General features: G+C 41.6%; 1 protein-coding gene across 1 annotated transcript; it reads right to left on the bottom strand.

Annotated features, from left to right (window-relative positions):
- Window positions 1-12,868: 12,868 nt before the first annotated feature.
- Window positions 12,869-182,412, bottom strand: LOC310840973 (uncharacterized protein). Its single transcript, XM_083731458.1, has 2 exons — window positions 182,394-182,412; window positions 12,869-13,973 (listed from the first exon to the last, which is right to left on the bottom strand). Exon 2 carries the CDS (start codon window positions 13,906-13,908, stop codon window positions 12,919-12,921), a length of 990 nt encoding a protein of 329 aa, XP_083587584.1. The 5' UTR covers window positions 13,909-13,973; window positions 182,394-182,412; the 3' UTR covers window positions 12,869-12,918.
- Window positions 182,413-288,358: the final 105,946 nt, after the last annotated feature.

Raw genomic sequence — 288,358 nt, forward strand, 5'->3', positions numbered from 1 at the left:
AATCTCCAGTATGAAACACATTACACACACACCTGGCAAAAAAAAATGTATTCATGTTGCAATGGCTTCCTCTTTTCTGGGGTGTGTGTGTGTTTGTTTCAGAACAGAACAGAAGAGTAACCAAACTGTAAAAAGGTAATCTGAATTCAAAGAATTTCTCTTTTCACACACCTGAGAATTAAGCCTGAATAAACTTTTGGGAGTTTTGCTCAATTTTTAATTCATCTGAGTTTAACAGGTGGGGCAAATGCCATTTTCTGAATGAGATAATTACACTTTGGTGACAAGTTGTGTTCTGAAAAGTATTTCATTTATTCAAGAGGAGTGGTCTTCCATTATTTCCTAGGATTCCAAACAGATGTGTGAAAGATGTTAGGGTTGCCATATGTCCAGAAGTTCCTGGACATAGCCAGTGATCGGCCCTCGTAAACAGCATCCAGGTGGAAATCACTTAAATGTCCAGAGAACATAACAAAAGTTCAAAAATGTTTGTGTCCGGATTTTCACTTTTTGAAATATGGCAATCCTAGAAATGTGCATTTTATCAGATGCTGGGGCAAAAGTCTTTCATGGCAAAAGATCACAGGGATAGCAGGACAAAGAAGTAATAGTAGCCTTTCTCCACAAGTCCACTTAGTCCACCAGAATCATGTGGAGAAATTTAGCATTGTGACTTAGGTCCACATCATACCAGATTATTTATTTTTTTAATCAATTACACTTGGTAGGAAGAAAGGCTATTTGCTCATTCATCAAACATCGAGCCCCACTCTCATCATATTCAGAATGTCAAGCATCAAGATTTATTTATTTATTTATTATTATTATACAGAATTTGTATACTGCTTAATCATAAACAACTCTGAGCAGTTTTATATCTCACAGGTATCATAGTGTTGTTTATGCAGGGCAAATAGGGAATGTTGTTTGAAGAAAAGGAATTTGGTTTACATGCAAAATATATAGGTCCATTTAAATGTTTAGAAGACCCACTATTACCTCAGAGTATAGAAAGATTCAGCAGCATAAAGAATGCCCTTTCAGAAAGGTAAAGTGACCTTAGCAATGAGTCCCTTTCTCTAAACATCTTTATCTATTTGTACTAAAGCATTTTGTTTCCTCCATCTCTCCATCCACCTCTTTTCTGTTCTCTTTCACATCAGCAAAACAAAGCAATGTTTTTTTAAAAAATGAGCCTTCATAACTTGACTGGGGAAACAGTCTTAAATATTATAACACCATTATGCTAAGTACAGTATACTCCGAACAGAAAAACTGCAGATTACGCCAAACTTCAGCATGCTTGGATATTAAAAGTTAGATTCCCCCCCCCCGCCCCGCTTCCTACACCCAAAAGCCATTAGCATGGCTTTTGAAAGAGAAGAACCTATCAGGATTTCAAATAAGAGAAATGAAAAATACATTTATGAATACTTATCTCCCAGGTCCTCTCTGCATCTTAAGCAGAAAATTATATATACCGACTTCAGAAACACAATTACTACATTTAAACATCAGTGCTAAAGGAAAACACCTCTGATACTTTATTAACTTTGCTGCTAGTTTTATTCCAGTGCTGCTAGTTTTACAAAAGTGTGCTCAGATGGGAAAAAAGCCCCTTCTTTCCCCTTTTAAAAGAAAGTAAACCATATACACATCCTTTACTGCTCTGAAATGCTTAGCTTTTCATACACAAATAGCACTGGAGATTGCATCATATTCTTATGCACCTGTATGGAGATGGGAGGAAATTATTCCAGGAAAGAAATTACCACAGGATATTAAGAAGGCAGAAAAATGCAAAGGTGTCATTTTTTAAAGTTGGGAGAAAGCAGGAAGGCACTCAGTTTCAATAGTAAGTAAATTTTGGTTTTTACTGATTAAAATATAATCAGATTCCAGGTGTGAGGACTGCTGACTGGTACACGGTGCCTGTAGCAAGCACCATTCACAGTGAAACCTACTGGTACTTCACTCCTGGAGAGCTGATGGAAACCCGTCCCCCTCCCCAAGAGCCCTTTAGATTAATAACATATTAAGCTGCTGTATGTTGTCAGGCAATTGATTCTTCCTCAGTAGTGAAGTGGTCAGATTTGAAGCTCATTGTAACAGCCTCCATAGTCACACTCCTGGAGCAGAGCAGGATTGATCCATTACGCAGCATATAAATGTTATGGGGAATGTAAGTTGAGCACTTAATGTGCCTAACAGCTGGCCACTGTGCACATCCCACAGGCAACTCTTTAGTTCCCTGAGGGGATGAGACACACCTGCCATTACAGCCACTGCCCACTCCGTTCCATCTTGCGCAAAAGATAAATGACACCCTAGCTTTGGACTCCCTTTTGAGTAGTAATAATAATAATAATAATAATAATAATAATAATAATAATAATTTATTATTTATACCCCGCCCATCTGGCTGAGTTTTCCTCCCAATCAAGTGTTAAAAACAGTACAGCGTTAAATATTAAAAACTTCCCTGAACAGGGCTGCCTTCAGATGTCTTTTAAAGATAGGATAGCTGCTTATTTCCTTCACATCTGAAGGGAGGGCGTTCCACAGGGTGGGCGCCACTACCGAGAAGGCCCTCTGTCTGGTTCCCTGTAACCTCACTTCTCACAATGAGGGAACCACCAGAAGGCCCTCGGCGCTGGATCTCAGTGTCCAGGCTGAACGATGGGGGTGGAGACGCTCCTTCAGGTACACAGGACCGAGGCTGTTTAGGGCTTTAAAGATCAGCACCAACACTTTGAATTGTGCTCGGAAACGTACTGGGAGCCAATGCAGATCTCTCAGAACCGGTGTTATGTGGTCCTGGTGGCCACACCCAGTCACCAGTCTAGCTGCCGCATTCTGGATTAATTGCAGTTTCCGGGTCACCTTTAAAGGTAGCCCCACGTAGAGCGCATTGCAGTAGTCCAAGCGGGAGATAACTAGAGCATGCACCACTCTGGTGAGACAGTCCACGGGCAGATAGGGTCTCAGCCTGTGTACCAGGAGGAGCTGGTAGACAGCCGCCCTGGACACAGAATTAACCTGTGCCTCCATGGACAGCTGTGAGTCCAAAATGACTCCCACGCTGCGCACCTGGTCCTTCAGGGGCACAGTTATCCCATTCAGGACTAGGGAATCCCCCACACCCACCCTCCCTCTGTCCCCCCCAAACAGTACTTCTGTCTTGTTGGGATTCAACCTCAATCTGTTAGCCGCCATCCATCCTCCAACTGCCTCCATGCAGTTTTAGCCAGTGTGGTGCGGTCGTTAGACTAAGACCTGGGATACCAGGGTTCAAATCCCCACTTGACTGTGAAGCTCACTGGGTGACCTTGAGCCAGTCACTGCCTCTCAACATACGGTAACCTACCTTGCCAGGGCTGTTGCCGGTATTAGTAAGCAGGGAAAGAAGCATATACACTGCCTTGAAGTCCTTGGCAGAAAAGGTGGGATATCAATACATTAAACAAACAAACATACAATCCTAAACCCATATAACTGGGAATAATCCCATTTGAATAGCACTTACTTCTGAGTTGGCACATTTAGGACCCTTCCCTGCTAAAGCTCTCTCTTTCCTACCCCACTTGAAACTGGGCACCTCTGAGTGGACATGTTATCACCGTGCTGTAATTCTGCACGCGCCATGTACATAAATTAGACAGTAATTATTCACTATATGGGCACTGAGTTCAGTGGAACTTGCTTCTGAGTGGGTGTCCTGACTCCCTGGCCTACCTGGCAGCAAGCCTGTATGCCAAGTCCAAAGGTCTGGAAATGCAGTTCAGGGTCAAGCCAAGTCTCCAAGTCTGGTGTCCAGTGGTCAGGATACAGCCCAGAGTCAAACCCAAAGCACAGTCCTGTAGAGGTCCAGGAGCATCCAGGCTGAGGTCCATTGACATGGGCAGCTGAGCAGACACAGCTTCTCCTTTGTACATTGCTGATTGCAGCATCTGGGCTTGATGAGTCATGTGACCCTCACCTGCTACCAGCGTATTCAGCTGAGGAATCACACACTTCCTCCCAGAGCTAGGGAGCCCCACCTGGAGCTACGCTGTGGGCCCTTGCCTGTCTCTTCCTCCTGGTCTCAGAGCCTGTTGTGTTTGTGGGGACAGGGGCCCCTCTGGGTCTGGTGATGGGTCCTGCTGCTCTGCTTCCTGTGTACTGACCTCCATCCCTCATCATCCCCCACTTCCTTCCTTCCCCATCCCTTGCTTGCCTTGGCATCTCCCATTCCAACTACACCCCTCAAAGGGTTCCTCTCCGTTGTTCTGCCAGTTCATGACATCGGGCGCACTTAGGATTCAGCTACTAGATGGAGCTTTTGTCTGCCCCTATGAAGCCCCAGGGAGGATGAGATGCATTTGCGTCCTCTAATTATGACCTGCCATTGGAGATTTTTTTAAAACAAACAAACAACAAACAAACAAACAAACAAACAAACAAACAAACAAACAAACAAACCAACCATGAATCAGATTTGGTTTGTTATGTGAGAACAGCAAAATGAGAGAAAGTCTTTTTTAAAAAACAGATACACATAGGACATTGAGATTTAACCAGCTGAGGAATGCTTACCCAGCAGGGGAAAGAAAAAGTGTGAAGTACCTCTGATGTTTGATCTCTGAACTTTAGGATTGGATGTTGGCAGTTTAGAAGCACTGCATATATGCACTGTGCAAACCCCGTCTCTGGAACGCCATGGTTTAGCAGAGCAGCCAGGGACATCGCTGAATCCTCGGCTCCTGAAGGCCTCCTGCCTGTTGCCATGGCCTGCCACTCCATCAAGCCCTGATCCTCCCCAGCTCCCTTTAGATTTAGAAACACAAAGAATCCTGCCATTTACACAGCTCCATTAACGTGTGACCCCAAAATTTCGGATCCCCCCAACTGATGTAGAGGTTTAGTGCTAGTTTTGTGCCAAGCTCATTTACACTGTTAGTGTGTAATAGAAATCCTATCAAAGGAAAGAAAAGAAGTATCTAGCCCTCCAGTCGAGACTTGCAGCTCTCATTATCACTGCATTCATTTGACAGAGCAAGGAGAATCCATCCATTACCCAGGTATTCTGCCAGATGATGCCATCCAGCCAGTTTGTTGGTTTGGGGGATGGGGAGATCCTGGGGCTAAGTTGACACGGACAAGAATCTTTCCCTAGGAATTTCTTGATTATTTACTTCACATTTCATCAGTCCAAGTACAAAAGAAATAATCGTGCACACGGCAACATTATCTTCTACTATGAAGTAGTGTGTTTAATTTAAATAAAAGTTCAACTAGATTGTAAAATTGTTATAAATATTCCTTTGTATTTATCAACTGCCAATGACTTAGGGTCATCTATTTAGAAGTAAAGGCACGCAATAAAGTTCTTCATCTGGACCTTTTAGACCTTGACACAGCTCATTCGCTTGCAGCCTTTGCTAGGAGGCTGATGAGAACCAGAGAAGGATTGGTACACAGCATCTGAAGTTTTGAGCTCAGGCCTACACAGGATGGATTGGAGGGAAAGCTATTATATCCAGTCTATTGTCTTCCATCCCTTGAACAGAGAAAGACGGCAATTCTGTACAGATGCTTGCTTATTATCTGGGGAGCCAAGACAGCGAATTTTCAGATAGTTGATCTCTTTGAATCAAAAGATCAAGGCATACAGTACATCAAGCAACTAGGAGGAAATGGTGAGGCAAAATGTGAATTGCCAGTATAGTGAGGTGGAATCAGCACCAATATAGTACTGAACCTTTCAGGAAGGTCTTCCAAATGCTAGCCTGCATGGGATGCCAATAAAGAAAGCACCACCAAACCTCCACCACCAGCAGCATCCTGCCTTTTTATGCCTTATAAAAGGACTTCAAGGCAGTATATTACTTTTTCCTTAGATTATTTTTTAAAGGCAACCGTGACTGATAAAAGCTCCAGCGGAAGACAACATTAAATGTCAACCCCAGAAGCCTTAAATGTCGCCCTAAGCATGTGCAGAGTTTGCTTCACTCACTACAGCTTGCCTCCCCCCACATACTGAGTTAGGAAGCAAGTCAAAGGGTGTGGTTTCCTGCAGCCAGATCTGGCCGAGGGCCAAGCCAAATTGGGCATATTCAGAGAGGGGCTGGGGCATCGGATGAGTCAGGTACAGATCGCTGCAAGTTGCTTTGGATGGCCCAGAGGAATCTGAGGCTGTCAGGGCATCAGGCAGCAAGGAGAGCCAGGCAGTGTGGGAAAATTCGTGAAAAAGACCAGATCTAATCCAACTGGTGGCTGCATTTTCCCAGCTGGTAAATGGGAGGTTCTGGTCCTGTGGGATGCTGGCTAAGAAATCTCTCTACACACTTTCAGATAAACCAATTGTTTCTTTTACAGCTTTGGGAAAAGAGAACATTCTCCCCAGACTCCTACAGTCCTCTCCCCTTATTATTATTTTTCTCTTTCCCCCAGAATCACCAGGCTACCATCTGTTTATTTTAAACTCTCATCCATGGCTCCTAACTTTATCAAGATAATCTGGTTTACCACACACTTCTCCTGTGACACATGAAAGGAAGGGAAGGCACTTATCAAAAAGCACTGCCTTGTCTTGGAAAAGTTAAAACCCATGCTAAAATGGCTGGTGAAAATTGCTTTGACCTTTACATTACTCTTTATTTGGGTTGGCTATTCATTCCCCTCCGCCCCACCGCCATTTACAGCCTCAATTCTTTCTGTGCAATTCAGGAAATGGGTATGTGTTAAACATGGAAAATGTCAATTTCAGTTCCTCTAAGGGCATGTTAAGCAGTCAAATGCTGGTACTTTATTATCATAGCAAAGGTGAAAGCAAGCATTGGAAATAACCCATCATTAGTATACTCTTGACAGAGTGGATTGAGTTTTATGAAAGGATATTAAGTTAAAAGTTCTGAAGTACTGAAAGACACAAGAGCCAATCTGAAACCACCCAAGTTCATAAAAATAGACACATATGGGTTTTTACAGAGAATGGAATTGATCCAGCCAAAATTTCAAGATGCATTGGTCTGAATGGGGTGGTGTTAAGCATTTGCTTAACAGCCCCATTGAAATTAATGGGGCTTAAAGGCTTTAGCTGAATAATGCCCATTAACAGATCTTATACTATCATTGTCATGTTTAGCTAAGCATTTTTATGTGCTTTTTAAGGCATTAACATGTCCCCATTTTCAGCGGTTTTGGAAATGCTAAGTGGATATGTGCTACAGTGCCCTCTTGTGGAGACAGCCATTGTATATGAATCAGGGAGACCCACATTCAAATCTCACCACTACCATTGTTACATGGTGGCCTTTCTGGCATGTCAATATATTTCCCCCATCACTGTCCCATCTCTAAGTTGGCAAAAAACCCTCCATTCTTTTTCTCACAAGGCTGTTGTGGAAGTGAATACAATGAATATGTTAAGGAGTGAAATGATTCAGTACTAATACTACACTAATACTGGCTCTAATCATTCTATACTCATGCCATATAGCCAGAACCATACTACCAATGTGTAAGAGAGAAGTAACAGAACACTTTAGATAACTCAGAGATGTGCAGAGATAGAGTGGGAGGGGGGAAATCTGAAAATACAAGTTAGGCAAAGTCACTTTTAAATGAAAACTGAGGCTCATTTCTCCTCCATCCCTTTGTGGTAGGAGGCAGTCCATCACGTATCCTGGCCCTGTGCTTCCTAAAGCTTTCAAAGCCATAACCAGCCCTTTGAATTGTGGCCAGAAACAAATCAGAAGGCAGCGGAGAAACATTTACCCCACCAGTCAGTGAACTAAATAGTATATAAAGGCAAGAGACAACACAGAGGACTACGCTTGCTGAAGGAGATAGCCAAACTTCTAAAAGTGTCTCATGGAAACCATGGTGACAGGATAGCCGAGTGTGGTTTGCCTCCAAGTAAAGCTCATGAAATGCAGCTTTAAGTGATTAACTGATCAATTAATTGCACTAAGAAGCTCACTCAGTTACAGAATGTTAATTGTGCATTTGTTGAGCCAAGTTGCTTTCTCCTCTCTCACTTCATGCAGTAAAATTTATTCGCCTCATCTGTTTCACACTCACAGGAAGTTCAGGGGACAGTAATGTGAACTCAGAGCACTAGGTAACCAACAGTTCAATTGTAGAAGGAGCCTGGGGGAACACTCCAAGTTCATAACTTATTTTTAGGGGTGGGGGTGGGGAGAAACCAGCGCTGACGTCAACAAACTTCACAGGACTTCCTGGCTCATTGGCCCAGAAGTGCCCATTTACTTGTCTGTCGTTTGCCATGCCTGCCCCACCCCACCATTCAAAAGGAGGGGGAAAGGGGCCTGAAGCTTGCTGGGTCAACATCTTGGCTTGTGCATAGCCATGCATTTCCCTTGCAGTGCCTTTACCCATTGCCAATGTATCACTGAATAATTGGGCAGAAACAGAAATCCAAGTTTGACTTAGGGCCAGGACACCCCCTTCTCCTCTCCTGCACCCCATAAACTTGTTCTGGGGTTTTCCCCAACCCCCAAAAGTAGATTTAGGGGACATGGGGGCAGAGAAGGGTGGAAGTCTAGTTCCATGAGCAGACCTTATTCCCTACATGCAACAACTTAGTTCAATCTTACCCTAGGTCTCAGGGTCAGGTCTTTTGTGCAATATGGGGCAAATAACACTGACCTACCTGACAGGAATACTTGAATACTAGTGTTGTGTATGGCAGGGGTGAAGAATTTCAGGCCCAAGGGGTCAAATGCAGCCCTCTATGCCTCTCTATCTGATTCTTGGGACTCTCCCCATTTTGCCCCCCTCCCTTCCCTGGCCACACCCTTCTCAAGTGATGTTGCCTGGCTGGAATCATAGAATTGTAGAGGAGTTGGAAGCGCCCGAAGGATCATTTAGTCCAATTTCTTGCAATGCAGGAATATGCAGCTGTCTCATAAGGGTGGCTGGGGAAACCCATCCAGATGGGTGCGGTATAAATAATAAAATTATTATTAATATTTCTACTACTAGTACTGCTACTATTAGGACTGAGCCTGCAACCTTGGAGTTATCAGTGCCCTCAAACTCTGAAACTAATTCGAGGATAGAGAAGATGTGTGGATAAGGTAGCCCACTGCACAAAGGTAAAAGTTGTTGTTGTTTATATATATTTATACCTCACCTTTTTCTGTGACAGGGACTAAAGATAGCTTATGGATAAAGCAAGGACAGCTAAATGTATGGGGGGGGGGGGAAGAAATAATTAAAAACTAATCAGACATTAATAGGATGATAACTCTCTCACAAATACAGTGGTACCTCTGGTTACGTACTTAATTCGTTCCGGAGGTCTGTTCTTTACTTGAAACTGTTATTAACCTGAAGCACCACTTTAGCTAATGGGGCCTCCCACTGCCACCGCACAATTTCTGTTCTCATCCTGAAACAAAGTTCTTAAGGCAAGGTACTATTTCTGGGTTAGCGGAGTGTATGTAACCCGAGGTACCCGAGGTAGATAGATAGATAGATAGATAGATAGATAGATAGATAGATAGATGATAGATAGATAGATGATAGATAGATAGATAGATAGATAGATAGATAGATCGATAGATCGATAATTACCATAAAACAGTACGGCACCATCCATTTCATTAAAAGCAGTCAGTTCCCAAAAGCCTATGCGATAAGAAGGTCTTAACCTGCCAGCAGGACAACAAAGAGGGAGCCAGTCCAGCTTCTGTAGGGAGGGAGTTCCAAAGTTTGGGAGCAGCCACTGAGAAGGCCCTCTCACATGTCCCTGAATTCTTTGCTTCGTCCACTTTTGCCTCTGACCCTGCTCACCACTGACAGAAAGGACTGTGAACGACATTGAATATTCTCTAAAGAACTATACAAATGCAAACTATTAATGCCTGTTTTGTTTCCCCCTATCCGGCTCTTACAGGAGCAGGCACATATAGAAGAAATTGCAGGAATAGGTAACAGCCTTACAGGAAGCTCATCTGATATAGTGTGCCAGAAGATCCTTCTTTTAAATCTGTAGCTGAGGTGCAAATGGGTCAATGGCAGAAATCAGTGGGCAGATCTCAAAATCAGCAGATGAAATGGATAGGATACTTGTTTCCTTAACAACATTCCTGAGGTTTTCAGAAAGGATTTTGTGCTGCAAACTGTACGCTTCAGATTTCTCAACTAAAATAATAAGAGACCTAGTTCTGTCTATTTTCCATGAAAAAGCAATTAGTTTTAATCCAAACTCACCTCCGAGCAACAAAGCAAGCCTGCAAAGACGAGAACAGTTAATTAAGGTGTCGAAAATGATAGGCCCAGAGATATTACAACCCTCAATATACACACGGTACCCATGTTTACTTATGTACAATTAAAATCTATCTCTGCCCCTATGAGAAATTCTTTGCCTCAGGAGGCTACTTGAAGGGATTAGGAAAAGGTGAGCATGAATTCAAGTTTAATGGATCCAAAGGTATAATTTCAATTTTAGAACGGTATAGCAGATTCATTAAAAAAAGATATGGAAGGGTAATAACTTTAATAGTATCAATGGGAGAAGTACATAAATTTTCCAGGTGGAAATTAATACATGTACAGTGCATCTGAAGGCAGGTTTAGATAGAGGTAAGTCCCACTGTAGTCAGAGGGCTTAGTCCTTGATGAGGGTATAAAGGACTGCAGCTCTAACCCTCCAAGTGTCCTTAATTTCCATGGATGTCCCTGATTTAGAGAAGCCATCCCAGTTTCTGATTTGAACCTGGAATGTCCCACTTTTCCTTAGGATATCCTTATTTTCATTGGAGAAATGTTGGAGGGTATAGAGTTATCTGACCCCCGAGCCATCTGAAGGCAATCCTGTATAGGGAAGTTTTTTAAAAAAATATTTATTTATTATTGTTTTATATACATTGGAAGCTGCCCAGAGTGACCGGGGCAACCCAGTAAGATGTGTGGGGTATAAATAGTAAAATTATCATTATGGAAAGGGACGTCCCTATTTTGATCGGAGAAATGTTGGAGGGTAGAATCATAGAATCATAGAGTTGGAAGAGACCACAAGGGCCATGGAGTCCAACCCCCTGCCAAGCAGGAAACACCATCAGAGCACTCCTGATATATGGTTGTCAAGCCTCTGCTTAAAGACCTCCAAAGAAGGAGACTCCACCACACTTCTTGGCAGCAAATTCCACTGTCAAACAGCTCTTACTATCAGGAAGTTCTTCCTAATGTTTAGGTGGAATCTTCTTTCTTGTAGTTTGGAACCATTGCTTTGTGTCCACTTCTCTGGAGCAGTAGAAAACAACCTTTCTCCCTCCTCTATGTGACATCCTTTTATATATTTGAACATGGCTATCATATCACCCCTTAACCTCCTCTTCTCCAGGCTAAACATGCCCAGCTCCCTTAGCCGTTCCTCATAAGGCATCGTTTCCAGGCCTTTGACCATTTTGCTTGCCCTCCTCTGGACACGTTCCAGTTTGTCAGTGTCCTTCTTGAACTGTGGTGCCCAGAATTGGACACAGTACTCCAGGTGAAGTCTGACCAGAGCAGAATACAGTGGCACTATTACTTCCCTTGATCTAGATGCTATATTCCTATTGATGCAGCCCAGAATTGCATTGGCTTTTTTAGCTGCCGCGTCACACTGTTGGCTCATGTCAAGTTTGTGGTCAACCAAGACTCCTAGATCCTTTTCACATGTACTGCTCTCAAGCCAGGTGTCACCCATCTTGTATTTGTGCCTCTCATTTTTTTTGCCCAAGTGCAATACTTTACATTTCTCCCTGTTAAAATTCATCTTGTTTGTTTTGGCCCAGTTCTCTAATCTGTCAAGGTCGTTTTGAAGTGTGATCCTGTCCTTTGGGGTGTTAGCCACCCCTCCCAGTTTGGTGTCATCTGCAAATTTGATCAGGATGCCCTTGAGTCCATCATCCAAGTCAAGATGTTGAATAAGACCGGGCCCAAGACAGAACCCTGTGGCACCCCACTAGTCACTCTTCTCCAGGATGAAGAGGAACCATTGATGAGCACCCTTTGGGTTCGGTCAGTCAGCCAGTTACAAATCCACTGAGTGGTAGCATAATCAAGACCACATTTTACCAGCTTCTTTACAAGAATATCATGGGGCACCTTGTCAAATGCCTTGCTGAAATCAAGGTAGGCTACATCCACTGCATTCCCTTCATCTACCAGGCTTGTAATTCTGTCAAAAAACGAGATCAGGTTAGTCTGACATGACTTATTTTTCAGAAATCCATGCTGACTATTGGTGATCACAGCATTCCTTTCTAGGTGCTCACAGACTGTTTGCATAATGATCTGCTCCAGAATCTTCCCTGGTATTGATGTCAGACTGACTGGGCAGTAATTATTTGGCTCCTCTCTTTCCCCCTTTTTGAAAATAGGGACAACATTTGCCCTCCTCCAGTCTGCCGGGACTTCGCCTGTTCTCCAGGAATTCTCAAAGATGACTGCCAGTGGTTCTGAGATCACATCTGCTAGTTCTTTTAATACTCTTGGATGCAGTTCATCTGGCCCTGGAGACTTGAATACATCTAAACTAGCCAAGTATTATTGTACTATCTCCTTAGTTATTCTGGGCTGTGTTTCCTCTGCTGAATCATTTGCTCCAAATTCTTCAGGTCGGGCATTGTTTTCTTTATTGGAGAAGACTGAGGCAAAGAAGGCATTGAGGAGTTCAGCCCTTTCTGTGTCCCCTGTTTGCATTTCACCATCTTCTCCTCTGAGTGACCCCACTGTTTCTTTGTTCTTCCTTTTGCTACGAACATACCCATAAAAGCCTTTTTTGTTACTTTTAACCTCTCTAGCAAGCCTGAGTTCATTCTGTGCTTTAGCTTTTCTGACTTTGTGTCTACACATGCTGGCTATTTGTTTGAATTCCTCTTTGGTGGTTTCCCCCCTTTTCCATTTTTTGAACACATCCTTTTAAAATCTTAACTCAGTTAAAAGTTCTTTAGATAGCCACCCTGGCTTCTTTAGGCACCTTCCATATTTCCGTCTCATTGGTATTGCCTGAAGTTGTGCTTTTACTATCTCCCTCTTAACAAACTCCCAGCCATCATGAACTCCCTTTCCTTTTAGTATTACTGCCCATGGGATCTCACCCAGCACTTCCCTAAGTTTTATGAAGTCGGCTTTCTTAAAGTCAAGAAATTGAGTCCTAGTATGCTTGGCTGCTCCTTTCCGCTGTATAGTAAATTTCAGAAGAGCATGATCACTTGCACCTAATGATCCTTCCACTTCTACCCCACTAACCAGGTCATCAACATTGGTTAGGACCAGATCTAAAATGGCTGTTCCTCTTGTTGCTTCTCCCACTTTCTGGACAATGAAGTTGTCTGCAAGGCCAGTGAGGAATCTGTTTGACCTTATGCTCTTGGCTGAGTTTGACATCCAACAAATATCTGGGTAATTGAAGTCCCCCATTAGTACTATCTCCCTTCCTTTTGTATGCTTGGCCATCTGTTCCAGGAAGGCATCATCTATGTCCTCCGTTTGGCTTGGGGATCTATAGTAAACTCCCACAATGAGGTCACTGTTATTCTTCTCTCCCTTAATTTTGACCCAAATGCTCTCACTTTGGCTTTGAGGTTCTAAATCTTGGATCTCTTCACAGGTATACACATCCCTGGCATATAACGGCTCTCCTCCTCCTTTCTTGTCTGGTGTGTTTCTCTGAAATAGATTGTATTCCTCCATTATTACATTCCAATCGTGAGACTTATCCCACCAGGTTTCAGTGATGCCTATTATGTCATATTTAGTTTGCTGTAACAAGAGCTCAAGCTCATCTTGTTTATTTCCCATGTTTTGCGCATTAGTGTACAGACATTGAAGTCCATTAATCATTCCCCCGTGTCTCTTATTTAAGGATTTTTTCCTCTCACCACTAGGTCTGCGTGCTGTTTGCTCCATTTGGTCTTTGACATTTGGGTGATCATCTTCATCAATTGATAGACTCCTACCTTCAAGAGCACTGTCTCCCTCCCCCACATTAGTCAGTTTAAAGCCCTCCTGATGAGGTTTCTGAGATTTTTGGCAAAAACATTCCTCCCAACCTTTGTGAGGTGCAGCCCATCGCTTGCCAGAAGTCCATCTTCAAGAAACTGCAGTCCGTGATCTAAGAATCTTTTTTGTAAACTGCTTTGAGGTTTATACTGCAACCAAGCAGTATATAAATGTTGTGAGATTAAATAAATAACTCACCATACTTTTGAAAGGAACTGGGCATGGGGATTTTTTTCATGCAACATTTATACTCTACCCAGGAGCTGTGGTTCCTCTCTGGGATCCTCAGTGCAAAGAAAATAGCTAGAGACAAAGGAAAAGGAGGGCTACCATCAAAATGTTTCTTTCTTTTTCTTTTTCAAAAGAGAAATCAAAACCAAAACTCAGGAAAACGGATATATTTATGGCATGCAATGTGCCCAACCTGTTTTGACTACTTGTCTGTATCAGGGATAAGGAAATTTTACAGAACGGTTATTCCATTGTCTAACAGTACCAACTCTCACAGAGCATGTTGTAAAATAACTGCAGCTGCTGTAAAGTTGCCAACCGACTGGGGGGGGGGAGCCTAGCCTGTTTTTGTGCCTTTAAGAGATGTTTGAGGAATAGAAATCAACACATGAAACTTCTCAACACATGGTTCCCCATCCAATTTGAAACCATACTGGATCCTATTTAGCCTTGCAAATGTGCTAGCCATTTTATTAACATGGTCACAGCATTCCCAGCTATGGTGAGTTGTGCTATATTTCTATTTAAAAAATAGGACTTATTTCTAATTGTGCATCTTTGCATTTAATTTAACATATGTAATTTTTATTCAAACCTTCCTTCCCTCTCCTTTGTAGTGACCCATTTCCTCATTGGGGGTGATGTGTTAGTGACCACCAATTCATTTTTAAAACAAAAAACCACACACCCCAATAGAATTATAGACTGTGTAATTATGAGATAGAAATGCCATCAATAAATTGAAAAGGTACATTGTGGCCCCGAGTGTGTGATTACAAACTAATTAGTGCCCCATGTAGTAATTTAAGACTTATACTGTTGACCTAGAAATGTTTGCTACAAAGATGATATACCAGCTTTTTCTGGTTAGAGGACTAATCTCTGTAAGTAAGTATAGAGATTATTGCCTATTTTCTGAGTAATCCTGATGATTTATTCATGCCTTGCTGGACTAGTGTCATGTTAATTCTGTTTCCCCTTGTATAAAACAAAGAACAACTAAAATAAAAATGTGTGCTTTTTAAAAGTACCAAATGAGTTTACAGAAATAAGGAATTGCTGTCCAGTGGTAGTTATTTCTAGCTTCAGCTAGAATTACTGTGTTAATGTGTTTTACATCCATATTATAATATACAGCAAACATTAACAAATGTAATATAGTAAAAATACTTTTAAAAATGTAACATCCGGGGGGCAGAATCACAGATTGTTGAATACACCAAGGAGTTGAATATTTGAATCTATTGAATATTATTCTGAAAGCAAGTTTTAAAAAATACTGCCTTAATTTTTACTGAAATAATCTGATATAAAACCAAATAACTCTTTGCTGTAGGCAACAAATTACTTAGGGTGGCCATTTTGTACATATATAATTGCAAAAATGATATTTACTTTAAAGTAAAAGTGCTTAAAGATAAAATGAGGAGAAAGTGGTCTTCAGAACATGTAAATAACGCAGACCGTCATATAGAATGCCATCATGACTAAATAAATTGTTTACTTAGGCTGCAATTATTTGCACACTTGCCTAATTGAAAACAACTCTGACCACAGTGGGCTCTCCTAGACAACCTGTTCATTGAGCATTCATCCTGGTTTAGGTAAAGGTAAAGGGACCCCTGACCATCAGGTCCAGTCGTGGCCGACTCTGGGGTTGCGGCGCTCATCTCGCTTTATAGGCCAAAGGAGCTGGCATACAGCTTCCGGGTCATGTGGCCAGCATGACTAAGCCGCTTCTGGCGAACCAGAGCAGTGCACGGAAACACCGTTTACCTTCCTGCCAGAGCAGTACCTATTTATCTACTTGCACTTTGACGTGCTTTCGAACTGCTAGTTTGGCAGGAGCTGGGACTGAGCAATGGGAGCTCATCCCATCACGGGGATTCGAACCACCTGATTGGCAAGTCCTAGGCTCTGTGGTTTAACCCACAGCACCACCTGCATCCCTGGTTCACTTGTATTTTATTAAACATTTGTTCTGATTTGCTAACAGGGTGTAAATGCATCTCCCCACTGGCCACTCATTTATCCCACACTGTTCAATACATTTCCCCATCACATTCCAAACCACTAACAGGAGTGAGAGAGAAAGTGAATTTATTGCACTGAGGTGATAGTGCTTTGAACCATTCCAGTTGTGCAAACCTGAAGGTCCAGTAGGCACTTGAATGCCTTCTGCAAAATACTGACAGTCTGGAGGAATCCAGTATTACTGCCAGCTTCTAAGTAAGTCAACACAGGACTGCACAGCTTAGCTAGTAACATCTGTGAGTTAGCCTCATTGAACTCAATGAGATTTCCATTCTTTGGATCCATTTTTCATGAATGGGTGGGAAGGTGGAATGACTCATTAAGTCATGAATAATCAGTGTTACCAAGCAAGCTGGTTCTTCCCTACCCCACCCTGATGCAACAAAAGAGAGATACACAAAAGTTATGGAAGCCCAAGTAAACATGAAGTTGTTTTTTTAGAAAAACCTTTATTGAAAGTTCAAAAAGTACATACTGTAACTATATGTCTCACATGGTGAGATGCAAACAAAAAAGGAAAAAAAGGAAAAAGAGAAACAAAACCCATGCACAAGGGAAAACAAAGGGGGAGAGGAAAAAACCCAAAACTATATTTTACAAGGTTGTTATTGTACTTCACCAGATCTTAACCTATTTATTTGCAAGAATAGATTTCAAATATCATTGAATTTGTCTGTGCCAAGTCTGTGTTTATATGCAAGTTGTTCATATGTTGCGAGTTTATATAAGTCTTCAATCCAATTGTAGAAGGGAGCCGCATTTTTATTTTTCCAATTCATCAGTATCAGTCTTTTTGCTGTGGTAAGGGCATGGAGACTCCACTCATATTATCCTTTTGTAAGGTTCCATGTGCTGGGTATATAATTCAAGAGGATATATTGCTCTGTAAATGTAAGTTCTGTTGATGATTTCAGTTACCTTCTGCCAAAAATCTTTCAAGTAAACATGAAGTGAAGGGAATAATTAAAGTGATTCAACAGATCAGCTGGCCAGGGAATGAACCAGGTGAGAGATACTTATTTCATTGGGAAGGCAAGTTTGCAGCAACTAGAGGTGGGCAACGCATCTGGTATAAGAAGTGTGCACATTACGTTGCATAGTTGTACATTAAAAACACAATTGGCAATGGAAAGTCTTGCCAGTTATGACCTTGCTCTTGAGCTCAATTATGCAGGACAGTGACAATTATTTTAGAAATATGTAACCCCCATTTTATTGACTTCAGAGCTTGTCTTGTTTCTCCTTCCCTTCCTTAGTAGTTCATTTTTGTTATCTAGGGCCTGATTATGATTTTTGCATTCACAGCCCTGGGGCTGCTTCAGCTCCTTTAATTTGTATGTGCTTTAGATTTGTCCAGAGTGGCTCACACAACCAAGGAACAGTAGCACATATCAGAGCACCATACAATATGTCATTTCAAAATATAGTACAGCAAGCCCAATAAACAATGCATTTTGACTGTGCTAACATTATAACATTTTCATTTTGTTTCAAAATAGGCAGCATTGACAATTAAAAGCAAGCTATTGATTGATATTCTTCATCAATTATTAAAATACACTAGCCACAGGCAGAAACAACAAAAACTTTCCAGTATAGTTAGGTATTAATAAATGATATAATCAACATCTAGGTCTTCAAAAGTGCAGGAAAGAGCAGCTAGAAAGAGCTGCAAAGGTCAATACAAAAAGTGGTGGGTGCAGAGGTCTCAAACAAGGAAAGCGGTAGGTTTCCAAAGTTTCAGTCAGTCAGTCTATTGCTTCAGCCATAGGCCAGAACAGAAAACAATGTGATAACAATAATTACAGAAAAAGACAGAAAGTATTCACAATAACTGGTTCCCTCTCAAGTTTCCCCCCAGCTTTTTCATGACAAGTATGGGCTTTATTTTATTTTGTGGCACAAATGTTGTCTTAGCTCTAGGCCTTGGCAACTAGATGTTTTTGAATTGCCATGACAATGACATCTCCATGGTTTGAAAGTCTTTCGCAGATTGAAAAACTCCAAGCATTGTTTTTTCCAGATCAGTGTTTAGCTGTTCACCTAGAATAGAGATCTGCCTCTGTTAAGGACCACTTTGCCTTTGTTTGTGTTTTCTGTTCCTTTCAATTAATTGAACTGTTTCCTCCGGCAAGTACGTCCTTTCTTTTGAAAAGGAAAAGGAAAATCAAAAGTCGAAAGCATGCTCTGCCTCAGAACTTGCTATTGCCCAAATGTTACAGTTGTGAACTAACTAACTGTTCAGAGTAAAACATAACCATGCATTGGTTATTTTGTTAATACACACAAGTAACTTCTGACTTTCCTCTGGGAACTCCACTGCTGCTGTAGGATATAATGTTGAAATGAACTGCCAGGGATGTACAGTTAACTGTTAAATCTCCAAAGCAAATGATCTTTAATCCCAGATATTCAACAATTGACAGTAGGCATGCATGTGGATGGTGTCTGCCCTGCAGAAAGTTACTTAAATTGTGGCACTTCTTACCTGTTTTGTTAGGCCAAACTCGGCAAAATATGGCGCAAGTAGCTCCATATCTTGTGTCCCCTTCCCAAGTAATTACAAGGGCAGGGTAGCCCAGTTCTCACTGTGAAGGCTCCATGAGGCACAGGGGGCTTTTCACTTTCCCACTGGAATCAGAATGGAGAGCATAGGCGCATAAGAAGATCCCTGCTGGATCTATGCCAGCAACCTTTTTTCAGATGCCAATGGGAAGCCTGCAAGCAGGACCAGCAACAGCACTCTTCCTCCTTGTTAAGTGACTTCCAATAGCTAGTATGCAGAAGTATACTGCCTCCAGGGGTGGAGGCACAGAACAAAGCCACCATGTCTAGTAACCTTGCCCTTTATGAAACTACCTAACTCTCTTTTAAAGCCATCCATTGGTGACCATCTTGTGAGAGATAATTCCATTGTTCAGCTATCTGTTGGCTGCATGGCTAGAAATCAATGGGGACTTTCCACCTTATGGCTCCTAACCCCCATGGGGATGGCATGTGATCTCTATTCTGATCTCAGTGGAGCAAAGAAACTTCGCTTTGCCTCACTCTGCCTTCACAGTAAGACTAAATTTCATCTGACCCTGCAGCTGAGAAAGAGCAAGATAAGTTATAGTCACATAGTTTGGGCCATAGAGTTTTTAGAGAGACTGTGATTCAGGGAGAGGATGTGTAGCTTAAGGGCAGTTCTGAGGGCCTGAGAGAGGCCTACATTGTCCTCCCCAAGACCGAAGTTTCCAGCCCCTGACTGACATCCTTCTGTGGCATTTCTCTTGCTGTTCCCCAGGATCCTCCAATTCTCCAGATAAGATTTTTTTGGGAGGAGGATGAAAGTTGAAGGGAGAGCTGGCTAAAATCACCTCTCCTCCTATTTGTGAGTGAAAAGTTGCATAAGTGGATCCAAACCGTTACAAAATGTTTATTACATCCTTTAACTCTCAGGACTTTAAGCAGTCATGAAGGGATCAGACATACCTGTGGCTGGCCTCACTTCTTCAGACACCTCATCAGCATCCATGGGCAGCAATAACAGAATTTTAACTTGTGACTGGACTATGCTAAAGACATGTCCAGTACAGGCACCAGATTCAATGTAGCAACTAGACCAGGGCAAATAGAAGCCACTTTTTCTGATAGGAACAGATGGGCCTGAAGTATCTCCCCAAAGCTGAGAATTTATTAATTTTTTAATTTGCATAAAAACTAGTGGTATTTGAACATATGCAAAACATCCCATGAAGCACAGCCCAAATGAGATCAGTTGAAAGTGGTAGTTTGTGGATGCACACAAAAAACCCAGAAGTTGTGTGACTTGCATGTGCATTAACACACTGGGTGTGTAGAAAGCTCAGTTAACCAAAGCCATAGCTTCTGATATGTTTAGGGATTTACATATGGAACTTAAACTGTAGAGGGGAAGCAAGAATAACTTTAAAATAACCATGATAAGTGAGCATAGTGTATATTGAAGTAGCTCCTTCTTCCTTGCCTCTGCCAATGAGGCATAAAGGTAGAAGCAGAACTGAAAATGTCAGCCTCGGCAGATATTTCTTATGGCACAAGGTCATGACTTACATGAAATTACAGTCAGCATTATCCTCATGATAATAGCTATTTTTCTTTTTCCCCTTCACCCCTCCCTGCTTGCTGTACAATATCGCTCCAAGGACCACAGCATAAAGTATGGTGCAAGAAATAAATCAAGCTCTTTGAACCACCATTGAAGTCAATTATATGGCCTCAGAATAATGAACTTTAGCTTCAGAACCAGGTTTTGCTGTGACATTGTGGGAAGGCACAGGTGATAGGTTCCTTTGCCCTTTGAAATCTAGAAGAGGAGTACCATGGATGAAGTATTTGTCCCCTCCCCTGAAAAAAGTGGTTAAATATATCAATATTCCTGTGAACAGAGGCAGTGCTCCTAGATTTCCAGAATGCAGAGGAAGTGCATTATAAGAAAAATATGCAGTCTGTCATACTCACATTTGTCAGAGATTTAACCTTACTGTATTTGAATACCATTGAGACTCCACCAGATGTTGCCTGTTCAGTCTGTGCTTTGAGGTAGATGGGAAAAGGAAAGAGGGCAAGCTAAGAACATATGGAAGACTGTGTATTCCTAATAGAATGCAAAACTGTGGAATTAATCAGGACTACGTGGAATGGTTAGAAAATGCAGGGCAAGGAGACAATGGGCAACGTTGCTGGATGAGAAGATCAAAAGCTGCAGAAAGGACGTTAGCCTTTGGGGGGAGGATGTCATTGTGTTTTATTTATTTTAATTTTAATTTTTTAATTAAATTTCTATACTTCTTTACTTCATCCGAAGATCACATGTTTTGCGATGTTTTGGTGGTTATTGTTACTCACGTCACCAGTGTTTGATGTTAATGAAAACATATCTCTCTCACTAATTACAACTTCGGATCATGTTGTGGCAGGCGTACAATCTGGCTTGCCAAAGTGCTGACAGATCTGAGGTGCAAAATAGTCAGTGACAAGGGTGTGAACTTGAATAAAATATTGGGGGGGGGGACAGGTAAGCTGTGCTTCACATAATCAATCACATGATGCAATGAACACACACCATATCAACTTGGGGGGTGGGCTCCAGTATTTTATTTGGGAGGGCGAAGACCCTTCGGCCCCTAGGAATTGCCACTTATGGTCAGTGAGCAGATCAAATTTACAGCTGTGCCACATATTCTCTATTTCTTTATTAACTTTGGAAGTAGTTTCATTAATGTGGCTAGAAGAAAAACATTGAGCTTGCAGCTGTTTCACACTGCTTCTGTGTTTTATGGGCTTTCGAGAGAATTTTTATTCACTAGGCCACTGTTTCTCTGTGCCTTCATCCTTCCCTGGAGCTCTTGGATACTTTTCATGATTTAATCCAATTAGCCAGGGCTACCCATGTGATTTTTTCCCCTTTAATGGCCATGAATGATGATGATATATATTAGTCTTGCATTATGACATTGGGGTCAAAATAACATAATTCACTATAAGATTAATGAACTCTTGGAAATGTAGAGAGAAGTTTATTCTCCAAATTCAAACAAATACAGAGAGTGGAGTTTACCAGGATCTTTTTTTTAAAAAAAAAATGCACACACAAAAGGTCTGCAAAACTGAAGTTGCATACTTCAAAAACCAATGACATGTTTTAAAGAAATGTGCTTTAAGGCACCTGAAATTAGTTTTCCTAATATTTATTTATTTTAAAAATGCTCTGAGGCATTTTTTTCCCTAGTTCCCATTGATAGTCCTGGAGCTAAGCACACCTGCATACTGTTTCATCATTTGGTTTTGGGTTTTTTGTATTTTTTATGTTTTTATTCATTCTGCTAGCACATTTGCAAAGCTAAGCAGGGTCTGGTATGGTTTAAATTGGATGGGGGACCAGGTGTTGAGTTCTCTGCATCGCAGGGGGTTGGACTGGATAACCCTCAAGGTCCCTTCCAATTCTATGATTTTCAAGAATGCAATGTATATAAGAAATAAGTTTTAAGCTGGTACACCTTTCCTCACAGTTCCTTTCTCCTCCCTTGTCGCCGAGTGTCTAGATTTCTCAATACCTGTGTAAGTATGAATTCCAGACTTGTCACATAGTGTAACATAATTTACCCTGTAGTTAATAGAGACACCCACATGTTGCCAGTGGGACCTTCATTATTTCACTGTTTTGAATATACGGAATAAAGTGTATTTTGTGCCTTGTTGACTTTTTACTTGGTGACTTGCATCCCTTTCATCTGTCATTTGATGTGTGAGGGCTGATTCGCCCACCACCACAGTGCCACTATAACGATTATAGTACAGATTTTGACACTCTCTCTAGTTTTGGATAAGCCTTTACAGGTCCACATTTTATTTTATTTTTTTAAAAAAAACATAACCAGGGCAAAGTACTGCCTCACAAGGCTGTTGTAAAGAGAAAGGTGATCTGAAAAAGTTGCTATTTCTTTTGAGCCTTTAGAGTTTGGGTTCAGATGCTAAATAAATTATCTAAAGCTGAACGTGTAGCTGGATGAGAGAGTCTTTCAATATTTGACTTGCATGGAAGATGATTTCATGTAAACCTAAGCCCTCCTACCGGGATGGTGATGACACACATTAACCTTCACATTATCCTGGGATAATGAGCCACTTTCAGGTTTCATTGTTTCCGATAGAAACCATCTAGTTACTGCAGGTCAGGCCCAAATGTCACACTATGCAAGTTTCTCTGCTAAATTGCATTGTCTTGAAAGATAATGTGTGGCACCAGAAGAAATATAACACTACTTTGTATAAAAGTGATATACTCTGCCCAGTTTAAATGGAGCATTGCTATAACTCTCTCTCTCGCTCTCTCTCTCTCCTGTGACTAGACTGCCAACTACAGTACATGAGGAAAAAACTGGTATTATCCAACATTCTTTGCTCAAGATCTATTTATAGTGTTACTTGGGCTTCCAGGGGATGTCTGCTGCCTGTGAGACTGTAAGAGGGAGTGAATTTGATGTTATGTGTTCCATTTCCACCTCTCCTTTTTCACAACCTATTGCATAGTCAGTAAACAGAATTTCAGTCAGTGGTAACTTCAAAGGTTACATGAGGAATGAAGATGTACTCCTTATGTGTTTTTGGTTAGGATAAATTAAGCCTTATTTTGTCAGAAATTAACAATATTGTTCGCCCAATACTCCACCCCACGCTCGCTCGCTCTAATTGGCACAGTATTCCTAGTTACTTCAGTGACCGAACTGAGCTGTTTATACACACTTTTCCTGTTTACCATTGAGATGTCATTTCCAGTGATAAAAGATGGAAACAGAAGCACACAAGTCCTATATGTGGATCATACAGGATGTGGGATTTCAGTGAGGCAAAGGGCTAGAAGTGGAAGAAATAGAAGTATTTATGTACATTGCATTTATGTACATGTACATTGCACTTTGCCTCTGAGGGTTGTTAGCATATCCCTATTCCTGTCACAGAGCTATAATTCCCAGAATGGTTGAACAATCAATCCCTCTTCTCCTGGAACTCTGGGAAGCGTAGCTCTTAACAAACTACAGTTCCCAGGTTTCTGGGAACAGCCATGACTGTTAAATCAGTAGCATAGTGCTTCAAATGTACAGTGTGGAAGTGGCCAGAGAGAAAGGAAGCCAAGAAGCCTCTCACATTCACAGGTAGCTTTTAAGAAGAAGTGTGAGAAGAAGCAGCTGCAACTTGTAGCCCCCCCCCCGACAGAATCCTTTCTAACTCCCTCTTGTGAAAGTAATCAGAATGTTTCACTTATGAATCAGGCTAGAAAAATGGTTTGTGTTTTAGTTTGGTCCTGCTCTGTGGACCATTCATTTCCCCTTCTGCATATACTGCTTGAGAGGTCGTTCTGGCACCATTCTATTTACATAAAAATGCAATAGCAAGCACAGCGTATGCAAACATCTACTTCTCCACAAATCAAATTGTGAATATATAGTAAATGGCAGGCCAACAAAGAATGACTGTTTAACAATGAAGGCAGCAGGTAATGGAAGGGGAGCATGAGATCCTTTGGTCTGTCTCACTTTTCTGAAGACAGAAGACAGGTTGGCACTGCTGCTTTGGTGCGGATTTGCAAAGTTCACAGAACACACGAACACACACGCACAAACACACCTATTTCAGATATTGTTTTCCTTAACAGCAAAAACTGGTCGTACCCCATGGGAAGTCAGGACACACTAAACAAAGTGGCAGCACTAGCCAGAATGAACCCTTATGTGGTCCTAATTAAATCGTTAGAATGGCAGTTCCAGGTATTCCACGAAAGTTCAACCTCCAATCTAATTTTCCTCCCCAATGCACTTCTCCTTTCCCTAAGTAATGCATTTTGTCTTTGTAAAGAAGATGCCCTACCAACCAGCTGACAGGAATAATTATAGTTTATGTCTTTGGGTATAAAGTACTAGTGGAGAAATGTCAATGTAAATGAGATGATGTAATGGGAGACTGCAAATGACCTTGCTAATGCTTGCATACCTACAACGAAGTAGGGCAGAGATGTTCTAGAGGATATTTATTGAGATGAGAGATTGCTCCCCACCTCTTAGGAGGAATACATGGTCAGATTGCGGGACCCACCTATTACCAGAGAGCAGGGAAATTACAGGGAGATGGAAATTTCAGGTTAAGAAGCAACCTGTCTCTCTGAGTACCAGTTGGTGGCACAACTGCAGGAGAGGGTCATTCACTTGAAGCTTTGATTGCAAGCTTCCTGGAAGAATCTGATTGGCCACTATGGGAAGCAAAGTGCAAGGTGAGATTGACCTTCACAAAGCCCTCCCAAAGTTCTTAAGAAGCGGGTGCTGTACAAGGGGGCTTGCACACTCCAAAAATATGCTGGGCTCCCACATTGCATTTCCACCTCCCGCTGTAACTTGTGTTTCATGAAGTTATGTCCTTGCTTGCCCACATTAGCAGCAGCCATTGAGAGTGGAGAAAATACTTACTGTAACGAGGGCAGTGTCTCCGTGGTAGAACACGTGTTTTGCATGTAAAAAGTCCCAGGTTCAAGCCCTGATCTCTTCAGGTAGGGCTAGGAAAGTGTCTCATTTGAAAACCCCACAAAATAGTGCCTGTCAGTGTAGACCATATTGGCCAAATGGAGCAATGATCTATCTCAGAATAAAGAATTTCCCTACATTCCTGAGGACATGAAGGAGAGCCCAATGCACCTCTGCCACATTCAGTGGTAGACATGTTTTGTTGGTTTGTTTCTTATAATATGTAACATGCCCCAAAGAAACTGGCTCATTTGGTGGCTGCACTCAGGATCATGATACCAGGAAGAAGACCAAAGGCAGAAGGCCAAAGGAAAGGTGATAGAAAGTAGAAGTTATGGCTGATCTGTTGCAGTCTGCTTTTGAAGAGTTTGAAAAACCAGTTAGGATTAGTAGCCTATGTGAAGAAAATATTGCTTTCTTCCTGTGGTATATTTATGACCTAGGTTGGCAGATTTATGAACTTGTGGAGGTACGAGTTCTTTCTTCTATGCATAGAGTATATGTGTGAGTTGATTTTAGTGGCTATATCATGGTGAATATAAATGTCTTTTATATTTAGATTTAAAGTGGTACACTGTGACTAATATTCCTTGCTTTGGAAGCGTATTACATAACAGGTATTTTAACAGGAACCTTTAGAATACTCAGCCACTGAAAAAGGCTAAACGTCAAAACATTCCTGGCAATTACATGGATATTGTTATTTTAAGTTTTAAAAACAGACACTTGGAGTCTTCAGTACTGCGATTATCTTACATGTGCTTGAGTTACATGCTGTGTGCATGTTGTACTACAGGGGCAGCTGTGGGTAGGATTCCTGTATTGCAGGGGTTTGGACTAGATGGTCATTGGTGTCCCTTCCATTTCTATGATTCTATGTTCTTGATTTGGATAGATCTATATGCTAACTAGGGCTGTGCACTGGATTCACCCAAGTCTTGAGCCATATTTGGCATATTTAGAGGGACTTGGGCATCAGATAAGTCGGATACAGACAGCCTCAGCCAGGTTGGCTGGTCTGGAACAATCTATAGCTCTTAGGGGGTGGGGAATCAAGTAGGAAAGAGAGGCAGGCATTGGGGCAGAAGGTAGGAGCCCACCTCCTGATTCTCCTTCCTGAGAGAAGCCACTTGCAAAGGAGCAACATTGGTACCTCCACTGAACAATTGGCAAGTTGAGGCTCCAGTCGTGCCTGGTGAAGGCAGCTCTTTTGCAAGCAGCTTCCCTGCACAGAAGCCACTTGCAAAGCAAGTTCCAATAAGGAACTGGCTTGGGATTTTGTTGCAGGAGCCAGGCTTATGATGGCCAGGCACTGGAAATATGCTGCAGGAATACTAGTACCAACAAATCTAGAACCTCTCATTGATGGGGAAAACTTACTAAATCCAGACAGACATTGCACAAACAAAAGACTCTCACTAAAATCTGGCACTGTTTTACTGGACACAATGCAATCAAAGGATGTGACTGGCACCCACCATTATCCCACATATTTTTGTGGAAGGACCCAAGTTGATACAGGGATGCACAAACTTTGTGTCCAGCAAAGTCTATAACATAGCATGTCATGTCATCTCCCTACCCCCCCTTTTATTTTCACTCTCTTATTTCCCTTTTCCCTTCTTTGGTCTGTTTCTTCTTGGGTTATGCAGTTGTTAATGTCTATCTGGTTCTGAAAAAGAAATAAAAAATAATTTAAAAGAACAACAACAGAAAAAAATTTCACTCCACAACAGAAGCTAATTTGCCAACGTCATAGGACCACTAGATCACTCTGCCTGTGATCCAAGAAGCCAAATTCTACTATCAATAGCCCTGTAGGATTCATTAGTACAGTGGTACCTTGGTTCTTAACTTAATCAGTTCCGGGACTCTATTTAACTCCCAAAACTGTTCAAACACCAAGGCACAGCTTCCAATTAGCTTCAGGAGCTTCCTGCACTCAAGCAGAAGCCATGCTGGACATTCAGCTTCTGAAAAACATTCGCAAACCGGAACACTTGCAGCATTCAGGAGCCAATTCTTTTGGGAGCTAAGCCGTTTGAGAACCAAGGTACCACTGTATTTGAATCCTGAGAGCTGAAACCCAGTTACTTTCCCAAGGCCATCTGGCAAATTCAATCCTGTGGGAAGATCTGAAATGGGACTTTCCCAGTTAAATATTCACACTCCACTACAGTGTAAATATTGGACCATAGTAATACAGAACATTATGTCACAGGATGTCCTGATTTTAATTATGTAAGCAGTTGCTGAAGTTTGTGTTGTGGAGAAAGAGCTAGCAAACTTGACTTTGATTTTGCTCCCTATTCTTAAATATTTTCTACTTATGTTGAAGGACATGCTTTGTCTCTGAACCTTAGACATATTTTGTGTATTAAGAGAACCATAGAATTCTTTGCCTTGAGGCTAATTTGTGCACAATGGCTTTAGAAGCACTGTTTGTTTGGGGTACATGACTGAGATAATTCTGAAAGGATAAGAGAGCGTAGCGTTCAGATTCTCTTATGCCATCTCTAGCAAGCAAACTGCAGCTTTTGTTTATCTACCTCCCCCACTCCCGCCGGGCTCAGTGTTTTTCCTTGCAAGAAACAAACACTTTGCCCACTCTTGCTGCTTTGTGAAGAGGAAGAGAAAGGATGCACAGATTCTGCCTTGTCCCTCAGCAGGCAAAAATAATACATTAAAGCTTGAGAGAATCGAAACATATTTGCATGGCGCTGAAAGGAGGAGGGCTTCCCACGGGAAGGATTTCCATAAATAAGGAATGAGAAATCTTTGGTCTCCATCTATGCTTGTATGGTCTGCTCTGACGGGCAGCAGCTGTCCAGGGTTCTTCCTAGTCCTGCTAACCAGTCTTCAATTGGAAATGGCATGGATTGAATCTGGAATGTTCTATAGGCAAAGCATGAGCTGCCAGTGAGATAGGGCTCCTCCCAAATGTCCGAGCGTTTGGCTTTTGTGTGTAGCGCATAAAATTTGACATTTGTCTTGGTGAATTTCATTTTATAATAACGTTTTATGCTTCCATATGTAAACATGCCATGCAAAATAAGGCATCTGTTTAATATAAAGTGCAGTTGGCTGCCAAAGTGTTGTTATGAACCAGCTTTTCCCAGCTATTAATTATCTGAACAGTAAATTATTCATATTACTGTAGTGCCCAGAGGTCCCAGAAATGATCAAAGCCCCATTGTACAATTCGCTACATATACAACAAACCATAATGAGAGACTTTGCTTTCTTCAAAGGTGGCACAGAGGGATGTTTACAAAGGCACCAGAGTATTGGGCATTGAAATTCTCTTTGTGTTTTGCAGGATATCCCCAGAAAGAGACAAAAGCTTGGATAAAAGAAGCATTATCAACCTGGTTTTTAACTGTTTCTGAAATATAGAAGGATCAAATGTGCTTCCCTGAGGTTATCCAACACAAAAAATGACAACAACAACAGCAGTAAGTTGTCTTATTTCAGCAGTGTGTAAAATAAGGTGTGTGCATGTGTGTGTGTGAGTCACCAGTATTTGCGCAGTATGGTACATTTTGGTGGGGTTGTTAGAATATGCTCTGTATGATGTATAAGCTTCCTAATAATAATAACACAAATAATAACACAAAGCACTGCTAGCAATCCTGAGAGTGTAAACCAAGCTGAAGAGCCATTTTGCATGCTCATGTGGGGCTTTTATGGTGTGATGCACCACATACAGTACAAACACTTCTCCATGGAATTATGAATGAGCTGGTGAGACTTGAGTTTATTTATTTCAGTTGAACTTTAGTTTGCCATTTTGAGACTTGCAGCAATAGGGTCAAATTCTGTATCCTCGTCATAATTTTGTCTCTCACTTTTGGCTTGTTGAATCCATTTGAACTATACAAGCATGCTCAGTAACAGCTCCTGAAGTCTTCATTAGCTGTTGCCCTAATTCTGCCTTTTATCATAATCATCATTTAATATTTTTACGCACCTCAAATGTGCTAAGTGTTGTACATAAGGCAAAGAAGACAGGTCCTGTCCTACAGGCTTGCAGTCTACATTTCATTTTATCAAGTTTATTTATCTATTTATTTTTGTCTATCCTGAATTCAGCACTCAACTGGGAAAAGCAATTGAGCAAGGATAAGTTTATGGAAGGAGATGCATTTAAGCCAAACAATGTTAAAGAAAACAACTGTTGTGGGATCTTACCACTAGGTACTGTGGGTTTCAGCTGGTTCCCTTTGATGTAGGCTTGCAGGCTGATTTCACTCTGGTCAGAATCCGCTTGCTGAATTATCCTCACTGCCTAACACCCTTATATAGCCTCACTACCAAACTGTCACTTTTATCGTTGTTTCAGCTCTTAAGGGGGCAGACTATCTTCAGCTTTCTCCAGCCTGGATAGCCCCTTGCTCATCTTCTACCTGCTTCTGCTTCAGTGCTTCAGGATTTGGCCTTCTCCCTCAGCTTCTTCTCCTTTTCTGTTGTTGTTCTCATCTTCCTCTACTGTCATCTTTGTACACTCATTTCAGGGTTCTCTCAACAACTTTGGAATAGGCATACTTATGTGCTAGCTTGCCTTTCCTTCAACCAATCAGATTTGAGTAGCATACAGTTCTTCCTCCTTTAGACATCTTTTCCTGTCCAATGATGGACCAATAATTTTGTACAAAAAAGCCAGTCAAAAGTGTAAATTTACAACCCACTTTCTTGGTGGAGTATTTAAAAGAACCAGGTTGTCCTCATAACAGTCAGATGTCAGCCAACAGCAGATACTTGGTGTTTCAAATGTATCTCTTACACGACACCCACATACGCATACATTTTATCTAAAGCAAACCCTGTTTTAGTCAGCATATGTTAAAAAGTGATTTCTCCACAACATTGTAGAGGGTGCTAAAGGGGGTGGTGGTGGCTTGAGGGGGAATAGGGAACTGGCAAAAGGGCCTCTCTTCATTTTCTTCTGTGAATACATTTGGAGGATCAAACGTCGTTCCTTGAGTACTGGAACACACTGGTTGGATTTCACCCGGAGCCTTGGGGGAAAAGTATTACAAAACATGGGAGAATAATGTTAAGTCTGCAATCCTAAACAAACTTACAAGGGAGTAAGTCCCACTGAAAACAGTAGAAACTTCCTTCTGAATTAACATGCATAGGATTGCACAATAGATTGCAATCCTAAGCAGTGACTATGAAATAAGGCTACAATGTTATACACACTGACCTAGAAATAAGTCCCACTGAGCTCAGTGGGAAATAATATTGATAGACATACGTAGGTCTTCCTGTGAATTTAATGTGACTTACTTCTGCCTAAAGATGATTGGGATTGATTATTATTTTACCCGAAGCATCTCTTTCTTCTTGTCCTTCTTTGACAATGTGATCCATGCAGCTATTTAACTTGGACTAGGACTGTTGATATATTTTATATAATTTGCTCATTGGTTTACTTAACCTTTTTGTTTTCCACCTTTCATTCATTATTGAAGCTGGCCAACAAAATTCATTAAAGAAACTTCAGAAATGCAGTAAAAAATAGAGTACCAAATGAAACAATGTATTAATTCATTAGCATTTTTGCCACTTTACCCATCCTTCCCTCCTTTTTCTTAAAGTACAGCTGCGCTCCTTGTATTCCCTTCTAATTACGTGAAGCTTCTTCAGGTGCCCTTTAAACATTCTTTGTATTTTGATTTAATCTTACTCTTGATTTAATCCTATATTAGAGGCACATGTAGCTCCTGAGAGGCTAAAATGTCACAGGTAAATGGTATTCAACTCTACTTGTGCATTGGTTAATCCCCTGCAGTGCTTGAAAGGTCCTGAATGTTAGTGTATATATGCTAGTAGGAATGAAAAGATTTGGGGGGCGGGGAGAGCCATATATAGAAAAGAAGTGTTCATGAAAATTAGTCTTGGCAGTGACTTAAGTAGTAGAGGGGGGTTGCGTTGGCCCTGTGTGTATTGCCAATAACAGAGCAAATTGGGATGATTTGGGGGTAGCCCTTCACGTTACAGAGTTAAATGTACCATTAGCAAGGTGTGTCACGGTGGATCAGGGAGAGCCCAGCTTTCCAAGTAGCCGTGTTTCACGTAAACTTAAATGCACAGCCGCCTTCCCCTTTCTTTTCTGAGAAATGAAAACAAGCTGACTGGAGAAATGACCAGTGCTTGAGAAAGGGAAGATAGGGGAGACTTGGGGCACATCTTTCACTTTGACAGACAGGTAACAGGAAAACCTTGTTCAACAGAAGCTACACCTTGTTCAACAGCTGCTACAGGAAAACCTGGTTCAACAGCTGCTACACTGCATTTCTGAAATGGGGCAGGCTGCACCCTATCAGAAGGTGCAGTCATATTTGCTAGTTCTTTGAAATGTAGTCATTTTTGCTCAGTGAGTTTGGTTTTTGCTCACTCAGGCCAGAATATTTTCCACATTTCTGTTTTGTTGTTGTTGTTGCTGCTGCTGCTGTTGTTGTTGGTGGTGTTATGTTTGTGTCAAGGGGGGATGGCAGTCACTACCACCCTCAACACAAACATAATAATAATAATAATAATAATAATAATAATAATAATAATAATAATAGAATTTATATCCCACCCATCTGGGCAGCTTACAACATAAATAAAAACACATCAAAACATCAATCATTAAAAACAACATATCCTATACAAGCAACAAACAAACCAATAAATCAATGGAAACAAAAAACAACAACAAAAATAACAATAACAAACAGTTTACAGTTATACTCAAATTAAAATAACCACCAACCCCAACTAAACATTTAACCAACACCAATCCAACAAAAACAAAACAGAGGAACCAAAATCAGAACCATTTAGCCAGTTGCCCCAACCCAAGAGTTGTTCCAACAATGTCCCAGTGGCCTCCCAGGAGCCTCTTTTGGCTGTTCAAGGTGAGTCTGGGCTCCGCCCCCAGGCCAGGTGGAAGTGAGCCTTGCAGCAGGGAGCAGGTCTTTCTTCCAGCACTCAGGTAACAGCCATGCCTTGGATCTGAAGGATGGAATATGGTGGCCAGGCCGCCAATGGAGACTTTGCTGTTACCTCTTGCAGTGGCAGCAAAAAAGCCATGCCACTGTCACTGTTAATGGCAAAACCCACTCTCGAGAAACTATTAGGGCAGGGATGGTTAAGCCCCAGTTTGGGGGTTCTGATTATGCCCTCTGAATTTTGCGGCTCCTCAAGAGCTCCCCTCTAATTTTGACTGCAACTTCCACCCCTGAAAAAACATTGAATAGTGCCCAGCATTGTGATGGGGCTGCAAGTTTCCTCCTCCCTGGTCATCAGATCAATGATTTGATGAAAAGAAATGGGTAATAACTGACCCTCCATAGCTGATCTGCACAAATCTCCTGAGGGATGCAGTTTCCTGTGTGTGAGAGACCTCTCTTAGTGCTGTAATGTGCATCCCTTGTGTGCATGTAGTGTGCATGGTGAAGTGTGCATGGAGAAGTGGAGAAGTGTGCAGTTGCACACAACCACCTTTGTGTCAGGAGCCTGTCCTACACACGAGTAGGACCCTAGCAGACACATATGCCTGACTGGCATGTACTCTTTCTCCTGGTCAATCGTTTGGGGGCTTCAAACATCACAGTGACCGATGCCAAGAAACATCAGCACACTTACGGATCCGCAGAGTATTTCACAGTTTGCATAACAGAATTCAGTAGCTCAGCATTTGGCTAATCTACTTTATTTACATATAAACACACATGGAGCACTGCAACATGGCTCCCTCTCTCTCTAGCATCAGACAGCAAAGAGACAAAGGACAATAGTCCCACTTCACAGAACATGGTAATACAAACATCCTGTCTCTGTCACTTCCCACTCTGTGGAGTCAAAACATACACCATCATGTGATAGACAACAATCCCATGACTGCAGACATGGGGAATGAATCTCCAATACTTTGGTCACATCCATCATTGGCATGTGGCCCCCAGAGATTGGACGAAAGGTGAATGTGACCCTTGGGCCCCCAAAGGTTAGCCACTTCTGTGTTAGAGAAATTGTCCTCCCAGTGCGGCAATTCTGTCAAATTCGTTCTCCCATTTGTCTGCCTGCACAGCGGGAGGATACTTTCAAAAGGCTGATTTCTGTAAACAGTGTAAGACATGGTTGTGATCCAAAACACACAGACTGGGAATAAGGAATCCCTATTAAAAATGGTGGGATTTATTTCAGAATTAGCAGGCACACAGTAGTGCTGTGAGTTGGATTTCCATTAATCCTGCTCTTGCAGCAAAATCTAACTGAAATTTTGTAATATACCTTAAAGGCCATCTGTAGTTCATGAGCTACTACTGCACAATCGTTTTGCTAATTCTGTAGGAATATATATCTGGCCCAAGGATTTTTCATTAAGGCAAGTGTACTTTACTTTAAACAAACAAACAAACAAACAGAAATCCTCAAGCTAGTTACTTACAGTTAGCAAAAAGGAACAAAAATAAAGAAAGGTAAAGAACTGGCTCGTGAGCTATTGGTGGCTTTAAGAGTTTGAATTTGGGAGAAAGTTGTTGCCAAGTTCAGTTAACTGAGATTTATCTGCTTCAAAAATAAGGCAATTTCCAGGTATGACTATTTATGCCTTTTTGGAATAAACATAAGGCTGCCCACCTTAGCTTTAGATCAAATATTTATGATTAGAGGAAGCAGTGAGGTAACCTTGCTAGGGGCATTCATCTCACACTTATGGTCTCTTTTTAAAAATATTTTTAATTAATGAATGACCATATTTCATTGGTAATGTATTGATTAAAAAATCTCTGTCAAATGTCAATATGTTGACATAACCAATGATTTTTGACTCTGGGGTTTCTAAACTTTGCTTAGCCATGAAGATCACATACACAACCTTGGGCAAGTCACTATTTTTCAGCGTAACTTGCCTCACAGAAGTTGAGGATAAATGATGAGAATATAATTGTAAAACACTTTGTACATGGAAAAGTGCTGTAGAAACAATTAGCACTAATTGAAGACCAGGTACACATAATCTGTTATCCTTTTCATTCTAGAAAGTCAGGCAATGAAAGATTTATTGGAGAGGGAAGAAACAGAATAACTGGTCTTTCTTTGGGTTATGTAAGAAGTCTCTACACATTATGCAAGAATCTTCTCTACAATGAATTCTACTTTCTAGTTGAATCATTGCCTAAGGCCAGAATAAAGGTGTAGAATAACTTGTGCATTATCCTTCTCCTCAAAGAAGAAGAAAAATCCTGCTGGTCCAATTCTCAGAGTACTGTGGTAGAACAAACCTTAAGACTTTTGTTCTCTGAGAGCATTATGGTTGCGTTCAACCAGCTTGTCATAAAAATAATATGTGCATGTGTTTGATATATAAATAATGTCCCGTATGTTCTGAGGACCATTGCATTGCCTTAGAATGTGTCCCTGTTTGCTTGGAGCAACACCCAAACTACAAGCCAATGATTAATAAGCATTCTTAGTAACGAAAGGAAATTAGGATGTAGGAACAGAATAGTTATCATGAATGATCTCAGGGCTAGCTGGTTGTCCAGTAACTTGTATCCATAACAATATTAAGGCATTTCCATTTTAAAGCAATAGATGTCCTATAGGATGATGTTCCATGAGAGTAGGACTTTGTCTGTAACCTGAAGTGTCTGTAACCTGAAGCGTCTGTAACCCGAGGGACCACTGTAATGTTTATACAGTGGTACCTCTGGTTACAGACGCTTCAGGTTACAAACGCCGCTAACCCAGAAATAGTACCTCGGGTTAAGAACTTTGCTTCAGGGTGAGAACAGAAATTGTGCTCCGGTGGCGCGGTGGCAGCGGGAGGCCCCATTAGCTAAAGTGGTGCTTCAGGTTAAGAACAGTTTCAGGTTAAGAACGGACCTCCGGAACGAATTAGGTATGTAACCAGAGGTACCACGAGCCAGTGTGGTGTAGTGGTTAAGAGCGGTAGTCTCCTAATCTGGGGAACCGGGTTCGCGTCTCCGCTCCTCCCCATGCAGCTGCTGGGTGACCTTGGGCTAGTCACACTTCTTTGAAGTTTCTCAGCCCCACTCACCTCACAGAGTGTTTGTTGTGGGGGAGGAAGGGAAAGGAGAATGTTAGCCGCTTTGAGACTCCTTAAAGGGAGTGAAAGGCGGGATATCAAATCCAAACTCTTCTTCTTCTTCTTCTACCACTGTAATATAATTTGAGCTCTAGATTAGATTATCAGTAGCAAGACAGGTGCAATTGATAATCCACATGTCTGTAAAAGTCACAATCCAGTTTTTCCATCTCCTCTTCCTTCTTCCCTACCCATCTCAGTCTATTGCATCAAATCCACATTTCATCTAGGTAGAGAATGAGATGCCCTTGATAAACACACGTGTTTTCCTCTTTCTACATTTTTAATAATACTGGATATTGAAGGGTTTGGGTTTTTTTGCTGGCTTATTGGATCAGATTTTATTTCCTTTCTTCAATAACAAGCAGTGTGAAACTTTTCTTTCATATTGTTTGATTCCCTCAGGGTGCTTGGTGAGCACTGAAATCACACTGACAACATTCAACATGTAGCAAATCGAAATGGCCCTTCTTGCAGGTAAATAGAGAGGAATTTAAAACAGCCCCAAAGGTGAGATTGCAACACACTGCAGGCTCCTGAGACTGCACAAGGAATTTCATTCATGTAGTCACCAAGTACAGAAGTTAATACTTTAAAAAATAAAATAAAACCCTCTCTTTTCCCTATCCACATATAATTCTCACATTCACATGTTGACAGAAGCCCTTGCCAAGTGCTTGTCCCTTACACAATGACAAAGAAAGTGGGGAATAAGCACACTAGCACACCCTTTTGTTTCGGTCCTCCTGATATGCACACCTACAAAGATGTCTTCCTCTTTTGGAGCTCAGTGAAAAGGAGACTTTTTGCAAGACTACTGTCAAATTACACTTGGAGTTCAGAGAACGATGCCTACTGAGATATGCATGGAAATACACATCCTGCCTCTAATCTGGGAATCTCACTGTAACAAGAAATCTACTCTACTGAGAGGGGGATGGCTTTGAAATCATTTAATTGGTTAATTGTATTGATGATTTTCTCATCCATCCAGTGTTGGCTCTAGACTTTTGAAGAACCCAGTCTTGAGCTCCAGACTTTTGAGGAACCTATTCCCTGCTGTTTCTGCTATCTGTCCACTTGACCTGCTCTTCTGGGCCCAATCCAAATCACTGTCCAGAGGGAGAGGTCAAGACTCAATCACTTGAAAGCAGGTGAACAGGTAGAGACTGAAAGTGGAGTTCTTGCAGGGCCAGGGGGCTCTGAGAGTTGGCAGCTGTCCCTTTCCTGAGCAGGGGCCTTGGGAGAGGAGGACCAGTAATGGTGGCTCCCAGCACAGGCCCTTCTTCCATCTTATAAGAATTTTGGGCTGGCCAATAGCTATTGAGGCAACCATTCCTCTTACAAGCCATTTCCCAGAATTATGGCTATAATTATAAATACCACACATACACACACACACACACACACACACACACACACAATAGCAATAGTTACAATAGATATTTTTTTAACTGATGTTTTTGACACAAAAGCTGGCATGGAACCATTTCCTCAGACACAATAAAGATAGCACAATATTTCCACACAGTCATAAGAACTGTGATATCAGAGTCTGGCAGATTGAAATTTTCTGGCAGAAAAACCACAAGGATAGTCCTGGTAGAGCTTTCATGGCAGATCACAGTCAGAAGATCATGCGTGCAGCCAAGCACACTGTGAATAGGTTGAATTAAAGTCACACAGATGGACCTGGGCATAAAAAGGTGCACTTTGTGGAATTAAAACAGATGGATTCACCACAAGGAGTTCATAGGGCTTTCTGTCCGTCCCCCATCCCCCAGTGTAAGGATCTACATCACATACTGAGGACACTTTTATTTATTTATAACTGTCAGTACCTGCAATTTTATGAGATAATTTTCTTTATTTTGAGATATTTTCACAGCAAACTTGAAGAGTGAGCAGATTTTAGAAGATGAATTATTGAAGAGGAACACAGCTGTAGTATCTCTAACTATGGAGTAAGATGCCACAGTTTAGTAAATATTGATTTTGTCCAGATGGAGCTCATGCTAGGATACCTGTTAAAAATGACTGATGCTCACTTACTAAATCACTATTTAATGATCGTTGCAAATTAGCAGTATTTAACCGACACACTGCTGATAGCCAAGAACAGTCTTTCAGTATGTGTGTTTTTGTGTGCGAACACACACACCTTACTCTATCTATTTATCCATCTGAGAGAGAGGCTCTGTTTTATATTGAAGAAAACAGGATCCTATAATTAAAAGCTAATGGTATTGGAGCTTGGCTAATACAATTTAATCTTTTTGTTTACTTTTACATTTATATTCCAGATGCTTAGCACAAGACTCTTGCAGTGGCTTCCTTTGGCTTATACAAAAATAAAAACAACAACAAATACTTATCAAAAACTCAGGTAAGCGTTAAGTGTGGTGGCAGCTGGGTCATTAGGGCAAATGGGCATTGCCCCACTAGTTTCTGCCTGCCCCCAGGCAGCCCCTCCTATGCCTGCCTTCTTACGTCTTACAACCCATCCAAGAAATGCCACTGCTGCCAGCTTCTTCCACTTTGTCTCAGTTGTAGAATTGAGCAGGGAGGAAGATAAAACTAGAGTTAGTTGGCTCAGCCTCCTTTGTGCCCCACTAGTCCTAATGGACACCAGATACCACTGGCTAAGGGTATGCACACAAACTCTTATCAGCTACTCCAGCTATCCAAATGTTTTCCTAAGAAGGAAAATCTCAACCAAAAATTTACAAGAAATTCAGACAGGCCCCTCCTGGTGCCTGGTCCTGACATAACTCCATAGAGACAGACATCAGCAGTGTTTTTTTTCTTAAAAAAAAATGTTTAGGGGTACTCTCATTTTCCTACTCATATTGAAATACTGCCCCTCAATGAGGCCAGACTTAGATTCACAAAATGTTTAGGGGTGTGCGTACCCCTGCATCCTCCAGAAAAAAGCACTGGACATCAGCCATGGTTAACCTGCTACACTCCCTTGTGATTGTGAGGTTTTTACATCCTGTAGGGAGACTTCATGAATACAGAAGGCTCCATTCTGCAGAATCCAGGAAGTCAGCGTGCATGGAGGGTGACAGGACTGGCAAGAGGAATGGAAAGGGAGAGGGGAGCAGAACATGCCCCCTCATACCCACCTATTTTGTGAATAGGACTACATAATATCAGCAAGCCCAAACCAGAATTCAAAATGGTGGCACAATGGAATCCAGGCAGAGATTTAGCCTCTGACTAGAATCTTCTGCTAATGATTTCTTTTTCTTTTTTTAAAGACCCCCTTCAGACCTTTTACCCTTCCCAAGCCACAATGAAGGAAGGGGCAGGGGACCCAATTGGCATGGGCCTACAATTTTGAGGAGTACTATTCTAAGTCTCCCTGCTAAAGGTAAAGGACCCTGGATGGTTAAGTCCAGTCAATTTTGACTTTGCCCCCTGGTGGTAAATCTTTGGTAAAGATTACTGAAATGGATCCTATGTTTCCTATCTAGCTTGGATCTATTACCAGATTTGCATGGCTCTGCCCCTCCCAGTCAGTGCACCTGTTTGTGAAACATTTATAAAACACATGTGTGTGATGCATGGGCTTGGAAAATAATACATCTATGAATATGAACATTAATTTTGAATGACAATTACTTTCGTTCCACAAAAGATGTTCATCTGAAGGGTAAATGAGGTAAATCTACAAAGGCAGCATAGCTGGAATCCACTGACTTTGCCATCCCATCTCCTCATTTGCTCTGGTTTGGAGGAGAATAGGAATGTATAGCTCTTGATGTTACTGAATATGACTAGCTGGATTCTGCATCCACAGCTCCACACATTCCCCCTCGGGATAGCTTTTGATCCCCTTTCTCTGAAGCAGGCAGAGCTACTAATAGGTTAAAATGGTCTGGCTTACAGAGTTTTCATCAGATTTGTCAGCCTCCATTTGTATCTAGGGTAAAAACCTGAAGCAATTTTGAAGAGCTGAGATATTGAACTTTCAGAGCTGAGATTCATAGCTGATGTGTGCTGTACTATATAAGTAATAAAGGAATGCATAAACAGCTGGCAGTGCTCATGATTATGAAGTATTTTTCAAATATTAAATATTACGGATTATTTTTTTCTAAATAAAAATAGCAGGCTATTTAGAGTGATAGTCATTTTTTAACATACCTCTACTCTTTCCACGCTCAGAGCATGCGGAACATCTTTTGTTTGGCCGACCAGATCTTTATCTCTCCGCCCCAGAGGCCAACTTTGATAGTTTACAGAGTTGCCTGTGAAGAAGGATTGATTGTTACACCACCCTGTAAATTGCAGCTCTTAGAGGTGAATAGCCATCTTCTAACAACTCCCAGCATCCTACAGGTTCCAGAATTCCTTGGGTGACTCCATGCCTGTTTAAAATAGTATTATGTTGAAGGAGGAGAATGATTGACAAGAACAAGGAAACAACAAGAACTGGACAGAACTGGGAGAGGGAACATTTGGGATATCCAGGTTTGACAAGCTTATGGAAACAAAATTGGAGTTTTTACTCCTGGATATAAAAACCTGGATAGAAGAAATGGGCCCCTTTTTTGATAGACTCCTTCTATGATTGGACACTCGTAATTAAAGACTGGCAAAGAACCTGAGGGACATAGTGTAATGTGGGAACTCCAGGAAGATATTAGAAGTAGAGGGATAGGTGAAACGCAAAGGGGAAAGAGGGGAGGGAAAGTTGGAATCCAAAGGTTGTAAAATCACTACTTATATTTATTTTATTTCCATCTGTACTATGTTCGAAAGGGGGGAACTCGTGGAAGGGAATAGATCGATCTTAGGGGATGGGAATTTGGATAAATTGGGTTATTGATGATGATGAGTGAAATTTGGGGATAAGAACTTGTTGAATTTAATTGCTTATTTGGAAGATTTGGAACACAAGAGGGGGTAGGGAGGGGAAGTCCTGGTTATTGGCAAAAAGTTTATAAATTGGATTTAATTTGTTTTAATTTGTTTTAATTTGGAAAACCTTAATAAAAATTATTATAAAAAAATAAAAATAAAATAGTATTATGTTGCTTTAAATGTATGGTGTGAATGTGGAGCTAGTCTGTATCTATACAGTATTGGAATTGTTTTTAAGATTTTTGAAAGGATGCTTTTGTTGTTTGATCACTTGTTTGCCGCTCTGAGATCCTCTTAAAGGAAAGGTAAGATATAAATTCAATAAAGTAAACAAAGAAGGTAGACCTCAGAGAGGGAGCTCTGATGCTTTCTTTGGACCTTGAGATGCTCTCCTTGGGGCAATCGAATTGGAGCATCCATTTACAATTCTATATGCAACTTTCCTGGAAAAAAGCCTTATTCACCAAAGTTGGACTTGCATGTAAGTAAACAAAGTTGATATTGACCTACATGGGATATTATCACTGACAGTTGTCCAAAGCCAAACAATATGTTCATATTATTATTTATTAATATATGGATCACTGAATGCCAAATTAGGTTTCTAAGCCATTTACAAATGATAAAAAGTCTTAACAGAGACAATAAAGTATAAACATCCATAATTTAAATACACTTGTACCTTGGTTTTCGAACAGCTTAATTCTCAAATGTTTTGGCTCCCGAACGCTACAAACCCGGAAGTGATTGTTCCAATTTGCAATCTATTTTTGGAAGCCAAATGTCCGACGGGGCTTTCACGGCTTCTGATTGGCTGGAGGAGCTTCCTGCATCCAATCAGAAGCCATGCTTTGGTTCCCAAAGGTTTTGGAAGTCGAATGGACTTCCAGAACGGATTCCGTTCGACTTCCAAGGTACAACTGTACGCTATAAAAGAATTGCATCAAAGCATAAGATATAAAATATATATAAAAAATTGTTCTCCTGGCAGAAGCCCAACTCTGATCTTTTCTCAGAGCAATTCCATTTTCCAGGTATTTTCACCCTACACTATTTTCTTCATTCTGAAACTAAGAATGTGTTGGTTGTTTGTTTGTTTATTATTGCATCCATTTATTAGTCTCCTAATAAAAACATTTCTCTAGGCAACATAAAGCCACAAAATTAAAGCAATGATATTACAGCTCAACAAAACCAAGAGAAGCCCACTCAACAGTAATTCTCTAGTAAAATCAACAAAGCAAAGCAGCCAATCTACTAGCAGCAGAGCAATCTCCAACAGCTAAAACTGATCAACTAAAAACATATTTATTTATCTAAAGCCTTCAGGCTTTAGTTGGTGTTGGTTCTGGAGCAGATGATGTTAGTTGTACATTGCTGCAGATTTGTGATTTGATATTAGGCTGTTTTTATATACTTTATTATTTATGGTATATTGTACTAGCTGTGTTGTCAGCCAGTCTGTGCTCCTATTGAGGATGAAAGATATAAAAAAAGCATGTAATAAGTTGCTGCCCATCTAAGGCAGGAATTGCCAATATACTGCTCATGAGTACCAGTGTGCCCACTATTACGTCCTACAGTGCCCACAAAGTATCCCCTCAAAAATCCACAATACATTAGAGCTCATTTGATTTTCCTTCTCACATCCTGTCTGCATTGGCTCAATCTCTCCTATATTGAACACACCCACTTAAACACAGCCATATTTTTTTGGATGCCAGGACTGGACGACTATCTTTTTCCTGTTCTGAATAAAAAAGAGATGCAAAGAGTTTCTGCCTCTGAGTGAGGATGGTCGTGGTTAATATGCTCCCCCCCCCTCTCATTGTTAGGGTGGGGATGGGATTATGCCTGCATCATTTTGAAGACCTGCATGTCCTTTCTGCTTTTCAGTTGTGGCAGCCATTTTATGTTATCCATGGCCCCACAGAAGACTGACAATCGCAGCACTCTCTCAAAATTCCAAATATGCCTATTGGCAATAGAAGGTTGACGACTGCTGACATAAGGGAATAAAATGATAATTAAGAAATACAGACTATTAAATTATGTTATATTATGTTATATTATATTATATTATGTTAAAATGTTAGGCCTGAGAAAACTTTTAAAAGTCTCCAGTGACATTTTTTTTGCTCTTAACCATCAACATGTCTGGTTCCTTAATTATGGGGTGTTGGTTGCACTCTACAAGTTGATACATACCTGCGAAAAGGAAGAGCCATTTGTGTAAAAACTTGCTCCTATGGGTCCAACCGAGTCCTATGTTCACTTCTTCAGCATTACTTTGAGACAGGGCACGCCCCCTCTTTTACAATTTATTCTGTATAGCATGTGAAAATCATGTTTTGTTTTCCAGCCTTTTTGTGACATGATAATAGTATGTGGTCTGTCAGGATAACATGAGAGGGCACACGAATGTCTGTGTATACTTGTGGTGTGCTCAGCTATTTGGCTGATTATGCTTTTGGTATGAAGACAGCTTTATTTAACTTCAGTTATTAGGGATGGGGTGGGGGGAACTGTCAATTTCAATATTTCTTGGTTCCTCATTTTTCCAGTCATAAGTTCAGTTTCCTCATCAGGTTGCATTCAAAGAAAAGGCCATCATGAAAATCCATCCACATTTTAGTGCAAATTTCTCCTAAGGCAAAATTGCATACAACTTTTTTTTTTAACATACACATGTTTATTTTATTTTTGCAAACTGAATTGACATAACATAAGTGAACATACTTGTCTTTGCATGACAATGGTCAGCAACTAAAGTCCTAGCTTACACATGCGGCGGAGGTGGAGGTGGGTGGGGTTCTAAGAGGCCTAAAATGGTGGAATGGACTGTACCACTTTATGCTGCAGATGAAAAATTATATTTCTGAATGTTTCACTATGTGGGAAAGAAATTTTTTTAATACCCCAGAGAGAATGATTGTAGATCAGCCTCTCCCCAATCATGTTCATTTCCCAGAGAGTTTTCCCACACAGATGAGCCTTCAACCATGTGACCCACTTTTTTCAGTCTAAAGTGATATGGTCTATTAGTCTATTCTCCCATTTTAGTCACATTCTGCTGAGTGTGAGGCTGGTCTTAAGTTGGCCAACAAACAAAAATACAGCTTACAAAAGCTGGTTTGCCATAAACATAATCTACAATAAACGTATTTCCCTAGAAAAGTGCCTTTCCCCATCATCCCATTGATGCCTTTTATTTTCAGCAACCTCCCAGTCTGCTTGCTGCCACCACTGCCTTACAGTCAGCTCAACAGTAGCACGAAGGAAATCTGACACATGCTTTTTGTACTGAAGCCTCTGCTATAACAAGGTGAGCTAACCTATTCATACCACCGTTATTCCCAAATGTAACTTCGCTAGTAATAGATAGTAATCACGGTCCCCTCCCCTGGGACCAGAAAAGCTGAAGCAATAAATGTGCCTCTGAGATAATGTAGCCACATTTTCTAATCATATTTCTAATTTCGCTACCTTGTTACATAAAACTTGCTCAGATTGGGGAGCAAGAGCAGACAGCCTGTGGGATAATAACAAGTCACTCAGCTGCTGTGGTTCGAAAATTGCAAAGCAGTATGAAAAAGTTACATAAAACCCCAAGGTTGCACTGCCTGGGTATGTTCTGAGAGGTACAAATGCATTAGGGAGGAAACAGGCACAGAAAACCATCTATTTTCATAGACCTGTCATCAATTTAAGCGGAATGTTGTACACATACTTCTGCTGGAAAAGGTAAAGTGTTTGTTAAGGCACTTTCCAAATATAATACACGCTGAGCACAGTGACAAGGTCTGCAGTCACTTTGTTCAAATTGACATTCCAACCTTGTATCTGCCCACTCAGTCTTGATCATGGAAGACTTGAACAATAGTGCATTTAAATAAGGAAAAAAAACCAGAAACCAAACCACAGCATAGTATGAATACCACAGACACAATAAGGGTCCTGAGATGAACTCACAGGTCTCATGTCTAACCGAGTGGAAGCATTATTGTTACCGCTTGTTGCCAACTGTTACCTAGAAACTGTTTTTCGTCATTTCTCCTTGCTCTTTGGCACCATTTATCTTCTGTACCGACTACATTTCCTGTCTTCTGTGTGGCGCATGAAGACACCTCATGGGTATGGGCCTGTTCACAGGATGGTGTTTAATTTATAGTGTATTGCATACCTTACAACATTTCGCTGATGAAAGTAGGGACGCGTCGTTCCAGTTCCCTTCCCCTTGACAGTTAATGACAGGATTCAAAGCTTCATTTAAGAATATTCTTAATAAAAGTTTGAAGTGTTTGAAGAATTGTGTTTTTATTTGTTAGTTAGTAGTACCCTAGTCAACAAAAACAGATTAATTTCAGTACTGTATTTCAAATAACAACAAAAATAGAGGCCTTGGCATAATAAACAGGGGGGAAAAACTTTGTTTGTATGTATCATTCAGCAAAGTACACAATAACTAATGAGGCCCAGAAGCTGCTGCAATACTGCCAGGATGCTGCATACTCTCCAACATTTCTCCAAAGTAAATAGGGACGTCCCATTCCATAATGATAATTTTACTATTTATACCCCACACATCTTACTGGGTTGCCCCAGCCACTCTGGGCAGCTTCCAACATATATAAAAACATAAGAAAACATTTTTAAAAACTTCCCTATACAGGATTGCCTTTAGATGGCTCAGGGGTCGGATAACTCCACACCCTCCAACATTTCTCCAATGAAAATAGGGACATCTTAAGGAGAAGTGGGACATTCCAGAATCAAATCAGAAACCAGGATGGCTTCTAAATCAGGGACGTCCCTGGAAAATAGGGATACTTGGAGCGTCTGGTATTGTGCAAATATACAAGTGGGGCCTGTCATCGAATGCTGTGGTGTGGAGTACTTCTGTTCAGGGATCCAAGCAGCCAGGTCATCAGCCATCCTTCCCGCTTGGTTTTCCAATTTTCCATGCCCAGTGAGCACACCCAGCCTTAACTTGGCTACTTGGGGACTAATCCCTTTAGTATTTTCCCCTAAATAGTTTTTGATATTTTTTCAAACTTGGGGTTCTCTGCCTATGCCCCCACTTCCTGTGCACAGACCAGCCTTTTGCATGATGAATTCTGCATATAAATTAAATAAGCAGGGAGACAATATACAGCCTTGTCGTACTCCTTTCCCAATTTTGAACCAATCAGTTCTGCCATATCCAGTTTCACCTGTAGCTTCTTGTCCCACATAGAGATTTCTCAGGAGACAGATGAGGTGATCAGGCACTCCCATTTAAGAACTTGCCATAGTTTGCTGTGGTCAACACGGTCAAAGGCATAGTCAATGAAGCAGAAGTAGATGTTTTTCTGGAACTCTCTAGCTTTCTCCACAATCCAGTGCATGTTTGCAATTTGGTCTCTGGTTCCTCTGCCTCTTCTAAATCCAGCTTGCACTTCTGGGAGTTCTCGGTCCACATACTACTTGAGCCTGCCTTGTAGAATTTTAAGCATAACCTTGCTAGCGTGTGAAATGAGTGCAATTGTGCAGTAGTTGGAGCGTTCTTTGGCACTGCCCTTCTTTGGGATTGGGATGTAGACTGATCTTTTAACTTATATGCAGAATTCATCAGAATTCATCATGCGAAAGGCTGGGCTGGATGAATCCCTAGCCTAGCCAGAATTAAGATTGCTGGAAGAAATATAACCTCAGATATGCAGATGACACAACCTTGATGGCAGAAAGTGAGGAGGAATTTAAAGAACCTTTAAATGAGGGTGAAAGAGGAGAGTGCAAAATATGGTCTGAAGCTCAACATCAAAAAAATGAAGATCATGGCCACTGGTCCCATCACCTCCTGGCAAATAGAAGGGGAAGAAATGGAGGCAGTGAGAGATTTTACTTTCTTGGGCTCCATAATCACTGCAGATGGTGACAGCAGCCACGAAATTAAAAGATGCCTTCTCCTTGGGAGAAAAGCAATGACAAACCTAGACAGCATCTTAAAAAGCAGAGACATCACCTTGCCGACAAAGGTCCGTATAGTTAAAGCTATGGTTTTCCCAGTAGTGATGTATGGAAGTGAGAGCTGGACCATAAAGATGGCTGATCGCCGAAGAATTGATGCTTTTGAATTATGGTGCTGGAGGAGACTCTTGAGAGTCCCATGGACTGCAAGAAGATTAAACCTATCCATTCTGAAGGAAACCAGCCCTGAGTGCTCACTGGGAGGACAGATCCTGAAGCTAAGGCTCCAGTACTTTGGCCACCTCATGAGAAGAGAAGACTCCCTTGAAAAGACCCTGATGCTGCGAAAGATGGAGGGCACAAGGAGAAGGGGATGACAGAGCATGAGATGGTTGGATAGTGTTCTTGAAGCTACGAGCATGAGTTTGACCAAACTGCGGGAGGCAGTGGAAGACAGGAGTGCCTGGCGTGCTCTAGTCCATGGGGTCACGAAGAGTCAGACACAACTAAACAACAACAACAAGGACCAGCACTTGAATAGTACATTTTCCAGTAATATAGTGTATGCTATTAGTATGTAAAAATGATGCCATAAAAAGTTTAAGGAGAGAAATATCACACACAAAGTGAAGGCTGGAAGAGAAGGAACAAGAAGCTGCAGGTTCAGCTGTAACAGAAAAGCAGGAGCAATGGTCTAAAGGCAGTCAAGTCTGACCTGGCCATGCGGTTGGGAAAAGTAAGTAAGCAACCTGCTTAAGGGAGAACCAGGAAGAAGTCTGCTCCTACCATCCACACAATGCTGTGTCTTTCAGCATTGTTGCATCTGGCCTGGGGAAGGGGGAGGGGGAGATGCTAGATTCCTGCTCATGCACATGAAGGCATAACTTCTTTTCAGCCAGAGCTCACTGGAACTCAATTCCAGCACCTCTCAGGTGGGTGCCATTGCCATTATAAGAGAACAAGGAAGGAGTTCATGTTGAGTTCCGGCACTTCTTTTTCTGTGATGGGCTGAACATTGATTCTTGTTATAACAGAGTATGGTCAATAGCATTGCCTGAGAAACTAACATGACAGGTGAGAGCAGCAAAGTCAAACACAATCCATATTCCTTTTATAACATGTGGCAAATGTTTATTGAATACATAAAATGCTCAGACTATGGCAGGAATCCACCCAGCACTCCCAGGAAAATGTGGTGTGATCTCTTGGAGTAATCAAATGAAACTTCAGCACATGGCATGATAAAAGTCTGTAATTTTAATAGGACAAGTTACTTGTTGTTTATTGTTGTAACAATTGTTTTCTCAAAATTTATCTTCTGTACCATGAAAATAAATAAAAACAGTATTAAAAAAGAAAAGAAAAAAAGCATTGGCTGAAGGCTTTATATGCATTGGTCACACCCCTAAGGGCCTCTTTGGCCATTTTCTCACAGCTACCCAGCTTGGTGTCTGTTCTAGTACACTATTGTCAGATGCTTTGGGGCTGAGTAAGATTTGTTTTGCCTGCCTGCACCTTGCTCAAGCAGGTTTTTTCACCTACTCTGTAGGGGGTGTTAGTTTCCGGTGGTCATTGTTGCTAAATAGGTTAATTTCTTTGCATGTCTATGTTGGTCACACTGTTGGCAGGGAGGTCCAGGAAAGGTTAAGGTTAGATGAGGTAACAAGGTGACACCTTATGAAGGTGAAGGCCATTTCTGGAGCCTAACTTCTGGGTTTGAGGCTCTTAGTCTGACTCGGGTATTCTGAAGGCTCACCTGCCACACCTGCCCAGAGCTGTGTGGCACAAAGGCACCCCTTCTCATCATAAGGTGGGTCCCCAGTCTTGGAGCTATGCCTTGCCAGGCTCCTTGGTATGGGCAGGGTTTGATTCAACCAAGACTGAAGTGAAGTTAGCTTCATGCTCTTCTCATTTCCTTGGAGATATTGTAAATAAAATGTACCCCTAGTTCAACTCAGGAATCGAATGGGTTGAAAGACTAGAAATGGTGTCTGAATGGGCATAACAAGACTTTTTAAAGCATTGGTCTTAGCAGGCAGAGCGGCACCATTTGAATTTGCTTTAGTCACCAACATGTCTTGGGCAACTGGTTTCTCATTTTATACCGCTTTACAGTTCTGCCCATGGTAACATCAATATGAGTTTTTCTATTAATACTGAAGAAGAGGACTGGCCTTGAAAGATGAAGCTAGAGTTATTGTTAGAACTTATTTCTGTGCTACCTTTTAGCCAAAAAGGCCCTCAAAGCACACTATCAAAGTCAAGTAAAAATGTAATTTACAACAATAAAAGTGTGAGGGCATGGAGGATAAGTTATAGGCAAGAAAAATATGTGAGGGTTTAGAAGTTGTTGACTGCTACAAACACATTGAGATTAAGATAGGTGCCTTAATTGACAATTTTCCTGTTTTATAGTAAATTAGTGCTTTCTTAAGGGCTGTGCTCAAAGGTGACCTTCAATATATTCTTTGGAATGAATGGCATTTTATCACTCTATTAATTATTTAATCTATCTTTTAATTAGTACTACGACATTTTCCTGCTGTAATTTTTAATAGTAAAATATTTGTGAAATATCACGTAAAGGAATGCTATAGCATCATTAGCACTATGATGCCTTTTTTTTTACGGGGGGAAAAACTTTCCTTTCACCACCAATTTAGCAAGGTGCTGGCAGTGACCAGAAAGTGTTTTTAATTATATGTTTATGTGTTTTTAAAAATAGCATTCTACGGTTTTAACACTCTTTAATATAAGTGGTATTTGGCTAATAGTTGGTTTTAAAAATATGTATATAAAGAAATGCTTTTTAGTCCCCTAATTAAAGTTTTTTTAAAAAATCAGTGATGATACAAAGGTGCATAAAAGTTTGCACTGACTGCTCATATGCTTCCAGGTTCATTTTTCTTATACTAATTTACAAGGCCATTAACTTGAGTCAAGGATCCCTTAAGGGCCACTTGATTATTTATATACCTGAGGTCTTCAGGGGAGCTATTGTTTGTGGCTTCCCCTTGGTTTGGATGGTACCTCACATCCACCAGCAGCCATATTATGGCCCCAATCTTGTGGCACTCTATTCCATCTGAGATCAAACAGGCTTCCTCCTCTCTGTTGAACTTCCAGAGCCTAATGCAGACTTTTAAAAATTTCAGCAGGTATTTTAAGCCATTTCTGAATTTATATTTAGTTTTCAACTTATTTCATCTCCCTTGCATTTTTGAGCTTGCTCTACACTGCTTACAACCACAATTAAATTGTCAAAATAAAATAAATAATGTTCCAGAATGCCTTGGAGAGAGGTGCTAACTCGCTTCTTCAGAATAAGATTTCCAAAAGGATGGGGCTCCAAAGAAAAAGCAGACTTGGAACTTTGAGGGAGAATGTGCTGATTCCTTCAGCCACCAGACGGAGTATGAAAGTAACATTGGAAAGAGATGAGTGAATCGGTGGGTGAGGGCCAAGGAGAGAACTCAGCAGTAGAGAGGACATTTGTGGGTCTCGTCAGTTATAGTCTCAGTTCACTATATGTGGCCCTGTATTCATGCTGCATATGGTATATGCACCTGTATCAGAAAAACTGCTGGACATGATCTGTCTGAAAGAGGAATAGTCTCATGGCTTGGGGAGAAGTCTTGTCACTCTGTCCATGGGTAGCAGAGGCAGAAAGACCTTGTTTCTTATTAATCATGTTCAGTGATTAATAATGGACTTCTGTATTAGCTAGATTAAAAATGCATACAATGTGCTGTTGTGAAAAATTGTGTGGTGTTATAACATTCTCTTTTGGGACGTGCCTTTTTGAAGGCATCTTGTTGAGGAAACATACGGTGTTTTGCTGCATTTTTGGCCCAAGAAGTTAAGATCTGCTGGATTCCAATCCATAAAATGGCATTTAAACATTTGAAGGAATTACGGAATTACTAATAAAAACACCTGTGTTCAAGCATAACAATGTGGAAGGACCAATGACTGTACTACTAGATGCCAGTTCTCTGAAATTAAGTGCTGTATTATTGCAGAAAGCACACCTGTTGCATATGCTTCCAAAACACTGGCAACTACCCAGCAAAATCATGCTCAAAGAGAAAAAGAAATGCTGGCAACAAGGTTTAAATATACAAAATCCCACCCGTATGTATTTGAAATAAACAGTGACTGCAGAAATAAACCACAAACCACTGTGATTTTCAGAAAACCTTTGTATACACAATACACAAGAATCGTGTATTGTCTGGTAATGCTAGAGGAATATCACCAAGAGTGATCAATCAAACAAAGAGGTAAGCATTACTGCTGCGCTTTGCAGGCCGTATAGGGGTTTGGAAAAGATGCAAATTCTTCCATCTCATTCATTCATTTTATTTGTATGCAGCTTACCCACAACACAATCATGCTTACAGTCGTACCTTGGCTGTCAAACGCCTTGGTACCTGTCGTTTTGGCTCCCAAATGTCGCAAACCTGGAAGGGAGTGTTCTGGTTTGTGAACGTACTTTGGAAGCCGAACATCTGACCGGGCTTCCGCAGCTTCTAATTGGCTGCAGCAGCTTCCTGCAGCCAATCGGAAGCCGTGCCTTGGTTTCTGAAAATTTGGAAGTCGAACAGACTTCCAGAACGGATTCTGTTCGACTTCTGAGGTACCACTGTACATGAATGAAAGCAGGAATACATTTCAAACAAACACTACAAAACCAATTTCACAATAATATAGCATAATAATAACATAACAATTTCATAATAACATAGCAGAACAATAGCAAATATAGTAACAAACAAAAAACAACACAGTTTAATACTATAAATACAAGAGTACTTTAAAAACATGCATCATCCTATAACAGGAATAACAAAGGAGCTTCGCTGTTTCACCTTAGCCCTCCTCTGATGTTGCTCACAGTCCCTCTTCCCCAGCAGCTTCTAGACACTAAAACTGACCCACTATTTCTGCCAAAGTATTTGCTCATCACCAGAAAAGCATTCTCTCCGCCCCTTACACGGGCAGCAGGGCAATCAGATGTACTGTGATGGGAGTTGTGTTTGGTTTAATTAAGTGAAAAGTGGCGGCCAAGAGATCTTCTTTGCAGCCCAGTTGTATTTTCAAAGCTCCGAACATGCACTTAACAGCACGAGGTTCTCTGTGCAAATGCTTCAAGCCCAGAAGCAGCTTCTTGAATTGCCATGTGATGCTGCAAGGGGGAGTTTTGATTTATTATTCCTAATATTGAGGAAAGCAGTTCTTGGCAACACCATTGAATAGTTTAAAGCTAGAAAATATGTAATTTTGAGATCAGTAGTTGTAAGGGTTGCACAATGTTAAGCAAAGCCTCTTCCCTCTCCCACAACACTTCAGGCTTCTCTGACATTATTTTACAAAATCTGCAGGAGATATTATGAACAGTGAGTCATAAGGCATGTGGCACAGAAATAGCACCAAAAGTATCTTGAATCCAAGTAATTCTCAGTCTACTCAGAGTATGACTTAGTTGGATACAACTCTTTGTCCTTTTGCTTAACAGACAAATTTGATGAATATGACTTACATTCAGCATGCGGTCGCACTCCAAAACTGCAATCATTCCAGCTGAGTTGACACATCTGATAAGACTTTCAGGGGAGTCTCTCCTTTGACTCCAAGGATCTCATAGAGATCATACCTTGTCTTGGAGTGTTCTGCGACACCCCAATTTGACTTGTTCTTTGCATGACACCTCCGTACATTCTTTGGAAAAGATGAACTTTTTGTCATATTCTTGTATCAACCAACGCTGCTGTTGAATAATAAGGGGGAAAGAGGATAAAGAGAGATAATGATTAGGCCTATATAAATTAATTAATCTTCTCATCAGAACAGACAGCAGACATAATTTTAATGCACCCTACTCATGCTTTGTGGAAGGAGTACAAATTGTCTCCATTAATTGTCTTCCATTTTATTCATGGGCAATGTTCAGCTGTGATGATCATTACATGTTCAGGTGAACCCGCCACGAGGGCTATAAATCAAAGTTATAAATTAGTTAAATGTAAAACATCCAATTGAAAGGGTTTTCTAATAAAAAATAATAATCAGCTGCTTGCTGTGAAAAATAGTCAGTGTTACAAAGTCAATCAAAATGTGTTCATATGCCAGTTCGGTAGGTAATTCATTAGCTTTCATGACCTTATAAGCCACACAATGCCTAACAGAGGAAACATAATGATACTTACAGAGCAGTACTATGCATGTCAACTCAGAAGTAGATTTTAGTGAGTTGAATTGGACTTACTTGCTCAAGTGAGTATCATGTGTAGAGTCATAGAAATGTAGAATTATAGAGTTGGAAGGGACAATGAGGCTCCTTTCGTCTAACCTCCTGCAATGCAGGACTCTCAACTAAACATCCCTGACAGATGGCCTCCCAGTTTGGTGTCATCTGCAAATTTGATGAGCAGCCACTCAGTTCCTTCATCCATATTGTATATAAAGACATTGACAAATGTAATCTCAAATACAGTATGTGTGGTCTGAGGAGATACATAGATGGGGGCAAACACGCACTTACACAAATTTATACAGTACTTTACTCTCCAATGCAAATTCTCAGAGCACCTTACACACACACACACACCAGCAACCTAACCAACTTATCTAAAAAGCCTGTGGAAATTAGGAGCAGAGGCATGGCAACTGGTTTCTCACCTGGCACTGAATAGACAACAGATTCAGCACGAGGGTTCAGGAAGAGTTCCAAAGCCAGGGGCTGGATCTAGACACATCAAAAAAGTGTGTTAGGAAAACGTGTTGTAAACCTCAAAGTGGGAAATCACACTGGCGAAAGACGGAACTCCACAGCACCGTCTGGTGTCACAGTGTTATAACACATATAAAACACTTTTTCTTTACCGATGTAGCTGAGTCCAGGGTGTCAACACAGATAACGCCATATCTTCAGTCACCACCCAGCTCACCTTTGGTGATAGTAGGATCTGGAGAAGGTCTTTCCTTAGACCTTTATCCATTCTTTCTGTGAAAGTAACCGGCACAAACAAGGATTTCAAGAGACACAAGTAAAAATGGGAAAGCTCTATTTTCCTTGTAGTGTAGGACAACATATCCTGCCTTAACAGGCCTTCTCATGTAGAAGGGGCCTTCTTAGGGATGTAAGCTCTTCATAAACTTTCTCACTCATTCCCCTATGTTTGCTACTGATGCCGCACAATCAGTTTGCTGCTTCACAGACAGAAAGAAACATTTTGAACTGTATTCAGGCTGTGCAGGATTAGGATTAATACATGTTGTAGCGGCTGACCCATCTCTGTAGGAGTTCTTTTGTACCTTTTCTTTCTTGAGCAGTTGCCGGAGTGGCAGCAAAGACACAACACTTCCACATCTGTTTCGGAGCAGGCAGCATGGGAGCTACAGAGAGATCTGAGCCAAAATCACAGCCCATGCACTCGGTGGAAAGACTGATTTCCCCATTGTTCAGGTGGATTTTTCAAAATAAAATAAATTAAAAGCAAAACCCTTTTAAAATCTCTATTTATACATGATAAAAATAAGAATGGCAGGAGCCCAGAACAAAAAAATGTTATTGGAACATCAGCTAACTCCAGTGGCACATTATATATTTTTTTGCTAGACAATGCAACAGGCTGTGATTAGTAATCTTAGCATGCATGGAGCAGCTCTTATTTATAATAGTGGCATAATAATTTCCTTCACAGCTGGCAAAGCACTGGAATTTGTTTCTCTGAGATAAAGTGCAGCCTTCTGACGGAAACCTTAGGTGTTCGTAATGATACATCCCCTAAGTTTCAGTTGCCTTTCAGCTATGCAGGTAGTTTCAGTTAAATGATGAATTCTATTATATGCCAGGAGAGCAAATAGCAGAAAAGCTAATTTACAGGTTCTCTTCTTTAATAGCTGAGAACTGGAAATTGTGGCACATGGCCATGAAAATTAAATAGCTCTTGGGTGGGATCCAGACTTCACTTTTCTTAGAGCAGACCCATTGAAATAAATGGGATGCAGGTTAGGCAGGACTAACCTAATTCCCATTTATTTCAATAGAGTTACACTAAGCAGGACTAAAAGCTGCAGTCCCAACCATGTCTACTCAGAAGTTGGTCCCACTGACTTCAGTGGTGCTTATTCACAGATAGGAGGCATTAGGATTGCAGGCTAAGTTTGTATCTAGTCCACTAACTTTTATATTATGAGCTGGATTCTATTACAATTCCTCAATTCTGCCCTCAAGTCACACTGAATCAATGGGGGGGGGAGGTCTCAAACATGTTTCTTCATACTCAGCACATGCAAAATCTAAATTTTTTACTTAAAACTCAAAAATTCAGCACTTGGAATAAATTATGCAAATCAGTGCAATTTATGCCAGTTTTACTTATTTTCCCCACAGTGTGCTTTGTTTAAATGATGTTTGAATAACCGCATAGCCATTTTTCATGTTTAGCTTTGGAAATCAGCAGTGGAATGAGAAAATGAGAACTAAAAGCAGGGCACAGGCATATGCCGCAATTCCACCAAAGTGCCAAAAACCTGCAACACCTTCTGGTGTCGATCCCAGAATCTCTGCTTTCTTCTTCTTTGCTCTTATTGTTCAGGAAGTATGCTTGAAAATGCATGAGATGAACAAATGCAGAAATCTTAGAGGCAACAAGGGTTTCTGAACAAGGTTGTCAGTAGGCTAGGCTTTAATGAGATGTATACTTCCTTGGCTCTGCCCATGTCATAATGCCATGCATGTTGTTTTCTTTTATTTCACTGAAATGACTCTCCTATTATCCTTTGCTGCCTCTTGTAGCTTGAACTCCTGTGTGAGAGCACTGCTCTGACCTCCACTGAGACCTCCCTCAAAACATTCCTATGAAGTCTTTTAAACAACCCCCTTGCGCCCATTCCTTGCCAAACTAACAACCTATCCTTCCTCTGTTGACCTCTCCCTCCATTTCCCTCACTTTCCTCTGGTTTACTTGTGATTATTTGGAACTGTATAAGCCTCTTGGAGCAGGGACTTGACAAACCTGTACTTTATAATGGATTATATGCGTAACTGGGATTATTATTATTATTATTATTAGCAGAATAAGAAATATGACATTTTGCTTGCTTTGCATATTTTATAGAGGTTTTGGCTAGAATTTCCAGGGTTTTTAGTGGAGAGAACACACTAAATGAGGACTATATTAAGTAGGGAAATATAATTGGCAGACTCAGAAGAGGAACATGTACCTTTGATGGGTGGAAACTTCCTTTTTTATCTAGCTTCTTTGATGCCATCTGTCTCCTGAGCAATGCAGCTTTTCTTTGTAGACACACGTACCATGCTATGGAGTTCCTGCTAAGTTAAAGTTCAGAGCTAGTAGATTATTTCTGCCATTGTAATGTATGGTACATCCTGTCAAGATGACTTGAAGCAAGAGGCTTTTGAGGTTCTGCCTTGCTCAATGTTCTGCATCATGGTCTGTTCCCTGCACCCAAACCCCTCCTCGCAAAGCAAACAAATGCTATGGTAACCTTTGTGACCAGAAATGAGCTGCAAGATAGCTCCACCTTGTCACACTATTCCAACTTAATATTATTGATGGGGATTTAAAGAAAGAAAATTAATTACAGGCTTGAGTTGTTTCCCATCCTATGCAGCCATCGCTTTCGGCTTCAGTGCCTGTTGTCACTTGTCCCTCAAGAAATACTAGCTTCAAAGACTGGAAGATAAATAAATAAGTGAAAGGTGCAGCACAGGGAACTCTTCAGAAATAAAACCCTGACAGGAGGTCATGGCCAGTGGAGAAAGAATCTATTCGGTTTTGCAAAGTCCTTGTATATATGAATAAACTTCAGAGTGCACATGTCAAAGGATCATTCAGGGAGTGTTCCACTTCGTGTGCTGAGAAGGGAACTGTGTATAAGTTGGTTGACTAAAGTCCACTATGAATTTTCTCTTCTTCGGTATCAAGTTAAAGCAACTGTTAAATGCTGAGGTTACGAAATAAAGCCTGGGCAACACTGTCAAGCTACAGTAACAGATTACTCTAAAGCAGGTGTGAGGAATGTTTGGTTCTCCTGATATCATTGAACTACTACTCCCATCAGCCCCAGCAAACATGACCAATAGCCAGTGATGATGGGAGTTGTAGTTCAGAAACATCCAGAGGGCCAAAGGGTGCTCCTCACAACTGCTCTAGAGTAATCTGTAGCTTGGCAGCCAAAGGTTCCCTACGCTTGCTCTAGTGCATGTGGCCATCCTCTTTCCCAACTCTGCAAGTTTCTTCTCTCTACCATGATTCCACTATCACTTCCATTCTCTATTACTCTCCCCTTTCTTCAACTTCTTTATCTGCCATTTAATTGGTTACTGGTGGTAGGGAGTCTTCATCCTTAGTGTGTACCTGTCACCATGACTTGAGTCATAAATCTACTCAGCCTAAGAAATGTTGTGAGGACCATCGATAGCATGCGATACATTTTGCACATTTCACTTACTTCTGCAGAGAAACAACGGAAATGTTTTTGTTTTTTCAGAGGTTCAGTAATACCATCTCTGAATGAGCATCAGATAAGAGAAATTACTTAAAGGTGAGCTGTATGGCTGCCCAGCTCTGCCTCTGCAGAGCTGCATATCAGTAAGCTAAGCATGTTGCAGGAGCCTTATTTATCATGTCATACCGCAAGGTAGCAGCTAAAAAGCAAAGTCTTGAATGAATCGGCAATAGAGTCCTTCATCAATGTGATGCTCCTGTTGCTTCATTTGTGTGCAAAACCACAGGCTGCTACTCAGGGCTGCAATTTATACTATATAATTTTACTGATCTCTCCCTCTCTCGATGGTTCAATATTTGGAATCAACTTAATTCTCTCAGCACATATTTTGCTTTCAGATATTCCAGCTACACTTCAGTTGAATGTGTGCCAAAGGCTGAACCAAAAGCCCCATGTTTTCTCCCATGGTGTGAGTGGGGCTGTGCTTGTGTGTGCACTGTGAAAATCTGCAAGGAAGTACTTCTTCACACAGCACATTATTAAATTACGAAACTCACTTCCATAACAGGCAGTGATGGCCACCAGTCTAGATGGCTTTAAAAGAGGACTAGACAAATTCATGGAAGAGAGGGCTATCAAGAGCTGTTAGCCACGATGGCTATGCTTTGCCACCCAACCTATAGGCAGCAACGCTTCTGAATACCAGTTGATGGAAACCACAGGAGGAGAGAGTGTTCTTGTGCTCAGGTCCTGTTGGCCACTGTGAGAACAGGATGCTGGACTCGATGGGCTATTGGCCTGATCCAGCAGCTCTTCTTATGTTCTTACAAGGACAACCCCTTCATACAGCTGTGTGCATGGAAGCTTCTGAGTAATCTGGAACTGCGACCGCACAGGTTTCCATATTGCATGGAAGCCTTGGTGTGTAAAACTATAGATGCCCCTGTAGATGTTCACACTGTAGCTATGGATACTACTGTAGACAGCTGCCATTCTGTGCAACCCAACTCACATGTTGGGAGTGTTCCTGAGTAAATAATCTCAATAAGACCATTGTATACCAGAAAAGAAAAGCTCAGCTGCAAAACGCAACCCGAGATATTGAATTCTGGCAGAGAGAGACGTCACACTTAATTTCCATATCTGTTTAGGATGTGGCCCATTCAGGATCATGTACACTAGCTGCAAAATGCATCCAGGTAGTTCATTAGACAATCCTTGAAGTGCCAAATAAATAGATCAGCAATCAACACTCCTATGTTTCAAAATATTTCCTTTTGTTGCTGTGGGTTGTCTTCTTTGCTTGAATAATCTGATGTTCTTTGCAGGCCTCTTCTACATTACACCTTCTTAATGATACTATAGGCTGGATTGTGTAAATCGGTCCATGCAGTTTGTGGGTGGTCCTGCTTCACAGCAAATGGTTGACTGAGATGGTACTTTTTCTTCATCCAAGTCCTATCCTAAGATGTTGGTGCTGTTCCAATGTTTTCAATAGGAATAAGCCAGTGTTTTGTGAGCAACCCCCACACTTTTGCTTCAGGGTGAGAAATTTAATTAATAGGATATATTCCTATATAAATACCAGGCTGCAATTCCAACTACTCTGACATAATAATTGGTTGGTATATTACCTTGCATGTGAGCCCTACCTGTAGAGCTGTGTGCAAATAGCTTCACAAAATTCTCCACCCTTATTGCAGACGGAGAAATCATGGAGCGGAGGGAGGGAGCAGAATTTCAGCAATTTTCTCAGTGGGAGGAGAAATTCTCTAATACTTATTTTGGTAGCGAGGAATACCATAAGCAGTGGCAAGAGCATCTTTCTTTTTAAAAGGGTTTCTTTTGTTGTGCTTCTTTTTATTACTGCTGCTGCACAGGGTTACAACAACAAGGGAGTCGGCAGCCGTGCCACTCTTTTGCCTTCACTGCAATGCCCCTGTCCCTTGTGCTATCCCAGGGCGCTGTGTGGAAAAGGGGGAAATGGCAGCCACCACAAACATGGTGGATACTTTTAGAAAGAGGCCTTCTTTTTCTAAGGAGGTGGGAAAATAGAGAAGTCTCCTAATTTTGTCAGAAAAGGTTGTCTTCAGAGAATTTTTTTGCTCTGCTCTATCTACACAGCTATAAATAATCAAACCATGATCCTGTTTATGATGTTGGTTTTGTAACATCTTCCTAGGCTGACTTCTTTTTATGTATTATATCATCTGTCTTCAGTTTGCTGCAGGCAGTTTGATTTGATGGGATTTCAAAAAGCTGCAACAGCAGTGTTGTCGAGACCCAAACCCTTTGCAGAGTATATATATTGAAAAATAAATGACACTTCCTCCTGGTGATTGTGTATGTGTGATGTGAAATCTGTTATTTGCATAGGAGAAAGATCACACTTAAAAACAACAACATCAGAGTTCCAAGGAAGCTAGTGTGGAAACACTGCAGCTCTGATCAACAAAGGCAAAGGGGTAATGAAACACACTTTCCCTGAGTGATCCACCACATGGGATTGGGTCCTACTCGCAGCAAAAGATGATTTATGCCCCCCCCATCACTTAATGTGCACATTTATTGAGTCAGCAGAATCCATTTAGCACTCTTCTAGCAGGAACAAATCCCTCCAGTTTTGGGAGATGGGTACATGATACAGACAGTCCATAATGAAAGTTTTGACAAGCACCAAACAGGGACAATGGGCTGAGGACAGCATCCTTTCACTGATCATTCCTATCAGGGCTGACAGCATCAAATGGTGGGCATAATCTCTCATCATTCTGCATTTGATGACTCATCGCTGAATAAGTAAGCTATCTGCATGAAAAACATTTGTTGGAAGTGATACGTAACTATGATGTTTGGAATGTGGTACTGTAGGAATCTCTTGAAGACTTTTTAATAATGATATGCCTGTGCAACTGCTTAACATTTTTTTGTGTAGCCAGCTATTTTAGTGATTGTTTTGCACTGCTTTTAATGATTTTTCTTTTAAACAAATGTTTTTATATTGCTGTACACCATCTAACGGAACCTACTGAAATCGCAGAATTGACAATGAAACTAAGAGGAAGAGACGACAACAAATTTAAGGAAGAATGGAAGATGTTTATTGCATATATACAGGAGCACAAGTTAATACATTAGCAGGGTTTTAAAATTACTTGTAATTTTGTTATGAATGGACTATAGGTAATACAAATGGGTTTAAACTTAGCAATGGACATGCGGTACATTGATAAATAATGGAACCAAGTAAGGGACTAGAGGGAAGTCAATCTGTTTTGTTTTGTTTTGTTTTTGTGTTTTTGTTTTTGTTATTTTTGGAAAATTAATAAAATATTATTAAATATATTGCTGTACACCACCCTGATATTTTATGGCAGGGTGGTATATAAGTAAGTTAGTAAGTAAGTAAGTAAATAGTAATTTCAAGGAAGTCCTTTGAAGCCATTCTCTTAACATGGATGCCTGTTCAAACTTAACAGATTCCTAATCCTCCCTCCCTTTATGTTTCCATGAGACTGTTACATTATTTTGTAATGTGACATCAATGATGGATGATGCTTTAAATATTGTACAGCACCACGGAAAAACTATAATGAGGTGTGACATTTTTACTATCATTCCAAAGGCTTGTGTTCACTTTGTATTGATAATTTTTTAAAAAATGCTTTGGGGTGTGTGTGTTTGGTTTTTTGGTTTGGTTTTTTTTTTTTTTTAAAGAAAGGCAGGTTTACATTATATAAAAGTAAAGTGGTCTCCATTGGAGTATTAGGAAGCCTGTAATTTTATGTTCACGTCTTCTGCCTAAAACATTTATGGTGTCATAAGAACTACTTAATGAATGTACTGCCTTGTAATACTCCACGGGGTATACTTTATTCTCTATTACAGCTTTTGTGTCTGCAGATATTTCTAAAAGATCAGTGCTAAGAAAGCAGAACTGTTACTGATCATGCATGTTTATTAGGAGGTGTCGGTCATGGAGAATGCCAGTGCCTTCAAAGCCTCAAAACTATGTAGATCTTTTTTTACAGGTAATTACGCACAGATAAGAACTGATGGCTGCGGGGAGTTTCTACATTTTGCATATTACACTTGATAATAATATATTGGTATGCTCTGAGGCAGTGTTTCACCTGATTCTGTAATCTGTCTTTATGTGTTAGGCCGCTCAGTGTTATGTCCTTGCATTTCCCTTAATCCTGTGTTGGACAAATCCATGTTGATTGCTTCTTTTCATGCTGTGAGCACAGAATTTGTACATGATTTGTATAAATAATGGCAATGATTAATGATTATTTAAGGAGAGTTGAACAGGGCACAGGACTGAACTTCCCGATGATGTGCTTGTTGCATTTATTTTCCAAATTTTCTCCACCGTTTGGGGTGGTTGTTAGGGATGTGCAAAGTCCTTCTGCACCAATCTGGCCCCTGGCCCTGATCTGTGCCCCCACCCCCCAGATTAGGCTGATCTGTCCCTTGCTGCTCTGGGAACCTGCTTTTCTCCCCCATTCCCCTTTCTTCTGGAAAGTAACAGGGTATACTGCTTTTAAGTATAGTGAACAAGACACCATATTAAATGCAGTGAATCTATAGTAAAATGCAGGCTCTAAGCAGGAAGGCAGCAGAGGATGATTATGGTGTAGATAAGGGGAGAGTGAGAGTGCAGACTCTGAAGTTTGGGGGAGATTAGAGTAAGGTTACCAGATTTTTTTCCAATGAATCTAGGGACACTACCAACTTCCTACTAAATAGATGGATTTTGTCAGGGGACTGATTTGTAAATCTGGGGACTGTCCCCGGGAAATGGGAACGTCTGGTAACCATAGATTAGAGGCTTCTGTGGAGAGCTGCCTGCTGTTGGTGGGTTGTTTATGGTGCAGCTGCCCCATGCCACAATGAACAAACAAATTAGGATAGATTTGGTCAGAAATTTATCATATTCTTCAGATGGATGGTAAGAACATCCATTTTACCTGCTGCAATTTATCAAATATGCCTGCACAGAATACTTGAAAATGTCAAATGTGTCAGTGTAATCTTTACAATCACTTCTTGAGATTCAAGATGTTGACACAGGAACACAGAGATAGTAATTTGATCTCTTCAGTTTTTGAAGCACCACACCAGGAAAATAACCTCTTCTGTGTGCTTATATTCTTTGACAAAGGACCATCCATGAGTGATCTCATTTTAAATATATATATATTGGTTCTTTATGTTTAAGATTTGACATATTCATAACTTTCTTCACACAACGCTTTTCTTTCTTAATGAAAAAAGTTGTTCTTTGTAATAACAATGGGCTGTTTGTTGAAAGCCCACTTTCTTTTCTTACGTATAGAATTCTGTTTTGAAAGTTAAAAATACCGGGTGATTTTCAATCTTACTCAGAGTAGACTCACTGAAATCAATGGACTTACATTATTTAAGTGTATTGATTCCAATGAGCCTATTCTGAGAAAGACGAATGTTGACGGTTACCCACAGACAACAAAGAGGATGAACATACATTACATTACAAGTAATTAAGGGGAAACTTAATCTCACTTATTATAGTCCATATTGCAGGGATCACCAACTTCTTTGTAACTTTGTGTGCCTATAGAGCCTAATGTAAACCTGAAGTGAAGTGCAATGCTGAGTTGACAGGAGTGTCAGCCTATGGCACAGAGGCAGAAGGCCTTGAACACCCAGCATTTTCCAAGCAAACACCAGTAACAGAGCTAGCAAAGAGCACAGAACAGACAATAATAAGGTGATACATTACTTTAACTTCTCTTCCTCAAACCACCATGACTGAAGAGTCTGGTAAAACCATTAGAAGCTAGACATGTCAGTCACAAAAAACCCCTCTCCTTTCACCCTCTCCCCACCCTGACATTTTCCCTATATTGCAGGCTTGGGAAGGAATGTTTCAGTTTTTGCAGATATGCTGTCCATAGCATTTTGTTTGTTTGTTTGTTTTAAATGCAAATTTCTGAAGAATGCTGGAGAGATCCAGCTTTGGCTCATACAGGCCTTGAACTTGCCAAAAACGAAAACAAAAAAACCAAACAAACACCCAATTTGTCAATTTTGACTAACTTCCAATGAAATAATGGGATTAATTGCCAGCTAACATCATCTTATTGGTCAACATTAACCTAAAAAATAAAGAGAACAACATTTTAGTGGGAAAGTACAGCAAGAAAGAAGAAAAGAGAGAGAGAGAAATTCTAGTCCACTGCTTTTAAAATGGAGGTGTTAAACTATTATATCAATGTGGATGTGGAAAATGGCAATTTGTTTACCTTTGGGGTTACAAAGAAGACATCTGTTTTTCATAAGATTGGTAATTATGTAATTATAACTTATTAGCACCCACATGCACAGGGTGTTTTGTTCTACTCAGTGAACTGACTAATACAATATTTACTGACAAGTACAATGTTTATTGCCATGAACTTCACTATGTAAATTGCCATGTCAAACAATATTTTGAGTGCTTGACTCAGAAAAAGAGAGATAATTTGGAAAAATAAAATACAAGTAGGATGGAGTTTGTTCTGTGGGCAGATGCAGATGACCATTTATCCCATGCTAAATGCTTGGTATGGACGCGGGTGGTGCTGTGGGTTAAACCACAGAGCCTAGGACTTGCCAATCAGAAGGTCAGTGGTTCGAATCCCTGCAACGGGGTGAGCTCCTGTTGCTTGGTCCCTGCTCCTGCCAACCTAGCAGTTCGAAAGCACATCAAAGTGCAAGTAGATAAATAGGCGTTTCCGTGCACTGCTCTGGTTCGCCAGAAGTGGCTTAGTCATGCTGGCCAAATGACCCGGAAGCTGTACGCCGGCTACCTCGGCCAATAAAGAGAGATGTGCACCGCAACCCCAGAGTCGGCCACGACTGGACCTAATGGCCAGGGGTCCCTTTACCTTTACCTTAAATGCTTGGAAACTCACTTGGAGAAACATGCAAAGACATGGGAAACCAGTCATCATAGTGACCAGCTATTAGAAGATTTACACTGTTTTGTACAAACAATTGGAAAGGTTGGGTAACGATGACAAGGGGATGAGGCAGAATTTGCCAGCAGTGAAGCAGTGGGGCTGAGGATTCAGCCTCCTGGCAATGGCAACACTGCCACTTATTGGGATGTGGCAGAGGCAGGGCAGTGGCATGGTTAGGGTGGGGCTAATGTACCAGTAAAGCCAATCAAATACACCTGCTGGTGCCTGTGCTACCCCAACCTCACCACCCCTCTGCTCCCATACTGTCATCCCTCCTGCCAACATCACTTCATACTACAGACACCTGCAAGTAAGAGGTGCATATTAACTTGATGACTTTTTACATGAAAGAATCATGAAGGGAGGATATCTGACTTCTGGGACTAAAAATGGCAAACAACGTCATTGTTTATTGTTATGGGCTTCTTACTGGTTACAAGACTAGCCAAGAAAATTCGCCTTAAATCCAAAGAACAAGACTGGAGTCAGGGGAAAGGATTAGTCAATCTATGGAAATTGGTCCCACATCTCTTTCTTTCATTTTCAGTGTGAGGAACTGAATCAACAAGAATTTGTCCTCTCTTCATTTCATTTTTAGCAACGAAAGCACACACCTCCCGACTGTCATATTTGTCAGTTCTCATTATGCAGTGCGCCTGCCAACCTAGCAGTTCGAAAGCACCTCCGGGTGCAAGTAGATAAATAGGGACCGCTTACCAGCGGGAAGGTAAACGGCGTTTCCGTGTGCGGCTCTGGCTCGCCAGATGCAGCTTTGTCACGCTGGCCACGTGACCCGGAAGTGTCTCCGGACAGCGCTGGCCCCTGGCCTCTTGAGTGAGATGGGCGCACAACCCCAGAGTCTGTCAAGACTGGCCCGTACGGGCAGGGGTACCTTTACCTTTACCTTTATTATGCAGTGCAGAGGACGCAGGCCAGAGGCCTGTGGCAGGTGCCTCAAACCACCACTGATCAACTAATGGGAACAACTAATGGAATTGGAGGCATGACCTGTATGTTATTTTTCAGGCTGCTAGCTCCTAGCAAAACAATGACTTTTGCAAACCTGTTTCAATATGCAACATCCCACTTGTGGATTGTTCAATATATTCATTGTATTTGCTGAATACAGCAGAGTAAATAGGCTGTCGGAGCCCCCCTGCACCATTTTGGAACCTATCATGAAGGCTGCAGCTGATCCTGAAGGTTAACTGAAGTTCCCATATTTAGTTCACTGTAGTACCTAGACAGATGGATTTACAGTAGGTGTGTGTGTTTGTGTGCGTGTGCATCAATATCTATCCCTACATCTTATTGAACATTAGGCAATATCATTATGCCAAGATCACTCTTACTGAACCAGAGTACTGAATATTTTGGGATGTCTGATTTCTATTTAATATAGAAATTAATTGTCACCACTGCACTGTTCAGGGACGCAGGTGGCGCTGTGGGTTAAAGCCTCAGCACCTAGGACTTGCCGATCGAAAGGTTGGCAGTTCGAATCCCTGCGGCGGGGTGCGCTCCCGCTGCTTGGTCCCAGCGCCTGCCAACCTAGCAGTTCGAAAGCACCTCCGGGTGCAAGTAGATAAATAGGGACCGCTTACCAGCGGGAAGGTAAACGGCGTTTCCGTGTGTGGCTCTGGCTCGCCAGAGCAGCGATGTCACGCTGGCCACGTGACCCGGAAGTGTCTCCGGACAGTGCTGGCCCCCGGCCTCTTGAGTGAGATGGGCGCACAACCCCAGAGTCTGTCAAGACTGGCCCGTACGGGCAGGGGTACCTTTACCTTTACCTTACTGCTCTGTTCAATGTCTGATTTTAGGAGAAAAGAAGAATAGTATCATTTCATGACACTATTTTGAAATCTCTTGATTTTAATGAGGCTTACTCTGATATATGAGGGTATGGGAATTAAGCTTAGAATCTGAATCACATTTGGATTAGGGAGAAGGGTTAGTCTATCCATGAAAGTTAAATATAACATAATTATGATTCAGGGTGATTGATATGTTATATGTGAATGGGTGTAATAAAACCAAGATGGCTGCTTATTCTAGGGGAAAGCCAGTTTTTTTTTTTGGGGGGGGGAGATTTAAACCACATAAACAGTAGGTAAAAAAGTATGCTTAGAGGTTTTTGCACCCATTGCTTTTCTCCCTATCAACTTCCCATCCCAGTGTGAAGGTGTCTGCTTACCTTCACAGACATGTACCTGGAACCTGTCCCCTCTGAATGAGTTATAATTCCTAAATTCTCATCTTTCATTTTTGTTAAGGGTTGAACATGAGATATGAGGCAAAATATAGAAACTATCATTTTGTGCATGAAAAACTCCCCCTCCTCCAAAAATTCACATGTACATTCATGAACAAGGGTTAAGCAGACACACCCCACACTGCTTTTCTGATTCAAATAATGTTCTCTTGGGGGTGCTTTTCTGTAAAAGAAACAACTGTTGAGGTTTTGTAACATGTATCCACATGTCATGTATAACCCTGTCCACATTCAGTCATTTGGACATGGTGTTGATATTTGAACACACACTCCCTTCCTGGAACTACTAATAGCATCACATTTAAAATGCAAAACAATTTAAAGCACCAGGTATCAGCAGGTTAATTTAGTGAAGGAAGTTAAGCACAAATTGAAAAACAGTCTTACATGATAGGGAAATCTCAACCCATCTGTGCTCTTCTTGGAAGATGTAGCACTCTTAGGAACTATGAACTCTAGCTAGGTAAAGTGGTTGTTTTTTTTTATTAAGGCAATAATTGAAGCCCCAAGAATCCCAAAGACAGAGTCAATAATCTGAATTGTTCCATAAAAGAAATCCCTTTTGATTATGCTTACTAATCATTTCCCCACTTAGAAACACTTGCTATGCAAATTATGAATTAGGTGTATATGGGCACATAAGGAATAACAGTACTGAAACTTTTAATTATTCAAATAAAAATAAAGTTTGAGGATATGCAATAAAGTCTATATCATTATGAAAATATTATACAGTAGTTGTGCTTACTCCTTATTTTATATCAGCAAAATAAAATGAAAATGACAAAGTTTTCTCAAGTATTGGGTTCACTCCATGATGAGTTAAATGCTTCAGCTGGCCATCTGAGTGCAAGCAAAACTCAGCGTGCTGGATCCTGACTCGCACTTCTGCCAATGTTAAGGACTACTTCCATTCACAGAAAGGACTACAATCCAGTGGACAACGCCATCACTGGAAGGAGGAGGGGAAAGGTGGTTTTCACGTATTTCCCTGGCAGCCCCTCACAACACCGCTCATGGTGTTCAAGAGAGTCCTTCAGCCTTCTAGAACAGATTCAGGGTTGAAGGAGAAAATGGTGAAAAGTGATTCTATGGCAACCCATAAGCACAACCAGCAGAAGCATCGCTTAAGAGGAATTCCATTTACAGGAATTCTGGATCCAAGTCCATTATAGTATGTGTTAGGCCTGGGCACAACCCGATCTGGGCACCCAATCCAGACCTCTGGATTGCACCCAACTTGGCCCAGATCCACCTCCAAATCAATTTGACAAAGCAAATTAAAAGCCTGGCAGCCATGGATGGTGCCACACGGTCCAACACAGGGCAGTCCAGGGCTGTCTTGACCCAACTTAGCTCAAGCCCAGATCCTCCTGAATAGGCTTGTTTCTGTTTGCGATTTGGGACTTGGCACAGTCCTAGCTTGTGTGATCCACTAACAACAGCCCTGCCAAAAAGAAAGAAAGAAATCCCCAGGAAGTTAATATCCTCTAGAATATGCAAAGTAATGTTTCCCTTTGGGATCACAGATGACCATTTATGAAATGCCAATTTTCCACATTGTTCAGGTAACCACATCGTTATCGAGCAAGCTTTCATGAGCTACTGGGTGGTGACACAAATTTAACCACATCCTCTGGATTTGCCATTGGGTGTAGTTGAGTGCTTAAATTATTTTTTGGCAACTGAATTTGGATTCTGAATATTGGCATATTACCAAGCTGTTCTATCAACTGTCCAAGAATAAAGAGTAACAATTATCTAAAGAAGTACCATAAGTATCACACAGTCAGCTATTTGAGTGCACACATAGCTAGTTAAAAGAGGAAACCAGAGGAATTTGGCTTTAATAGACTGAGGGCAATCTATTGCTGTGTTGAAGTTTCTTTAAAAATCTATTATGCAGATCCAACGGTATATGATATTTGTAAATGGGCTAATATTAGCATGACCATGATTTATTTTAGATAATACCATATATTTCTCCAAGGCACTCTCTTCAAAGCATCATTATTACTTTATTAAATACTACTTTTGCCTACTTGGGCTTAACAAACAAATCTAATGGCATGAAAGAATTTAATTTCAGAGCTAAATGATAATTTGTCAGGCACTGTTAATTCACGTAATTCAAAGTTAATTATGTTTGCTGTATTAGGGAGTGCTGTAATTTTGGTCTGTTCAGCTGCAGCTTTTCTAAAATTGTACATTTTGATTTGGCAAGTCAGATATTGAAAGCTTATGGAAACCATATATAAAATTGGGATGCACAGTTTTTATAAAGGTGCATTTAAATGCTAAATAATAATATTTTCCCATGCCCACATATATGCATTTAAGAACAGCTAAGTCAAAATTTCAGAACTTTCCAAGATACCAAATGTGCACATCTGTGGTTTGCTAAATGTACATCCCAATGCTGAAAGAAAGGTCTGTAAATGGGTGTTGTATCTGATTATTTTTTGGATAGATCTAAGACTGTAGAACGTTCTGGCTGCTGGACTGTTTTGATGGTCACCAATTAGCCACCACATGGAACTTGATAAATCGTCTGTTTTCATTGCTTGCCATAAACTGCAAAAACAAGTAATGTGAGCTGAGCTTGGTTAGGTGGCCAAAAAGTCAAGCAGTAATAGACACTCAGACAAACTTTGATTAGAACTTTGTTTCAGGATTATACTATACCAAGTATAACCTTCTTCCTTCAATATTTTCACAGAATCATAGAATTGTAGAGTTGGAATGGAAGCCCTAACTGCTGAAAAACCTCCAATGAAGGAGAATCCCTGACCTCTTGAGGGAGTCTGTTCCACTCCCAAACAGCTCTCACCTCCAGAAAGTTCTTCTTGGTGTTTAGTCAGAATTTCTTTGCTTGAAAATTGAATCCATTGGTTTAGGTTCTAGCCTTCAGAGCAAGAGAAAACAAGCTTCCTCCATCTTCCATGTGACAGCCCTTGAGATATTTGAAGATGACTGTCCTCAGTCTCCTCTTTACCAGGCTAAACATACCCAGCTCCTTCAACCGTTCCTCATTTTAAACCCTTCCCCAGCAATTATTTTACTTACAATTGCTTCACCAACCTGATTATAAGAACATGCCCCCCACTTTAGTTATTTGGCTTCTTGTTATATTTTCATGTATAATATCCACAGCACAGTGAGTGAGATATTTTGTTATATGTAAAGAAGACTTCAAGCAATAGCAAAGAAACTTCTGAAGACTGGTGGGTTCATTTATGTCCTATAATTACTGTGTGTAGAACTACAACTTGGCTTCAGGCCTTGGTTAAGTACACAATGAGTCCAGTAGCAGAGACATTTCCTCACAGTTCTATTCAGAATCATAAATCACAGAGCTTCAGGGTGACACAGATTATTAATAAAGTCATTTTTGTGGGGAAATGCTTGATTCCATTAAGTTGGTCCTGTCATTAGGGGAAGATAAGATTAGGCCTCTGCCTTGAAGTGCTGTATGTGCCTTTGGCCAAACTGAAATTAAATATGAACTCTTGTGTACTTTGTAGTAGAAATGTTATTGCTATCAAAAGAATTGGCTGCCTGTTGTACTTATTTAAGGAAGAGACATAGGTTGAAATTGAGCAGTAGAGTCCTGTACTTATTAGCAGGCTCTTCGACTGTTGCTGGCAATGGCAAAGGGAAAGCTTTCTCTTGAAACCTATGGAACTATATCTTCCATAGTCAACAATGAGAGTCTTGTATGTGCACCAATTATATTGTATCTGGGTTTTCCTTCTGGTGTGCCCTTAGAACCATTTTCAACAGTCTCCCTCAGCTAGATGTGTCCTCACATCTAAAGTTTCCTGAAAATAGAATACTGCAATATACAACATTGTCCCCCATATGATGGGATATTATGGGATATTATGAGACACGGGTGGTGCTGTGGTCTAAACCACTGAGCCTCTTGGGCTTGCTGATTGAAAGGTCAGCAGTTCAAAACCCCTCAACGGGGTGTGCTCCCATTGCTCTGTCCCAGCTCCTTCCCACCTAGCAGTTCGAAAGCATGCCACTGCAAGTAGAGAAATAGGTACCACTGCAGCGGGAAGGTCAACGACATTTCAGTGTGCTCTGGTTTCTGTCACGGTGTCCCATTGCGCCAGAAGCGGTTTAGCCATGCTGGCCACATGACCTGGAAAGCTGTCTGTAGACAAATGCTGGCTCCCTTGGCCTGAAAGCGAGATGAGCGCCACACCCCATAGTTGCCTTTGACTGGACTTAACTGTCCAGGGGTCCTTTACCTTTCCCTTTTACCTTTATATCCCATATTATCTACATGGGTAGATACACAACTTTTTTTTTGGCAGTTCTTCAACTTAGCTTAATCTCTACACAAGCAAGATTCTGATGGTGGATCTGTTCAACAGATAAACCTACTGTGTTCCAAGTTAGACCATTAGTCTGTCAACACTAACTGGCAGCAACTCTCTGGGATTTGAGGCAGATAATAATAATAATAATAATAATAATAATAATAATAATAATAATAATAATATCTTTATTGTCATTGCCCCCTCTCAGGGACAACGAAATTACTTGGCTGCTCCATCCACCCAGATAGGGCACTCCATTTAAAATCAAAACAACTATAAAAACACTAATTAAAACAATATAATATAATACAGCAAGGAAGATTAGATGACTTCAAAGTCCAGGTTTCCCATTCAGGGCCGAGATCGCTCTGGAGAAGAAGCTGTTCTTGAGACGGCTCGTTCTTGTCATCATCGTCCGGTATCTCCGTCCCGACGGCAGGAGCTCGAAGAGACAGTGACCAGGATGCGATGGATCTTTTACTATGTCCAGTGCCTTCCTATGGCACCTTGTGGCATAAATCTGCTCTAAGGTGGAGAGTGGGCAGCCAACAATGCTCTCTGCTGCCTTAACAACTCTGCACAACACCATCCTGTCCTGGGTAGTACAGCTTCCGTACCACACACATAAGCCATAAGTGAGCACGCTCTCAATGGCACAGTGATAGAAGGCAAGCAGCAGTTTCCGCGGAAGATGGTTTTTCCTTAGGATTCTTAAAAAGTACAGTCTCTGCTGCGCCTTCTTCACAAGCCCCCTTGTGTTGACACTCCAGGACAGATCCTCTTGTAATTCAATACCCAAAAATCTGAACGTTGTTACCCTCTCCACACAGACCCCATCAATCAGAAGTGGCTGGACATTGCTCTTCTGTCTCCTGAAGTCCACCACAAGCTCCTTTGTCTTCCTTGTATTTATGAGCAAGTTGTTAGCTCTGCACCACTCTGTCAGCCGCTCCACCTCATCTCTATAATCCGTTTCACCCTCCCTTTCAGAGATGAGCCCAATCACGGTTGTGTCATCTGCAAATTTGACAACCCTATTACTAGGGTGAGCAGCGACACAATCGTACGTGTAGAGAATATAAAGGAGCGGACTAAGTACGCATCCCTGTGGTGTTCCTGTGTTAGTCTTAAGTGTATTAGAGGTATAAGGGCCCAACCGAACCCTCTGGGTGCGGTCCGACAGAAAGGCCGATATCCACCCACAAAGTGATAACGGGAGCCCCAGATCTTCCAGTTTAGACACCAGACGTTGTGGTAGAATGGTATTAAATGCCGAGCTGAAATCTAAAAAAAGCAGTCTGGCATAACCCCCCCGCTGCTCCAAATGTGCAAGAACGGCATGGAGGGCAATCGCCACAGCGTCCTCTGTCGATCTTTTCGTTTTATAAGCAAATTGGAATGTGTCCAGTCCCTCTGGTAAACAGGCAATGACATAATTTCGTACCAGCTTTTCAAAGCACTTCATGATTATAGGTGTGAGTGCTACTGGACGAAAGTCATTCAGATCTTCCGGGTTAGATTTTTTTGCTATTGGAACGATAGTAGAGGACTTTAGGCAGGATGGAACAATAGCCTGGGCTAGGGATCGATTTAAAATCCCAGTGAAAACTCCTGCTAGTTGGTCTGCACAGTCTCTCAGTGCCCTTCCAGCTACCCCATCTGGCCCTGTGGCCTTCCTTGGGTTGATTCCCTTCAGCACCTTCCTCATCTCTTCTTTTTCCACAGAGACTACCACATTCCTTTGTACTGATGATGACGATGGTGGTGATGGTGGCAAAGCCTTCACAGGGAGTGGTGGTGGTGGTGGTGGTAAAGCCTCAGCAGGTGTTGCTGCAGATGTTGCTTCAAAACGGGCAAAAAAGGCATTCAGATCCTCTGCGAGGGATGCCCCTCCCTCGTCTGCCAGGGAATCCTTGAATTTATACCCCCCTCCCTGTCTGGAGATGCCAGGGATTGAACTAGGACATCTGCATGCAGAGCATGTGCTCTGTCATTGAACCACAACCCTTAGAGAGGTTGCAACTGCAACCACATTTAAAGATAAAGGTACCCCTGCCCGTACGGGCCAGTCGTGACCAACTCTAGGGTTGTGCGCTCATCTCGCTCAAGAGGCTGGGAGCCAGCGCTGTCCGCAGACACTTCCGGGTCACGTGGCCAGCGTGACGAAGCTCCAACTGGCGAGCCAGCACCAGTGCCGCACACGGAAACACCGTTTACCTTCCCGCTATAAAGCGGTACCTATTTATCTACTTGCACTTAGGGGTGCTTTCGAGCTGCTAGGTGGGCAGGAGCTGGGACCGAACGACGGGAGCTCACCCCGCCGTGGGGATTCAAACCGCTGACCTTACGATCAGCAAGTCCTAGGCACTGAGGTTTTACCCACAGCGCCACCCGCGTCCCATAGCGCCACCCGCGTCCCGCAACCACATTTAGTGGAACATAAATCTTACTGCACTTTGCATCCACAGGATTGGGCTGCATGTCTGCTTATTGTATTTTAGAAATTGTTGGATGCAGCCTACAGACAGACATATCCCATGTATCTTCACATGGTTCTACCAAAGCACAAATGGGAGAGCTTTGTCAAAGTGTCCCAACACACTGGGAAAGGGTTGCTTTTCACATTTATGGAGAATGAACTTTGACAATACAGGCCAGAACACTGAATCTCCGGCTAGAACCCTGTCATAGTATATCTGCATGGACGGTGTAACCATGCACCTAAATGAACACTATAAGAATTGATAGGTCAGAAGTAAGGATGGGAATTTTTTTTAAAGGCACTACCTAATTCATACTTTCCAAAATAGTACATACAAATGCATATTTTAATGAGAATAACATACACAAATATTTTATATTAGGGAGGAATTTGCACTAAAATGCTGATGAATTTTCAGAATGAGCGCTCTCTCTCTCTCTCTCTCTCTCTCTCTCTCTATATATATATCTGTGTGTGTGTGAACTATGGAGAGCTGAATTGGGAAAAGATTGGAAACATAATAAACGGAGAAAAAGACTTGATTTGCCCATCCCTAGTCAGGAGCGAGATGTTTCATGCATATAATCTAAACCACAAGATTATGGGTGGTAGCTAATTATGTTTTATTCAGAGGAGACCCACTGAAATTCATGATCGTGATTAATTTTAATGGGTCTATTCTGAGTAAAACTGAATACTGCCCTATATGTATAGATTTTGCCCTGGGCGCCCTGATCTCTCTACTGGTGTCTCAGACTTACTGCATATTCTCACCAGCATCCATAAACTTTCTGGCTGTTTTTTCCATAGTTCCCACAGCTGCTAATGTGGAGTTCAGCAGGCAAGGTGGAGACATCAGGACTGCTGCTTGTTTTCTGAAGCGAGCAATGGAAAGCCATGGAAAATGTAGAAGGCTTGATTAAAATGCAGCCTCCACTCACTCATACACTCTGGTTAAGCACCGTTGCTAACCTGCACCACTGATGCAGTAGCTGACTAGAAGCAGATGCTTGCCAGAGATGCTACATGTCAAGGAACTCAGCAGCAGGGATTAATTAAAAGACCACAGGCATCTATAAATCTGTGAACAGTTCTTCAGGAAAAAGCGGAATCTTCTGCATAGGAAAATCCTATGGCTGTGGCTAGAAAGAGAGCTTGGTGGTTCTTTGTTCACTTCCCAGTTATTCACAAGAGCACACGCTGTGTTGCAGTCAAATTAAGCAGCTGTTGAGCTGCTGTTTGCATTGAAGCATTTCTACTCAAAGAACTTCAGTTGGAATTCTTCTCTCTGAAGAAGAAAAGCCACATCATTTGGTTCCCCGAGGTTAGGTTAGTTGTTGTTGTTTAAGTACATAGCAGGTTTATAGACGCTTCACCTTCTGCTGTTGAATTTGAGTATTTGATACTAGAATGTCTTTAATGCAACCTCAATAATCTGAAATTTGAGAAATGAACTTTTTTGAGGAGCAACATAGTCCTGATAGATACAGCTACAATCCAGAGGGATGGAAAAACACACAGGTGTGTTTAAATGTTCACTGAAATCAATGATGCGCAAGTGTTTAATTGCATAGGTCTCTTAAGTTTTTATTGTTTGATATTTTATCACTTTTTTATTCTGTTGGGAGCTGCCCAGAGTGACCAGCCAGATGGGTGGGGTATAAATGAATTATTGTTGAAATTTCATGTTTTTAATAGCTAGAATTAGTCTGTGCTAAACAGTTTTGGCTTTTACAGGCACACCAGGAGGCACTTTTCTGAGGGGACGTCCCATTGTGCTTCTGTAAAGTTGAAAGGCCAACAATCATGTGGAATTAATAGGTGAGGGTGGTGCAGATCTTCACCTGCAGAAAACCCCATGGGGAAAACTTGTAGGTACTCTTCACATATTATAATATCAAATTATTCTACTGTCTTGTTTGTGGGAGAATGCAGGAATGAAGACATTTGCTCTGCTCACTTATCCCTGTTTTAATCACCCTCTATGAATCGGAGGATGACCTTTACATGTAGAGGTGCCTTGCATGCTTTAGAATCTTCATTCTGCAGGGTTTAAAACATGAGAGGAGATATAGAAGCATGGGGATTTGCTGTATATTTAATCTAACTATGACTAGTTGTAATTCAAGGACCTGCCACCCGCTTGGGGATAAGAAAGACACATGGACACAGTATATTAGGTTAATGGGCTAAAAAAGGCCACAACTTTATTGATTACAGCATGTGAGAGGTATTGGCTTAGGCATTGGATAAAACAACAGAGCATGACTCCACCCCCCTCAGGGAGGGGTGAGTCTAATAAGGGTTAACCACCAGTGGGAGGAGCCTGTTGATGCAAATACAAGTGAAAGCTCCCCCTGATGTCACTGGGGGTCGTGCCATGGCCCTAGACACCAGCAAGGGCATCGGACAGGATCCACGACCACCGGATTCCTTTACCAGAATAACCATAAAGTGGAGGGGTAGGTGATGGCCACACCCTGCCCTCCAATACACAAACATATTCCAGTGCCTAACCGCCAATACCTAAAAGTTGTGACGATTTGCTACAAGGTAGGTGAAAAATCAAGTGGCCGGTGCCAATTTGCCAGTTGTATAAAAATTCCTACCAGGCCCCTTGGACAACCAAGGCAACCAACCACAGGTCCATTGCAATATCCAGAAGCAAGCAATGAACTAAAAGGAGGGTGGGTGGGTGATTCAATGAAAACCAGCAGCAGAATGAAAGGGAAGTGCTGCCGCGGCCACATGTGAGCAGCAAAACCTCACCCCAAGCCTCCACCTGATTGGTTGGCTACCTGGGAGCGTGGCGCGGCAGCCAGGCCAGCTGGGCAGGGGCTGGAATGCCCCCTGCCAACGCGGGAAACTGCTCCTGCTCACAACTCCTCCCCTCTGTAAGGAGAAGAGGCTTTCTATGAATAGCCACAGACAGGAGCCAAAGATCCTGCTCACCAACATGCAAGGACTCATAGGATCATTTTAACAAGCAACTGGTGAGTACAAAAGATGTGGCAATCAGACCTCAGAACTAGAAAAGCTAAGGCCAGGCAATCCACTGACCAGTGCAGTCCCATCTGTTTCCCCTTGCTTCCTACCCCCTTTAGTCCTTTTGGAAATAAAGGGAAGGAAGGTTAAGGAAGTGGGTCAAATGATTTATAAGTGTCAGAATCACACTAGCAATTTAAGATAGATCAATTGCCTTCAGAAAGAAAAAAGGTTGACAACACATGACTGCAAATGGAAGCTGTAAGTGAAAGAAGGCAGTAGAATCAGAATGTCAAGGTAGAACTGCAAATGCAAATTGGAATGATGCACATATTTTTGCTGAAATCTTTCACATTTAAATTAAGACAAATACTGTCGTACCTTGGTTTTCAAATAGCCTAGTTTCCGAACGTTTTGGCTCCCGAACAACTGAAACCTGGAAGTGACTGTTCCGGTTTTCGAATGCTCTTTTGGAAGCCAAACATCCGACGGGGATTCCACAGCTTCTGATTCGTTGCAGGAGCCGTACTCTGGAAGTCAAACAGACTTCTGGAACAGATTCTGTTCGACTTCCAAGGTACAACTGTACTGGATAGGTCTGTTGGTTAGATCATAGTGCTGATAATGCCAAGGTTGAAAGTTTGATCCCCGTATGGAACAGCTGCATATTCCTGCATTGCAGGGGGTTGGACTAGATGATCCTCAGGGACCCTTACAACAGAAAGGTTCGAACAGAACATTCTGTGATTCTGTGAATAAAGGTTTGATGTATACAGAAACAAGAGGAGGTTTCTTCCTGTGCTCAGAGAAGGCAGTGGTGAGAGTTAAAATCCATCTCACTGTAAGCTCAGGATCTAGATATGTTTTCATCTTCATTAACCTGAATATATATGTATATATATATCCCACTCATTTGCATTTTATTTACTGAAGGTACAAAATGTCAAATTTTAATTGGCTCAGGAGGGCTTGGTACAACAAAGGCTCTCCTCAAAGTAGCCGAAGATTTCAGACTAGGTCAATAGCAGTCTCCCACTGCAGTTTCCCATAAACTATGTGCATCAGTATGAATCTATTCACTGAAAAGCAAAACAGGGAGTCTTTGCTTGCATTTCTGCCTCAGAATAACAATTGCCATTGTCTGTGATGCAAAAGACAGAACAGAAACATTGACCTCAACATTTACATTGTGCCACAGCTATATTGAACAGAATTCAATAAGCCAAATCCTGCTGCTCAAATATGTCTAACCAAAGACATAAGGATGAAAAAAAGAGTCTCTGCATGCTCACTGCTCTGAACATAATATACTAGATTAAGTTCAGCCCATCATATATTCACAACAAAGGCATTTCCTTTGGTAGAAAGGACAGGACATAAAAGTTATAAAGATAAATAAATATGCCCTGAACCGGCCTTCACCAACCTGGCCTCCTCTAGAAGTTTTGGATCACAACTTCCATTAGTCCCAACCAGCATAATCTTTTTTTTATAATATTTTTTATTGATTTTCAAATACAAATTTATAAAACCGAATCACAATTTTTCACATATTCTTCTTTTGGACTTCCCTCAGTTTCTCTGCCAATCTCCCGTTCTGATTTTTTGTTAGCGCATTCCCTAATTTTAATATTGCCTTTTAATAAACCCTCCTGAATCCTATTCCCTTTTTTACAATATACCTCATACTTTCACAGAACTTCTTGAAAACCCACAAGCGCTGTCTGTTCATCACATGTACTTTTCAGATAATCTGCGAATTTTCCCCAGTCCTCGATGAACCTATGGTCTCGTAAATATCGAATCTTCCTTTGTCAAGTTCTGCAAAGTCCATTAATTTCATTCTCCATTCTTCAACTGTCGGTAATTCTTCCTGTTTCCATTTTTGGGCCAGTAGTATTCTCGCCACTGTTACTGTGTATTGGAAAAGTTTACAGTCCTTTCTGTTTATTTCATTTCCTACTATTCGTAATAGAAAAGCCTCTGGTTTCTTAACAAATGTATATTTCAACATCTTTTTCAATTCATTATATATCATTTCCCAGAAGCCTTTCACCTTCTTACATTCCCACCACATATGATAAAATGTCCCTTCTTTTTCTTTACATTTCCAGTAAAGCCTAACAGTTGATAATTAAATTAGAATGTATCTCTTCTGCTCTTTTACAATGTGTTTAATTTTAAATCACATGGGGAATATTCAGTTGCAAATCTCCATTTTGTGTGAGCTAGTTCTTTGTTCTCAAACCACTAATGAGGAAGGTTTGCTAATGATCTCCCTTCAGGAGAACAAGGCCTCAGGCTCTGTTTGGAGTAATTTTTATATTTCATAGATGCTGTACCTGTGCTTGGACAAGCATGTGATATTGTGCAACTATTTGGATGAACATTGTTTTGTGCCTGTTTTGAAGAAAGTTCTGTTCATAAAGCTTTTGAACCATATTTTTGGGCTGAGCAACTTGTAATTCAAGAAGAGTCAGTTTTCATTCAACCTACTGCTTCCATATGCACAATATTAACAAACACATTTTACATCGAGAAGAGTGTAACTCTAGTTTAAAATACATGGAATTGTTTCCATTTATGTCCTTCTGCTAGGCCTCCACTAACAGAGAGTGAGGAGTCATTTCCCCCCTAATTCCCTTCTGCTCTTGCAACCTTCCACACCTTTATCAGGCCATTTCAAAGGGTCCCCCAACTCCCACAGCAGACTGTCAGGGAACTGATGCAGGGAAGAGAGAGAATTGTTGAAAATCACGACCCCTCTTTCTATTAACGAAAATTCTCCAGCAAATGAAAGAATAGTAAGAGTAAGTTTAATCCATATTTAGACTTTTTCCCCCAGTTGTGATTGCATGGTATTCCCCTATCGCCACCAAAAATTGCTTGGGTTTTGGGTGGGAGGAAAGACATTTTCTTTCCAGTCTGTCACAGAATGAATAAACTGTTTCTAAACTTAGGATAGCTCACAGTCGATGAAATGATACACATTGCAAATAGCACTCCACTGGCAAGCAGTCAAATCACAGCAGCTCTTTTAAAATCCAACTGCTTGCTTTCAAAAGATGTTTTTCTACATTTATTCTCCATGATGAATGAAGAGCAAATGTTGACAGAAGGTATTCAATGCTCAAAGTAAAAGAATATTCTCAGTACTACTTATATAGAATTTTGGGTGTCCACTGACAACACAAAATTTAATAATCATTGCAATTAGGTTTTAAAGTTTTTTCCCCCTCCAAGTGAACAAACATTGGCTCATAGTGATGCTTTTTTATAATGGCCATAAAGAGAACATGCGCAAGAACGGTGGCTTTGATTTTAAAAAAAATGTTGATGTCATGGTAGCAAATAGTTGCATTTCCTGTCATAAAGAAACAACAGCTGCATTTAATTGATTTGCTGCTCTTGGCCCCTAGTACATGAATTTTAACCAAGTCAGTGGTTCCTTGGCCAGCATGTTTCATGTTAAATCAGGGGTGCCAACGTGAATAAAATATGGGCTGGGGCAGGCAGGTCCTTCTCTATATAATCAATCACAAGACACGGCACGCGCACACCATTTGAATGGCAATGCCTATCAACTTTGGGGGATGGCCCCCTCAAGCATGTTATGGGGAGGCAAAGGGACCTTGGCCCCAAGGAGTTGCTCCTATGTGCTAAGGGGACATGCAGAAGATGCCTATTACTTATATTACAATGACTTGAAAATAAGCAGAGCCATTTCTTCCACCAGTCCAGATAAATAAATAAAATCAGAAAATGTTTCTCTCTCCTAATTTCTTAGCCAATCTGAATTTGAATATACAGCCTAGATTTTGTTTGTTTGTTTGTTCAGTCTTCTGACTTTTAGCAAAACATTTTAGACAGCTAAAGGACAAGGGGCAGCATACGCATGTTAATCAAAGCCCAGCTTGATTAAGTGAAAGGCCCAGCTTATTCTTCATCCTGGCCTCGCCATGGAAAACCAGAGCCTTATAGGGAGCCTACAAGCAAGACCTGAATTCAACAGCCAATTGTGATTCCAAGCAGAGTCAGATATTCAGATGCATCCTGCTTCCAACAGCGGAGGTTGAACATAAGCATCATGGCTAGTAGGCATTTGATAGCTTTATCCTCCGTGGATTTGCCTGACCCTCTTTTAAAGCCATCCAAGTTGATGGCCGTCATTACATCTTGTGGAGTGCTGTGTGAAGAAGCACTTTATTCTGACTTTCTTAACTCTTTCAACATTCAGTTTTATTGGATGACCCTGAGTTTTAGCATTATGATACAATTCATAGTTTTATACACTTCTATCCTATCCCCCTCTTACCGGCCTTTTCTCTAAAGTAAAAAGTTCCAAATGGTGCAACCTTTCCTCATAGGGAAGTTGCTGCACCCCCTTAATCACTGTGGTTGCCCTCCTCTGAACCTTTTCCAGTTCCATGATTTTGTGATGAAGCAACCTGAGCTGAACACAGTATTCCAAGTGTGGTAATACCACAGAATGGGATTGCCAGCTCACAAGCCTTTTCATGGTCCTCCATTTCATCAGCCACAAAAAAGAGGTCCTCTTTTCTGTCTTTGGTAGAGATGAGGGAGAACCATGATTCAGTTCACATTTAAAGCCAAATCTAAATTCAACATAAGAACCAAAACACAACCATCCTTTGAAATTCTTGGGAGTTTGAATTCTGTTCTCCAGCCAAGCAATTTGTACAAAGATAAAATTCACATATTAGTGAAAATAACATACAGAAATGCTTTATAGAATAGAGAATTGCTTTCTATGATAAACTGCATACAATTTTTTATATATATATTAAGAATAATTTTCACTAAAATGCTACTGAATTTTCATGAGGACATTTTTTTTTAAAAAATGCAAACTGAGGTGGAAATATGGAAAACTGAATTTAAGACCGGGGAAACGAGAAACTGGGAAAACCAAAATCGACAGATTCTTCTTGGTACGGTTTGTGTGGATGCCAGGGGAGAAGTTACTCACTGCATGAAGCATGCAGCATGCAGCATAGGGGGTGGGGAGAGAGACGGGGCCCACTGAACTGAACATAGTAGAAATTAGTTTATGATGAAACTGTTAGAATTCCTGCTCCATGATTGCAGTCATGGGATTGCTGTCTTTCACATGACGGTATATGTTTTGACTCCGCAAAGTGGTAAGTGATGGAGACAGGATGTTTGTGTTACTGTATTCTGTGAAGTGGGACTTCACAGAGGGAGGGAGTCATGTAGCAGTGCTCTGTGTATGTTTATATGTAAATAAAGTAGATTAGCCAAAATGCTGAGTTGCTGGGGTTCTGTCATGCAAGCTGCGAAGATTCTGCAAATCCCTAAGTGTGCCAATGTCTAGTGGCATCGGTCACTGTGATGTTCGGGCAGAAGAAAGCTTTTGAAGCTCCTGAATGATCGACCAGGAGGGAGGGAACATGCCAGTCGGGCATGTGTCTCTACCAGGGTCCTACTCGAGTGTAGGATGTGCTCCTAACAGAAACATGCATAGGATTGTACTGTTAACCTGAATCCAACCAAATTATTTAGCACAAATCAGCCCAGCAGCACTTCTATGATACCCCTTCCCAATCCCCTCTAATTTCCAGTTGCATCTTGCCCTCTTCTGTTCCTGTTCATCTCTCAGCTAGATGGTTTTCTGACCTGTGCAGTCTTTTCAAATCCCATTTCTGACTCTTCCTGTTCCTTTCTTCTGAGATAAATTTAATTGCTCTAATAGCATAACTTGAGGAATCCTTTACTGAAATTAAAGACTTGGTGTTTTCTTCAAGAAGCGGGTTTCTCAGAGAGCTTGATACTTTAGTTACAACTGTGTTTAATATTCCATCTATTGATTAATAGCCATCTGCTATGTAGCTCTTTCTGACCACTAATAAAGTTATAGTGAAGTAATAAACTAATGTGAATTAAGTACAGCACTGGAAGTGCCATTTAATCATTCCGCAAAAGCCTTTACCTTAAGCAATGGTCTCCGGTCTCGAAGCAAACATCTCATTAAACATGGGCAACTTTCTTAATTTCATATAAAACAAAAAGGAAATAGGTCAGTAGTGGACATCTAAGTGCATCTCGTTCTACTTGAATGCTGTGTCCTGGGCCAAAATCATTAAATGGCTGATGAAGAGGACAGTGAAGGACAGAGCTGTAAAATACCTTTGCCTGGGAGTCTTGTGAATGAAGGCACACACTTATTTGTTAAAAATATCAAAAAGCACCTCAGTCAAGTTTGTTCCAGATCCCAGAAGGGTGCAGTTAATCACGAAAACCAAATATTAATTACAACAAGTAACATAACAGAAATTATCTTTGTAAATTTGGCAGCTGGCAGAGTGCTATAACGGTAGGGTTGCTCATGGCTTTAGCAAGATGTTCAGAATCAGCTTGCAATCACTGATCAGCAATTCTAGCTTGCATACCTGTGAATCTAAATGTTTCATCACCTGTGTTTATTTCAGGAAGACAGCTACTATCAAGAGTATGATGAGTAGCACAACTTACTACATCAAGCAAAGCATCACCAGCAGGTCCTGCAAGATAACATACAACACTGATGCCCAGGATGTCGTATATATCTAGATCTATACCTACTGTGCTCATTTCCTCCTTATGGACTTCCCATGGATTTCTGGGTGGCCACAGTGAAAACAGAATGCTGGATTAGATAGGATTTGGGACTCTCATTTTCCTGGTGCTGCCAAGCGGACACGGAGCAATGGTTCCAAACTACAAGAAAGAAGATTCCACCTAAACATTAGGAGGAACTTCCTGACAGTAAGAGCTGTTCGACAGTGGAATTTGCTGCCAAGGAGTGTGGTGGAGTCTCCTTCTTTGGAGGTCTTTAAGCAGAGGCTTGACAACCATATGTCAGGAGTGCTCTGATGGTGTTTCCTGCTTGGCAGGGGGTTGGACTCGATGGCCCTTGTGGTCTCTTCCAACTCTATGATTCTATGATTCTAACTATTTCCAAACTGTTCCATTCAGGCATGAGGCAGAGGAAGCCAGCTGAAACTCTCAGGAAGTAACTTTCTCTGCCAGATACCAGATTCTTTCCCCCCTTCTTGCTCCTTGACTGTTAAGTTGCTACTGAGTATAAAGTGCACAAGCTTAGTATCAGAAAAGGAGGTTTATTCATGTTCTGTCATGAAAACCTGATTTTGTTCTTTAACAGGCACTGAAGGGTGAAGATCACCACTGTGTTAAAATGCTTCTCGAAACCGAGAGCAAAGCACAAGGTTTTTTCATTACACAAGGATAGTAGAGAGCAGGGGGGAAAGTGAAACTATTTATGGCTTACACTTCATTGCAGTAGGTTCCAGCTCCATTCCAATGAGTGGGACACTCTGAAGAATTTATTATGGCTTGTGTTACCTGTGGGTGTCAGTGTGCCCACCAGTACCTCCTATGGCATCCATGAGAAGTCTCAGTAAATAATCACTTAAAAATCCACAATGCACAAGAGGCTTTCCCTCACCTTGCTCAGTTCCTGTCTACACTGGCTCATCCTCTCCTACATTGAACCTTCCACCTCCTAAAACATGCCCCTGCTTCAATTGATGCAAGAATTGGACACCCACACCCATTCTGAACAGAGGAGAAGGTCATTGAGTGAGCACAATGATGGCTTTTGCCCCATGGATAGAGGACGTTCCTGTGCCATTTTGTGGTCCTGTCTCAATCCCTCTTCCCAGGGAGTTTTGAGAATTGTAGCTCTGTGAAGGGAATTGCAACTCTCAGCACCCTTAACAAAATACTCCCCCCCCCCCCGGATTCTTTGGTGGCGGCAATGACTGTTTAAAGTGCTATTATACTGCTTTTAAACGTGCTGTGCAGATGGGACCTCAATCAAACTATTAAAGTAGCAGTTAGGCAACCCCTATCCTTTCATATGTTGCTGCTTGCCAATTTCCATCACCCTTGACCATTGGCCATGCTAACTGGGGCTGATGGGAGTTGGGACTGCAATGAGATCTGGAGGGTTACAGGCTTCTTCTGTATACTGAAAATATACGTCGCTTAAAATATGACTTTCCACCTCACTATATCAATCATTTTGGTGTCACCCACCACACCTTTCTTATATCCCTTTAAGCAAAGGGACGTGGGTGGCGCTGTGGTCTAAACCACTGAGCCTCTTGGGCTTGCTAATCAGAAGGTCAGCGGTTCGAATCCCCAAAATGAGGTGAACTCCTGTTGGTCTGTCCCAGCTCCTGCTAACACAGCAGTTCGAAAGTATAAATAGATACTGCTGTGGCGGGAAGGTAAATGGCATTCCTGTGCACTCTGTTTCTGACATGGTGTTCCGTTGCGCAAGAAGCGGTTTAGTCATGCTGGCCAACATGATCTGGAAAGCTGTCTGTGGACAAACGCTGGCTCCCTCAGCCTGAAAGCGAGATGAGTGCCGCACCCCAAAGTCGCCAGGGGTCCTTTACCTTTTTATTTTAATCTATCCATTTAAGCAAGGATTGTTTTCCAGATCTTGTTGGAGTATAGCTCCTCTCATCTCTGACCAGTAGCTATGCTGTCAGGGGGCAATGGGAGTTGGAGTCCAGCACTGAGAGGGCCACACATTCCCTATCCTTATTTGAAGTGACAGTACTGTAATATCCTCTCAGTTTTGTATGTTTTATGTACAAGTGCACCACAGCTGTCATTTTCTGAAATGCAATTCATATTCACGCACCCAGTTTACGAAAAGAATTCCTTGTATTACCATTCTACATGTGAGAAGCCTGGCCATAATATATCAGACTTACTGCAGCTCAGCATGTCAAAAAGTGAAGGGCCCATTTGACAAAACTATGAGAATGAAAACGAGTGAAATGGAAAGAGGAGAAATGATTGGTATTCTTTTACTGGGGAGGCAATGAAATCTCTGAGTTTTGTTTTAGGCATAAAACATTCCACACCATTGCATTAGCAACAGGCAGTATAACATCACACTACATCATCTCCATTTCAATCCTAGAATAATAATGCCATCTCAGGCATAACCATTAATTCCTAACAACATTAACTTTTTATTTACCTCCTTCCTACCTTCCAGGCGTCCAGCAGCATGTCACTGTTCTAGATGCCCTGCAGATTTCGATGTGATCTGTGTCCATATTAGTAGCCTAAAAAAAAGAAAAAAAGTTTGGTGTCCTCATCTGTCTCTGTCTTTAAGCAAGTTTCTTTACACTCGATGCAAATTTAAACTGAGAATTGAAGTGCTGATTTAAACTCATGAGGTTCTGGTGGAAGCAGTAGAGGCTCATTATATCTCCCATGATGTGTTGCAGTTTTCATCATGATTGAAACCACTCTGTAAGTGCCTTTCTTTCCTGTATAAGTGCCTCTTTTCTAATTGAAGTCTCAAATTCATTTGACGAATTGCTTGACAATTCTGGGACACACACACACATCTTTTGGAGCTTCATATAGTAATAAAAACAGATGATCTCCAACATCTAATCAAACTGGGTCATTTGATACTATAATTAAAATCACTTTATTATGAATGTAGATTTCATTTTTCTTTTTTTTTAAGGAAATAAGACCAGTGACTTCCCAGCATGGGAAACACTTCTTATTCTTAATTAGATCCTATAATGCTCACTGGAATATTTTTGTCACGATGCTTTAGATCTTTGCTTTAAAGTGAGTGTATTGGCAACACAATTTAAGATTCAGCCTGCAATCCTTTGCCAGGTGAAAGCAAGTTCCATTAAAATCAGTGTGGTTTACTTCAAAGAGGAATATCAAGTTGCATAGGCAGGAACTGTAGGCAAAGTGTGCCAAATACATTCAGAGACGTGACTCTACAGATTTCAGGAGGCAGCTATCTGCACACTTACCTGGGAGCAAGGCCGTCTGAATAAAGTAGTTCTCTGCATTGGATAGGATCTGTGATGAAACCTCTAGACATTTTGAGTTGTCCCAGAAACCCCCAGGAACATGCTCATACATAGAAATATAAAATGTGATGGAGGCATCATGAATACGGTACACAGCAGTTTCCAGTGACATTATCACTTTGTAGGACTGTATTTTTTTACTTTGCTGTTTTCCTCACGCTATAACTTATACTGTATTTGTTTAGAAAAGTGGTCCCCACTAAGAGGTTTCACAGGTTAACCAGGATCATGTTACAGATGTGGCTTAACAGCAAGGATACACCAGCCTTCCCCACATTTCTAGCTGATTGTGGAAGATGGGTGGAGATCCATGGGATCACATGTGGTCAACAAAATGTTGCACATACTCATTTCTTTAAAACATTTTTTTGAGGGGGTTCATTTTCACAGTTCTCAGGGATGGGGCTTTTGGCACTGAGCTGTATAAGTAGTCTGAGGTGTGGTTTTTTGTTTTTTTGTTTTCCTCTATTTTGAACCAGGTATGTGGAACAAGTGGTCTTTCAGATGTTGCAGGAGTCCGTCTCCCATTATTCCTGTCCATTGGCCAGGCTAGCTGGGGCTGACTGAGTGCACAGGTTCCCCAGCCACAACCTATTAATCTTCCAGTGCCGTGGCCATACTTCCTGCAATGCCCTTATGCAGTACCCTTCGCATGTTGCAAAATGTCTCCCTTCTCAAAACTTGTGAGGAAATTGGAAGGAAATTGGTGCAATACAGTCGTCTTGCTCATAGTCAGAGATGGTAACAATTCTGAAAACCAGTTGCTAGAAACCACATGGAGAGGGGAGCCAGTGTGGTGTAGTGGTTAAGAGCGGTAGTCTCATAATCTGGGGAACCGGGTTCGCGTCTCCGCTCCTCCACATGCAGCTGCTGGGTGACCTTGGGCTAGTCACACTTCTTTGAAGTCTCTCAGCCCCACTCACCTCACAGAGTGTTTGTTGTGGGGGAGGAGGGGAAAGGAGAATGTTAGCCGCTTTGAGACTCCTAGGGGTAGTGATAAAGCGGGATATCAAATCCAAACTCTTCTTCTGCTTCTGCTTCTTCTGATCAGGTCCTGCTTGCTTATTTCCAACAGGCACCTGGTTGGCCCCTATGAGAACAGGATGCTGGAGTAGATGGGCTATTAGCTGATCCAGCAAGGCTTTCCTTATGTTCTTAGGAATGGACTAGTGTAAGCAACCAGTGTAAGGCTCAAATGGACCAGTGTAAGGGAAGGTTATTTTGATTTGCCTTCTGATGGGGATCCCCCCCCCCCCCGGTCCTACATGGAGATGCTGGGGATAAAAATGAAAACCTCCTTTGCATGGACGGCCTGCCACTGAGCTACCCTGGCAAATGTATATGACTATTTTATTGGAATTTGAAAAGTAGTAAGCAAATCTATGGCATCAAATTCATTTTGTTTGCTAGAATAAGAATCAAAGTATTCTAAGAGTGAATAGCTATTGCAATGGATGCATATTGATTCTGGAGCATGCAGAGTACCCCCCCCCCCCTTAAATCATAGCTGTCAACGTCTCCCTTTTTTTAAGGGAAATTATTCCGAATAGGATTCCTCGCAAGAAAAGGGAAAAGTTGACAGCCATGTTTTAATTCCCTGTTAGATCTATAGCTAAACTATACCGCAACGGTGAATCCACATACTGATGTACATCCAGTTTGTAGAACATCAGGGAAATTCAAAATTAATTGAATGCTCAAATTACATGAATAGTTGTTTTGTGACTTGTGTTTTCAGAATAGTACAGTTCTGCATCTCTTCATTCCAGTGTATCCCTAGAAAAGTCTACAAAAACACACTCTCACATACTACCATAGCAAAGCCTGTGAGTTATTTCTTTATTGCTGTGCCAAGGAAGTTGTGGAGAGATAATTTCAGGTCTGGATTCTTCTTTATCAGTTTGTAACGATTTCCTACACAAGCCTTCTCTGTGGAAAATTTTGTCATTTCAAACCCAATTTCCAGAGAAATAGAACAATTGTTTCTTGCCACACGGGTTTGCAGAACTGCTTTTTAACTTCCCACTCCATCGTTTGCTCTGCTGATTGCTTTTGCTACATCTCTGTTTATTTTGCAATAGGTGACTCAGATATGTTCTAGTTTGGGAGCTTATTGAATGTTTGCTGATGTTTGACATGTTCTGGTGAGCTCCTATGTGCTCAGCATAAAAGTAGCAGCATGGAGCTTTGAACTGGTAGCTCAATCTGTTCTGTAGCTAAATGGAATTTCATCGCCTCATTTTCTCCCCTCACTTTGTAGCTGCTAATATATTACAAATATTGAATTCAGTTTTAGGGAATTAGATCAGTTGCTTCCCAGCATAAGAGATGTGGCGTTATTAGATTATGTGGAGATAACTGCTCCGAGCTGAATCCTCAACTACCAGCTAGAGAAGAGCATTCAGGAGTTACCTGAGCACTGTGTACCTAGCTCCCCATTTGCACTGGCTCTGCAAAGCATTTCACAGAATTCCACTGTGATAGATCACTGACTTAGTAAAGATCCACGAAGCCTGGCTCCCTTCACCATTTCAAATGCTTAACTACAACTCCCATTATTCATGGCCATTGGCCATGCTTACTAAGGCTACTGGGAGTTGTAGTTCAGCAACATCTGGATGGCAAAAAAGCTAAAATGAGATCCGAAATGAATTTGAATCTTTATTATAGATGCCTCAATAGTTCTGACAAGGCTCGTCGCTTTCTCAGGGGGCTTTTCTCTTTGTTTTGGCAGTACCTGATGTCTCAGGTAAGAAGAAATACCCCATGGGAGGGTGAGGGGAATACCTCATGTCTCCAGCTGAGGGAACCAGGACAGCAACAGTAAGATATCCTTCTCAAATGCATGTAGCCTTGGTGCACATTCTCAGTTTAATACAGGCTTTACAGGCTCTTAGAGTTAAACTGGCAGAAATTAAATTAGATCAATTTATACTCCACTGATACATGCCCGTATCATTGTCAGGAGTAATGATTTATTGGAGCTGGTGTAATTCAGTCATTTATAAATGTTGAAGTTCCTGGGCTGAAACTGTGAGTTTGAATTTAGTGTCTGTAGTTCACAAGGATAGCACGGTGCCAAGTAATTTTCTCTTTCATATGACCAGTGGCATTTCAAATTATGTGCTGCTGTTGTGTAGGAAAATCAATTAACATGATTGTAATAACCAGTGGAATGCTGCCAGTCAGCACTGGGAGTAAGATACATCATCTAATGGAACAGAGAACCAATATTTAATTTGGATACTTACACTTGAAGGTGCCTTGTCATGCCTGTGACGGTTGGGTTGCCAACTTCTCTCTTTTCATATTTCAATAAACACAAATGGTATGGAATATATCATGTTGACATTAAATATAAAATACCTCTCCCCAAATGCCAATATGCCTCTTTTTAGGGACAGAGTATTGATCCGCAGAGTGATGAATATGCTGTTTGTGTAATGACTGGTAAGAATAAGGTCGAATCTCTACTTCTACAGTACAGCCATGGTTCTCAAATGGTGAGGCAAGCATCTCTTTAAGGATGTGCAGATAATTACTAGGTGAGACATTAGCACTTTTCCAGTACACTCACTCTTTTCCAGTGCATTGTGGGAATTTTTGTCCACTTCTTTCTGTGCTTGGCTATCACTATGCTGATTGTATCCATAGGAGCCAACTCCTAGGGGCTGAGGGGTCTTCAGCCCCCAATAGAATATTTCAGGGGGCCACCCCCCCAAAGTTGATGGGCATGGTTATTCAAATGGTGTGTGTGCACTGCATCATGTAATCAATTATGCAGGTCAGGGCTGATAATAATAATAATAATAATAATAATAATAATAATAATTTATTTGTACCCCACCCATCTGGCTAGGTTTCCCCAGCCACTCTGGGCGGCTTCCATAGAAACCAAAAGTACACTAAAATATCACAGATTTAAAACTTCCCTGAACAGGGCTGCCTTAAGATGTCTTCTGAATGTCAGGTAGTTATTTATCGCTTTGACATCTGATGGGAGGGCGTTCCATAGGGCGGGCGCTACTACCGAGAAGGCCCTCTGGTTCCCTGTAGCTTTGCTTCTCGCAATGAGGGAACCGCCAGAAGGCCCTCGGCAATGGACCTCAGCGTCCGGGCAGAACGATGGGGGTGGAGATACTCCTTCAAGGAATACTAGGCCAAGGCCGTTTAGGGCTTTAAAGGTCAACACCAGCACTTTGAATTGTGCTCGGAAACATACTGGGAGCCAATGTAGGTCTTTCAAGACCGGTGTTATGTGGTCTCGGCGGCCGCCCCCAGTCACCAGTCTAGCTGCCGCATTCTGGATTAGTTGTAGTTTCCGAGTCACCTTCAAAGGTAGCCCCATGTAGAGCGCATTGCAGTAGTCCAAGCGGGAGATAACTAGAGCATGCACCACTCTGGCGAGACAGTCCGCGGGCAGGTAGGGTCTCAGCCTGCGTACCAGGTGGAGTTGGTAGACAGCTGCCCTGGATACAGAATTGACCTGCGCCTCCATGGACAGCTGTGAGTGCAAAATGACTCCCAGGCTGTGCACCTGGTCCTTCAGGGGCACAGTTACCCTATTCAGGACCAGGGAGTCCTCCACACCAGCCCGCCCCCTGTCCCCCCAAAACAGTACTTCTGTCTTGTCAGGATTCAACTTCAATCCATTAGCCGCCATCCATCCTCCAACCGCCTCCAGGCACTCACACAGGACCTTCACTGTTTCTGATTTGAAAGAGAGGTAGAGGCTTACCTCCCCCACCCCAATATTTCATTCAAGTTGGCACCCCTGATTGTATCACTATGGTCTAACATGATAGCCCCTATTTTTATGTGGCTTTTGGATTCTCCCTGACTTTTTAAAAGTCACTTTTGACTAGCTTCCCACTATCCTTAAGATAGTCATGGGTGTTGTCAATCAAGTAATTTATCTGCCTTTGGATTTAGTCATCTTGGGGGAAAGTTCAAACAACTTGTCTTTAACTCCGGGAAGTTTAAGGACGCTTTCGAAGGTTAACGGTTTACACACACACACACACACACACACACACACACACACACACGACTGTATCCATTCTGGATGTGGCCAAAGCATGTTTGTCATGGTTTTATATATGCTTCTACTTTTCTCCTTCTCTCCAATTGAAAGACGGGAATTTTTTGTTTATTTTATGCCACCTTTTAGAATAATTTCCCACAATATGGCTAACAGAAAAAGATAAAAGCAATTGAAATATTGACCTACCTTACAGTGGGGTTGGAAGTATTTCAAGAACATATACCATATTTTTTGCTCTATAAGACGCACCAGACCACAAGACGCACCTAGTTTTTGGAGGAAGAAAACAAGGAAAAAAAATATTATGAATCTCAGAAGCCAGAACAGCAGGAGGGATCGCTGAGAAGTGAAAGCAGCAATCCCTCTTGCTGTTCTGGCTTCTGGGATAGCTGCGCAGCCTGTATTCGCTCCATAAGACACACACACATTTCCCCTTACTTTTTAGGAGGGAAAAAGTGAGTCTTATAGAGCAAAAAATACGGTATATTGGTGCATTTTATATTATGATTGCTGTCAGAGCTAGGATTGGATTGTCCTGATTCCAACAATGTTCTCACTATCCTACTGAATATCTGTGAAACTATTATTAGAAAAAAATACCCTGGGCTAAAGGATCTGATGTAATTGAAGGCAGGTTTATGTACTGAAATGCTGATGCCTTTTCTCTAATTCCTGCTCTCCATCAATAAGGATATATTGAGCCTGAGTGAGTATCCCAACAAGAGTAACCTCCACAAACCTTCTCAATTATATTGCATGCTACCCATGAGGGCCACCTCCAAGTGACACATATTGTTTAGCTTCAGAAGAAGAATCTGGCTTTTATGGGAGATTACTGACGTGCTAGTCTAGGTTCAACAGAAGGTTCAACAGAAACATATTCATAAGCAACCCTTTCATCTCAAACAGCATCTGTGGATGGTGGTAGGCTTTATTGGCTTAGTTATCTGGCTCCTGCTTCTGGCTTGATCAGAAGAGAAAATGACAAGCACAACACTAGATTTCATCCAGGCATACAGAAGTAGTTCTGGGCACACACAGGATTTTCCCTGAGATGCCTGGCATGCTGCATTTTTCATGAGAGAAAAACGGGGAGTGCATGGCATCTTTTTCTGGAACATATTGTAAAACTGAGTTATTGCGAAGGCCAGACCACACTCATTACACCTATCCTAGAAAATTGGTGGGAAGCTGTTGCCAGTTATTTCCATACGGTCCTAGAGCACAAGTCATTCCTCTTGTCCAAAAGTCTTTTGCTTTTTCCAGTCCACTTTTGAAAAGGAACCTGGAGTCGCAGTTGATTATCGATGCTAAACGAATCCAATTAAAATAGTGTTAGCAAAATGTTTTACTACTCCATGACAAACCCAAGATCTATGGAAGGGCATGTTCTTGACGTGAGATCAAGCAGACACATGGTTCTCCTGGCCCACTTTCAATCTGCTGCAAGACTTTTATGGAGCTGACTTTTAAGGTCTCTTTACGAGTCCTGCCTGTCCATTTAGATGTCATTCATAAAAATTAATGACTTAAGAATAAGATTGGCAGGGTAGGGATTTATGAGTGAGCTGCTGAATTTATTTCTTTGGCTCCACAAGACACAATATGCATTTTTATGTAGTTATTCGCCCATCCTACTGCGTTCTGTTCATGTGTGATGTGATCACGATATAGTTGCTGTTCCTGCCACTAACATGGACTTGTTTAAATGACAGATGATGAGAGAAAGCAGTCATTTGAAGATCAGGACATTGATGTGACTCTACCCCGTATACTTTTGGAGAGTTGTTTAAAATTTGGCTGCAATCCTATGGTATAAAGTTAGCCCACTGCCAGCACATCAAATTGGTGACACTGGACTAGATAAACCAATGGTCTTCCTCTGTAAGGAAGCCTCACATATTTATATCAATCCAGCTGTCTTCAGCTGGATTTGAGCAGCCTAAGAGTGTGCAATTATCTTTTACTTTAGAAACAAGACAGATGTGGAGTGTATAATGCTAGGAGTTAGTCAGAAGGTTGATGAGGAAGCTGACAGGTCCTTCAGTCAGAAATATCACCTACTGCATGCCTTACATTAGCATTCTCAAGGTCTTAAAACAGGAGAATCAGCTATGTTAAAACTTAGGCAATTGTCATTTACATTGCCTTTCATCGTGTCTTAAATAGGTTATATATTATGGGTGTCTCCTTGTGCAAGGGCACCGTGAACAAATATGAAAGAATCTTCCTGGGCACCAACAGCACATTCAACCTCTCACCCACTAATGTATTTTGGAAGAATGAAAGCTCAGTGAAAGCCACCCACATCACCATATAAACCCCCATCACCACCACTACTACTGAAAACTTCTTCAATTCTACCTCTTAACTAATGTCCACAGCATGGACACGAATGATTGCATAGGGATATAGACGGTATGATCCAGAAGCAAAAGAGATGCATCAATCCATGGTGGGAACAAGAAGGAAACACCCAAAGGAGCCCTTGAGCCCTGCCTCTTAAATTCTAGGTAAGTGCTGGAAGCATGTTGGGATCTTATCACAAGTGGCTTGTTAGTTGAGGCAGAGCTGCTTTGCTAGCTTCCTGAGGATGGATGAGATGTTGTGTGGTGCAAACCAGCATTCCTGCTAGAGCATTTGCACAGTGCCAACCTCCCCTCCCCCTCCTCTGGATCTTATGCAGCTGTATCCATTGTTTTTGGTCCTGAGTGCTATGCCTATATCATGCATCACAACATAGCTTGTTTTTTGTCATCTTGTGAGGTGTCCCTGGGAATACTGAAGTCCAGACAATGTGCAACAAACCCACATTCTCACTATGTTTTTTTTATATAATAATTTTTTATTGATTTTCCAACACAAATTAAAAAACAAAACAACGCACAATACATAGACAAACAAAACATATAGACATGTATAATTTCGAAACCTCTTTTTCATAAACCTTACTTCCCAGACTTCCCCTTACCTCCCCTTTTCTGCATCCCTGTTTTAAAATTTCTTCAACAACCCCTCACTCCAATTAACTAATTGCTCATTTTCTTTTTTTTTAGCTTCTTCTCGTACTTAGTCAATTACAGCTGTAATTCTATATTTTTTCCTTTCCCTTGACATTTTAGCACTCATTAATTTTACAACAGTTCTTGAGATATACTTTAAATTTCTTCCAGTCTTCTTCCACCGTCTCTTTTTCTTGGTCACGGATTCTGCCCGTCATCTCCACCAATCCCATGTAGTCAATCACCTTCGTCTGCCATTCTTCCAGTGTGGGTAGTTCTTGTGTCTTCCAATACTTTGCTAAAAGAATCCTTGCTGCTGTGGTAGCATACATAAAAAACGTCCTATCCTTCCTTGACACCAATTGGCCGACCATGCCCAGGGGAAATGCCTCTGGTTTCTTATGAAAAGTACATTTAAGTACCTTCTTAATTTCATTATAAATCATTTCCCAGAAGGCTTTAATCCTCGGGCAAGTCCACCAAAGGTGATAAAAGGTACCTTCAGTCGCGTTACATTTCCAACATTTATTATAGGGCAGATGGTAAATTTTTGCAAGCTTGACTGGGGTCATGTACCACCTATAAATCATTTTCATAATATTTTCTCTTAAGGCATTGCATGCCGTGAATTTTATACTGGTGGTCCATAACTGTTCCCAGTCTGCAAACATAATGTCATAACCAATGTCTTGTGCCCATTTAATCATAACTGATTTAACTGTCTCATCTAGTGTACTCCACTTCAACAGCAGGTTATACATTCTTGACAAATTCTTAGTATTGGGTTCTAACAGTTCTGTTTCTAATTTTGATCTCTCCATCTGGAAGCCAATTTTCCTGTCTTGTTTAAACACCTCCATTATTTGATGGTAATGAAGCCAATCTCGTACTTTAGACTTCATTTTTTCATAACTCTGCAATTTAATTGTTCCACTCTCTTGCTCTAAAATTTCACAGTATTTTGGCCATTTCGATTCCATGTTAAGTTTTTTCACCTCCTTTGCTTCCATTGGTGACAGCCACCTAGGGGTTTTATTTTCCAACAAGTCCTTATATCGAATCCAAACATTGTATAGTACTTTCCTGACAATATGGTTTTTAAATCCTTTATGAGTTTTTACCTTGTCATACCATATATATGCATGCCAACCAAATCTGTTATCAAATCCTTCCAAGTCCAAAATGTCTGTATTTTCAAGAAGTAGCCAGTCTTTCAACCAGCAGAAAGCTGCCGATTCATAGTACAATCTTAAGTCCGGCAGGGCAAACCCCCCTCTATCTTTTGCATCAGTTAATTTTATTCTGGGCTTTTTGCCCTGCCAGACAAATTTAGATATGTCTTTCTGCCACTTCCTGAAACAGTCCATTCTGTCCACAATCTGTAATGTCTGAAACAAAAATAGCATTCTAGGCAATACATTCATCTTAATTACAGCAATTCGGCCTAACAAGGAAAGTCTCAGATTTGACCATATTTCTAGATCTTTCTTTACCTCTGTCCAACATTTATCATAGTTATCTTTAAATAAGTTCACATTCTTAGATGTCATGTTAATCCCCAAATATTTCACTTTCTTTGCCACCATTAATCCAGTTTCACTTTGAAACCTCTCTTTTTCAGCATTTGTTAAGTTTTTCTCCAGAACTTTAGTTTTTTGCTTATTCAACTTGAATCCTGCTACCTGACCAAAAGCTTGAATTAGTTCTAGAACTCTTTTCGTACTAGTGTCTGGCTGTTGTAAAGTTAATACCAAGTCATCTGCAAAGGCCCTCAGTTTATATTGTTTGGCTCTGACCTGAATTCCTTTAACCAGCTGGTCCCCCCTAATCATATTTAACAAAACCTCCAAGACAGATATAAAAAGCAGTGGGGATATTGGGCACCCCTGCCGTGTCCCTTTTTCTATAGGAAGTTCTTCAGTAACCACATTGTTTACAATTAACTTTGCTTTTTGTTCAGAATATATTGCACCTATACCATTTTCAAACCCTTGACCTACCCCCATCCCATGGAGATTCTTCTTCATAAAACTCCAAGAAATATTATCAAAAGCTTTCTCCGCATCCACAAATATTAATATAGCCTTCGTGTTGATGTTAATTTCTAACAGTTCTATAATGTCTATTATATTTCTCACATTGTCTGACAAATGTCTCCCTGGGAGAAAGCCCGCCTGGTCCTTATGAATCTTTTCCACCAACACCTTCTTCAATCTTTTTGCTAAAATGTCAGCAAATATTTTGTAATCCACATTAAGTAATGATATAGGGCGGTAGTTCTTAATCTGATTCTTTTCAGTCTCAGTTTTTGGTATAAGTGTAATGAATGCATCTTTCCACGATTCGGGTGCCTTTTTCCCCTCTAAGATTTCATTGCAGACCTCCTTCAACAGTTGTATCAACCATTCCTTCAGAGCTTTATAATATCTGGAAGTCAGTCCATCTGGTCCTGGAGATTTCCCCAGTTGCATACTTTGAATGGCCCCCTCTATTTCTTGTTCTGTTATTTTCTCATTCAAGACCATTGTACTTTGTTCTGAAATTTTTTGTAATCCATATTTCTTAAGAAAATCATCTATTTCTCCTTCATTCTCCGGCCCTCGTGCATATAGTCTTCTGAAATAACTCTGAAAACAATTGCTAATCTTGTTTGGTTTATAAATGTTCTTTCCGTCCACCTCCAAACTTGTAACTGTGTTCAGTTTTTGTCTCTTCTTCAGTTGCCATGCTAGAAGTTTCCCACATTTATCTGCTGATTCAAATGTCCTTTGTCTCATTTGCTTAATTTTCCATTCTATCTGTTGATTCATCAGTTCCATATACTGCATCTGGTAAAACTTAATTTCTCTCAAAATCTCGTGAGACTTTGGTTTTGACTTCAGTTTCTTTTCTCCTTCTTTTATCTTTTCCAAAATCTTATCTTTCTTTTCATTTTGTTTCTTCCTCTTTAAAGAATTCTGTTGTATCAGGAAACCTCGCATCACGGCTTTGCTTGCGTCCCAAATTACTCTTTTCTCCACCTCTGTCTTCAGGTTTATCTCAAAGTAGTCTTTCAAAGTTTTTTGGGCCTTTTTGTAGATCTCTTCATCTCTGAATAGGGTGTCATTCATTCTCCATCTGAAGGAACCAGCTGTTGTTAGTTTCATCTCCATCTTTACAGCGTTATGGTCGGAGCAAGTCTTTGGGCAGATTTCTACTTTTTTATCTTTGGAGCCATCCCACTAGTAATCCATATTTGGTCAATTCTTGTCCATGTCATTTTTGCTTTGGAGAAAAAGGTTCCCTCTCTCTCAAGAGGGTTCCTTGTTCTCCAAATATCAATCAAGTCCATATTTTCAGTCATTTCAAAGAAAGTCTTTGGTAATCTCCCATCCTTAGAGACCACCTGTCTTTGTGCTTTATCCATGTTTGTAGAAACCACACCATTCATATCTCCCAACATGGTTACATTATAATCCAGATAGTCCATTAAGATCTCATGCAACTTCTTAAAAAATTCTGCCTTCCCTTCATTTGGTGCATAAATTCCAACTGTCAAAAATTTTTCTCATTGGACTTGTATTTCAATTGCTAAAAATCTTCCTTGTTCATCTTTAAAGATCAGCTTTGGGGCCAGCTTTTCCTTTGCATAGATCACCACTCCACTTTTCTTAACTTTGTCTGATGAAATAAATTCCTGTCCTAATCTTTTATTTATAAGCAATTTTCTATGTGCCCTAGTCACGTGGGTTTCTTGTAAGCAAATTAAGTCCAATTGTTCTTTTTTCAAAATATGAAAAACCTCACGCCTTTTTCTGGGAAGGTTCAGTCCATTACAATTCCAACTTAGAAATTGCAGAGCCATCTTGTTATTTAGTTGGTTACTCCTCCAACTGCTCCCTGCAGTTGTTCTTCCTCTGTCGGTGGTTTAAGTCCAAATGTTAAATTCAAGATATCTGCTTCTGAAGTCGGTTCCACCACTCCCTTCTGGAGGTCCTCCTCGTTTCTTTCCAGGAATTGTTCTTTGTCTTGAACTGTTCTTATTTTTACTTTCTTTCCTTTGTAGTTGAAAGACAAACCTTGTGGATATTCCCACCTGAAAAGTAGATCGTTCTTTTTCAGCAGGTAAACCAAGTCCTTGTAATAAGCTCTCACCTCCAAAATGTATTTAGGGATGTCCTTGTAGATTTGCACAAAAGCATCTTCAATCTCCAAAGTTCTTTGATAATGTAGATTTAGTATTTTATCTCTTTCCTCTTTGGATCTTAAGGTTATCAGACAATCCCTTGGACTCTTTCTATTTTGTCTCCTACCCAGTCTGAAGGCAGCTGTTATCTTAAATTCTTCTTCCTTCAAGTTTACCTGCCAGAATTCCGAAAGTTCTTTTGTGAGAAAGTCCGCCAAGTTGTCCTTTTCACTTTCAGGGACTAGCCTCAATCTCAGATTCCTCTCCTTCCTCTGTAGCTCCAGCAAAGACAAGACCGCCTCATGTTCATCCAACTTTTTACAGACTGGTACTAATTTTTCCTGTGTAGTTTCTGCAGTAGTTTTAGCTTCTTCAGCAATTTTTCGAGTTGTGGAGTTTTCTTCAATCAATTTATTTATAATTTCTGTATTAGATGTAATACTTTTAGTATTCAAATCTAATTTTGTTGAAAGTTCTGTCAGCTGTTTAGTATTTTCAGTACTCTGCTTTGTCAAGGCTTCTAAAGATTCATTTATTTTAACTAATGCTTGTGTCACTGGATCCATAGAAATAGTTGTCACTTTTTCCTGCCCAGCTGGACCTGCTGGCAGTAGGCTTGATATTGAGCCCCTTTTCTTTTATGCAATTTTACTTTTAGCTCTTGTTGTTATCTCTTCTGCTGGGCCACTCATGTCCCAAGGTCGTTCCCACAGGAACAGCTTTTAAATGGAAAAATCCACTGACTTGTTCTTTACAGTCTGTTTTGCAACTATTACCTCTCAGCCCTCTAGAGGGGGTAATCCAGAGTATCCAATAGACAAAGGAACAAAGAAACAGAAAGTCCCTAAAAAAGATTTTTTAGCAACAATCTTCCAATGTGTCAAAGCTGTCAGTTAATAGTTTCAATAAAGTCCCAAACTTGTAACAAATAAAGTCCCAACTTTGTGGCAAATCTCAAATGACAGTTCACTGTCTCGGTGCCTTGCTCTTGTAGGCAGCCCGTTCCAAGAGTCTAAAACGGCAGAAAACTTTTCCCTTTACTTTTTCCATGCAGGTTATGCAAAATCCACCTTTCTTCCCCCTTGCTCCTGCCTGCTAGGGGGAGGTTCAAGTTCAATGTCCAGGTTAAACAGTTTTCAATTTAATTTAATTTTCATCGGAATGCAGCTTTGTAATTTCGTTGTTTTAGCTGTCATACAGTCCAGGGAAGGCAGACTTCCTTAATTTTTACCTTCCCGTTTTCGGTCAAAATTCAAGGATATTTTTAAAGTCCCAGTAAGCCTTTCAATCCTACTTACGGGTATTCAAGTTCAATTCCAAATTTCAGGAAGGAATCGGCGCTCTCCGCTCATGGCGACGCAGCTTCACTCCACGGGCTTGGTAGCGACTCTCAGCACCGCGCGCACACCCGATGCCGCTCCGGAGCCTTTAAAAAGGCTCTTTTGCAGTAAAGGGGGGGCACATGGTGCCCGCCGAGTCTCCTTGCTCACAGGCTTCTGCGCCTGTGATTTTTGAGCGTCCCCGCTTCGCCGTAGCGGTCAGACCCGAACTCGTGGAGCAGTCCTCCTCCGGAGCTCGAAGGGAGGACCGCCATTAAGCGCTGGCGCCGACCGAAAGTCCCCCCACATTCTCACTATGTGTTGAACGTTGGTTTGACCTTTTCTGCATTCTGCAGAGAGGTGTGTACTGATCCTTAATCAAAAAGTGTTGTGGATGCTCCCTATCTGTTTTCCTTTCTCACAATACTACTTCCCTTCCCATTTGATATGTTAAGCCAGGGGGCAGTTTCCTCCCCTAGAGGTGGTCTCATTTATGTGCTACCTGGCCTACTTTAGCTTTTCCTCTAGCCATGCTTCTTACAGATGGCGATCAGTTTCAAAGGAAATAGGTACCTTTTTCTAATTAAAAAATGCTTTCCCATAAAAACTGGAATCTAGTTTCCTTGGAAATTTAGATTTCCAGTAAAAGTCCAGTTCAAACTGGCTGACCGTTCAGTTCGTTTCCTGAACCTCTTTCTTTATTTGTTCTGCAAAGTATCTATCACTTTAGCATGGAGGTAGAGGTTAAAGATGGGTCTACTGATCATCCATATCATGGATCTCACAAAAACCTGAGATCCATTTTCCATGCTGCCTTAATAAAATGCAAACAAATTAAAATAAATACCTTGCTGGAGTTGTTTTATTGTTAAGCATTCATAATCTTATGAATAAGCAAGCTGCTCTGCAGCCGTTCAAACCCCTCTTTCTTATCTTTCGCAGAAACAAAATCTGAATAATCATGACCATATGGAAAGCAGACTTTTCCTTCACATAGTAGTACACCCACTTGTGTTGGCTTATACTAAATTGTTCAACAGTTCTACTGAACTCTTTAATGAGCAGCAGCAGAGGGATCTTCAGGTTCAACTTGTTAATTAGCCATACGGCTTCTGGCGAGTGTTAGGTCGTAAATAATTGATTTCAAAGGTGTACGGCATACATGATATTACACAAAGATGATCTAATGAGCAAAGAGGTTTCCCAGAATCGTTTTCAAACAATACAGATGGCATAGCAACTGAATGGAACCCTGATTCACTTGGAGGGCAACAGTATGATAGACAGAAGCATGAGACTATTTTAGTTGCTATCTATATCACACACATGTATATGTGTGTGTGCGTGAAACTATAAATGGACTTTCACATGCTGTAGGCTCTGATTATTGGTTTTCCAAAGGAAAGGTTATACCTGTCTATGTGATGTGAAAAGCAAATATATTATAAGTTTATTTTGTTTACAAGATTGATTTTTTGTTTGTTGATAACCTTTTCATTACTTAGCTGACACATAATACTTTGGGAAAATGTAGGAAAGCACTCATTTTTGTGTAATGCTGAAATGTTTGTGTAATGCTGAAATGCCTAGGAAATGTTCACATAGCAACTGAATTTCATATATTCTCTGGTCGCTGGCATAATCTCCAGTAGGCCATTGGACATGGGTATATCAGCCAGATTTTGTACATTCTCCAGCCATCACTGCACACTCTGCAGAAGGTCTTGGGTAATGGGCGTATCTTGGCTGCACTGTGGCCAAAGAATGTACAAAATTCAGGCGAGATATGCACATTCCCCCAAACCTATTGGGTATTATGCATTATGGCTGGGGAATGTGCAAAATCACACATAATGAACTGGAAATGTGAAAAATTCTCTCTTTATGGAAAGATTATGTGAACATTCTCCATGAGGCCTGGTGAACAATGAGGCCAGTTTTTATGCACATTATTTGCACAAATTACATTGCACATACACATTGTTATTTTGCTTTTTATGCCCAATATAAAAATAAAAAATTGAGTGCAGAGGAAAAAATGGGGTCATCATAACCATTTGGCACCAAACAATAATGGCACTTATTCTGTGGTTAGGTAGGCCCCTTATCCTCTTGATTTTGCATCAGTGGCATGGTGAAAGTCTTCCCATAATTTTTAGTTTAAAAGGTGGGAACTCTAGTTGTGCACACATATTGTTGTCTAGGCTTCAATAGAGAAATATATGTGCCATATTCCTTAGTTCTCCATACACGCAGCAGAAATAACAGATGTTTACATTTACAACAGTGCAACTGAGAGCCTTACCTTGTCTTTTTTATTATTAATTCTTGAAATGAGAAGCACTAATGATAAGCTTCAACTAGATAATTATGAGACGTTTAGTGAATGGTGCCTTCTTAGAACATTTGTTATAGTCAATTACTTCCTGATAAGACTTGTTTTACTAGGTTTATTAATTGAATTATAATCAGTTTACACAGACTCCATGGAAAAAATTTGTGCTGACAAGGCTTCATTTCTAAAATTATCACCTAATGGAAAATATATATGCAACATTTTCATAGGAACAATTAAGTCTGTGTTCAGAAATGATGCTAATAAGGCGAAAAAATGTGGGCACAATCCGAAGTAAGTCAGGCAGGCCTAAATACCATTGTATCCAATTGGATTCCAGCTCACAAGGCCATTAAGCCCAATTGATTTTAAGGTGCCATTTTATCAGTTGTCTTCAGGGCACCAGATTCAACTAACCCAGGGTGCTGGTAGGAGACAGCACAGGGACTTCTGCTAGTACAAGGGAGCTTTTCTCCCTCTCATCCCATGTCCCCCCAGTGCTTCCCCAATTGGCTCTGGGGGTTTCAGGAGAATCGGAGGGGAGAGAGAGAAGATTGTCCCAGCAAGCAAGAAAAAAATGTTTGTACTGATAGAGCAATCAACTTAGTGTGACACTGAATTCCATCAGGTGGGTTTTAAGATCAGAGTGTGGAGCCTAGAACACCACTGGCTATATACCGGTAGATGTTAAGAAGTAGCTGTAGTAATGGGTGCAGTTTGTAAGAATTGCAGCAAAATTCTACAAAAATATTATGTCAATGCTGTAAAAAAAGAAGGAACAAGTTTAATGTATTTGCGTTATGTGCAGGCTGATGGTTAATGTAGTTACTGTTCTTGTGGCTGAGCACAGATATTGCTTGTTCTTCAAACCTGCTTATAAATCAGAGGGGAGCAAATCTTTTTTTACCTACACTTTGCAGGTAAAATTCACCTTCTGTTGTGTGGGCAGGGCGGTCCCTCCCCCTACCTGGCCAATTCCCTGGCAACGCCTCCCCAGGCGGGATTGGGCGATTGGCTGAGGTAGGCAGAGACCTCCAGGTATCCAGCCTAGGGAGGGCGAAGCCAGCCCGTAGTACCGGGAGTTGCACTGGGATCTGGGGGGCTGCGCGCGACTATGCAAAAGGCACCCCCATTTGATGTGGGGAGTGGTCATTATGATTATATATAAGAAAAAGTTCATAATTATAGCAAAATCTTGCACATTTTGTGTGTGTGTGTTTAAAATGTCATAGGAACAGCTGTTATATACATAAACTCTTGAATCATGCTTTAAAGAAAATTTGTTAAATAATTTGACTACCTCTGGGTAAGATGGTAGCTCCATCCTAGCTACAGATCCAGCTGGCATGTCACATGTAAAATGGAAGATAGTAGGTGTGTAGTTACTAGGAAGAGTAGACAACATGTAGTGAATAGCACAGGTCCAGCAAATGCCTAGTGAAACCACAGCCAGGAGGGTGGATTTTACAGAATCTGTGAATACAGAAGACTCTGTTGAGTTTGTCTTGTAAAATGTACACTGTAGTGCGAAAAAAATCCATTCATCTTAAATAATTTTAATTTCATGGTGTCTTATAGTATTTGGGATACAGCTGCGTGAGAGTATAGGGGGCTTGTCCATTCTAGGTCATCTTTCCCTTGCTCCCTTTTCTAAACGTTTGTGGTATAAAGACAGTGATTCGCACTCAGTTATCTGGGCTTCTCTGATAAAATGTGGGTTACAAATGTAAGCAAAACAAACAAACATACAAAATCCCAAACAAATAGTATTTAATATTGAATGTTAAACCAGCAGCATGAATTAGCAGATTGCCTTAAATCATTTTTTAAAAACCCAAAACAAAACAATGCTCCTGCGTTCCACTGCACAGAAACTGCACACCATGGATCTTGAAACCAATGCCAAAGACATAACAGAATGGAATGGCTCATCTGCTTGCTGTGGTCTTATTTCCTGGCACTGTCCCTTATGCCACCATACCAGCTGCTGTTGGCACTACTGCATCAGAACATAGAGCTGCACTGGGGACTTCTGCGAGATTACTGGGAATGACACGATGTGATTTCAGGGACACTCTGGGGAATTAATGATAGTCACCATCAGCAGTCAGGATCTGGGAGGAGATCTAGTAAATAAAGCTTCCCTCAACCTTGACGCCCCCCTCCCACTATTTCCGCTGCCCTTGAACAGCAGGGCAAGATGGTGCGGGCAGGTTTTAGTTCAGTCCTAATCAAACCATGTTCCTAGGAACAGCTTAGCAATGCAGCAGTAAAGGCACTAAGAATGAAACGAAGTAGAAAAGATGAAAAGAGCAAATTGGATAGCTGCCTGCCTCTTCCACACTTCTCGTGCACATAACATTTCCTTAGCTATGGTAACACTGAAGCAGATCTGAGTATAAATGTCAGGATGCCAACTGACTTAATTAATATAATGTTGAGCTCCTTTGTAAGCGTTTAGTTATAACCAGTGTGGTGGCCCACCAGATATTGCTGAACTGCAGCTCCCATCATTCCTGGCCTGCTTGCTGGGCCTTATGGGAGTTGTAGTTCAGCACCATCTGGTGGGTCCAGAGATTCCCCAAATCTGATTTATAGGATTTCTTACCTGCCCTTCACCATAAGCTGAGATCTTGGAGAAAATTCCATCAATATAATCCAGTATGGCATGGGGACGAGAACTTCCCATCCATGGTTTCCCTCCTGAGACTGCTTTGCCATTGCTCTTTTCCTAGTGGCACACTGTGGATGGAAATAGCCTCTATTGAAGTTTAACCAGGGTAGAGTGGTTTCAAGAAGAAATCATGGCTTGGGGTGTTCCCAGCTATTCATGCCAACCCTCAAGTTGGATTGTGTCATTGTCTCCTTTGTTTCTCATTGATAAGTCAAATATAATTTCAGCCAATGTAGGGTTTACATTTGCGTTGGAGACCAGTTTAAACTCAAACAGATGTCCAATGCAGTCCTAAGCATCCTTACTTCACAGTGAATCACACCACTTTCAATGGGAGCTGCTTTCTAGTAAAGACAGCCTTCCCCCTTCAGGTGCCTTCCAGATGTTTTGAACTCCAACTCCCATCAACCCAAGCAAGCATGGTCAATGACTAGAGATACAGGGAGCTGCAGTTCAAAATATCTGGACAGCACCAAGTGGAAGAAGTCTGCCCTAGTACCCATGCATGGAATTTCAGCTTTTGCTTTGGGAGCTGGTTAGGGAGGGAAATGCCTATATTTCAAGGAATGAATAAAACTATTGTTTAGAGCCATAGGCCACCACTATATAAATACAGCAAGCAATCATTTCTATCATATTCAGTGCATGCGTGTGTGTATCTACTCACAAATTGAAGCAGAAAAATAATAATCCCCACAATGTAAATCAGGAATTGCCTCTCTTCAGTGAACTACAGAGGTGTTAAAATTACAATAGAACAGAAGCACATCCCACTCAGCCTTCTAAGTTTTGTTTTGTTTTTTGTTTATCCTGGCTCATATTTTCTTAGCTGGCAGAACACATTTCAAGAAAGAGCTTGAAGAGATTTTTGGCCAAAGGCCCGCCCTAGGGAAAGAATCATTCTTCTACATAAGATTTTTCTTCTCCTATTTTTATTTTTTTGAAAAATCCATCTGAACCATTCATTTGATATCTTAAATTTTAATCGGATGATAGAGAGTATTTCTGTGCTGGCATGAATGTCTTGAGGCATAATATCAAATTAGTCAAAGAATTCTGAAGAGACTCTGAAATGCACTGCAAGATTCAGAAGACCAAGCTTTTACTTCTGTCAAGTGTAGGCATATCAGAGTGTTTTATATTAATATGCTTTAAGAATGCATTTGATGACAGTATGTATCTGCCTTAAGCTATATCCGGCACTCAGCCTCCGTACATAAGCATAAACAAGCTTCTTGGAAACAGTCACTCTGCTTTCATTAGAGAACTCAGTTGTGTCTCCTCTTTTTATAGCTCTAAGTAGAGATGAATAATTCACAATGACTATGCCATTATCAAAATATCTATTCTCAATAGCAATGAGGAATCCTCATCTGCCCCTTTGAGTTTGATTTTAGGGGTTCCCAATGCTGAAAAGTCTGGGACCTTACCCAGTCTATGATAAATATTAAAACAGCTATTCTGTGTCATGCAAATTCCTTGATTGCCTTAAATAAAGTAAATTGAAGTTTCCATCTCTGCTGCCCTCCCCACAACCACAACCGAGTACATATTAAACCCTTCTCGCTTTGTAAAGCCAGCCTCAGGATATTTATAGATTAATTTTTATTTCCATACAATTATGTTCCATCTTTCCTCCACAGAGCTCCAGGTGATGTGCACAGTTCTCTTCCACCCCATTTTATCCTCTCAACAGCCCTGTGAGGTAGTTTAGGCTGAGAGGCAGTGACTGGCCCCAGGTCACCCAATGAGCTTCATGGGATTTGAACCCTGGGATTTGAACCCTGGTTTCCAGCCACAATCTAATCCCTATATCCCGACACTCACCACTACACCACACTGGCTCTCTTCTAATTCTTGGCGTTTTGCAGTATCAGCATCATGATATCAAATGCTGCCAGAATCACTGCAAATGCATCGGAATGCCCACGTAACCTGTTGTCCTCCCAGCTTAGATTAGGGCTTCCTCCAGACAAGCTGTTTATTCAGCATTCATCTTTATTTGCTTACACAAAGCTTGTGCGTAGGTTGAACTATATGGGGCGATTATGCGACAATGAGCATCAACGCAGCATTCATGCTGACTTCCTTGCTGCTGTTCTCTTTTTGGATTTCACACCTTCCCTTTAATGATTTGTTTGTCCCACTCCTTTCAGGGTATTTCCCCCCTCACTTTCCTAAACACAACAAATCTGGTTTGACTTTTTAACTGGAGTTGAGCTAGGGGGACAGAACCCTTTAAGCCACTTTAATTGTACAAACCTCAGTTTCTATTATGAACTCCTCTAAATGCTCTCCTTGGTTCCCCCTTCTGAAAACGGCCCATTTTAGAGCCAGTTACCTGTCAACTCCAGCCAGACTCATCTAGATTTGCTTTTACTGAGCTGCATGTTCAGGCTATGCCATCCACCGTCCTAGACAGACGAAATAACAGGGTGCCATACGAAGACAGACTCTGCATATGTGGGCAACCACAGGTGGAAGACATATTGCACTATTTACTATAGTGCCCCCTATGTAGTACATTGGACCCAGGAGATGATTTCTCACCTTACCGTCCATACAGGAAATATGTCTCTCCCCAGCAGAGAAGGTCCTATGGCTTTTTAGTGATGTAAACACTTCAGTGACTCATAAAGTTGCACTTTTCCTTTGGCGGCCAAAAAGATCAGAAAGAAAACCTTGGATATATAGCAGTGAACTGTAAGGGAGACGCAGATATCTAAATAGAGACCATTATTTGTGGCACGACACCCCTTTTGCTTGTATTTATTTTTGATTCAGATTTGTCATGGTGAATGGCTAATACAATAAAGTTAGTTGGTTTGGTTTTGGTATGAGCTTGAAATTGAGAAAGAGTGGCAGTCTGGAGGCACCCTAGGTTTGCTCTGTCCTGTGACAAGTATGAAGTGGAGTGGAAAGCCAACTTGGAGGGTTGTAACTGATTAAAATTTGTTCTGAGTTTTTTCAGGGATCAGATCTAGCCTTCAAACAACCACTTTGGCCAATTCTGACTTAAAAATAGGAGCAAATATAATTTGGCTTTAAAAATAAATAAACAACCCAGAGAAAGGAATGCTTATCTCAACTTATTATGCAGGGTGGTTCCATTAGAAATAATAAAGCTTATTATAAAGGCATAGATATTGTGCACTGTTGCCCCTAACCAAAATGTTAAATATGTATTTACCCTTTAGCTTATAGAGCTGTCAACTTAAAGAACGTATGAAATGTAACAGTCAAATTTTACTTTTGCCAGGAGAGAGCTTTCAAGAACACCATCTGCTTGCTAATGTCACCTAACAAAATCAGGGTTGCCATTTTCTTGAGCAGTTACCAAGTGATATTCCTGAGCAGAAAAGCAATATTGTCATCTATTTTGGGGTGTGTGTGTGTGTGTGTGTGTGTGTGTGTGTGTGTGATTGGAGGTGGGGAAAGGAGCCAAACAAATGTGCTGCTATTTTTGGTCTTAAATTGCTTTGCTCATTTTTCACAAGAGGAAGAATCAAATCTCATTTCAAATTATATTACCCACTTGTTAGGGCATGGATGATTACTCACCTGTGTAAAAGCTGCAGGTTTACAAAAGATGAAACACACCCCGAAGCAGGATTTTGGAGATTTTAAGAAGTGGCACTGTGGTCTGGGAGTTGTCTTCTCTGGGGAATATTAAAGTGGGTTAAGGGGATGAGCGAATCAGGTTGAAGGCTTTGACAATGAAATTTCATGTGAAAAAGGTATCAAATTGGAAAAGCCTTTGTTTTGTTTTGTTCCCACTCTTTCGCTTCTCTGAAACATGTACTGTTTTTACAGAACAGTTGCTCAGCACTGGGAACCACTTGGGAAGCAAGCAGTGAGCACGAAAGCTGCAGTTATATTGCGTATTTTAGCTGCATACAATTGACATCATTTCCATACCATTCTCATGAGCATGGGCCAAGCTCCAATTGCACGTGCAACCCATAAACATTATTCCATTCCTCTCATAAAAGGCTCCATAACTGATTAATAATAATAATCCTTGATTGCTACTCTGTGATAAAATCAGATTTATTACACTGTGTTTCAGGCAAATCTGAATCAAATTCAGCTGTGTGTAGGTCATGCACAGCTAACATAATACAGCAATGCCCAGCCTCCCAGCAAATTTCCTGTACATTCACCGCCACCACTAATCCCATTGATTTTGGTAACAGTGGAAAAAATAAAACAAATGAAATAGATGCAGGGCTGGGGTGTGTGTCTCTTTACACAGCCCAATACCCTGATGGCAATGCAAATCACCCCCTCCCCATGGATCAGACTGATCAGCTGAAGATGGTGTGTGTTTGTATGTCAATGTGTATGCCCCTGTGTGTGCTCATGCAAGAATGTGTGGATGTGTGGAAAAGCTATACGCACTGCTGGCATATGACCCCCAAGAGGACTGGCCAAGGGACAATGCAGCCCTTGGACCAAAGAGATGGATACCAGGAGGCCTGTTCCGCAGTTAGGGCCAGGATGTTTTGCCGCTTCAAGCGGAACAGAAAATGCCACTGCCCCCTGCTGCCCCTCCTCCTGCCTCCACATCCTCCATGCTGGCCCACCAACACACCGTGGCAGCCACATCGGTGGGAGGCTGTAGAAGAGCCTGTTATGCAGCAACTCAGAGCAGGGAGTTAATATGTGTGTAATGGTTGTGAGGGGTTACTTGTGCGTAAATTGCCTTCGGTTTAGTTAGTTTGCTTGCCCAACCATGCTTAGGGTCAGAGCTCGCCCTCCGTGACCTGTTAGTCACTTGCAGAATCCGTCAGTGGGCGTTTCTTGAACCTCTTCCAGCATAAAAGCTGTTTGACCCCGAGTCTCCTCCTATGTTCCCTGCGCGGAACGCGTCTGCGCAAGTAAGGGGAAGGCAGGGGCGTGCCAGCGCTCTGTCCACTAGTTTCGGGTGAAGGGTCTTGGAGCCCTGTCACCAATTCCTCCATCTCCCTCTCTTCTCTATTGGTGTTACGCTGAATTCCTTCCCCCATGCTGGTCCCCTCTCCGGCATCGCTCTGGAGCCCTGCCTCCGCTTCTCGCTCTGATGTCAGTTCCCTGACATCCACCTCCTTCCCAGGACCCCCTCCACCCCCGGCCTGACCCTGTGATGGGACCCTGTCCCCTTCTTCAGCCGACGATGCAGGGAACCCCTGAAAGGAGCTGTTGTCGTCGTCCGAGGACTCAAACCCCGCTTCCCACCCGCTCCGATTTCTCACGGGAGGGGCTTCCCAATCTGATTCCTCCTCTCCTGACGATTCTCCTCCTTCCTCCTGGGAAGCAGGAAAACCCACGAAATCCTCCTCCTCATCATCGGTGGTGGCAAATTGCTCCTCCCAGAATCTCTCAAGGGGTTTGGGCTTCCTCGGATACCTGTTGTGGAACTCTTCCACCAGATATTCATCATCTATTTCCCCCGTGGGAACCCACGTGTTTTCTGACTCGGATTCCCCCTCCCAAGCCACTAGGTACTCCACCTGCCGCCCTCGCCAGCGCGAATCCAGGATCTCCATTACCTCGTAGTGGCGTTCCCTCTCTTCCAGTAGCGGGTGTGTGAGCCCTTCCCCTCCTACCTCCCGGACCCTCCGCTCCCCTCTGTATGGTGAGAGCAGTGACCTATGAAATACCGGGTGGATTTTCATGCTGTCTGACAACTTGAGCCGGAACGCCACCGGGTTCACTTGGTGTGTCACCTCAAATGGTCCCAACCGTTTTGGCCTCAGTTTCTTACACCCGCCCTTGAAGGGTAAGCCTTGTGTGGATAACCACACCCGGTCCCCCACCCTAATGGTCTCCCCTTCCCGGCGACGTTTGTCTGCTTGTCTCTTGTACACCTCCTTGACCCTTTCCAGATTCATCTTAAGCTGCTGGTGCAGGGCTTCCATTTCTTCCACGAACTGCTCTGCGGCGGGCACACTCCACCCTTCCTCCCCCCTCCCGGGAAAGGCCCTGGGGTGACACCCATAATTAGCCAAGAACGGGCTCATCCCCGTGGACACATGCTCAGCGTTGTTATACGCAAACTCCACTAGTGCTAGCTTCTCTACCCAATCGTTCTGTCTCTCATTGACGTAACAGCGTAGATATTGCTGTAAAATGCTGTTCGCACTCTCTGCTTGCCCGTTAGTCTCCGGGTGCCTCGCCGTCGAGAAACCCACCTCCACCTGCAATAAGTTCATAAGCCTCCTCCAGAACCTCGAGGAAAATTGTTTCCCTCGATCCGAGATAACCCTCGAAGGTGCGCCCTGCAACCTAAAGATGTGATTCACGAACAACTGGGCGGTTTCCTCTGCTGTCACTGCATGAGAGCACGCTATAAAATGGCACATTTTGGTTAGCAGATCTACTACTACCATGACTGCTGTCTTACCTCTGGATTTGGGTAAATCAGTCATGAAATCGATGGACACCACCTCCCAGGGTCTTCCCGGCGTAGGTAAGGGTTCCAGTAGCCCTGCCGGGGCTGCCTGTTCTCCCTTGGCCCTTTGGCAGCGGTCACACCCCCGTACATACTCTCGTACATCTTCCCTCAGCCTTGGCCACCAAAACTCCCTAGTGACCAGTAACATAGTTTTGTGTTGCCCAAAGTGCCCCGCTGTTGGGTTGTCATGAAGCTGTTTGAGCACCCTTTCCCGCAAGGCCTCCCCGGGCACATACATTGCTCCCTTGTAATACAGCAGTCCTTCCCTTTCCTCAAAGCCTCCCCGGTCTCCCCCAGTTCCCCTGAGTTCCCTGATTCGGGTTTGGGCAAATTCGTCCTGGCGAATCAGCTCGGTTAGTTCTCGTTTCCCAACCAACGCCCCCCCCACAAACCCATCGTTCCTCTGGGAACACGTGTTGAGCTTCCGGCGGCCCTTCTCCTTCCGTGTACTCCGGCTTCCGGGAAAGCGCGTCTGCCCTCACGTTCTCTTCTCCCGGCACGTACTTGATCTCAAAGAAGAACTTGGAGAACTCCTGTGCCCACCGAATCTGTCTTTGGTTGAGGACTCAAGCTGTTCTCCAATATTCCAAGTTCTTGTGATCAGTGCAAACCTGAATCTTGTGCTGAGCCCCTATTAGGAGATGTCTCCACTGCCGAAATGCTGCATAAATAGCTAACAGTTCGCGGTGATACACCGTGTAGTTCTGTTCTGATTTGTTCAGTTTCCGTGAGAAGAAGGCGCACGGCCTCCAGGTGTGTTGGCTCCGTCCCGGCTGCAGCAACACCGCTCCTATCGCTCTGTCTGATGCGTCGGTCTCCAGCCTCATCGGTTTCTGCAGATCCACGTGCAGGAGCTGTTCCTCCGAGGCGAATGGCTTCTTTAGCCTTTCGAAGGATCGTTGGGCACTTTCCGTCCAGACAAACTTCTTCTTGCTACTGAGACATTCCGTGATGGGTGCGGTCAAGTCGGCGAAGTTCTTGATGAACTTCCGGTAGAAGTTGCTGAACCCAAGGAACCTCTGCACATCCTTCCGGGTTTTGGGGGCCTTCCATTCCAGCACCGCCTGCACCTTGCCGGGGTCCATGGCTAGGCCTCTGTCCGACAACCTGTATCCCAGAAATTCCACTTTTCTGGCGTGAAATTGGCACTTTTCCAGCTTGACCCACAACTGGTGCTCTTGTAGCCTCTTCAGCACTTCCCTGACGTCCTGGACATGCTGTTTTTCATTGTCTGAATAGATCAGGACGTCGTCCAGAAATGCTACACAGTTTTTGTACAGCAGGGGACCCAGCACATGGTACATGAAGCTTTGAAAACAGGCTGACCCCGACTGTAATCCAAATGGCATGACTAGGTACTCAAAGGCCCCTAGGGGGGTGAACATGGTGGTTTTCCATTCATCCTCCTCTCTCATTCTAATCAGATTGTATGCTCCCCGGAGGTCCAGCTTGGTAAAGATCTTACCCTTCCTTACCCTAGTTAGAATATCATCAATTCTGGGCATTGGGAAGGTCACGGGTTCCGATACGAGGTTCAATTTTCTAAAGTCTACGACCAGCCTAAGCTGATCCGTGTTTTTCTTTTCCACAAAAAACACAGGGCTGCCTCCCACTGCCTTCGATTCCCTTATACACCCCCTTTTTAGGTTTTTGTCAATAAAGTCTCGCAACTCCTGCATCTCTCGGTCCGACATGGCATACAGCTTACCCACCGGCAGCTGTGCCCCAGGGAGTAGGTTGATTTGGCAGTCGAAGGGCCTATGAGGCGGCAGCCTGTCCGCTTCCCTCTCGCTGAAGACCTCCTGTAAGTCCGCGTACTGTGGCGGCACCTCTGCTCTCGGCTTCAGTGTAGTTGCTGCCACTCTGGCCAACCTCACCCTGGGCTTCTCCCCCCCTAGACAGTGTTCCAAACAGTGTGCTGACACGAAGGTGACTGTCCGTTGATGCCAAGCCACCACGGGATCATGTAGCACTAGCCAGCTCATGCCCAGTATTATCGGGGGTCCCGCCAGTGTGGCCACATGAAAGGCAATGGTTTCTGTGTGCCTGGACACCCTCATTCTCATTGGTGGGGTTTGGTGTGTCACCTCCCCTCCCAGCAGCTCCCTGCCATCTATCGTGGTCACTTGGAGTGGGAAATCAAGTGGCACCAGGTGTAGTTGGTGCTCCAGTGCAAACTCCTTACTAAAAAAATTACAGGAGCTGCCTGAGTCCAGCATTGCCTTCACCTTGACTGGATGTCCTTTTGGGAGTTCTAGCACCACCTCTATCGCTATAGAAGCCTTGGGTGGGTCTGGTTGGGGCACTTCCGTTAGTTGTTCGCTTGGCTGCTGCGCCCCCTGTGGGCAGTCAAGCGCTGGCGTTTCCCTGCACCTTTTCCTCTGCCCCCTCCTCCTCGCTTCCAGCGGCTCCCACCATCCCTTGCGAAGCCTTCCTTTGTGGACAGACCCTGGCAAAGTGTCCTGGCCGTTGGCAGAGGAAACACTACTTGGTGCTTTTCCCAGCCTTTCCCTCCCTTTTGACTCCTTGGTTGGCGCTCGAAACCTCGCGCGCCCGTGCTCCATCGATTTCCATAGGCACCACGTCATCGGGAGGCTGCTTTGGCATCTCAGGAATGCGGTAGTCAGGGCAGCGCTCTCCTCTCCCTTCCCGCCTTTCCAAAGCGCGCGCTTCCTGCCGAGCGCCTATCGCAAGCGCAGCTTTAGTCAGTTCATCCATAGACTGCGGGCGGGGCGCGCGGGAGAGCTCGTCTTTAACGGTTGGGGACAACCCCTCCTCAAACAGCATCCGTATGGGCAGGCTATCCAGATCCCATTCGAGCCGGTGTATTAGCATCGCAAAGCGGGACCAGTAGTCTCTAACGGAAAGATCCCCCTGCTTGCATCTCATCAGCTCCCTCTGGGTTACACTCTCCCCCAATTGGCTTGAATACATTGCGTCCATCGCCTGAAAAAACTTCCGGACGTCCCTCATGGCGGGGTTCTGTGTGGCCATAAGGGGTCTAACCCATTCCCTCGCGCCGCCCTCAAGGTGCCCCATGATATACGCCACCCTCGCTGCCTCGTCAGCAAAGTCATCATGCTGCAGCTCCAAAGCGTACTCTATTTCTGTTCGGAATCCATTATATTCCTGGGGCTTCCCCCCAAATTTGTGTACCAGTCCGGGCACCTTCTTTCCCACTGGGGTGGGTCTAACCTGCACGTCCTGGGTGCGCCTCTCATCCAGCCGCGCCGTCAGCAGGGCTACATGCCGTTCCAGCTCCTGGTTCCTCTTCACCAGGTCCTGCACCCCCGCAGCTTGCTCCGCTGCCCCGGTGCCTCCAGTCTGGCTCATGTTTATCCTGCTTGCGCACAAGTAACGTCAAGGACTGACGGATTGCTGTAATGGTTGTGAGGGGTTACTTGTGCGTAAATTGCCTTTGGTTTAGTTAGTTTGCTTGCCCAACCATGCTTAGGGTCAGAGCTCGCCCTCCGTGACCTGTTAGTCACTTGCAGAATCCGTCAGTGGGCGTTTCTTGAACCTCTTCCAGCATAAAAGCTGTTTGACCCCGAGTCTCCTCCTATGTTCCCTGCGCGGAACGCGTCTGCGCAAGTAAGGGGAAGGCAGGGGTGTGCCAGCGCTCTCTCCACTAGTTTCGGGTGAAGGGTCTTGGAGCCCTGTCACCAATTCCTCCATCTCCCTCTCTTCTCTATTGGTGTTACGCTGAATTCCTTCCCCCATGCTGGTCCCCTCTCCGGCATCGCTCTGGAGCCCTGCCTTCGCTTCTCGCTCTGATGTCAGTTCCCTGACAATGTGCTTGCCCCTATTCTGTGGAAGAGCATTCCTGTTGTGAAGTGGCAGGCATCTGCAACCTGCCCTATCTGGAAACAGTTGAAGAATTTTTTAGATAAATGGGTCTTTGCCATGGATGTCTATTTTGTATGGTTTGAGTTTGGTTTTAAATGTATCAGCTGTTTTTGTGTGTGTTTAAATTGCATAGCTATTTTTTTGCTGTTTGTATTGTAGAGTGCCCTGAGGCAATTATATACAAGGCAATTAATAAACTGGTGAGGAAGAAAAGAAGGTTAGCGACTTTTATGTAGGTGATACTTCCCTCCACATTGCCAGAGCTATGTTTAACTGAAACTGCCTTTGAGTGTAAAGGTACCCTGAAGACGAAATGAATACAGTTCGAAATCCACTGAATTACTTTATGCAGTCTGTATTTTTACTTGATTTTTGATCATGTTGACTGTTTCATTCATATTGATTAGACACAGTTCTATCGTACTTCAGCTAATCCATACTTTGCATTAATGTGGCTCCTGTGCATAGATATGGAGATGTATGCATGTCGAGATACACAGAGGCAGGGATTCTCCCAATTGGCCCTCACAGAACACAAGCTCTACATAGAATCATAGAGTTGAACGGGGCTGTGAATGTTATTTCCCTGATATTAAGAGTCTTATGTTCTTCTGACTGAGCTACCCCGGGACATGCTTTAGGTCTTCCTCTTTGGTGCAATGGGTCAGTGTGTCTGATTGTTAACCAGAAGGTTTGTGGTTCAAGCTCAGTAGCCCACCCAGGGATGGCTATGAGTAGGATTCCTGCATTGCAAGGTGTTGGACTAGATGACCCTCAAAGGCCCTTCCAGCCTTATAATTGTACAATCCCAACATCTATAGGCTCTATAGGTGCTTTCCATTTCTTCAGTCCCCTCCGAAGTGTGTTGAGGTATATATGCATATGTCCCTGGGTAGGCAGGCAGGAGGACCTCAATGTGTAGAGAACCTGTACAGAGAAAAGTGCAGGGAGGAGTGAAATTGTCTTTCTGCTACCAGTGCTATACTTATCCCTCTGCACAGATCAAATAGATCACTATGATATCATTCAAAAGCCTATGGAGCGCAATCATTCCTTATATGGTTTAAGTCCACCCCTTCAACTGTGTAGCTCTGTGGACTAGGAGTGTCATTTGTGCGCGCTCTCTCTCTCTGTGTGTGTGTGTGTGTACATAGAGGAGAAGAGACTTTGGTAGTACCAGGATGTGTGCATGTCTGCATTAGCAGGCAAAGCAATGGGTTTTTTTTTTAAGGCAGCAGCAGATGTCAATAAACTATGGCCCTAGTTCCACCCATCTCATCTGTCCCCTCTCTTTACTCCTGTGTCCAGTTGTCACAAAGGTTGCTCATGTGTTTTGGACTTCCAGTTTGAAGACTTTTACCTTAGGCTTCCTGCCATAGACTTAAGTTCTACTTCAGAGCAGAGCAGCCAAACTCATGAAGAGAAAATAAGGCGGGTGAAATTAAATAAATGCTTCTGGTGTTTTTTTGTGATTTTTGTATTGCTGCTGATGATAGAGGTCAAGGAGGTGATTTAGAAAATCGGGGTGGGGGGTGGGGGGAGGTCAGAGGACAATGAGCTTTAATGGGCCTATGAAAGTACAGTTTCCATTAAATGATGTGTCTGGTTAAATTGTATACCTCAGAAAGGCTGTCAAAAATATTGATTAAATATGGATTAAAAGGGACGTGGTCTAGTTAGGACAGTCATATCAGTTAATGAGGACTGATGTGCCCTGGAATTTAATTATATTTTAATAAACTCCCCCCCTCCTATTTAGCATTTTTACAATCACATAATCACACTTTCAAACCATATACAGTAGTTAGAAACCATTAAAGCTAGAAACCTATTTCACAGACCAAATAAATAATTGATTCCAAATGTTCTAATAACCAATCTCAAGTTACAGAAAAGTTGTTGGGAGGTTTCAGGTATAATTTAATGCTGCCAGATTATATGAGGTGGCAAAATAAGCAAGCAAGCAAAGCTTCAGCATCAGATTATTTTTAACCAAACAGAATAGGAATTCACATTTTATACCACCAGCCTGAGTATTTTATCTTTTATATTAACTGTTCTCAGAATTAAAAAATAAAATAAAATAAAACCTTGCAATTGAAGCAGAGATCCTGGCACAGCCTTCTCCAATGTGGAACATTGTCAGCTGTTGTGGACTACCTGAGGCAGATGGAAATTGTAGTCTAACAACATCTGGGATGGTCGGCTTGGAATAAGCTCCCCTGCTGAGCAAAACCCCTCCAGTGTTTCTGTAACTATGGGGGCCCTGCCCAACAGGACTCTGCCATTTCTCCTGAATTGAAAGAGAAACAGAATCAGTAAGGTGGAGTTCTGTAAACACTGGGTTCAGTTGAAAATTTCCATGCACTTCAGCAGTGTTAAAACTACTGGGATAATATTTATTAGAATGTCAATCCTCTCTCCAAATGAGAAAAGACAAGCAGCTCTCCCTCACATCCCTTCCATACTAGCCAGAAGAAGAAAAATAAAATCTGTCCAGTACTGTAGTAGCTCAGGCATATTCCGTGCCATTCCACAGCACTTCAGGGATTGCTATTATTTATGAATAATTCACTCTGCTCTACTTTTCTCAACTGTTTTATTAGGAAGTCTCCACATACCAACTGGTTTTCTGTGCAATAAATGTTAATTTGTATTTTGACCAAAAAAAACCCCAACAACAACACTCAGTTTGCGTGGTCAAACACTTCTTGTTTGGTTGGTGCAAATGTGCTTGTGTTCACATGCATGGACCACTTTCAGTGGATTTCCTTGGGGAAAACTGCAAGTGAAGATAACTGGGGTGGGGAAGGTTATAAAGCAATGCTGTTTTCTGTGTTAATGAGCCTGTAGGGTAAAAGAAGAAGCACAAAATGTCTTCCATGTTGACCATAGCTCTCCTCATTTTACAACAGAAGTGCAAAAAGAGCATAAGATCAAGCCAAAAGGCCATCTAGCCCATGACCGACCCTGTGGGGAACCTGAGAGCCAGAGAAGAGAGCAAAAAGCAATTCCCAGCAATTGGAATTCAGAGACATACAGCTTTGGCAATGGAGAGAGGCAAAGCATGCTTCTGTGCAAGGTGTGAACCACAACTAAGAACCATTGCCAAATTCAAAGGGGGGAAGACCTCTAAGCAGATCTCAGGGATGAAGGATGTAGAAAAGCTGTTTTGAGCCCTCAGAAACACCTGGCTGGCCCCTATTGGGAAAGGAATACTGAGCTAGACAGACCTTTGCTCTGGTTTCAGCAGTGCTTTCCTTATATTCTGGTTTACACAGCACAACTTCCATGTAGATTTGGGATGGGGAGCCTGCAGGATGCCAATAGTCCCAGCTGTCATGGCCAGGGAAGATGGGAGTTGTGTTCCAATAACATCTGGATAGCCACAGATTCTATATCCCTGATATAGATGTATTAGTTTAAATTAGTAGTGGAGCCAGCCATGTGATTTGCACAGGTTTCACATTATATGACCTCATTAGTTGTTGTTGCAGCTACTACATGATAAGCAGTACCAGAAATCTCTTTGTTGTGATGGTCTTCCATACAAATGCTTCATTGCCTTGAATGTATCATCCTTATCACTTCCCCCAGTGCAGAGTCATGGAGTGCTTTTCTGGCCAATTGGAGGCCTTCCCTCTCAATCCAAGAATTCTGAAATGAAGCTGGTGCATGCTGGGACACCAAGGGCAGGGCCCAGCTCACCACTTCTAGCTCCCACACATTCAGTTTTCTGCCTGAATAGCGCTATCATCTGGTATTCATGCTGGAATGGAAAAATCAGATAAATTACTACAACTTTGCTTTTTTTGACATTTGACAATATTTAAACAAAACACAACTAGAAACACAATCATGACGTTTGATCATAATCTAAAGGGTAGATTATGTTCATGGAGATATTTATACTTCAGCAACATACAAACAGATGGATTTGGAGGGCCCTAGGAAAAACAGCTCAGCCTAGGTGTTTAACCAGAAAGGAAGCCTGCAGTGTTGAGTTAAACAGTTCTCAGAATGTTGCAGACTTGTCTGAGTCAATTCTCAGTCAATTCTGATTGAGACAAAAACAATTCTGTCTGGAGTGAATCACACACTCTTCTGACAGAGTAATCTGTCACTGCTAACAGCATTTTCGGCCTGTTCTGTAAGTAGCTGCTGGGTATTTTCCCCCCTCCCTGCAAGTTATTTATATCTGCTTTTCTGCTTCTCTAACTGATTTCCCATGCAATGGAATTCTGCTGGATGCGAAAGTCCATTTAAAAGAACCTCAGGATGGAATACTGAGAGCTGACCAAGTTAACAGCCCAATTATTGTATATGGAGTTGGGTTTCACATAATTTTATGCAGATTGACATAAATTCATTTCATTTCATCTAACTGTATTTCAACATTTGTTAAAAGAGGGACTTCCCCACTTTTAATAGGACATGTTGCCAGGGAAATTCCTCATTTTATGTTAGCCCGTGTTGCGGTTCTACTTGGTTATGAGTTAACTTCTACTGACGTTATCCTGTCTTACTTGTATACTGTTGAAGTTTTGTGTCATGACGGTTCGATCTCCAGATATAAATAAACTGATCTCTATGTAGACACATCTCACATGAACGTATCTTATAGTACATAGTATTTGTGCAAATTGTGTGCAGATAATTCTGCAGCACGGAACCAGGAAGACACCTATATCCAAACAGCAATATTTCTCAATATTGTTTTATTTCCTGTTCCTACTGGAGTTCCTCTAACCTTTGCTTCTTCCAAATAATCTGTTCCACAGCTGAAGGCCAGTGGGAGGGGCTGAATGCAATTGCATGCTGATGCATTCAAGGATCTTTAGATTGAATGTCTAGTCAAACTCCAGCCCTCTTCACATATTACTTGCATGATGGGGCAGATATACAAAGAGGCTTCCTTGGTGCATTCATCAGCTTCTCCCCTCACCCACTGCCCCGCAACACAAGCTAGAGTTCCATCACAAAATGCACTTCCTATTAAAAGCAGGCTTCACATTTCATTCCAAATGGCGTGTTTATATTCTGTAAGCATCTTATAATCAAATACACCACCTCTTAAAATACAGTAAATGCATTTGCAATGGTTCCGGACCAGTTATAACTCTTTGGTAAACCTTTCCTCGCAACCATGCAGATATCAGCATTCTATAATTATTTAACAAGGCATTTATAATGAAATGTACCCCCCTTAAAATAAAGTAAGTGCAGGAATGCTGATGTGTTATAACTATTCCGCCCTGTAAATATACTATAAATAATTTCTAAGGTACTTTATGCAGTGCTGTACACTCTCTCTAGTGCGCTTATATGTTATTAATTCTTTATAACTCATTTGTAGGCCATTCTTAAAATAAAGCATTCCTGTTTCCAGATGGAGAGGAGGGAAGCAATGATGAATCAAGTGCCAGGTTAAAAAAAAAAAGGTTGCTTGCTGGCTTTTGTTTTATGTTGGTGTTTGTTTATCACATTTGTATCCCGCTGGATGAAGTTGGGACAAGCTCAGTGCTATGAAAGCAAGCTTAGCATGTAGATGGACCCAGATTTAATTCCCGGTGGCTCCAGTTAAAGAGTCAGATGGTGCCTTGACCTGAGAATCTGGAGAGCTGCTGAAGTCAGCAAAGATTATGATGATGACAATGACTGTTATCAATGGGATGAATTCAACACTCCACTCATCTGATCAGCGCCAGGTGAAACAATTCCCCCTTTCCCCCCTAGGGGTTCTACTGATCCCCCCAGGCAATTGGGGGGATATGGGGGAGAGTAGAGGGGGAAAGTCCTGTTGAGCAAGAAGAACCCCTTGTGCCTGGTCTCTGCTGATAGGAAAAAGGTTTTTAGTTGCTCCAAAAATGTTTTCAAAGCAATTTAACGGGACAAACAGATAAAATCAATTAAAAATGGGAAAAATTAAACTCCTATTTTAACCCAAAATTCCTAAAATGCAGCTGCAGGCTAGATGGACAAGTATCCTTTCTGACAATTGAAAGCAGCTGGGTTGGGGAGGAGGGGATAACCAAAAAGGTGGGTTTGTTTGGCAGATCTGATCCAAATGCATTTTGTTGTATTTCATCATGGAGCTCAGTAATGCACAGATAGGATGGTATTCAATGATGTTTTGTTCACAGTAGACCCATTGGGCTGGATTCAAGTACCCCGTTCCACTAGTAGAAACCAGCACAAGGACTTCCACTACCGCAGTGGCGCTTTATCCCTTTCCTCCCCTATCCCAAAGGTTGCTGCAGATGGGTGGGAGAACCCCTAGAACAGCATTTGGGGGTGGGAGAGAAGGGAGATCAGAAATGCTTGCACTGGTGTAACACATGTATTATTGCTACCTTGAATTACGTCCAACAGAATTAATGAACCTGATTTTGTTAAGTTCATTAATTTCAATGAGTCTGCTCTGAAGAACACACAGCTCACAGTCTTCCCCACTATGTATTGTTTCCCACCTAAATTATGGAAATATTTTCAAACGTGCATCTGTTCCTATAAATTTTTACATGCAGATGTTAGGCAGATGGGTTCTCTCTTTTGGTGATAAGTAAACAGCTACCTTCATGTGCACATCTCTTTCGCCATCATTGTCACTGCCCACTTGCCCGCCTCACCCTCTGGGCTGAAGCCACAAGGAAGAGAACAGGGTATGTGTGCAGGTTTCTGCTCCTTCTCTTTGCTCCTCTATTTTGTCTTCTCACTGTTCACTTCCTCAGAAGATCATAGGGGTTTGCCTTTTACTGAATTAAACCATTGGTCCTTCTGGCTCATACACTAACAGCAGCTGTCCAGACTTTCAAGCAGCTCCTTCTCCTAACCTTCCTTGGAGATGTGGGGGGTTGAACCTGGGACCCTTTGGCATAGAAAGCAGGTGGTCTACCACTGAGCCACAGCCCTGCTTGGCTCAGGTTAACAGGAAGCAGCTGCAAGGAGGAAAGAGAGAAGGACCAGGAGACTCCAGAGAACCAGGAATTCACAGTGGATCTTCCTACTGACATGAACACCTTAGTAAGTGCCTGAATGTCCTAAAGGATCTTCACCGGCTCCCAGCACGTTTCCGAGCACAATTCAAAGTGTTGGTACTGACCTTTAAAGCCCTAAATGGCCGCGGCCCAGTATACCTGGAGGAGCGTCTCCACCTCCATCATTCAGCCTGGACACTGAGGTCCACTTCCAAGGGTTTTCTGGTGGTTCCCTCACTGCGAGAAGTAAAGTTTCAAGGAACCAGACAAAGGGCCTTCTCAGCAGTGGCACCCTCCCTGTAGAACGCCCCCCAACAGATGTGAGGGAGATAAAGAATTACACAACTTTTAGAAAACATCTGAGAGCAGCCCTGTTCAGGGAAGTTTTTAATGAATGACCTGTTATTGTTTTTCATATTTTGCTGGAGGTCGCCCAGAGTGGCTAGGGAAACCCAGCCAAATGTGCAGGGTATAAACAATAAAATGATGATGATGACTTGTGATGTTGGTTCTAACTGCAGTGACTGTTTTCCATTGTGGTGGCAGTGCCTTTTCTATGCTTTCCCTCATCACAGCTCACTGTTGTGGGCAAGGAATTCCAGAAATGGTTTTACCCCATCTAAAACCTATGTTTGCAACCCAAATTCTGGCACGCTTTAGTAAGCCTTCTGGTGTTTTTATATTGTACAGTACAATATCACTTGGCATCATCATCTTATAAAGAGTATTCTTTTCTTCTGCAGTGTAGATTCTGAAGCAAACTGCAGTGTAGATTCTGAGCCCAGGGAAGATACCAACTTTTCCCCAGCTGGAATTACTTCTTCTACTTGATAAAATAAGGTATTCATACTTTCCTGTTGTGTGTATATATATATATAGGCGCCATCGTTTTCCATGTAATGTGAGAGCAGCCTGTTATCCCTTGGGGAACACACAGTGGCTCGATCTACTTTTCCATGATATATTACCTTTCAAAAGCTGTTCCTTCACATACATTAAGTAACCATTTAAAAGGACTAAAACAATGGCTGGTGGCTGGTAGCAAAAGCTTGACAAAAAAATGATAAAAAATAGAGGGAAATGCCAGACAAACAAATCCCATTAATATTTAACTCTTGGGCATTGGGGAAATATCTTCAATGCAGATAATTAACAAAAGCGGAACAGAAATATTTGGGAACCATAAACAGTTAGGAAATAATTCTGTGTTCTTTTCCAAGTGACACACAATAGCATTTCTCCCAAAAAGCTGTACAGGAAGGTGCTGATTTTATTCCAAATCTTCCCCACCCCCACTTTTTCTATGGAGTTATTTCAAACAGAAAGACACACAGCCAAATCCTGCAATTGGACTACACCAGGTCAAACTTTGTGTGATGCACACACCTCTCACCGAAATCAGTAGCACAGCCAAGTAAACTGGTGAAGAGATTATGGGGAAGGAGCCTCCTAGGAGCTTGTGCTCTGCGAAGGGGTTCTTTCTTTGTAAATGTAGCAGGTGATAAAGAGGCCATCACTACAGGCAATCATGTTTGTGACAGCATTTTTTTCCTAGTTGCTGTATCAATGAGCGGATGAGATATTTCTGTGGTCGCAGGAATCTGTAAGGTACCAGAAGTCTCAAATCAGGGACTCTGGTTGCAATGCAACCCAGGCAGTTTATTCTCTGCTCTAACAAAATGAGTAGTGGATTCTGTGTTACAAATGCAGCTAGACAGAAAGCAGTTCAGCAGGGACCAGACAGAAGGAACCAATAAGACAGCATTGCAAGTAAGTTTTTAGGGCAATGATGAGGAACCTGTGGCCCTCCAGATATTGTTGGACTCCAGCTCCCATTATTCCTGATTTGCCATGCTGACTGGGCTGAGGGGACTCGGAGTCCCACGTCTAGAAGGCCACAGACTCCTTGGGTTCAGGTTTGGTAAAAGTTCACACATTGTTGTATCAAGAATTATTGATGTGTACAATTGCTTGAAATTTGTGTGTGCTCTCACACACAGTTTTACCATGTCCAAATGCAGGTTGGCTATGTAGAAGTGAGAATGGCAGCAATAATTCAAAGAAATAAAAAATTGTGCTCTGTGCAACATTTGGAAAAGCAAAAAGCAGAACAGAGAGAATCCCAAAGACATAAGTCTCCACTGTTAAAACAAAGTTAGGCCACTCCAATCATGGGACGCGGGTGGCGCTGTGGGTAAAAGCCTCAGCGCCTAGGGCTTGCCAATCGAAAGGTCGGCGGTTCGAATCCCCGCGGCGGGGTGCGCTCCCGTTGCTCGGTCCCAGCGCCTGCCAACCTAGCAGTTCGAAAGCACCCTCGGGTGCAAGTAGATAAATAGGGACCGCTTTCTAGCGGGAAGGTAAACGGCGTTTCCGTGTGCAGCTCTGGCTCGCCAGAGCAGCGATGTCACACTGGCCACGTGACCCGGAAGTGTCTTCGGACAGCGCTGGCCCCTGGCCTCTTGAGTGAGATGGGTGCACAACCCCAGAGTCTGGCAAGACTGGCCCGTACGGGCAGGGGTACCTTTACCTTTACCTAGGCCACTCCAAACTCAAACACCTGCCTAAGAAGAACTCAAAACACAGATAAATCATACACTCGGGACAAGCTCTTTCTTAAATTTCTCTTTCCACACCTTATTGCTGCCTTGTTGGTTCCATTAAGGCACATTTATGGGCCTAAGAGATATTCATGGAAGAAACATAGGCATTCTGTTATCTCTGTGCCCGCATCTGTGAAAAAGTCACGAAGTTTCAAAAGCACTCAATGAGCAATGAAACAGAAGGTCTGTGCCAAATGACAATAAAAATGTCCTTCCTACTATTTGCTTCTTCAGGATGTGACCTCAAGACAAATTATCTGTAATTGCTGGTCTTTAAAATGTGCAACAGGATTTAAAGGGAGGAAGCAAGGGTTTCTTGGTTAGCACCATTATGTCCCATTTTATTGCTTTTCATATTGTATAGTGAAGGCCTGTACAAGTATTATATTTCCCCTCCACTCCCCTACGTTGACTGTGTGTTAGTAGACATTATGTCAATGTAACATTAGCAGGGTTGAATTTTATTGAAATGGCCAGAGCTTGTATTGCACATTAATGCTGATGGCATTTTTAATCTGCTGTGGAAATTTCAGCTGATCAATAACATCTGTCCCACCGTGAGCAAAAGGAGAAAAAAACCGCAAATTAGCAAATCTTTCATGTGCAATATCCATTCTAGATGCTCTGCATTCAATCTGCAAGTGAATCGGAACCGGCAGCTAGCATACCTTGTTTGGGGAATCAGCAAATATTCCTATATTTCCAGAACTGGCAACAAACTGAGTTTCCTCCAGTCACTTAGGCAAGCAAAAGTAATTTTATTTCCTCTCTGAGCCATGGCTTTAGTGCTACTCTGGATTGAGATGGGGGGAAATCCATTGTTTTATGGGCTCATCCTTTCTTGTCTTCCTTTACACCATTGATTTATTTCTTTCATTATTGTCTCTCAGGACATCAGTGAGGTCCGTCCGTCACCCCCCCCCCCCAAGAAGGACAATTCTATTTTTACACGCCGTGTGGAAACAACACCTCTTTCTCTCTCCCTCCCTGGGCTGCCCTCTTGATAGTGTCAGCAGAGCATTGATTATAAAACTCAGCTGGTATTTAGATCTTTGCCATCCTGTGAAACTGACCCCCCAAAAGATGGGTTCCAAGCACATGGAGCTGTGTCTCGCTTACATGGCAGAAACATTTTGCATTTACATCACCTTCCGTCACCCCTCCTTTGGTCTATCTACCAAAGCAGAGATTTATGGATCAGAAAGTATGTTAACCTGGGAAATGAGCCGGCAGGGTAGTGAAGTGTGTCTTCTGCTGATCGGCAGATACTGACGATGATTTCCAATGTAGTCCAGCTCATCCACCTGAGAAATGTGAGCTGAATCTTCAATATACGAGTGCTAGGGGAATAGCAGGCATCAGATCCTAACAATTTGTCTTTTAACATTTTGCTGCACTATCTTGCCCTTTGTGTGCAGGCGTGGGGGTGAGGGGGAAATGGCAACATGAGATAATGCAATGGTCCGCCCTGCCAGTACAAGGCTATGTAGAATAAAGATAAGTTAATCTCCTGCGGCCAGATTTCACCCTAGGTCAGCAATCTGGAACAAGAAATTTTGTCCATCATGAATTTGAAATGAACTAATAGTTGATTTAAGGGACGCGGGTGGCGCTGTGGGTTAAAGCCTCAGCACCTAGGGCTTGCCGATCGAAAGGTCGGTGGTTCGAATCCCCGCGGCGGGGTGCGCTCCCGTTGCTCGGTCCCAGCGCCTGCCAACCTAGCAGTTCGAAAGCACCCCTAAGTGCAAGTAGATAAATAGGGACCGCTTACTGGCGGGAAGGTAAACGGCGTTTCCGTGTGCTGCGCTGGCTCACCAGATGCAGCTTTGTCACGCTGGCCACATGACCCGGAAGTGTCTCCGGACAGCGCTGGCCCCTGGGCTCTTAAGTGAGATGGGTGCACAACCCTAGAGTCTGTCAAGACTGGCCCGTACGGGCAGGGGTACCTTTACCTTTTACTAATAGTTGATTTAAGAGGAGAAAGAGGAGGTGTGTTTTGTGTTCCATTTCAGCAGAATGGCGAGCCAGAATTCATTCTGTTGTGCTTGAAAGAAAAAGCACTGGAAGTGTAAAGTATCTTCCAGACCTTCCTTTTTAGAACCATCCGTTTCTAGGAGGTAACCCCAGCTTACTTCCAAGAAGGTAAAGGGCCTCCCCATTTTATTCACACACCAACCCTACAAGATAGGTTGGCCTATAGATGGTGATTGGCCCAAGCTCACCTAACTTCATGGCTGAAAGAGGAACTGAACCAGGGCAGTATTCAGTAAGGTTATTCCATCAGCCCAAGTGCATCTAGCTGTACAACAGAACCTCCCCTTCCTCTGCCCTCCTCTCCCTGAATGCCCATACACCCCCCCTAAATCTCCTTCAGCGGGTTAGGAGAACCCCCCCCCAGAACAGATTTAGGGTACATGGAGGTTGCACATGCAAAGCAGATAGAGGGGGAGTTTTGTTGCACAACCAGAAGCCCTTGTGTCAATGGAAGTACCTTGTTGGATACCATCCCAGGCCACGCTTAAGTCAAGCAGTCTATTCTTTGCTACAGTTTACCTTTCATATAGATGTCTCACTGTCACTGACATGGCCATTGTTTGGTCAAGGACTTTTTAAATATATTTCTGTTTTATACCTCAGCCTCCAGAACCCAGGCCATGTAGCTAAGAGGTTACAAATTAATTCATTGATTGGCAGTCCTACCAAATATTGAACTGTGCCAGGCACTACACGAGATCTCTTAAGATAAGAACAAGGAGAAAAGCAAGCTCTAAAGAAAACAATTGTAATCTGCCAAGATGAGACCTGAAAAGAGCCTGGCTTTATGGTTCTATGAGATTGTTTACTTTACTACATAAGGACAGAGAATGAAAACTTTAAAACATATGTGAAAACTAGAAGTAAGTGACCACTAGATAAAAGTAACTGACAATTATACATAAAACTTATAGTAGGTTACACTGTAAAATAAAAAAGGAGATGGTGCATATTTAAGCAAGTAACATAAAACCACAGAAGGGAAATGTCAGAACAGCCTATTTCTAGAAGATCAAAACATTGCACAGATGTTTAAACAGCTATTCAACATCAGGCTTACCTGAAAGAAGTATATGAAAACACAGAGTTACACATGATGAAAAGTACACCATAGCCAAGCACAACCTCCATAGGAAAGTTTGTAATCATGTTAGAAAGACAAACAGAAAATGAATGTATAACAGAAATGTACAGCAGAAAAGTTCTCAGGGTAGTATTTTTTTATTTTTAATGGAAGGGCTCGGTTAAAAGACTAATTGATGCAGTGATTCATTGCCAAGTACTCAATGAAACACGTGTGTTATGGCTTATATAAATCCAGTGGATTTAATCGCACACACCATTGCATTTTTATAGTCACTACTGTTAGGATTGTGTAGGACCCTGGTAGAGACACATGCCCAACTGTCAAGTTCTCTCCCTCGTGGTCTGTTGTTCGGGAGTTTCAAAAGCTTTCTTCAGCCCAAACATCACAGCGACTGATACCAAGAAGCATCAGCACACTTAGGAACCTGCAGAGTATTGGTGGTTTGCGTAACAGACTCAATAGCTCAGTATCTTGGCTAATCTACTTTATTTACATATAATACACTTGGAGCATTCTGACTCCGCTCCTTCCTCTTTCTCATCAGACAGCAAAGAGAGAAAGAACAAAGGACAATAGTCCCACATTCCAGAACACAGTACTACAAAGCATCCTGTCTCCATCACTTCCCACTCTGTGGTATGAAAACATACACTATCCTGTGATAGACAACAATCTCATGACTGCAAACACAGAGCAAGAATCCTAACAACTACGCCCTTAGCAGTGACTAAACCACCCCATGACAGTGTCAGTATAGAGGCTCCAATGAACACATTAATGTAGCAAGAGAAGTTAATATTTAAAAACCCTTTCAAACAAATTGCCTTTGCCCCTTAGTTTTGTATTATTATTATTGTTGTGGTGGTCATTTAGATATTCTCTTTCCAATAGTCCGCCTCCCCGCTAGTTTTCAAATAGGGGCAAAAGATGAAGGCCAGGTATTCCATAGAGATACCTTAAAGTTGAGCTTTCTCAATAGCAAATGATGACAGTTGTTGTTAACATTTATTTACATGGTGCCATCTATGTATGTGGCTCTGTACACAATTAAAATATGAAATTGTACCCTGGGGGGCATGCAATCTAAAACAATGAGTATACGCAACCGTACAACAAAAATCAATAGTTTATTAACATACACAATTCAGACACTATTCCATTAGGTATAATAAAAATAGCTAACCATACACAAAGGCCTCAGGAAAAGAAGAGTTTTCAAGAGAGATTTAAACATACAGAGTGAGGGGAATCCCGCAAATGTTCTGGAAGGTGATTCCAAGCAATCAAAGCAGTAAGAGAAAAAGGATGAAGACATGATAAAGAACAAAAAAAACCCTAGGACCAGTAAGAAGCATAATATTAGAAGAATGAAGAAACCACCTAGGTCTATAGCATACCTCTCAACATTTCTCTGATGAAAATAGGGGTGTCATATTCCATAATAATTGTTATGTACTGAGCTAGGATCCTAAAACAATAGGCAGGTAGGATCCTAGAATGCAGGAACAGCCCAATCAGGCCCCAGGAGGAAGTTAATCAGCCTATTATGTATGGAGGATTCTAGAATGCAACAACTGATTGGCCTGCAGGAGGGAAGCAGAGTCAGCCAATCACACGGGACCCATTGTGTAAATAATGTATATAAAGCCTGAGGGTGGGGGGGCATTCATTCATTCACTGTTTATGAGTTGCAATAAAGAGCATGAAATCACTACGCGACTCCAAGTATATTTCAATAATAATTTTACTATTTATAACCCCACCCATCTGATTGGGTTTCCCCAGCAACTCTGGGATGCATCACACACACACACACACTCTAAACATTTTTTTAAAATCCCCTATACAGAACTGCATTTAGATGGCTCCAGAATCAGATAACTCCATACCTTCCAACATTTCTCCAGTGAAAATAGGGACATCCTAAGGAAAAGCAGGTCATTTTGGGATCAAATGAGAAACTAGGACAGCTTCTGTAAATTTGGGATTGACCCTGGAAAATACAGTGGTACCTTGGGTTACATATGCTTCAGGTTACATACGCTTCAGGTTACAGAATCCACTAACCCAGAAATAGTGTTTCTGCTTCAGGTTAAGAACTTTGCTTCAGGATAACAGAAATCGAGCTCTGGCGGCGCGGCGGCAGCAGGAGGCCCCATTAGCTAAAGTGGTGCTTCAGGTTAAGAACAGTTTCATGTTAAGAACTGACCTCCGGAACGAATTAAGTACTTAACCTGAGGTACCACTGTAGAGGGACTTGGAGGGTCTGCTATAGTGGGACACCAAGGCTGAAAAACAGGAAGAAGACTAAGCGTTATGAGCTTTAAAAGAAAAGACAAAAAGCTTATAAAATAAATGAAGTGACTGCAGAAGGAGAAACATGGTCTCACCAATGCGCCAAGGAAAGAAAACTTTGCTGTGGCATTTTGAATGGAAACCAGAGAGTTAATATGTGTTTGTGGAAGACCAACCAGAAGAAGAATACAATCGTTTAAACAAGAAATAACCAAAGCATGAGCTAAAGTCTTAGCAGAAGAGACAGTAAGAAATGTTATAAAGAAATGACAGATCGTAGTGGGGGCCTGAATATGAGGAGCAAAGAACAAAAATGAATCAAAAATAAAACTGTGGCTACATGCCTGCTCCATGGGAGAAATAATAACATTGTCAATAGTTATAGAGAATGTATATGAAGAAGATTTCTTAGGAGGAAAAAGAAGTAGATCAGTATTAGCCATCAGAGAAGCAGTTTGAAAACTAGGTCTGAATGCTGGAGAAAACATGTGGAGTTGACAGAAAAAGTTGAGTATCATCAGCATACAAATGATATTGAAATAAGGTTACTGGGTGTCCCCATTTCCCAGGGACAGTCCCCAGATTTACAAATCAGTCCCTTGACAAAATCCATCCATTCCAACTGAAGTTGAAAAATGTCCCCGGATTCATTGAAAAAAATCTGGTAACCTTATACAGTGGTACCACAGGTTACATACGCTTCAGGTTACATACGCTTCAGGTTACAGACTCCGCTAACCCAGAAATAGTGCTTCAGGTTAAGAACTTTGCTTCAGGATGAGAACAGAAATCGTGCTCCAGCAGTGCAGCAGCAGCAGCAGGAGGCCCCATTAGCTAAAGTGGTGCTTCAGGTTAAGAACAGTTTCAGGTTAAGAACAGACCTCCGGAACGAATTAAGTACTTAACCCGAGGTACCACTGTACTGAAATCTAGGAGAACTAATAAGTTGGCCCAAGGATAAAGTGTAAAGAGAAAACAGCAGGAGACCCAAAGAGAGCTTTTGGGGACCCCAATAGCAAGAGGAAAAGTAGATGATGAACAACCTCCTATAGAAATATTAAATAAATAGTCTGACAAATAAAAAGCAAGCCAGCTTAGAACCAGTAGAAAATACAGAAGAAATAGAAGAGGGTGATACTTCAGAAAAAAAGCTGCTACATCAATAGATTGCATATCACAAAGAGGAATAGAAACAGAATGCCATTAAGGAGGAACATGAGCAACACTAAGAAAGATAGCACAGTGAAGGGGGGAAAAATCAGTACCAGAAAGATCAGAAATAGAGCTGTTTTGAGCAAAAACAAGATCAAGAGAGTGACCCCCAGTATGAGTGGGAAAATTAATCCAAGCCTTCAAATCAAAAGAAGCAATAAGAGAAAGAGAATACGAAGCAGTAGACTCAGGTGGATCATCCACATGAATATTGAAGTCCCCCAGTACCAAAGCAGGGGTATTATCTGAGAGGAAAACAATAAGCCAGGAATCAAAATCAGGTATGAAGGATAAAAGAAGGCCAAGTGGATGAGAAATAACTCCAACCCCAAAAAGCAGTGGGGAGTAAAGTTTCCCCACATGAAACTCAAAAGATAATGAACAGTGCAAGGCAGGAGTAGGAAGAAGCTGAAACTGACACAAAGTAGACAAACAAAGCCCAAAATTGTAAGGGTTGGAGTGGCAAGGGATATCCGAAAGTGATAGTAGTTAGACAGCAAAATGATCTGTGGCAGATTGTATATTGGCCCACATTTAATCATAAAAGTTGTCAGTGCTTCCATTGTCTTATATACCGTTGTTATTGCTGCCTAATTCCTGTTTATAAAATCATACTAATATACCATTGTAGAATTCTGTTTTGGTACTGGAAAAATTACTGGTGAAATATTATTGTGTTACTCATCTACGATACTATTTATCATCACTGAGATGTACTAAAGGGGGGAAATAACAGCAATGTGTGGTAGTAGTTCATCGCCATTATAAGAGCAACTTTCTATGAAGGCATCTTAGCTGTACAACAGAAAGGCAGCTTAGCACTGCAAGCCCCATCATCCCTCACTATATAATATAGTGTAGTTATTAAAGTGGCAATAGCAGACAACATTGTCTTCATCCGACTAGCACTTAATCTCTATTACCTTGGGGTTAAAAGTCACAGGATGATCATGCATGTCAGTGATTCCTGCAGCAGATTGTTACTGAACCATGTAAGGTCATTTAAATGGGGGGAATTGGTTCTCAGCAGCTTCTTACGCCAGAGAATCTTGTCTGACTCCCTCTCCTCTGTCAAAAGCAATAACTGGTTCTTTCAGGCTTCTCAGCAAGGGTCTCTTACCAAATCAAAAGGAAATACTTTTGCCCTTGCTACTGTCTCTGCTGTGGGGAAATGAAATACTGTAAAAATTACAGGTGAGACCAGGCTTGATAAGTATAGAACTTTGAAGCCTCTGAAGCAGAATTGAGCAATCACAGTAGGCAATTAGAAGCGGATCTCTAAACACCGCCAGAACTTGTTCAATTAGGATTCTGGCAGGTCCTGCGGATTGTTCTCATAGCTAATGCATCTGATAAATGTGAGTGTCCAGGCTCATCAAACAAAAATGAGGATGTTTCCAGTGATGTCTCAAGGGACCGATAAAATAATTTGGATAGGAAATATTAAGAAGGACCCTGTCGGATTAGACCAAAGGCATAGCTAGTCCAGTGCTCTGTTCTCACAGTGGCCAACCTGATGCCTATGGGCAGCCCACAGGAGTGCAATAGGACTCTCCTGCTCATGATTCCCAGCACCTCATAATCAGAGGCCTACAGCCTTGATACTGGAGGAAGTACATGGTCATCATGACTAGTTGGAAGTAGTCAGTTAAAGAAAATGCTATAAGAATGAGAAAGTGCTAAATGATCATAGGAGTGGTGCATGTTCACTTGTGGCCCTTACTTTAATCCTTTCGCTTGTAGCTGGGCTTCAGTCCCCACAGAGATTTTGTGAATGGCCTATACCTTCCTATGGGGCTGCATGCATGGCTTCTGAGAGGCATGTGATTTTTGCAGTTCAGAACATTGGATCTGTGACTAGAAACTGTGATGGCCACAGGATAGGTCTTCATGCAGTGCAGGGGTTTGGACCAGATGACCCTTGGAGTCCCTTCAAGCTCTACAATTCTATGTTCTGTGAGGAGGTGTCCACTCACAAACTGCATCAGTCTGCCTGAAGATTTACATGTTCTCCAGGACCACACACTGTGGACTCCAAGTGGTGTGACTTATTCCATAAAATGATGAATGCACAAGGTAGACAAGATTAATTTTAACAGGGAGAAATGTAAAGTATTGCACTTGGGCAAAAAAAATGAGAGGCACAAATACAAGATGGGTGACACCTGGCTTGAGAGCAGTACATGTGAAAAGGATCTAGGAGTCTTGGTTGACCACAAACTTGACATGAGCCAACAGTGCGACGTGGCAGCTAAAAAAGCCAATGCAATTCTGGGCTGCATCAATAGCATCTAGATCAAGGGATGTAATAGTGCCACTGTATTCTGCTCTGGTCAGACCTCACCTGGAGTACTGTGTCCAGTTCTGGGCACCACAGTTCAAGAAGGACACTGACAAACTGGAACATGTCCAGAGGAGGGCAACCAAAATGGTCAAAGGCCAGGAAACGATGCCTTATGAGGAACGGCTAAGGGAGCTGGGCATGTTTAGCCTGGAGAAGAGGAGGTTAAGGGGTGATATGATAGCCATGTTCAAATATATAAAAGGATGTCACATAGAGGAAGGAGAAAGGTTGTTTTCTGCTGCTCCAGAGAAACGGACACGGAGCAATGGATCCAAACTACAAGAAAGAAGATTCCACCTAAACATTAGGAAGAACTTCCTGACAGTAAGAGCTGTTCGACAGTGGAATTTGCTGCCAAGGAGTGTGGTGGAGTCTCCTTCTTTGGAGGTCTTTAAGCAGAGGCTTGACAACCATATGTCAGGAGTGCTCTGATGGTGTTTCCTGCTTGGCAGGGGGTTGGACTCGATGGCCCTTGTGGTCTCTTCCAACTCTATGATTCTATGATTCTATGATTCTAGACTGTATTCTGGAAGCCTGCTTTTGTAGAGATCCCATAATGCAGAGAAGTGCTATGTACATAGCAATCTGGCAGAGGTGCAGCCAGATGACCATTCATGCTATCCTGGGCTTGCCAATCTTAAAGTCGGTACAGTCTAACCCACGGTTCAGCAACCTAAGGCCCATGGGCCACAAGTGGCCCACAGGGGTTGTTTAACCGGCCCATGAGCCACCCCCAAACTGAGCTGCCCGCTCAATGAGTCCCTATGTGCTGCCCTAAACCGGTGCAGCACGGCATGGAGACTTGCTTCTGCAGCGCCAGAAATTGCGTGTGCACAAAGGCAGATGATGGAAATCGCGTTTGTGTGCACGATCCGGCCCACATAGAGATCTCCACTGGAGTGAACTGGCCCAGGTGAGGTAAACCTTGCCATACCTGTTCTAATCTGTGTGACGGGGTGAGCTCCTGTTGCTTTGTCCCAGCTCTGCCAACCTAGCAGTTTGAAAGCACACCAGTGCAAGTGGATAAACAGGTGCTGGTGTGGCGGGAAGGTAAATGGTGTTTCCATGTGCTCTCGTACTCATCACAGTGTTCTGTGTGCTAGAAGTGGTTTAGTCATGCTGGCCATGTGACCCGGAAAGCTGTGGACAAATGCCAGCTCCCTCGGCCTGAAAGCGGAGATGAGTGTCGCACCCCATAGTTGAATTCAATTGGATTTAACTGTCCAGGGGTCCTTTACCTTTTACCTTCATGCTGTCCCCTCAAATCTCTTAAGCTGAAGAGCTATGACTGTTGCTAATACATTACAGCCATACATTTAGTTTGCTCTCCATCACGTTAGTTGAATGCACCATGACCCAGCATCATCACTTACCATATTTCCATGTTCCAGTCCCACAACCAGCATAAGTGGAAATGAATGATGTGGACTAGGAGGAGGAAATGTAGCTTGTTATACCATTATATGGGTAAATTATACTAGATGTTACTGAAAGGGACCTCAATGTATGGCTTCAGTTTGGGTCAGCAAATGCATACTCAGTGAAGTATCTAATTTGGCTCAAAGGCACAACTTTGTCTTTGTGTATCATTACAAATACATATTAGTTTTGGAAAACTGGTAACTTGTACTTTCTTTTTTTAAGTGATCCTAACCTCTAAAAATGATACTCCTATCCAAAGTGAAGATATGATGGTGGAGAAAGAGCGGGGGTGAGGTGGGGGTAGGGAAGCATTGTAATGATCAGCTCCAGATGTCAGCACTCAGCAGGCAGCAAGCTGCTTAAATGGACAAGTGAAAACTCCAGCTGTTTGTTTGCGTATGTGTATAAGCAAGATTAATAGAGTCAAAGGGCACAGCCACACAGCTGAAATCAGCCCTGGGCCACCCCAGCATGGGGCCAGTCTAGAAGTGATTTGGTGCTATTTATAGTCTGTGGAAGCACAGCAAGACATCAATTGACTGGTGAGCAGAGGACAATGGGTGCAATCTGGAACTATTAGAATCAAGTCTACAAAATATAGATTCGGTGTTACCATTTATTTATTTATTTTGGATTTTGTTTCATGCTATGGAAGCTTTTCGAGATGCATGCAAGACTGTGAACCAGGCAGAATGAAAAGGAAGTCATATTTCAGGTATGAAGTAGGTTGCGGTTATAACTAATGATTGCTGTAGCACAATGGCTGGTGCATTTGGCTAGCTTTTCTTTTTATTTATTTATTAAATTGGAAAGCAAGTTTAATAGAGCCAAAGGGCATAGGCACACAGCTGAAATCAGCCCTGGGCCACCCCAGCATGGGGCCAGTCTGGAAGTGATTTGGCACCTATTATCAGTTCAGCTGGGTGATGCAAATCCCACTGTTGAGTGCTTTGGGGAAACAAATCAGCTAGTAGCGTGAGTTAAAGACCTCTATTAATTCATTATGGAGTCTGTGGTTGGACCTGGGTTTCCTGCACCACCTCTTATGGCAGGCATGCTGCTACCCTGACTTCAGTAGCTTACATTGACTCCTCAGAAGCTGAGCAAAGTTTTCCTTCATGTAGCAAGCAACAGCTAATCCAGTTACGTAATTATTCTTGGTCAGTAATTATTTATCTAGAGTAGTTAATGGGAACAGGAATTCATCAACACAACTGTTATGTTCAGGGCAGGGGGTGGAGAATTAGAAAGAGGATTAATCTTTGTTCTGTGGCCTCACTGGTCTTTCCAAAACATCAGATTAGAACTTGCATTATTAAACAATAATCTGTATGCACCAAACACCTTGAAGAGATGGCACTTGGTATTTAACTGTCCTGCCAACCCAATTCCCATCCAGGTTATAGATTGTTATGAGTTTGAGGTGTTGAGCTGTATCTCTAACCCTTGGATCTAGCATGTGTTAAAAGTCAATCAAACCTTCCAATTCCAAAAATAGCCAAGCTAGTTTCCTGGTGAGTTGATGGGGGGGGGTTAAAGGGCTCGGTGTTAGATGGCAAGTGTGTGGGACGCCCTCAACAGACAAAGCCAAAGTTTGGAGTAGAGTTTTGCAGTGATTGAGAAGCAAAGCAGCAAGAGAGAGTCAGGGCAACATCTGAGAAATTTTTTTGATTTCTGTTTGACTCTAAGGCTGTGGTTATAGGAGAAACGAGAACCTTTGGGGTGTTAATGCTACGAACCTTTCCATTGTCAGATCAGGTTGTATTTCTGTGTAAATCAACCATTTATCATGGAGACACCACAGTCCCCACTGCGCCTCATTTCTGAAGGAAACACGAACCCTGAGTGAGCATTTGGAACCTCTGGAATCTTGCACCACTCAGAGTTTAGGGTGGTGAACAACAATATATTTAAAAAGCACCCTGTCACACTCCTTTCCACCTGGTCATCAGACGTTCGCCCCTTACTCTCCCCTATTTGATAAACATCCTGTCTCCCAATTCCACCCCCAGCCTCACTGTTCAGTTGTGATTCAAAGAGCTGAGCAAATAGGCCTAACCTTGATTTCCTGCATTGAACGTGCAGCTGCCTGATGGATGGTCCTATGAATTATGAATGAAAGGACCTTGTGTGCATAATCATGCTGATGTCTCTTTATTAATTCATAAAGCAGCTGCTGCTGCTGCAGAGAGGAGGCTTCCTCTCCGCCCCACACAAGATGTGTGTGTGTGTCCCTTGCTCAGTTCCCTGCCTCTGCAACACGCTCAGCATGGCGTGTTTCAGTCAACAAGAAAGAAAGAAAGGCAGAAAAACCAATCTGTTCATCTGATGCCCAGGAAAGGGGCTGAGCTCATCAGCCAGTCCTCAACAAAGAGGGAAATGGGGCGGTTTCTCTTTAATTCCCAGCTAAGGTTGTGTTTCAAAGTGGGGAGGGGGGAACTTAATGGGAGTACTAGAGGCCATGGCTCATTTCAATTAGTTTTAATTGTTTTCAGATGCTGCTCTGCATGCTTCATTTACCACTACAATAAACACTACATGCTGCATGGTGAAGTTTGCCACTGGAGAGAGGAATTGCCACTGGAGATATATATATATATATATATATATGCAGGTTTTGGTGTCCTCGGGTGTCTTCCCGTGTAAAAGTTGGGGTGTCTAGGCGACGTTTCGACGAGGTCTCACTCGTCATCTTCAGGCTGGTGCTTTCGGCTTCTTGTTACTGGAACAGAGCGGGATCTCAATGTTTGAGTTCCTATAAATACTGTAGAGGGGGTGTGGTGTCTAGCCTCCAATGTTCTGGGCAGAGAGGAAGTTCCCAGGCTAGTGTGCCTTTTCTTCTTTTGTTCCTTAATTACTTGAGAGATACCTTGAGTGATTTCTTGAGTGATATCCTGAGTACCACTTAGGTGGGTCATTAGGTGTGGATTAGTTGCTAAAGTCTTTGTGTCTTGACCTCTTGAACTTTGTGAAGAGTTTTCCTGAGAAGATGGCTGTATTGCACTTAGTTGTGCTTTGGCTTGGCTTCGTGTATAGGGGCGAGCTGTGGTTTTGTGGCTTGTGTCAGCCAGATCTGTGTAGGGATTGCAGGGGGGTGCAGCATCCGGAGGTGCCACCATGGATTGGCTACTGGATGGTGTCAGTAATTCATCTGTGGAGAGGGTCTGGGTTTGGGTCTGGTGTGGTTGATTGGTGTTGGCGTTCTGTGTGCCTCTGGATCTGGTGTCAGTTTTTGTGGGGAGGGCTAATTTCCAGATGTCTGGCAAGCGGGATGTGTCGTCACGCTTGTTCATGTTGTGAGGGTGTTTCTCTATCTCGATGGCTTCCATGATTATTCTCTTGTGGTGATGTTCCGTGTTAAAGAGCAATTTGGAATCTGCAAAATTAATTTCGTGTCCTGTTTCTTTCATGTGTTGGAAAAGAGAGGAAGTTTTTTCTTCTTTTTTGACGGCATTCTTGTGTTCTGCGATACGTGCATTTATTCGTCTGTTTGTTTGTCCAATGTACGTGGCTGGGCAGACTTTGCAGGGTATTTCATAGATCCCTTGGTTTTCCAACTGGATTTTATCCTTGGGGTTTCTGAGGATATTGGCTATTTTTTGGTTGGTGCAAAAGGCTGTTTTGATATTGTGTTTATGGAGGATTTTGCTAATTTTATCTGTAGTGCCCTTGATATAAGGAAGGAGGGCCATGCCATTGTTTTCTTCTGTGTCTTGGTTTTTGGGGGGTGTTTCCTTTTGGATTAGCTTCGTAATCCTGTTTTGCTGGTATCCATTGGCAATTAACACATTTGAGAGATTCTGTAACTCAGTTGTCAAGTGGTCTTTGTCAGCCAGGCGTTTGGTTCTGGAGATGAGAGTCTTGGCTACGGAGTTTATTTGTGCAGGGTGGTGGTGTGATTGTGCATGTAAGTAGCGGTTGGTGTGTGTTTTTTTCTGGTAGATAGTGTGTCCTAGGGAGCCATCAGGTTTTTTGTAGATTAGGACGTCAAGGAAGGGAAGTTGGTTGTTGGCTTCTATTTCCATAGTGAATTGTATTTTGGGGTGTAAGTTGTTGAGATGTGTGAGGAAGCTATCCAGTTTTTCCTTCCCGTGTGGCCAAATTACAAAGGTGTCGTCAACATATCTGAGCCAAAGTTTGGGTTTGTGTTCTGACTTGTCTAAAGCATTGGTTTCAAAGTGTTCCATGTACAGGTTTGCGATGACCGGTGAGAGGGGTGATCCCATAGGTGCTCCTTCTATCTGTTTGTATCTTTGTCCATTGTGGATGAAGTACGTGTTGGTTAGGCAGTGGTTGGTCAGGTCCAAGATGTATTCGGGGGGATTGTATTTGTTTTGAATAGCTGTCAAGGCTTCATTAATGGGCACTTGTGTGAAGAGAGATACAACATCGAAGCTCACAAGTAGGTCATTAGGATGTAGGTTTTGCTTCTTTATTGTTTCTATGAACTGGAAGGAGTTTGGTACGTGTGAAGAGATGGATTCTGCATAGGGCTGAAGTTGCTTGGCGAGAAATTTAGCGAGATTTTGTAGAGGTGAGCCTATGGAGCTGACTATTGGTCTGAGTGGTGTTCCTTCTTTGTGTATCTTGGGGAGGCCGTAGAGTTTGGGGCATCTGGATGATTTTTCTCTGGGGATGATTCTTAGCTGGATTTCTTCACTGATAGGAGAGGCTTTTATTTTGGATTTGGTGGTTTTTTCCAGATAGGTGGTGGGATCTGTTTTTATAGGTTTGTAGGCAGGATCTTGGAGTAGCTTTGATAGTTTTGCTTGGTAGTCCGATGTGTTCATCACCACTGTGGCATTACCTTTGTCTGCTGGGAGAATGATTATGTTGTTGTCTTTCCTCAGGTTGGTGAGTGCTTTCTGTTCTTCTTTGTGTAAATTGCTTCTGGGTGGTTTGCTGGAGCAGAGGATGTTGGTGACTTCAAGTCTGATTTTATTGGCTTCATCTGGGTTGAATTTGGTTAGGCTAGCTTCGACTCCGCATATGATGTTTTCCGTGGGGATGCGTCTCGGGGCGACTGCAAAGTTGAAACCTTTGGAGAGTACTTTGGTTTCAGTTGTGGTGAGGATCCTGTCTGATATGTTATGTACTGTTTGTTTCATGGGTTGCTGTGGAGGGTGGCCGGGCTTCTGGCGTTTCTCTAGTTTGTGGAGTTTGTTGGTGTGTGTGTCTGTCTTATGTGAGGTCTCCGTTTCAGCTCTCCAGACGGCTAGTTGTTTGCATTTGTCCCAGAGTGCAGGGTGGATTTTGTTACAGAGTTTGAGGTGAAGAGTGAGTAGATCTTTGTTGGTTTGGTCTAGTAGGTATCTTTTCTTGTGTAGTTCGTTTCTGATTAGGGATAGTTCAGTTCGTTTCAGGATCCTTTCGGTGGCTGGGGTTTTAGAATGGAATTTAAGTTGGAAGCATGTGGGAATTAATTTGTTGTCTCGGCAGTTGCGTAGGAACAAGAGATCACATAAGATGGTGGCTCTTCGGACTTCTAGTTTCTCGTAGGTTCTTGTCAGCTGGAAGGTTTCCTCCCCGTAGAGGTAAGATATTTGCTTTCGTAGATTTTCACGGGTACAGGAATGCAGGTTTTGGTGTCCTCGGGTGTCTTCCCGTGTAAAAGTTGGGGTGTCTAGGCGACGTTTCGACGAGGTCTCACTCGTCATCTTCAGGCTGGTGCTTTCGGCTTCTTGTTACTGGAACAGAGCGGGATCTCAATGTTTGAGTTCCTATAAATACTGTAGAGGTCAAGACACAAAGACTTTAGCAACTAATCCACACCTAATGACCCACCTAAGTGGTACTCAGGATATCACTCAAGAAATCACTCAAGGTATCTCTCAAGTAATTAAGGAACAAAAGAAGAAAAGGCACACTAGCCTGGGAACTTCCTCTCTGCCCAGAACATTGGAGGCTAGACACCACACCCCCTCTACAGTATTTATAGGAACTCAAACATTGAGATCCCGCTCTGTTCCAGTAACAAGAAGCCGAAAGCACCAGCCTGAAGATGACGAGTGAGACCTCGTCGAAACGTCGCCTAGACACCCCAACTTTTACACGGGAAGACACCCGAGGACACCAAAACCTGCATTCCTGTACCCGTGAAAATCTACGAAAGCAAATATATATATATATATATATATATATATATATATATATATATATATATATCCCCCATCAGAAATGATGAAAAATAATAAGGTTGTTACATATGTGGATACAGTTTCCAGTGAAATGAAATTGAAAACCCGAGAGATGGGGAAGAAAATATCTGCTCATAAACTGTTTCAGTTTCTTGATGAAGCTTATTTAAGGATGTGTAAAGCCAGGCAAGCATATTGCTGTGGCTCTGTACAATTCTTTGTGGCTGCAGTTCTCACTTTCATCTGGAAAAGGACCAGAAAATACCTGATAGTTTGGTAGAAATAAAAGCATATGCTCACAAGCCCCTGTGTATCTGAGTATAGGAGTAAGAAACCTTGGGGACCTCCAGATGTTTCTGGGCTCCAACTAACAGCAATCTTGCGTTGAGATGGAGCTGCAGAACTGTCCACTAGACAATGGTGTTGCAGGTGTATACCTGATGGGGCTGCTATGAGTCAGGGCAGTGGTGTTGGGTGGTGCTCTTCTCAATGCAACTGTGCCGAGACCCATGCACAACTCTAAAATATATTTCTCATGGGTCCCACAGATCATTAGATTGTGGAAACTATTGAGGCATCTCTTTCTTAGCTGTGGCCAGCAAAATTCTTGCAAGGATTTTAGCCAACCATCTCCTAACAATATCTGAGGCTTCCTTCCTGAATCCCAAAATGGTTTTCAACCTTCTAGGGGGACAGTGGACATGATTTTCATCACTCAACAGCTTCAAGAAAAATGCAAAGAGCAAACCCAACCCCTGTTTATGGCATTTATTGACCTAAGGCCTTTGACACTGTAAATTATAATGCCCTGTGGACTGTCCTTCTGAAAATTGGCTGCCCAGATACGGTAATTTCGTGAACATTCTTCGGCTCCTCCATGATAATATGACAGCAACAATCACAGATAACAATGGCTCTCAAAGTCAACCATTCACAGTGGGATCAGGAGTTAAATGGGGCTGTGTTATCGCCCCAACTATTTATTATTTTCATTGCCTTGATCCTACACTTTGTTGAAGGGAAACTCCCCTCTGGAGTAGAAATCATATATCAAACAGATGGAAAGCTCTTTAATCTGAGTAGACTGAAAGCAAAGAGTAAGGTTACCATAACTTCTGTCATAGAGCTTCAGTATGCTGATGACAACATAGTGTGTGCACACTCAGAGGATGACCTCCAAACCATCCTAAATATCTTTGCAGAAGCTTTTAAAAGCTTGGCCTACTGATCAACATCCAAAAAACCAAAGTGCTGCAACAACAAGCACAAAACAACCCCTCTGCAGCGCCACAAATCCAACTCAACAGTGTAACGTTGGAAAGTGTTAATTACTTCTCTTACCTGGGCAGTTATCTTTCCACAAGGGCCGACATTGATGCTGAAATCCAGCGTTGCCTGAGCTCTGTGAGTGCAGCTTTCTCCCAATTGAAGTGCAGAGTGTTTTAGGACTGGGACATTTGCAAAATGCTTGTTTACAAAGCTATTGTACTACCAGCCTTACTGTATGCTTGTGAAACATGGACCACTTATAAATGCCATCTCCAACTCCTCAAAAGATTCCATCAACATTGTCTCCAAAAAAGGCACACTTGGGAAACCCTCACCATGATCAACCCCTGCCCGGAAAGCTATCATGCAGCGCCACAGTTGTTCTGCTGCAACACACATTCAAGAGGCTGGTAGGTACATTCAGATGATGTGAGTTTATTTACTGCTTTCATGGTGGGTTAGCTTAGTTTGCCACCACACAGCTGTATTCAATTGTCTGTGTGACAATATCACCTAAGGTTAGCTTGCCCTCAGTGGCATCACCACATAGCTGTGTTCTTTCTAGAGAAATAAATGAATGCAGCTCAGTGTTGAACTTGTATGTTCAGTAAATGTAGCTTCACATTATGGCTCACCCTGGTAACAGTCCTGATATTAATTCATCAAGAAGAAGTATCTTTATTTGGAAACTTGAAATTCCTTCACATATCATTTACTGACACAAAGCATTCAGGGGTGCATGTATGTCTCATCACTCAGTAATCTTTCACTTAGCACCTTGCAGTTGCATTCGTGGAATGTCACAGTTGAAAAGTATTGATTGAGATGGTGATTCATTGATGGCTAGTCCAATGTGGTGGTGAGGCTGCAGGATGATCACTGCCAAAAGACCTGGGCCCAATTTACTAATCAGCCCTGAAGTCCAATGTGTGACTGTGAGGTGGTCATGGTCTCCAACTTATTGGTTGGTCAGTGTGTGTGGATTGGGATTCTGAACTAAATAGGGATACGTGGATCACGTCAAAGACCCATCTAGTCAAAGACCATGTTCTCAAAGTGGACAACCATTGGATGCCTGCAAGCAAGACCTGAGTGAAACAGTGTTCTACTAACCTGTGGTTCCCAGCAACTGGTATTCAGAGGCATCCCACCTTTGACAGTGAAGGAAGAACATAACCATCATGGCTAGGCCCTTGTTCTGATCCAGCAGGGGTCTTCTTATATTCTGACTTTGTAAAGTGGGGAGAATAAAAAGGAGAGCAATATGTTCTCTTTTTAGGAAGAAAACAGGGATAAAAATGAAAAATAATTAACATTTGGATTAATTCCCTTATACGTATACTTAACTGAAGCAAAGCTCAATTGTAAGCAACTGTGGTTTTTTTGTTGTTGCGTTCATCTCTGGGTTTGCTTCTCTCTCCCTTTCTTTCCTTTTCTCTTAGCAGATTCAAATTATTAGCATAGACTAGCCCTTGTGCTGTTTTGTAAAGTGTCTTGCACATTGATGGGGCATAAAATAAAGCAATATATATAACAATAACAATATAATAATATGAATCTCTGGGTAGAGACGGGCATACGATTCTTTAAGTATGGTGGAGGTGAATTGAATGCACATTTGTTGCCTTGAAAATAAATGCCTTGGAATGCAGTGAATATGTGTTCAATTCACTTCCGCTACACTTAAAATGTTAGGGATGCGCTCACCATCTGTCTGCAGAGTTTGATGGTGTTGGTTGCTTCTCAAACGCAAGCCACAACTGGATGCTGCAAGCATAGAAGGACACAATTTTATTGGTGAATTTTATTAGAGGCAAATACACAGACTGAGCAACTGCATGGCAGTATCCCAGTTCACACATTCATTGCAGATCAGAATAAAGTCATGAGGGACTTATTAACTCCCATCTCTGCCCCCCACACATTGTCAATTTGTACACAAAGTCTTGCACAAACTATATGGCTCAGTGGAGGCTGATGCATTAGGGCAAAGGAGGCACTGCCCCATCAACTTCATCTTGACAACAACCAGATCTGACTTGCACACCTGCCTGTTAGCTTGCTCCTCTTTAGTCACAGCAGACTTCCATGTGTCCGTATTTTCCAGGGACATCCCTGATTTAGTGAAGCCATCCCAGTTTCTGAGTTGAACCCGGAATGTCCCGATTTTCCTTAGGATGTCCCTATTTTCATTGGAAAAATGTCAGAGGGTATGGAGTTACCCAACCCCCGAGCCATTTGAAGGCAATCCTATATAGGGAAGTTTTAAAAAATATTTTATTATGTTTTTCTATATGTTGGTAGCTGCCCAGACTGCTAGGGAACCCAATAAGATGTGTGGTGTATAGATAGTAAAATCATCATCATGGAATGGGACGTCCCAATTTTCCTCGGAGAGATGTTGGAGGGTATGTCACAGGGCTCATCATTACTTCTGTCTGCCCCACCACTTTCCCCTGGGGAAACTTGCAGTTTAGCCCTGATATGGAACAAACAGCAATTGGTTTTTCCATGAATTCCCATTTCCTCACAGCAAAGGGCGAATTTTCCTGGGAGGAAGCGGTGGGGCAAAGGCAAAACCTCTTAGACCCATGCCTAGAAGGCACAGGACAAATAGGAAACCACTCAAACCCGTGCTTTCTGGGTGTGAGACAAGCAGAAGTGTGGAGTGTTGCCATTGTGGAACTCGGCATGAAGGATTATGGGAGCAAAATTAGAATCAGTTGGCTCTGCCTGTCATTGGCTCTGGCTCCACATTCTGTTGGTCTCCCTGACTTCTGCCCCACCAATCCCAATGGGCACCAGCCGTCACGACAATGGATGAACATATCGGTTTTTCATATATATATATATATATATATATATATATATATATATATATGCACATGCAGATCATCTCTGCCTAGGTAGACAAACGAGAGAGGGAGAGAGCCCTTGTTTACCCTTAAGCAACAGACTGCAGAACAAAAATAAATAGCAGCCAATAACCCTGGACAAGTTTGGTTGCCACAGGTGTTTCTATGGTTGCCCAGCAATGTGCCTCTGCCTTGACTCCATCTATCTGTTTATATCATCCTCATCACCATGACATCTGAGTGCTTGTGCTGGAAGGCACCCTGCTCTGCCTCTAGCGTTCTAGCACATTCACCACTATATCACTTTACTTTTTTCTGTCACTTCCTCCCAGAGTTAATCTATCCTCAGTGTGTGACCTCAATGCTCATTATTAAGACACAGACAGCATAGTCAGATGGCTGAGAGCCACCAAGCTGAACATAACAATGCCTGCTCAAGTATTGCAGCCTCTTCCTGTGCATGATAAGGGAGGGATAAAAATAGGTCAATGGCAATTCATTCCACGAAATAAAGAAATGGAATTTTGCAGCAGGGTAGCTAAAGAAAAGCAAAATGCATTTTAATTTTTATCAAGGCTGTAGATGAAAATATACTTAATCATCTGAACAGCAGCTGCGTAATGAATATTCCTCCCCCCCGAACATTACATTAGAGAAGCACTTTTAAACATTTTAACTGCTTTATTTGTTTCTAACAATGCCAAAATAGCAGTGCATGTGTATTTTCATTGGGATCAAGGCAGAGGGAAAGGATTTAATTCTGCACCATGCCCTGAAGCCTGGCATCAGAAATTGATACAGGCACCTGCTGACAACCTTGGTGCTTGGAAGGGCTCATCACCAGCCCTTGTTCCTCTGCCTGGCACTGGCAGTGCTGTCAGTGTCCCACTCGGCACTTGGTCAGTTACTCAACCCCTCCTCCTGGTCACATTTACATAGTTGCAACCCACCACAGATTGGTGGTCCTGAGTAGCATCCCCCCTGCCCACTCCAAGCACTGTCACTTACAGGATAAACAAATCTTGAAGTGATGGGTGGCAGTAGCAGCAAGCAGCAGCAGCAATGGATGGGAGTCACTCACATCCTCCCCCTGGAATTGTGTGTTTGGTGTGGGTAGAAGTGGCACTTGTGGATTAGATGGACCAAGGTGCCATGTCCACTGAAAAGTGCCAGTGTCCACTGGGTGAACAAGCCTGGGAGGAGGGGGAGAGTGACCGGTGATGGGCAAGAATCCAGGATGGCAAAAGTTGGCTTTGGCAGAACTATGCCGAGGGCCCACTAAACTTTAGTGACTGAAGAATGTTGAAGTCTAGTTTTCAGAAATGCAAGTGCAAGGGCAGTAAAACAAGCAGAGAATGTGGTTTGAGGAGGAGTGCTTAGATTCGTTAGGCACTGGGGAACATTTGGGATAAGCTAAGATAGGCTCCCCTTAAGCTGCAATGGAACCAGTTTGCTAAGAGTAAAAGTAGCAATTATGGGACAAAACCAGCAGGCACTGGGGAGAATTTCATCTGGGATGTGGCAAAAATACTTCAAGTCTTCAAAGTGCAGACAGGGTAGAAATTGTCAATAAATTTGTAGGAGGGGAGAAGAGGCAAGACGTTACTGAAACAGAATAAGTAATAATGAATCGAGTACAAAAGGAATGCACTCTTTTAAGCCAACAACATATAACTGGTTGGGTTTTTTTAAGGTTAATATAAAGCTTCTCATATTTGAGGGTTTCAATTGCAAAGCTCCAAAGTTATGAGATGCTCCAAATTTACGAGATGTGGATCTCTCTAATATCCAACCCAGATTATGAAAAGAATGTGCAAGTGAAGCTGACATGCAAATTTGTTCCTTATATATTGGTCTTAAGAGATTGAAGAAGTTGATTTTACGCAGCCCATGCTGTGCAGAGCCCCACAAGAGACAGAGCAAAATTCCAATCTGAGTAGTACATAATGGATGCAGTTATGCACCCCCCACAGTAACATCTTTGCTTTCTTTGGAGGAAATCGGTAGGATTTGGCTGATCTTCCATCACATCATATGTTAGCCCCACTGCACATGTCTTTTGTTCTGCTTGCCTTACAACAGGCCTTTTGTTGCCTCTAGTTTTATGAAGGTTGTCCTCTGATACTCTAGCAGCAGGGCTGCAACACCTGTTTTCTAGCTGATAGGCTTCCTTGCAGGTGCCAAGCCACTCATCCAGCAATACACATAACTCCTGAGAGCTTGATGCTCTTCTGCCTGCTTGTTCTCCTTTTTCAGTGCTTATGCACATGGCGGATGCCATTTCCAAATGAAGCTGCTTATGTAATCCTCTCTGGTGTTTTAAGTGCTGGATGGGTATGAAAGATACTGCTGGCAGATACCAAAAAGCTAGTCATTTATAGCAAAAACAAGAAGAACAAGCCCTGTGGCATCTTAAAGATAAGAGATCTGTTAGTCCTCAAGGCACCACAAGGCTCTTGGTTGGCTAAGGGAGGAAGGCTGAACATCTTGCTAGAACAATAATTGACTCTTAGATTGCTAGGAACAAAAGTAGACAATCAGGAAATACAGACAAGGGTGAATGAAAACAAATGTTTTTTCATTAGAGCGTCCTCAACTCCCTGTTCCTATTATAATCAATGTCTGCTCTTGGAGATATGGCAATGTAATTTAAGAGCAAAGTTTTGCCTTCAGACATACCAGAATATATCAGGAAACCCTTCCAATGAAATGAAGTGAGGTGGTTCTGATTTATGTTGACGTATCTGTATTTCCCTCTAAAGCAAACCTTGCCTTTTTGGGTTATATGTTAGAGAATATGTTGCTGTTGCTTAAAAGGTGAAGTCCCCTCATAAAAAGGTCTGGAGTCAAGAGATTCCTATAAATCTTAGGTTTCCACCAAGGCATATACAGTCAGTTGTTCTCACTGGTTCCAATTTAGGGCTGTGGGGGGCAAATGTGAGGGGGAGGAATGTCCCATTGCAGAAACAGAGGTCCTTGCACAGGGCATCCACCCTGTGTTATCTTTAGGAATATGTGCATTTATACATAGACACACATTTTTGCACATGTTAGTTGGCTAAAGAATTGCATAGGAAAATCTGGAGAAGTGAGAAGCTCAAAGGATGGCTGTATCCTGGTTCATATATTGCTTCATGAACTGTGAAGTAGGCCGGTTTGCCTTTAAATGCAGACTGAATCAAATTTCTCCCCATCCCAAATCCAAAACCAATAGAGGTTGGCTTGAAAAAATATCTCCTTTTCTGTGTTTTAATTTATATTGTGTGCAATCCATGAATGCATGACCTCAGCTTGTTTCAGTTCATAGGAATTCATTCAATTTATTGACACGAATGCAGCAGCAGTGCTGGCTAGGTGATACATACTCATTATCTGGAAGCAATATGAGCAGCCTTTCCACTGAACATCTACATACAATAACTTAGGTACATTGGGGCACTGGCTATGGTAATAGAAGTGTAAAATAGCCTTGTGGCTCAGTTGTGCTCTCCATCACTCTGCCTCCTGCGTGGGCCCCTCCCATTCGGCTTCTCTGCTGTGACAGCAGCTTTAAGGGTTTCACAACACATTGCCTTTTGATCTTATTTCAGCAGCTGTGATTAAAAAGACACACACCACTTGCTGTGCCACAATGTGAGGAGCATAGGGTTCACCTTCATTGAATTAGTGCCCGCTGAGCACCGCAAATATTTGAAATGTCAATCCATTTGATAATGTCAGGGAAGGCGGCAAATACCACAAAATGGCACCAAAGAAACACTCAGGACATGCAGTGGCATATATAATATGTCTTTTCTTCTTGACCAAAAAAAAAAATAAAAAAAAAAATTCAACAGAGGCAGCAATTCCCAGAACAGGTGACTGAGGTCAATAGATTTAATAACTCAAAGTAGGACATGTTCCTGCAACTCACACCTTAATATTTCAATGTGGAAGGGGAAAATATGTTTCCAGAATCTAAACCCTTTAGTGTTCTGGGGAATTAATTTTATTATGACAAAAGTGCTGGGAGTTCTTAGGAGAAAAGGCCTATCCATTATGTATTCTGTAGAGACTTGCACTTTCAGCTCTTCTTAAAGCAATACTTTGATACCTTTACTGTGTTTTTCCCAAATGGGAATCGAGCATCAGTAACTCCCTAGCAGCAAGGAAACTGCAGCTGCATATTTCAGGTAACTAAGCAGGACTTCTAGGAAGGCAATGCGTGAATCTTCACATTTTGTTTTTGAGGCACTAAGTCCTCACCCCTGGCAGTATTGCTGATATGGTTAATGCAGTAACAAAGGGAAAGAAATTCCTTTTCATATCAAATCCTGGCTCCGATCAATGTCACTCTCTTGTTCAATTTGTAGATGCTGGAAACCGAAATACTGTTCCGGGTATATATTAAAATCCAATTGTTGTTCCAACTATCCACCATGATAGACTGTAAGAAAGAGACAGAGACCTTGATTAAAAGAAATAATGTACTTATTTAAAGCAATATTTCTGACACATTCAGAATGGGTTCCATTAAAATCAAATGATGCAAGCTAACATATAACCATCAGACTAAAACAGCAATGCGGATGAATTCACATAGAAGCCTGCGCAAATAAGTAAGTCTTCAGCTCTCACTGAACATTCATGAGGGAATGAATTTCATAAATTGGGAGTCAAGATTGGATGACTGTGATGCACTCTACAAAGGGCTGCTGTTGAAGATGACTTGGAAACTTCAATTGGCTCAAAATGCAATGACCAGATCCCCTGCTGGGATCCCAGTTTGATGTAATACAACCCCCATTTTAAAACAACTGCACTGGTTGCCAGTCCATTTCTGGGCCCAAATCAAGGTGCTCACATTAATGTTGAAAGCTCTATTAGACTCAGGACAAGATACCTGAAAGACTGCCTCATTCCCTACAGACCTGCTTGGGTGCTAATATCAGCAGTTCCTCCGCCCTCAGAAGTGTTATGTGTGGGCTGGGAGCAGTGGCGGAGGAACCCTTTCCGGCACCCCGGGCAGTACAGCCCATATGGACTGCGCATGTGTGGCATCCAGCGTATGCGCACTTCGTACAGAATGCCACACATGCGCAGTCCATATGGGTGCCACTTGCACAGCGACTGTACAGGCTGCTGTGCGAGCGGCATCCCATACGGACGCCTGTACAGACGGCGCACGCCCTCGGCCACTCTACAGCTGGGGGGAGGCAGGGGCCATCTTGTCACCCCTCCCAGAGTGGCACCCGGGGTGGACCACCCCCTACGCCCACCCCCTTCCTATGTCCCTGGCTGGGAGAGGACATCCTCTGTAGCAGCTGCTATGTTGCAGAACTCCCTCACCATAGAGGGGATTCTGACACTTTATACAGCTTCTGGTGAATTCTGAAGACATACTTCTTTACCCTGGCTTTTGACACCTGAAGTTAGTATTTTTTGGTCCCACCTTATTTCTGTGATTGTAAGTCGTTTAAAGGTAATGGTAAAGAGACCCCTGACCATTAGGTCCAGTCATGACCAACTCTGGGGTTGCGGCGCTCATCTTGCTTTACTGTTTTAAACTGAGAGCTTAGGGCAAAGTATGGGAATAATAATCATAACATAGCATATTATAAGAAGGCCCTTCCTTGCACTGAAGCTGAAAAAAAATCTAGGTCTCTATACAAGGCTTCTAAAACCAGTGCTTTATTTCTATGAAAAATGGTGCTGATCCACACCATGCCACCTCCATTTGCTTGCTCACACCTCCCTGCCACTATCCCACTGCTGCTGCTTGCCCACCCCCCCTTGCTCCCTCCCCCCTCGCACATTTGCCTGCTGCCACTGCTGCTGTTTCCTGCGGTGGCAGCCACAGCCTCCTGGAGACTCTTTGGTGCAACACGTTTACAATCACCAAAGCACCTACTAGAAATTTGCCTGGCGATCATAAGAAGAATCACTTCTATTTGCTTTATAGTTTGGAAAGTACTCAGAGCTGATCTTTTCATCTGCTTGTTGTATCTCAAATTTGTGCTCAAAAGCATTGTCTCTTATTCCTAATTCGGATGTTGCTGCAGATCTGATTAGGGCTTTTCCTCGCCTGCACACTCACTGGTCACAAATCTTTTAAAGCATAGCTATGTTAGGTCACTGATACTTCAAAACTGCTTTGCTGCAAAATGGAGCAGAGAAGCAAAATGTTGCTGTGTATCAAGATGACTTGCAATAAAATGACTTAATGGATACTAAGTAAGGAATTGTTTGGTTCATAATCCCATTATATTTCTCATTTAGGATAGGGCAAAGAGCATATTATCTCACACTATGGCCATTTTGCCCTCTTTTCCTGTGTCTTAACAGGGCAGCATTAAATTACTGTCTTTAAGATGAAAGTCAAGGAATTTTATAACCTAGAGTTGCATTTTCTCAGGGGTTATGATCATTAAGGGGGGCAAGAATGTGTCTAGTTTATTATGCTTTGGTCCTGCTGGCTGTCAATTTGAATACTGATATGAAGGACCAAGGACAAGCCAAGCAAGCAGGCAACCTTAGCAATGGAAACTGTGACTATGTCTCTATATTTGGCGTTAACTTCTTCTAGATCCATTTACCGGTATGCTGGCTGCATGGGACACATAAGCAAGTCTGATCCCTTCTCCCCGAAAGACCTACTGGATTTTGGTCCTGGGAAAGTTGGCATTACCACCCTGACTGGGGGGGGGGCACACTGGGTGGCCTTAGATGTAAATGCTGTGAACATTTTATCCACAAAACTCTTGTGTAAATTTATATGAATAAACAGACTAGCCTCCATTGTGCCTCATTTCCCACAAGGAAACACAAACCATGTTTAAGTTCCAAGACCTGTGGAATCTTGCTACTGCTTGACAGAGATTGGGGTGGCCTGTAACAGTAATGTAAATAAGGACATCTGGGTAAGCAGTTTCTGGGAAACCAGGAACTAACGGGAGATAATCTCCTCGTGGAACCTCAAAAGAATCTTTAACGTTTCACCTGACATTAAAAGGGTGGGGAAACACTGAGAAAGACCCCTCTCTATTTTTCTCCTTTTACATACCCTCACACCCTTCTTCCTCCTCCTCTTGGAGACCATAGAACAGGTAGCTCCATGGGTAAAAACTAGGTTGCCCGGTTGTGAAGAAAGATCTAAATGCCACTTAAAATACTTGGAATCTGTGGCTCAAGGTACTGGACAGATAATTTTAAATAATTTTTTATATTATGGAGTTTCACGTCACATAAGTGTGTGTATCCCGCATATTTGTGCCCTAGTTTTTCCATTTAAAAACCCTTTACTTTCCAAAATTGTTGCTGATTGCCCCATTTACTGCATGACCATTTACTGCATGGTTTCTCAATGAGCCACCTGACTGATAATCCTTTTGTGTGCTGAGTGTCTTCTCCAGTTGGGCTAGTTCTCTCTTTCTTGTGAATATTTTAAGTGAACATTGTCATCCATCTGTTCCGAAAACTAAAACCCTTTGTTGTTGTTTGGGGAAAGGGAAATGGTTCCATTTTTAAGTGGCTTTCTGCCATGCCTGCTTCTAGGAAGTAGATCCACTACAACATGGTGCCATCAGAGAAACAGATTTACTAAAGCTGCTTTTTGATGTTATTTAACAAAAAATGAAGCAATCGAATTGGAATGCTATATTGGGAAAGAGCAAGTTCCAGTATGAATTAAACTTCAGAATGAAATCAGTGTGTGGAAAATGTTGCAAATAATGCTACAGATAAATGGCAAATGTAGTTCAACCTGCAATTTAATGGAATGGGCTGGATGGTGCAATATTACTAACATTAGTCTTAGCTTAAATTTCCTCTCTGGAAAAAAAATCAATACAAGCTAGCACTGCAAGAAAAAAATATCTTCATAAATGCTTCTCATAAGGCTTGTGGACAAATTGTCTCATTTGCTGCTTGCATTCATTTAATTCTCTTTAATTTACTTACCATAGTTGCTACTTATTCCCTATTTTTCAGCAAAATTAATAGTAGCAAGAGTTCAGTCATATTGTGCCCTTGCTCCTTCTTAGGCAAAAGCTTTTCCTTTCCTTTATTTTTTGCTGGTTTCTAAAGGTAAAGGTAAAGGTACCCCTGCCCGTACGGGCCAGTCTTGACAGACTCTGGGGTTGTGCGCCCAACTCACTTAAGAGGCCAGGGGCCAGCGCTGTCCGGAGACACTTCCGGGTCACGTGGCCAGCGTGACATCGCTGCTCTGGAGAGCCGGAGCCGCACACGGAAACGCCATTTACCTTCCCGCTGGTAAGCGGTCCCTATTTATCTACTTGCACCCGGAGGTGCTTTCGAACTGCTAGGTTGGCAGGCGCCGGGACCGAGCAGCGGGAGCGCACCCCGCCGCAGGGATTCGAACCGCCGATCTTTCGATCGGCAAGTCCTAGGCACTGAGGCTTTAACCCACAGCGCCACCTGCGTCCCTTGCTGGTTTCTACATGGTCCTAAAATCAAAGACTTTTGTGGTTGCCTTAAGAACAGGATTTCTACTTTTTCACTTACCCCCACAAACTCCCACTCCACTCCCCCACAATTTTCAAATTATGTTCTAATAATTAATAATACACCATATAGGGCAAGATGGACCCTCCAAAACTCTCTGAGATGCAACTTCCTAGCAAGTGTGGCCAATGTCTAGAGATGATGGAAGTTGTTCTGCAACATATAGAGGGCTAAAGGTTCCCCACACTTGATGCATGCTTCATTCATATTGCTTTTCAAGTCAGTTTTCAACCTGAGAACTCACATAGGTAAACCCCAAGTCCACCTGCAGGGCTATTGATATCAGTTCCATGAATTCCCCCAAACAAGCAGAAGTTTTGGATGGACCAGTGGACATTATAGAAAGAGCCACATTTAAATTCTATACATTATATTGTGTAAATTATATGCAATATTTACCCAGATTGCATTTTTTGATAAGCTTTGCAATGCATTCCCCGTAAAAAGATGCAGTTCCACGTAAAATACATTTTTGTGGGGGAGAGGGAGAGCACACTTTTGGAAAACTATAACTGCGCTGCAAAATACACAGCAGGATCTGATTGATACTTGAGTTCCAATATACATTTAAGCCCAGGTCAGTTCGCTTCAAAATGTGGACCAACCAAATTTCTCTTCCATCCCTACTTGTGTGGCTGAAGACTGAGGCATACCTAGGGCTAGGGGTTGGTGAAACCAGCCCCCACTGGTGGTGCAGGCCCATAGGGGGTGCAAAAACCACCCCAGAAATCTGTCTCCAGTTATCTGTATAACATAGGCTCCAGAGGGCTGAGAGGGTGGAGTTTTTGGAGGCATCCGAGGCCTCCATTGTTGAAGCTGGGTGCAGATGTCAGGACATCACACTGGGCCCCCTTGATGTGCCTCAGAAGATGGTGCCTCTGCTGTGTAAGATTGTGAGTTTAGACAAGAGCTGGGGGCTGAGAAGTAGGAGAAATGGCAAAGCAGTATGAAGGTAGACTGCTGGAGATTGTGGAGAGTATGGCATGTGTGTGGTGTTGCAACGCTGCTGTTTCAGTGAGATCAAACGTGTGGCAAACTTCCTTCCTTCTCACGCCATGGCACAAAGGTGTGTGGATTTTAATTTCCTTCCTCCTCGGCTTGCCCAAGATGTTTCAAATACTTGGGATGCATAAAATGAAGTGATGTCTATTCTGACTATTGCAGAAAAGTTTTTTTTCCTTGGGTGGGTCGTGCTGCTGATGCAGCTCCTTGCCAAGGGTGCAGGTGACCCTAGGCATCCTAGGTGGGGCAGAGTGAAGCAAAGTTATTAGCCTGGACTCTCCGCCTCCCCATTCCTGTCTGTTGTGTTCCAGCACACATCTGCTCATGGTGCAGTGCACTGTAGGATTTGATCCGGTCATCAAAATATTGGGCCACACAGAATTTTCCCCATCCCTAGTTTATATTGGCCATGGGTCTATGTCCCTGTATCCTATACACTGGCAGAGGAAGAGGAGTTCAGGGGGAGCGCACCACCCCTGGCAGCGCGATCCTGGTGGGGTACCATTGTGGCTGCCCCCTGCCTGTGCTGGGCACCACACCCTGCAGGTGGTGTGCCATGCCCCCAGGATGCATGCCAGCCCCTCCTCTGCCTGCTCTCCCCCCCTCAGTGCTGAAGCATGAAGCTCCGCCACTGATCCTATAGACCAACTGGAACTTTGTGAGCCAAAAGCAAAGACTGAAGCAGGAATTATGCAAAAGCTAATTCACAATAGGCCTTGTGAGGAAATTCCTTTTTTATGTTTGCATATTATTTTACCTGGAACTGTATCCAATCAATCGCTGCATAATCTCAAGGTTTTGTTGTTATGTATCTCAAATATGTCCTTGTTCAAAGTAATGGGGGCAGGGGAAAATGTTGACCTTAGCTGAATATAATCCACTCAAAAGCAGTGCTTACCAGGAGTTAATCACCAGTTGATTATTTAATGACCTTAAGAAAGAGAAAAAGGTTAATGTGCCAACAAATCAAGCCATTCACTGCAGTAATGATGGATTTTAACTGATGGCTGCTATTTCAGATTTGGAATTGATTTACCATTTCTGTTGATATTATGTCTTGCTTGATGCTGGTAAAAAATATTGAGCACTTTCTGGTGATTATTCATTGATTTTCAAAAAGATCAACCTTCTCAATAAACACTGCTTATAGAATTATTTTGAGGCATTGTTCCTTTGAGAATTCCAAAGGAACCTAGCCAAAGCCTACATCTTTGAAGGGTGGCCTGCTTAGTCATGATAGAGATACAAGCTTACTTGATGCAAGCTTTGTGAAGGAAGAGGAACTGGGGGTGGGGGGGGGGGCAACTTCACATTAAAAAGACATAACTCAGCAATGTCAAAACATGCATCTGTGTCTTAATTGCTGTACATTTAATAATAATAATAATAATAATAATAATAATAATAATAATAATAATTTGAATGATTGCTATAAAATACTGTGAAGAGACCGTCCAGAAAATGTCATAAATGCTTACATAGAATTGTTGATGCCCTTTGTGGTCACAAGGGCCCTCAAATCCAATAACAGGACAACACAATAAACTTATACCTCAAACAATGTGATTGAAGACTTACAGATGCTAACAAGTGGCTGGGAAGTGCAGAGCAGAAGGTGCCACATCTGAAAGCCAGTCAGCTTCTGTTGCCCATGGTAGAGTTTGTTTGTTTGCTTGCTTGCTTGCTTGCTTGCTGCTCTTGTTATAGACTAGCATAGATTGGATTCTCCCAACAGATATGTAGCAACTTCGAATCAATTTCTCTACCATCCATGCAATTAATGGGCACTGAAGGGGCCTCTGTGACAGCAGTGCTCCCTATAGACAGAGCCCAGTGGAGGTACAATGCTGCCTAATCCTAACCCCATCCAAAAAGCACTGAGCATGGGGTGAAGATTGCGCATAAAGTGACATGCAGCTTATAAAGCCTTGCATGCCTTCAATGAGGTGCTGAAACACAGGGCTCCTTAAGATATGGAGGCTTCAGTGTACCGTTTTTCAAGAATTCTTTTACTCATATTGCCTCACACTCCGAAGGAAGACTCAACAACAGGAATTGGTAAAAGGTTATATTTATTCAAATAGAACAAAGAAGAACTTCTGCTAATCCAAATGCACAAGTCTGAGCAGATATCACCAGTACTAACAGGCAAAAGAAAAAATCTATCTTGCCTGTTGCTCAAGATGTGCTAAATTGATGTCTTGTCTTGGTAATGAACTGGATGATCGCCAATTAACTGAAGTTTAATCCAGACAAGACTGGGGCACTGTTAGTGGGTGGTTCCTTAGACCGAATGGAGGGGATGTGGCCTGCTCTGGAGTTACACTCTCTCTGAAGGAGCAAGCAGGCACATAGCTTGGAAGTATTCCTGCATCAATTGCTGTGGCCTCAGTGGTACTGAGTGCCTTCCATTAGCTTTGATTGATGATCCAGCCGCACCCCTATCTGGACAAGGGTAGCCTAACTTCTATTGTGTATGCTCTGGTGATCTCTGTATAGGATTACTGCAATGCATTATAAGTGGGGGTGGCATTTGAAGATAGTTTAGAAACTGCAACTGATGCAGAATTCAACAGCCAGATTGTTGACCAAGGCAAGATGGTCTAAACATGTAACACCAATTCTGGAATGACTGTTCTGTGAATCGTCCCAGACTCTGCAATCATCATCTGAGGACCTTCTTCATCTGCCCCCTCTGCTGGAGGTCCAGAGGGTGGCAACATGATAGCCAGCCTTTTCACTGGTGGTCCCCTGCTTGTGGAATACTCCCCCCATGGAGGCTTGTCTGGCACATCTTAATTTAATTTTAGGCACCAGGCAAAACCTTCCCCCCCCCCCCAAGGTTCTGGCCCTTAATTTGGAGGGGTTTTTTTTACCTGTGGGGAGGGGCAGGAAGTGTAAGACTTGACTTTTATTTGTATAGCAGGACATGATTCTTCTTAGCTTTTTAAAAAAACAACTATAAAAAAACTCTGTTTGATGTGAACCCGTAATGCGACATTCAGGCATTGTATTGTATTATATCAGCAGTCTGGCTGCTACTAATACAGAGGGCAGCAGAAGAATCTTACCTTAGAATCAACTGCTACCTCTGCCATAGCTGATAAAAGAATGATTTCTTTCTTCTTTTTCAAGTTACTGCATCTTCGTTGCTTTCTGCCTTCTGTGTGCCTGTAAAAAGTTCAAAGACGCTGATCATAAAAGGTGGCACACCTAGTCCAATCTCAGGTTTGATAATAATTGCTATGAAAAAAGCAAGTCATGAAACTGTGTGGCAAGTCACTTGTGTTCTAATCAATAAAGCCACCAGCTTGACAAGAGACACCAGTTGAACAAAATGTATGAAATCACTGCAGGACTTGCAGTGGTCCCTTGTATGTCTCCAAAGTCATATTGATAAAAAATAATAATAATGTACCTATTGGTGGAGGCTTAAAGAGCTTGCTTTTGAGTCACACATCCCATTGTGTCATACATACAGTACAGCTACAGCTAACAGTTAAGAGAAAGGTCTCCAATTGGAGCTATGCTGGTGTATGGGCTTGCGGTGGTGTTTTCCAAAGGTGCTGAGCAAAGTCAAATTGTTTGTAGCCTTAGCTTTGAAAGGCATGTCCCATTCCAAATTTAATGGAACTTGAGCTGCTGTCAAAATTACATATCCAAACTGTTTAGCAGTGTAGCAAATGGAAGTGAAGAGTATGAAGGTTTGGAAGTTTTCTCTTAGGAGCCACAGTTAGTAATGCTGGATGCATGGTGTGAAAGAGGAAAGCATGCCACAGCACACATACGCTACACAGGGCGGGCATCTGGAAGCATTAGGGTTGCTAACCATCCCTAGAAAAACATGATCACCCCCTTTTTTTGGAGAAAAGTGTGCTCTGCCTGTTTGGACTTCAAACAAGATGCCTTTCTCATATATTCAAGCTCACCCTCCTCCTTCTCCTCTTTGGGGGCAGAGGATGGGTCCAGTGGGAGGAGGAGAGAGAGAGCCTAAGTGAAAGTTTGTGTAGGCAGGGGGCAGGTCCATGAGAAGGAGAGCCGTGAAAGTGAGAGTTATTGCAGGATGCAGACAGAGGGTGGGCTAGGAAGAGGAGTCTGAGAGAGGAAGCTTTTGCATGGACAGAGGACGAGTTGCGGAGAGCAAGAGAGGGTTTTTCCCAGTGTGTGGGCCTGCTATGGGGAAGTATCAGGCTTTGCGCAGGCGGAGGGGGGTGGATCAGAGAGAAGTGGGGATTGCATGCCCCTGGTGGAGGGGAGTTTTTGCATGCCCCTGGTGGAGGGGAGTTTCAGAGACAGAGACTTGGAGTCAGAGAGCAAGGGGGTTGCATGGGCCTGGTCCATCTGTAATCCATCCCCCCCCCATTCCCCCCCCCAACCTGACCTATCTTTTGCCTGACCAAAGGTGGCAATCCTAGGAAGCATAAATTTGTATGCACATTTTCCTAATTTCTGCACTCTTTTTTGCACCACTTTTTAAAAATAAAATAAAATAAAATATGGAAATATTGTGGGACATTACTGTGCACCACTACTGTGGCGGCAGGTTCCAGCACCCAGCCGTAAGGACAGGATTGGAATTAGTATACTGGGGCCCATGTGAACCAGCTGTAATTTGCCAGAGACACTTCCATTTTTCATCATTGTGCTCTCTCTGATCTATGTCCACCAAATACACTGCAAATATACTTGTATGTATTCAAATACATACTTAGAAGAATTGCCTTTATCTCCAAAACAACTTTGATGTTTGTTCACGTATATTCTGCAGCAGGTTGGATTCAGCAAGTGATAATTTAAAGGTGTTGAATTATCACATTGTCCCTCATGGAAAGTGACACTTGTGACTACCTCATAAACAGCTTTATGGCATGTTGTTCAGACCTGTTATTTCACTTTGCTCCTGTATGCAGGAACCACAAGTCATTCTACTCAGCTGCCATTAAGGTATGGATTGAATTCCTGGCCTATGTACAGGGAGTGAATAAAAGCCTGACAACCACTCATTCACAGATGGCAAAAGCCTTTGAGAGCTGCTGAGCTGGCACTCATTCAATAAGCTTTTGATGTGGCTGTGCCAAAAGGAAGGGAAATAGGATGATCATGCTTGGTTAATACTGGAATTTCACGCTGTAGGGTTTTCCACTCTCCTAGTTAATGTCCATTTGGATTTAAGGACTAGAACCTCCCTATTTTTGTTCATATATCATCTTTTGATGGGGAATCATAACCATTACTGAAGCACTTCTTCCTCATCTCTCGGCCAAGTACATTGCTGCTCCATCTCTTAAAATAGATATGGATTTTCTCATTTAGTTAAATATATAGTACAATGCTGTTGTTATTAGAGAATTATGACATAAACCACTTCATACATGCTTATACAGATCCCCACCCCCCACAAGCTCATTGATTTGTTTTGTGTCCAATGCCTCCATTAAATGTAAGTATGATTGGGACTATTTTGAAGATGTAAACTTCAAGAACCATTTAAGTGAGAGCTTCTGTGTGCTGAGGTTTAAATATACAACAAAAGAAGCGTCGATCAGAAAATGTTCAAAATCCAATTTCAACAGACTGAGTCATGTTCAGTTAAGCACACTGATTTCAAAGGGATTTAGGGTACTTAAATATGTGTGACTTTTGTCCTATGATTTTCATGTGATGAGGTGTTTGTGTGAAATATCCTCGACACAAATAACCCAAACCCTGGACGGGTTATTGTGTGCAATACTTGCATTGCCCTGGGCGCTGGCAATGCCTGCTATGCCACTGCCTCCAGAACAAGGTGGGTGGTGACTTAGGGGGTGCAGGTAGAAGAATGAATCAGCAAACATTGCCTCCTCTTATAATATTATTTGTAGTCATTTTGGAGCAACATAAATGAGTTCACTTCTTCCAAAAACTGGGCACAAAAATATGCTAATTTCAAGAAAAGCACACATATATAGGAGTTAACTAGGAAACTTGGTATAATAATTTATTAGTTATCTGTTTTGCACCAGTATCTGGCACCTTTTTAAAAGGTGTGTGCTGGGGCAGGCCTGTGGGGTGGGATACAGCCAGGTACACTATCTCAGAAATATTAGTATAAAGACAAACCAAACTGTGTGTGCTTTGTGTGCAAGCATGCACTTATGATCACAAACACCATGTAACTTAATGCTGATAGCAAGCAGCAGTCTTTCTGTAAACTAAAATGTGCTGCATTGCAGTGAAAATTAATAAATTGTTGTCTAATCTCAAGATGGCAGCAAGAAGCTGCCAGAAACACTGAAAGGGGGAAATTGAGGTCAGAAGGATTGTAATAAAGTAAGCCCGAAGCCAGATCATTTTTCTAAATCCCTGAATTGGTATCCATTGCAAAGCTCTTCATTCTCCCACTGTTTATTGCCCTTGATTGTTGCAAACAGAAACCAGACCATTTCCCATTGGACATTAGTTGTGAAAGGTTTCATTAAAATGACATAACTAGCAAACTTCCTTGGGAAATCTTTTCGATACCTGTATGTCTTTGAAATCCATTAAATCTTGGAGAGCTATGGCCCTATTGATAAGTTCACTTTCACAAACACTGGCCATATTTGTCCCAGGGTACAGGCATTCTGCTCAAGGCGTTTTTGAGTTAACACACTCGAAAAAATTAATGGAATTCATATAATGTCGCAATAGATTACCAGTGCCTGCAAAAGCAGGGGAATAAGCATCCTCCACTTAACTGGGTAACAAAGGAATAGAGGGATTATTATGAAGTTGCTTTTTTTTGCAGACGGGGAATTTTTTTTATTATTTTAAAGAAAGCAAAAAGACACTTGTGGCACAAAGGATGCGAATACCTGATAACTCTATTCTTTAAATGAGAGCTACTTCACACATATTAATTCTGCTTTAGTAACACCTGATTGAGGTTGTGTGTGCATGTGTGTGTGTGTGTGTGTGTGTGTGTGTGATGGGCAAATCATAAGATTGTAGACTTGGAAGGAACCCTGAGGGTCACCTAGTCCAACCCACAGTAATGCAGAAAGCAAGTTTCACTGTTTGCTTAGTTTCTAACTGGGGACCTTTAATGTGTCAGGCAAATATGATAACCACCTGCACCCATGGTGAGGGATATATGGTGGCAAATTCCACCTGCCCCTTTTTAAAACCCACAGAAATTTCAAGGGTACAATTTAGTGCCACACATTATCCTATTAGAAGTGGATGATGTTCAATAAGCTTCCAGTTATTCTAGCTGCTGTGATGGCAGCATCACCATTTGCCTCTACTGCTTTGGCAGTGATGGTGATGCTGGAACAAAGACCCAAGACTTCAATGGAAGGGCCACCATTTTATTACATTGTACAAAGATCTGCAATGCACCTTTAATTTATGGAACATCCTCATCTCATTGAGTGGCAGCCTTCCAGATGTTGATGAGCTCCTGCTCCCATTGACTCCAGTCAATGTGGCTAATGAAAATGTTCAGTGAAGGGTAGTTCAGCCAACTCCCTCTCCACGCTGTTCTTTACATACTCCCTTTAAATGGTTTGCTGAGCAGCTATTCTACCATCCCTGCTGGTAAGCCTTGAGTGAGATGAAATTGCCAGAGCCTTAGAGTAGCTCTCTTCTGAGATCCCTGCAAGCTGGTGGCTTTGTCAATAACCCTTCATCATGAAGAAGTCTTAGGGTGCTCATTGCTATTGCTATTTCCCTCTGAAATTGCAATGAATCTGCCTGCTCTGACCAATGCATTCTAAAGCTGAACAAAACGGATTGATTACCCACCCATTGCTGTGTTGTCAAGTAGGGGATAGCAGCACTCCCTTTAGAAACTACCCCAAAATTCTTAATCAACTCCAAAAGGGAAAAGAGTTTCCAAACTGCAGCACTGCCAAAGAGCCACACCATCAGTCTTTGAAAGGCAGGTGTGTTGCTCATTCTGGTCATTCTGCAGCCACCGACCCAACCTTTCTCATGCTTATCCTGGAAGGAATACCTTGACACTGCTAGTCAGGGAGGGCATTCAAGAAGAAATGACTTGGTCTTCTCAAGCACTTCAAAATCTGATCCTCTTGCAATATATGTGCAATGGAAAGCTTCCCAAACAGCATGCATTATAGAGATTCTAACCTGTTAGCATAAGTCCCTGCAGAGTTCCAAAGAACCATTCTGCTCCTTCTAAACACAGTCGTACCTCATGTTACGTTTGCTTTATGTTACATTCTTTCAGGTTACGTCCCGTGGTGACCAGGAAGTACCAGAAAGGGTTACTTCCGGGTTTCGTCGCTCCCACATGTGCAGAAGTGCTAAATCACGCTTCGCGCAAGTGCACACGCACCAAATCGTGTCGTGCACCTGGCAGATATGGCGCTTCAGGTTGTGCTCTTTTCATGTTGCAAACAGATCCCGTTTGCAACCAGAGGTACCACTGTACTGGTTTAGAAGCATTTCTACAATTAATTCCAGAATTGGGATGTGCAGGGTAGCATAACGTATATTAACATGAGTTCCATTTGCACCTCCCCACCAATATATGTCTAGTGTGTGTACTAATAAAACACTGTAACAAAGCAATATTGATCAAACAGTTGCCCTTGAACAGAAAGTGGGTGACCAGGATATTGGGCAAAGCTAGTGTGCTGGTGTATACTCTCACTTACTCATATGTACAACTAAGCTCCACAATGAATGCCTGAGTAGAGCTTTGGTGATACCATTAAGAAATACAGTAAGCTCACATTCCTTCATCTGCACCAACCCTTTTGCATCGTGCTTTCAGATTTCTGCAGAACATGAACTGCAAACCTACATCCATTAGTAGTACAGCATTAATTAACTGCTCCTTTTACGAGGACAGAGTGGGAGGAAAACATAATTAAGAGTGTTGAAACCTTATACATAGGAGAATATGAACATCACCGTATGCTACAAAAACTTTAAAAGGCAATGAGCTAACAGAGCTTTAAAACTCATGGCCCAGGGCACCAGAACTGAACAGCACAGAATTAAAAAGCGGATATTGCTACAGGAGTCACATTTGACCTCAGCAATTGGGTGTTAAATCGCCACTAGAAAAACCAACAAGAATTTAAAGTAACGCAGCAGAATTGATCTTGAAATAAAGAGCAGCTACCGTGATTCACAAGGAATAGTTGGGTAGTGTCCTTCTTTCGAAAGGGAAGGGAATATATGATCTCCATTAATTGCTTGTTCACATATCTGGAAGAAGAATTGAGACACAGAACATTTGGTTAAAGCTTATATTTTATTAATATAACATTAAGAACTGTGGCTGATCATCACAAGTGCGGTTAGCTAGAACTTATTCAATGATAGTATAAGAATATCCCTCAATTCACCCTGAAGTCTAAATATAAAAAAAGGAGAGGAACTATACCACCTACAATATTAGCAACTAGAGAGACAGGGCATATATTGTCTCATCGCTTACAATTTGACCCATATGCTTGTGCCACATTAACTTAATGTGGCAACCCACCTTTGAAGAAAGTGATACAGCCTTTTATATAGAAGAAATATGTTAACTGTGGAATTTATATATCAGATAGAGAATGACAAGAAGATCCTGTATCCACTTTCCTGGGAGTAAGTCCTATTGAACTCAATGCCTTAAATCTGCATAGACATGTGTAGGAGCACACTGGAAGATTGTTATCTTTTTCTACAGGTAGATGGAAATATAGCACCACTGGTTCTTCCACCAGCAGTAAGAAAAACCCCCAGCCAGTTAATGTTGGGGGGCAAGGCAGTGGTGGGGCACTGGTAGCTTCTGATCTACTACATCCAAAGACCTGCAGTTCCTCCTTGGACCTAGACCTTACATAGCGGAAAGGGGGAATGGCACCTGTACCTTCCACTCTGCACTAACCAGTAGGACCTGAGATGCAGTGGTAGGTTCACCATGTGTTCCCTCCCCAGTCCCAATTTGGATTGCCCCATAAGTTTGCAGGTTCTGTGATAGGGACCATCCCATGGTTGGTTGCTCCACCACATCCAGCGCCCCACTGGCTCCTTCCTGCTGTTCTTTCACTTCTAACCAACTATTAGAGGATCCCTTTTTGAACTTTACTGCCAGCATGACACCACTGGAGGTACATCTACTCCAGTTGAGCTTGCTGCAGGCATATAGGGACTCTTCTGAAAGCATAAGTGATGTCCTAAGACAGAGCTCCTCTCTGCTGGTAGAGTGAAATTCCTTTTTAAAATCCTGGTGAATAAGTTAACACACACTCTCTCTCACACACACTTATTTGGACAATAATTTTTGTGGTATCTGTAATTGCTTGTTCAGTATTTTAATTGTGATGAATTGAAATGGAAAATATAACTTGGGCAATATATCATTTATCATTTACCCACAATAAACAATTTCAGTTCCAACCATTGGTGCATCAACTTACAAATTCTTCATTTAAGGGAGCATAATTTAATATTAAGTCTTTTGATAAATCTTATCCCCAAATATTTAACTCGGTTTTATTTGTTTTTAGTCCAGATACTTTTTGAGTCTTTTCCTATACAGTGGTACCTCAGGTTAAGAACTTAATTCATTCTGGAGGTCTGTTCTTAACCTGAAACTGTTCTTAACCTGAAGCACCACTTTAGCTAATGGGGCCTCCCGCTACCGGAGCACGGTTTCTTTTCTCATCCTGAAGCAAAGTTCTTAATCCAAGGTAAAATTTCTGGGTTAGCGGAGTCTGTAACCTGAAGCGTATGTAACCTGAAGTGTATGTAACCAGAGGTAGTTATACTTGATATATGTCTCTTTTTTAAAAAAATACCCTTTCAAACATCCATAACTGTTTATGTTTCAGATCTATAGATAACTATATAAGCAATATACATATTGTTGTTGTTTAGTCGTTTAGTCGCTTAGTGGTGGTCCGACTCTTCGTGACCCCATGGACCAGAGCACGCCAGGCACACCATCCCCTCCATGGAGCACTGCCTTGCTGTGGCGAAGGGGCTTGAATAACTCAGAGAAGGTATGAGCTATGCCGTGCAGGGCCACCCAAGATGGACAGGTCATAGTGAAGAGTTTTAACCAAATGTGATCTACCTGGAGCAGGAACTGGCAAGCCACTCCAGTATCTCGGCCAAGAAAACTCCATGGACAAAGACAATATACATATATATTAAGTATATATGTATGTATGCAAGACAAAGGGACGCAGGTGGCGCTGTGGGTTAAAGCCTCAGCGCCTAGGACTTGCTGATCGAAAGGTCGGCGGTTCGAATCCCTGCGGCGGGGTGCGCTCCCGCTGCTCGGTCCCAGCGCCTGCCAACCTAGCAGTTCGAAAGCACCTCCGGGTGCAAGTAGATAAATAGGGACCGCTTACCAGCGGGAAGGTAAACGGCGTTTCCGTGTGCAGCTCTGGCTCGCCAGAGCAGCGATGTCACGCTGGCCACATGACCCGGAAGTGTCTCCGGACAGCGCTGGCCCCTGGCCTCTTGAGTGAGATGGGCGCACAACCCCAGAGTCTGTCAAGACTGGCCCATACGGGCAGGGGTACCTTTACCTTTACCTTTATGTATGCAAGATGATGATTAGATTTCTATCCTGCTCTTTTCCCCAAAGGATCCCAGGGGGACTATGTCTCAGCACCTATGTTGAGAGTTGGCCCTTTAAGTACTAATGCCATCCATTTTCTTTTGCTATAACTAAAGTCCAAGGCCTATTATGTGCATTGTTGTTTTAATGGCTTTAGGATCATCAGCAGTTAGGACAGAGGTAACAAAAAGCAAATATAAAGTGATACATGAAATAATCTTATATGCATATGTTGGTTTGGTAATAATAACTCCTATAATTACATTGAATAAAGTGTAGCAGTACTTGCTCTATCACCCTATGCAGCAAACTTACATGGATAACTTACTGATGTACAGCCCTGTTATTCTATGTGTGGAAGTTTGAAAGCAGCACAGAAGGACAGGAAGGACTTCCACTCAATAAAGATCTCGGTTTTGGACCAGATCCTGTGTGGACCAGGAAACGCCTCAGCAGGAGCTCTGGCTGCTCCAGCCGGTCCTAAACTTACCCAGGTGAACCCACCTCACAATGCAAAATATTGCAAAGTTAGGGCATTGGGACGCAACTATTTTGAATCCCAGATTTTATTTTCAAGGTTATGATTTCAAAGAATATCCCCTCTAGCAATTATTCCATCTTTAATTCATTCCAAGTAACACAATTGGAAGTTCCTAAATTTTGAAGCAGTAATATCTTTTAGAAATACGAGCCCTCTCCAACACAAGGGTGGGATTTAAGAAATCTATTCACAATATTTAATGCAATTTCTTCTGTAGTTGCCTGGCAACTATTCTAAGCATGGCAATGTCACTCGTTGCAGTTCAGCAAAATTGAGATCTGCGTGTAGTTACCAACTTAGATTGCAAGGAAAGCTTTAGTTAACTTAAGAGCTGATGGGATATCCACTGGCCTGACCCTCTGCGGAGGTCACAGAATCAGTAGGCAATTCTTCCACATGAATATATGTGCCTGTTTGACCTCACAGACAGACTCTACAACTGCTTGGAATGCACATCTCAAAGGATACAAATATATCAAGGAATGCTTGCATAAAGACATTGTACAGTTCTGAATCCTCTCTGAAAGCACATCGGCTTCTAAGGTTCAGCTAAATTGCCAATAAACCCTGAGCTGCTCCTGATGTAAATGCTTCTGAAGAGGCAAGTGTTTTCAAGGGTCATGGGGTCAAGCACTTGAAATTTGCTTCCCAAAATCATGGTTCTTACTAGCTGTGTGGAAAGGAAGCTTAGTCCCCACTGGAATCACTCCTGGATTTTTTGCAAAGGTTGGAGGAAAAGCCCCAAAACATCAGCTAATTGCATGCAGGCTCCTCCATGCAATAGTTTCCTGCTCCAGACTACTTGCCTAATGAATGGAGATATGGGGGTGGAGCCAGGGGTGGACAGCAGGACAGGCAAGACAGAGAGTTGAGCCAGCATGCATTGCTCCATTCCCCCCTGCATGCATGCTTTAAATGTATGAGATATAATTTCTGAAGAAGGCTACTGCAGACTGAAACAGCCTTAAGCAGGTTGCTCAGTGCTAGACGCAAACATAAAATGAGCAGTCCTTGTGCTATTTTCCCTTTCTCATGCCCCCATCAAATAGAAAGCTGCAAAAAGCAGCAGTTAAAATGTAATCCAAGAGACCAAATTAGAAGAATACTTGTTGAAATAAAATTGGCTTAACTACAAGGCAGGCACAGTTCCCTGGACAAATGGTCACACAATCTTGGCATGACAACTGACAAAATCCTCAGCCTTTTGCCCACTGACTTGCTGTCTTCAAGGGCAGCCCTGTGTAGTAATTGGTAAACTGACCTAGAGGTGACTATGGCATAAATACCTGAGGCTTTGCCCATTTTCTTCAGGTAAGGCACAGTTGGCATGTCAGATAGAGCTGAAAGAAGGTGTTCCAAGCCATCATTCCCTGACTGTGCATGCAAAAGTAACACTTAATCCAAGTGCCTCTACAAATGAATCCCAATTACAGTGTAAAGTCTGGTATCATGTCTTCTCCTGCCAGATTCTCACTGCTGCGTTGGCTCCTTGTTAGCCCCCAACTGAAAGGCATTACGCCTAGAAGGTGCTATTACTACTTCATCCTTGTTAAATTAAATGTTAAGAGCATTTAAATGTGCAAGCAATATGGAAAAAGAGTAGAAATGGCAACACCCTAGAGAAATTCATCAGATGAGAATCTCTTGGTGGCCCACACATAAGATGAAGTGTGTGGTCTGAGGGCACAGAGAAGGGCCTTTTCAGTGCTGGCTGCTTTCATGTGGAAGGTAAAGGTAAAGGTAAAGGTACCCCTGCCCGTACGGGCCAGTCTTGACAGACTGGGGTTGTGCGCCCATCTCACTTAAGAGGCCAGGGGCCAGCGCTGTCCGGAGACACTTCCAGGTCAAGTGGCCAGCGTGACAAAGCTGCATCTGGCGAGCCAGAGCCGCACACGGAAACGCCGTTTACCTTCCCGCTGGTAAGCGGTCTCTATTTATCTACTTGCACCCGGAGGTGCTTTCGAACTGCTAGGTTGGCAGGCGCTGGGACCGAGCAGTGGGAGCGCACCCCGCCGCAGGGATTCGAACTGCCGACCTTTCGATCGGCAAGTCCTAGGCGCTGAGGCTTTAACCCACAGCGCCACCTGCGTCCCTATGTGGAAGGTACTAAAGTACTAAGGTGCATCTGATTCCATCTCCCTATAGATTTATACAGCTGGTTAAGATTCACTTTTTTTGGCAGGTGTTTGGAGGATCAAGATAAATGGATTTTGTAGCTGCTATCAGTAAAACAGTATTTATGGAATTGTTATATGTTGCCATGTATTTTAGGCAGGTTGTATTGTTTTAAGAATTATATGCATTCATTTTATGTTATTTGACTTTGCTGAAAACAACCTATATAAATCATCTAAATAAATACATAGAATAAGTGCTGTGATAAAATTCTGAATCTATGCTAATGCTGCACTAGACGACTCTTTTTAAATTAACTTATATTTACTTTATTTTCTCTCCTCCACATGGAAGCCCATTTCCACATTTTATTTCAATTCAATGCTTAAATGTGGTCTATTTTAGTGCTTCAGTCCCGCTTTGTGAAATAAACAACACTCTGTCCCTCCATGTGTGTGATCAATTTTTACCACTAGGGCTTTCCTCTGCTTCAACCCCATCATTTAATTTCATTCCTTTGTGCTAGTTTTTTTGCTTTTAAGCTCTGTTCAGTTGTGTGTATTCTGCTTCCAGTTGAGTGCAACTAATTTGTCTTCCCTTTCAGGTCAGCCTAACTACTTGAGAGTAAGATAGAGCTTGTAAGATGTGAAATGGCAAAGAGATGTATTATTCATTAGCAATGAACTTGGATGGGGGGGAAAGGAATTAAGTATTGTGAGCAGAACGATTAATGACAAATGTTCCTTGTGGTATGAATAATGAGGGACATGGAGGAGGGAGGGGAATTACAAACTGGGAGAGGAAGAAGATAAGCTAAAGCTGTTAAAAACAACTGTTGTTACACATATAAAACAAGGCAGTGAAAATTACATTTTGAATTTTTTTGATTTAGAAACAGGTTTTCTTTATATTCAAGAAATATCCGGGGGAAATAAAATAAAAAATAAGCTATATCCAAAGGACCAACACAGAACATGAAAATGAATATATAAAACAAAGCAAAGAGTAAGCCCAACACTTTCACGATGCTTAAAATGAAAGACCTTCAAAACTATCTCCATCATGCAAATAACAACTACATATGCAACTCACTTGTAGAAGCATCAGTTCATATAAAAGGAGCCCCTGTGTGACCACAGCCTTGCCAGGAGCTCATCCAGAATTTTTAACTTTTTAAGGTATTATTCTGCATGCTCGCTTCTCTGTACATCAGATATGGGGAACCTATTCCTTCTAGATGGTGCTAGGATTCTTATCACCCCTGATCATTGGCTCTACTGCCTGGGGCTGTCAGGAGTTGGAGTCCACCAACATTTAGAAGGCCACAGGCTCCCCATTTCTGAAGTACATGGTGAATTTATTTTGGGGGAAAACTGGACATCTTTTCTCTCCCTGTAAAAGTTCACTTATTTTTTTATATTTTGAGTATAAAGAACTACTTACATGATGCAGAAGCAAACACAAAGGCAAGGAGGGTAGGTCCAAGCAACTGCATCAAACCTTATTCTTATCCCTAACCCTGCTTCCCCAGATCAGCAAAATCCAAGTTTCTGCTCTTCAGCTCACTCCCAGTTCAGTTGGAGAAAGCAGGTTCAGCTTCCTGCTTGTATTCTATATATTTGGAGCAGCCAGCTAGAGAATCCATTGTCCCCTTTCCAAAAGCAGACCTCACCAAACCTATGGGGACTGCTATCTCCGCATTTTGTTTGCTGCTCCAGCATGCTTCACATCTAGAAATGTTGCAAGACTAGTCTATGGGAACAGAACCAGAGTGTGGTGTTGTGGTTGTAGTGTTAGACTAGACCCATTTAGTTATTTAGTTATTTATTTACACAGTCCAGCATACCCACTGTCACACCTGCAGATGTAAAGGAGAAATAGAGCTGTGCGTTATCAGCATATTGCTTTCAGTGTACTCCAAAACTCCAGACAACCCCACTCAAGCGGTTTCATGTAGAGATGTTAAACAGTGTAGGGGATAAAATGGATTCCTGAGGAAACCCACACTGAAGACTCCATGGGGTCAAAGGACACTCTCCAAGCACCATCCTCTGGAGATGACCATCCAAGTAGGACAGGAACCACTGCAAAATGGTGCCACCCACAACTAATTCGAACAGCAGCTCCAGAAGGATACCATGGCCAAGGAGAATTAACAGGGACACATTTCCCTTGTCTCTCTCTCAACAGTGGTCATCATACAGTTTCTGTGCCAAAACCATGCCTAAACCCCAGTTGAAAGGGGTTCTGCATCTGGTCGACGACCACTTGCTCAAGAACCTTATCCAAGAAGAGGAGATTGGAAACTGACCAGTAGTTACTTGCTTATTCCAAATCCAGGGAGAGTTTTTTGAGGAGTGGTTTTATCTCTGCCTCCTTCAAGCAGGCAGAAGCCACCCCATCTCAGAAGGAGGCACAAAACACCACTGAGTAACTTCGCCATGGGATGAAGGATACTGTGTCAATGCAATCAGATAGTTTTGTTTTCATGTGCAATGAAACTATTTTTCCATCTTCCCAAAGAAATGATACTATTTTGTGGAGTGGGCCATAGAGAGAATACTAAGTATCCCACTTATCACAAGAATACCTGTGAGAGGTGGACAAGAAGACATAATCATATTCCCTCGTTTTAGAAAAAAATAATAATGCCTGGGAAATTTATAAGTAACATTCACATGGATGGCTTGGAGTTATTTCTGGTCCTCTCAGTCCCAACTATGGCAGTATGAAATCAATCTCTTTTCACATTTGATTGTCTATTAAGTCTGTTACTTACACTTACAGGATGTCTCTTACTCTTGAAAATGTGCTGGGAGATCACATAAAAGCAGGTGTGGGTGGAAGACTCTTCTTACTTTTTATGCTGATGTTTTGTCACTTTGGAAAGGATCCTACATATTCACTAGCATTTATATAACATAAAAGCTGTCCAGAACATCCCTTCCTTTTACATCTGAAGGTGAATTAAAATTTGCTTTACTGTTGCATATTCCTGGGACTTGATATACTGTGTTAGAAGGCTTCGTAATGGGTTTGGGTTTCTTTCCTGACCAGAGCAGCTCTTTTTTAGTCTGCTATTTAAAAAGCAAGAGGGGCTGCTTGCAATTAAGGAAAGTTGTTTACTTAGAAAGCATAGATGAAACAATGATTTTTTAAAAAGTCTCTTACCATCTTCAGAGAAAGGAATGATTAGGTTTTTTCCAGAAGAATGTATGGATACCCATAAGGGTCACTTTCTTCTAATGGGCATACTAATGAATTTAACTTCCTTATCCTGAATCAGACCTTTAGGCCAGTATTGTTTTTTTCTGATAGACAGCAGTTTTCCAGGGTCTCAGGTGGAAGACTCTCATTTCACCCACGGCCTGATGCTTTTAAAGGGATGTACCAGGGATTTAACCCAAGCATACGCTCTACCAGGGTAATGGTTCATCACTTCTAAACCCTCTTAGAGTTATAAGAATACATAGGGGTAGGGTAGGCATGTATGCATAAATATGTGTAATTATTCTCTTAAGCACCAATTTCAAAATGGTGCACCAACTCTCAACTCCCAACTCTCGCTCTTAAAGCTTTCTTCTGAATTCACTGTGGTGCTGGTAGCAGTTGGCTTAGTAGAGTCTTCTTCAACTTTGGATCCCCCAATATTGTTGGACCGTAGCTGCCATAACCCATTGGCTAAGGTGGCTACAGGCAGGGACAGCCAGCATGGTGGGGCACTGCCACCTGAACATGGCATGTCTGCTGCTTGTCAGGATGGTGGGGGGGGCAGGGCAGAACTATATTCATGCACCAGCAGAAGTACCAAGTTGGTTCTGCCCATGCACCGACACATGCTTAACTTTGACATTGTTATGTCTTTTCTAGGAGGTGAGCAGTGCTGTATTGCCCCACCATGTCAGTCATTCCTGGCTGCGGGGATATTGGGAGTTGAAGTCCAACAATATCTAAAACCTAAGATTGAAAAACCAAAGCTTAGTGCACATAAAGTCAAAATAATATAGGAAGAAATTATTTCAAGTTAAGCAACAGGGACCAAAAAGTTCCCTAGTTCCCAAGTTCCCCAAAACCCTAAATAAAAGATAACGTTAAAATGAATAAAATGTTTGAGTACTGTGCTCTCAGTATTGCTCTTAGTAAATTATCAGGGTTCAGCCTTGCCCATACCTCAGACTATATCAGGGGATGTAGGAACCCAAGCAGAACAGCACAACTTCCAGTGACTCCGAAGAACTGTTGGATTCAGACATTCCTGCCTTAGTATGGAGGTTCCCACATCAACTGCCTAGATTCCTGGCTAGCTCTCATAACCTTACTAGTCCAGGTCCACAGGAGCCCAAGGAGATTGCAAGCCAGGAGCTTCAGGGCTGCTGCTCATGTGCCTAGAGAGCTTCATGTGAGGCTACTTGGGATGAGGAGAGGAAAGCATATGGCAACGCCTGCCCAGATTAGGGTCTAGATGAGAGCCAGGTAAGGGTGGAACTTCCAGTTACAGAAGCTACAAATCAGAGCTACTTTATTGCTAAAATAAGAACACTCTTCCAAGCTCTAGCCTTCCTGACCTGGGGAAACAGACATAAACAGACTACAGATGTTATTAATGCAGCAGGCAATGAAATTACATGTAATAATTTTGCATATATGCCAAGAAGAAAGGAATGTAGCTAAGATATATTTGGGAAAACATAGTTTGGTGACAAGATGGACTGTGCCCAGGACATAAATGTGACAAAACTAGAATTCTCTTACTCATAAAAAGAGCTTTATAAATAGAATTATTTCTGTAGAGATTATCTTTCTTTAGGTGTTCTGCAAAATTGATTTTTCTTCTTATCAGCTGTTTTGGAAATCATCATATTACCTTGTCCTATAAAGTGAGTTTCCTGGATGAAACAGACTCTCAGAGTAAAATTAACTTCCAGAGGGCACATGAAATCAAAGTAGATGCAGCCCCAGTCAATAAATGGCTGCCTCACTGGGCATGGTTGCGCATAGCACACTCCTTAGAGAATTCAACAAATATATGAGGTATTCAAAGTAGAGATGTTCAACAGATTTGAATGAATCCTGAAGCCCAAGCCAAAGCAGGGTGCTTTGGAGGGGTTCTGGGTGTCTGGGGTTGAAGCAGAATCTGTAGAGGCACCAGGAACCAAAAAGTGGAAGACCCAGAAGTACTTCATGACACCCTGGCAATGCAGATATCAAAAACAATGCAAAAACAAATGTCTGCTAAAAGTGTCTCTAAGCTCAGTTTATAAGGAAAGCGTATTGGTGGATATGAGGGGGAAGTAGGATAAATACTAAGGGAGGGCAGGACGAGTGTTTCACTGTGACTGACAGGCCACATGTACAATCAGAGGGAATTCCTGTGCTTTGTGAGGTGGATATTGAAATTTCAGTACCAGCTGCAGCTCTTGTAGTACTGTTGATTTGTTGCCTAGCACACAGAAATTTTAATAGTGGGAGAGAAATTAATTCCCTTTACTTCTCCCATTTCTGCCACTTTCAGACTAGCAGCTCTTAAGATGGTAGAAGAAGATAAGTGATTCCTTATTGTGGTATTGGGCAGGACAACTGCAGTTTTCCTTCTGAAATTTGACAGCATACAACCCCCCAGAATAGACAATGGTAAATTTCAACATATTCTGCCAAAAATTTAAAGTTTCCTTAAACCTGCACACAGCAACTTTAAAGGTGTCCATGAACCCCAATTGGAATATTTTCTACTCTGGAGGGGCTACTATGCCTGCAAATTTCATTTCTTTCTGTCAATGGGGAGTTTTAGCCCTTTAATTGTTTTTTTTTATTATTTATCTTATTTTTGGTTTCCCAATAGTGAATGTGAAGGAAAAAATCCTCATCTTGGGCACATTCCCAAGTGCTTCAGACCGAGGTGGGCTGTTTTTCAAAGCACCAAATAGGAGCTCAAACTGAATCTTCTGGTTGGTGCACACACTAATACAAAAGAGTGTTCCTGCTTTTATGAATCCTACTTCAGTCTTGTCAGCAGCACAGTCAGGCATAAAGGACATTATTATGACCCTGCATACCACAACACTATGTTTGACACATTACACAAATGGAAGAAGTTCTTCTTTCACACCAGACAAGTTCCAGACTTTTTCACATTGACAAAGTTATGAGAGACATGTTTAAAAAGCAGTTCCAAAACATATGTTCTATAAAATCAATATATACTTCACCACTGACAGCAGAGTTACCCAGCCTTAAAGCTGAAGTGTCTCATTTGAAAACACTGCTTTTCCTTTCCACCATTAAAGAAGTCCAAAGTCTATCCAACAAAATGCTGAATAATTTACAAAATAATTGCATCTCCCTTTGAGGAATCAGAAGCCCACATATGCAAATCTTTCAAACCAAGTATTGATTACTCAGATCAGAAAGCATTGTGAAGTTTGCCAGAAGGCAGAGTGTTTCAGTTTAGAAAAAATCCATAACTCCTTTCTATTCACAGTGTCATGTTTACTTCTATTAGATGCTTGCATTAGTTTTTCTATCTCCAGCATGTTATAAGCACATTGACAGGAGCAACGCCACACCAATTTCCTAAGAATGGAAGAGGATGTCTTTGACTTGACAGAAACCTTTCAAATGATCAACCACAAGAAAGAAGGCAAATATACTTTGTCACATCCTGGTGAGTTGAAATCACTTTCCTGTTTAAAGGAAAAACAGGTGAGGAGGATTCCAGCCCCTCCAAACTTTATCTTTTCTTTACAAATTCACTAATAGATGCCCCCATGAGTTATGAGCGCATGGCACATGGACAGCATTGCACTGGGCATAACAGATGTGTTTTTGCTGACTGATTTAACATTTTGTTTAATGCATCAGTTCCTCATGACTTCTTAATCTAAATTCCAACAACCCTCTTTGTCTAGCAGAGTGGGCAATTTTTCTACTTCAGCTTCCCCATCTGTACAGTCCATGTCAGAGTTTGCGGAACCGAGTGGGGAGAAGGAGACAAGAAAACGCCAGTTGCTACTGCTGCAACAGCAAATCCTGGTTGATGTTAAATGGAATGTATATTCATCACCTCTGGGTCTGCAAAAGGAATGTACTCTTCTGAAATCCATAAGGCTTAAGCATTGGGGACATTTCAGCCTAATTTACTATTAAATTAAGGTCATTTCCAACTGGTGTCCCTAGCAACCAGAGCATCTATGGCAGCACACCGCATAATGAAATGGCTCTATGTTGGCTGTTTGAACCCCATGACTGTTGTGTTCTGCCCATCTCCTTGTGCTGATCCCAATAATTTCTAAAGTAGTATTGATCAATGCAGTCCTCATAAAGTTTGTGAGTGATTCAGAGCACTACTTTCTACAGAAGCCTTATTTCTATTTTTTTTAAAACCCATACAGGCCACAAACTCCACCTACATATTTGAATTCCTGTATCTTTAAGCATTTCTGGATTAGGAAAAGGGATATAACACTATCACCAGCAAAACACACACAATTTAAATACTCTCCCTGTGCTGAAATATTAAGTCCTACATTTGGTGGGGAAGCCTCTAAACTTCCTTTTCTTACCTTTCTCTGTTTTTCTTCTTATCTTCACATGAACATATTAAGCCAGTGAAGTATGCAAACTTTATTTTCTTATATCTTCCTCTTTTTTTCCTTTTGATAAAGGAGGAGGTAATCCTGGCCCATTGTCTGAGAAGATCAATGCAAAATTAATCCAAGAGGTCTGGAGTACTCTAATTCCAGGATCCAGCTGCTCTCTCTAGTTTTGTATAAATATACACCAAAATACTTTGTTAAAAATTCACCCAGAGAGAGATAATGAACATTCCTGTAAGCAGTGTGAGAACAGACATAAATCCATGTCTTCTGTCTAAAATAATCCATCTGTATTGATCCTTTAACTTAATTTTCTCTCACCAAGATTCCATTTTGAAACCCAGTAAAGCACAACTTTGTTTGATGTTATTAGATCATGCTCCTTTCTTCACAATGGCAAGGGATTTAATTTACTTCATACATAGATATGGAAGAGATATAAAGTATGTAATATTTTTATACTTCTTAGTCCCAATTACTGTCTAGGTGTAAAACAATTTATAAAATGTACAATGTGAATATGGCTAGAATTTGTTACTTACATATGAGTAAGTTCCACTGAATTCAGCAGAGTTTTCTTCTGAGGAGAAATATATAGGATTCTATAGTTAGATACATTTTACTCTGTATTATACATGAGTCCACAAGAAATGATGAGAATCCCTCCTTCTTTCTAGTCTAACAGACTATTCAGTCATTTTGCCTATTCAGTCATCAAAGGCCACAATTTCACTAATATCCTTCCATCCCTAAATCTGGGGTGATGGCAAAATGGTTGAAGGTCCTAAGGAGACACTTGATAAACAAACCACAAAAGGCCGAAGACAGACAGAAGAATTTATTATTAGTAGTAGTAGTATTAGGGACACAGGTGGCGCTGTGGGTTAAAGCCTCAGCGCCTAGGACTTGCTGATCGAAAGGTTGGCGGTTCGAATCCCTGCGGCGGGGTGCGCTCCTGCTGCTCGGTCCCAGCGCCTGCCAACCTAGCAGTTCGAAAGCACCTCCGGGTGCAAGTAGATAAATAGGGACCGCTTACCAGCAGGAAGGTAAACGGCGTTTCCGTGTGCGGCTCTGGCTCGCCAGAGCAGCGATGTCACGCTGGCCACGTGACCCGGAAGTGTCTCTGGACAGCGCTGGCCCCTGGCCTCTTAAGTGAGATGGGCGCACAACCCCAGAGTCTGTCAAGACTGGCCCTTACGGGCAGGGGTACCTTTACCTTTACCTAGTAGTAGTATTACCACACCCATCTGGCTGGGTTTCTCCAGCCACTCTGAGCGGCTTCCAACAAAATATTAAAAATACAATAAAACATCAAACATTATAAACTTCCCTAAACAGGGAGAATGGAAGATGAACTCATTCACCTGACCTGTAAACCATAGTCATAGTAATGGTTGACAAAGAAGCAAAAGGAAAAACCTCCTATTCTCAAGCAGTTATTTAAAGTTGTTGGTAGTTTTCCAACACATTAGAGTCTTCTTTCAGATCTGCATTTTCAAAACAGATGAATTAAAATTTTGGCTTCTCTCTACAAGTAACAATGCTTACTGGAATCAAACTAGAGCCAGTGTGGTATAGTGGTTAAGAGCGGTAGTCTCGTAACCGGGTTCGCGTCTCCGCTCCTCCACATGCAGCTGCTGGGTGACCTTGGGCCAGTCACACTTCTCTGAGGTCTCTCAGCCCCACTCACCTCACAGAGTGTTTGTTGGGGGGGAGGAAGGGAAAGGAGAATGTTAGCCGCTTTGAGACTCCTTCAAAGGGAGTGAAAGGCGGGATATCAAATCCAAACTCCTCCTCCTCCTCTTCTTCTTCTTCTTCTTCTTCTTCTTCTTCTTCTTCTTCTTATGGGTGCATGAGGATTTTGATTCCTATAAATTCTGATATGAACCACCCTGAGCTATACCTTCCAGACTACTATAGAGATCAATAAATAACCATCCTTAGGATTGATTATCACACTTTCACATTTTACAATATTTTACAACTTTGAAAGAGAATGTGATTTCTCTTTCCCTTCTCCAAATTGTCAAAGTCTGCCCTTGTGATGAACTATTTGAGCCAAAATTTATGGAATTAAACAAACTTCATCCCCTCAAAGGAGGTGGTTCATCCTCCAAATCCTTCCATGTTGAAAATATATATAGTTGAAATATGTACTGTCTGTGGGGAAAAAAATACTTTATTTTGGTTCTTTAAAGATTCCCTGCCTGAAATGACCTGGATGGATATGCCTAAAATCGGCTTAATCTGTTCTAGCGGTGCTGCTTTGCCTGCAAATTTCACCCAATCATGTGAAAATGGGGGGAATCTGTCCTCATTTTTATATTCTCCATATAGAATGGGAGCAAAACAGAGCATCAGGTTTTTCCGAGCAGATTCAGACCCAAATAGTGTATCTAATTGGAAACAAACAGAACAGATGTGAAATATGCCTCTTCCAAATGCTACAGATACAAGTCGAATCTTGTGCTCCCTGCGCACATCTGATAACTATATTATTATTTTGATATTACATTTGAACTTCAAATTTTTACTCTTCTAACTTAGAGAAAAAGTTCTTGCAGTCAAAAGCTTTGAACAGTTGGTACGCCCTCCCTGGGGAGATTCAACCAGCTCTTTCATGTCCCATTTTAGACAAATTGAAACAAAACAAAACAGTTTTCATCTGTTATATTCTGCTGTATTTAATGTTTGATTCTTTGATGCTGTTGTTCTGTATGATCAGTGCTTTATTTCAGGGGGGGACACAGGGGTACACATACCCCTAAACATTTTGTGAATCTAAGTTTGGCCTCATTGAAGGGCAGTTGTCAATATGAGTAGGAAAATGAGAGTACACCTAAACATTTTTTAAGAAAAAAAATCACTGTATAAGATCATTATTTTATTGTTTCTGGGCTTGTTTCTGCTTATGATTATATATTATATACCACTCTGAGTACATTATAGTTTGAAAATAGGTTTTCTCCACTATCACCTACCTCTGTTTTCTTACAGCTACATATCTATACCCTGGATTATCCAGCTATTTGATATTTTTATTAATCTATTTTATTTGGTATATTCTCTCCACACTTATATTAATTGTCCTTTTTGTATCTTTAATGAAACCGAAATGTATAAATAAACATATGAATTCCATGTGCTAGATTGTCAAGTGGAGTAAAAAGCAGTTTGGGTAAAGACCATACAATGGCTTTGGCACACGTTTTCTTGGAATCCTATCTCTTGTTTGTGTAAGACATTTTCCTAACAGAATGAAGAATTGTCATTCAACAAGACTGTTCTTAGCAGACTGTTCTTAGCAAATGTATAATTTTCTTCACATTTTTATTATAGCAGTAGAGATTATCTAGAGTTCACAAGTGAAGCACAAAAACCCAAAGGTGATCATATTTTATAATAGCTTTAATGCATTTCCTTCCACAATCTTTTATTTTGATTGCTTGGAGTACCACTATCTTAGCTAATTCTCTTTGATTTAGATTATAAAAGGGCAAAATCCAGCCAATTTACACAATGTTAAATTTGTAAATGGATACATTTTATGCCTCGTTAACAGCTTCAAAACACTCTCTTCCCTCTAAGCCATAAATATTCTATAATAGCAAAAAAGAATATAAAGTAAACTCAAATGCACCATTCAAACCTTTTCTTTATAGTTAACACTTTCTTTTAATGGTACATTGAGCTAATGCTGAATTACACTGGAATTCCTGTGGAAGTACATATGACATCCGCATTAATATCAAATTAATTCATTATGATCAATGCTGCTGCTGTGAACACCAAATGAATTAATTAAATTGGACAATTAAAATAAAGTGCTCTCTTTTTATGCAGCTATTTCTCTTACTTTGAGCTTTAATTACTCCTCTTCCTGGATTCAAGTATGTTTCTGTCCTCTTCAGTGCCTAAAGCGGACATACGAGCAAGTTGGTCTACTGGTGGCTCTTGTTGCTTTATATTTGGAAAATATAAAGGTGGGAAAGTGGATTGGGGGACAGTTTGGACTCTGGAAGATGACATAAATCATAACATTGGTGGAGAAGCACATTAGAACCAGGCCAAGGGTGAGATGATCACAAAGAGAACACAGATTCAAAAAGCACCATGACAAAGGAGAAGTTCCAGTGAATAAGAGAGACAGAGAGACTTAAAATATAATACACAACTGCCCAGAAAATATAGTTTGTCTCCTGTGCACTATAAGTACTCCATATCACATTTAATATAAATATCTGCAGCCTAAACCCAAATTAAAAAACCAAATAATAACCTCAGATGGATGGTTATGCAGAAAAAGAGGCAGAGGAAGAGCTGGAAATCTCACTCCCAATTGGTTTTCCACCCATGTCAGAAAAGATACAAATAGTTATGTCCCTTCCCCAGACGAGTATTTCAACAGAAAAATTGTTGGAATGGGAAAGGGTTAAGTAGTCCTTATCCTTCTTTTTCTCTCTTTGAACTCACAGCCTGGGCTTATTTTGGGAAGCAAATTATTCATAATTCAGTGCTAATACACAGATTTGGCCTTCAATTTCTTGAAATTGTTCTTGCCTTGCCAAACAGACAAAATAATCTGTCTCGATCTCAGGGCAATTTAGAATTTTCTTGGAAGTGGGCTTTTGAGTTTACCTTATTGTGTGGGTTCTTCTTCTTCTTCTTCTTCTTCTTCTTCTTCTTCTTCTTCTTCTTCTTCTTCTTCTTCTTGGCTTCCAACCCTTCCTTATCTGAAAAGGTCCCATTGGATTGTCTATCTCTGGGCTTTAATTGAATCTTGGGCATGAGGGAAGACTGCAGAGTGCAGATAATTGGTGAGGTGGTTTCCTGAATGAAAGAAAGGATATTCGTGGACACTCCTTGGTCATCTCTAAAGTTAGGTAATCATGACCAAAACACTGCACCCCACCCACGAGAATTTCACCTATTTCCCCCCTCTCCTTTGTTATCCTCTAAATGCAATTTCTTCTTCTCATTAACTGGTGGAGACTGGTCGCATGTGAGGAATGCTACAGCATGTGGAGACAAGTGATGTTGAGGTAGCAAAGCTGTAACTCATGACAAGTGTAAGTGAAAACCATAAATTTATTGCTGCAAGTTGTAACTTACAACATTAAAACTTGCCCAGCTTCCTCACAGAGAGATGTGTGAGCCTCAGTTTTGGTGACAGCTCATTATGCTCCTTTGTGACATTACAATGTGGCATTAAGCAAAAGCTTGTGTCCACTAGTGCTACTGCTTATCCTCGCAAGTCGTATCTCTGTAGCTGCCTTGACAGGCATTCAAAGGTATGACATGTCCCCTAACAGAATGACAAGAAGAACAAGTAACCAGTACATTGTACAAGCACCTTTGTCTCCTGGCTGAAATGCCTCTCAAACGCCCAAGGGATTGGGACCCTACACACTTTCTTGAGTGAGAAGTGTGTGAATTCCCTTTTCATGCAGCACAACCCCTACCTGCTCCAGAAGTGAATGAAGCCATTCAGAAGTTGATTCCTTATCTATCATCTGCAGTGGTGAAGACCTTCAGCAGTGTAACTTACAGAGTGGATTTTGTTTTGTTGGCAATTCAAGTTGCAATGCCTATGAAGGAAGGAAGGATATCTTAACTCAAAGTTTATTTATTAGGCAGATGAGGCACTGTGCCTTGATAAAACACTGCTCATTCTCATTTCAGTGACTCATGTAGCATACTCTCACTGTCTTCAGGGAATGAAGTCATGCCATTGATTATTTCACAGGTAAACAAACCTTCTCTTCTACAAAGGCCCTGCAATGATCATGGCAGAATGCATGTCCTGTGGTTTTGACAACAGTAAAGAAAGCCTACTGAGTAAGTTCTGAACTGCTACCCTTAAAGGTCCAGGTGTAGTCTTCAAAGGAAAAGAAGTTTTTATAGTTGTAAGTAACTCTGAGCAGAGCAGCAGGGCAGAAAAATATCTCAGAATACCTTTTCTATTTTTTGAAGATTCAGTGATTTTTTAAAATCTGTATTTTCAGATAATTATCTCAAGCAATTTCTCCCACAGACCCCACAAAATATTTCCCAAGGGCTCCTTCATTTAACATCCTCCATTCAAAATCAAGTGTTCTCTCTATTATGTTATAAAGTAAACGTTTCAGAGGGATTTTTCTTCTGTACAACATTCCTGCCACTGCTAACATGGCTACAGAGAAGTAGATGGGTGTCACAAACTCTCACTACACAGTGACCACCCTGTTATCAGATATTGCAAGAATCAGCTCAATATAAGGAAAGAGTGGTCCCTTAGGACCAAACTACACATAATACAGGGTAGGTGTTGAAAATGCCTTCTGTCACATTCTTCCCCTTTCCCATAATGGGTAGCATGACTTACTTGTGGCATGACACTGCCATGTCATCCACCATGACTCTGGTTGGTGAAGGAAGAGACATGTGTGGCATGACCCAACCTAACACCATAACTGAGTTGACATATGTGGAAAGAGAGAAAAACATGCTTCAGGGAAGCTATTTTGATACCCACCTCAAACCTACCATAATCTGTTGTTTGCACATGATAGGTCACCACTTTGGTTGCAGTACATATGCATGGAAAGAAAACCTTTACTATAGCGGCACCAGAAACAGATGCTGGTAATGCAAATCTTCCCAAGATTAGAAGTTTAAAGTTACAGCAGCCTCCCTCAACCTGCTACTGACTGTGCTGATGGAAGTTGCAGTCCCAAACATTAGGAGGTCCCCAAGTTGGATAAGGCAGACCACAGTATTGTAAGAGGTTCTTTTTTTAGCTTATTGCAGTCTTAAGGCTACACTTTCACAAACCTCATGTTGCTGACATTGTTATTCTACACACACACAGAGAAGAGCCAGTAAGCAGAACAGTGAGATAGTATCTCAAATAATAGGTGCAGTGAACCACCCAGAATATCAACCCAACTTTGTGTCTTACAGGGAGATATTATATGCTAGCAAAAGGTACGTAAAACATATGCTAGAAAAAGTTGTCTTACACTAGTCAATCTCAGGACAATTGTTGACGTTAGCTGGAAGTTCAACAGACATGGCACAAAGTTTCTTTGGAGTACACCAAATATACTTCACTTCTGCTTGATCTTTTTATAGATGTGACCCATTTCTACACTGTTGTCAGCTAGATTCAGCTGGCAACAAGTACCTCTGGCCACAAATGTGTCAATTTCATTCATTGTCAGTCAGAAAGAATCAAGAACTCTTGGAAATCCAAACTAAACATTTCCCCGCTCGCTGAAAGTTCTAGCTGTGGCTAATGCTAATTTCAAGGCTTGTGTTCCTTAATGTGAAGCTAACATATCAGTCACACCCACCAATTGACGAAAACAGACAAAATAAGGTGTAAATTAATGCATGCCAGCGCTGCATTCTTTTACATTAATTAGATCTTTTATTTAAGGCATATTGCCCCACAGCTGGAATGAAGGCTCAACAACAGGTATTGCTGAAATGTTATGTTTATTAAAATATAACCAGGAAAACTTGCATGAATCTCCAAGCACAAGCATTGGCAGGTAAAACCTAAACAAGAAGTTAGCAAGATTCCAGCCAGCAATTAGAGGCCAGAGCACCGTAGATAATCCCATTACCCCACCTGGCATTATGAGAGGCAAGTAGCTATTTTCCCATAAAGGGAAGCCAGTGGTGTATTATCTGGGAGGTCCCAGCTGCCCAACCCCCACTGCTCAGTGTTTGGCAGGTTGTTTCTACCAGACTGCAGCAGCACCAAACCAAGCAGCACCATACGGCAACTAGCAAAGCTGCTGAGCGGGTGGGAGGGCAGGATGATGATTATCTTTAAGGTTGCAGTCCTATACTGATTTACCTGGGCTAAATTCCCATTGCATTCTATGGGGGATATTTCTGAGTGATGGAAAGTATTTTTTTTTTAAGAACCAAAGATAGTGTGTCAGAGGCTTTTGTAAAAGGACTGTGCTCACCACCCCTACCCCCCAAGTCATTTTTGTTCAAGGAAATGCATGAACAAATATTCCAGGGGGGAAAAGAATGGCATCAAAATGGTGTGCTGGGGGAAAATATATTAGTGATACATGGCGAATTGGGCAGCAAAGCTATACCTGTCACTCAGCCCAGATTAGGAAGGGAGCGGGCAGCTATTGTGAAGCTGTCAGCAGAACAGGCCACTAGCTGGGGAACAGCATGGGGAGAGGATGACAGGCTGACGACACCTGGCAATCAGCTTGTGAAGATAGCAGCAAGAGAGCAAGCCAGGAGTAGGTGGGTTCAGTATCAGGAGCAGAACCTCAAACAGTCAGGAGCACAAGGACACCCAGCAGACTGTACAAAACAACCAGGTGGTATAATCTGAGCTAGTCAAGTCACGAGAAGAGAAGACCTTTTAGGCTTTGCCTTTTTTCAATTCATTGTTCAGGTCTAATCGTTCTGTATGGTACCAGAGTCAGATGACCATCAAAACTTTAAGCACTCCAGTGAAGTGTTCCTGTTATTTTCAATGTGGGTTTTCCTATAGTGAATTTTAAGCAAGAGGAGATTTTTTTTTTTTTTTTACAAGGGGTGGCACTGTGGGACCTTAGAGAGCAGTGGTCAGAAAGCAATTTTCCTCTTGCAAGGATTCTGTGTTTACTAACTAAAACCACCTCTTGAAAGGTGATGGATTGGAGCATCCCTGTTTGCACTGGTGTTACATTAACTAATCTCTGTTGGTGATTACAGAAAGCTTTATTTAGATATGATTCTCCAGAGAACTTAATTCATTTAGCCAACAAGCTAATCATGCTCCACAGAATCACAAGCAGAGCTCTCTCTCTCATCAGGCCCTTAAATATTAAATAATTCAGGTGCATCCAATGAAACGGAATGCTGGCAGATTCACAACAGAAGTTACATATTCACACAACACATAGTTAAATTATAGAAACTACTACCACAAGAGGCTGTAATGTCTACTAGCTTGCATGGCTTAAAAACAGCATTAGACAAATTCATGTAGGATGGCTACTAGTCATAACAGTTATGCTCTGCATCCATGGTTGGAATCAGTATGCCTCTGAGTGCAATTGCTGGAAATAGGTGGGGAAGAGGGTCACTGCACTTAGTTCCTGCTTGTAGGATTCCCATAGGCATCTGGTGGGCACAGAATGCTGCAATAGTCTGCTGGCTTGATTCAGTAGACTCATCTTTCGTTTTAATCCCTAGAACAGGATTATATGGGGGATGCATGTACATCGAAGAAGAAGAAGAAGAAGAAGAAGAAGAAGAAGAAGAAGAAGAAGAAGAACAACAACAACAACAACAACAACAACAACAACACAGAATGGAGGTCACATCTGAGTTGACATAAATTGGAATATATGTGTGTACATGCATGTCGGACCTTGGGTCAAGTTTGGAACTGGCTGTCATGGAACCAGTCTGACACTGGTTGATAGGCCAGAGGCAAAAGGCATGGTCAGTAACAGGCTGGGGGTCAAGAACCAGTTCAGGCAATCAGGAACTGAGGGACAGGGAGGAAACATAGTCACACACAGGCTGGATAGAAAATACTGGATTAGACAGATGTGATGAAGCCAAGTTGAAGGCTCTGAGTAGAGAGAGAATTTTTTTTAATTGAAAATATTTCAGTTGAACAAAATAATGTGAAAAACCAATGCATGAAGAAACAAAAAGTGCATTAAAAATACAAAAAAGAAAAAGCACCACTATAATTCTATACATATTTATTTAATGCAATGGGTGTATAAATGAAGTAATTGTTCTAAATACATATACAATTATTTATAACCTACTATAATTTTTATAAATGCTATCCAAATATCATAATATTTGTCCATATACAGTCTGTAAGCTACCCATTCATACGCTGCAAGAGTTGTCATGTCTTCTATCCATTGATTAAAGGGACCCATGGATTGATCTGCAGGAAAGATAAATCCGGGGGCAAAGAATTTGTGTCTGAAATGGAGTTGCTCAAACTTCTAGACAAGTTGCAAGGTCAGGCTATGGGGCACCTGCAGAACTTGACCAAGTATTGCAGCCTAGAGGACATTATTTTGCTCTGCAGCCTGACTTGACTCCAGAGTGCTAGTGGCATAGGAGCTGAAGGCTGGACACTGGAGGTCCTGGTTCAAGACTTGTGCCATACTTTGCAGAGGCAATTGTGCATTTGCACGGTTGTCTGGTCCAATCTGGTTTAAAGAGAACAAACTGTGAGAAGAAAAAGCAAGGACCTTGAAGATGCTTGTCAACATTCAGCACCTGGACAGCAGACTGAACAGGCACACAGATCAGCTAGGCTTCTCCAGTATAGTGAGATGTAGTAATTCTTTCAAAATGGCATAAATACATATAAATTAGCAGATACAAGCTTTATGCTAAGCTTTGCTCTCTTTGTCCTCTTTTTCAGTGATTCATTTTCTCCTTTATACTGCTGCAGAAATGGCATCACATTATATTTCTTGCAAAAGAACATACAGATAAATCAAGATTTAAAACACACATACACAGAAAGGTAATCTCATTTTATTACATAAATTTTTATACCTTACTTTTCTGGTGTCCATGCACTACTTGACGTGGCTGACAACAATTTAAAATCACAATACAGTTAGGTGTGTGTGTGTGTACACGCTCAAAAGAACAATAAAATACATGAATCACACAATATTAGAACCTGTTTGAAAGCAAAAATGTGAGCATGCATATTAATATCAACAAAAGTTAAGCAGCAAAAAACATTTCCACCTCAATGTGCAAGATACACATATACCTGCAGACTCATAATAATGGCAAACCAGCAGAGAAAAAATCCTTCAATCCAAAGGCCTGAAAAACCAACATGCTTCGGACTGATAATTAGAAAGGCTGTGAAGTGGGAGTTCAAAAAGGGTCCAAGGAGAGAGAGTTCCAAAGCCTACCCAGGTACCATTTACCAAAATTGCAAGTGGCTACCACTCCTGGTGGTGAGATGACATGGAGCAGCATCTCTGCTGACAGACTGAATGGCAGGATCGTGTGGGAGAAGGCAGTCCTTTAAATGCCCTGTTCACAAACTGTAGAGGGCTTTACAAGTAATGGCTGGCAGTTTGAATTAAGCTTTTTAGTGTGTAGGGGGGGGGGGAGTAGGGTTGATGCCAATGTAAATTAAATAGTAGTAGAATCCAAACAATGAGGTTCCAGCATCTCATATCATATCTTTTCTGGTGTTCTCTAGACCAGTGTTTCCTATCCTTGGGTCTCCAGCTGTTTTTGGACTACAACTCCCATCATCCCTAGCTAGCAAGACCAGAGGTCAGGGATGATAGGAATTGTAGTCTGAAAACAGCTGGAGATCCAAGTTTGGGAAACACTGCTCTAGACCCTCAGAAGAGGCATTTTGGGGAACACAGTAGGAAAAGAAGAGATAAGAAAGCTTCATTGTGCAAGCTGCTCTGCTTGCATACTTTTCACAGAATTACAGAAACTGAGCTGGAAGGGACCATGAGAGTCATTTAATGCAATCCCTTGAAATGCAGGAATCTTTTTGCCTGACTTGGGGCTCAAACCCATGATCCTGAGATGAGTCTCATGCTCTACTGACTGAGCTATCCTAGAGATAATCCATGACCTCTGTTTCTATTCCTTCTGTAATCCGTGTTTGCTGAGGTCGAAGTGAAGTTCAGGCACACGAGAGTTGACCAAATGATAGATTCAGACCCTCAAAATATCTAGAATGGGATAGATCCAGCATCCATATAATTACTATATCTATTTTCCTTCAAAGCTATTTTTAAAGCCAAGGACTCTAATGGGATTTACACAACTAATGAAGAGGAAGCAGCTGTTGTTTTGGTTGTTATCAAACAAAGAACATGAGTGAATAAGATATAAAGATGCCACACTACAAAATACATCTAACGACAGAAGTTTGTTTTTCATTGAAAAACAGAATGCAAGACCATTAACTAGAAAGCTGTTTTAACTGAACTTATTCCCACAGGGAAGCCTTTAACACTATTGAATCTCCAAGGTGCTAGAAGGGGGGGAGAGTGGGGGAAAAATAATTTTGTGCATTTACATATGCCTATTTATTTACATAGTTGTAAGCCTATTATTTGCCTGTAGGGAGGAAAGGGAAATAAAACATTTTAAAAATGTCGATTGGAAGAGGAGTTACAAATCTTTGGGTCAGCCATTTTATTCTTCCTGGCTAATAAATAAGAACTGAAGGTAACCTCCACTGGCAGTATGTTTCTGAATACCAGTGAATGGAAATGACAGGATGGGAGAGTGCTGTGGCACTCAGATTCTGCTTGCATGCCTCCCATTGCTGGCATCTGATTGGCCACTGTAAGAGCAGGATGCAGCAGTAGATGGACCACTGATGTGATCCAGTAGGGCTCTTCTTAAGTCCTTATGTGAACATAGCTAGCAAATAGATCAAAACTAAAGGATATGAACAGCCTATGGTTTCCCCATGCCATTGTATCATCCTCTCCCAGCCACACAATCTTCCTGGGATAGCTCAGTTGGTACAGCATGAGGCTCTTAATCTCAGGGTCATGGGTTCCAGCCACACATTGGGCAAAATATTCCTGCATTGCAGGGGGTTGGACTAGATCACGAACCCTTACAACTACTCTACAGTTCCATGATCCTCAACAAGCACCTTATAATTTTATCACATGGAAAAATAAGAGTTACTACTAGGTTCTGAGAACTCCAGCACAGCCTTCCCTAACCGGGTGTCCTTCAGATATTGTTGGATTCCCAACTTCCACCAACATTGACCATGCTGGCCAGGACTGGTGGTACCTAGAGTCCAGCAACATCTAGGCAGTAGGCAGATCCAAGATAAGACACCTGAAACCAAAAAGTTGGTGCAGCTATTGATCCAGGCTCCCCAGAATCTATAGCTGAACTTAATAATTCTCTGCAGTTCCTGCTAGTGTGCAGGATCATGCCGGTCATAGCAATTATTCTCATATCCAGATTGTGTCATTGTCCTTTATGGAGCAGCGGGCCTGGAACTACAAGCAACGGGAAGTATTCAGTGCATACCCCCCAACACTTTTCCGATGAAAATAGGGACATCCCATTCCATAATGACAGTTTTACTATTTATACCCCACACATCTTACTGGGTTCTCCCAGCCACTCTGGGGAGTTTCCAACATATATAAAGACATAATAAAACATTCAACATTAAAAAAAAAACCTTCCCTATACAAGATTGCCTTCAGATGGCTTGAGGGTCTGATAACTCCATACCCTCTTGACATTTCTCCAATGAAAATAGGGACATCCTAAGAAAAAGCGGGGCATTCCAGGATCAAATCAGAAACTGGGATGCCTCTCTAAATCAGGGACTTCCCTGGAAAATAGGGACAGTTGGAGGGTCTGTCAGTCTCACATTATTATGATCATTCTATCAACACAAGAATTTCCACATGCCAGACAGAACTACCTCCCCTTCCCTCCCACGCCCTGTACATTGTTCTAGTGGTTATTCTGGCCACCAGAAATCATTTTGGGGGTACACAAGGGGAGGAGAGATGGAAAAGGGTCATTACACTAGCAGGATTTAAATAACTCCTGCTTGTGCAACTGTTCAGTTGAATCTGGCCCCATAAATATAGAATGATGGTTGATTGATTTAAATGCCCAATTGTTATTCAGACATGTTCAATGAATACATGCCTTAAACATAATAATGCCTTCAACATTTTGGCCCATAGGGGCTTTGACATATGGTGAGTATCCACTTCCAAAAGCACGCATAGCCCCTTCCTGCAGGAACTGAAAATAGGAGAATCACACAGGAAAGCAAAGGAGAACACTGATTTGAAAACTAATCAGAAATAGACCACATTCTTTGAGAAAACGTGCTTTTATTTATATATTTCTTTTCTTTATCTTTCATGAATCCTATATTCTCAAGAATGCCTTTTGGAGGGCTGCATGAGTAAATGACATACCTTCTATGTAGAAAAAGAGTCCTGACTAGAACAACACATGTACATACAGTGCTTTTTTGTGATGGTATTCACCAATACAGAGTAAAATGACCTCTTTTTTTGCTGCACTAGGCAGCCATTTTGTGCTGACTCTCACAGCACTTTTACCAAGATATGAGTACCTGCAGCTCATTAAAAAAGAAAGAAAGAAAGCACCGTGTGCACACATATGTGCATGCACATATACACACTCTTGAGCACTATGAATGCAAAGCAAAATCCATCAGCTCTTCCCCAGAGTATCTGCCATTAGTACAAAAGCTGTCCTAGTAGTAAAAGAAAAGACACATAATAATAGTTTTTTCAAAGAGGAAGAAAGAGCATTTAGAGATGCAAAACATCATCTTGAGGTTTGCCAGGTACCAAAATGATAGTTTTTCTTATCATTGAATATTCATGATGCATCATAAAACTAATGATAAACATAAAAACTGATGTGAACGTTTGACTAATCTGCTCTTATTTGTTTGGAAGAGCTGGAGTAATTGCCTGGTTTGTAAATTAAACATCTGCTATGGGAATAAACAAAAACATAACTGAGCATATTCAAATAAATTGAATTCACGGTGGTTTCATAAATTTTATTTTATGGGATCATCAATTTTATTACACCTGAGCATTGTGTAGCCAGGAAAGACAGTGTATAATTTCTTTAGATGTCCTATTTGTAAAAATAAATGTTGCCTAGTTCCAATAAACCATAGTCCTTAGTTAATCTTCTTTAAAAAGAAAAAAAGGAGTGAAGTATCAAAGTAACTGAAGTCTTGCTGTAGTGGGCTTCATGTAACGTCATACTAATACAGAGCACAACCAAACTGGCAAAAATAGCAGTTTTATACTGTCCCAGATCTAGGTAAGAGAGAAGTTTATTTTTGACTCATCTAAGGAAAAAATGTTTTGCTATTTGGAAGAGTTTTATCTTCTACTCTTACAAATTCACACTGCTTAACACTATGACCAAATACTCATTTGCTAGTCATATTTTCTCCAGCCCCACCCCCTCTGGGCCCTGGGTAAATTTCAAAGCAGAACATTTCATATCTTCATGAAAACTTGTTTCTTTTTCTAATATGATAACTTTTGGGGGGCATCATCTTTGGGAGTTGCACATTTGCCAATTTCTTTTCCCATCAAATATGTCTATATTTCATTTTGTTACCTAAGCAGAGGAAGCAGTTACAAGCCTCCAATAAGGACACTGGCCCATGTAACATTGAGGCTTGCTACCCTGGTATGATTCAATAAGATGATTCTTACAGGAGCTGTGCACAAACGGCCACTTGAAATGCTTCACTGTTTGTTGGCAGAGAATTCCTCCACTGGGAGGAGAAATTTTCAACAGTTTCTTAGGACTGAGGCTTACCAGTAGTAGTAAGTGTATGCAAGCAGCCCATCCACCATTTTGCATCCAACATAATGCTCCAAACATAGTGTCGTTCAGTATTATTGGGGAAGAGGAGAGTAACTATGAGAACTAACCTCCCCTCCCCCCCAGGTTTTGGAGAAAACTCAGCAAATTTCTCCAGAGAATATTCAGAGAAAGTTCTGCAAAGTGTCCTTCTTTTTCTAGGGGATGAGAAAAAGAAAAATGTCCTTGGAGAAATGTCAGCTCAGCTCTAATTCTTATTCTCTTAATCAACATATTTTTTATATATTCCTTGTGCATTCAATGAATTCTCAATAGCTACGAGTCAAAAAGAAAGAAAGAATTTATAGCTGGATGTGATGTATAGTGTGTTTGGAATACAAAAGGATAAAGTGCCAGCCTTTGTAGCTCTATCTTTTATCATCCTCTATGCATTTGGTCATCCACAAGTTCTGGAACAACACTATGGTGAATAAACATACTTCTTTGCTATTATTATAATGTCACTGGAGTCTAAGAGTTTCTTAAATTCAGCAGAAATTTAATGTATTCACTGTAAAGTTAGGTTTAAAGTAATCTCACACTTCTTCTTTTTTTTTGCAAATGTTACCTTTGAAATAGAATTTGACAGGTTTTATTTATTATCGTACCTGCAAGTTTTCACAGAGGTTCTGCCAAGTGTCTGATAAAAATGCAATGCAGAATGTCACAGGATTTGACACAACAGTTCATATTGCTGGGGTCTGTAATTATTGATTTCTGGCCACTTTTGGCTTGGCAGATGCTGCATTGCCTCCCATTCCCTCTTCCCAGTAAGCAACAGCAGCAGCTCACCTGTTGAGAATTTGGGTAAGCATTCATGCTCCACCACTTAATCTATGGCTGGCCACCACATCCATTGCCCTGCAAACTAGTCCTCTTAAGACTTGATTTACAGACTCTTTATCACCTTGGTCACCCTCCTCTGCACACTTTCCAGCTGGTCGATATCCTTCTTAAATTGTGGTGCCCAGAACTGTACACAGTACTCCAGGTGTTGCCTGTCCAAGGCAGAACAGAGTGGGACTATTACTTCCCCTGATCAGGACACTATACTGACACTATACTATGCTGATGCAGCCTGGAATAGCATTGTGGCTGCATCACAATGTTGACTCATTTGAAGCTTGTGGTCTACTAAGACCCCTAGCTCCTCTTCACATGCCATATTGGAAACCAAGTGTCCCCAGTCTTATATTTGTGCAGCTGGTTCTTCCTGCCTAAGAGCAGAACCTTACATTTGTCCCCCTTGAAATTCATTTTGTTAGTTTGGACCTAGTTCCTCAATTCTGTCAGTCAGGAACTGACCAAAAACTAGTAGGTCCCATGCCTGCTCCAGCAATGCTTCTGCCCCCTTGGAAGGTATGATTCAGTCTCATTTCTGTCTCATTCCTTCTCAAAATTAACTGATATGGTACCTTTCCATTTTGTTTTCTTCCCCAGAAACATATAAATGGAACATACATTAAATGTCACACCACCTACATATTTGGAAAACAGGCTTTTCTTTTGTTAGCTATCTCCAGTTATATTTCCATTGTAGTTTACTACATGGGTGTAAAAGGCAAAAAACAATAACAAAAAAACCAGTATTTTTTCTGACTTGCTGATTTGCTATTTAACACTACCTCAGGCATGCAAAGAAGGAAACTGGAAGTGCAAATGGTGTTGTGGAGAGGAGAAGGAGGTTGGGTGGAGTGTGTGTGTTAGATATTCAAAGCTTTCTGCTAACCTTCCGCAGCATGTGAGTCATAGGCAGGAAATGGAACTACATAGGTAATCTGTTTGTCACTCATACCATATAGGATTTAACCAGGGTTTTATTCTCAGCTTCCCCTCACACACTGCACAAGCAGACAGCATATGACCCACCACCAAACTTTTTGTAACCAAGAAGAGGAAGAATGTGAAAGAGGGAAGAGAAGAGAAGAATGGATAAATAAAAATACAGGAAGAAAGGAAGAAAATAACAAAGAATGTAGGAAAGACAGAAAATTTGGAGAGAGAGAAAAATGAGGGAGCAAGAAAAATAGAGGTGCCTTGAAAAGAATAAGTGGATAGCCCCCTCCTCAGTTATTTGCGGGAAGAGATTATCTGTCTTCCTTAACTTGTAGTTGCTTAACTTAGACTCCTTTCTTCTACAGAGCACAACTATGAAGCTGATCCCCCACCACAAACTGAAACAAAATAAATTTTAACATGTTCAGTGTAATGTGAAAGAAAGCACCATGGCACTACTGTATAATATTCGTTTGTTTTGGTATGTAATGATTGTATATCAATCCTCCATATTAAGTTTTTCAACATGAGTCAATAAATGCCTTTGAGTAGTCAAGAAATTAGTTCCATACTATACAAGTAATGACCGCTCCCCGCTTAAAACGGGGGGCGCCCTTTGCGTGGAAGCACGCAGCCCCTAGATCTGGAGTGGCTCCAACAGCATAGGCTTGGCTTTGCCTTCCCTCAGGTGGGATACCTGGAGGTCTCCGCCTACCTCAGTCAGTTGTCCAATCCCACCTGGGGGAAGCGTTGCCAAGGAGACCAGGCCAGGTAGGGAGCCCAGTCCTCCATTGATACTTGATTAACTTCCAGCCCTTTTAAAGTTGTGCTCTCAGTCGTCAGTTCCACTCAGCAGCATGGGGAAAGACAGTGAAAGATGGTTGAAGAATGCTTTTATGAACAATTGATCAATTTGGAGAAGTCAGGGATTCATCACCACCAATAGTGCATACCAGAGTTTCTCTATCTGTAATTTCCCTCTGAGACTCCAGCAGCAATTTCTTCAAAATGAACCTGATTATATTTAAGGTACTACAAAAGTTTGGGTTTTTCTTAATCTAAGCCTTCTAGATTTTGATGACTAAAATCAGTCTGAGCATTTAATCAAGACTTCATTTGGTGCTTTGAAATCTTTTGTTTCAGGTACTTACTATTAAACCACTACCACCCCAATTCTAAGCTGTTTCTGCCACGTACATTTGTTTACCGAGAAACACATCAGCACATAAGCCGAAAAGATTTACAGCATCTAGCATAACCCTGTTTACAAGCAAAAGGCATTTTAAGTCATTGCTGGCATTTTAAAGGCTGCAGGAACAAAGTTTTAGATGTTCCATATACCTTTATGTTCACAGTGAACTCAGATTCTGGGGTTGTTAAAAGGGTGTAACGTTATCACATACTTGACAATGTTCTAAGAAAGAGTCATTAATCTAGTTTCTGTGTTGTTTATGACAATTTGTCATCAAAAGATTCTAACAGTAGCAAATTTACTGAAAGATTTAAAAGGTCTTGGTGTGTTTTGTTGAATTAACAATCTGTCGGCAATTGCTGATTTAGATTAGTTTTCATCTTTATTTCATGAATAAGATGCAAGAGAATAGTTCAAACCCTTTAATCTCATTTTATATCAGGGGATTTATCTGCAGTATTTCTGTAGCTTAAGAATGATGGTTTGGGAAAGCTATTTTTTAAAATGCATTATGAACAATTTAATGCATGCTTTGCAACTTACAAGAGTTAGGCTCCTTCATTCACCTTGAAGACTACACTAATTTAATCCATGGTAGAAGTGCAGCCAAGAAAACCAGGGAAGATACTGGTGTATATTCAGATTGTATTTCCCAATAGTTTGCATGTGCAGGTGCATAAATATACTTCATACTTTAATGCTAAGCAGTATAGTCACATCTTTCCCATATCATATTACTTTCTTTTATTTATGAATCACTTCCTATGAAGCATCTTGAAGCAATTTCTCAACAAAAACCTTTTTAAAAGCCAATTTCAAATCCAGTACAGATACAAACTGGGACAAAAATCTCCGCATAGAAGGCAGACACCAAAAAACAACAACTGAGATGGTGCCTCTTTGATATGCAATAGGAAGGAATTCCATAAGGAAGGGGCCACCATCCTAAAGACACCATTCCAACATTTCATGGAACAAACCTCCTGGTATGGTGGCATCTGCAGAATTCCCTCTCCTGCAGAGTACAGAAATCAACTGGGTATATAATGGATGATATTATCTTTTAGTTATCCTGGCACCAACACCTTGAACTTAGCCCAGTAGCTAATTGGCAGCCAGTGCTATTCCTTCTGCCTCTAGTGTCAGAGATGGATCCAACAGCATGAACCTGCTCTTTCATGGGAGTATGACCTCATCTGAAGCATCTGAAGTAGGCAATTGACCTACAGTCTGGGCTTGGAATCATGTACCTGTGGTGCCTCCATCATGTCAGGAATCAGAGTCAGTTTGTTGGTCCAAGTCCAGCCCCTAACAGAGTCCAGGCACTAGTCCAGGGCTTGTATGACATCTCCTGATTTAGATATTACAGAAAAATAGAGCTACGTATCCTTAGCATACTGATAACATTTGCCTCAAGTTTCCTAACGAGCACTCAAAACAGCTTAATGCAGATTTTACAATCCATTGGGGACAGGATGGTACCTCACAGCAGTACCAGAGGATTGAGAGATAATCACTCAATTGTATTCTCTGAAACTGGTCCTGCATAGGACCAGAACCACTGTAAAACAGTGTCACCAATGTCCATGTCACAGATTCAGAGCAGGAGGATACCATATCCAATGGTATCAAAATCTGCTGAGAGATAAAGAATAACAGATTCACATTCCTCTTGTCCTTCTCTTGATAAAGGTTAACAAGGCTGATTCAGTCCTATAAACAGACCTGAACCCAGATTGGAATGGTTCAAGATAATCAGTTTCAACCAAGACTACTTGAAACTGTTGCACCATAACCCGTTTGATTGCCTTTCTAAAGACTACTTCATGCATCCATGACTCATTTCAGACATATGGCCTATTTGTAGGATCCTGAGCATGGTGGAAGACAGATCCAGGCCTCAAACTTGTAACAGCATTAACAGATTATCTGTCATGCAGTTATATATACTTTTGCATGCAATTTTGCATGCTACTTTTGCACACACTTTTCATTAATGTATGCATTTTGTAGCATTCTTTGACTGGAGAACTACACTGCAAAATTTGGAGGTGTTTCAGTCTGAAAGGAGAGCTGTGCTTCAGTTGGTGTATAGGTTTGGGAAGTGTGAAATTTGTAAAAAGTGAACAAAACGAATTTCTCCCCCATTCCTAGCTATTCCCCTGAGCAATTACATGCAGAAGCACTTTGTATCCATGGGATCATCTGGATCAAAAGCATTGCAATTATAGAATATTTAAGCAGCTCTTTTTCTCCCGGAAAGATTGTTGCTGAGGACTGAAAAAGGTTTAAGCTGGAAATGCAGCTGTTTTTGAGAGTCAGTCAGACAGCTGAAAAGCCAGATCAGCAGAAGATATCTCTCTCACCAAATATTGCTGAATCTCTTGGTGTTAAGTGCTTATAACTCCTTTGAGTCATCCCCTAAGGCAGTGTTTCCCAACCTTGTGCCTCCAGATGTTTTTGGCCTACAACTCCCATCATCCCTAGCTAGCAAGACCAGTGGTCAGGGATGATGGGAGTTGTAGGCCAAAAACATCTGGAGGCACAAGGTTGGGAAACACTGCCCTAAGGAAAGAGCCATTTATGAGGCTGTGGTTGCAAAATTTTAGGAGCACTGCCTACCGCAGAGTAATGAGATAATAAAAAGGAACCACTTTTGCATTTGTTGTCAGAAACAGATGGGGGGGGGCCTTTGGAATATTTTGGTCAGAGTTAAGAGTTAAAAAACAAACAGTTAGGTGATTTTGGAGAGTTAAAGGATTAACCATGAGAAAAAGGCATATAGAGATAGGTACCAGACAGACCTGAATTAACTCTAAGTAATGATCACAATCTGCCCAAGAAACTAATCATTAGAGGTTTCAGCTGGTGTAAAAGTTTAGGTTAGAGCAGCAGCAGCTGAAAGGGCAGGATGAAGCAGAGTGGGGTGGTCTTGCTTACCTGCCCTCCCTCCCCCCAATGTAGCCAAACCCTGATGTTAAATGAAAGCAGCCCACCCCTAATGGTAGCTTTAAAATGAGAAGCAACCACAAATGGAAGACAATCCTGGCATCCAGGCCCTGATCTTTGGCCCGATTTAGGTTTACCTCACATCTCTTTTCATTCAAAACTATAAGAAGCCCTTTGTTCCCTCAGTCAGTTCCTGCCACACAAACGACTCCATTGGTACTGTCTGAAGAACAACTTAAATTACTGAGGACTGATACTTTTTTTGTTTGCTACAAGATAACTGAATCCTTTGCAGAATTATCTATGGAACACTTGCTGAAAGAAATATGTAGAACAGTAAACCCCTGGAACTAACTTTATGGCCTTGTTTTGATGCCATTATAAACTTTGCCTTACTGTTAACATGAATGAGCTTTGAGCTCATGTGCTTCCTTCACTCCTCTGGTTCTTTGGCGCAACTGTGAAGAGAATGACCGCTCCCCGCTTAAAACGGGGGGGCGCCCTTTGCGTGGACGCGTGCAGCCCCTAGATCTGGAGCGGCTCCAACAGCATAGGCTAGGCTTTGCCTTCCCTCAGGTGGGATACCTGGAGGTCTCCGCCTACCTCAGTCAGTTGTCCAATCCCACCTGGGGGAAGAGTTGCCAAGGAGACCAGGCCAGGTAGGGGAGGGATTACCTGCCCACACAAAGGAGGGAGGATCTTACCTGGGAATTCTCACTTGGCTCCAGAGCTTCTCCCACCCTACCCACCCTCAGTCAATGTCTTATTTTGCAGGTTAATTTTCCTCACAGGTTTTGCAGGTTAACTTTTCTTCATAGGTATGCGGGCGCTGCTACGTTAAGGTCGCTGTTAAAGGGCCGGAAAGGAATTTCCCTGCATTGGCAGGTTTCGCCTTTCCCGTAGCAAAACGTCACAACTTTGGTGGTATCAGGCCTTGGGCGGAATCCTTTTGTCCATCTTCCTCTTTGCGGCGGCGATACCAGTGTTCCCCATTAAAGGGGTTTTCTGAAGGGAGGCTTTGACCGTACGCCGGAAGGTCGTCACTGCTCTCCCCTGCGGCGGCGGTGTTACGGGGGCGGCTATCTCTGCTTGAACATATGTTCTCCAGAGCCGGCCCAGGTCCCCGGCTGGGGACTGGGGAGGGAGAACGCCCAATGCCTGAGCCAAGGTCTACCCACATTTGAAATTTAATAAAGTTGTGGCCAATTTAATCCCATAGCATGTTGTCTTGAGTCGTTATTCCACATGACGGGGGGACCGCGCGGGATCTGGGGACTCTGCTTGTCCACGCAATAAAAAGATTTTGCTTCTATTTTTAACTAACCTAGGGCTGTGCATACCTAATGATTAGATGTAGCACCTTGGATTGGGTCCAGTACAACCCGGGGTGACCTAGACTCAACCCAATCCAGTCCTTCAACTGAATCAGGGGCCTTGCACAGGCCTAAGTTTAATCAATTAACTAAAAATGCACTCAGCTCAAGGAGAGTCTCTCACCTTCATCATCTGCTTTCTTCCATCTCCTCACTGCATGTTTAATCAGGGTTTTAAATGGTGAAGAGAGGAGGGAGGAGGCAGTCTCTGCCTGTATCTTCTACCCCATCCCACCTTACCACAATCTGTATGTTAAATTAGCATTTAAAACTCTGATTAAACATGCATTCACCACTTTTGACGGACCCAGAGTAGGACCAGATTTGTTTTGAGCAAATCCTGAATCGACTGAAATTGTCCCAATTCAGTTTGAAATATTGGATTTGTCTGAAGCCAGTGCACAGTTTAGCTTTACAGCTGAACCTAGATAAATTGTGCCTAGGCTTAATTAAGGTTTACTGAAACTAGCGACCTTCAAGCCATGGCATATGAAACTGGCTCATTTCAATAAATCATAGTTAAAAATTAACCCGAGTTTAGGATTTGGTTGCAAACTAAATCCATGTTAAAAGAAAATGAAACAAAAACTTCCTATGTCCTCACAGCCATACCAGAGGAGGGGAGGGGGAATCACATGAGCACAATGTAATTCATAGTATGTCTAGGTCAAGCAATCTCCCCCTAACCCACCATGTTAAAAAATCTGGTCAACAATGTTTGGATTTTCAGAGATTCTAAACAGTCATTTTATTTTCTTTATTGTCCATGGTCAAGGTATATTAACAATTTCACTTGGATAAAACAAGTCAAGAGATCTTAAATTTAGACATGAATCTTTTGAAAACTCTGAGCCAGACCTACAATTGTTGATACAGTATAAAAGTAGATTTAGAAATTCTTCTATACCTTAAGTCATGAAGAAAATAATTTAACTAATGTGCCTGGAAATGTGCCAGCTCTGTGGAGTCACATTTCCTACTAATCACTATCCATGAATCTCATTTGCAAAATGTTCATCTGACATTACTTGTTATGTACATTTTCTAAATGGTTCACTCCTCACTGGTTGTGAGAAATTTATTATTTTAAATTAGCAGGATTTCTCAATTCATGCAATGGGCTTACGGTAATGGTGCTGAATATGATCAAGCTACATGTTGTAATCTGAATTTTGTAGAGTCTAAGGAAAGTGATCTAACTTGACTTAATTAATTAACCCCTCAAAAATTGCAGCACTGATCAGCCAGTTGAGAGGGAGAACAATTAATGTCTGCTACAAATTATGTCAACATTCTGTTATGTTTTATTCATACACAACTTCACATAATGTAATTAGAGATTAAAGGCTTTTAATTCTGCCATTATTTACACCCTGCATGTTACACACTTCTCTGATTAATGGGAACAAAAGAAGGAGCTATGCTACTTTCTCATTTAAATTACCTGAATCCGGTATTCTCTTGCCTACAAATTACATGTTCGTGGAGAGCAGTGTTTCACATTAAGGTATGGCATGTTGAATAAATTTAAGAAAAAACACCCCAAAAGGTTAACTTGCCCCCTGCTTACCACTAATGCACAGAAATCAGCTCAGTTCAAAAGTTTATTGTTCTAGCCAAAGGTCATGACAAAGACACAGTAATATAGGAGTGTATAGGAGTGTATACTGGGAAGGGGGAAATAGTCACAACTTTCTTTGATGCTTTATCCCTTGCACCAAAACATTAATACAACTTATCAAAGAAGTCTTCATTACTCAATGGACAACTCAATGGACTCAATGGACAATGTGGTTCTTAGTTTCTCTGCCCCTTCTCAATTTGGTATTGACCAACAAACTATTTTTTTAAAAAGCTGGTTATTTCCTTTGAACCTGGATATTGTTTGGATCTTGCTCCTATACGATTCTGGTGGTCAGTTCAGATTTTCTGGGCAGGGTCTGGTGTCTGGTGAGGAAGCACAGCAGAGCCTTACCAACACACCCTGGAAGAAGCACTGCTGGAAAGTTCACATTGACCAAATACAACAAACAGAAGATCTGCAACCAATCACCAATTCTGTAACTGCATGCAAGTTAATTTAACTTCTCTGAGAAAAGTGTCCCTCAAAATCCCCTGGGCATGTAAATGGACACATTCTGTGGCTCTTCGGCAAAGGACTGGGAAAAATTCTGCCTCTTTGCTAAGTGTACCTTGGGTATGTGAGCTCAACAGGTACACCCAAGCCCTGCTATCCAGTCATCAATATGTGAAAGGGAACCCTGAAAGAGCCTCCCTCCACCAAGATGTAGACTGTGGAAAGTTACTCATTTAGGAAACTTACTCAGGATAAGAAAATGCTATTTCTATATGCTACGGCCACAGCCAGACTACTACTGGCTAAAAATTGGAAAGGGGATACTATCCCAACAAAGGAAGATTGGATAAGTAAATGATGTGATTTTATAGAATTGGCAAAGTTAACGGCAGCCATAAGACACCAGACAAACCAGAAATTAAGATTAGAATGGCAATGTTTTGAAGAGTATATGAAAAAACACTGTTCCAAAGACAATATGTTGATATGCATAGACTTAAGTTTGTAAAGAAAACAAGGAGACAAAATAAGTAAATCAATTATTTATAGAGTAACATTTAAAAGACACAAAATTAACATGACACTTAAGCATAAAGAATGTTGAGTACTGGTGGAGGGAAGTCACAAGGGTGTAATTTTTGTGGGCATTGGGTATTGTATGTATGATATGTATTGTGGATATATCTCTTTCTCTCTCCTCCCCTTTCCCCCCTTCTTCTTTCTTTCTCTTTAGTATTTGTGCTTAATTTGTATGTGAACAGTAAATCATAAAAAAGAAAGTTACTCAGTTGTAACTTAACCCAATAATGCCTCCGTTAGGATTTAAATTCCATTACCTACCCACATGTTGCCAAACAGATAAAAAACAAAATGCAAAGGGTAATCAAAGAACCCAAATGTAAAAAAAAAAAAAAGTGTTCCAAAAGCTACTTAGAAGCTCTCCCTAAAATTCCTACTAGGTCTCTCTAGGGTCATAAGTAAAATGGTAGAGGGAGTGAGGATGGGTGCTGTGAAAAAAATAAGAAAGTTCAGCGGGGAAGAAATTAAAAGGCTATGCTCTTGCCTCTCACTGATTGGGGGATTAACGCTCCTTTGATCCCCATGGATGAACCCAGCACACACATTCTTCCAAAAAGAAGAAGTGAGGCAAATTTACCCCTGCTGAAAGTGGGAACAGCTTTCTCAACAGTGACCCATAAGAAAGTATGACAGGGCTTTCTCAGTAGTAGCCCCTACACTAGAGCTGAAAAGTGGCAAAAAATGCTTACATAAAATAAAATATAAACCACACCAACATCAACTGAAGGTAGTTCAATAATATTGAACTGCATTTTAAAAGCAGGTTAGATAACATACTGTTGTGGATTGTCTGGTTCCAACAAGATGGCTTGAACTGTTGACCATTTTTAGCACTGTGCTTAAATATCAAGGCAATGCAATATAGCACATCGACACAAATTTGAAATTTGTTATAACCCATGACGTCAGGCAAGTCTGATTTATATTTTTTTGCATAAACATTCTAAGAAGAGCGCCAAGCCTTCATTAGGCTTTTACAAAGATGAGTTATGTGGGCAGTACTAGTTGCAGGAATGAAAATGAAAGTGGACAGGATTTGGCCTACAGTACTCAGCAGCATAACATCTTCACTGAGGACAGTCCCCAAATCTCTAGACTCTTTACCCCAGGACAAAGAAATAATTTAGCATTCTGTACCCAGGTAATCCAAGTCCTGTACCAACAAAAGTTTGAATCTGCAGGATGTATAAATGTTTCAAATCCAACAATTTTGTATAATTTATCTTATTTTGCATAATATATTCTACATCTGCTGTTCCCTGGGACAAACAATGTTGTCCAGAACACAAAAATCCTTCATAATAAGTAGAATCCTATTCAGCTACGCCTCTGGTTTCTGAGCTTCCAGCTGGAAGTGCCCACAAACCTACAAAACACCTAGTGTGACTTTACAGTACTAAAAGATAAAAACATGTTTTTATTTTAAAAGTTTAGATTCTCAGGAAGCTGAATTCAGTCCTTCTGAACTACCTTCCCAGCTTTGTCTACTCTCCGCCAGCGTGGTGTAGTGGTTAAGAGTGGTGGACTCGTAATCTGGTGAACCAGGTTCGTGTCCCTGCTCCTCCACATGCTGCTGCTGGGTGACATTGGGCTAGTCACACTTCTTTGAAGTCTCTCAGCCCCACTCACCTCACAGAGTGTTTGTTGTGGGGGAGGAAGGGAAAGGAGATTGTTAGTCACTTTGAGAACTCCTTAAGGGGAGTGAAAGGCGGGATATCAAGTCCAAACTCCTCCTCTTCCTCTTCTTCTTCTTCTTCCTCTTCTTCTTCTTCCTCCTTTGAAACATTACATGACACTCAGCCCTTGCTAGGCAGCTGCCTTGCAATTCATTTCTCAATGTACTTCATACATGGTTATTCAGACTGAGAGATAAGAACTGGAGCAATTTGTTGGCACCATAGTGCAAAAGGATCTGGTAAAGCCAATTGTGCATGTTTGTTGTTGTTGTTTAGTCGTTTAGTCGTGTCCGACTCTTTGTGACCCCATGGACCAGAGCATGCCAGGCACTCCTGTCTTCCACTGCCTCCCGCAGTTTGGTCAAACTCATGCTGGTAGCTTTGAGAACACTGTCCAACCATATCATCCTCTGTCGTCCCCTTCTTCTTGTGCCCTCAGTCTTTCCCAACATCAGGGTCTTTTCCAGGGAGTCTTCTCTTCCCATGAGGTGGCCAAAGTATTGGAGCCTCAGCTTCAGGATCTGTCCTTCCAGTGAGCACTCAGGGCTGATTTTCTTAAGAATTGATAGGTTTGATCTTCTTGCAGTCCATGGGACTCTCAAGAGTCTCCCCCAGCACCATAATTCAGAAGCCTCAATTCTTCAGTGATCAGCCTTCTTTATGGTCCAGCTGTCACTTCATACATCACCACTGGTTAGATACTCAACAAACCTGACTCTCAAGAAGGTTCTGGTGGTAGGAGCAATACTGAAACCTTCTAGCCAGAAGGGTGATGTTTATAAAATATGCCTGGCCTTCCCAGTCACAGCTATGATAAGAAAATTGCAAAATACTGTTCAGTGTGTTGGGGGATTTTTTTTTTTTAAAAAAAATGTTACTCCTTCACATCAGTAATAAAATATAAATTGAAAATCAAGGAGTTAATAAATCAACCAGGAATACAAGAATGAAACAACCTTCATGACTTATCAAAAGGCACTTGGATGAGGCCAGGCTGTCCTCTGAAGTTTCATATGCTTTAGTCCCATGTGCTCAACTTCTTCATTTTTTCTCATATGAGTAGTAATCTCATTTTTTTTTCACCTTTCAAATTAAATCTCCTCCCAACCTTCTGTTAGGCAGGACATTATCTTTCTAGTGACTTTCAGAAATTAGAGTACTTCTGAAAGACACATGGGTTGTGGTTCCACATTGCCATTCTTAAAAAGGGCTATCATTTGTGAACCCCAACTTTAAGGAAGGATGTTAGGGAAATTCAATTTGGATTAAATTTTAATGCAAGCCTAAGAGCAGCTGACCTTCAAAATCTGCATGTCCCTGCATGTTTCAATGAACCAATATGTCAACTAAGGCACCAAAGACCTTCAAAATTTGCACTTTTTTTAAAAAAAAAAAACTCGTACGTATTTCTCAAATTTGTGTACAAAATGCATATTCAGGGAAAGTTGTGGGAGATTAATGCAGCCAAACATGACTGGAAAAGGATACATATTTTTTGTAGAAAATTAAATATTGGCAAAATAATGATGACAGGTTTTCTTAAAAGCCTTACATGGTAGTTTGGGGAATAAAAAGTTATAAGGGGAAAAAGGCCATTAAATGCTTGCAAGTTTGACTATGGTAAAATTATAGTTACATTCAATGCATATATTGCATATGTAGATTCTGTTCAGTTATATTTGAATTATAACCATAATTTTCAGATTGAGTTCTGGGAAACCTGGGTTCTTGGGAAGCTTATCTAGATTTCTTCAGTGAGAAGCTGGGTAATGGTAGACTAGAGTCACTGAATTTGTCTACAGATCATTTCCTGTAATGGGAGAGTTGTGTGTGTTCTAGAATTTGCTGTCATATCACACTGGGCAAACTTTATCTCCAACAGGGATTTAGAAATATTCCATTAATCTGTGGCATATATGTGGTGATTCCTAGAGAGAAAAATCTCTGTGCAGAAACAATATAACAATATTGTTATTGTATATATAACAAACATTACTGCATACAATCAATTATTTTATAATTTAATTTGCTAAGACACGTGGAACCAGCTTTTATTCTGAATCTGACAATTTCACTTAAGTAAAGACAATGTAATGATAAATAATTGCATTTAGAGATTGTTGGAGGTAATAACTTTATTGATATTGAACTTTAGTGCAAAGACTGGTAGCGCTTCACAATCAATTTGAATAACAGAAGCACTGCTAAAAAGATAGTGGGTGCGTTTCTTGAGATATGGACAAACAGATTCTCCTGCCAACATGCTCCCAGAATTTGAAACGAAAGCTCTCCTCTTCTGTCAACAGAACCTTAATTGTGATGGTGACTTTGAAAACTGCAGGATGTTCTTTAGAAATGAATCTTCTTGCATGGTAAAAAACAAATCACACTGCAGTTGTGAAACCTAATTTAGGGTCTATGTGGCATCAGCTCCATAAATCTTCAGCCTGGCCTTGAAGTGAACTGCACACACCACCTTCTTGCAGACTGTTACTGTATAAAATATAAAGGACTGTAACCGTCTCTCTTAAACAATCAGATTCAGGACAGGACTTATTAAAAAAAGATCCATTTTATTGGGATAATACTATGATATAAAACTCCAAATTCTATTAAGATGACTTATGCCTTTCACAGTTTCTTGGGAGACTGAGTTTGTAGTATGTGGACCTACATTTAAAATCAGCCTCTGCCACCTTCCTGACAAATTTGAGGAAGAAAGTGTGAGAAGGGATTTGTTTTTAGTTTTTTGATTTTCGAACATTCTTTTTGAGGGCCTTGCTGCATTTATACAAGTCTACCAAATATTTGCTTTAAATTTACCGGTAATTTTTTTAAAAAAAACTAATTGTATTTATATAAAATGTATTTTCAGTTCAAGCAGAACACAAGGGAGAGGAGAGAGATGCTTTCTCTATAGCCATGTTATTTTCCTTGTCCCGAACTGTTGATCATTGGGTTGCACAGCCAATTACAAAAAATATATGATTAAGCCATAAATTAGCTATAGCTCTGAAACCTGATAAAGCATTGTGTTCCAGTTGCATGAATTCCATTCATTTCAATAAGGTACCTCATATGCTTTGTAGATAGGCTGCCTCAGTTCAAATGACTGGTGCTTCCATGCACACAAGACATTCATGGATATGTGTTACTACCTGATCTAGGTAAGTGTCCCCACTCCTCATAACTACATTCTAGTTATTTTTTATTACTAATACAAGTTGTTTGAGGATTGCACAAAAAGATTTATTTGGGTTCTTGTTGCAGATTATAGTAGATCAACATTTGTGGTAGTACACCCAATTCTTTAATCCATAATGTGGAATTCTTAAAGTTATAAGGTGTTTTAACATTTGTTCTGCAAATAAGCTTCAGTTGTGAGGTTGGTCACTATTACTCTGACTTTATGGGGTCAGGGTAAATGACTTGCTTGTGGTGTATTTTGCTCCAGCAAAACCTTGAGGCAAAGATAATATCATTTGTATATACATACATTGGTTTTCGAACGTCTGTGTTGAAGAACATTTTGGTTTTCGAATGCCATAAACCCGGAAGTAAATGCTTTGGTTTTCGAACACAACTCGGAAGTCAGACATGGCACGTGGTTTCCGCTGAGTGCAACACCCAGGGGCCTACCTGTCAGCTGTTGAGTAGTCCGTAATCCGGAACAGATTACGTTTGAAAACTGAGGTACCACTGTACATAAATACCTTGTCTCAAGGCAGCTTACAGATAAAAACAAAGAGTTGCTAAACCATAGAAAAAACAATGTGTGTTTTTTTTAAATTGAGCATTAGGTCATAGAATCATAGAGTTGGAAAGGACCACATGGATCATCTAGTCCAACCCTCTGCAATATACCGTATATATATAAAATATACATATATAAAATCTGTTTAAAACACAAAGAATTACAATAAAAAACACCCGATGTTTTTTACACACAGACACTGCATGTTTGCAATTCTTTAATGAAAAAACAAAAACAAAAAATACAGTATAAATGATCTCCTGCCCCTGTTGATTCTGCCACCTGAGGTGGTCACCTTGCCTTATCTGATGGTTGGGCCAGGCCTGGTGACTGAACCTTTAAGAAACAAGCTGTTGCAGAAAGAGTGGGACTCTGGGAAAGGGGGCGGGGCAGAAAGCAGTCTTTGTTTTAGTGTGTCTAGTGATGTTGTAATTGCCATTGCAGAGCTTTATCAAATACATGTTGGATTTTACTTAATTGCCCTGGTCTGGGGTGTAGCAGTTGTCAGATCTATAACCTAAACCCTGACAACTCTGCTCCTTCCTTGTGAGTTGCTTAAAGGGAAACCAGTTGCAGGGTGCTGTCAGTGCAGCATTGCAATCCTAATAACCCTTTGGGACCAATGAGGGGCAAGAAGAAAAGGAAGCAGGAGGCGGATGTTGAGTTTCATATACTGATTAAGCTAATTCCTTGGCTGCAGGCATCTAGTAAAATTGTATTGTGAAGTGTAGTAAACACAGGAGATTAGTGTTAACATGACTTTGGCTAACTGCAGGTTTCTTTGCTGGTTTCTGTCTTCTATGAAAGGCTAAGGAATACCTGCTATCTGAAAACACCAAACAGCCACAGTATCTGTCAATTGCCTCTGCTGCTTTCTCCATTTCGTCCTTCATAAATATTTTAAGTTGCTTGTGTGTAGGTTTTAACACACCAGAGCAAAGCTAAACAAGAATGCCTAGCAAAACTCTGCCAGAAATGAGCCTACGCTAAATCATTGCAGAATGATTTGCTAAGGCTATTACTTATGCTCTTATTTCTTGTACTTAATAAATATTGGATTTTCCTTTTCTAGCCCCCTATAGCTTGTGTCAATTTCTCATAAATATTGAATCCCAATAGTTAGTTCATCATTAAAGATGCAGCCTGCTCTCTGTTACATATGCATACAAAACAGTGATTTCAGTGGAAATTTCTGTGGTACTTGACAATAAGAACATTTCATTTTGGAAATTAAACCCGCAGCACACTGTCATTGACTCTTTTACTCAGTGTATCTGAAGAAGTGTGCATGCACACGAAAGCTCATACCAAGAACTGACTTAGTTGGTCTTTAAGGTGCTACTGGAAGGAATTGTTTTTGTTTTGACCAGGCATTTAATGTTTGTTTTTTAAAAATACATTTTCCATTCCAATTTTGCTATGTGAATCAGTACTGAAATATTCCAGAAATGTAATAATATGCTGCCAGAAAGCAGAGGCCTTGACAAAGGCAAGCCCTGTGTTTGTAATGAACGAAAGCACTTGCTTCCCATTCAGTCCAATGAGGTCTGCCAGTGATGATACTAGATTTACCAGAGGAGAATCTAAAATATAAGTCAAATGGATTCTGCTGTCATGTAAGTGTATACTACCAGTAAATGCAAGCATTGGTGTGGTCCTTGTCTATCTTCATTTAGGCTTCCATGGTTGGAGATGGCTATCCTAGTTTTACTGAAGAACCTTGTACCTCTGAAAGAAAAAGGGTCAGGAAAGAAATTCTTGATTTATTTGGTTCAGCTGCTGTTCCCCCTCCCTTCTACCCTGCATTTGGTTAATTTTAAGGAACATAAATCCTCCACAGGAATCTTGTGGTGTATCTCCATTGCCTAACTGAAGTGCTCTTACTCAGTTCACAGCAAGAGTTTATTGTTCTCTTTATTGTTGGGAGTCACAGTCCTGGGAAAGGTTTCAGGACTTGTTAGGTGAATCCCACTACATGTATTTTACTACTATATGGTGGAAATAAGGAATTCTATAAGGTTTGGAAGGATCTCTTTGACCCAGAATGCTATAAGCTGCCATTGACTTGAGTTCAGTTGCCCTTATCCCTGCCCTCCCCAAATTGACTTTGGACCATATGGTTTCCACAACCCCCTTTTTATTATAATATTTCTCCACATACCTGCATAGGCTCCTATAAAACTTCACTCCTAACCCTTAAGAGACGTAGGACTTCCTTTACCTTGACCCATCTAGTGTCAGTTCTACCTACCAATCCTACTTGTAAGGCTTTGACTGTGAAAAATAACACCTAAAACAAGGATATTCCTCTGCCTGTCCCTCCATCCCACAATATAAATTGTCCCATCAGGCCAAGAATGGGGCTCTGACTAGGGTTTTGGAAGAAATTCCATTCAGTTTGCATTTAAAGGTGAACTTGGTTGAATTTGCACATTCCAAAACAATATGTGAATGAGAACATAGCCATCTTTTCAACTAAGTGAAAATAACATACAACAAGCATCAAGACAGCACAAAATGCTTTGCAAAATATTGTTAATTGTGAATACTTGAATACAAAAATATTTATATTAGGAAAAATGTTGAGGAATTTGCATGAGGATTTTTTAAAAAGAAAATGCAAAATGAGGTGGAAAACTAGAGAACTGAATTTAAGATGGGGAAAAGTGAAATGGAAAGAAACTGAAATTGACCTCTTTGCCCTTCCACAGGCCTGACCTACAAGCAGTTTCTTGTGAAGGTTGCCAGATGGACAATGCAAACCATGGGCAGAAAAAGATTTCCCACTCCCGTGCTACTGGGATTTTTAAAAATACCATTGTATTAAAATACCTGTTTTTATTTCTTGATGTGGTAGTTTTTATTACTATCTCTATAGTTTGTAAGGAACACTAAAGGCTGAAGGCCAAAAGGTGGAATAATGGGGGGGGGGGCACCATTATAAACAAGCAATGCTAAATATGATTTGAGGCTGGCCTCTCTGATCCATTTATATGGACCTTGCCTGCAGTGGGCTGCAGTGGGCAATTAGGATTTTTTCCATCTCATAACCACAACATAGGGAAATCCTCCAGCAGCATTAATCTAACACATGTTAAGAAGCATAATCAGATCCCTTTCTAGCTGTTATTTTACCCCTTTTATGTCTCTGTTTCTCTCAGAAGACCAGAGAAGTCTCTAATATTATTCTTCAGCTTGCATGCTATGCAGTGAACAGATTGGTGTTGTCAGGAAATTACATCCAATCTGTGTTGAACTGTGAAGGGGAATTGTTTATGATTAGGTGATTTACACTTGAAGTGGGCAGAAGATGGCAAGGTCTGTAATTAGGAGGAGGGAAATTTATCTCCCAACAGCATGTTCCCCCTTTTGAGAAGAACCCTGGAGTCAGTCAAGGGCAGATGCAGGCACACTTCTCCTCCAAGCTGGCTGAATCTGCACCTGGACCTGAGTGAACAGTTGCCAGGAACAGCGCTTGGCCCTGGTCCTGCTTCGGAAAGGAAAACTAAGATGCTTCTTGCTTCTTCAGAGAGCTCTTCCACGCTGTATTTAAAGTAGCTTTTCGCATACCCATCTGTTTGCTCCTCACCTGGCTGGCCTCGTGTCTTTGAATTGCTTGAACATGCCTGGGGTTTTAAATTAAAGGCCACCACCTGTTGTCACTTTCATGGACTGCAAAGCAACCGCAAACAGTTTTGAGATATATTAAAAAAGCTTTTACAGGAGGTTATATAAAGGGCACTTTTCCTTCTAGACCAGCAGGGAAGTTGAGTGCTACCTTGCTCCATTTGTTACAGGAACTAGTTTTCTATGTAGGAGAGGGATAGGAAACCTGTGGCCCTCCCCTCCAGGTGTTGCTGGACTACAGCTCCCATCATTCTTGACCGTTGGCTATGCTGGCTGGAAGTTGGCATCTAGCAACATCAGAGGAGTCACAGATTCCCTATCTAGAGGAACAGGCCAGATCTGTTATTCTAGTGCTGGGTTTCCCAAACTTGGGTCTCCAGCTGGTTTTTTTGGACTACAATTCCCATCATCCCTGACCACTGCTCCTGCTAGCTGGGGGGATGGGTGTTTTAGCCCCAAGCCAGCTGGAGACCCACGTTTGGGAATCCCTGCTCTAGTGCCTCCCCCAAGCATTAATTCCTGATACAAATGCAGATGCGCACACACAGCTCTTCCAACCTAGAGGTAAGAGACTGAACTGGGAGAGCAAGTGTTCTCTTCTCACTTTCTAGAGCCTTGCCTGCTATAGATATACAATAGCAAACACTTGCAAAGTTTGCAAGCATGCTTCTGGAAAGATCCCCAACTATTTTATTCCAAGTGGCTGGAAGCCACCCTTAAGCCTCTAGAAAATGATTTCTAAGTTTTAAGAAAAACTAAAATCTGTATCTCTATACTGAGTTGATTTTCCCCATTCTGTTGCTTTGATTGTTCCAATGGTCTACCCTTTGTTTTATGCCTCACAACTCCAGTTTCTTCATATTTCTCCTGGGATCTTGGAGTTTTAAATCCAGATATGAGAGCCAGGGAGTGGGAGGAGACTGGTGATAGTTCCTTGCTGATCCAGCAGAGCCTAACTCCATGCTGGTTTGTGACCAATGTTTTTACCAGCTCCCAGTGTCAGAACTTCTAGTGATTTAAAGGTCACTGATGTGAGTCAATTTCAATATGGCCATTTTCAAGTATTATGGACAAAGAAATAGCCAGGCTTTATAGGAAGTATGAATACCTATGTTTGTCAGCAGTCTGGTGTCCTCTCCTTTATGAATTCAAATAACTGAGCCTGTTTAGCTACACATGCCTCTGATCCCTGGTAAGTAACAGGAAAAGTGTTGTAGGACTACAGTGGTACCTCGGGTTACAGACGCTTCAGGTTACAGACTCCGCTAACCCAGAAATAGTACCTCGGATTAAGAACTTTGCTTCAGGATGAGAACAGAAATCATGCGGTGGCAGCAGCGGGAGGCCCCATTAGCTAAAGTGGTACCTCAGGTTAAGAACAGTTTCAGGTTAAGAACGGACCTCCGGAACGAATTAAGTTCTTAACCTGAGGTACCGCTGTATACTGCAGTCTCAAGCTCCAGAACCATTAATCATTTTACACCAGTGGTTTTCAACCAGTGTGATGTGGCACCCTGGGTGCTTGAATATGCAACACAGGCCTCCATTCCTCCTCCATTCCCTCCCTCCTCTGATGCCCTCTCGCATTTCTGCAGCAGCCCTGGCTACAAGTTCTCCAGGCAAATGGTTCCTCTGGGGGTGCTGGTTGCTGGGAGCTCAGGCAGCCTCGGAGTAAGCAAGTGGATGGGCTAGGACTCTTTAGGAGAGGGGAAAGGAGAAGAGGCTGAGGGAACCCACCACAAGGGAGGATATCCAAAAAGAGGTTAGGGCAGACAAGGGATGACATGACTGAGCTCCTGAGACTCAGTGTGTTTCCCCACTGGGGAGCTGCAAAAAGAATGTATTTGGTCAAGGGAGCCGTGGCCTCAAAAAGGTTGAAAATCTCTGCTTTACACCATAGTGAGTAAAGAGTCATCACTCCTGTATCACTTCCAACTATGAATATTTCAACCTCCATGTAGCACAACATGTTCAAAAGGGACTATGTGGTGCTAGTGAGATGTATATTGATATATGCCAATGAGTGTCTGGGGCAGGCAGAGGGAGACACCCTGAAGTTTCAATGTAATTAATTGCCACTGCAGGCTGCAAAAGAAGAAGCCAAGTTTGAAAAACTGTTCACTACTTATTCATGCATGTGTTGGACACTAAAATCTCATGAGTGAATCTCAACAGTATTATACCAAAATGTGTCAAAATAAATTAGTGGAATAGCAGGCTTGTTTCATTTGGCCTGTTTTCATCCAGCTATGCCAGGTGGGAAATTATTTTTTACAAAGATCTAGTGCAGAACAACTCATTCTGTCATTTGAGATTTGGACTAAATGCAGGAAACAAGGTTTCATGAATCCGAATGAAACTGAATGAAAGAGGGTTACCATGTAAAGCATGAACTTCCCTAAGAACTGCATGCATAATACCCCACTATTTAAAACAAAAGCAAAAAAGCAAAAACCAAGTACCCCCAAATATTTGTTTTCTTTATGTAGTTACATGGAGAGAAAATGAAATAATTTGATATACAGTGGTATTAAAGCAGGCCCGCATAGATGCTAATCAACCAAACTAAAACAAATTACATATTTAGAATGATGTTTCTGCTCTTAGGGGGGGTCAAATTTGAATAAAACCAATTTTTAATACTTTAAGTATTTAAGAAATACTACTGAAGTTCTAAGGATGAAAATCTCAATGTTTTCGCGCAAAGGTTCACACACCATTAAGTTTCTCTTGTGCTATATTCTGTGCAAATGTTAGGGGTGTACAATGGTTCATTTATGTGTACCCTAACAAATTAGATTAATTGGAGTAAATTCATAGTCTTTCACATTACTGAAAAAGCTTGCATCATTAATGGATGTGTGTCAAGGTGAGTCAGGGAGCTTCTGACCTCCTGAGTTGCTTCATTGCCTCAGTTTGTTTATAAAGTTCAACACATGACTGTTTCATTCGCTGACCTTTTTATTTAGCTTTTCTGAAAAACAAAACCAAGCAGCCCGGAGAAATGCCTAAACTTCAAAAGAGGAGGGGATATAGAGAATAGGTAGTGGAGTAGTTGAGGTGGACCTTTCATTTTAACCACGGCTTTTTTTCAGCTGGACCTCGCCAGTTCTGGCACCTTTCAGGTGGGCACCATTGCCATTATAAGAGAACAAGGGAGGCATTCAGGGTGAGTTCGGCAACTCTTTTTCTGGAAAAATAGCACTGATTTTAACAGATATCTCTATCTTTTAATCACAGTAAATTATTTCCCCTGGCTACTCCAGTCACTGTGATTTGGTAGGGGGATGTTGAAGGGAAACCTAAGTTTTGAGAGCAGGGTGTAAGCCATAGAGCAGGGTGTATGCATTTTGTTCTTGTCACCCCCACCCACCAACAAACAATTTAAAATAACATCTTTTCTTTGCAAATGATAATTATAGGAGGAGAGGGGTGACAATAAAAAAAAGGTGACTTCTCCAGTTTTTATGAGGGTAAAACCATCTAGCCTGGACCTGTTGTTTGAACTTTCTTGTCTACGGGTAACCCCTCATATGTCCAGCTTTCAAACTGACTGTCACAAAAAAACTAGGGAAGGGGTTTCAATTTTCTCCCAAAATAATTAAGTCTTCTCTTGAAGAAGAACCACTTCTATCTTTCTGAAATTTGGCAGGCTGCTTCCCCACAGAAGGGGTAACCACACAGAGAGAACAGACTTTGTTGAAACTTAATGGTTCCCTGCATGGAAGCCCTTAGATCAGGCTTCCTCAACCTCGGCCCTACAGATGTTTTTAACCTGCAACTCCCATGATCCCTAGCTAGCAGGACCAGTGGTCAGCGATGATGGGAATTGTAGTCTCAAAACATTTGGAGGGCCAAGGTTGAGGAAGCCTGCCTTAGATGGATCAGCCTGAAAGTTAACAGGCTTAGTCCACTCTGGAGGGGTTCCTTTGTCTCCAGATTTCATTCACTTATATGAAAAGGAACAAAAGTTGTAGCTGTACATCCTTAGCACGTGATCATGTATGACTGCTGTTCTGGCAAGATACAGAAATTGTGTGACAGCCAATTTAAAAATGAATATATGTTCTAGCTATGTGATGTTTTTGATTTCACAGGCTACAGTAAAACTTTGCATTTGAAAAATTGCTCATTATCAAAAGCACAAGAAGCAGAGAATTATATGATTATGGGAATTTACACATTCCAAATAGTAGAGTGGAATTTCCATTCCAAGTCACCATATCTGCTTCTGAGCATGATTTGTAACTTCTTTTGCTTTCTGCCCCTCCTTCAAGAAATGGATGCGCACATTGTATAATGGCCTCATCTGGTCCAATACCCAGAACATTTACGGTAGATTTATGATAATATAAGAGCTGATGGTGCCATTGTTCTGCTTCTTCATTTTTCAGCTCCTTGATTATACTAAAGCAGTCTGGAAATTAGTTCCTCACAAGAGTGATCAGTCTCCCAAAGACATGAGTACTACATAATTAAAAGAAATTAGATTCAACACTACCTAACCAAATTAATATTTGTTATGGAAAGGCAGTCCCCATTGTACTGTGGCTGTTTTGCATTCTAAATAAAATACGTCATATTTATCTTAAGTGGTAGCAGACAGACTATTTTCAGTGCAGCATATTCAGAACTTTTAAAAAGATTAAGAGGCTGAAGTAATGTAAAACCAGACTCAAATCAATGTTGTAAAAAGTGTGGGGCATATGAAAATGCCATTATGGCCTTCCTCTGCCAAACGGTATCAGAACAGAGGTAAATCTAATCCTAACAATATTTCACATTTGAATAAATGTACCAGATACAATCTTAATATTCTTTTATTAATGCCAGACATAGACTTTATTTTCTTCCTTCTTTTGTTATTTACATCAAACTAAGCGAGTTCAAATGTAACAGAGGCTCAGATGCAAGGCAGGTCATGCCCACCTCATACCTCCAAGAGGCATTTCCAGCATTGTCCAGCATCTCACGGTATAAGAAAGTACATTGGTACCTCAGGTTAAGAACTTAATTCGTTCCAGAGGTCTGTTCTTAACATGAAACTGTTCTTAACCTGAGGTACCACTTTAGCTAATGGGGCCTCCCACTGCCGCCGCGTGATTACTGTTCTCATTCTGAGGTAAAGTTCTTAAGCTGAGGTACTATTTCTGGGTGAGCAGAGTCTGTAACCTGAAGTGTCTGTAACCCGAGATACCACTGTAGTTTAATGTGGAGTCAAATATATCCCCACACAAAAATTGTTGCTTGAGCAATATAAATGTTTAAATCTAAGGTAATGTTCTTCACAGATTCTAGAGCAATTTTCCATACTACACACTTTACATTGTATAGTACAACCTAATATAGTGTTATGAGGTGCGGGGCGGGGGGGGGGTTGGGGGTGAGTAGCTGTATGCGAAGACTCTTCTAATCCCTGGATCCAGCAAGTGTTAAAAAACAAGCAAGGATTTGAATTCCTGGTGAGGTGATAGCCTAAGTAATGGGCCACTAAGAGAAGAAAGGAAGTGGCTGGCACCAGAGGACAAATGGGTCCTCAACTTGCAGGTAGCTAGAAAGACAAAGGCCACAGTGGAGGGTGGAGAGTTGAGTGATGTGAGCTAGAAGCTGGAAGCTGGAAGAAAAGCTGCAGGCTTGGAAGCCGGAGAGAGAGAGAGAGGGAGCCATAACTGATTTCTATTTGAACCCACCGCTGAAAAGACTCTGTCTCTGCCTCACTTTGTCTGGCAAGAGTAGTCAGAACAGGGCCAGTAAAGAACATATTAAGATTTAGTTATGTATATCTAGAGGATGATACTCTTACAGTTAACCACGTCCTAAGCCACTTTGGCCCTTGCACACTAAAACCATCATTTTAAATTGGTTCTGGAAGTGAACTGGGAGCCAGTGCAGCTGGAAAAGCATCAGTGCATTATGATTAAACCACCCAGCCTCCATTAATAATATTGTATCCCCACATGACCGGTAGGAGAAACCTCTCTATAAATTTTGGGTGGTTGGATGTTGTCTCCAACTAAGTCAAATTCATAGTAGATCAATTGAAATCAATATAAGTTAGCCATATCCATTGATCTCAGTGTGTCTCTGAGCTTGACTATGTTGGATTTAACCCTCTGTGATGAACCAAATGCCTTTTTCTTTGTCACTTACAATGACCATGGAGTATATTTACCTAACTGTTTCTTCTATACTTATCCTCCTAAGAAGCAGAATGCTATTTTCACAGATCTGATTTCTCACATGTCAGGTTTTTTTATTATTAAAAAAAACAACCTGACATATTTATCAACTACCTTCCCCCCAAAAAAGCAAAGGGAGAATTTATGAGATGCTGAACATCTTTTTTAATGCATTCGAAACTGTTACATTGCATGCAAAACAAAAAACCCTGACTATATGTTATTTAGAAGAAGTCCATCAATCACAGAAATGAGCAGTCTGTAGGTCCAGGTCAATACCATACAGTCCATTAAACAGAAGAAAGGAAAGCAAGTTTTCTTATGTTCAATATGACAGATGGAAGGAATGAAGAATAATATACATCCATTGTTTCAGCTTGCCAATATTGGGGTAAAAAATTGTCAATCATTAATCCATCAAAGAACGTTAACTTTGTCATTCTTGATTATTACTTGACTTCTGCATTAACATGCATTTGGGATGGGTTTTCTAAAAATGAAATAGCATTAATGGTTGAGTCTAATGGATCGTCTTAGTAGACTGTTAATACTGAAAAGCTTTCTTATTGCATATTTCGGTATGAAAAAAGAGTATTTTTTTTTTCGTTTTCCTTCTCTCCGGATCTTTTTTTTTATATATAAATATTTATTAAGGTTTTTGAATACAAATGCATAAATAATAAACAACATTATTTATATCATAACATAATTTCATCACTTCTTTGGACTCCCTCACGTCTCCCGCTCTCACTTACATCGTTAAAAAAGGTTTTTCCAAGCAAATTACCATCTTGTTTACAATCTTATATCCGCTCATTTAAATAGGATCTAGCAGTTCTCCAAAAGGTTTATATTTTCCTTAATCTCACTTATCGTCAAATTTGGATCTAATTCAGTGGTGGGCAATTATTTGTGATCTAGCGTCCTTCTTAACATTCAACCAAATTACAATATTTTTGTAAATAAATCTTAAATTTCTTCCAGTCTTCTTCAACCCTCTCTTCTCCCAGGTCCCGGATTCTGCCAGTCATCTCGGCCAGTTGCATATAGTCCATCAGCTGCATCTGCCACTCTTCCAGTGTGGGTAGATCTTGAGTTTTCCAACTCTTAGCGATGAGTATCCTTGCTGCCGTTGTTGCATACATAAAGAATGTTCGGTCCTTCTTTAACACCTTCTGGCCGACAATGCCCAGAAGGAAGGCCTCTGGTTTCTTAGTGAAGGTATACTTAAATACCCTTTTCAGCTCATTATATATCATTTCCCAGAAGGCCTTCACTCTAGGGCAGGTCCACCAGAGGTGAAAGAATGTTCCATCATTTTCTTTACATTTCCAACATTTGTTATCAGACAAATGGTATATTTTGGCAAGTTTAACTGGGGTCATGTACCATCTATATATCATTTTCATTACATTTTCCTTCAAAGCATTACATGCAGTGAAGTTCAGCCCGTTGGTCCACAACCTTTCCCAGTCCTCAAACATGATATTATGCCCAATGTCCTGTGCCCACTTTATCATAGCCAATTTAACCATTTCATCTTGTGTATTCCATTTTAACAGCAAGTTATACATTCTTGAAAGTACCTTAGTCTTAGGTTCTAACAGTTCTGTTTCCAATTTCGATTTCTCCACCTGGAACCCTAACTTTTTGTCATTTTTAAAAACTTCATTAATCTGAGCGTAGTGTAACCAGTCTCGCACTTTATCCTTCATTTTCTCCAAACTCTGCAATTTCCAATTGTCTCCATCTTTTTCTAATATTTCCCAATATTTTGGCCATTTGGCCTCCATATTGGGTCTTTTTCGGGCCTTAGCTTCCAGAGGTGAAAGCCACCTCGGAGTTTTATTTTCCAATAAGTCTTTGTATTTTGTCCAGACATTAAATACTGCTTTCCTGACAATATGGTTCTTAAAGGCCTTATTGCTCTTAACCTTATCATACCATAAGTATGCATGCCAACCAAAAGCATTATTAAAACCTTCCAAGTCCAGTACATCAGTGTCTTCGAGAAGTAGCCAGTCTTTTAGCCAGCAGAAAGCTGTGGCTTCATAGTACAGCTTTAAGTCTGGCAGGGCAAAGCCCCCTCTTTCTTTCGCATCAGTTAATATCTTAAACTTAATTCTGGGCTTTTTGTCCTGCCATACAAATTTAGAGATGTCTCTCTGCCACTTCCGGAAGCACTCCGTCTTGTCCACAATCTGTAATGTTTGGAACAAAAACAACATTTTTGGCAATACATTCATCTTAATAGCAGCAATTCAGCCTAACAAGGAAAGCTTCAATTTTGTCCAACTGTCCAAGTCTCTCTTAATTTCAGACCAACATTTTTCATAGTTGTCCTTGAACAGACTCAGATTTTTTGCTGTAATGTTTACCCCCTAGGTACTTTACTTTTTTAACCACAGTTAGTTCTGTTTCTCTCTGAAACCGTTCTGACTCTGTATCTGTCAAATTTTCCCCCAACACCTTGGTTTTCTGTTTATTTAATTTAAATCCCGCTACCCGACCAAAGTCTTGTATCAGTTGCAATACTCTTTTTGTACTAGATTCTGGCTCCTGCAAAGTCAAAACTAGGTCATCTGCAAAAGCTTTAAGTTTATATTGTTTCGCTCCGACCTGGATCCCTTCCACCAACCGGTCCCCTCTGATCATATTCAAGAGCACCTCCAGAACCGATATAAATAGCAGAGGGGAAATCGGGCAGCCTTGTCGTGTTCCTTTTTCAATTTTAAACTCTTCTGTAACCACATTGTTAACTATCAATTTAGCCTTTTGTTCTGAATATATTGCATCAATCCCATTCTCAAAACCCCGTCCTACTCCCATTTCTTTTAGATTTCCCTTCATAAATTTCCAAGAGATATTATCAAAGGCCTTCTCCGCATCTATAAAAATTAACACTGCTTTTGTATTTATGTCTGTTTGCAAAAGTTCCAAGATGTCAATAATGTTCCTTGTATTAGCAAACATGTGTCTGCCTGGGAGAAAGCCTGCCTGGTCTTTATGGATTACTTCATTTAAAACTCTTTTAAGTCTGCTTGCCAAAACATCTGCAAATATTTTGTAATCCACATTTAAAAGGGAGATGGGACGATAGTTCTTGAGTTGTGTCTTTTCAGTTTCCGATTTTGGTATCAATGTGATGAAAGCTTCTTTCCACGATTCCGGCGCCCTCTTCCCCTCCATGATTTCGTTGCTGACCTCCATCATTGGTTGAATCAGATAGTCTTTTAATGTCTTATAGTACTTGGAGGTCAGACCGTCTGGCCCTGGAGATTTGCCCAGTTGCATGTTCTGAATGGCTTTTTCAATCTCTTGACATGTTAGTTTGCTGTTCAGGAGTGATCTATTTTCTTGTGACAATTTTTTAAGTCCATTTTTCTCCAAAAATTGTTTAATCTCAACCTCGTCCTGCGGCCCTTGAGTATATAATTTTTTGAAGTATTTCTGGAAGCACTTTCTAATCTCCGTGGGGTTCTGAATGTTTCTTCCTTCAGTTTCCAGATTTGTAACTGTATTTAATTTTTGTCTCTTCTTTAACTGCCAAGCTAGCAGTTTCCCACATTTATTTGCCGATTCAAAAGTTTTTTGTTTCATTAATTTAATCTTCCACTCTATTTCCTGATTTATCAATTTGGAATATTGTGCTTGATGGAGTTTGATTTCTCTCAAAATCGGCTGTGACTTCGGATTTAATCTTAACTTCTTCTCTAATTCTTTTATTTTCTCCAAAATCTTGTCTTTTCTGTCATTTTGTATCCTTTTCTTTACAGCATTCTGTTGTATCAAGAACCCCCTCATCACAGCTTTACTTGCATCCCAAATGGTTCTTTTTTCCACCGTAGTGTTCATATTTATCTCAAAGTAGTCCTTCAAAGCTTTCTGGGCCTTCTTAATAATCTCCTGATCTCTAAACAAATTGTCATTCATCTTCCATCTAAAGGAACCGGTTGGTAATAGTGTCATGTCCATTTTCAGTGCGTTATGGTCGGAGCATGTCTTTGGGCAGATTTCCACCTTTCTGACCTTGGGTGCCAGACCTCTAGTTATCCATATTTGGTCGATTCTTGTCCAAGTCAGCTGGGCTTCAGAGAAAAATGTTCCTTCTTTTCCCAAGGGGTTCTTCGTTCTCCAGATATCAATCCAGTCCATATTGTCTGTCAGTTCAAAAAAGGTCTTTGGTAGTCTGCCGTCTTTTGTAATGATGTTGTCATAGTCCAGATAGTCCAGCATGATCTCATGCAACTTCTTGTAAAATTCCGATTTCCCTTCATTTGGTGCATAAATTCCTAATATCAGAATCTTCTCTCCTTGATGTTGTATTTCGATTGCCAGGTTCTTCCATGTTCATCTTTAAATAAAAATTTAGGTGACAGGCTCTCTTTTGCATATATCACCACGCCTCTCTTCTTTACTATGTCTGAAGATATAAATTCCTGGCCAAGTCTTTTGTTTATTAACACTTTTCTGTGGAGCCTAGTCACATGTGTTTCTTGTAAACAAATAATGTCCAATTGTTCCCTTTTTAATATATGAAAAATTTTCCTCCTTTTTTCCGGGATGTTACAGCCATTTATATTCCAGCACAAAAGTTGCAGAGACATCCTGAATAAATCTGGTTATTTTTCTGGGGGTGGTACCTTATTCGCTGGATCTTCAGGGTCCAAGGGTGCAAGTACCTCTGGTGCTCCAGGCCCCGAGGGTAGTTCAAGTCCTTTTTGAAGGTCCTCTCCGTACGCAATCAGAAATTTGTCTCTATCTTCCAGTGTTCTGATTTTAATCTTCCCTCTAAAAGTGAAAGATAATCCTTGAGGAAAATCCCACCTGAAGATGATTGAGTTGCTCCTCAACAGTCTTACTAGTTCCAAATATTCAGATCTAAGGTCCAGCAGTTGTTTAGGAATATCCTTGTAAATTTCAATTCTTTTGTCCGAAATATCCAGTGACCTTCCGTAATGCAGGCCCAAAATCTTGTCCCTTTCCTCCTTTGATCTCAGTGTTATTAAACAGTCTCTGGGCTTCTCTTTCTTTATAAGTCTTCCAAGCCTGAAGGCTGATATGATTTTGAAATCTTTTTCCTCTAAGTTCCAAAACTTGGAAAATTCTTTAGTCAAAAACTCAGCTAGGTTACCTTCTTCCGCTTCTGGTACCGACCTTATCCTTAAGTTGGTCTCCCTGTTCCGCAGTTCTATCATGGAAAGATAGGTCTGATGTTCACCTACTTGTTTACTGAGTGGTCTTACCTCTTTTTCTAGATTTCCCAGTCTTTGGCTGGTATCCTCAGCCAATTTCCGATTTTCACCTGCAGTCTCCTTCAATTCTCCAATTGCTTGTACATTCTGTGCAACTTGTCCAGTTAGTCTATTTAAACATTCTGTGTTTTGATCGATTTTAGCTGTTTGCTGGTCGACTTTTTTATCCAAAGATTCCAATTTTTCAAGAATTTTCTCCAAAATAGAGCCAGTTGCTCCTGAGGCCATATCTTCCAGTTGTAATTCCTCAGTTTCTCCCTCCCCTGCCCGTGGCAGAGAAGCAGCTTCTTCCTCAGAAGGCAAAGTAGGCACAGATGATCTACGTGCCTGAGAGGCTGCGGTTAAAGTTGTTAAAGTTGTTTGTCTAGTTCTTGGTCCCTTTTTTCTAGCGCCACTCATTCCAAAGTTATCTAAAAGTCAAGGTCAAGCTGAGTTGTTCCCATGAGAAAACAACGGCCCAGATGGTGACAGTCAAACAGGAGGCCGGGAAAAGGAAAGTAAAACAATGTCACTGCTGTAAATCCCAAATCCTCTAGGGGGAGCTTAAAATGTCTTTAGGGAAGAGATCAATTCCAATAAAATTAGTAAGATCTAATTTAATGTCCAGGAACCTTCAATAAGATAGGTTTTAGCAGAGTTAGTATTTAAAAAGCCACAGTGTTTCAGACAGTGTTTACTGGTATTCCAAAAGGTGCTTCAAAGTAGCCAGTTCAAACTCCCTCAGATTGTTTCAAAGTTTAAGTTTAAAGTATCCAACCCTGCAGACTGGCTGCTCAGTTACTCAGGCAGTTCCAGCACCTGGGTTTCTTGCTTAAGTTGTAATCCAAATAGAAGAAAGGTATCACAGTCCAAATGAAAGTCATAAAATCAGTTGTTTAAAGTCCTTATTCTGCTTAGAAATAATTTCCATGGGTGCCCAGATCAGTTAAGTAAAAAGTTCACTCTTTGCCTCCACTCCTCCAGCTCTTTACTTTGAAGTTCAGTGTCAGCGGAAGACGGACTTCCTGTTTTTCGTCACTCCGCTTTCAGCCAAATTCAATGTTTTTGGGTCTCAAAAATTTGTAAAGTCCTTATTTACTCACGGATTGTTGCTTTCCGAATCAGAAGTTTCAGGAAGAGAGGTCAGCGCTCACCGGCAACAGCAACGCGGCTTCGCTCCGTTGACTGCGAAACGACCCACAGCGCCGCTACCCCCTCCGCAATCCGGAGCCCCTTACGGGCTTCCTTCAATGTTTTGGGGGCTGCTCCTGGCGCCCGCCGGGTCCCGAGACCACAGGCTTCTGCCGCCTGTGGTTTTCCAAAGTGGGTCTCCGCTTCGCCGCAGCGGACGACCCTTTCTCAGCGGAGCTTCCCTCTCCCGGTTAGAAGAGGGCAGCCATTGCCATTCGCGCCGCCTCCGGAAGTCGAAAAAAGAGTATTTCAAACCATATCAGAAAAATAGCAGAGAGTACAAGGGTTCTTTTAAATTCACTAAATTTGTAGACCGCCCTATACCCGCAGGTCTCAGGGCAGGTCACAGAATAAAATCTGAATATAAAATCACAAAAGACACAATCAAAGGAAAAACAACTCAATAATCCCCCCCCAACACATTTAAAAGGGCATACAATGTCAATGAACCAAAGGCCTGGTTAAAGAGGAACATTTCTGCCTGGCACCGACCCCTCTCACTCTCCAAGCTTCAGTGAAAGCCTGTATTCGCCCCATAGGAGACACACAGATTTCCCCTTCATTTTTGGAGGGGGAAAAGTGCGTCCTATAGGGCGAAAAATACGGTAAATATAATATTGGGTAGAACATGGAGAGAGCACCTACGATGTGAACACCCAATACATTTATGTAAGCTCTGGGCCTGTTCAGCTAGAGAGGTGGCCTCTAGTCAGAGTATCTTGAACCAAACTAGACATGGTATTTGTCATGTGATTTATCTGGGGTGAGGATTCTGAGCCAGATTGGAACATGGGACATATATGTACGTGGGCGGGGGAGTTTTAACCCTTTGCTCTCTCACCTGCTATTTGTTATGGCATACCCTACAACACGAAGCAGCCCAAATCTGGGATACCATCTTCCGTCTCCAAAATCCTGTGTATGTCACATGACCTGCATGAGATCGCAACCCGGACAATTTCCTTTTTTGGCACGGCACCCTAAAATACATGTTTTTGGGTGCCGTCAGGCACAGTTACAAAAAATGCACGTTTTGGGGTTCTATAGTAGACTGTGGAGCCCTAAAAAGTGTCTTTGAGTTGAGATATTGGCTCAAAATCATGTGAGAGCAAAATCACTATGGGAGTTTTTCTCCCATAGCAAACAGCAAGACGTATTTTTTTGGGGGGTATCTATTTAGCAAACAGCAATACTTTTTTGGGGGGGTCTATTTATGCTTGCAGTAGGGGAGAGAAGCTTTAACTTTTTGCCTATACCACTGGTCCTTGCTGTACGCCATGATCCTGATCTGGCTAAAGACACCTGTGTGTTGACGATTTTTTAAAACAAAAAACAGCTATGGAACACCAAATTATTTGAGCAAATCTTATGTCTGGTTTCACTGTAGTCAGTTATGATAGTAGATGGCTCTTAAAGGGATACAAATTTGCAGACAGTACATAGGATGAGGGCACTGAAACCACTGAATATCTGTGATGATTTCAGCAGCTTATTTATTTAATTTGCTTACTTATTTGTTACATTTATATCCTCCCTGTCTATGCATAACAAACTCAAGGTAGCTTACAACATTTTAAAGCAATATATATATATATACTTATAAAGGAAAATCTGTTATATTTGCAAAACAAAACAGCAACAAACAGCTCTACATTTTTTTCACCATACTAGAAATTTATCATTAGAAGATGGATTTGTTCTGGATAATCTAATCTACCAGACACTGGAGCTTGAATAACTTAACAAGAGGAGCAGAATGCTCAGCTGAAATTGCCTGTATTATTAAAGCTACTCCATCTGTTCTATTGCTCATAGGATGCATTTCACCCCAGTGATGCATGTCAGAGCAAAACTATGGAATTAAATTGCTTAGAACAGTTTATTCTTTTCTATATGCAAGAGCTGTTTGCTAGTGTAGTTTTACTGTATTACCAAGGTAGGTCTTCTTCCTTTTAAAAGCCTTTCTTTGGAATATATTGTGAAAAAGAAAGCTGATAAAGTCTTTCATGGATTTGATTAGGGGTGTGTGTGTGTGTGTGTGTGTGTGTGTGTGTGTGTACACACACATACCCCTAAGCCCTAGAAATTAATAAATGGTAGGGTTTTGATTATTTGGAGTATTGAAGGGAAGATTGGATGCCAGTGGGAAAAGACAGGCTAAACTTCCTTTCCAAGCCAAGGCCTCACCTGGGTTAGATGCATTAACATGACAAAAGGTGTTGATGGCCCATCTAGGAAGAATCCTTGGGCCTGGGCAGACAGAGGTTGCCAGAGTAACTGGGTGTGAAGTGACAGGAAAGTTTTTAGCAATATGGGCTAGGAAGAAAGGGGAGAACAAAGAGATATCCATTGTGGGGGGGGGGGACATCCAAACTTGGGTGCAAGTCAACACCTCTGCTCTCATCTAATAGTGTATTTATGTTTCATTTCACTAGCTTATATTTTGTGAAAGTAATCTAGTCATGCAAAGGCCTCAGAGTTTGTGGCCACTATGGTATTTTAAAAGTAATATCACCTTTCCTAAATTACATGGTGTCCTTTACACATTTGATTAAAACAGATCTCTCTGCCTCTTTGTGTTTGGTCCCTCTCTTCATAATATGCTCCCAGAAATAAAAGCATGTTTATTTGTCATAACTCTGGCCAGACAAAGTCATGCCTTTCAAAAGTATTCAAGGTTGAAAGCACATTAGAGTAATAGTCATTAGTCTACAGCACGTGTCTGTGTTTTGAAAACAGCTTCTGAAATATGGTATTATATTTGATTACTCAACTAAAACATAGCCATCCATTAACCCCTAGAGAACTATGTCCCCTTGGCACACCCAAGGCCATATCATTTCATGTGTGCCCATTATTTTCATTGATATAGCAATAGCAAGAGGGCATCCAAAAACAGCATAAGGTCGCACTGTTGTCATTTCTGTGGCTGGTATAGTATATATTACCACAAGGATAAATTCAAAACAGAGATGTTTTGAATTGGATGAGATCATAGGGCACATAATACAAATCCAAGGGTATTCAGCATTAATAGAAATAAGCAGACACCTGATGCTTGAATCATTTTTTTGTTTTTGTTTCTGTAAATGTAATTAAAAAGCTATATTGAACACACAGAAATGAAAAAGAAAACTCGACTTAAAAATACAATTCCTCTTTCTGTAACTTTCACAGAATGGTGCTCTTGACATTCTATGTGACTATAACCTTATTTTAGAAAACAAAATACTGATCAATTCACAAGAGGTTATGGGTTAATATAGTTACATTGTGATGAAATGTTGCATAATTTTTCTGTGCCAACTTAAAGCACAGTGTTCAAGGGATTCCACATGTTGCTGAAATTCAGTTGGCCTTCACTCGGGGCCAAGCTTTTAGTGTGGTAGACCCTGCCCTGTGGAACTCTGTCACAGGAAATGTTTGACAAGAACCATCCCTGCTTTCGCTCAGACGTCTTCTGAAAACTACAGGCCTTCATGACATTAATTTCTCCTTTTAACCAACAAATATCTACTGATGCTTTCTTGATGTATTTCATGATGTTTGATAGATAATTACAGGTAGATTTCATTATATTCTGTGTGTTCTAAGCCACCTTGATATACTTTATAAAAGTGTGGATTATAAACATTTAGGAAAGCAAACTATTTTCCCTGACACAGAAACACATTAAGCTTGGACACACATTATAACTCCTGCAGGCACACAGAGCTCCTGGAGTGGGGCAATGAAAATCATGTCCCGGATTACAGCAGTTAATATGGCTCATTTCAAATTCCTTTGCAAAGAAGCAAGTTTTCTGCAGCAGATATTCTGCCCCAGATACATGTGACACTTAAAGTGGTGTTTTGATTTGCATTCTCATCTACGAAATGTGAATATAAAACTATACTGGGAATTATGTATATTCAGTATGAATGTGGCTCTCTGTGGCTTACTATCAAAAGTTTGGATTTGTGTTATTGGCACAAAAGAGAGTAAGAAGTGCTCGAAGTATGCATGAAAATGTTCAAAGATCTACATTTTCATTTGAGACCCATAAATATATGAACATGACTCCATGTAAGTCTATGGAAATGAAATCTTTGCATTCCTCACATGAGGACTGAAGCCTCTTGAGACCTTTTGATGAAAGGTGGTGTGTTAGAGCAGAGTTCTATTATTGTTTACAGTTTATGATTCACGTGCGGGTGTCAAAGTGTATCTGAGTAAAGGACCAACTCTTTTCCCAGCTGATTTTTTAAAAAATCAATATTAGATTCAAACTAAAAGAAAATGGACTCTCTTGGGCAAATCAGGGCAGTTGGTTACACTAGGACATGAAAGCCTATAGGCATGCTGTCTCTCCATTCAACCATATAATGCGACACTTTGCTATTGACATTAAAAGACTTACCCTATACCATATCACACATTTCATAATATTTCCATCTAAATGCAGATTTCTGAGTTCCATGTGTACCATCTAGTCAGGTTTTCCATAAAAATACCAGCAGGAGACACCATTTGAAATTCATTTTGCATATTAAAGAAATCTCTCTGAGATTCCTTCTTTTATTTGTTTTATCAACTCGAGCAATAACCAAGAAAATTAGAGTTCCAGCAATGATAGGAAAGCCATTTATAATTTTATCAGGGTTGGCTCCTTCTTTCTCTCCCCCCCCCCCCGCCCACTTAGAAAATTTACAGACTCTTAAGGGCCGGTAATTTTACAATCCTCCATTGCAAAATGAAATAAGTCCCTCTGTATCATTTAACCCAAGTACTGCAGTAATAGATGGAACCCAAAGAAAACTTCACCTTGAGTAACACAGAAAGTGAATGCCTTTCCAATATTCATGCCACATTTATTGTTGTTCTTGGGGGGATGTGTTGCATCCCTGTAAATGTCATAATATTTTGCCGTAGAAATGTTTGTTGTGCACAGGTGAAAACAGATGTAGCTGAGAAGAAGCAACAGAACGGACTCTTGCCATGTGACACACCTGTCGTTGTTCTTGAAGTAATTGCTGACTGGCAGTGCAACCCTATACATGTTAACATTTACAAGAAAGTCCCACTGTGTCCCATGTAATTTACTCCCAGGTAAGGGCACCTGGAATGGCAGCTGCATACACCATTTTATGAACCATTGTCAAAACTGAAGATACACATGGACCATATACATTGCACACTCGCATACATGTTATTCATATCCATTAAAACACACATAAGGAAATCCAGTTTTTAAATGTGCCAGCTTATCAGAGAAGCAACAAACCAAAAAGCAGCCAGGCCCTAACAGGGTCCCCTTGCCAGCTTAGACCTCCGAGATTTGGGGCAAGTTGCCCCCACCCTCTGCACAGGCCCACCCTGAAATACTGGAGAGCCATTAAAAGTCAGAGTACAGTCATACCTCGGGTTAAAGTCGCTTCAGGTTGAGCGTTTTCAGGTTGCACTCCATGGTGACCCAGAAGTAACAAGTCAGTGCAGGACAAATAAAAGCCTGTCTTTTGGCCCCCACATCCTGGCACGGCCAAACCACAGGAACCAAAACACGACATCCAAGATTGGAATCATAAACCAGGGTGGCTTCTGTCAATCTGGGATGCCCCGCTTAAAACAGGACAGTTGTGTGGTATGTCATATACACAGGCAGCCTCTGTCCTTATGTGCAGAGATAGATATAACTAGGTATTTGAGAGTGTGAAAAATTCTGTCATCTGTCCGCAAGCCTTCCTAGCAACTGGATGCCTTGTGATGTTATGGTATATTTATAAACATTCCTAATTTTGAAGGTGGATGCCAGCATTCATGGGGAAATGGACAGCACAAAATATGCTACCTGAATTTCTAAACAATTCATTCTGGCTAATTAGAAAGCTCCTTTTTATTTTGTCATTCTTGGAATTCAAGTTTTAAGTATAGTTTTAGAATGTTGCACTTAATTCTTATTGATGAATTTTGAGGCAATAATATGGAGTATCTGCTTGTTGCAATTAATACTTTTATGAGTTATATACTACAGGTCCAATATCATTCATAACTGAAAATGCAGAAAAATTATTTTTGAAAATATAAGTCTTGCAAACAAAATAGATATCTGCTCATGCTCTAATGCAAGCCTAGTGAAACCAACTCCATTCTTCAGACTTCCTTTAGCAATCCTGCTTTTTCTTTTTACTTGCAAGGCACCAAAAAGTCACACTCAAACCTCATGCTGAAACCTCCTTTATCCTATGAGGAACTTATTGCCCACTCTAATCTCCATACTACAAAGGCAAAGCAACTTTCAAAGCAAAGTGTCAGAAAAATGCTGCGCACACAGTTGCACTTGAAAATGAGACAAGCATGGAGTCTATTAAAAGAGAAAAATGGATTTGGCATACCTAGCTATCCATAGTCAGTTTGTTTATATTCCACATTTTCTACAAATACATGGTGTGCAAAGTGTCTCACTGAAAATGAAGTGAAATTGATATGCAATAATAGTACAGTAGCCATAATATATAATAAAAGTTAGAATGTTGCATGATTAGCAATTCAGGGGTATATCAAAAGTTTAAATAAGCATAAAATGTCTCAAGATATCAATTAATAACATCTATTGCACGATCTACATGGAATCCACATCACCATTATGTTAACCACTTAGACCTGTTTATAAGCTGTTACAAAGATGTCTGCAAATGGGACAGGACGGATGGCTACGTTAACTCCACCCTTGCAGATGATCACAATGCCTGGAGATAGACTGTCAGATTATGTATCTATAGCAGTGACCAGAGGAGGAATGACTGCTGGGAGGAGTGCAGAGAGAAAAAAACAACATGGCGCATCTGCAGCAGCACAACAGGACGCCTTCATATGTCTGAACTGCAGCAAAACATGTCTCTCCCACATTGGTCTCTGCTGCCACAGCAGGCGCTGTAACTCTCTGATGGTTTGACTTCACTACTGAACTCTGTCCTACAACTCCTCACTGATATTCTCTCAGTACTCTGCCTGGTGCCTGTCTGGTGCTTTGGCAGAGGCTGAAATGCGGCAGTGGTGGCGCTCGCACACAGCATCACCTGAGCAAAGCAATGCTTGTGAACATATAATACCTGCTAGAGTGTGTGATCCAGGCTACCTGCATCTCTGCCTGTTCACTCGGCTACTCTTCCCATTTGGGCTGTTTGTGATGCGTTGAGAGAAGGCAACCAGGAAAAATCAAGCACCAACCATACACCATCACAGCTGAGGCCCTGCCTTGTGAGATCTCACCAGAACCCAGCTGGGCAGCTGTCTCACCCCACCTCATGGGTGGATGCCCCTGACCTCATGAGGAAGGGAATGGTCAGGGAAGCAGAGCTGAGGCGATAATCGTGGCTGAGGTGTTATTGACGAATTGTCCACTTTAGTTGGATCCCATGTCTCCTTTCCATATTTCCTTTCTTATCAGCAACATTTGTTTGTTTTTCTTCAGGGTAGTTAGGACTCCTGCAGTAGACAGACTGTTTTTAAGGAAAGGGCTTTTAATAGTGCTGTGCTGTTTTTACTGGATTTTATAGATTTGTTATGATATTCTAATTCCATTATAATTCAAGGGTCTTCTGGTGGTTTCCTCCCTGCAAGAAGTGAGGTTAAAGGGAACCAGAAGGGGCCTTCTCAGTAGTGGCGCTTGCCCTGTGGAACACCCTCCCATCAGATGTCAAGGAAATAAACTTTTAGAAGACATCTGAAGGCAACCCTGTATACAGAAGCTTTTAATGTTTGATATTTTATTGTGCTTTTAATATTCTGTTGGGAGCCACTCAGAATAGCTGGGGAAACCCAGCCAGATGGGCAGGGTATAAATAATAAATATATTATTATTATTATTATTATTATTATTATTATTATTATTAAACTATTGTCTTTTATATGTTTTTAGCTTTCTGTGTTTTATCAGTGCATTTTTTAATTTTTGTGATATGCATTGAGCCTCGGTTTTGGGGAAAGCTGGGTGATAGATAAATAAATAAGTAAGTAAATATGTATGTATGTGTGTATGTATGTAGGTATGTATGTATATGAAGTCAATGTAAGCTTTTTCTGCTTTTCTCCTTTATTAAGAATGTTTTCAGAAACCCAGAGCAGTAGTCAGAATTTGGTTCAGGGACACCTTATCAACCATTCCGTTACTGCCTTATTCTGTACTGTCCTTTCAGGAAGGAGCAGCAGCATGCAAGTCTACTCTCTGATCTGCAATGGTTTGACCAATTATTGAACTTGTCAAGAAACCACATACCACTTCAATTGTGCCCCAACAGGTCACAGTGAAAATCCAAGAACTCTTTTCCCCAACTAAAGATGTGAATCTATTGGTGTCATTCCCTGCCCCCACCCCAAACTTAAGTTCCCCACATAGCTGTATCATTTTGCTTCAAAAAAAGTCTTCACAAAAAATTGTCAGCAATGCAGTGTGTATTTTGCATAATATAATGTATTTTGGTGTGTTGTTTTGACTAATATAATATCCCCCCAATGGGGAGGGTGCTTTCTTTTGATGCATCACAACCTTATTTGGCCAACTTCCAGCTTCAGGCATCTCTATATGTAAGACTATCCAGATTTCTTCGACGTTATCAGCCTGTTTTCATTATGCAATAATAGCTAAGATTCTATCAGGTGTGATAAAGTGGTGCCAGACCACTTTGCTTTTAAAACTGAGATAGGCAAGCAGATTTTAGAAAGAGGAATTGATGCTCTGCCCTTTGGTCTATTCCATAAAGCAGTTGCTCATACCTCTCCTTATTTAAAGAGGTGATCTCCTTCAAGCACAGACCGCAGCACTGGACACAAGCCCATTCTTCTCTCTAAGAACCAATTGTCAAGGGCTGCTGGGCGCAGATCAGAAACCTCAAGGTCAGAAGCTGGAAGCCAACCTTCCAAGCTGTTCATAGATTATAGCAATAGTTACTGATATTAATATTACTGATCGACCCCCTCTCTTTTGCCACGGACAAAGCTGCCCTTGGAAATTAAATGTTTGACAGGCAAAAGCTTTGTTTTTTCTATGTCACCTTGTTGGGCTTTGTTCCTAGGGAACAGATATGTAGAATATGACTGAGAAATCTGTAGATTTAATACAGTGCTATTCCACAAACAGGGCCTGAATACAGATTGAGCTAGCCTTAGGATATTTACTGCAGCTGGAGTCCGTTCTTGCCTTTGATTTACTGCCGCTGACATAACAGTATCACAAAAGGAATCAGAAACTGTGTGCCCTTCTGCACTTTTACCGCTGTCACTGAAATCCTCAAATCAATAGTAGTAGCAGCTCGGGCCAAGCCTGTGATTTTCAGCTTTTTATTATTTTGAAATATGTCAGAATATTGTATATGTGGCAGAGGACCAGGGGAATGGGGCTTTATTGCCATCTAGGAACAGGAAATTATATAGGGAAGCTTTTATTGGCAGAGTTACATGGGTTGTTTGGGCTAAAAAGAAAATGAAATGCCTGCCCTCTACACAACACACAAGCAGCTTTGTTTTAAAACCGCACCTGTGTTGTAGACAGCACAATTCAGAGACAGAAAGGGAGAGCTGAAGTCCAAAAGTCAGAGCAGCATTTTTTTCAGCAAGTGATAGACATTAGAAAATGGACTTTACATGTAGCACATCTTAATCTAGAGTCAGACTAGGTATAGGGAAGAAATTCAAACTTTCTGAAACAGTATGCAAACAAACCAACCACCTTTCAAAAGGTGAATTCTCAGTACAGTTCTCCAGCCAAGCAATGTGTACAAAAATGGATATACTTGGGTGAGGTGTGCACAGAAATGCAGGTATTAGTGTAAATAACAAAAATGCAAAAATGCATTTTAGGGGAAATTGCTTTGCAAAAATGTGTTTATTAGGCAAAAATTGCATTACCAATTTATGTGATTAGGAGAAATTTGCAGTAAAATGCTGATATATTTTCATGAGGACCTTTTTATTTTTAAAAAATACAAACTGATGAAGAATGCAGAGTTCTAAATTTAAGACTGGGAAACTGAGAGTAAGTATAATGGTCATATTTGTTCATCCCTAGTCTGGACAAGGGCAAAACCTCCCATTTTCCCATTCTTTTCTCATGGAATTCTGATTTAAAGTGACACTGGGAGACAATACTATCAGATTAGGATTTTAAGGGGGTAACTGCATAAAAGGCAAGCAGGTAGGAAAGCCCTGTGGCTCTTTTTGTTGCTGTTGTTTTAACTAAAAGCTTATTTGGGACGGGACTATTCTGAGTGGAAAGCCAACTTCTCCTGAGCTTATTTCTTCATCACAGGATTCCAGGAGCATCCATGTCTTTTGTTAGGCAGCAGCATTTGTTTGGGGCATTTGTCAGGTACTTCTACACCTAGAATCTAGCTAGCAATGGTGCATCCTTGACAGGCTAGCTAAAAAGAAATGGTCTGCTGCTGAGACCCACAGCCACAGAAATCAAGCTTGTGTGAATAATGGAAGCACAATTAAAAGCTTCAAGAAGGTGAGCATTTTCACAGTATAGTGTTGATGTCGTTCACTGGAGAAGATAAATCACTTGCCTTCCAGTCAAATGCTAGGAATTAGGACAGGAATGAAAGCAGAGCCGTATTATATATGTGCTGCTGAATGGTCACACATTGCAGGGTCCTGTGGGGTGTAGAAGGTGATTCAAGGAGTCTCTGGGTGTGTCAGCGGTAAAATTGGCACAGAGTGAGATTGTAGCCAGAGTTACTCCACAAGGACTGTTCACAAGGGACCCCATAAAGTTCCAGACCTATGGGCAAAGGTTATTCTGTCCCTTGCTTATTCACCTCTACACCTTATTTCCAGAAGGTAGAATAAAATGAAGGGATATTAGGTGGATTAGGACTATTCAGCCATAAAGCTCACTGTGTGATCTTAGGCACTATCACTCTGCTTTATCAACCTCATAGGGTTGTCGTAAGGGTTTCAGGGTTTCAGACAGTGTTCCGCTCCCTCCCAGTTCTACACATATACAAGGCTTCCACCATTTCTCCTTCCACTCCTTTGGTGCATTTCACTATCTCTGAAGAGGCTAATCAAAATCTATTCATTTGTTTCTTTACATTTATACCTGGGGACCCCTAAGCCTAAATGGGGATAACAAAGCAAAAAAAGATTTTTTAAAAATCAAAATTCAGTTTTCCAATCATTCCCAATTAAGTCTGAGCCCACATAGGAAGCCCACAACATCTCACCACTCTTGCAATGTTTCCAAAGAATGCTCAGACGTTAATGCTCTGTTTCTTGACCGCTTTGTCATTATGTGGTTCCTTTGCAGTCCATGTGACTATACCAGTGTTTATAGCCTGTCAATTACCCTCAGAGTGTGTATCTGTTTTTGGTGTAATTGGAAGGAAATGACACTGGCATAATCAACAGTTTTCTCTATCTGTGTCAGAGCAGAGCGAAAACATTAAAGAAGTAATTTCATTTTTGCATTTGTGAATAGTAGGGGAAAATGCCTATCAGAATTACTTCCTGAAAGTAAAAAACAATGAAATTGATTCCTAAAATTGTTATGAAGAAAATTGCTTTTTAAAGACTAATGAAATTGCCTTTTTGATTAGATGGTGGCAAAGAGCCCGTTCATAGAGGTCTTTGAGCACAATGATAAACCCCACCACTGTTGAAGGAGTTTGGGATTCAACTTCTCAACCTTTTAATATCATGTTTTATTTTCTATGTTGCATCTGAAAGTTAGAATTTGGGCCAAATTCTGGATCTTTGACTGTATGTTAAAGTAATGGAAAGACCACAAGATGGCTGCAGCATTTATTGATTTAACCAAAGGCTTGAGGGCTAGTGGACCATGAGGTTGTAAGCATGAATTCATGCATTTCCCATTAGGGTCTGCATTCTTTCTGTAACTGCACAGCAGCTGACAAAGTTGACTCTTCTGATTTATAGCTGGGGGTGGGTGGAAACCTAGCCTATGTACAATCTTCTAGATATCAGAAGTGAAATTTTTCATCTTCCAAACTTTGTAATTTTGTTTGATTGCATAGAAATCTGATGAAGCCTTGCCTTGGTATTCTTGACGCTGATTAAATAGATTTATTCTGGACTGAAGCCCCATTTTTCATCACTGTCATGTACTCTATACTTGGTTGGTTAAATGTAGATGACAGTAGAATGATGATTATAGTTTTTACAAAACCTATCCTTGGCTGGGCTCCCTTCCTCTTACCTTTTAATTGGTTGTTTTTCAACTTGTTTCTTGTCATTCTGTCATTTGAACAGCTTATCTGAACTATTTCCAAGGAAAGTCTACAAAAGAATATTAATAAAATATTAAGTAACAGCCACAGAGTTGAAAAAGCCTATTTAATAGGGATTAGATTTACATACTCATATGTCCTTATTCTCATCTTTCCAAAAATCTTTTTTAAAAGTATTATTTATGAAGCACTTCAGAATGAAACATTTGAATGTAAATAGCTCAAGCGCTCGGTCAGAAATGCACCTTATTTGTCCTCTGGGATCAATCATTCCATTTCAGTTCTAAGTGCCATTGAAATCTCACTTGTTTAGGATTAAGTGCAAGGCTCATATTCTAGACTGGATTGGATGCATTATTAAGACTAATAAAAAGAATTTAAGAGCTTAAAGAGAATTGCAGTTTTAACTGATTTAAATTGCTAGGTGTAAACTAATTTTAAAGCTAAATGATAAGAAGTTAATCTATCTTGGAATTCACTTATGTTGCATTATTGCATAAATAATGTTCCGATTCCAGGATATGCTTAAATCTTTATTCATTATCTACATACCCATGAAGTCATGATTAGAGGAAGTGAGGGATGCCGTGGGTAATAGCCAATTGTGGTGTCCCACTTGCACAACAGTGTTCTGGTTGCACATGGAGGACCTACCGTTCATTTCCTTCTATTTGCTGTAGGACATTAAGCGTGTTCTCCTTCATGGAGAGCATGTGTTGCGGTGGGGGCCGCCAGGACACTCCAAAGTTGTGGGGCGGGCTAATTGATCGTTGGCCACTGATGCGATTGGGCTTCCCTTCTTGTTGGGAAGAAGTTAATGTTGCCATTTGCTGATTGACAGCCAGAAATGCTAAAACTCCTTGCACGAGGCTAGGGCTTCCTCTTTTCGCCTGTGCATCGGATGCCCCCCCCCCGAATTAGGGTTGTTTGCTTTGACCTTGCTATGCCTGTCATGGGATCATCTGCTCTTGGGGCAGGGGCCCGGTAGGATTTTGTCCGTCTGGCTGATTGGCTGGGGCCATTTGGTTTTTGCCTATTGCGTAGCAAATCGTCACAACTTGTAAGGTGGCGGTTAGGCATTGGTTTATGGTTTGGTTGGTTGAGGGGCATGGATTGGCTATGCCTGCCCCTCTAATGCTGCTGCTGCAAGGGATTCCGTTAAAGGAATTTGGGGCTAACTATTGCTTGTCCACCCTGTCAAGGGGGCTCGGGCCACTGCAAGAGCTCCTGGCTGCATTTGGAGTGGGCTGAGGGCAGGTTCCCTGTGTTGGGATACTGCCAGGGAGACAAAGGCCATCACTGCCTCCACGTCGACTCCGGACGTCCATCGATCTCCCGTAGACGTGCAGTATCAGCAATTAGCGACACCAAGCCTCAGAAACAGATTGCCACATTCTTAGGCTGGTGCACACTCTGTCAGCAGAATTCAGACAGCAAAAGTTGCACTCAGGAGGGTATCATTTAGAATGTTTATTCAGCGTTGGTCAGAACAAAGAAAAGCATGACCGCCTGCTAGCGTGTTCTGGCGCAGAGAGAGAAAACGAAAGCAATAGCAAACATAAACATCCTGTGAACAGGAAATACGCAGACTCTGTGACTCACAAGCCTTTTAAGGTGGAACGGAAATATCCTAACATCCTCCCCCTTTCCGTGTAACCTGTAGTACCTGTGGTTCAACCCAATTGCAACCTCTGTACGTAAACCTTAAGCAATGTCTCAGTGAGTTTTTTGTTCCAACACCTGGCACTCTGCTTGAGACCATATAAGGATTTCCACAGTTTACAGACCATTCCCTTCTGTATCTGCATTCCATCGGGTGGAAGCATGTACAGCTCCTCCCCCAAAATCCCGTGCAAAAAAGCTGTATTAATGTCATGATGGGAAACATGCAGTTTCTCCTCTGCAGCGATCTTGAGCATCAGTTGAATGCTCTCATATTTGACGGTGGGTGAGTAGGTCTCGTGGTAATCCTGTCCTGGTACCTGTGAAAAACCTCTGGCAACCAATCTGGCTTTGTGTCTGGCAACCTTGCCATTCTGGTCTGTCTTGGCCTTGAAGACCCATTTGCTGCCAACCAGTCTCATTCCTGGGACTACCGGTACCAACTCCCAAGTTTGGTTCCTGTTCAAGGAATCAACTTCAGCAATAGCAAACATAAACATCCTGTGAACAGGAAATACGCAGACTCTGTGACTCACAAGCTTTTTAAAGTGGAACGAAAATATCCTAACACCCTGCTCCGTCGCTACCCCCAAGTATATTCCCCTTTTCTAACTTTCGCAGGCGTGCGGAATGTCAGTCTGTCCCCCACGGTGGGTGCAGATAGTCGCAACCAATGCCTAAGCAACCACTCTTGTGTTTGTATTTTAATAAAGTTGTGGCCAAAATTATGCCAAAAACCTTAAACAAAAAATCTGGTGTGATGTGTGAGTTATTGGGGTGGCCCTGGGGACCTCGACACGCAATTGCAGTCAATTAATTCTTTGCCTGATGGGTCATGAAGGAGCTGAGGCTCACAGAGCTTTGCTGCAAAATTTGCTAAAGAGAACTTTGTGTGGTCCCTTCCTTTGTCTGCCTTGGCAGCAAGCTGTAACACTACATACTGCCTGCCTGCCTGCCTGCCTGCCTGCCTGGGCAGCCTCCTCTCTCTTCATCATGTTTCCAAGCCATTTTTGAACTTGCATTTTGTATTTTTGAAACTTATATATAGTAGTTCTAAACCTGCCTTTATTTTGCTAGCATAATCACTGCTTCAAGATCTAGATTGTGTAAGTAAACACTACTTTTTACTTCTTCACAAAACAAATTTTTAAGGGGGAGTAAAGGGGTAATAGCAAGGAAAATCCAGTCTGCCTTAAAGCATCCTGGATTATTGTTTCTAGAAGGTTAAATCAACCATGTCTTAGCTTGCAGGTTTAGGCTGTTTTTATTGCAATGTATTTGTATCAGTACCTAATGTTTCTGTTCTTAAGTATGTTGTGAGTCACATGGAGAACTTTTCCCCCAAGTGTCCAACAGGTTGAATAAAATATAAACAATAATTATATGAGGAAAAGCTTTATAAAATCCAAAAGATTTGGTGTAAGGAATCCATTGTGCATTTTAATGTTCTCCTTTTTAAAACATTTTTAAAAATCACCTGGGCTGAAACAAACCAGAGAACTGGGCCAAAACAAACAAGATGAATTTTAACAGGGAGAAATGTAAAGTATTGCACTTGGGCAAAAAAAATGAGAGGCACAAATACAAGATGGGTGACACCTGGCTTGAGAGCAGTACATGTGAAAAGGATCTAGGAGTCTTGGTTGACCACAAACTTGACATGAGCCAACAGTGTGATGCGGCAGCTAAAAAAGCCAATGCAATTCTGGGCTGCATCAATAGGAGTATAGCATCTAGATCAAGGAAAGTAATAGTGCCACTGTATTCTGCTTTGGTCAGACCTCACCTGGAGTACTGTGTCCAGTTCTGGGCACCACAGTTCAAGAAGGACACTGACAAACTGGAACATGTCCAGAGGAGGGCAACCAAAATGGTCAAAGGCCTGGAAACGATGACTTATGAGGAACGGCTAAGGGAGCTGGGCATGTTTAGCCTGGAGAAGAGGAGGTTAAGGGGTGATATGATAGCCATGTTCAAATATATAAAAGGATGTCACATAGAGGAGGGAGAAAGGTTGTTTTCTGCTGCTCCAGAGAAGCGGACACGGAGCAATGGATCCAAACTACAAGAAAGAAGATTCCACCTAAGCATTAGGAAGAACTTCCTGACAGTAAGAGCTGTTCGACAGTGGAATTTGCTGCCAAGGAGTGTGGTGGAGTCTCCTTCTTTGGAGGTCTTTAAGCAGAGGCTTGACAACCATATGTCAGGAGTGCTCTGATGGTGTTTCCTGCTTGGCAGGGGGTTGGACTCGATGGCCCTTGTGGTCTCTTCCAACCTTATGATTCTATGATTCTATGACCTACAATTTAGAATAGATAAGAAAGGATAGCAGTTCTTCACCATGTTTACAGAAAACCAAACAAGAAACAACCACCCAGATCCTGAAGACCGAACCAGGAGCAGATATGGGCATACTCAATGCACCAACTTCGAAGGCTTCCACATTTATTTCAGGCAAAGGGGCAATTCTATATGATGCTCCATTTGTGATGTGGATGGCCTGCTGATACCACTGAAGTAATGCTCCCTGCACATGCATGAGATTTGTGTACATGCACAAGAGCATGCCTAAGTTGTGGCATCTGTTTCCTTTGAGGCTTACAATAAACATTTGGGTACATACTTTGCCAGTTTTATGGTGGGAATCAAACTTAAAACAGTGCATAGAATGCAGTCCTGCTCCTAGCTCTGTATCCAACGTAGTTCAAAGTAGTATCCAATGGGGTGGTAGAGAGGGTATTGGTTTGTGTTTTTTGTTGTTCTTGTTGTTCTTCTGTATTCTGTGTTTTTATCTTGTATTTTTATGTTGAGATCTGTGGATATACAAATGTAATAATAATAATAGTCCTACTCAGAGCAGACCCTTTGAAAACTATAGTTTAAGAGTGCTGAGAGTTGTTAGGAGACACCTCCTTAGTCTTCCCCATGGAGACTAATTGACTATTAAACCACAGTTTTCAGGTCTCCTTGGGGGAAGCTATGACTGCTTAAGATGGTATGATACCAGTGCTGTTTTCTGGGGGACACAGGGGTACACATACCCCTAAACATTTTGTGAATCGAAGTTTGGCCTCATTGAGGGGCAGTATTTCAATATGAATGGGAAAATGAGAATACCCCTAAACATTTTTTTTAGAAAAAAGCTCTGTATGATACTGCTTTGAATGTATAGTTAAATTCTTCTCAGTTTGCTTTGAGTGGGTCTTAGCTGGCTACTATCCCTGGATTTTCTTGTAGGTTATGGCATATTCTCTTATGCTTCCTCTTTTCATATGTGAAAAGGAATATCCTGCAAACAGCCTTCAAAAATAAAATCATATGGTTTATATCTTACCACTGTTGTTATCTTCGGTTTGTCATATGGTTTGACACTGGAGATAAAAATTAAATTTACCACTCTTCAGGGTAATATATTTTTAATACAAAGATAACTTTTCTGCTTGCAGTAGAGTGTTTGGTATTCACTATTTGCTTTGTTGTAGTTGCTGTTGTTCTGTTTTTATTCATAGCCCTGATGGACTCAAGGTGGCTTACAAATAAACTAGGAACAGATAAAAACATTGGGGGAGGAATCATTAAAAAAAATTAAACATTAATAGAATTAAAACTACATATAAATATAAAAGATTTATTAAAAACACATTGATAATTACAATATAAACAGCATGACACCAGTGCCTTCATTAACAGCCATAAGTTCCCAAAATGCATTTGGAACACGAAAAACTTCACCTGCCATCGGAAGGACAACAAAGAGGGAGTCAGTATAACTTCTCTAGTGAAGGAGTTCCAAAGTCTGGAAGCAGCCATTGAGAAAGCCGTTTTCTGCATCCCTGCGAAGTGTGTCTGTGAGAGTGACAAAACCAAAAGAAGGCCCTCTCCCAAAGATCTCAGAACCCAGGTTCATATAAGGGAATACAGTCTTTCAAATAACATGGACCTAAGCCGTATAGGGCTTTATAGGTCATAACCAGCATTTTGAATTGTGCCCAGAAACAGCTGGTAGCCAGTGGAGCTGCTGAAGCAAGAGAGTCGTATGCTCCCTAAAACCCAGCCCCAGAGCGTGTTACAGTATCCAAATGGGATGCAACTAAGGTGTGTGTGACTGTGGCCAAATCAGACATCTCAGCTGGCCCACTAGTTCTAAGTGTGCAAATGCACTCCTGGCCACCACAGAAACTTGGGCATCCATGCTCAGGTCTGAGTCCAGGAGCATGCCCCAATTGCAAACCTATGTCTTCACAGGGAGTGTTACCCCTTCCAGCACAGACTGAATCCCTATTCCCTGTTCTGCCTATAACTGTCTTTGATATGATAGATAAAGTTGTACAGTGGTACCCCTACTTATGAACTTAATTCTTTCCGGATGTCCGTTCTTAACCTGAAACTGTTCTTAACTAGAGGGGTGTTTTCGCTAATGGGGCCTCTTGCTGCCACTGTGCCGGCGGCACACGATTTCTGTTCTCATCCTGGGGCAAAGTTCTCAACTCGAGGTAACTCTTCCAGGTTAGCGGAGTTTGTAACCTCAAGCGTTTGTAACCTGAGGTGTTTGTAACTCGAGGTACCACTGTATTCACATTTTAATTAAAGTTATTTGTTTATTTCCATTTGGCTTATCCAGCCACATTATGCAATGTGATTGTTTTTCTATTATAAAACGTTGTATAAGTGACTTACGTCTTTCTAAAACAGAAAGCTAAGATAATAAGGTTTTCTTTTTACTATTATTATTTCAACAAAAGGAATGTGATGTCTTCTGAAAGCAGATTTCATTAAATTCTGCCTTTGCACTAAATCAAGCGATATAATAAGCTTTCCTAGGCTAAATATGGGCATGTTTGGTTTTGAATTATATCAGAGTCTGATGGGCTGAAACTAAGCTAATGGCAAAGAATGCAATTGTTTTATAGGTCCTGTCATAACTAGAATCCAAATCAATGTTAGTGAAGGAAAATATGCTTCTGATATCTCTTTAACACAGCCATCCTACTTTACTGTATACTCATGTTGAAATTGCCTTTCTAGAAGCACCATGTATAAAATAGTATCAAATATTGACAGAAGTACTTCAAGCACTTGCTCAACACAGGCCTTACAGCAGGGATAAGGAGCCTTCCAGATGTTGATGGACTACAGCTCCCTTCACCCTTGACCATTGGGCATGCTAGCTGGGGTTGATAGGAAAGCCAGAAACATCTGGGGGGGCACAGTTTCACCACTCATGGTCTACAGGCTTTGAGGCAGAAAGCTCTTGGGCCTGATGATCCTGTTGCTCTGCCATGACCTCCCTGCCAATTTGGATACGATAAAGGAACTGGAGGCCCCTCGACTGTCCTCGGGTCCAGTATTGGACCACTTTGACCGGATATCCCCAGCCGATGTGGACAGACTCCTCCAAGCTGGAAAGCCCACCACCTGTCCTCTTGACCCGTGCCCGTCTTGGCTGATTAGAGCGTGTCCAGATGAGGTGCGGGCCCCCCTGGGTGATATCATCAATTTGTCCCTTGGCACCGGGATATTCCCAGGGGAACTGAAGGAGGCAGTGGTGCGTCCGCTCTTAAAGAAAACATCATTAGATCCTTTAGATCTATCCAATTACCGCCCGGTTTCGAATCTGCCATTCCTGGGTAAGGTGATTGAGAGAGCGGTTGCTGAACAGCTTCGTAGGTTTCTGGATGAAACATCGGCTCTCGATCCATTCCAGTCCGGCTTCCGCGCTGGTCATGGGACCGAGACGGCTCTGGTCGCCCTAACAGATGATCTCCGCAGGCAGCTGGATCGAGGCGGGTCGGGGCTGCTGATTCTTCTAGACCTGTCAGCAGCCTTCGACATGGTTGATCACGAACTCCTGGACCGCCGCCTTGCTGACGTGGGGATCCAGGGCACAGTCCTTCAATGGCTGTGCTCGTTTCTCTCTGGTCGGGGACAGAGGGTGGCGCTTGGGGGGGAATTGTCATCGCGCCACTCCTTGGTGTGTGGAGTGCCTCAGGGTGCGATTCTCTCCCCAATGCTTTTTAACATCTTTATGCGCCCCCTCACCCAGCTTGTCCGGAGTTTTGGTCTGGGTTGCCATCAGTATGCCGATGACACCCAACTCTATCTGTTGATGGACGGCCATCCTGACTCAGCCCCAGATACACTGACCAGATGTCTGGAAGCTGTGGCTGGATGGTTACGTGGGAGCCGGTTGAAGTTAAATCCTTCGAAGACAGAGGTCCTCTGGCTGGGACGGAGCGATATGGGATTGAGGGGGCAACTCCCATCTCTTGCGGGGGTGCAATTAGTGCCAGCATCGTCCGTTAAGAGTTTGGGTGTAATCTTTGATACCTCCCTCTCTATGGAGGCGCAGATTACAGCTATAACAAAGGCAGCATTTTTTCATCTCCGCCAAGCTAAGCAGTTGGCTCCTTATCTCTCTCGCCCTGACTTAGCCACTGTGATCCACACGACGGTCACCTCCAGACTGGATTATTGTAACTCGCTCTACGTGGGGCTGCCCTTGAGACTGACCCAGAAACTCCAGCGGGTGCAGAATGCCGCGGCGAGACTCCTTATGGGGTCTTCACTGCAAGATCATATTCATCTGGTACTATACCAGCTGCACTGGCTCCCGGTGGAGTACAGGACCAGGTTTAAGGTGCTGGTTTTAACCTTTAAAGCCCTATACGGCCTAGGACCCTCGTGCCTACGGGACCGTCTCTCCTGGTATGCCCCACAGAGAAATTTACGGTCTGCAAATAAAAACATCCTAAAGATCCCAGGCTGCAGAGAAGTTAGGCTGGCCTCAACTAGAGCCAGGGCTTTCTCGTCCGCGGCTCCAATCTGGTGGAACGCTCTGTCACAAGAGACTAGGGCCCTGCGGGACCTGACATCTTTCCGCAGGGCCTGCAAGACAGAGCTGTTCCACCAGGCCTTTGGTCAGGGCGCAGCCTGACCCCCTCCTCTGGCAATCTGCACAGAATTTTGCTTGATGGTTGCCATTAATTTGATCTTAATTTGATTTTAATTAATTTTATAATGAATGTTTTTAGAATGTTGGACTATTTTGATTGTTGTTAGCCGCCCTGAGCCCAGCTTCGGCTGGGGAGGGCGGGATATAAATAAAATTTATTATTATTATTATTATTATTATTATTATTATTATTATTATTATCATCATCATCATCATCTTATTTAATGTCATTGGCTTCTGCCACAGTGTTGCTGCTGCCCTTCCCCTACCCTAGTCACTAGCAGTACCTGCCACATCATCATAATGGAGAACATGTTTCTTCTGGCTTCATTGCTATCTTGTCTAAGTAAAGGAGATTTTATATACACAAACGGTTATCCACCAGCTTTGGTACTTTCCAAATGTCCCAATATAGTTCTCAAATACATTTTTAGATGTGAATTTTTGGGTAGATTTGTTTTTTAAAAATACAGATATACTGAAGGAAAGAGTGAAATGGGTATAAGGGTGAAGTCATGCAAAAATAGCATGGACTGCTATTTTCATCCATCCCCACTTCTATTGTGTCCGTAAGTCATGATAATCGAGTCAACACTTTAAAGTACGAACACTTAACTTGCTGGTGCATCAAGGCTTCAGATCAGTGGGAAAGAAACCCTTAAATCTGAAACAAATCATAACTTCAAAATTAGCTCCAGAGAATGAATGAAGCTAATCCTGAATGCAGGTAAGATGGGGTTGTTGTTGATGTTTCACCTGCCTTGTTTTGATGGCGTACAGCTGAATGGATGACTTTAAAGCCCTACTAGTAAGAGCACAGACACAAATGCTACAAATTATGAGAAATTAGTAATAATAAGTGGAGCTGGAGTGAGAGAAATTGCTGCCACATTTTTGGAACCTTGGCCATTGGCTTCAGTGCCATCAATTCACTTTAGAAAGAGTTACACTGCTACTTTAGGGTTATGAAAAGAAAAGGCCTTGCACACCTGCACTTCTGTGAAAGCTACTTCCGTAATCTGATTCAGCCAGTTTTAAATTACCTAAAGGTTTTACAAGTACATTCTCTTGCTATTTCATTGTCCCCATTCCATTACACACGCACACACCCCAATATTATAGATGACATTGTAAATCAAAAACAACACCCAGATCGCCTTTCTGGCACATTTATCCCTGTAGGTCATTATTCGTGTGGGTAGAAAGTGCTGGAGCACTTTGAAGCTATTTCCAAACTGCAGTTAGAGGGATCGCCAGTTGAGCTATAAACAGACCATGCTTGATTAAAGATGCCTCCTTTATGGGCTTTTAAATCTTTCTTACTCTAAAAAATAAAATAAGGGCATAGACTGATCATGTAAGAAGCTTGACTAATAGATCAAAAAGTTTTATTTTGAAACCTATTTATAACTATGCCCCAGTACTAAAAACAAGCTGTCTTTGGGAAGGCAAACATCAGGGATGCAAACTTTGGCTCTCTTGAGATGTTCTTGGACTCTTGGACTATTGGCCATGCTGGCTAGGGATGATGGGAACTGGAGCCCAACAATATCTAGAGGGCAATAGGATCCCCATTTCTGGCCTGTATGTTTTCTGTCTTCGGTGGTTGTGAGTGAATCCAATACAGGTTGCTTCTAAATTGGTAGTTGTTGTTGCATCAGTGCTCTTCATGCATGCATTTTTTGCAACATTTACACAATGACATCATTAAAATGCCGGCCCTCTCCTCCACCACAACCCCACCACCAATTTAATCCAGATTTAACCTTTCCAGGAGAATCTGATAAATTACAAAAAAAGAAAAGAAAAGCCAACAACTCATTTGTGATATCTCAAGGACACTTTTACAATATTAAATGTCCATCTGGAAGCAGCCATAAGTCTAGATTCCCTCAAACATTTATACAATGAAAATAGGTAGCTATTTCATGTGGAACAAAATTAAGCCCTTTCATAGGTCACCGTAGCAGTGCTTGCTTTTCACACTGAATGAGAGAAACTTTTTTTGTTTGGGTAGCATTGAAATAGTTATTAGTGGTCAAGGAAAGTGGGCTTTTATAAAATGTTTAATGTTGCCCTACTTAGTTTCTGATTCAAAGGGGTATAATTCTGAAAATTTGGCAGTGGAAGTATTTCTGCTTCAGTAGGATCGAAAGAGATTGCCAGAATATTCATCTTCTCTTTAGTTTAAATTGCAAGGTTCTCTTTCTATTCCCTCAATGGAAGTTTTTGCTAAATTCATTATATGTGTCGGTGATTTCCCAGTTGTTATGACAAGTAATGTCACTGCAGTAAGCACAAACAAAGCACAATAACCCAAACAAATAATTCAAGAGCAGCACACTAAGCTAAAGTGTAAGTACTTCAAATTCAGTACAGTCTTCAACACCTGGACCTTAGCATGGACTCATACCATCACAACCAGGCCATCACAGAATTGAGCCCAGATCCAGTTGATACACAAAGTGGGATATTAATAAATCTATTTTAATCTTCTGCTAAATAATAACATTCTCCATGCCTAAATAACGCTCCAAGGATTCCATTCTATAGGAACGTGGGTGGCGCTGTGGGTAAAACCTCAGCGCCTAGGACAGCGCTGGCTCCCGGCCTCTAGAGTGAGATGAGCGCACAACCCTAGAGTCTGTCAAGACTGGCCCGTACGGGCAGGGGTACCTTTACCTTTTTATTCCATTCTATAGGAAAGGAGAATACTACTACATAGCTTTCATCCTGAATGATTTGACCTGTTGTTTACAACTGCAGATCTCGTCCATATTTACTCATGCACTTAACACATTTTCAGATTCATTTCTGTGGCAGTCACTTCACTATATTGTCAACGTAAGTCTCATTCAGCTGTTTAAGAATGAAATTCCTACATCCCTTCTACCTTATCTGTTGCTTGGCTTACTCTTTCCTGGAATACTGGCCACTACTAGGATATATATTTCATCCCCTAGTTTTTATAGGAGAAATGTGTTAAAATGTCCCATTTGCAGACTGGTTTTTTTATGACCATATTAAATATTAAAATAATGCAAACTTTAACTTTCTATCTCTTGTGGATGAATCTTACTACTGCCACGCCCCCAAGACATGCGCCACACCCCTGTGGTAGCGCGCCACGTCCCCAGGATGCGTGCCAGCCCAGCCCCGCCCCACCTGCTCTCCACCACTGGCAGTGTATTAACCTTAAACAACCATGCTGTTGTTTGCCTAGTCCCAAAATGAAAGGTGACATTGTTTAATGCCTACAAGGGATGTGCTCAATTAAATAGTGTCCATGACCATGAGATAATTTAAGAAGCCTGCATCTGTCTATCTTTGTGTGCCTTTCTTGTAGTACTGTGTCATGAACTGGCTGGATGCAAAGGAGTGGTCAGAGGTACCAGCTGAGGAACCCCCAAGGGGAAAAGGCTCAGAGCCAGAGGATTGGTGGTGGGACACTGAGGAGTGGTCAGAAGGAGAAGAGGGAGCAGATTGGGAGGAGGAGGTGTTGGAAGCTGAAGAGGTAACAGGGTTTAGCGTGCAGGAAGAGACTGTGACAGACAGCAGTCCAGAACCAGAGGCAGAAGCAGAGACTGTAGAGGAGTGGGAGCCAAGAGGCAGATATCAGGCAGGCTGCTGAAGAAGCCATGGAATCTCCCAGAACAGAGACAAATGAAGAGGGCAGAGCAAAGAGAGACATGACAAACGAGCCTTAGGCTGCTTGGGAAGAACCCGGGCAGAAGGAGACTGAAGGAGCTGTGGGAAGGCAGGGAACTTCAGTCCTTGCAGTTGCCACATTGGGGCAAGACCTACTGGGAAGAGTTGCTGGGATCACTAGGCCTGCACTGTTTTGATTTCTTTGAATAAAGAGTTAACTTCCCTGACACCGGGTGTTTTGTTGCTGACCAAGTCCTGACTCCAGCACCTGATAAGGCAACAACGAATACCACTTGAATTGTTTGTGCTGCATACAGTCAGTCTCTCTAGGCCAAGTGCATTTACAATTATCACATTATAGACTCTGCTGCTGTATAATCCTGAATAGACCTGGGTAAATAAATCATTTCAAGTAAGTTTTTTTCCATTAATGACTGACATTCCAGCACTTTCCCTATTAATCAATTATCCACAAAAGTATTTGCTGAAGAACTTCTATGAATAATTTGAGTCTCTTGTGTGATTTACAACCCTCAGACTATGAGTATTTAGTCTTCAGGGATGTTTGTCTATGTCCCAAATTTCCTCAAAGCATATTCCTTCTCCTTGCCTGAACAAATTTGAAATTCATTTTCAATAAGCATTTCACAGCAGTTGCTTAAAATTCTGTCTTTGATGCATGAAAGTCCAAAAGCCACAAATATATATATACTCTGAGAAATGGTATATGGAGGGGTGTGTGGTTAAATAATATGTGAACCTGTGGCTTTCAGGGTCTGCAATAATAATACCACCTGGTAAACTCTGTTACAACACAATGCAGCCCAACACAACCATTTTCAAAAAGGGCAGAGCATGGTGTGTCTGAAGTAAAGTCCTGACAGTACATGTTCCAGTCAAACTGAATCCTATGTATTTCCCAAGCCCTTGTGAATTCTACATTTATTCTTTTCAGCAGTGCCCTCTTTCCCTGGTCAATATGGCGAGTCTGGGAGTGGAGCATGCATAACCGTAGAATTAGTTTTGCTACAGGTTGAAAAGCAGAAGAGACAAGATGACCATGTCAGAGGTGGTGAGCTCTTACTGTTTTATATATTGTATTATGTTTTCTTTTACTATGTTGTGAGTTGTTGTGGGCACCTTTTCAAGGTGGGAATGGTGAGGGGGAAATATGTAAATAAAAATCTGAATAAATGCTACTGAAATTGATAGGCAAATAAACACAGACATTTTAGCTTGCATCCTATGGCAAAAGAACATCTTTCAAGAAAGGAAAATAAAAAGTAATGTGGTTTCTGATCACAGATTAAAAAAAAAGATTCAAGAGAGTTTGGAGAACTGTGAAGAGCAATTGTGTTTCTAGCAGGGAGAGGTCTCATTTAGCGTTTGTATTTCTTCTGCAGTTACAAAACATAAAATTAAAAGAGCAGTCTGAGAGGAATTAAGCCCCACTGTGCTCAGTAGAGTTTATTCCCAGGTATGTAGGCATAGTAGTGCAACATTAATCTTGTTCTCCCATAAAATCATTTTAACCTGCATTTGTAAATAGAGAAACTGATATGTGCATAATGATGTTTTGTTCCCATTTCATCTGGATTTGCCATATTATTTTGTTTCGTTCTGCAATGTGGAAATGAAGAGTACAAATATTACTATTTATGTATTTTGCTGCTATCTTTATGTAAATCAATTGTCCATGCCCAAGGTGGGCACGAGGCATCCTTTTCAATTACTTTGAATAATTTGGAGTACATCTCCTCTGTTGGATCAAGAGGTAAATTCTAGATTGGTGGGATTTACCTCAGGAATGACCTGTGGTCTTCAGTGAAAAGATTATGACCGATCGTCTGTTTCTTACTCTTTCAGGCTTGCTCTGGAGTTCAAGGAGCCAATTCTCATAATAGTTTTGTGTGCTGTCCCAGAATCTGTGATGGCAGATGTTCCTCCTACTTGCCAGAGTTTCCTACTTGTGATGTCAAAGTCTATTAAGTCATGTTTATAAACATTTTAATTGTATTCTAATGTTTTGGCTAAGCTCGGGACTCGGTTTCTTAGCACTTTTTTTCTCTCACAAGAAAGCATGCCATTTGGAATGCGCACACATACACATCTTGCCCTCTGAGCACATGCCCAAGTCAGTGCGACTTTGTGTTTGAGAACAGCTTGGAAGACTGGCCTGGGCAAGAACATTCACTTCGGTAAGCTTTTCTTGCCATGAAACACCAAGGATGAGAAAGTGGTGGAAACAGATGCTTTTCAGTTTCTATTCTGGACATGTCCCAGATCACATGGTAATATCATAGAATACTGTGACAGGATCCAGGCATGGAATATCATCTTTGTCCAGGATAAATTTCAGGCTTGCTTCATAAGTCTGTCAAAAGTGGAGAATACTTCACCACTTCTTCTTACATCCTCCTTGGAATTCCAGTCACAGTTATTTCATGGTAGCAATTGCATCACCTATCTCAAAGGAGGTATATTCTGCAGTTATTATATGTTGTTGGGATGCTTTCTCCCATTGCTATAGTTTTCTCAATGCTAATCACAAAGGAAACCAAGGAACATCTTCCAAAATACAGTCAATATGGTTTTATAGAATACTCTGTTAAACGGTAATGATCATGCCATCATCTGACCACAGCAGTTCCCTCATGAAGATGTGCCACAGTTTTTTAAGCAACATAACTGCAGCATCACCATGTAAGAGCACGGTGGGGGGGGGGAGTTTAAAGACACTACTCTGTTTCACTCTACTTTCAATTGCAAATGTTTCAGGTGCACTGCACATTATCTCGAGCATATTGTCATGAGAAGATTAGGTGGCAAGCTGGAGAGACTTTGGGAAGCAACTGACTTTCTCATGGATCTGAAGAAGATTTATTCCACTGACCAGCAAGGAATGCAAAAATTAGAAAGTGATATTGCTCTCTGCATTTCTCTCATAGATGGCTGAGATCATGAGCACCACTGATCTCTCTGTTCTATGTCTCAGTGTAGACTTGATCAGCAAGTTCCTGGTCCATCTCTTGGCATATGCTAAGATTTTTGTATTGCACAGATTTTGCCAGAAAAGATGGCAACTGTATTGTGAATATTTTACTTTCTTATGATATTTTGTTGCAAGATGCCAAATGTATGTTCTTGGAGGGTCTGTTATGATTTGTAGCTTTCCTGGAACAGCATTGTGTATGTGATAATAAATAAGTCATGAATTCTTGAACTGTTTTCTAGAGCAAACATATGTATAAATAGAAAGCAGGATTCTGTTCGTGATTAGGCCCCCTAAATCAGATCCAAACTGTCTTGCTGTGTGGGAACTGTTGCGCGGAAAGGGGAAGACAGCTCCACACCCACTCACTCAGGACTCAGCCTTTGGTGCTCTTGCATTGGCACCATATAGATAAGAGGAAGCATTGTACCTGACTTGTCTCAAGTCCGCACCTTATTTGAAAATGCTTAAATTGTAATATTTGTCATTGTATTATTGTATATTGAATTAATATTGTGTGTCCTAAGCTGAGGAATGCAAGGAAAAATGTCCCCCCCCCCAAAAAAAATTGTTATTGAGCAACACTGATAACTTGGCATTTAGCTATACTTTTGCTTTAGAGATGGCCATTGTTTTTTTGGCAAATTAAGTAAGTTAGGTTACAAAACAAGTATGAGCTCACTATACTACAGGAACATTAACTTAATGTTCTCCTTTATTCAGTTCAGAAGGATTTCCCCCCTCAATAAGTCAAGTCTGTGCTTTCCATCTGGTGTGATCTCCCCAAGCAGATATTTATGCAGCCAGCCTGTCTGATAGCTGAAAAGAAGCAGGAGGCCTGTCATCTCCAGCTTCACTCAAGAGGAACTGAATGCAATAGTGACACAGTTGATGCTATTTGAAGCTGGTATGTCAGATGGGGATAGCTCTCCTTCTTACAAGCAGAAAAGGTAGACTTACCTTACCTACATTACCTTTCAGTTCAGATATAAGCTTCTTCATTTAATTTTCCTCCTGGGTACCTTTCCAGTTTACTGAGTTCTCCAAGTTGACACCAGTGACCTTGAAAGTCTTGTCAGACGTATCACTAGGCAATCCTCACAAGGCTTTGTAATTTAATGAGATTGCAAAAGAACCCTCCCTTTTCAGATATTAATCTGAATTATTATTTTTTCCTCCATTGCCAATTGTTAAACTCTCATCACACACTATTATGAATAGATGTTCCCTATAGAAAAGGGAAACACAGAGATTAAGGTTATCTGTGAAAATAAAAACCCAGTTTCAGGGCAATCATGACAGTTTGAGCACTTTTAACTCATCCCATTGATTTCAGTGAGAGCCATAGAATTTGCTCCCACACCAAGATGTAGCAATGGCCACCAGCTTGGATGGCTTTAAAAGAGGATTAGCCAAATTCATGGAGAATAAGGCTCTCAATGTCTGCAAGGCTTGATGGTTATGTTCTGCTTCCAGTTTTGAAGGCAGTTTGCCTCTGAATCCAGTTGCTGGGATTCACAAGTACAGAGAATGCTGTTGCACTCTGGTCCCGTTTGCAGGCTTCACATAGGCTGCACACTGTGAGAACAATATGTTGATCTAACTGGACCATTGGTCAGATTCCGTGGGGCTCTTCTTATATTCTTACATTATATGGGAGATCCATGATTCCCCTCAGAGCAAAGGCAAAGGTTCTGAAAGACACCAGCAGTGAAGGGAGATGAACGCTTAATTTTAATTTCATTTTATTTACAGCCCGTCCATCTGTCTCAGGGACGCCATCTTGTATGCCTCTTTCTGGCAACTCCTGCAGCCATGCTGGTGCCAAATATATTGCCTTCCTTTCCTTCGGACCATATTATTGATGCCAAGAGGGGGAGTCTGGTCATCTGGGCAGCCCTGGACCTCCATACACACTGCCCAGGCTTGTGTCCCAGGCAGGTCACTTTGGTGCTGCTAATGCAGCGTTTTGACTTCACCTCCAGAGGCGCACTCCATTGTCTCTCGAGACAGATGGATGCCAACAACAAATAATAATTTACGGTTCCCCTTTTGGGACATGTCTTTGTGACATAAACAAGTGGACTAAACTCTTCCCCACAGATTGTCAGAGGCAAGTCCCGCTTCTTGGAATTTCTATTAGTAATGGAGGTTTGAAGGCTAGCAGCAGCTGCTGAGAGCAACTGCAATGGGGACTCTTCTGTGCAGGAAAAGGGTTAGCTCCTCTCCCCTGTCACGCTGACCCATTCTATGGCAGGACCCCATAGCAGCACTCTGGAAGATAAAAATACTGTATGTTAGGAAAGTACATGAAAGTGAAGCCTTGAAGCCCAGCTCTTTCCCTTGCAGCAATGCAGCTCAGTGCTGGGAATTCAGTGTTCAGTGGGACTTACTCCCAGTTGGTAGGCAGGATTGCAACCTTGTTGGATGCTGATGCAAATGAAAGCAGGTTTGTGAAGTTTATGGTTTAGTTTGTATAAACTGTTTACAATGGACAGGGTATCCACCCGCATGAGCTGTGTGATCTTTTACTGCCCTGTCTCACAGGGAAACAATGCAGTAAAACAGCCGCAACTTCTTTTTAAAACCAACAAACCGCCCTTCTGAATTCATGTACTGATAGGGGCAATTGAATAAATGGGTGCAATTCACCTATTAATGATTTCATTTGTGATATAAAAAGAGTCTCTGATTGCACAGTGCTCTGCTCTTTTCATAGCCTGTCTTTTGCTTTCTTGGAGTTTTTTATTGCATCCAGTATTCCATTATATATTTTAATGAGAGTTGGATGTTCTGGGATTTGTTCTCTCACTCCTATCATTCAAAGAATAAAACAAGTGACAGGCAGCACCAGGAGAGCCGTCCCATGCCATTCCTCTTCTTGTCCCTCAACCTTCCCCCAGCTGGTGAAGCAAACAGGACTTCAGTCTTGTGCTTCTCCCCAAAAATGCTGGGATAAAGACTGAGCAAAAGGAGTCAGGAAGAGAGAGGCCACCAGGAGCAGTGGCAGCAACTTCTTCTGCCACATTGAGGCATAGGAGAAAGTGAGGCTGGGCAAGACTTCCAGACTGTGGACTCATCTGTGCTGCACATTCAAAGCAGTATCAGTCACGGTTTCCCCCAAAGGATCCTGGGAACTGTAGTTGGTTAAGGGTGCTGTTAGGAGACCCCCTATTCTCCTCACAAAGCTATGGTTCCCAGAGTTCCCTGAGAAGAGGGATTGAAAGTTAAACCATTCCAGGGAATTGTAACAGTGAAATTAAATAAAATGAGGAAACCATACTGTGTAACAAGCAACTTTTGGGATAAATAGGATCCACCCCACCATATTCCCAGGAAGAAAGACACCGTCCACTCAATCACATGATCTGGGGAAATTCTAACCAATCTTGAAAACCTGATCTGTTTACCCTCAACTGCAATACAAACACACATTTACGAACAGTGTTTTATGGTTCCGTTTTCTTTACATAAAGCAAGCTACTTTTTTCTTTTCTGAGTACAAGAATGATTCAAGAGGAGCAAATGTTGAAAAAAAGTTTCTTTTAACTAGCCATTATATCCTTTTATTTTTAAAATTATTATTATTATATACAATTGCCCATACCTTTTGCTATCAATTAGTAGTATAAGATTTTGTTAAGTGACATTATGATTTTAAGGAGTGATCTCCTGACCGAGATAACAATATGAGGGGATCATGCTAGTTTATGCTGCCCTTGAATTGTCTCAGTGTGTTGATAAAACAATGCAGAGAGCTTTCATCACTTTCCAGAGACATCTTCAAAGCTGCTGTCAGCCTTTGTACTTCTGCCTGTCAAATTAGAGTAACATTCTTTGACAACTTTCTGGATAATTGAAGGTTTCATCTGCATACTTCTTGATGTTCACCTGAAAAAAGAACATGAAAACCCTCTATCTTTGCACTGTTGAAAATGGAACTTCCAAAAAGTGCTCTGACCCAGAAAACCATCCACCAGGCTCTGCTTATTGTAACAATTCACTGTCTCTCATTCACAAACAGACAGAGAAAGAAGTTTAGATACCGAAACTGGCAAGAAAAGAGCCATAATACATCTCATCCGTATCTTTCTCTCATACACAAACACCAGGAGGGAGTGGTGGTGCTGTAGTCTAAACCACTGAGCCTCTTCGGCTTGCTGATCAGGTCAGCAGTTCAAATCCCCATGACGGGGTGAGCTCCTGCTGCTCTGTCCCAGCTCCTGCCAACCTAGCAGGTCAAAAGCACACCAGTGCAAGTAGATAAGTAGGTATCACTGTGGTGGGAAAGTAAACAGTGTTTCCGTGCACTCTGGTTTCTGTCACGGCCGGCTTCCTTGGCCTGAAAAGCGAGAGGAGTGCTGCACTCCATAGTTGCCTTTGATTGGACTTAACCATCCAGGGGGTCCTTTACCTACCTTTTTAGCTTTACACAAACACCAGAGCACCTTATATGGTGGGGTAGGGTGGGGCCGCCCTTCTGACAGCAGCATCACTACAGTTTAGTAGAAGGGGTTGGAGTGGGGCAGAATAGCTGATGAAGTCAGGATCTTGTGGACACACCAGCAGACTCAATAAGGCACTCCTACCAAGTGTCCATTTAGCCCAACCTGATCACCACCTTCCCCTGTCCCAGCCCTGCTCTAGAAAGCTGCAGGTTTTAGAAGAGTGGCTCCACTGCATTACACAAACCATTACTGACCCACACAGAGTAAGATGATGATGATGATGATTCATTTATACCCTGCCCACTCTAGGCACCTCCCAACAGAAATAATAATAATAATAATAATAATAATAATAATAATAATAATAAATAACACATCAAACATTAAAAACTTCCCGAAACAGGGCTGCCTTCAGATGTCTTGTAAGTCGGGTAGTTGTTTATTTCCTTGACATCTGATGGGAGGGCATTCCACAGGGCAGGCGCCACCATAGAGAACACCCTCTGCCTGGTTCCCTGTAACCTCACTTATCTCAGGGAAGGAACCGCCAAAAGGCCCTTGGCGCTGGACCTCAGTGTCCGGGCAGAACAATGGGGGCAGAGACTCTCCTTCAGGTATACTGGGCCGAGGCCGCTTAGGGCTTTAAAGGTCAGCACCAACACTTTGAATTGTGCTTGGAAATGTACTTGGAGCCAATGTAGGTCTTTCAGGACCAGTGTTAAATGGTCTTGGCAGCCACTCCCAGTCACCAGTGTAGCTGCCGCATTCTGGATTACACTCTGAGTCCTGCATCAGGTGGAAGTTGTTTGCTGGGCCGTGGTAGCAGGGTGAAATTGCTAAAGAAATTGAGAGATTTCCTTTCTCCCCAGCTATGAGGGTAATTCCATCCACAAATAGAAAGGTGATCACAATAGCAGATTTAACAGCAACCAATTCAGTCAATTGCACAAAATCAAGTGACTGGCTTGGAAGCTTTGATGATTAGGAAGGGTAGAATTGGAGCAGAGCACAACTAAGTAAAGGGCGGCTCACACATTTGCCATGTGTCATTGATTATTCACATATTTGCTTCTGTCAAAGGGGGAAGCAGACAAAGAGTGCTCTGGTAGATTTTGTTTCTCTCCCTCAAGGGTAGTCTTTTATATTTTATTCCTGTACTAGTTCTTTCTTGAATGCAACGTGAATGCCCTGCAGTTAACAGCAGAGAAGTGTGGACGGGAAGGAACACCTTTTCGGAATTAGGGGAGAGAGAAAGACTTTGCAGCAGAACGGCCAGTTTCGCCAAAATTGCCTAGCCCAAAGGTAGACAAGCCAGAGTTTTGCCTGATAATAAAAGTAAAAGTGAAGCTGAGATCTCTGCAAAAACTTTAAGGTGTAATGCTTCAAACCACTCTTGCTACAACACCAGTATCTTTTGATGAGATCTTTTAGCAGCTCAGGGAATTTCAAAGGGGCTTTAAATTTCTTTCGACATAAAGAGCTTGTCAAAGATTTCTCTGAACGCCTAAGAAAGCATGAAAACAAACACCCAAGCTGAATTCATAAATGTTCAGCTATTCTGATCATTTTTTCAAAACCCTAATCTAAACTCAGAACATAGAAACATGGCTGAAGCAATGCACATTCCTTACTTCCAGCACAGATTATTTTTCATCTGCATTGTCACTGCAGTGTAAGTTGAATTGCTTCTTTGCAAAGAGAACAAGATTTATCATTTTTAGCAGCAGAAAGAGAAAAATAAGCATTTGAAATAGGAAACATTCATAATGAGGCAGTCAAAAAGCTGGCTATGGGGAGATGAAGACTTAGAGCAGGTATTTTGCTTTATGTTAAATTTGAAACAATGAATTTGTTCGCAGCAAAGTGGCGTCTGTCTGAAGCACCATGCTGGGGTTGGGGTGATCCGGAGTAGAAAAACAATAGGAAGGGAAGGGATTAAGTACACCTCAAACATCGCTACTTCAACTCACTCCCTTCCAGAGATGTCTGGATGTCATTTGCACATGATTACCTTATTTATACTTTATATTTTGTGGATGAACCAGAATGCAGATCTTGTCAAATAAATCAATTTAGGCTAGGGGGAGCCAGCATGGTGCTCTCCGGGTGTTGTGCACTACAATTTGGAGATTTAGAGTGAAGTGTCATCAATATAGAGATGGCATTTGGCTCCAGCCCTCTGTTCCATTCATCAGTATGCTGATGATACCCAGCTCTACCTCTCTTTCAAATCAGAACCATTGAAGGCGGTGAAGGTCCTGTGTGAGTGTCTGAAGGCAGTTGGAGGATGGATGGCGGCTAACAGATTGAGGTTGAATCCTGACAAGACAGAAGTACTGTTTTGGGGTGATAAGAGGCAGGCAGGTGTGGAGGACTCGCTGGTCCTGAATGGGGCAACTGTGCCCCTGAAGGACCAGGTGCGCAGCCTGGGAGTCATTTTGGACTCGCAGCTGTCCATGGAGGCGCAGGTCAATTCTGTGTCCAGGGCAGCTGTTTACCAGCTCCATCTGGTACGCAGGCTGAGACCCTATCTGTAACTTCACTTCTTGCAGCGAGGGAACCACCAGAAGGCTCTTAGCACTAGACCTCATTGTCTGGGCAGAACGATGGGGGTGGAGATGCTCCTTCAGGTATATTGGACCGAGGCCGTTTAGGGCTTTTTATTATTATTTTCATAATAAATGATTTTTTTTATTTATAATATTACAATAAGGTGATACAACTCCCATAATCCCTTACCAACATCTGTGCTGCCTGGGGCTGATGCAAATTGTAGTCTTAAAAATCTGGAGGGAATCACTCAGGCTAAGCAACAGCCGAGGTTCAGGCCTGGGCCTGCAACACAGCAAACAACTTGCTCCAGGCAGTGCCACGAAGGACAATGCAAAGAGGCAGAAAATGGTGCCTGAATTGCATAGTAAGACTTTTTCAATTGTTGGCAAAATATTTTGAGCATAACTGCTGAGGCTAGATTGAAAAATGATTCCGTGGAACAAGAATACAGAACCTTAGACAATTTTATTACATTTGTTAAGGGAATAGCTATCTGTCTGTTGCAGCATATTCCCAAGCACAGAATGCTGGCACTCTTAACGCATAAACACAGATTCCTGTGTATTTTCCTATTACATAGTACAATATGGCTTCTGACATTGCCATGTTACAAACAAGTCTTTAACACATTTTAAGATTGCATTATGATGCTGCAGCCCCTAAGTAGCTTACTCCAGAGTGCTTAGGCAGTGAACACACCATACGCTTAAGCATACATAACCCACAAATAATCTTGGGAACTGTAGTTTACCTTTCACAAAGCTACCTTCCAAGCACCCTTAACAAACTACACTTGGCTTCATTTGGAGCGACTGTACAATTCATTTGTTGCATATTACATCCTAGAATACAGTATTGGTATTAATTTACAGTAACCAAGTAGCCCAATTATAGAGGAAGCCGTTCTAAAAGTACTTGTTTAGGTGAAGTTGTGCAGTGAAGAAGCAACCCTAAGAGATGCTTCCAATATTGTACAACCCTATTCACATTTGAAAAAGTGCAAGTGAGGGATTGCAAAATGCCACAGGCATACATCTTTTCAACATTCTCAGTGTCAAACGCAGAGCTGACATGAAGCTGCTTTGTATTGCTAACCATGTTGCAATACCGAAGAAAGAAAAATACCAGTCTCTTTGAGGCATCGTTCAGCACTCCCTTCAAAAAATGTTTGTTTATTCGCTTTTGGTGCCCACATTCACTGTCATGGTCAATTGTCCTCAAAACACTTGCCATCCTATCAGTGGCATCATTTTGTAACCAAATCCATTGGTGGTATTAGCCACATAGCATGGTAATATCATCCTATACCCTGTATTATCTCTGGATGGGATTGCTCATATGACTAATCTGAAAGGATTTAAAAAACAGCATTCAGTTGGGACAAAAAATGAACTAGAGATGCCAAATTGATGTTACTACCTGGAAATCAGAACTGGGAAATAAGAGGCACAGTTTTAGACAAGTGTGAGTATCAGACGTTTTGAACCACCAAGAAATTCCCAGGAGTTTTGAGGAGTTTGCATCTCGTGTTCATTTCTGATGCATTCAGCATTGCAAAGATGCACCCTTTTATCCATTTTAAATGGGCTTTCAAAGAGTGCAAGTACAGGTAAGTAACATTACAAGAACCCATAACTGCTTAGACATCTCTGGAAAATCAGTGCACCCTGAGACTAAAAGTTTTATGGAGCATTAGAAAAGCGTCTTATTGTGAATGTCTTGCTGTGATATAATTTATTTTTAATTCTTATATATTTATTAAATTTGTATTCCGCCCTTGCTTTGAAGATCTCAGGGCAGCTCACAGCATAAAAATACAAGATAAACACAAAAATATCATTTGGTATGTCAAAAATATAGTTCAAATTTGAGGAAGAAAAATCGATAGTTTGTCTACTACGTAAGGTAAAAGCTACAATGGGTCTGATAGCCTTCAGTTGGCAGCTTGCCAAGCAACAGCAGAACTGATATTATTGTTATGTAGAAGAAAATACCTATTGCCTGAAGGGTTTACAGTTATGTCATTAGAAGTCCTCTGCTTTTTTTAAAAATACTTGGCAGAGGAATAAAAAAGGGGACCAAAGGCCAGGCACTGATAGATCTAGGAGTGAACTTCCTGTTACCACTCATTCTCCTTTAATGATAGGCCACGGGACTATTGGTCTGCCCGAAAGTAGCTTGTGACTGGATGTGACTGGATGACAGGCTGTGGCTGGAAGGACCAATTTCTGTGTTGTAAATAACTTCTATATAAATATTAATATATGTAGTTCATTTTTCAAATGAATCTGGTTTGCCCGTCTGTCTCACATCTATGGGCCAACCCAGCTAAAGGATAACTATTTCACATGGAGTGGAACTTGGTGGGATTTGAAAGCCTGATTTTGCATCTGGAGAACATAAGATTAGCTTGCTGGATCAGGCCAGTGGCCCGTCTGGTCCAGCAAGCTGTTCTCCCAGTGGCCACCCCAATGCCTGCGGGAAACCAAGGTGCATTACATGAGCTAAGAGCACTCTCCCTACCCGTGGTTTCCAGCAACTGGTATTCAGAAGCATTGTGGCCTCCAACGCAGAGTTGGTGGGATTAGGTAAGATAGTGGTAGTAAAGAAAAGCCAATCTGTCACAGCCTCTAGTTGACAAACCATATCCAAATGTTACAGACCATGTGAAATCAATAATTTCTGTTCCTAAAACCAAAACTGTATCCTATAAAATAATGGTTCATATGATCAACTTCAAGCCTTCTGAGGGACGTAGAAGACATTCACTTTCCTCCATAGTCTCTTATGAGGTATGTGGAGCAGGGACTGTACCTTTCTTACCATAAAATAATTAAGAGGTGATTGATTGGTGTATATTCTTCCTTGTACAGTAAAAAAAAAAAGCTTTGCTTCTTTATCTGGTGGATGTTCATGTCCTCCATGGCTTTATAGGCATGCCCAGAACACTTGACAGGTCCCCAATCGCATTTACAAGGAGGGGCCTTGGACGCTGCCCTTGAAGTTCTGAAATAATAATAATAATAATAATAATAATAATAATAATAATAATAATAATAATAATAATAATATATTTATACCCCGCCCATTTGGCTGGGTTCTACAGCAGAAAGGCTCTGTTGCTGTTGTTTTCTGTTAAGGCAGAGCAGTGAGGTTTTTCCCCCTAAAAGCAAAAACAAAAAAACTTTAATGACCTCTACAGATGCACCACAAAATTTTGGAAACTCCTTCCCCATGCAAAATTTTATGGTAGGTTCAGCCTGGTCAGGCTTAGAAATTTTGTGTCCTCTCTCCCCCTTTTCCCACCCCCTGGAAATTCAGCAGCAATCCCCTCTTGAATAAATTATGAACGACTAAAGAATTGACAGAATATCAAAATCATAAAAATATCAAATCCTGGCTCCAGTAGCTAGCAATCACTTCTTCCTTGATAAAAGCTTGTTTGTTTTTGTTTTTAACAAGAAAACATCAGACTTTCCTTTAAATCTCAATTGGCATCCTCATCTGCACTCACAGAGAACATATTTGTCAAGATAGCTACAGCACGGTGACAGTGACGCTTCTGGCACAGAATGTCCCTCACATTCCAACTGGTCAGGGAGCAAAGCTGTTGGAATGGTTGCAGCCCAGCTTCTGTGAAAGAAGATTTGGATTGAAGCCTCACCCAAAAAAGAGAAAGAGCTTCTGCAGGCAAGAATAGCACTGTGGGCCTGGTTGAAGCCAAGAAGGGTCTTTATATAGTAGAGTTAAGGTTGCTTTGGCCTTATGAATATCAAAGGTTTACCGTATTTTTCCGTGTATAAGACACCCCCATGTATAAGACAACCCCTATTTTTTTAAACCCGAAATTAAGAAATTAAGTTGTTTAGCTTTTGGGGGGAGGTCACTTCCGCCAATCACTCACCCACCTGCCTGCCACTGCCAATAGCTTGCCACAGCTACTGCCAATCGCACACCTCGTCGCAACCGCCAATTATCTGCCTGCTCGCTGCCACCAACAGCCCACCCGCCCACTTGCCGCAGCCGCCAATCGCCTGCCCAATTGCCACAGCCAATCATTAGCAGGCCTTGCCGTAGCCACCAATCACCTGCCCAATCACAGCTGCCACAATCTCCTGCTTGCTGCTGCCATTAATCACATGTCCCCCCCTCTGCATACACTTATCTGTGTATAAGACGACACCCAATTGTTGCCTTTCTCTCTTTTTTTAGCAAAAATCATCGTCTTATACATGGAAAAATACGGTAATTTGTTATTCTATCAGTATTGTACTGTATTATCCTTTCACATCTTGAAATGCTTCTATTTGCATCTTTGCATCAATGCAGTAGCAACTTTCAATTAGAGCAGGAACCCTCTTTGCCGATACAAAAGTACTTGAATTTTTAATGTATAGTTTATTCTCAAAAGAGAATGTTGATCTCACCCAGAAATACTCATTGTGCCCATTCATTAGATTCCCTTTCAAGTAAATTTTGCAGTGGAGATTTAGAAGGCAAATCAAGAACTTTGAGAACTGGGCCAGTTTTTTTAATAAAGGCAGTGAAATACAACTTCCCAACCTCATCTATTTATATCTCTTATGGCTGTTTGAAAAGTGTCAGGTTTTTATTTTTCATGGGAGAGCTTTGCCACTCCTTGCTTGAAGGAATGAAAAACAGTATAGGCTGCTCAGCAGGATATATTGTCTTATGCTATTTCAAACTGATACATGACGTCCTGGTTCAGATGGTAGTATGAGCTTCTGGCTGTGCACACAACCTCTTCTCTGTCTTCATCAGAAATAGATAGCCTTGGCATTTTTGCAGAGGGAAACATGGCCATAGGAAGGCTCTTCTGAAGACTTATGTCCCTTGAACCCCAAAATTCTGTAAAGGGGTTACATGTGTGGGGGAAAGGCTCAGTTCATAGCTTCTCACCATGAGATGTGAGATAATCTCCTCAACTTCAATGAACATTATTGTACCAATTGCCCCTTGTATAGCTCCTCAAAAAGTACAGGACGAAACAAAATCATGAGTAAGTCATGTACTGTATGTTTGTTATTTAGGGGCTGCCCCATAACAAAATGTTCTATGATCAGCTCACAATATAAAATAACAAAATTTGAAATAGAAATATAATGAAAATACAATCAGAGGAACTGTTGCTGCATCAAAACAACAGCAGATAAAATCAGGAACAAATGTAGTGGGGGGCAGAGCAGAAAATAAAAACCAGCAAAACTAAAAGTGGATTGGGCTGCCTACTGCCCACTGCTAGTACACAAAGGACTTTCTTGCATCTATGCCGAGATCCTTCCCATCATTAAGCAGATGCAATAATTGACTTTAGCCCCTGATTTGCCTCTTTAGTCCTAAATGTGGTATGCCAGTGTTACAGTCTCTCTACCTTTCACTCTAACTTGGGAGACAACTGCTGGGGAAACCAATTTACACATGAGTAGCCCCACTACTATCTTTGTTTTAACACCTTGGGCCACAGTCCTGTTCCAACTTACCCGTTGTTGTTGTTGTTTAGTCGTTTAGTCGTGTCCGACTCTTCATGACCCCATGGACCAGAGCACACCAGGCACATCTGTCTTCCACTGCCTCCCACAGTTTAGTCAAACTCATGTTGGTAGCTTGAATAACACTATCCAACCATCTCGTCCTCTGTCGCCCCCTTCTCCTTGTGCCCTCCATCTTTCCCAACATCAGAGTCTTTTCCAGGGAGTCTTCTCATGAGGTGGCCAAAGTACTAGAGCCTAAGCTTCAGGATCTGTCCTTCCAGTGACCACTCAGGGCTGATTTCCTATAGAATAGATAGGTTAGTTCTCCATCAGTCCATGGAACCCTCAAGAGTCTCCTCCAGCACCATAATTCAAAAGCATCAATTCTCCAGCGATCAGCCTTCTTTATGGTCCAGCTCTCACTTCCATACATCACTACTGGGAAAACCATAGTTTTAATTATACAGACCTTTGTCAGCAAGGGGATGTCTCTGCTTTTTAAGATGCTGTCTAGGAGCTTCCCGTGGGCATCTGGTTGGCCACTGTGATACCAGAGTGATGGACCAGTTTATGCTTGTGGCCTAAACCAGCAGGACTCTGCTTATATTCTTATGCCATATATTTCCAATATGTTCCTCAGTTTTCCTCACCAGACCTCTTGTTTCCATTTTACAGTTGCAGAACTGAGACCAGAGACAGTGAGTTCTCAAGTGACTTGCTAAGTTTAGTAGGGCTAAAGAGGCCTTCCAAGTGTATGTTTGACATGCTACTCGCTGGACCACATGGCATTGCAAAACTAAATAGGTTTTGCGTCTTGTGGGATCCTTAACGTCTGTGTTGTGTGTTTGTGCATTTAAAAAATCATTAAAGAAATGTTATGAAAGGTCACCATATGGAGATAAAGGAACAGATGAGATAAGAAGCAATAAGGCAAAGCAATAAAACTGCCTGTGTTTTCGTGACCTTTTAAAACGTATTCATCATACTGTATGGTGGTAAATCTTGTTAAAGATTTGATGCTATTGCTGTTAGGAGTAGAAGAATCTCAAGCAGCTCATCCACTTACCAGTGATGCTTCCTGGCAGGGTCAGATAATAAGAAGTTTGCCTGTGAATTGAAACCCAAAGTGAGTTATCAGTTACTTGGAGAGGGAAACAGGGTTAGTTTGTTACTTATTCTCTCTCTTCTGGAGGAGATGGCAGCGGTTCACACAAAGGCAAGGTTATCCACCTGAAATTTGAGAGAATCTGTCTTAAATCCAGTGCTCTGCTGCAGACTTCCTGCATAAATTTTAGCCAAGTTATTCAGGCAATTGGTACTTGGGTGCTGCTGATCTGCACCTGCAAAATGCTGATAGGAGTATTTCCCTATCTTTCAAGACTTTTGTGAGGATGTGCAGTAAGAATTAGAGGTAGCACAAGCCTATCATCGGGACTTCTTGGGACAGTTTGCTTTTAGGTATCCCATTCTTTTCTCTACCACAACTCTAGGATAGGAAGAAAAATATTCTCATGGGGGGGGGCTCTTGTTCCAGCCTCAGATAATAGAGCACATAGGAGCCAACCCTCCAGGATTAATTGTTAAAGGATAAACAATGTTTATGCGCTGGATTATGGAGAAAGCTAGAGAGTTCCAGAAAGACATCTACTTCTGCTTCATTGACTATGCAAAAGCCTTTGACTGTGTCGACCACAGCAAACTATGGCAAGTTCTTAAAGAAATGGGAGTGCCTGATCACCTCATCTGTCTCCTGAGAAATCTCTATGTGGGGCAAGAAGCTACAGTTAGAACTGGATATGGAACAACTGATTGGTTCAAAATTAGGAAAGGAGTACGACAAGGCTGTATAGTGTCTCCCTGCTTATTTAACTTATATGCAGAATTCATCATGCGAAAGGCTGGGCTGGATGAATCCCTAGCCAGAATTAAGATTGCCGGAAGAAATATCAACAACCTCCGATATGCAGATGACACAACCTTGATGGCAAAAAGTGAGGAGGAATTAAAGAACCTTTTATTGAGGGTGAAAGAGGAGAGCGCAAAATATGGTCTGAAGCTCAACATCAAAAAAACGAAGATCATGGGCACTGGTCCCATCACCTCCTGGCAAATAGAAGCGGAAGAAATGGAGGCAGTGAGAGATTTTACTTTCTTGGGCTCCATGATCACTACAGATGGTGACAGCAGCCACGAAATTAAAAGACGCCTGCTTCTTGGGAGAAAAGCAATGACAAACCTAGACAGCATCTTAAAAAGCAAAGACATCACCTTGCCAACAAAGGTCCGTATAGTTAAAGCTATGGTTTTCCCAGTAGTGACGTATGGAAGTGAGAGCTGGACCATAAAGAAGGCTGATCGCTGAAGAATTATGGTGCTGGAGGAGACTCTTGAGAAGATCAAACCTATCCATTCTTAAGTAAATTGGTCTTGAGTGCTCACTGGAAGGACAGATCCTGAAGCTGAGGCTCCAATACTTTGGCCACCTCATGAGAAGAGAAGACTCCCTGGAGAAGACCCTGATGTTGGGAAAGATTGAGGGCACAAGGAGAAGGGGACGACAGAGGACAAGATGGTTGGACGGTGTCCTTGAAGCTACAAACATGAGTCTGACCAAACTGCGGGAGGCAGTGGAAGACAGGAGTGCCTGGCGTGCTCTAGTCCATGGGGTCACGAAGAGTCGGACACAACTAAACGACTAAACAACAACAACAAGAGCAAAATATCTATTGTTTAGATGCTGATGCTGATTATTTTAATCATCATCAACAACAACAATTTTGACCAGTGCTGGTTTCTTCAATTTTTCTTCAAATTCAATGGCTTCAGCAGACAAGCCAAATCTGCAGTATCTCTTTGTTCAACGGCTGTTAAGTGAAAAGTCTATCCTCTCTTTTGCATCTTCGTGCTAACACTCTCCTCCTTTTGTTCAAGGACTGTAGCAAACGTAAGCCAGAACAGTTTAGTTTTCTCTTTTGTACTCTTGAAGCAATATAAAGAGTACAAAATGTACAATAGCAAAATGCCACCTATCTAGCAAAATGGCTTTTAAACAGTCCACTCACACCCTTTATACCAGTAAAACAATTTAGGTTCAATCTGGACATCTTAGCAACTAAATTGCTATGATTTCTCCATCTTCCTCCAAGCTTATTTTCTTTCATGCCCCCATGACTTATGAAACAACTGACACATGGTGTTGTCTGCAATCTCAGCAAATACATTCTCAGGGTGCCAGTCTTCCCATCGCTAAGGGAGTTCAGAGGTCCGTTTCTGCTTCCTCAATGGGCTTCCTTGAAAGGGGCAAATTTGAAATGCAGCAAATAAATAAATAAATGCTTTAGGAGCCACACTGCAGATGAAATTAACTGACTAGTTAGTTGAGAAATTTATTTGGGAAATGCATATCATTTGTCTCCCCCTCTTTCATAACTGCTTTCTTTTTTTCAGCTGTTCCTCATTGCTGCATCAACAAGAGGCAAGCAAGACAGAATACCCCTCACCTTTGGCTCCACTGAGAGGCTTCTCATCTCCCCGAACCATGTCAGCGATCATTCAACCTGGTCTTTCTTCATTTATATAATTTCTGGAATAATTAATGCCTTGTTTTCCTCTTCCCATCTCATTTTCCTTTTGTATGATGTGTGCCAATTTGTAAGTCAGAGACGGTGTGGTTGTTTTTGCAGAGTGCCTAGAAGACCTTCGTGGACATCATCATCATAACAGTGCTGCTGGATCAGACCAGTGGCCCATCTAGTCTAGCTTCCTGTTCTCACAGAGGTCAGCCAAGCCTACAAGCAGGACCTGAGCTCAAAGGCACTCTCCTCTCTTGCAGTTTCCAGCAAGTGGTATTCAGAAGCATACTGCCTCTGACAGTGGAGATAGAGCAGTGGACTAGTAGCCACTGAATTTGTCTAATCTTTTTTTTTTTTTTCAAACCATCCAATATCCTGCTAGCATATTGTTAGGCATTTCCCAAGCAAATCAATGGGGTCTGGCCAAAATTGGAAGGATGAGGGTAAAGCTGCCTCTAAATTGTGCTTGAGTTCTAAGTCCTACAGCAAAGATATGGGATACTTCAGAGATGCTCTTTGGAGCTAGGGACGCACTGGTATTCTTCAAGGCATAGGAAGAGTATCATTTTTTTAATTAAAAAATAAAGTCCACTAACCAAAGTCCACCTCTGTATCCACACTAGTTACTAGCTCTTGTACCAGCCAACTTTCCATCTCAGTCTCATTTCCATCTCAGTCTTATGGTTCTTTACTGACTGACATAAAATCATGTAGCTTCTGAGGAAAGGATTTTTTCCCAGGAATTCTGCAGATTCTATGGAATTTGGTGGGAACGCAATTATGAAATGAGCATAAATTTATTCTGAGAAATTATTTTATTCCCCCCGACACACATGTTTTCTACTGTTTTTTTTTAAAAAGAGGCCAGATATTTAGCTATATAAAGATTTCTCATAAGTACAAGTTTGCAAATATTCATCTCAACGACCATTCTATCTAATGCGCTGAACAGCACAATGCTACTACAATGATATGCGACATGAAACTGATTGAACAGTCAGGTAAAATTAATCAAGACCATCCACTTGAACTTAGGTCTTCTTATCCATTCAGTCCTCAAGTAAAAAAGGCAATTTGCTTTTTCAAGATGATCTTCTCTCTCTTTCATGCATTTACACACATATACAGGCATAGAATTAATCCTTCATATATAAAATAGTGGGTGTTTCCAGCACCAGCATTGGAAAACAAGTCAAGAACAGCAATTAGCCTCCCAGATAAGTCTTTTGCAGACTTAATAGTAGGTAAGCAAGCTTTTGAGATTTCTTAGGAGACTTTCAAATAGCACACTGAAGGTGCACAAAAGGAATCAGATTTATACACAAATACTACAGAGATCAATGTGTTAGACAATATAGGTATTGCTTTTCAGGTTTAAAGTTCCTGCAGGAGTCATTATCCATAGGAGATTAAATCTGTAAATTCAGGCAGGCAGAGTCAATGGGCAGTTGTTCAAACAGCCGATTAAAATGATTAATGACAGCCCGAGATGTGCTAATATGCACAGCAGCCTTACAGTACAATGCAGTACGGGTGTTCTTCAGGTAGGCTTCAGGCTTAAATCAAAGATTTATAAAACAACCACACAGTTTCTGACTTGCAAAATGGGATGGGAAGAAGAAAAGAAGGCATGAATAACACTGCCACAATAAGGGTTTATTTGAGTTTAGGAATGGGGAACAAGCCCAGGCTTTGCTGATATCCAACATCAACATCACAAACAGTAGTCAGGTGGACACCCATCTATTTCTGGTTCTTGCTAACCTTGGTTTCTCTAGAAAAGTTTCCAGCTCTCACTCAACTTACCTCACGGGGTTGCAAAGGTATTATGGAGTAAACTGTATACATGCCCCTCCATTCCTTGCACTAAGGTTAGGTTGGCTTTGGCACCGAATAATCCTTAGGAGCAATCTTGGGTAGGAGTTCAGTAACATGCTTTCTTTTCCATGCTTCCTTGACACATGTGCTTCTGGCTTATCAAGAAGAGTAGAAAAAAGTTGTGCTTGAAACTGAATACCCTCAGCGTGACAAAGGTGATACTGAAACAAGGTTTTTCTGAAAGCCAGTGTGATGGTGGCTAGAGAATGGACTCGGACTGGAGAGACGAAGTTCCCAGGGCAGAATTTAAACAACCCACAGCCATAAAAACAAAGTGGGTCCTAAAAACATACAACACAAATTCCTACAGAGTGGTTGTCTAGTGTGGCAAAGGAAAATGTGGTATAAAGAATCAGTGCGACATGGAGTTAGAGTGTCAAACCAAGACCTGGGAAACCAGCATTCAAATCCCCATTTCGCCATAAAGCCCACTGGGTAACCTTGGTCTGTTAATTTCTCACAGGAATTTGTGTGAGGGTAGACTGGGGAGGGGAAGAACCATGTATGCCAGTTTGACCTCCTTGAAGGAAAGACAGGGTATAAATGTAATAATAAATAAAATAAATAAATAAGGTTCACAAATTGGATGAGTGAAGAGGGGTTGTCATAATAATCTAGTAGATGGGGGAGGGCAGAATATTTTAATGAAGAGCTAACATACATTGGTACCAAAAATTAAGTCCGTTGTCCTACAGACACAATCAGCATCCCTGAGTTTGTGCCAGAGTAAGCACTTTGTTGGCAGACGCTGAAATGGCTTGGTAACTACAGGTTGTGAGCCCATTTGTCTTCTGTGCCCTTGAAAGCATCTCTTTTTGTAATCCACGGAGACTGCAACAGAAAGCCTGGCTTTTCAGACATCGTGATGCAGTTATAGAAGCTTTCACATCCTATACTTCTAGGAATTACATTGAATTGTGCCATTTGCTACATAGCAGGGATATAGATAGGAGCAATATTTTGAAACACCCATGGGTAATAAGAATTTGCCATCCACTCAATTGCTACTGGTTAAGTCCCTAACAGAATCATTCTTAATTGAAGAAGCAGCGAGATCTCACAGCATGGGGCTATTACTTGCAGGGCTCAAATTTAGCATCAACTGAATTCTCCCTAGGGAGCTTTGAGACAACAGCAATAGCAGCAGCAATGCCAGAGCCCACACAATGAGTGAGTCTGAATTCCATTAACTATGGAGCCAGCTTGCCATACAGTATCCCCATTTAGTCTTCCAATTATTATTACACCATGGACAGTGGGGTTGAAGTGGCAGATTGTTTGCTGAATGGGGGATTTGCGCAAAAGAATCCACCATTTCCATAAATAATGCAAAAATTCTCCCAAGTGTTAAAGCATGTAATTGTTTTTCTGACATCAACTTAAACAATAATCTGTGTGTAAACAAGACATTGTCATGCATTCTACTAATGATTGCTAATTAAATCTGCCCTGTTGTTACTATTTTCCAAAATAATTCAAATGCCTCAAGTTGTTCTACAGTACTGGAAGGTTTGGCTTGCATGATTAAGAGAGTAGCATTAAATAATAAGCCATGAGCACAGATAAGCTTTTAATTGCTAACCTTTCAGTTGAACTTCTCCATTTTAGTATTCCCTTTACCCTATTATTCATTAGATATCTGTCATTTTTTAAATATAGTCATTAATTGCACTAGAAACACAAATGAGTTCTGTTTTTAGCTTCCCCTGGTGTATAATGTAATACAGAGAGAATTCGAACACAGTGATGAATAGGTGAACTGAGCAGTTTAGCTTGGAGCTTATTCCTTTGCAACACAAAGCTTAGGTTGGGGATCTGGGCTCCCCATCCCTCATGCATTGGAGCCCTGCTCTCTTACTCTATTGCTGGAACAAGGACCCACAGCCCTGAATCAGCAACAGTGGTTAGTATAGTCACCATCAAAATTGTTTCCCATTCTGAAGCTTGTGTCAGCTAGGACCTGTAGCAAAGAGAATTCCCTTGCTTTGAGGTGAAAAGTTTGGTCTGTTTTGTTCAACTTTTTCACATTGGAAAAACGTGAAATTTGAAGTACAGATGTTGGTGGGAAACATTGTTCATATCTCCATATTGGTCCAAAAGGTTCTAATCAAACAATCTCATGCCTAAATTCTCAAGGACTGAATTTATCAAGCACCCCTTCCATATATATATATATATATATATGCTTTCGTAGATTTTCACGGGTACAGGAATGCAGGTTTTGGTGTCCTCGGGTGTCTTCCCGTGTAAAAGTTGGGGTGTCTAGGCGTCGAAGGCGTCTAGGCGTGTCTACCTCGTCGAAACGTCGCCTAGACACCCCAACTTTTACACGGGAAGACACCCGAGGACACCAAAACCTGCATATATATATATATATATATATATATATGCAACTCCATGTGATCATTCATGGTATCATGTGGAATGTTCAAAGATGGAATTCATTTGTAAAAGATTTCACCAACAAAAACTGTGAAGAAACCCTCACTCACAAGCCTTTCCTCAAACAAATGCCTTGTTTAATTGAAAATTAATATTCTCATGCCATGAAAGGCAGTTGGGATCACTGAAATTCAAATCTCCAATTACAGATAGGTAGCCGTGTTGGTCTGCCATAGTCAAAACAAAACAAAATCCTTCCAGTAGCACCTTAAAGACCAACTAAGTTAGTTCTTGGTATGAGCTTTCGTGTGCATGCACACTTCTTCACACTTCTGACAAGAACTAACTTAGTTGGTCTTTAAGGTGCTACTGGAAGGAATTTTTTTTTGTTTCAAATCTCCAAGATCTCAGCCATGGTTTTTATTTATACTTACGCATCTTCCCAGATAAAGAAGGTTAGAGGGAGTAGCAATGCATGCAGAACTATAACAATAATTTAAAGATGTTCCATTATGTGTAATTGTTTGCTAGGGCTGCATCTGATTCAGGGCTCAATCCACAATGGTGAAGCAGACTCTATGAAGGCTGCCTCCCTCTGCCTTCTTCCTCACTCCTGCCTGACTACCCCATCTTTTGACAGCCCCAGATTACTCCAGATATAATCCAGAATTATCCGGGGCTGTTTCAACCCAATCAAAAAGGCCTGATTTGGTTCTGGCTTCTTGTAAATTGGTGCACAGCCCCATTGTTTACATCTTCTATGTTTTTTATCTTGTGGCTCCATTTTCAAATGCTCTTTGTTAACCATGAGCGATAATCATCTCACGCCACTCTTTTGTTTCCTGTGCCTTTTATCATCTCAGTTAGTTCCTCCTATGACACATGAAAGGTAAACTGCATTCTAAAAGTTTGAGTCATTTTGATATTTTGTCTTTGTCTTTTAATATATGCCTTTAATATTTTGAAACTAGTGAGTTTTCCCTCTGTATGCCTAGATGGTCAATGTGATTTTGTCAGGGAATGCCACCAAATACTCTTCCATTTATTTATCAATAGTATTAAAAATAGATTTGGTGCTTGTGAAAGACAGCAGTGTGATAACTCCAGGATATTATTATTTTTCAATGTATTTTATGTGAGTGAGGGACAAAGAGAAATGTTTTTAGCCAAAGGAGGCAAATAAAATGTTTCTATGTAATATTTTCTACTCACTACCAAGATGGAAAGACTCTCATTCTCTTTTCCCGTGCCTTTTTACAGCAATAATGTCAGCAAGAATTGGGGCTTCACTGGGTGGCCTCCCATTTTTATTTTGAAGCATTAATTAATTATCATCATCATCATCATTATTATTATTATTATTATTATTATTATTATTATTATTATTATTATTATTTTCTAACCTGCCCTTCCTCCTGAAAGATCCCAGGGCAGCAAACAACAATGTACTAAAAATAATGCGATGAAAAATAAAACCCAATGTATTTTATGTGAGTGAGGGACAACATTAAAACATTATTTTAAAGAAATTGGAGGGGTCTAATTTTCAAAGAGCGTTTTAGATGAGAAAAATTTAGGTCAGAAATATTTCCTATCCTCCCCACCCAAAATGTTCACTGTTTTGGCCCTGTTCCCTGCCATTGCTTCTGCAGCATGTTGTGCTTCGACACCACATTTTTCTTCTCATTGCATCTTCCTCAAATAATCACATAGGCAATCCTAGACCTTTTGACATAATATAGCAAATTAGATGGTGTTGTGACATAAAATAGCCAATCAAACTTGACTATATATGGGCTGATTTCACTGGGGGCAAATCAGCCAATTCAGAAGACTGTGAATACTTTTGGAATTTGCAGATCATCCCTTCTGAATAAATCTCACACACATGTCACTGCTGAAAACATTTAGAAAAATCACATATGCCAAATTTATGACACTCTATAGTAAACATTTCCTTTTTTGCTATCATAATTTGAGGCCTTGGTCTTTCACCAGAGCTTTCATATAAGCAAATAAGAAACTGGGTTATATATTTTTATCATCATGATTGTTGTAGCACAGCAAACATCACAACTTGACTTTCACTTCATAACTCCTGGCCTAGCAGCTGAAGTAATAGCCCTAATTTCATGTCCTTGTAACTCACTTTTGGTTGATGTTGCTGAAAGTGCAGAACCTGAAGGTAATAGTATAAAATAAAGGCTTTTCTCTGTGGGTTATTTTCTTGACATTTGGGATTTGATTTGCTCAAATTCTGAGCCTCGGGCAATGGACTAACAATATGAGACTTCACCGAAATGTATATCATACAAAAGCGTAGGACAAATTGTAAGGACATGCTTGTGGGGGTCGTTTGTGAGAGTGAAAAGAAATATGTGGTTCATCTGTGGTTTAACACAGCAGAGAGAATTGCCCACAAATTACATCTAGGCACCAAAACATTTTTTTTAATCAAGAGAGTTTTATGATATCTTGCTTTTCAAAGTATCCATTGAGTAAGCAAGCTTTGCAATGTTGGTGACTGCAAAGCCGTCTAAACCCAGCTGTACTGGCTTCTATGACCCTGATCACAAAAATGCAAATTGCTAATAATACCTCCATTATTTAGCCCAGTGGTTTTGTATCTTTAGTGCAGAAAGCATTTAAAAAGGGAGGGAGGTTTCCTGCACCTTTAATAGAAGATGGGTTTTCAGCAGGTGTAAAAAGGTAAAGGTACCCCTGACCATTAGGTCCAGTCATGGACAACTCGGGGGTTGCATTCTCATCTCGCTCTATAGGCCGAGGGAGCCGGCGTTTGTCCGCAGACAGCATGTCATAAATTCCCTCTTGTATACAACTATTTAAAGTGCATGATCCAGGAACTCCCAGTGTGCTGGAAGAGTTCTACTTACTTGAATGGGAGTGTCAAGGTCAGGGCTGTGTGCTCACACCAGCAGTAGTAGCTAGTGTAAGGTTACCAGATTTTTTTCAACGAATCCAGGGACACTTTTCAACTTCAGTAGGAATGATTGGATTATGTCAGGGGACTGATTTGTAAATCCGGGGACTGTCCCCGGGAAACGGGGACGTCTGGTAACCTTAAGCTAGTGCCAGTTGTGTCTGGTAGGGCAGAAGACGGAGAGCCCAAAAGTAGGTGGAGCCAGAGCCAATAGCAAGCAGAACCAACCAATTCCAGCTTTGTCACCATCTTCCTGTTGAGTTCTACAAGGTCAACAATAGGGCTGAGAGGCTTCCAACAAAAATAAAGGAAACAGCCACCACCATCATTAAAAGCTCCCCAAAACAGGGCTGCTTTCAGATGTCAACAAAAAATTATATATGCTTATTTAACTCTTTGACCTCTGTCCGGAGGGCATTCCACATGGCGAGTGCAACTCCAAGAAGGCCCTCTAGCCTGCTTCCCTGTAGTTTCACTTCTCACAGTGAAGGAACTGCCAGAAGGCCCTCAGAGCTGGACCTCAGTGTCTGGACTGAACGATGGTGGATGGAGACGCTCCCTCAGGCATACAGGGCCAAAGTTGTATAAGGCCAAAGCCAGTTGGGCCTGGCTGGGGGCAGACTGAGGTCGGTGGGACAATGCCCTAATGGACCAGCCTCCATTGGGGACTGGCTTCACAAGTGTTCCCATGCAGCCCCAAGCATGATGCTGCCCTGCCCTTGCAACATCTCAGTAAATACCAACAATACCATGGTTGGAAGGAATACACTGCTGCTGTCCCTGGATGCTTGCAGTACAAATGAATCCAAAGATTTTCATATGCTTTGCAAGCAAGTCAGTTTTGATAAAGTTAAGCATGTTTATAGCAAAGTAACGGCCTGAAACAACACCCAGAATCTATGTTTAGACATAACATGAGGATATATCTCTTACAGCACGAACACAACACTTAGCACATGCTTTTTTGTAAGACAAAACCAATTAATCATGAAACTTAGGTATGAAGGATTAATCTGGAAGAAGGATCAGAGGATATGCCTCAGGTTTAAAATTAAACACTGCTGTGGAAGTTCAAGCTGTGTTCATAGTGAGAAATATTCATTCCTGCTAGACATAATTTGAGATACTGTTGTGTTTATACATAATTAGTTTTCACAGGATTATGAGTAATTGCCTTGATGGTTCTCTCTTCCTTTTTTGCTAAAATATTCCTTGTATATTTTCATGAACTTTTCCCACCCTCAAGATTCCCATAAAGTTTACAATTGCCTTGTTTTTTTGTTTTTGGACTTACTCTGGCAAGAGGCATTATTTTGATATACAAAAAGGATTACCACAGCAAACATTAGAAAATGAAGGGTGCAGGGATGGGGAGGAGAATTGGGGTGGGGAGATGCAAAGAAAGACTGGCCTCTAAACTTTTTACAAAGCAATATAACCAGGTATATACAGTTACAGATAGGTAGCCGTGTTGGTCTGCCATAGTCAAAACAAAAAAAATTCCTTCCAGTAGCACCTTAAAGACCAACTAAGTCAGTTCTTGGTATGAGCTTTCGTGTGCATGCACACTTCTTCAGAAGAAGTGTTCTTTCCAGTGCATTTGATCCCTCTATAAAATAAACAATAATCTTCTAATTTCTAAGCTGTTCATAGCTAATTGATTCTTTATTTCCAACATATTTATGTATGCTGATACTGTTGCCAACTTCTACTCCTTTAAAAGGCTCCTACTCCTTTAACATTCACATGAATTTTGGTAAATCTATATCACGCAAAAATTCATTGAGAAAATGATTTAGAAGCCGAAATACCAATGAAATACCAAATCAATGGACTGCTCTCTGGAATAAAAAATTAAAAAAAACTTTTGTGCTCAATTTCTTCACACATAAGGGAGAAGAACTCAATTAAGATCTTACATAGGTGGTACCTTGTCCTGTAGAATTATCTTGAATGTCTGACACTGTAAGTCCCGGGTGTTGGTGAGGATATGCTGTAGCAGCAGCAACTTTCACATTTGGAGGCAATGTGACACAGCACACGAGCTTTGGACAGCTATCTTTAAAGAAATAAAAACAATCTGTAATATAACAAATGAACAATCTCTCTTAGCCTTGCTAGGGATTATAGATGAGTCAAATGAACAACTGTGTTATAAGGAACTGTTCATGTTTCTTCTGGAGGCAGCTTGCCTAGAAATTGCCAAAACAGGACTCTAGGTATGTACAAATTTGGTCTGTGAGAGCAGGCCTCTTCCAATATTCTTAAGAACTGGAGACATATACAGTAGGAACTGGACACTGTCACCAGGAATAAGAGCTTTTTGTATGTACCTCACACAATTGCTGTCATGGGATAGAAAGAGAGCCCTGCTCCTGCCAATACAGTTGTACCTTGGTTTAGGAACTTAATCCATTCCAGAAGTCCGTTCTTAAACCAAAGCATTCTTAAACCAAGGTGTGCTTTCCCATAGCAATGGGGGACTCAATTTACAAATGGAACACACTCAACAGGAAGTGAAACATGCTCTTATTCCAAGGCAAAGTTCACAAACCAAAACACCTACTTCCAGGTTTGCAGCGTTCTTAATCCAAGTTGTTCATAAACTAAGCTGACCCTGGAGATATGTAGGTGCATGCTTATAGAGCAGGCTTCCCTATTCAGACCTTTCCTCCCAATTTCTGAATGACAGGGATGTGAGGGTGGGGCAAGCAAGCAAGCCTCCTCTCCCCATTTGATTCTTACAACAATAGGTAAAAGTATTAGATCCTAAGAGGAAATGACAAGAAGTCGAGCAATGCATGCTACAGGATGCTTTTAAAAGCATTAAGGAAGCATTTGCAAAAGTACTACTGCCCTAATTTGTAAGAGGATAGGAAGGGAATTTCCACCAATTCCCCTCTCCCCATGCATCTAACCCCTTCTCTACATACCTGCTGGTCCGAAGACTCTCCCAACTCCCCAGGCCAGATTTTTGGAGGGTGCAAAGGAGATCTGATAAAACCTGCCTTCACCTTTTCCACCAGCAGAACTCTTGCCAGTGGAAAGGGTGAGGCAATTTTTGCTGCTTCCTCCCTTCCTTCTGAAGGCTGTGGGAGCAAACTGACGATCCCAGCCAGAATATTTACACTGAGAATGTGTTTTCCAATTTTAGGAGAAGAGGAAATAGATGCTTCCCAACAGAGATATTTGAACTTGTATCTCAGTTTTGCTTTTTAATGGATGTATACTGTGAGGTCTGCTGGTCAGTTCAATAAATTGACTGATATGCTGTGTAGGTAGGCATGCTATCCTCATTACAGTACATTCATCCCTATCCAAAATCAGAAAGCTCATTCAAAATCAAACACAAAAGGAAAGATGCAAAGTGCATGAAAGGAAATATAAAGAATGTTTTTCAATCAAATTGTCAAAGTGCTGGTGATAAATATATTGAAATCAAAAGTCATTATCCACAAGGCATTCATTTCAATAACGTATGTATCCTTGCTGTATCTGGTATTTGACTTTTCAGCTCTTTGTGTGAGCTCCTCATGTATTACACTTAAAACAGAAAGAAAAAAGCACCCAACATTTCATTTCAACCCTTAGAGCACCTCAGCTAAAATCTCTTTGTCTACTTCTCTTACTCAGCTGTGTAATGATGTGACCATTTTTCCTCCTCCCACAACACTTTCGGCCACCTGTCAGACGACCAAAATTAAAAACAGAGTCTGATTAAACAACTCTCTGTGGTGCAGTTGAGGCAGCTTCATTAGTGCTTCAGTTTACGGTCGCTGAGTGAGCCGCGCCGCTGTAACTTCTCACGGTTTATGGGAAGCCGATTTGGAGGCACAGGATGTGGGGTACACAATTTTGCACAGTTGCAAACTTTTGATTGCATGAATTATGCATGAGGGCTGGCCCACTGCCGATACTCGGTGGTGGTAGATCAGAACAGGCGCAGTAGGACTCCCCCCCTTTCTTTCCTTTGAAAGGGGAGAGGAAGCAGAAGTCCCTAATAATATAAACCTCTCGCCTACCCATCCTCAATGCCCAGATTTTTGTATGTGTTTTTTAAAGTGCATCTTGAGTTCTCTCTCCTGCTCATCTCCCAGCTTCCCCGCTGTTATACTGAGAACTGCAGGGGAGGGGAGATGCAGGTTCAAGGCTCTGGCTGCAGATTGTTGCACACATCAATGGCTCTTCTCTAGCGTGAACACAGCAAGCATCTCTGAAAGCTCTCAATGTCACTTTGCTGAGGATGACAGTCTCATCTTCCCCAATTGCCCATGTGCTCTGTCACATGATGTAACACTTTATTAAAGTGTTCGGAGCTCCGGCTTCCTCCCACTGTCGTCCTCTTGTTACAACTGCAAGTATATATTTGAAAAGTAAAGAGAGAGAGAGAGAAATAGACAGGAGCAGTCAGAATATAATTTAGTAAAAGGTAACTCTTTGTTGCTATTGTTATGCCGTCCTACTTATTATTCTATGTACATCCCTCTACACTGAAAGAAATAGGCCATTTCCTTGGGTATTATTAGCAGGCGATAAAGAATTCTGCAGTAAAGCTATTCAGATTCTGCAAAGCCGGAATACATTATGTATTGCAACAACATACAGAGGTACTCGATGCGATTTCATTTCCCGTGACAAGGTCCTGTGCATGTAAGCCCAGGTCTTCTTGTGACAGAGGCAGAAATAGCTCCATGGGCCAGAGCCAGAAATGAAAGAATTGTGTGGATTTCGGAATCACAGCTGTTATCTCTCATATATTAACAACTAGCATGTTATCAACCCACACTCCATAGGTTTCATCCATATGCCTTTGAACTACATGCCCTGTATCACACGGTGAAAAAAGGAACCTTCATTCTGCTCTGCCATCCTTCTTTTCTGCCCTGTCCACTTTTACAGCATCCTCTTTGACCTCACTTCATGCTGGTCTGCTTTAATGTCACAGTGGGCCTTAGAGGTTAGAAGTGTTATAGCTACGTTGGATAAGAAATTGGGATATTATTATTATTAATAATATTAGGATAGCATATTGCATCCAATTTTTATTAAGATATAATTACTACAATAAAAAATAAGATGCAACAGAAATGCAGTGAAATACATCAACCATCAATCAAAGCAATCATATAAGACAGAAAAATCACAACTCTGGGGAAGAAGAAAGAACTCCCAAATTAAAAGATGAAAAAGAAGCATCACCAAACCACCCACCTATCTCAAACAGGAAATGCGTCCCATTGTCCTCTGCTACCAGGATTATTTCATTCTCCCCAGAAAAACCAAAACAAACCAGGCAACTAACCATGAGTCACGAGTGTGTGAAAACCTCCCTTGCTCAGGGATATCAAAGAGCAAAAGAACAAATGTATAGAATTGCAATGAAGAAACTGGGTGTTTGAAATACAAGTGCTGTCCTATCTATAATCTACAATTTGAAGCAAACGGTTGCAGGGGTTCTGCAATGCACAATGAAGGAAGGAGGGTGGCTTGGAGGAGCGGGAAAAACACCTCTGTATTTGTTGAGACTGACAATCTGTTTTATAGCAACGCTGCTCCTTTAAAGTAATTCTCAGCATATTGGTCTACATATGGTGAGGTCAGTCACAACAAATCAATTTCACTATGATTGCATTTTAGCCACAGTCATATTTCTCCTGGAAATCTTGCCAGAATCAGATGTTCAGTGGGTGGGAACATTGATTTCCCTTCTGTTCCCTTTCTCCCCCTCCCCTCCCCCACTTTGATCTGCTTGAATTCCACTTTAAGGCACATCAAGAAGAGCAGCTTGTTCCAAACTGGTCTCAGCTGATGAGGTGGTAGTACTTCTGAGGGAGAGAAACACCTCACATCCCTCATGAAAGGAGCTAATGACCTGTATTTCTCTCACAGCTGTAAAATAAAATTCCATCACTCACAAGAACTACAGGAGGAAATGAGTTTGAAAAGAGACTTTTTGATAGGTGAAATGCAGCTGCTGTCCTTTTGGGTGATGTTTTATATGTCTGAAAGAACTGAACCTCAGCAATTCACAGAATATTTGCTCCAATTCCTGCAAACACAAACAATAAAGACCATATAGTAGAGCCAGGTCAACTTCACAGGTGCTATTTGTTTCTGGGAAGTACATAAAGACACCCCCGCCAGCATGTGTATCCTATGGACTCTCTCAGGCACGATGAAAAAACTAATTCTTTAGGGATCTGAAGACCTCAGATTTGTCATTTTGATTAGCATAGTTAAAAAGTGATGTCTTCCGGATATTTCTATGACTTCAGAGGTAAACAAAAAACAAACAAAATCCATGTAAAGAAACAGCTAATGTTCAGGCCAACTCTATGACTGCCTCTTTCTCTTTCTTTTTGTGTCTCGCTAACTCACACACCTGTAGTTAACTCAAACATGAATGTAACATTATTGAGGGTTGCCTGAGGCAAAGGGCAATATAGCACCCTCCATTTTGCATAACAGACACCAATTATACTTCTGCACTGTCAGTGGGTTAGTTTCTTCCACCTCACCTGAGTTTAAGAGGAACAAAGCATGCTATGTGGCGCCCACAGCTGTTTCCTCCAGTAGAGGGGAATTCTGCCCCCACTCACAGTATCTACTGCTTGAGGTGCCCTACCTCACTCTGGCTCATGATAGATCTAGCTCTCTCACTATTTAATTGTTGACATCTGTCAGTCTCAAGAGACAATGGAGTGTAACTCAGGGGTTAAGTCAAACCACTGGAGAATGCCAGAGCCTGCAGTGGCTGTAGAGACTGGTAACTTGTAACAGTTGCCTCCTGCATTGTTTTTGCTGTGTTAGCAGCGTTGAAGTGATTTCTCCAATGAATGTTCCACCACTGAACCATGGTCCTGCCCATCTCCCTCTCAACAGGCTAAATCCATTTAAGTTAGGTACATCCCCTTTCAACTGAGCCCAGCTCAGTTTTGGGGCTGCCGCTGTCACATTCTGTTCTCTTTTTCTCAAGCAAAATTTTGGGGAAGGAACAGAGGTAGGTAACAGGTGGGTGAGGACTCTCCTTGACTATAATTATTTAAGCTGCTATTGCATCAGGCTGCAGCAGACAGGGAGGTGGAAAGTCGGGCTCAAACCATGATTTGTGCTGAGAGCTCCCCTCCAGGTTAACTAACCCTCTCATTTGGGGGGAAATGCTTCTTGGAGGATAGCTACTTTACTACCACACTGGGGTAAATTACTTAGATATTTTAAGGTTGAACCCAGAAGATATTTGAAAGTGCTACCTTAAGTGATTTGTCCTCCTTTCTCTAGTGGAGAAACTAAATTTCAAAGTAAAGTAAAAGTTCAGAAGCCCATGCTAGGAAAATTAATGTGAGCTTATGGAAAACTACACAGAGGAATTGCGTCCCAACACCATGTCAAACTCTATAGCCAGTACTCTACTGCCTTCTATCTACTTTGCAATCTGAATTTGCGATTAGTTGGTGAAATTGCTTCCAGATCACCATAATAACCCATTTATATTTCATCTACTTTACATTTATGTTTTAGTAATTTTCTATGAATGGCGATGATAGAGTATCTCACTTATGAAATACAGGAGCATTAATTCCTTCCTATCAAATACAATATTCTATCAGAAAAATTCTGCCTCTGAAGAAGAACCTTTCATACAATGACACATTAATGAGATATACTCGTCACCTCCTTTTCATAACATTCTTTTAATCAAAGCTCACATCTTGTTCTGTAATACCATTATACTTCATAAATCTAAATTTCTATCTGAGGTGTTGAAGACCTTTTATCATGCCATTTTTTTAGTATTATTGTCTTTAACCTTTCAGATTTTTTTTAGTATAAGAAATAATCTCATATGCATGACAGCATTACCCAAGTATACCTATGAGCTACACGCAAGCTTATTGCAAGTGCCAATATTGACATTTCCACAGGCATAATTGAATGAGCTATTTTAGCTGGTCTAATAAATTCTATTATAATTCTTCTGTTTTCACTAAGAAAGGGGGCTTAAGTCAAAAAGTCATCATGACATAGATTCTCCAGATATAGTGCCTGTATCATAAACAAGCCACATTGAAGGTTGCTTTAAATGGTGGCGCTGTAACCACTGACAGTGATTGCTTGGTTTGCTTGGTATCTGATTATTGGCAATGAATATCTTTATTGAAAAATAATGAATATAGTGATACTATGGCTAATCTGTTCCCCTCCAGTTGTTGTTAACCAACAACTTCCACTATCCCTGACCATTGGCCATACTGGCTGGGGCCAAGGAAAGCTGCAGATCAGCAGGTTAGCTACCCATGCCCTAAAGAGAGATGCCCAGGGCCAGGCTTATGATAAATAGTGCTGTGGGCAATATGTGTGTTTCTCTCTCACACACAAAACCAGTCAGTTCTGCTACCAAGCTCTGTAGCTTGTGCAGGATTTCTAAACCTAGCTGTGTAACAGGCTCTACTGCTCCCAGGCTTTCCCAACAATTTCTAGGTAAAGGACACTGAACTACCTCAAATAACTTTACCCGCACTGCAAAGAGTACCTTCAACAAACACCAAGCTCAGCTCAAAACCCTGTGGAGCTCCGTGCCCAGAACCAGCACTCAGCTCACCCATTCAAAGCCTGGCACTGTTATTCACCTCCATTTGATAATTTTAAGGGAGTTTTTGGAGGTGCTTGTTTACCTGCTTGGTTTAATTTATTCCCAGCTGCCTTGATGGGATGGGACGCAGGTGGCGCTGTGGTCTAAACCACAGAACCTAGGGCTTGCCGATCGGAAGGTCGGCAGTTCGAATCCCCGTGACAGGGTGAGCTCCCATTGTTCAGTCCCAGCTCCTGCCAACCTAGCAGTTCAAAAGCACATCAAATGCAAGTAGATAAATAGGTACCACTCTGGCGGGAAGGTAAACAGCATTTCCGTGCGCTGCTCTATTTGCCAGAATAATCATGCTGGCCACATGACCCCGAAGCTGTCTGCAGACAAACACTGGCTCCCTTGGCCGGTAAAGCGAGATGAGCGCCGCAACCCCAAAGTCATCCGCGACTGGACCTAATGGTCAGGGGTACCTTTACCTTTACCTTGATGGGACAACTTCATTATCTGCCACTGATGTTGTGTGTCAGGCCATACCTGCTGAAATCCCTTCTTCCATGCAACAAGTAACAGTGCAGGATCTCTGTCCTCTTTCACATCTGTTCACTCTACCAGTCTATTGATAACCGCTAGGAATGCAATAGACCAACAGTCCTCACATATAAAGTGGGGTAGCAAGATCACAACCCCTGCCACATTGCTGCCACATGCACTAGCCATGCCTCCTGGCAGCCATGTGTCTGATGAATGTGAAGATGAGTGCTATGTGCATAGAAATGTACTCAGATATAGCTCCTCTACCTCGGGATGAATCTATGCCAATCAGCATCCACTCCTTGTGCAGAAAAGCTTCGTGTATATTCCTCAATATGTGCGTATGGCTCTGGGCGGCTCCCAATAGAGTAAAACATCAAACATTAAAAACTTCCCTAAACAGGGCTGCCTTCAGATGTTTCTAAAAGTCAAGTAGTTGTTTATTTCCTTGACACCAGATGGGAGGATATTCCACAGGGTGGGCGCCACCACCGAGAAGGCCCTCTGCCTGGTTCCCTATAACCTCACTTCTCGCAGGGAGGCAACCACCAGAAGGCCCTTGGATTATAATGGAATTAGAATATCATAACAAATCTGTAAAATCCAGTAAAAACAGCACAGCAATATTAAAAGCTCTTTCTTTAAAAACAGTCTGTCTACTGCAGGAGTCCTAACTGCCCTGAAGAACGACTCGAAGGCCCTCGGAGCTCGACCTCAGTGTCTGGGCAGAATGATCAGGGTGGAGACTGGGCCGAGGCCGTTTAGGGTTTTATAGGTAAGCACCATCACTTTGAAACGTGGTCAGAAATGTATTGGGAGCCAATATCGGTCTTTCAAGACCAATATATCGTCTTGGCGGCCGCTCCCAGTCACCAGTCTAGCTGCTGCATGCTGGATTAGTTGTAGTTTCTGGGTCACCTTCAAAGGTAACCCCATGTAGAGCGCATTGCAATAGTCCAATCCCATCCACCACCAATGACCTTTCCACCATTCCAGCCTCTACTGAGGAGCCATGCACTTTCCCCCCATCACCATCCAAACCCCCATGAGTCTTACTGAACCCCCCCCCCCCCCATAAAATGGCAGCGTCTCCCTTGTGGGAGAGCCACTACAGATAACATTTTGAAATTTGACAAGCTTCACTCACTCAGAAAGAGTCCCATGCCAGCAAATTATATCCAATTCTGGCAGAAAACGAGCAAGTTATTAACTTTCCCTTTATTTTTTAAAAAGTCAACATTGCAAGGTTCCTCGATCCTCCTACAATTTGGCAGGCTTTATCCTCTCTGGATGGGTTCCTACAAATTTCATCTAGTTCCTTGAAAAAGGGAAAAACATCATTAAGAGCCATTTTTAGATATCCCATTATTGGGTAGGGAGAACCAACCTTCATTTTTAGCAGATCCAATTTGGTCCCAAATAATGAGTTTCCAATTCAGCTGTGTCTTTCTGACACAGGATTGCTCCAAAACAGATTTGGCTGCTTCTCAAAGCTGATGCAGATACTGTACAGGTTGAATCTTATGAGCAGTGCACACCCCTAGTTTCAACACATTCAGGGTATCATCTTATCAGCGGCAGAAAGCCAAATCTATAAACCACTTAGGCAGAGTAACATGAGTTTAGCCTTGCTTGGCCTCACTGCTCCCAGTAAGGCCAAAACTACAAGGACTATATAGACACATAGAAGTGTGACAAGCAGCAACTTATATCATGTATATATATATAGTTAATTTGTGCAAATATCATTCAATGGCTTTGCATCTTTTTGATGTGCATTTGTTTGTGTGTTTCTTCAATAGCTTAGCATTTAACTTCCTGACAGCAATATTCATTAAAAAAGACTTTTTAGCTAATTAGGATTTCCATATTTGAGATTTTTTTCTTGTAGCTCCTTGTGTTTATACTAAGAATACTAGAGGCCTTATGAAATAAAATATTTACAATTCCACAGATAAATAAATATAACGATTTGGGGATATTAATAAGAAACAGAGCATGCAATAGTATATATATAATGAAAGAGTTTCTTTGTTTTTGTTTCAGGGCTTGGTGTAAATCTTTTCAATATTTAATGAAAGGGGGAACAGCATGAAAGGCAAGGAGTCATTAGAAAAATCTAAGTAGATTTTGCCTTTCTGCTTCTACCTAAATAAAATAAGAGAGACAGAAACTTACTTTAAAAGTACATTCCAAACATTGTGCTGACTTTCAAATAAGCCTGGATGCATCTACAAATCGATTTTAATGACTTGTTCTCCTAAATATGATCTGCAATTAGCAGATAAATCTACCCACCGAGATTCATTAAAGCTTACAATTTTTGAACTCCGACTTCAATAAACAGCATCTAAAGCAGCCCCCTACAGCCACCGATGTGATGGCATTTGCTTTCTAACAGTTCCTCAGGTGTACTTAGCAAGCAAAATGCTTTGATGGAAATTGTTTGCAATTATATTAACCAGAGACTTAATTCTTCAGGCCCTCCTCCTTAATCTCTTTCAATATTTGTGAAGTATTAAGGTTTTTTCTCTCTGGGCCAAACCTCACATGACAAGTCTGAGGGAAAGCCTCACAAGTATAGAAAAGGAACATCGCTGCTGTTCTGTCTTTTACTGCTCCTACTCTTTTTATTCAGATTTAGATGTCTCTTGACACCTCAGAAACAGTGCATCTGAGCAACATGGAATTGCTTTTAATATCGGATCCTGTGCACATTCATTAACAGAAAGCCACAGGCATCTGCTGACAATATTTTGTGCAGTTAAAGTTATCCAGAAACCAAAACAGTTTTGGTAATCAGGATTGTAATCCAGTAATTTGTAATACTCTAGGTATATCCTTTCAGAAAGACTTTTGCCTTCATTCATATGAAGACATACATCTAGTAAAATATTATGGCAGAATTAGTCAAACATGAAGATTTTCTGAAACAGCAGTTAACAAGCAGTGGGGAAATCCTGGTATTTTGCTTGCATATATTACCTAAATATCCCGAGAGAGGAACTAATCAAGGCAAAGCAAACTTTCATTAAAACAACAAGATGTAGAATGAAGCCTACCAGAATGACTTATTCTATTGACATATTTTATGGTTTTATTGTTTCATTTTATTGTATTCTTGCCCTGAGACCAGCCAGACCCCAACAAATCCTCTCTTGCATGGCAATAGACTCCATCTTCTTAAAGTGGGTTGTGCAATGTCCCCATCACTGAGCATCTTGGGGTCCGAGGTGCTCGTTTTCCTGGTGTTTTGGTCCCACATGACTGTGTCCCCAGATGGCTTCTGTCCTAATCTTGAAGGGGTGATATAGCCGAAAGAACAGCTCACACCCACAAGTGGCAGCTCAAAGAAGTTGTGAAAGAAGTGGCTCTCCTTGACTGCATGACCTTGTTTAATGTCCTCCATGCCATTCGCCCTTCATAGCTGATCAGCCAATTCCATTTATCATGATAATTAGGCACCATCTTGCCAGTTCAATCAGGCTCAATTACTTTAGGCCTCATTAGTGACTGACATTCTGTAGCAAGTGCATCTTTTGAGTGAGCAAGGTCAGCTAAAGAAAGTAAAACACACAGTCATCAAGCGCATTTACAATACAAACTGTCCTCAGATGCAGACTTGCTTTGCTTGTTAGATCTGATGTGCAACAATATTTTTATGTACACTCCCCAAGCAGGTGTTTTATTTCACCCTAACCCTTCACTCTTCCATAAGTAGGCCTGTTTTGAACCACTTAGAAACACATTAAACACGTACAGTGGTACCTCAGGTTACATACGCTTCAGATTATAGACTCCGCTAACCCATAAATAGTGCTTCAGGTTAAGAACTTTGCTTCAGGATGAGAACAGAAATCATGCTTCGGCAGCACGGCAGCAGCAGGAGGCCCCATTAGCTAAAGTGGTCTTCAGGTTAAGAACAGTTTCAGTTTAAGAACGGACCTCCGGAGCGAATTAAGTACTTAACCTGAGGTATCACTGTACTCCCTCAGTCAGAACTGCTTAACTTCTGGCTGAACGCAACAGCCTACTGGAAGTGGTGCACACAAGTAAATACAGGTCCAAGTGAGTAAACTGACACAGACAACTTCAAAAGCACAGACAGGCCATGGAAATCTTGAAAAGAAACCAAAGGAGGAAAAGAAATATGGAGAGCAGAGGAAGAGGAAATTGACCAACTCAGACCCCTGATAATGAACTCAAACCATGGGTGGCAAATCTGTGTAGGGCTGCCATACGTCCGGATTTTCCCAGACATTACCGGGATTTCAGAGGCGGAATTGACGTCCAGGGTGAATTTTTCCAAAAGGCCTGGATCTTAGGCAAGTCTTACGGGGCTTCCTAAAAAGAGCACAACAACTTTTGGGGTGCCCTGGTTTGTACTTTTTGAAATATGGCAACCCTAAATCTGAGTCAATAAAGAATGCACATGCTGCAATTCATGAATGGGTTTGAAGCAATGCAATTATTATTTATGCAGCTGTGCCATATGTTGTTGTTGTTAACTTTATTGTCTGGTCTTTGACCACAATAAAGATTGATTGATTGATTGATTGATTGACAATAAAGATTGATTGATTGATTGATTGATTGACTAGTATTTGAGGGTTGTGAGGCTTCCAGAGATAACAGATTTTAAAAAGAAGAAGCTGCATACATTGAAAATAATCTACCCTCTTAGGACCTTTTTATAAAATGAAAAAATTGAATAACTGGAGTGTAGTTGTTTCCCATTTTTTGTAAAGAGTCTAGATGTTCTGTCTAAAGCAAGCATCACTGTTGTAGTGAAATTGCATTTTTCAAGTCTTCAAATTACAGTATAGAAATACTATCATCATCATTATCATCATCATCATCATCATCTAAACCAGGGTGTTCTACCTCACAAGCTTTTTTTTTTTTTTGGCAGCCCTCCACAACACTGAATTAAAAACATCTTAAAGCCTTAAAAAATATTTTTGGTGTCATGCATTCTGAATGAAAGCACATGCACCTGCGTATTAAATTAATTAATTAATATAGTTAATTAATTTATTAATTGTGTATTTCATTATATATTTCATTATATATATTAATTGTGCGTTTGAAATAATATTAAATATATTTATAGCACTTTAATTTATGATAGGAAAATGTAATTCAGTGCATGGCTCATGGGTGCTCTGTTGAAGTACCCTTGCAGTCAACATCCCATAAGTAGTTATGCTGGAAAGTGTCCCAAAGCCAGAGGAGTTATGCTAGAAATGACAGGTAAGGATCCTCTGTTCTTTTCAAAAGATTTTCAGTGGTCTGCATAGCCCTTTCAACTCATCCATTCTTTTGAGAATAATGTGGATTGCTGGTGTAGTGCTCAAAGTCATACTAGTCGGCAAACTTATTCTCTCTCCCCCCCCCCCCCCCGCCACATGCACTGTTTCAGGGAAAGGGTCTCCCAACCCTACCCCAATTTTGGGGGGTG

This window comes from Podarcis gaigeae, assembly GCF_964106915.1.
Source record: "Podarcis gaigeae genome assembly, chromosome: 3".
NCBI lineage: Eukaryota > Metazoa > Chordata > Lepidosauria > Squamata > Lacertidae > Podarcis > Podarcis gaigeae.

Bases quoted from the DNA above. Each gene is read 5' to 3' on its own strand.
- LOC310840973 (XM_083731458.1), bottom strand. From the start codon at position 13,908: ATGGAGCAAACAGCACGCAGACCTAGTGGTGAGAGGAAAAAATCCTTA.